Here is a 288358-nt window from a genome sequence, read left to right as displayed (position 1 = left end):
GGCCCGGCAGAAGGCTCCGGACGGGGACGGTGGGCTCCGCGGCCTACTGCCAGGCCTAGGAGCAGCCGAGCCTGTTCCAGGGCCTGGCAGAAGGCTCGGGACTTCGGGAGTGGGCTTTGTGGCCTTCTGGCGGGCCCAAGGGCAGGCGAGCCTGCCCCAGGGCCTGGGAGAAGGCTCCCTGGGCGAGGGGAAGCCGGCCGGAGGACTTACCGCTGGGGAAGGCTTCTTCCTCTGAGCGGCAACTCCCTGGCCGGCCCAGGCGAGGCTGGGCCAACCAGCCAATGGGGAGCCGTGCTTTGCTCGAGTGACACTCGGCGGGCCCAATCAGGAGCCACTTTGCAGGCCCTGGGTGTGCTTACCATGCCCCCGGGAAGCGCTCCCTATCCCCCACGGCCCCCCGTGACCGGATGACTTTCCGGGAGCCTGGCAAGCACACCCGGGGCAAGCACATACTCTGAGAGGACCCGGGTGTGCTTTCCAGGCCTTTGGGAAGCGCTCCTGCTCCCTCTCCCCTATGCCCCCCCACGGCCTGATGGCTTCCTGGGGCCTTACAAGTGGAGCGGGAGCCTGGCAAGTACACCTCTGCGAGGCCCCGGGTGTGCTTGCCAGGCCTTTGGGAAGTGCTCCCCCACACACACACAAACAAACACACACACACACACACATACACATATATATGAAAAAGGGTGAGAGAGAAATTAGTTCTCACCAAATGTTATGTATAGAACCAGTTACACTACTTTCAGATGGGGTGGTTGTTTTACCTCAGGAAAATACACCCTGTAATTACAATTCAGAAGCAAACAATGTCAGAGCAACTTCCATCTACAAGAGAGTCTAGAAATTGCCTAAAGTAGTACATTAGGAATGATGTTATCCTGCTCCACCACACAACACCCTGAACTGAGATGTTAATGCCAACTTGAAGAAGCATGAGAGTGTGTTTTCTGGCATATCTGGAATCAGGCAAACATTACTGCTAAACCTAGAGGATCAGCAGACTTCCCATAGAGACCTTTCTGTGAGGGAAGGGAAATCCTAATGAAATAATCTTTCTCCCCTATTCATGGACTTTTTCAATAGACTAGAGGCAATGGTATCTTTTCCCTTAATATCTGTCTCAAAATAGGAGAGTGCCACACACAAAAACTTCTACAAAAGAAGGTTAGGATCTGGGCTGTCCCCACTTTCCCTCAGGGGAATGGCTCAGAACAACCGCACCAAGTTCTTGTGGGACTCAAGCCAACCTCTCTACGGGTATATCAAATCAAATCAAATAATTGGCATAAGAGCAAAACATGTATATAAAAGACAAAGCAATTCAAATCCCAGATCAAGGGGCCAAGGGACCAAGCCCTATGAAGATAGGTTGAGGGACTTGGGAATCTTCAGCCTGGAGAAAAGGAGGTTGAGAGGGGACATGATAGCCCCCTTTAAATATTTGAAAGGTTGTCACTTGGAGGAGGGCAGGATGCTGTTTCCGTTGGCTGCAGAGAAGAGGACACGCAGTAATGGGTTTAAACTACAAGTACAATGATATAGGCTAGATATCAGGAAGAAAATTTCCACAGTCAGAGTAGTTCAGCAGTGGAATAGGCTGCCTAAGGAGGTGGTGAGCTCCCCCTCACTGGCAGTCTTCAAGCAAAGGTTGGATACACACTTTTCTTGGATGCTTTAGGATGCTTAGGGCTGATCCTGCGTTAAGCAGGGGGTTGGACTGGATGGCCATACGAAGAAACACCATTGGTTTCTTGTAGAAATACACCCAAAGCAAATGAAACCAATAGGCAAAAGGTTGTGACTTCTTGAGATTTATTAAATACTAAATAATTTTGCAACCAGAACGGGGTCCCAGGTATTCAATCCTGCTTTCTATTGCTTTTTCAGTGTTTGAAATTATAGTCTTATACTGAAGGGCTATTGCCTATGTGATATCCTGTACCTGTAATACTGGTGATGTTATATGATGTTATATTAAGACTATAATTGCAAACACTGAAGAAGCAACAGAAAGCGAGATTGAATACCTGGGACACCGTTTTGGTTGCAAAATTATATAGGATTTAATAAATCTCTAGAAATCATAGCAAGCCACCAATCACAGCACAGCAGTTCTCTCATGGACTGAACCCCCCCCCCCGAGCCCTGAAATTAATTTTTTTAAAGGCACTTCCATTTTGTTATGCAATAATGCCACATCACAGATGCATTTTTCCTACCTCGAGAAAATAGAAATAGGGATGTTTTTGTCTGCCGGAGTTGTGAGAAGGCTGGACATGGTCCCTGGAGCCCATAAAGACATTTTGTGTTAGTAATTGGCTTTAAAAACGTGTGCTCAGCCCCCTGTATGATCGGGAGAAGGAAGCTAGATCATGTGGAGGGAGGTCTAAAAGCCACCAACTTTCAAAGGCTGTTTAGGGGCAGAATCCTCGTGTTGAAATGGTCCCTTTATCCTCCCATCCCATTAACATATTTGTATTTTAGGAAGTTTTCTATAACATCAATTGCCTGGTGGGCAAAGCAAATGCTTCCTCCTCCTGTCCCATCTGACAGGGACTAGTGTACGTGATATGTTCATTCAGAAGCCTCTCAAACCACCAATCTGCTACCTGTAGTCATGAAGTCAAGTCTGTCCCCTGACATGATTCCACTGGATACACAGTCTGGAATCCCTCTCCCCTCCCTCCAGTCACATACATTTTTATGCAGCAACTGGCTGTGTCTACCCTTGCAAATATTCTTGTAATATCCATAATCCAGAGCAATTAAGATATGAAATGGCCTAATTCCCCCCTAAAATATGCTACATATTAGTCATATATGTTAACATAGTGACTTTGCTTCTAAAACAAGATATAGTGCTTATGAATGTCATGATATTTGTATCAGTTACTGTTCCAGCACTATCAAATCAAATGCTTAAAACCAAGCCAAACATATACTCAGATACGCTTCCCTTTTCCTTCTGAGTGATGGAACTACCCTACCAGCAATATTCAGTGACAGGTAAAACGATCAGGCTATTGACTGTCATAATTTTAAATGTTGCTATTGCTTTAGAACAGGGGTCCCAAGCCTTTTTGAGCCTGGAGGCAGCTCTGGAATTCTAACAGAGTGTGGCGGGTGCAATTACAAAATGGCTGCCACTTGCATTGGAGCCAGCCACAAAATGGCTGCTGCAGCTTACTTCCAATCTGTGATGTTCCTAGTGTTGTGCTGCCAGATGCCTATGTAACATTTTTAAAAACCTGCACAGCCAATGAAATCTCAAATGGCCAATCAGAATTTTTTCAGGGCAAAAGCCCAATCTGCCTCACTCACTTTCTAAAAAGAATTGGCAGGCATGAGGAGTTGGCAGATCCCAAAGTGCTCAAGGACATTACATTGGGAACACCTGCATTAAAATTTATCTATAATAAAAACATTCTAACTTCATTTTGCCAACATTTGAAGAAATGTAACATAACTGATATCTGATTCCTTCTCCACCATCTCCACTGATGGTCCTAATATGGGTATTTATGACACACAGGGCAGTGTAAGATACTAATATTTAAACCCTTCCAAATCTACTTCTTAGAAAAGTGTAACTTTGCTTAGGATCACATTGGTTGCCACTAAAATCATGCAGTGTTCAAATAAACAGACAAAAGGTCTAAGGTTTATCCATTCTCATGTGTGTGTGTGTGTAAAGCCCAGCAAATAAATATTTCTAGCCTACTTTGAATAGTTGTGCTCATTTTTCTCTAAGATATCCCTTTCCACACAGCATGCCTCTTTCAATATATAAAAATAAACATTTTTTATATTCCTCCTTTTTCTTTACTATCTTCCTGCTGTGAAAATGGAAACAGGCAAAGATGATCTTATAGCATTGTTAAGTACCAACAGATATTTGTAAGTTTCAACAGTATTAAAGCTATCACCCTAGAAAGTGTAAAATGAGTTTTGACACAAAACACAAATATTGTCAGAGCTTCTACCTGTATGTGCCTTTACTGGCAGGATACCTTTTACCTCTCCCCTCCCATTGAAAGCAAAGAAAAAGTATTTGGAATGCAAATGAGTATACTAGATAAATAGGTTTTACATTTGCAAGAGCTACCAAAACGCCACAGGCTGCAATGCTATGCAAACTTAACTAGCGCCAGTTTGTCCAGCTCATTCCTGGGCATGTCATAGACAGCTTTTTTTTTTTCTTCTCACAAGTTCTTCACTGTCCTCATGGATCCATTCTTGGATCTTAAGCATAAGATATATCCTTGTAGTTATATTCTACATTTTCTGCATTTCTTCTTCTGCATTTTCACAAAGGAGATTTAACAGGTCTCTTGCTTCATTCACTCTACTTTGTATTGCAAACATTAAAGTCACAACATTCACTTAAGTGGAACTTACTTCCAAACATCAGTGAAGTTTATATGGAGCAAGTGTGGGAATCGCTATGATGATGTGAAAACACACTGCTGTCTGCAATGCTATCCATGTGCTTTGCGCATTTTTTCAGAGAGCTAAATCCCAATATAAGTCTTTCTCACAGAAAACTATGCATAATATTACAGTCCTTCAATATTAAAAAAATGCAGCTGAAAACAACTCTTGCTTTGATTACAATTATAATACAAGTCACTTAGCCAGAATACTCATCTGCATTACAAACATACCGGAGTTCAGTAGCACTTTAAAGATTGGCACTTTAAAAACTGGCCCCTTTTTTTTTATTTTCAGCATTAGCTCCTTGCAGAAGAGAGAGCCCACATCATCATTGTGTCTGAACTCCTCCTGATAAAACAGATGAATGCTCTGGAATTATTTGCGCCACAAGTGACTCTTCTTCAACATGGATGAGAAAAGCTCAAAAGTTATGAAAGCCTCCTGTGTGAATATGCCCTAAGAGTATTCTTTTTCTCTTGAAAAGGCTTTGGGTCTGGTTGCAAAGTTAATCCTACAAGTACTAGCAAGTGCTCTAGCTACCTACCACAGAAGAATGAGCAAAGGCACCTTTAGAGTTACTGTAACATCACCATAATCTCTAAGATCTTCCACCTGTCTGTGCACATCTGTTCATCTCCTCCTCCTGTTTGGCTTCACAAGTGTGAACAGCAGAGGTACATTCAAAAAGCTGAAAGGTAACAGATTGTGTTTTGAGCTACTTATGATATGGGACAAATACACCATCCCTTAGGGACAGCAGTAAGAAAAAGAGATCCTCAACACAGAGGGCCTTTTCGCACGGGGATCTTTGTTGCAAATTGTTTGCGGAATGAAAAATCGCCATTTAAAATAGTGGAATTCGTCGTTATGCATACCTGCCTTTGTAGTGGAATCAGTTGCGTTTTTTAGCGTTTCCCACAGGCTTCCGGTCTCGGCAGAAATCGCTAGAAAGGAAGCGCTATTGCCGAGCTCATCCCGACCCTGGCCGTCAAGCAGCCAATGGGCAGCCGTTAGCATGCTCCCAAACAGCCCCTTTCCCTTTAAGAAAGGTTTTTTTAAAAAAAAAAACAGACCCATAGCAACGAATCTAGGTAGATTCGTTGCAACGGAGAGACCCATCCAGCTGCCTAATGTGAGCTGTCGTTTGATTGTATGATCGTTGGCACGCTGCCTCGAGTGATAAAAAAAAAATCCCCCCCCCCCTCTCACGGGCCCGATTTTCGGCTGAATTAATGTGTAAAAAATAAAGGGACTTTATTTCAGCAAACGGGCTTTTATGTGGTTTGTGCTTAGTGACTAAAGGTGAAGGACTGAAGCCAGGGAAGCCTCTAAACAGAAAGAGGCTCGCTGGTGCGTTTATCCCCGCTCGCTCGGAGAAAAAAAAATGGCGATCGCTTCGCCGGAAGTTTGGAGGAGAGAGCCAGGGGGAGGGACTTTGAAGAACCCGCAACAATGGTAACGCACAGGTCTTTAGCGCTATTGTTGCAGATTGGTTGCAGGAGTGTATCGCTATCCGGAGGGTGAATCCACTTTTCTGGATTCCCCTGAAAGCGCTACAACGAAGCGCTTTTTGCGGGTCGGTTTCAGGATTGTTGCAGATTGTCTACGACGTCGTGGGTTATGGCAAATTAGTAGCGTTTCCAATTAGCAACCATTGTGCTATTTTGAAGCCGTGCGAAATGGCCCAGAGTTAAGGCTTCTCATAGCTGTTTCCACTTTGGAAACGGTATGGAGAGGTGTGGAAGTGGGCTATGGTTATATACTCCATGCTGTTTGCTGCTGTTGCCACCAACCCCTTCCCCATTTTTGCAACAGTGCAGTAACAATCATGCCACACTCCATGGCCTACCAAACCCTGTTTTCCCTTCCCAGCTCAGCTGAGCTCTGAAAGCAAAAAGGGGAAAAGGAGGGGGAGGGGAAAGCCCACTGAAGGGACAATGAAATGTGGACCTTAGCCCCACTCTCTTCTTAGATTGGCTGTGGCAAAACATCCACAAGGCCATACTACCCACAGCCACTCTACAGTGCCTCCTATCAATCAGCTCAAAGGAGAAAATCCTGTAAAACCCAGGAGACCAAAGGAGAAAATCCTGTCATTCCTCGTTTGGGCATGAAGTCATGTGGGTCTTCCCCAAACCAGTGAGAACATGCTGCCATTAACATGGTCAGTTTATCACATCATCAACCCATAGAGTCTAGGACAATCTTTTCTCTTTGTCTTCTCTCATTTGTTGCAATTGGTAAGCTGGGCATGAGATGAATGAAAATTTTATAACAGTCTGCTGTTATCCCTTTTACCACTACCTTCTTCTTAGAGCAGTGGTCCCCAACCACCGGGCTGTGGCCCGGTGCCGGGCGGCGAAGGCCTCAGCACCGGGCTGCAGCTCCCTCTCCCCACCCCCCCAGCGAGAAACTCTCCAGGTGGCCGATTAGCTTGTGGCCCGGTAAGCTTCTTTCTGCGGGAGGGAGGAGAGGGAAGCGCGGCCAGTGGTGCAAACACGCATGTGCAGCAGGTCCTCCACACATACTCATTGCACCCGGTGGGCCCCACCAGGAGCGCAAATGCGCATGCACGGCAGGTCTGCGCATGTGTGCACACACGAAACTGCTGCACATGCACATTTGCTGCACCACCAGGCGCAAACATGCATGCGCAGACCTGCCGGGCATGCACATTTGCGCAGGGACTGCCGCGCTTGCGTGACGCCCTGATCGCCCCCCTCCACCGGTCCGCAACCCCAAAAAGGTTGCGGACCACTGTCTTAGAGTATTTGGTCAACCTTCACTGTCTCTTTCATGCCACTCCAATGTATCCTATTCCTGTGTCATGTTCAACTTTATTTGAAAAAAAATGAAGGAAGTATTAATCATAAGGTAACATAGTATAACGGCTCAAGGTTGACTCAGCCTTCCATCCTTCCGAGGTCGGTAAAATGAGTACCCAGCTTGCTGGGGGGTAAACGGTAATGACTGGGGAAGGCACTGGCAAACCACCCCGTATTGAGTCTGCCATGAAAACGCTAGAGGGCGTCACCCCAAGGGTCAGACATGACTCGGTGCTTGCACAGGGGATACCTTTACCTTTAACATAGTATAAATCGCTCTGACCTGTGCTCATTCCACACACGTTAGATAATGCAATTTCAACATACTTCAGAAGCAGATTTTCCTGTTCCGCAAAGAAAATCCAGTGGCAAAAGTGCATTATCTAACATGTGCAGAATGAATCTTGTGGTAGCCTAGCTAGCCCCATCTTGTCAGAACTCCTGAAGCTAAGCAGGGAGACCACCAAGGAATTCCAGGACTCCTATGCAGAGGAAGGTTAACTGCCTTCTAGTCTCTTGCCTTGAAAAACCCACTGGGTTGCCATAAATCCGCTGCATCTTGACAGCACGCACACACACACAAAGAGTATAAACCCAGTGTTTAGTACTCTTATAGAAGAAGTTCCTTTCCAACCAATTTCACAGCAGAAGGGAAGCAAGTTTAAAAGAATGCAATTATTAGAAAACTGTTGATCAAATAACACTGTAACTGTAGATTAAAATTTAGTCTGATTAGCTGGGGAGGGGTAAAAAAAAAGAATTCACAAACCAGCAGGCAGAACAAACTTGCCTACTTCCCTTTCCATAACCTACTGTAATGAAAAGAAAAAATAATAATGGATTTTCTTCCCAAATCATAGTTTCCCAAAGCTAATAAGTATTTTGTTTAACAAAGTTTTTGTATTTCAAGGTGAAATCATGGGTTTCCTTCCAGCAGTATGGATCATAACAAACTGGAGCAGATAGTTCTCCATTAAAATGTCAGCATAGATTTTAAACCTCAATATTCCATACAATTGATGAAATCTTTTTTTAGAAGACTGTCATGAATGTATTAAAGCAAATATTCTATATTTCAACCATTCATATGATAAAGAAATATTACATTTGGCTTTCAGACTACAATCAGTAGCTACAACCAGTAGCTTTAGTTGCACTCATCATTATCTCATCCCTAATATATGTCCTTCCAGCCATCAAAATCCACATAAAAGTTTGGCAATATGCAAATATATTTAAATATATTGATGAATCTATTGAAATCTAAATTGACTGCCCTACTGAACATTAACTAAAAGAATAGTGACACTGGTTAAGCATTTTAAGATAAGCACACACTAAGTAAAAATACTCAAGGACCCTTCCAGCTGGAGAAATGTGCCTAACAATTAGACAATCGAGCCCCCATAGCCTATACTTCGGAAAAAGCAAAATAATCAGTACAAAGGAACATTTCCAAAGATATATAACAACAATACATTACAGCAATATATTTCAGAAATACTTTGAGGAAGCTTTATATTATGTGGTTTATTTCTCAAGAATCAGTTGGTCAGACAGTTGTATAGCCAGGTCTGTGTTCTGCCAAGGACAATGATTTTGTTTTTAGCATCCCACGTGGATAGGACCTTGAATGTTTACTCTTAAGGAGAAGGAAGGGTTAACCTTTCACTAATCACCAGAAGCTTTGGGAAACTCCAAGAGCATTAAGTCTGTTTTTTTAATAATCTAAATATCATGTACCTACAATGTGAACAAGAGGTGGTTGGATTAAGACAGTACTCAGTTGACGTTCTGCTGCTTTGCAGCTAATCAAGGTGCCAACGTGACTGATCCTTCCCACTAACAAGAAATTCTTGGTGTGCAAAGTTTTTCTTTTCTCTAGTTTACTCTAGAAGCCTAAAGACAGAGTGCTCCAGCCCTCACCCTCTGTTTTCAGTGAGTGGCAACCGAGCTTCCGCTACTTCCTCAACATATTTGCCCTTGTCTCTGCTATTTGCATATAACCTTTGTTCATAGATTGTCTGTGCAATCCCATGCAGAGCTACGCCAATTTAAATCCAATGCAGTTGTTGTGTTTAGACTGGAGCAAACGTGCATTAGGATCACACAATTGAGATGTGCCACTCACACTCCTTTCCTCAGTTACGAAGAAACGTTTTTTTTTAAAATGTTGACGCCATCTGTCCGCCTCTTTTTCCACCTCTGCATGAGGCCAATCTGCTGCTGACCCCTGACTGTGTTGGTGTGTGCACACAAACCCGCATAACACGCTTGCTTGTACGTGTGTGCAGAAGCGTGCGTACGCCACAGGTTTGGGAGGGGGCACTGGGGGCGACCTGTTGCTGCTCCTGCTGCCGCACTAGCTTGCAACCGCCAACAAAAATGCTAACGGAAGGTGAACGTACCGCGCGCGCAGGAGAAGTTTGATGTTGACAAACTTCTTGTAGCAGCGAGACTGTGTCAGCACAACTTCCAGGAGAATGAGAGAGCTGCTCTTGCAAGGGCGGAGGGAGGCGGCTGCGGGGACGGAACAGCAAATGCTATTCAGCCTGAGCAGTTTCAAGCCGCCCATGCTGGGGAATTACTGTAGTCTAGCTACGGCTCTTAGCACTGGCGCTGGCTCTGTGTGTGTGCGTGTGTGTGTGTGAGCGAGCAAGCTAGCAAGCTAGCGCGTGCGTCGGGAGAGGGGAGGAGAGGGAGAGGGAGGCTGCAGGCGAGGGAACTGAGCAGGGAGCTTTCAAGTTACTTTGCTCCAGCTCTGGGCGCAGCAGAAGGCTGCGTGTGGAGCGCCTGGTCGGCCCGGGGGAGAGGAGGGGCTGGAGTCAACCCCCCCCCAGCCTCGCCAACTCTCCCGTACCCCCCCAAAAACCCCTCCCTCTTTTGTTTCCCCCAAATAGGACTCTCCCAAAAATGTATGCTCGGGCAGACTGACAGCCGGGGTCAAGAAACAGCTGTTGGAGTTAATGTTTCTTCCTCCCACTTCGTCTGATGGCTGTGCCCTGCCAAGAGAAAGTGAGAGAGGGAGAGGGAGAGGGAGAAAGAGTGGGCGCTGCTGTTGTGCCTGCCTGCGACAGGCAGTTTATTGGAGCGGGGAGATGGTTGTCTTCATTGCACAGACACACAAGGCACACAAGTGCGCGTTCTCGCACAAGTCTGGTTGCCCCCTCCCCTCCCTCCCTCACCACTATGACCAAAAGAATAGCAGCCCGTGGCAGGCGTCTCAGTGTTTTCTGCACAGAGGCAGCACCGACTACCTAGCTGCAAAAGCTGCGGCTTTTCAAAACTTCTGCCGGGTTTCCCTCCCTTCTCTTCAGCCCTCAGCCTGTTAAAATGATGACCCTATGCTTGAATGCCAAGAATATGAAGTTGGAGGTGAGTCCCACATTGCTCCCAGTGGGTCTTACTTCAAGCCATTGGATTGCAGCCACGGGGAGAGCAAAAAAACCCTGCAGTAACTGACTCGCCTGGGAGTTTTTCACAACTCTGGTAAATTTGGAACAAGAAAATGCTGTTTGGATACTCTCTGTTCTCGGTTCAAATGTCCTTGGCAAGCTGCCACTTTGGCCTGTGCTTTAGCCCCCATTCCTCACAACACCCCCTATAAGTCCAACCATGGCCTGCAAAAATGCTGTTCTTAATCATCCCTCAAGCAGCCCAGCCTGTATCGAGGCATCTCAGTGAGTAACTCATTTACCCTGACATCATCTTTTGTGAGCCAGAGTCTCCTTCATTAGACATATGGATCATTACCCCCACTTGGCAGAAAGATGCAGGTATATGGGTAGAAACTCAAAAAAGGGCAAGGAGAGGGGGAGCTATTACAGAATAAGGTTAAAAGGTCAAACAGTCTAAAAAATTCATTGACATGATGTGGGTCCTGTGATTTACTCTTCTAGCTGACTTTTCAGCTTATACGCGGCAGCACGGCTTTATTTTTGTTCCATTTATACCATCATTGTTATTCAAGAAAGCCTAGTCCATTGTTATCCCATCCTTCCTTCAAGAACGTCATAGTGACAAAGGTGGCTCTCCTTTTCCTATTGTATTCTCACAGCAACCCTGTGAGGTAGTTATGGGGACAGAATGCGATTGCGCCAAGGTCACCAATGGACTTCATCCCACTCTTCTTCTGCCTGTATGGCTGGAGCGGATTTTGTCAAATACACAAAGTGATACTTCAGCTGGCAGACAGATTTAAATGTATCTCCCTGCTCAGCCAACACTTTATGGATGTGACAAAGTGGGCTACTGATCACCCAAAAACTTTTGCCCCAATAAGCCTGTTAGTCTTTGTTTTGGCTGCAGCCAACGGACTCAGCTAACCCTCTGGAATCCTTCAAGTTTTCTATCCGTTCCTCCCAGTGTTGTCTCCTACTCTTGGCAAGAATAAACCCTGTACAAAACTCCAACTAGAAGGACAAATATTAGGTGATTTGTAGGGGGTTTTCTTAGGGTAGAACAAGAATATGTTTGAAGTAAAAGACAGTGGTAAATTTGTTGTATGGGTAAAAAGTCAGAGTGAGATGCTCAGAAGTATACAATAATATTGACATTGTTGTTTTATTGCCACCAGGATATGAAACAAGGTGGGTCAGGCAATACATTTTATGGAAGTGATGAATAACTTGATATGTAATGCTTTCTAATAATAAAGGAATACAAATACCAAGCCTCTCTTTTTTAATTCCCTGGTCCCCTAGACCCTAGCTTGGCAGTTCTCAGGTTTCATACATCTTAGTCTTAAGCTTTCACTTGGAGTATGTGCTGATTTAGGCCAGTTCAACAAGTCAAAGGAATTTTCATTTCTTTTACCTGCTGTTTGACTGTAATACTTTGGGTGGTTTGTTATAGAAATCAATGAGACTTAGAGAAGCTGAGTTTTGCGTGGATTGTGCCTTTGGTCACTGGCTAGATGTTACATTTGATTTTAAATTTAGTTCTCTAGTTTCTGCTCTGGATTTAACAGTGCAACACTCACAGCGGGGGAAGGGCTGAAATATTAGCATAGCCCTTGAGCAAGCTGAAGCAAGAAGCCCCTGCGGTGCAGGTAGAGCTCTTGCCTCAACCTTGGCTGCGAAGATGATGACAAGAGGCGAGACTATACCTGTTTTCATAATCATCTCAGCCCAGGTTTCACTTGAGCAGTCTCTGAGGTGCTGCCAGCCCTGCCAGGTCCTCTTGGCTCAGCTTGCTTTTGGATTATTTTTATTTTATTTATTATTGGATTTGTTTCCCCCCTTCCCCCGCTCTTGGCAAGCCGTCTCATGGTAGGTTACACAATAAAACCCCCACATAAAACACAACTATAATACCCCATTAAAATTATGTACCCTGGTGGCAAAAAACCTATCCCCCCACAGCCTCAATAGGTTGCCTCTCAGTGTACCATAGGGTAATTACGCATGCCAGCAGTTCACCAGTGGCGATAGTGTGGCCCAGTGGCATTCACTTCTAGCGAGCCCATCTGATCTTCCATGCCCTGGCCTCAACCATAGATGGCGGAAGAGCTCCATGTTGCAAGCCCTGCAGAACACCGGAAGCTCCAGCAGGGCCTGCAGCTCTTCCAGGAGCTCATTCCACCAGGTTGGGGCCAGGACCATAAAAGCCTTAGCCCTGGTCAAGGCTAGGCAAACTTCCTGAGGGCCAGGGACCGCCAGCAACTTAGTACCTGCAGTGTGTAAAGCCCTGCAGGGGGCATAGTGCAACAGGCAATCCCTCAGATATGTGGGTCCCAGAACGCAAAGGGCCTTAAAGGTAAAAAACAAAACCTTGAGCCAGATCCAGTCTACAACTGGCAACCAATGCAGCTGCCTCAGCACTGGCGGGATGTGGGCCCTCCAAGGTGTTCCCATGAGGACCGTAGCAGCTGCATTTGGCACCAGCTGCAATTTCTAGATCACAGACGAGGGTAGGCCTATGTAGAGCGAGTTACAGAAGTCAATTCTGGAGGTGATCGTCACATGGATCACCATGGCTAGGTGCTCTGAAGTCGGGTACGGCGCTAGTAGCCTAAAATTTTCCCCTTGGGGCAGCAGCCCACCAGGAATCTTCCCTGTAAGTTAAAGGGCCATTCCATCCCTGACTCGCATGTGCACACAAATTATAAGGGGGAAAACCTTATATGTTTCCATGCAAATATGTATATGACTTTGAACTTAGCCTGAGAATCTAGTCCCAGACACAACAATTAACATTCTTATTGTCCTCATTTGCTGCATGGTTTCAAAGAAAATAAGAATATTATGGATCTTACCATCCTACCTCCTTTCCAGCTTCTAGTGAAATCTCAGTAACCATCCAGTAACATTCTAGTATCATTTTAATTCAAACAACCAAACAGTGAACCATGTACTCAGAATACAATCTGCCCATAAGGCAATGCTACATGAATGCATATATTTAATATATCCTTAGTGCAACAGATAAAAGGGTTGCTGGTCTTTTATTAATTAAATTTTTAAATAATGGCATGGAAGAAGGTTGGAACAGAGGCCTGGATCATTAGAATAGAGGAACCATTGTATACTTTCGTAACTACCCTAAAGAGGATGAAGAAAGCTAATCTTGTTCAGTCATTCTGGCTTTTGCTCACAAGGCCTCAGAGCTGCAAAGCAATGGGTGGTATAGAAATCTAAATAAATAAATAAATAAATAAATAAATAAATTTTACCTGGAACTATAATGAATAGATTTTTCTGAGTCTGTGTGTATATCAGAAAGACATTTAAAAAACCCAAATTCTGAGATTATTCCTAGTTTAAATTCTAAGATTATTGGCATTAAATACCACACATTTCTGTACTGTGATCCAATACAGTAACAGATTATATACTATTAACAGACATGTAAAATGTGTTTAAAATCTAATCATTTATCGTTCCCATTTTCCTGTTAATATTAACAACAAGAACTTTAAGTATTGTCACCTCTCTCTTGAATGCAGGAAACCTTTACTCAAGTTCCTTACATAACTCATGCCTACACTTGTATTTTATGTCAGCCATGATTGGATCTCATGCTGTAACTTTAACCTTAAAATCTGTTGGGGGATGGAGACTATATTGCTGGGGAAAATGAGGGTTAACCCACCTTCTGAGAGCCAGTGTGGTGGTGTGTTTAAGAAGAACAGTGGACTCTAATTCTGTTCCTCCACATGAAGCCTGCTGGGTGACCCTGGGCCAGTCACATTTCTCTACTAACTCAGCCCCACCTATCTCAAAAAGTATCTGCTGTGGGGAGTGGAAGGGGAAAGTGATTGTCAGCCACTTTGAGACTAGTCAGACAGGACTGAATGGCTGACAACAGCAACAACAACAAAGAGTAGAGAAAAACTCTTCCTCCCCATGTCATTTCTCCAGTAAAAACTCAGGTTTCCTCAAGCTAGAATTAGCTCCAATAGGGAATAAATTGAGTCTGCTTATAATACTTATTTCTCCCCTTCTGGAGCAGTCGAAAAGAGAAGGCAATTTCTATCAGTAAAACATCTTGGGAAAATACTCCCTCTCCCCCAAAGCTAAAGCTTCAATCCAAGTTGCCCCCAGCCTTTTGTTTGAAGTGTAAAAAGTGCATTTAGAGATCTGATCACAGATCTCCCACCTAACATGCAGTTTAGCTTCCACTTGATGTTCTTGAAAAGGTCATTGTCTCAGCCTAATCAATCTCATAGGATTGTTGTGATGCTAAAACAAGCTATGAATTCTTCCGTGAAAGGCAGGTAATAAATAACTAAACAATAAATTTCCATTCTAGAGCAGAAGCACAATCCAGATACAGCACTGATATGCAGAGAATTCTCAGGAGCCCAAAGGAGTTCTTGTTTCCCTTCCTGTGTGTATGTTTTTTGCACATGAATATATATAGACAGCACTATGGACTTTAGGGAGGAGTGGAAATTCTGAGTACCCATTACCTCGAATGTACCCAGAACATGAGTTATTTCTATTAAAGTAAGAAGGAAAGCTGAATGAATAAAGAGGCGTATACAAAGCTCCATTCTGCCCCTCCCCAACAATCTCTTCCATATGCACACGAATGCAAAGAAATGTGCCTATGATAGACCCATAATATATATATACTGAGCCTTCATTGTGCCTATGATAGAACCAATTATGGCACAGAATGTTTAAAATCCATGTACTGGGTTCAACCCACAAACACCCAGTGGTTTCCTTTGATTTCTGGTGCTAACGGCTAAACGGGATCAAAATACAAAAGTAAATGGGGTGTTTTCAGCATGGCACACAATAACCTGAATGATCAGGATCAGTAGTCACATACCTCCTCTCGCATGGGCTTATCTGTTAGTGACATTTAGCATCCTTTATGCTACTATTTAGCTGTCACTAATTTGCATTTCTTCATCATTCCATATCAGTGTCTATTATTTGTACCATACCGTAATATTTAGTCATACACTATTGCCATTATACTACAGAACTCAGATTGATGAGAACCAGCAAAATATTTAATGGAATTCTGATGTAGTCCAACCTAAGGAATCACATACCCTCCAGCATGGTGTGGTGGTTAAGAGTGGCAGTTTCTAATGGGGTTTGATTCCTCACTCCTCCACATGCAGCCATCTTGGTAACCTTGGGCCCATCACAGTTGTCAGAGCTCTCAGCCTCACCTATCTTGCAGGGCGTCTGTTGTGGGGGGGAGGAAAGGCTGGTGATTGTAAGGTGCTTTGAGACTCCTTTGGGTATAAAAGCAGGTCTCATTCATAAAGATGCCATAAGGGTTTCCATGGTTCAGTGCATACTTTTTTGCTACAGCAACTTACATACATATGAGCTAATTTCTGTTTGTGACATACACAACATATGTAAAGAGTATACATGAAAGAAAAGATCTAAAAACTGGGGAGGGTAACATAGAAATGTTTATATGTAAATACATTTTTTTTAACTTGAGAAAGAGAGAGAGAGACTTAATCAACCTTATCAACATCAAGTGTGACTTGCTAGTGAGCTTAGTAGGTCCCAACCACAGAAGATAATTTACTTTGGTTGGGACCTTTTCACTCATAGCCTTCTTTCTCTTTCCCTTTGTGGAACATAATCCTTGGGTTATGATCCTCAGATTGGGCCATTCTTTTTTCTGACGTTTTCTAATTTTGCCTCTCATTTCTAATTACTTTCTTTTAAAAAATCAGATAATACCTTGATTGGTTACAGATATATAATCAGAATCAATATGTATACTTTTCAGGAATACAACAGATGCTAGATTGGGAGGTGGTGGAAGAACTCTGCAGATGGACTCTCCCTCCCCCCAGGACCTGGAAAGGCTGCAGCCTGGAGGTCCCCAGGAAGGAAATTCACTGGCAGATCTCACGCGGCAGGGATTTGCTACCTCCAAGCCTTGGAGGGACGTGGAAGGGGAGGGTGGTCAGGGGTGGGGGACGGAAGGCCATTGGCCAGCCCCTGGTAAGACTGGCAAGCCAGTTGGAGGAGGAAACATTCAGGGGCAGGACAGCTGCCCTGAGTAGGTGTTAAGTGCTGAATGGCACTTAAGCCATGAGACCAGCTCCACCTTCAAGCCCTTACCAGAAATATTGTGGAACAGATATAGCTTTCATTGAGCTTTATGCATATTTATTTCTGTTCATTGAACTTTCCTCTTCAGTTAACCTAGTTCTGCCTTCATGCTTCCCAACTCTGAAAATACTCCACCTGATATTAATAGCTATACTGCATCTGGAGATATCATTTCTGCATGTTATTTCTATTAATGCCAACCAATAAGAAAATAATTTAAACTATTTATTTCCTTTGTCATAGAATTGACATCTTCACTGTAGCTAGTATGGTATTTTAAATACATAACAGGTAAATAATAAAATATAATTTTGAATCTTAGCAGAGTCTTCTTTTCAAACTTGAACCCTAAAAAAATTCAGAGATTATTTCCAGTGTACATTCTACAAGTATGCACGCAACTTTATCCAATATAATAGTACAGTGTTTCTTAAAGTTGATTTTTGAAAGGGTTGGGTTCACATTGGCCTATTATTCATGGCCGCTGAAACAGCGGCATGGAGAACGCAGAGGAGGAAGAAGCGAAGCAAACCGCTTACACACGGGACGGAACACAAAACCCAGAGTATCCGATTATGCACGCGGCTACTCCGGGGCCGCTTCTGGTTGCGCCCTGGTCCCGGGAAGCTCCACTTTCTTCCGCATCTTGCTAATGCGGCTTTTTCGGTGACATACATTAACTCTGCGCCCGGTTCCCACCTGCAGCATGCATAATTGGTGATTTTAGCCGCCACCATTCCACCTCGAATGCGGACCTTCCATTCTGTGCATAATGGGCCAAAGACTAACCAGAGTTTACTCCAGCACACACCTTTGAGATAAACCCACTTCTTCAATCACTTTAAGTGAGTCTTCATTATATGTAGGAAGTTTATAGCAAAATCCTAAGGAGAGTTACACTCTTTATCAGTCCATTGAGGTCAGTGGACTTAAAACAGTGTAACTCTGCTTTGAATTGCACTATTAAAATTAGAGGCAGGGGCCATGAAATATAGGACAGTATAGAGTGGAATATAAATATGTAAAATTTTCATCCAGTCAGGATTCTCGGTCATGCTAAACTAGTTAATAATACCTGTAATTGGTAGGGACTCTTAGGTTTCAGTATAATAGTAAGAGTTATAGAGCTAAATCTTCATTCTCAATTTTGGGGGAAACAGATCCCTATTCAGCAATTTCATACTTGAGCTTCCCTTTTTAATTGCTGTTTGAAGGATATTAAGTCAGGTCAGAAACAGTATCCTGGTATCTACTGGATATGCCCTCTCAGTGGTTTCTATCATGGTTTTTCATGTTCACTTTTAGGAACTGACTTGTTTCTATTATGTAGAGCGCAGAAGGGCATTAGTGACACTTGACCGCATACATCCCATATGACATCATCCCCAGTCTCTTGACCTGTGACTTTCCTACATAAAATGATGGCATCTTTAGCATTGGCTCTAGTCCATGAACATTTACGTTGGAATAAAATTGTGTTCACATTTAAATTGCCATAAGAGACCAGTTTATTTTAGTTGCAACAAACTAACATGGAATTAGGACTTTCAAGAATCCTTTCACATCTATAACACACATTGTGTTTCTCCTGCACAGATCTTCAATTTGTAGCATTGGAGAGAAAATTCTGTACACATCCTCATGTGAATATGGCCCACATTTAGGAAAGATTCCTAATAGGGGTCCATGAATTAAAATACACGCTACAGTTTTCACACTTTTTATATATTTTGTGAATTTATACAGGGGAGGAGGGAGATTGCACCTGCTTTCCGTGCTCATTGTAATGTGTGAAAAATTATTGTGTTGTTTGAAGACTTACACCACATCTTTAGACAGCTGATTCCATTCTGAGTGTGATAACTTTTTTCCTGATAGCTAGCCTGTACTGTTCTATATGTAGTTTAAGCCTGTCACTGCAGGTCCTATCCTCTGCTGTCAACAGGTACCATTCCCTGCACTCCTGTAAGTGACAGCTTTCATATACTTAAAGCAAGCAATAATGTCCCTCCTCAACCTCCTCCAGGCTAAATGTTCCCAAGTCCCTCAGCCTTTCCTCATAGGACTTGATCCCCAGGCCCCAGATCAGTATAATTTCTGTTATCTGTAAATCGCTCCTGTGGAGCGGTAAAAATAAAGCAGTAAGGGCATTGTGGGCGGAGAAAGGGGTGGGGCAAGTCCGTGACAAAAAACAGTGTCACTCTGGGGCCAAGCAGCTGAACTACTCTGTGAAATTTTGTTTCCCAATATCTAACCGATATTGTTTTCCATTACAGCAGGTCCTATCCTCTGCTGCCAACAGGAACCTTTCCCTGCCCTCCTCTAAGTGACAACCTTTCAAATACTTAAAGAGAGCAATCATGTCCCCTTCCAACCTCCTCTTCTCAGCCTTTCCCCAGACCCCAGATCATTCTCGTCGCTCTCCTCTGAACCCTCTCAATTTTGTCCACATCCTTTTTGAAGTGAGGCCTCCAGAACTGTACACAGTACTCCTGGTGTGGTCTGGCCAATGCAGTAAACAGCGGGGCTATGACATCTTGTGATTAAGATGTGATGTCTTTATTGATTCAGTCCAAGACTACATTCACCTTCTGTAACATCACATCACACTGTCTACTCATTACAGGCCACAGGTACCCCAAGATCTGGTTCACACACAATGCCACCCAGAAGTGTATATCCCATCCAGTATGTATGCTTTTCATTTTTGTGACCCAGATGTAGAACTCTGCATTTATCCTTATTCAATTTCATCTTGTCCTCATTTGCCCATTTTCCCAACATGTTTAGATTAAATTGAATTCTATCTTCTGGGGTGTTCGCTACTCCTCCCAATTTGGTATCATCTACAAATTGAATGAGGAGTCCCTCCACCCCCTCTGGACCCAGTACCAAGCCCTATGGCATCTCACTTCTCTGTGTAGTCTGATGGCTTTCCTGGAATTACAGCCTTTTGTCCACGTTGATGGCTCTTGCCTGTCCAAATACCTATTAGCTTCAATCAGCTTGATGTTGTGGTCAAGAGTGGCGGCTTCTAATCTGGCAAGCTGGGTTTGATTCTCTGCTCCTCCACATGCAGCCAGCTGGGTGACTTTGGGCTCATCACAGCCCTAATAGTGCTGCTCCCACAGAGCACTAACATCAGGGCTCTCTCCACGCTACCTACCTCAGAGGGTGGGCTTTTGTGGGGAGAGGAAGGGAAGGTGATTGTAAGACTCCTGATAGAGAAAAGTGGAATATAAAAACCAACTCTTCTTCTATCATCGGACCAATTTGGCATTCATTCCTTCTGGATTGAGATGGCGATACAGGCTGCACTGCACAGTCTGGGGTGCTGCATAAATCATGTAACCGGGGTGCTGGTGCTCATCAGCCTGTAAAGGTTATGTGCTACTAATTTTCTTTCATGCTAACCAATTTTCTCTTTCTTTGTTTTGTTTGTGCAGAGCCTCAAAATGCCAGCCTCAGATATCCCTGACTGATCCAGAAATATTCAGGACCCAGATTCTAGTATTCCAAGAGTCCCAAATACCATTCCAGGAAATTCTGATAAGATGGCATTTTTGGGGGGTGGGGGTTGGTTATATAGTCAGACCAGAAATATCTGAATGTACCTCCCTTGTTAATAGAACTGAGAAGAAAATTACTTATCAAGGAGGTGCGGTCTTTAGTGGACAATTTTGATCCACTGAAATCAACAGAAGAGTTGTCAGTAAATTAAGAGGACCAAGATTACAAGAAGCAACAGTGAGAACTGAATATGGATTCACTGATGGGTTCAAAATTGAGAAAGGAGTTCGGTAAGGCTGTATACTGTCGCCTTGCCTATTTAACTTGTTTGCGGAACACATCATGAGAAAGGTGGGATTAGAGGAGTCACAAACTGGGATCAAGATTGCAAGGAGAAATATCAACAACCTCAGATATGCAGATGATACCACTCTAATGGCAGAAAGCGAGGAGGAACTAAAGAGGCTGTTGCTGCGGGTGAAGGAGGAGAGTGCAGAAGTTGGCTTGAAACTCAACATCAAGAAAATGAAGATCATGGATGGAGTCACTGAAGCAGTAGTTGCAAACTTAAATGGACTCCGGGGAATAGTAGAGGACAGCCTGGAGGATCATTGTCCATGGGGTCGCGATGGGTCGGACACGACTTCGCACCTTACAACAACAAAGATTACATTCTTACAGCTCAGTTCTTAATCCTAAACAGAGTTACAGTTTTGTAAATCTGTTGCAGCCAGTCGGCTTAGAAGGATGCAGCTCTGTTTAGGATTGTACTGAAATACTTAGGATGCATATATACCAACAACAACTCTAGCACAGACAGATGCACTTAGAAACTAGTTATTGTATTTGGCCATCTGTAAAAATAGGACTGAAATGTAGTTTGACAGTCTTTTGTATATGTTTAATAGGAATGTAAGTTAAATTAAACCTCCAAGTCTTATTTCATCATTGTACCATGTATGAGCCTGCATGGTTGTTGTGGTTGGGAGTCTACTCCCTCCATTGCAGGAGACAATTGCTTCCATTTTTGACCTGAGACGCCGCAATTTCTTTCAATGGGAGAAGGTATTGGCTTATTTCATATAAAACGCCCAACACAAGTCTTATTTTGCAAATAACTTGGATGCCAAATTGATTTGCTGGTTTTATGGTTTCTGTGCTAATCATTTGAGTTTATTGTGCTATGTTCTCTACTTTTTTATTATGAGCTGACTTGAATGTAGAAAATGTGGGATTGGAAATGCTTTAAATAAATATATCACCCAACTAAGAATATTATCTTCTTTGAAACATAATCATTTGTCAGGTTTTTGGCTGCAAAATACTGTCTCCTGTTATTTCCTATGATTCCTGATCTGTAATAATCACCATTTCTCCCTGTCTTGTTAAGTGCTTCTACTTACTAACCACATCCTTGATCCTTCTACTATGTCTCAGATTCTTATTTACTACTGTTTCAGGTCTGCCCTGCAAATGCCATAAAAACATAGCCACAGCTACCAAACTAAAGCCCTATGGAAGACAAGTGGTTTAGAATTATAATAATAATAATAATGGTCCAATAAGAAGCCTTAGCTGTTAGCTTCTATATTAATTATTTACTTGTTTTATTTATTTTATTTCTTATATATACCGCCCTCAGGGCAGTTTACATAGAACATAAGAAACAAGAAGATAAGTACACTGTGATCTAATACTAGGTAGGACTAGTTCAGACATGTATATACCTTTAAGTTTTCTTCAGCCATGAAATTAATGCCCTTAATTGTGCTCCAGTATACATCATATCATAAGACAGAGAGGTGAGAGCTTATTGCTAACCTTAAAGTACAGATCTTTAGTTTCAGTTCCTCAGTGACACTGATTCTGAGGAAGCTGCTTGTTGATCCCTTCACTTGGTCCCAAGACCTGTGGTAAACATTTTCATTGAGTTTTGTTCAATGCACCTGGCATGTCTATCATGCATAGAATAGGTTTTGTTATAAGGCATTTGCAAAACCTCAGGGAACATAGGAACTTGTAGGACTTGCCAATTGAACCAGGAATGCTGAGGTGTTGTGCAGTCATCATTTGCAAAAACATTTTTGTGCTCTGGGACCCAAATACTTGATGCATGTGTTTCATCTGTCCCTATTTGCCTTGTAAATGTCACTGGTAAATTACTGTCCCCCCCCCAACTGTTATGATATGCCTGGTTAAGATTTGTCATTATTTAAGAATTTAGGCCTTTCCTGCAGTCCGTAGCAGTAAAATTTCTCGGCTTGTGATATGCATTTTGGCCCAGAACACATGTTCATGTGCATAAACCCTAAGGCATGTAATGCACAGGCTGAATTTTTCACACTGCAGTGTTTGAAGTGTATTTTGAGCTGTTGATAATAAATTGTAAGCCAATTCTTTCCCCTGACATACCTTTAACCAGAAAGAATAACTCCTTGTTTTTTAAAGACAGTGTTTATCCCAGGAGAGAAAATGAATATAGCATCTTGTGGACAAAGTGGAACTTTCACCAATATGTAATGTAGTGGGGTAGAAATAGTTCTTGAAATGTCTCTGTTTTCATCCATAAAATGCTGGAGGATATGCTGATGTTTTCTAAATGATGGCCCTTATCATCTTATAACTGCCTGGCCTCAGCGTTCAGATAAGTCTGTACCACATCATGGGCGGTCTGATACACTGAGGTGAATGTTAGCTACAGATTAGCCTTATATTGCTTTGGTCCATACAGGATCTTTTATTTGATCCTGCCACAGAATATTCAGCCACATTCCAAGAATTTGTTTCTCTGCTCTTCATGGTGTTACCAGATCTGTTCAGATACATTAATAAAATAGGGTACGTTTCATCCTCCCATTTTATTGCCATATGGTTCTGGTTTCATGCAGAAATGTATGGTGTATGTTTTTATACTTCCTTCCCAAAATACGATCTTCTAGGAGCAAGATTACTTTCATGTTCCATTTAAATATGTCTCTCTAAATTGTATGAAGTGCGAAAAACCTTTGAGCATCTTTGTAAAAGACCTGATGAGTAGGCAGTGGAAAACCTCTGCTTAGAGAGCATGAAAAGAGAGAACATATTTCTCTTCCTTCTGACATTGGAAGAGGACACCTGATATAACCAAACTACAGAAAATGAAGATGAATTCAAGACAGATATTAATCTTTTTCAGTAGGATAGGTTCACATGGAAAATAAAAACAGGTCAGGAAAATAAAAACAACACAAAATGTATTCATGCTTTGACCAAGATAAGAAGGTATGAACAGGAAGGAGAAAGGGGTAGTATTTTATTTATTTACTATGCTTTTATACTGTTTTCCCTCTGAGTTCTCAGAGCTGCTTATGTTTCATTCTCAGGCAGTCTCTATAGGTAGGTTTTGGGGCCACACCTGGTTAGCTTCAGCAGTCAAACCATATAATGTAGTTTCAGATCATTACCCAATTGAGAACCCCAATTGGGTGCATTCAAATGTAACAAACCTATGATTTGTTTATAACATGACCAATCTTGAAATCATTGGGATTGTATACTTCTTCCCCATCTTCTCGTTGCTTGCTACACTGAGCCTGAAGACTGTCTAGTTTAGAAAATCTTTGATCTAACCACATTTTGTTACAACATCCACATTCAAACACTTTAACAAATTAGGGTTTGCCCACAAATTGGAATTTGAAACCAGAATTAAACGATGGTTTAGAATTCATGGTTTGTGGGTAAGATATAAACCCCAATTTGTTAAAGCTCTTTAAACTAGAATCTTATAAGAAAGTGGGATTAGATCAAAGATATCCTAAACCAGCAAGGAGAAGTAGTGCATGAGCTCAGTATTTTGTAGTTTGTTTGAAACATCTGAAAGCAGCCAATTAGGCACTTCCAGAAGAAGTCACAGTTTACACTTAGCCAGGTAGGTAGAGAGTGGTAGAATTTATTAATCCCTTGGCCCCGTTCTATTCAAATGAGAACAAGCAGAGCTGTTGAAAGAGTGGCACTTTGTATATGGTAGATATGATTGACATGGCCAAAATTCTATCCCTCTTAGGTTTTGTTGATGAAAGTTCTCATGAGTGCAGAGTATGCAGCAGTGTTCTTGGCCCTCTAGTTCATTTGCGCTAGGCACCATGGAGAGGGATGTTTTTTTGTTTCAGGTAGGCCCATATTGCAGTCTGAGAATAAACTATACATACATAATGTATAAAGTGTTGCAGTTTGACTTGGAAATCCACATCACATTTTTGTAACAGCTTGCAAACTTTATGATGGTTGCCCGATCAGCATGGATTCAGTCTGATGCAGTACTGACACTTACTCATACGCCCAGCATGACTACTCAAATGTACCAGGGATTCAGCTGGTTTTCTGGACATGAGTGGAATTATGTGATCAGAAGGTAGAATTGATCCAGGATCAACTGAAAAGTGTTTAAATGAATAAAGGCTGAAAGTTTCTGGAAGACAACAGAGAGAAAAAATCAATAAAAGTGAAGGATAGGTCAGGTTGTGACCATTGTGTGGGTCAGCAAGCAGGAGGAGATATCAAAAACATCATTCATTAGCAGACAAGGTTAAGAAAACAAGAGGGCCTTCCAGGTGGGCTGTAGAATAAAGAGAAAGTAATGGCCAAGAGAGGATGACTGCAGGACCAGAGAAAATATAGGCCCTCACAAATTCTTTAACATGTCATTTCTGATACTTTTGGGTCCTTTTTCCTTTGAAAATGTTTATGTCCATGTTTTTAAAAATAAAAATGTATACTTGGGTCCTTATGATGGAAACAGAATTAACGTCAGTGCTATGTGAGATTAATGCTGCCTATGGAAGAAAGAGGTTTACAATTAAATCATGAGTTTGCTGCTGTGCAGTTCTAAGACATTAGCTTTGCTTACAAGACAATAGGTTTATATTCCATATTCCATAGATTCTCATTATACATCTTCTGTCAACAAAATTAAATTAGACAATCTCACTACTTGCATCATCTCGGTATTAATATTATTTAGAATACAAAATGTTCCTTTACTTTATGCTTGGGCTCATTATCGCAAATCATTTCGCTCTTGAAGGATAATATTACAGTTTATAGATGATAATATTACTTTGGGTTTTAATATTTTCTAATAAAAGCCCTACTGTTTTAGTGCCTATGGTATTTTTTAAAATTTATAAGCAAAGACTACATGCTTTTTAAGAACTAAAAGTAAGCTGTATAGAACTGAATGTTGTCAGATAAGGCAAAACTCATAGTTTAATCAATGGCTTCCACAGGAACTCAGGAAAGCAGTTTTTATTCATTTTAAGACATCTATTATGCTTTGGCAACTATTATCTGTCTGAATTAAGTGTTTTTAGATGTTTAAAAGGAAGCTAAGAAAGACAAAAATAGTGTCAGAAAATAGTATGTGTCTCCTTGGTAACGTAATGTATTAGCATTGCCACACAAAATGGCAGCCAGTGTTGACAGCCGTTTCCCGATATTTATCTATTGCTTGGATCAGCTTGGGTTCAGTTGATTTTATAGAGAACTCCAGTTTCTTGAATAGCTCTACACTGCAAGAGAAAAATTCATTGGAAAACCTTGCCTACCACCACAGCACTGTGTCTCAAAGAGCTGTGTTACTGTTACATTTCTTGAGCTGTGATTTTAAACTATATATTAAGAAAACCCTGATGATATGAAGCATCTTTATACAACTGGATAGGTAAAATCTGATTGTGAGACATAAGTGCTATGCAAAACACTGGACTTATTCTCGTGTCTAAGCTCTTGGTTAGTACAAATTCATTCATATTTCATCTAGGGGAGTCTTTCTTTAAAACATGCATTTTTGAAAGTTGTGGAATTAATGTCACAAGCTATCCTGGGATGATTACATAGCTATATAATCAATGTTCACTATATAAGTGAATAACTTGGCTGGAATCAAGTTCTGATGGGAATTACAAAGAGGTATGAAAGCTGGAATGTTCTCTAAGTCAGGTGAAAAGTTTTATTAATTAACAATATGTCAGTTTTCTGATGAACACCAAGTTTATTTTCCATACGACTGAATGCAGTTAGCTTTCTGGATGGTAAAAGCAGCAATGAATGGGCCTCCTTTGACCACACAAAAGCCTATGCTATGCATCATGGTTCCTATATGGATAAAAGCCATTGATCAGGCTTTCATGAAACCCTGGGGTTTCTTGTTGGCCTTGAAGGGGTTTCCTGAATATGTGGGAGTTAATTAATTTTAATATTTTTAATGTGTTAGACCTTTATGGTGTGATACGACCATATATAGTCATGTGAACCCACCCACCCCTCCCAAAGTGGCCAATTATGGGCCTGGAGGGGGTAGCAAATTTATGACATTCATCATTCTATGTTAATCTGAACAAGACCCATTAAAGCAGCCTTGTTTTTGCATAGTCAACCAGCCTGACCTGTAGTATACAGTTTTGCAGTCCTGTACCCTACTGGCCATCAGTTGTGCCACAGAACATTTTGGGAGAGGTAACAGCTTCAGAGCTGTCCAACTATGCCCCACCTTGTAAACTTGCTCATTTCATCTTTTTTTGCCAATAGAAGTGTGCACCAATGCTGAATATGCAGCAATTTTCTTGGTTATTGGATTAAGTTATAGGTACCATGGATGGAGATGTAATTTTTGGGAGGGTGCAAACTTGATCCTATATTCCCTTGCTACATTTCAGTCTAGGAACCAATACAGTATCTTATATAAATTGGCACAGTTTGACTTGGAAGCCCTGGGCTCAAATCTCTATTTTCACAATAATCTTACTGAGATACCAAGACACACTTTGAAGGATTCTTCTGGGGAAAAAATGTGCAGAGAGACATATATAACCACTGAACTCAATGACGGGAATAAAAGACACAAATTTGTGTGAAGTGTGTGTAAAGTGCCATCAAGTTGCAATCAACTTATGGCAACCTTCTAGGTTTCTGAAGCAAGTAAAAAGCAGAAGTGGTTTGCTATTGACATCTCCTACAAAGTCTTCCTACAAAGTATTGACCTAGCTTAGCACCCCAAGTTCTGATGAGTTCAGATTCCATATCCACAATTTGATAGCTAGCTAAGATTAAGTAAGTTGTTGGTCTGTTTGGTCAAAATTAGCTTGATATTAGACTGATTAACAATAGTGTAATGGCATTAGAAAGGCTTCCTGACCTACTGCAATAAAAGGAATGTAGTCTGTTCTCCTGTTTTTCTCCTACACATTTATTTGGAAGTATGTTCCAGTGCTTACATCTTTTCTGAAAAAGATGAGACTTTGCATATACTTTGTGGGGAAAAACAGCCAAACTTGGCAGGCAAAACTGAAACTAGAGGACAGGTTTTTTTTTTTTTTTAGCTCACTTTTCCTTCTCAGATAAGCAGACACACATTTCCAACTTCACATGCATCTACAAGTGCAGGACTGTTTTTACAAGATACACAGAAATTCTTACTCACTTACATATCTTTCTGGTGACAGAATCAAGTCACCACTTCAGATCTACTAGCAGTAATTTGCTATAAAGAACGAGAATGAAAAGAAGTTTCTGGTTCCACCTACAACATGTCCATGCTTTACCTATGTCATAAAAGGTCTACCCTGAAAATGTGTAGAGATTATTAAGAGTACTTGGTTCTCCTTAAATTCCATTAACGCCCATTGCAAGTCTCATTTAATAGATAAGAACAGAGACCAAGACCCTTTCTACACAAGGATTAAAAGCCAGGCAGGTGCTCATCTGGTGCCAGGGTTAATCCCTGCTTCCACATAATGTCGGTGCCAACCCAGCCTGGCCCAAATCAGGCCCTCCACTGCCCGGCAGCAATGGAACACAAAAGCCAAAGCCAAGAACCAGAAGGGAAGTCAGAAGCCAAAGCCAGGAGCCAGGAGTCAGTCAATCAGAACTTTGCCACAGTAAACCAGAACACCAAGTATCTGAGAAGTTGGGCAGGCAGCACATGCATTGCACCCACAAAGAGGCTTGCCTTAAGCTTTTTCTTAAGTTAAGGTGACCAGATTTTAACATTGGTAAAGCGGGACACCATTGACCAGGGGGGTTCTTGATTAAAAATTTGGTCTATATGGAGCAACAAAATGTTTCATAGAATGCAAAAAATAGTATTGTAATATATATATTTGAATTTCAACATAAGTACAATTTGCCAGGTACCCCCAGATCTGGTCACCTTATCTTAAGCACAACTTGTCTGGGTGAAGTAGCCTTCAGCCAGAGGGCCTCCAGCTGGACCTAATCCTCAGGAAGAAGCTGCAGCTGGACTCCATCTAGACTGATAGCATGCTGACAGCCAAGCTGATCTTCTGACATGCCATTGCCTTTGCTGCTGCTCTAGCGAGGCTTCTGGGCTAGATGGGTCCTTCTCTCTGGGTCTCACAGGTGCTGGCTGGATGGGCTGAGTAGGCCCCTGGCTGGGACCATGCTGCTCATCATCTAGAGGATTGGGCTGGCCTTACCGTAATCCTCCCTGGCAGGATCTACAGGCAGAAGTTCTGGGTCAGCTGCAGCCCCTAGAGCACTCTGGCAGCTTTTCAGGAGGTACAGCAGGTATGGGCAGGACAAATGAAATGAAGTCCAATAAATTGTCAATTAATCTGTGGTGGTAGTACCATTATGATGTATGTACATATAGTTCCTAAAGGGAATGGGTAGCCCTATTAATATTCAATAAGTAATTAACTGTTGAAAATGCACAACATGGAGGAGCTAATTATATTTATGTCTTAGTCATAGATTTTAGTGAGAACAATTATATGAGTTAAGGTTAGAAAATAGTTATTTCTCAGGTATCCAGAAAATGAAATGTGCACAAAAAGTAACAAATGCCTATGCTCCCCCCCATTGTGCAAAAAAGTCCAGTCAAATAGGATCAAATAGCAGTTATATTTCACTTGCTCTGTTGATATAAAACAGAGAACCCTTTACATCCCACAGAAAGTAGTTTGAACTGCACAGAAGGGATCCAATGCAATATATCTTGCCTTCAAGGTGAGGGACAGGTCATTTTACTATGCATATTTATACATTAATATGCAGACAAGTGTCTTGGAAGGTTTTTCTAGATATCTTAATTCTACTGATGCAAAGATAGAGAGAAATTACAGGTGTCAATTTGGAATGTAGACTGCTGATAAACAACTTCCATTTTGTTGTGGCTGGTCACATCTGCAGTCTTGGGATGCAAAAGTACTGGAAGGATTATTGCACAATTTAAAGATACTTCAGTTACCCTAAGTTTTATTCTTAAACAAAATTAGTAGGGTTTTTTTGCCTGGAGAATTGCAATGCTTACATTAAACTTCTTTAGCTAAACTTCTAAATTCAGAAGCAGACAGAAAAGAATAAAACATGCAGCACTTGTCGGAAAACTTTTTAGTTTGACCTTATACGAAGGCAGGCTGGTATAAAACTGTGGACAAGTGGATTGTACTTTATTCATCCCAGAACAGATATTAAAACTCCATAGATGTAATACTTTAATCTGATCTGTGGGTAACACTAAATTGTCATGTAATATTTGAATTATGCAGAGTATACATTTCTGTGGATAGAATAATAAATGCATAAATCCTTTGTTGTTGTTCTTCCATCCTGGTAAATAAATACTTTGATATTGGGAGAAAATAAACATAGCAGGGAGTATTATAATCAGAGCATTTTAATCTTCTGTCCTGTGATGTATATGCATCTTCAGTTCCCGAGCCAATGTGAAAATATTCTGTTAAATTTAATATATTGTTATTGTTTATCAAGATTTGTTGAAAAATCCTGTAGAAACAATTGGTTTGTATTTAATTTTCATATTAGGTGTTAAGCATGCTTGATTTAAAAATGTACACAAGCATGGGGGGAAGGATTTTATTCTTTATGTCCCTCATATTACAGCTGAGCAGTCACACAGCTAGAGTTAAGGTTATAAGAAGTATTTTTGAATTCCTTACAGAATATCCATCAGGTCACTGTAGTAATAATTATGCATGTATGCAGTTAATGTTCCCTGACTGCTTCTGATCCTCTGTGTCTGTTCCCTTTCTGTGCTCTCCTGTTGAGATCTTACAGGCTGAATCTAACGTATTGCAACTGGTCAGAACTCAAATACTCAGCAAATTATATGCCTTGCCTATGGAACAGAAGGTTTCCTATCCCCATACAACAAAAAAGAAAGGGTAATACAAGAGACATTTCTTGTGTAATTGAATATATATTCTTCATGTTAGAAATGTCTGAAAGAGCTTTGGTCACATTCCCTACCATTGTCCAGGAATTATTTTATATTACATCAGGCAGTACATTCTCCTGAGAATTTAATTGTAAGTAGGGGCTGAGTTGAAATGTACAACCATGAAGTAAATGAGACTATGAAGACTTTCTTTTTTCTATTACAGCCGGATGATTTTGTCAATATTTACAGGGAGGAAGCAGAACCCCATGAAAAAAATAAAACAAATATTTTCTTGAATGTAGGAATTCATTGAGTACAACAAATTGTACTGTTCTATTCAAGCTGTATATGCCAATTTTGAATGCTAATTAACATTAAGGACGTGTTGCGGGCTTGCTGAATTCACCTGACCTTAGCCTAGACCAGAAATTCATATTCATATGTGTAAATCTAAAGTGTTGTGCTGCAGGAGCCTCTCATTTTGGCATTTTTGATGTTCTTCCTTGATAGTATTTGTTTTCTGTTTGACAATTTCCAGTCCTACTTCCAACTGAATTGAACAAATAATTCAAGTCATATCAAGAAACCCTGGATTCTAACATATCAAAACCAAGATGGAAGAAACCTGCCAAAAGACTAAGACCTTATACTGAAATTCTGCTAAGAATGTATAGGATTTTGAGCAATATTAAAATATAATAATACCATCAGAAATGACAAAAACCTTCAAGAGGTTTTCCAGCATAACCAGAGAACTGCCCTAAATATCTTTTTTTTTTTAAAATTAAATTCTTTGATGTTCACTATATCTTTTATATAAGTAGGTACCAATTACTACATATTATTTATTTATTTTAAAGATATATACTCCCACATTTCTATTTGCATTTATTTTCTGTTCTCTCTCCAAGGACTCGGCGCTGATAACAAGAATAAAAAAAATAGGCATTTAAATTAAGTTACATGGGTTTTGAAACCTTAAAAACAGAAGAATTCAATACTAAATTTGCCCATCTCTCTCTATCATATGGGAAAGAGGAGGGGAAAGGTCATCCGAATAAATCCCTTGATTAAAACCTAGTTTGGTGGATTCTGTTAGGAAGGCCAGCAACTTTAGATGCCATTTCAGGCCTCAACCACAGGTCCAGCAGAACAGCTCTGACTTGCAAGCCCAGAGGAAATGTTTAAGGTTCCACAGAGCTCCGATCTCACTTGGCAGAGTATTCCAGCAGACTGGGGCTGTGGTTGAAAAGGTCTTTATGGAGGCTTAAAAATAATGTGCTGCCCCCCCAACTGCGTATCTGTAAGTGTAGCCCTTCTATGGTTGTCCTTCATCTAATACCATGCCATAGGGAATATGCCCCAGAGCAGCGGTCCGCAACCTTTCGGCTGCCATGGACCGCTGCTCCGGAGAGTGGGGAGAGGGCGGCCTGGGGGCCCGCGCATGCGCGGCAGCCCCAGCGCAAACGCGCGTGCGCGGACTGCTGCGTATGCATGTTTGCGCCCGGTAGGGGCGCAAACACGCGTGCGCGGCAGTCCGCGCATGCGCGTTTGCGCCACCGCCATGCCGGTGGCCGCGGCTTCGCCTCCCGCCCCCTCCGGGCCGCCAGCAAATCGGCCTCCAAAGCGGCCAATTAGCTTGCAGCTCGGCAAGCTTCTCTTCCCTCCCCTGCCCGAAACAAGAAGCTTGCCGGGCCGCAAGCTAATCGGCTGCTTCGATGGCCGATTTGCTCACGGCCTGGCGAGCTTCTCGCTTTGGGTGGGGGAAGGAAGAAGCCGCGGCCCGGCGCCAAGGTCTTCGCGGCCCGGCACCGGGCCGCGGACCGCAGGTTGGGGACCACTGCCCCAGAGCATAAGTGTAGCCTCTGTGATTTTAGTGAGGCAAAGAGTGAGCCCTCTCCAGAAGCACCTGACCATTGCACAAATCTGGAAGCAGGGCTGATGACAATATATCTTGGGTGGGGTAGATCACGGCGGCTTCTGTGACAGACTTCATGCAACAGACATCTGTCTTGAGAGTAAATAGAAGCAGCAGCTGTGGCCAGGATACTTTGCTGCTTTTGGGAATGATTGGGGCTAGGAGAAAGAGCCCTAGCCACAAGCTTGGCTGATTAAGCAAGTCACATGGAAAAGCCTTATACTGAATCATATCAAGGTCTTCTCTGAATGGCAGCAGCTTTCCACTCTCTCATGTATACAAAGTCTTTCACATCCCCATCACCTAACCCTTTTGACTGGAGATGCCGGAGCTTGAACTTGGGACCTTTTGCCTGGCAAGGAAATGCTCTGCCACTGCACCACTGGGCCACAGCCCTTCCTTAGCTCCTAAAGATTAACCCTTAGTAGGGAGCAGATAGACTGCAATAATAGTTTTAGCAGCCAAGTCAGAAGGAGGCCCAGGGAAATGAGTGTAACTGAACATTTTAGACTTTGGAAGAAGGGCAATAGTTCCACGTCAAGCACTGAAGTATGATATCTCTCTAGCATAGGCAACTTTTCTCTCCCCTAGAAGCAAACTCTGATATTCCCATCAGTTAGAAAGATTTCAGCAAGTCACTTCAATGGGATTAATTGTTACCAGTCATTTGAATCTTACATTGTTATAGACTTGACTATAAGCCTTTTTTGGGAGCCCATCTGGCTGCAAAGCAGAGTATAATTCATTAATAATAGTATTTTCTGCTTATTTTCCTCCACATCATGCATAAAGAGAATTAATTAGGGTATGTAGTTCAATCAGTTTCATGAAGGGGCAAATCCCATATTTAGCTAACAATGGCAGATTCATACTACCAGATCTTACCTATTTTACCTTGACACAACAGTTTTCCAGTCATCCCACAGAAAATCTCTTCATGTATCCTGGACCAAATTATTCAACATACATTTTATTTCAGAGGCCAGTCTATGTGTAGAGGTCTTGGTTTCTGATTATTTTCAAACATGCAATGGCCCTCAGTCTGAGCCAATCTCAAACCATTCACAAGATTACAATGCAGTTGGATATATGAGTCATCTTACTGAGAGGGAGGGGAGAAACCCTACAGTGAAAAACAGCCATAAAAGCTCCACTTTAAATTTCAGTGCCATCTGCCAAACTCTGCTGTTATTGCAGGCACATTCATTTCAGTGTCACTGGCACAAAAGCAAGTCTCCATGGATTGTATCCTTTGTTTTTGACATGAACATACTTAAGGCACAAAGAGTTTCTTCTCATGACAGGCACCCTTACCACTTTCTTGCCTGGAAAATGCCTTCCTTCTCTGCTACTTTCTGAACATTTTCGTATTTGCAAGTCTCTAAGTCAACACCAAATTTGTACTCTAAGTAGCACACACAGGATAAAAGGACCATGATGGATGAAAAATGCAGCAAAGACAGGAAAGGAGAGCTTGATTTGAACTAACATAGGGCCAAATAGATGATATTATGAGCTGCAATAGTCCACTGCATAATGTTTTGGATCCAGGAGGCTTGGCTGCAGATTTGTGTCCTGTTTTGACCTTGGACAAATATTTAATATGGTAATAGTGGTGACCAACATTTCAAAGCTGTTGTTAAAATAAGAGCTATGAAGTACTCCAAGTATTTAATGTGCAGTGCAAATTATAAACAATTATATGTAGCAGTTTTGAAGACTTATTTAACAGAGAAGAAGGAGCTGGCTTCATAGAGGAAGAACTCAAGTACAAAGGGCGTATGAAGAAAGACGTATGAAGAAAGGTTGGGGGAGCTTGGTCTGTTTAGCCTGGAGAGGAGATGACTGAGAGGGGATCTGATAACCTTCAAGTATTTAAAAGGCTGCCATATAGAGGATGGAGCAGAGTTGTTCTCTCTTGCCCAGAGGGACGGACCAGAACCAATGGGATGAAATTAATTCATAAGAAATTCCGTCTAAACATCTGGAAAAAGTTCCTGACAGAGCAGTTTCTCAATGGAACGGGCTTCCTCGGGAGGTGGTGGGTTCTCCATCTCTGGAAATTTTTAAACAGGCTGATTCTGTGAAGGCTTAAGGGAGGGGCATGTTACAGTGGATGAGCAATAGGGATGTGAGTGTCCTGCATAGTGCAGGGGGTTGGACTAGAGGGCCCATGAGGTCCCTTCCAACTCTATTATTCTATGATTCCAGGTTCAGACTGTGAACAGCAGGGGCACTCTTATTGATTCTGGGCCCCAGGACAAAAGCCAAGGATGAGCCCTAGAATCACTGCCATCCCTCTGCAACTTCTCCTGCTGGTGGTAAGCAAGGGATGGCCCTCATCCCATATGAGGAGACCTGGGGACTCTGCTTTTGCTGGAGGCTAGCTGCCTGAACCCAAATGGTAAAGTATCCACCCACCAACATTGTTGGTGGGTGGGGCCTCCGCAAGTGTGAGGTCTAGTGCAGATACCCCTGTTGCCTGTTGGCTAAGACCGCCTCTGGTAAGAAAAAAGTGTAAAGGAACACTAGCAGTCCAATTTCCTGGTTTAGGAATGTTAAAACTTCAGCAGGAAATCTTTCTCAAGATATATCTTAATATTCAAAGGGAGAAGTTTGTCCCCATTTGTGGTAGCGGTGGTGTCCTACATAGAGTTGACAATATTACCACAATGACTTATAAAAACTAGCCCTCATTTGATGCCTGATTAACAGGGATGGCAATTAACTATTCAATGTTAGTGCTATTTACAGCCACAGAATCCTTTGTTACAGGCTATAATGACTCCTATGTACACTTCCCTTTGTGAATGAAAATGGAAGCTCATTGAAGTTACTTTCTGACCACAAATCAACCAGGATAAAATACCTTCCAGCTTTCTCTTGTGATATAATAATGTGGGGGACAGCATTAATAGTCAGTTCTGACCAGCTTCTTTCTGTAAACTGAATATGGAATACCGACAAATGTATGACAGCAGACTCTTGATACTGATGCTAGAGCCAGTCATAGTTTGCCAATTCACAGCAGTAAATGAACAGCAAAGAGAAGGGAAGAGATGGAAGGAACCACTCAGGAAATCTCTGTTTGTAGCTAGTGTAAAACTTTGTCTTATTGAGGGTGATGTTCTTGAATGGACAGCTCAAAATGGGCACACAATACAACCACTGCAACCGATCTTCTCTAACACCTCCACATATTGATCCATGGCTTCCTGCTTTTCAAAACCATTGAGCAAACCGCTGCTCCTTTCCTCCCCTGTAGACCCCTTTTACCAGGGGCTCAAAGACTATGGTTCCCCCACTTTTTCCTCCTATCTCTGTCAGTCCTTCAGCTGAAGAGGGGTGAGTGAGGAGGCATAAAGAAGAGTGGACCCAGCTGATTCTTATTGGCTCTGCTGCTTTGCCTGGCACTGATCTCCATGATTAACAAGGGAAGACTAAGGCCATCGATAGTAAGAGGCTGAAAATGGTTATTCCTTATTCTTTTCTCCTTTCTTATTCCTTACTCCTTTCTCACAGCAACTATTTAGGAGAATCCAGGGGAGGAAAGGATTGCCTGAAGGCTGTTTCCCTGGCTTAGTTGAGTGAAATATCAGACTAGCAGCACACCAGCTGATGGGTGAAGTTTGCCTAAGTAACCAAGAAAGCCTGAACCTGAAACAAAACAAGACATAAAACACGTAAGTTAAACCAGCCTCCATAGAGCAGAGGAACCCCTCCTTATCCATGTTGCTATACTAATCTACTTCTAATATACTGTTATTGATGTTCCTCCTACTGCTGCTATGTACTAATAAATATGTGTTTGGTACCAACATTCTGATAGAAATGCACAAAATCTCAGGAAAAAGATTTTCTAAACTAGCACACAACTACAGGTTATCTGTGCATAAAATGTGCAGCTAACTTTCATAATGGGTATGAAAGAAAGGTGCCTGGACTGTGCCACATTGTTCCACTTCAAATAAATAGTATTTTATATAGTCCAGATGGGTAGCTGGGCAGACAGCAGTCTAGTAGCACTTTAAAGACTAACAAAATGCTTTCTACTATAAGCTTTCCTATTTAAGTATTGATATTCAAAGCTGCGGGCACCAAAAAGGTGCATGGTGGATGGAAAAGAGTTGTTACAAAACAACAGTTTAAAACAATATCTAGTCAAGTGTAATCAGTTCACTGTGTGTGAATGAGGACCACACCCAGCTTTGAATAGATAGGCAAAATAGATAGAATTGACATAAAAGGACCATGCAGGGTGAAGGATGATAGGCAGAGATAATTAGAAAAGTATAGAGGTATATTTGAACCTCTTAACATCTGAAAAAGTAGAATGTGTGAGAAATGGCAGGTCCTTAGTCCTGACTGATAGCATTTAATTCAGCAATTTCCCACTGGATTGTGTAGTTACATTCTGCTGCAGGAGAACTGTGATTTTCAAATCTGGAGCCGGTGTCCTATTAAGTAGGTCTTTCTCAGCCAGGGTTTCATGAAACCCTGGGTTTTCTTGATGGCCATGGAAGGGTTTCCTGAATGGATGGGAGTGAATTAATGTATTTATAATTATATTTATTTATTTAATTAAAAATATTATTGGGTGATATGACCATATATGATCATGTTGATCCCCCCTTTCAAATTGGCCAAATGGGATTGGAGGGGGTGGGGAGGGACCCGCATTGTCATGTATATGGCTATGCTGCCCAACCATATTCTGCATGATTAGGGTTTATCAAAGCCTAAAGAATGTTTCAGGGATTTCTCAACAGTAAAAAAAAGTTGAGAAAGGCTGTATTCAAGTGACTACAACAGCTTTAACATATTTGTAGATCTAGACACAGCCATTGACTACCAATTTGTTACAGTATAGTGACAGCAACATAAGAACAGCTAGACTTGAGTCTATTAGCACCTTAGAGACCAACAAGATTTTGAGATACAGATAGGCATGAAGATCCCTGTGTCCCTGGGATTTATGTCCATTTATTTTTACCATGCAATTTCAGGAATGCCCTTCTACTCTCTACATAAGATACACAGAGAGTCTTTGAGAAGGGTATTGCAAAGAAGGAATTCAGGATTCTGAGGTGTAATGACATTCCTGACATTTGATGGCTTCTGATGAACAAGGAAATAAAAGGGTGCCATATAGAGATGGGATGAAATTATTTCAAAAGAAATTCCATCTAAACATCCAGAAGAAGTTCCTAACAGTTAGAGCGGTTTCTCAGTGGAACAGGCTTTCTCGGGAGGTGGTGGCTTCTCCATCCTTGGAAATTTTAAAACAGAGGCTAGATAGCCATCTGACGGAGAGGCTGATTCTGTGAAGGCAAAGGGGTGGCAGGTTACAGCAGATAAGCGATTGGGATGAGTGTCCTGCATAGTGCAGGGGGTTGGACTAGATGACTCACGAGGTCCCTTCCAACTCTATGATTCTATGAAATGAACCTGAGATGGTATGACTGGTATAGTTAGGCCCAGTGATTCTGCTGTCAAAGTTAAAAGGGAGGCAGAGTTGGCATTTTGTTTTGTTGCAGGCCTGGGCAGAGTCTGCACTTACTTTGTTTATTCCGTTGGGGATCCTGCTGAATTCAGATCAATTTGAACTCGGGTCTTCCTCCCCCCACCATTGAAACAGAAAAGTGTTCTGAATGTGATTAGGGAAGCTCAAAAGGGGAGAGGAGAGTCAAGCGCAGCAGGAGCCTCTTTCTTTCTTTTCCTGAACGGGGGGGGGGGGGATTGGAGACAGTAGAGGAGGGAGAAAAAAACCAAGAGGTAAATCTCTACTGAGAGAAGTTAGGGCTTCTGGAGCCTCTGCTGAGAAAAATTAGGGCTTCCCCCTTAAGCCTGGAAACCAGGAACTGATGCCCTGGCCAATCAGGGCTTCTCTACCAGGGACTTCAGGAACAAATTTGAAACAGGCAGAGCTCTGCCTGTTTTCTCATGCTTCCTCAATTCTATTCTTCAAATGTTGAAGGTTATATCCACTCTAGGATATTGCAAGGTAGGGCCACTCCGGATTAATCATGCTTGTTGCAGAGGGGAAATTTAAATCAGTCAAAAATCAAAATGGAAATCGCATTCAGTGGAGATGGCAGGGACTGAATCGACCTCGGATTGGAATAAAAGCTCCATGCAGACTACACCCTGGTACCAGAATCTGTGTCTGTGTTAGGAAGGGCATTGTTATTTATGAGAAGTTGTTTAAGGTTAAGAGGCTCTTTGTGGGTAAGAAAAGGGTTGTGTCCCAATGCCTATGAGAGAAGAATCTTTTTACTGCAAAAACTCATACCCCAAAAATCATTTTGCTCTCTAACATGCTACTGGTCTTGAATCTATCTATTTTACTACAGACCCAAGTGGGTAGCTGTGTTTGTCTGAAGCAGTACAACAAAACAAAATCAAAGTCCAGTGGCACCTTTAAGACCAACAAAGATTTTTTCAATTTTTGAATAATTCAATTCAAAATTGAAAAAAAATCTTTGTTGGTCTTAAAGGTGCCACTGGACTCTGGTTTTATTTTGTTGTGTTACTACAGACCAACATGCTTACCTCAATATCTCTATTAGTATGGATAGAGATTCCCCCTCTTTAAACTGTGTTGTTGATTTCTCATTTAGTGCCTGTAAATAAACATAACAGCTAATTTAGCCACCCTTCCCTTCAGCCAGACCTTTAGCCACTGGCCTCTATTACACTGAGAGCCAGTGAGGTACAGTGATTAGAGCAGGGGTAGTCAACCTGTGGTCCTTCAGATGTCAACGTACTACAATTTCCATGAGCCCCTGCCAGCAAACGCTGGATTAGAGTATCATGCTAGGATCTGAGAGATCTACGTTCAAATCCCTCTTCTGCCATGGAAGCTTCTTGGGTGACTGTGAACCCATATGTATTATTTCTCAGGGTTATTGGGAGAATAAAACAAAGGAGACAAGAATTATGAATACCATTTCAAGATATGTGAGGGGAGGAAAGGTGAAGTTTAATTAGTTAATTACATTAAATAAATAAGCATACAACCTCCCTGTTTTTTTTGATCCCATGTGAACTTTTAGAGCTTCCCTTCCTTTTGTTCTAATTTTCTCCCTTTCCTTACTTTCCCAGCTCATTAGCTTCCATGTATCCTTTATTTCTTCCCATTAATCTACCTTGTTACGAGACTTGCTCCAAAAGAGGTTTGAGGTTGCTCCAAGCCAAGATTATTGTTGGGTGAGGCCTGTGAATGCCCTTCAGCAGTGATTTGTTTTCACCTATGAATTTTAATGTGTTTTTTAAAATGTGATACTTAAAGAATGAGAATTTCTTTTTTAGAATAGGAAAATTTCTGTCTTAAAAAATCAGCAGCAGGTGGTCCCATTCCCCCTCCCCACCCCCAAATGCTGATAGCATTCCAAATACCACTTTACCACTAATCTGACCTTCCCAGCAGCACCCACCCTAGATTTCCTCTGGTGGATTTTCCAAGATCATGATCATCCTTTTACCTATCTGATCTCCCTGAAGCTACTATGGCTATATACACAGAAGGATGTATAAAAGCTAGGAAAAATCAAGGAAATAGCTTAATTAAAATATTAATTATATATAGTGATGTTGTGAGAGTAAAAGCAATGTGTTTAGAAAGTGAACTCATCTGGTAACTTTCCACATGCCTTTTATTTCTCAAGTCAGAATGTTCATTTAGATATTAATTGCATTATAAAATGAACAGTATTTTGAATGATTTTTTACTGGGCAGCATTCAGCATGGAAGCTGCCTGGTAACTATGGTGGGCACCTGCTCATGGTTCACAGGATTGCTGCAGTAACCTTGGTTCCCAGGTAAAGGTCAGCCAGTCATCCATCATTTAAAAATTCTATGCTTATATACTGGTTTTGCACCACTGTAAAGCTTCTTTTGAGAGCCAGCATGGTGTAGTGGTTAAGAGCAGCAGTCTCTAATCTGGAGGGCCAGGTTTGATTCTCCACACCTCCAGAGCAGAGTGAAGCGGTGCCATCTTGCACAGTCTAGACACTATACTTCTTTTGATATAGCCCCAAATCCCATTTGCCTTTTTAGCCACCGAGTGACATTGCTGAGCCATTCTTAGTGTATGGTCTACTAAGACCCCTAGATCCTTTTTGCGCATACTACTGCCAAGACAAGACTCCCTCATCCTACACTGATGCATTTGATTTTTCCTACCTAAATGCAGAACTTTACATTAATCACTATTGAAATTCATTTTAGCCCAGTTTTCCAGCCTGTCAAGATCATCCTGTATCCTGATTCTGTCTTCTGCTGTGTTTGCTACCCCTCCCAGTTTAGTATCATCTGCAAATTTAATAAACACTCACTCTATTCCTTCATCCAAGTAGTTTATGAATATGGACTGAGACCTTTTCTGCACCAGGAATCCGCTCCAGGCCCCAAGAGGGCCTACATGGAGCCAAAGCCATCCAAAAGGGAAAAGTCTTGGCCTGGCTCCTCCCCACCCTTGCCCAGTTACAATGTCCCTGAAGGAACAAAAAAATGCCCCAAGTGGCTCTGCCATGCTGCATAGTGCGGTACAGCTGCCTGGGGTATTTTTAAATTTAAAAAATGTGGTATTGCATTGGTACACAATACCATGTTCTTAAACAAACAAACAAACAAAAAAAGGCCCCCGTGGCCCCGCAGTGTGGCAGAACCTCACTGTCTCAGATGCTGTGCGGAAACACAAATGGGCCAAATGTTTCCCATGTGGGAGCAGGAAGAGGCAGAGTAACCTGCCCCAGCTCAAACACCAGGAGGCAGCCTGCTGCAGAGCCTCCCATGCGGTAAAGGTCAGAGATTCAGAAATTACATCTGCAGATTCTTTTAGTACCTGTTCTTATTCAAGGTATTTTTCTCTGATCCTAACACTTCATCAGCATTAAAATATCCATGGAAATCTTGGATGGTTATAAAAATGGCTCGGTTATAAGAACATCAACGTGGTTGAAGAAAGCAGCTGGCAGGCAGATACATAAGAGATCTGCTTAGTACCACACCACATTGATGTCTAGCATTCTCCCAACTCATGTCATTCATCTGATGAAATGGTCTGTCGTCTATAGTTAAAAACCCAGTTAATACCTATGATGCCACATTACGGTGTCTCTTACCTAATACAAACCACCCTTGCTGCCATGGTAGCAGGATCAGAAAGACAAAGGGTAAGTTGCACTGAAATCCTCTGCAGTTACACGCTTCTAAGTCCATTTAATAATGCAACCCGAAACTAAGTTACACCTCTCTGGTGGTGTAAAGTTCCATCAAGCCACAGCTGATTTATGGTAACCCAAGTCAAGAGCCATTCAGAACTGGTCTGCCATTGCCTGCCTCTGCATCATGACCCTGGTATTTCTTGGGGGTCTCCCTCCTAAATATTAACCAGGCTTGACCCTGCTCAGCTTCTGAGGTAATGATGAGACTAGGCATACATGAGGGCACCTTTCTAAATCTGTTGAAATCAATGGGCTTAGAAGGGTGTTAACTCTGCTGAGGACTGTTTTGTGGTTCTTCTAACATTGATTTGTTTTTAAAGGAAGCAATTTTCCCCCCCCAAAAAAAAGAAGTCTTATTGTGTTCAGTGACAATCTTGCTAGCACAAAAAAAAGGGAAAGAGGGCCACCCAATATTCTTAATAGCACTTGGCACTTCTGAGTGTGCTGCAGGCAGTGACAATTCCAGAAAGGATGACATCATTTTGGACTCTGGCAATTTGGGTTGTCTGAGGGAGATGTAGAATATAAAATAGCTTTTCAGCTGTCTAAGGAGCAGAACAATTTTTCAAAACCTATTCTTTAAAGTATTTGCATAAATGGGAAGGGTGCTTTTTAACATACCTTAAAAACAAAACCTGCTATATTTCCCTCCCCCCTCCGCTACTAACAGAGAGCTTGTACCTGCCTGTGTTGTGAAGAGAAGAAGTATTCACACTAAAGATTATAGTACTGATTCCATCTTGCTCTTTCCCCATGCTTCAGGTGGGCTGCTTATGTTTACATGTATTTTTACTGTTTTTTTTTGTTTGTTATGTGCGAAGTCGTGTCCAACCCATCGCGACCCCATGGACAATGATCCTCCAGGCCTTCCTGTCCTCTACCATTCCCCGGAGTCCATTTAAGTTTGCACCTACTGCTTCAGTGACTCCATCCATCCACCTCATTCTCTGTCGTCCCCTTCTTCTTTTGCCCTCGATCTCTCCCAGCATTAGGCTCTTCTCCAGGGAGTCCTTCCTTCTCATGAGGTGGCCAAAATATTTGAGTTTCATCTTCAGGATCTGGCCTTCTAAAGAGCAGTCAGGGCTGATCTCCTCTAGAACTGACTGGTTTGTTCGCCTTGCAGTCCAAGGGACTCGCAAGAGTCTTCTCCAGCACCAGAGTTCAAAAGCCTCAATTCTTTGACGCTCGGCCTTCCTTATGGTCCATTTACTGTTTTAAATGTACCCTAGTAGTCCTATTAAGGGGTCCAAGCCTGAACCCTGTGGGTTCCCAGAACTAAAGTGCACAAGAAAACAATCCGGGTAAAAATATATGAAGTATATTTGAATAATTTTCAGAAATAGTTTTGTAAGCAACACACCACTCTAAAAAAAAGAAAACAAGAAAATCTAGCTTAACTATCTAACACTTTTGAAGCCTGCATTAGAGTGCACAATCGTAAAGTCCCAAAGTCAAAAGCATTGCTCAAATGTTGTTGACGTTGCACTCCACTGCAATATAGGCAGGATCAGGCCTTTATCAGAATCAAATCTAGTTTCTGGGCTCTTTGCCCAATTATAGTTTTTTAGCTAACTGGCATCAGTTGATTATGATAATCCAATCAGGATACATTCTTGTTGGAACCCTCTAAAAAGTTACCTCATAATTCCTGACTTCTTCCTCCTATCCTGTGGCCCCCTGGTTCTCAAGAAGAGCTGGCTATCACATCCCTAACTCTGGCCTTGAAGATTAAAAGGGTCATGTAGGCAGAGAGGCCCAATTAGCAATACTTGCAAGATGGAATAAGCCTATTACTATACAGTAACCCTTGCAAGGAATCAGGGTGCTTTGCCTCACATCTCCGCTACGATGTATGGGTATGAAAGCTGGACAATGAAGAAAATTGACAGGAAGAAAGTTGATTCATTTGAAATATGTTTTTTGGTACCATAGGCCACCAAAAAGACAAATCAGTGGGTTCTAGATCAAATGAAAATTGAGCTCTTCCTAGAAGTCAATATAACCAAACTAGTTATCATACTTTGGCTTTCACGCAGGAAAAAGCGGGACAGAAAAACCACCTCTTCTTCTCCTTTTTCTTCTCTGTTCTGCTGTCTCCAGGGTTTGCAATGTCTATTATCCAGACACTATTTCTCATTCTTTTTCTACAATGGTGATATCAGTGTATTATGTATCTGCTTGCAATCAGTTCCAAAGAATCTTTGTTTCATCATTCTCTATAACTTAGTCTGGTTTGTGCTTCCATTCATTTCTGGCTGGTGGTATGCCATATTTTTGCAAAGATTTCAGTGCAGTAAGTTTGAGCAATTTTACTGCAAGCATTGACCACGTGGTTGACAGTTGGCTTCCATATTATTTGTTTCAAGTGCCTGCTGTTATGCAGCTAGAATGAATCTTTCCGTTTGTTCTCGATGTCATTAAAATATAGTCCATGTAAGTGTTTTTCTTTCCAGTTTGTCAAAGTGAGCTTTGATTGCGATCTTCTTGTAATCCTCTTTGGCTTTTGTAGCCTTAAATAAGTCTGCTTTGTTCAGTTCAGCTAGAAGCTTCTATTAGCTTTTCTTGGTGTAGTCATTCAGTGCTCATTTTTCTTTTTCAGTGGCTTGCTTCTGTTAGGAGATATTTTTATTTATTTTTTAAAATTTATTTATTAACTGGACTTGTATACCGCCACTCTCGGACCAGCCGGCTCATGGCAGTTTACAATAAAAACATAACATTAAAAGTACAATATTCCCCTACTACCGGCAAGACTATATCATCCTGCTGACATCATGTTCTTGCTAAGTAAATATGATCAATATCATTTCTAGTTTTTATTTCTGTTATCATTGTCTTTTATGTAGTTATTATTAAAGGGATAGACAGGAACTCCTGGTTTGGATCTAAAATCTTGGGTTGCAATCTTAAGCATACTTACTAATGAGTAAATCCCATTGAATGAGATTTCCATGTTAGTATACATGCTTAGATTTGTAATTATGTTTTTCTTGCTTGTTGCTTTGATCAGTTTGTAAAACCTGTGCTAGATGCAATACCTATTCATTATAAATGCTTCTCATCATTTTTGTTTTCCTCATTATTAACCACCAGACATTGCATAAATAATGTGTGAGAAGCTCAAAAGCACTTTAAGCCTCATGTATAAAAATTATATTTTGGTGTGTGTGGCACTCTGGAAAGGTGGAATAAACCTATTTTTTATGAAATAAAGAAGCTGAGCAACTTCAACCCAAGCTCTTTCCTTCAATATTAATTTAATATAATTTGTATTCCAAACTCCCTCTGAAGACAGGATACTTCCTATCTCTAATGTAGTCATCTTTGGAAATAAACTTTGTATTGTTGAGGTTCCTTTCAAGTAAGTATTGTTGGGTATAACTACCTATGGAATGATAATCACATTTGAAAAAATCTCACTAATGTCAGTTAGAATCAATCACACACTTTTCTGGCAATAAGCCCCACAGAATAGACTCAAATAGGATTCTAAGTAGACCTGCTTAGGAAGTCACTGTTACCCTCACAGATTTGAATGGATCCCTAGCTCGCTTTAGATTCTATTGTTAATATAAACTATTGCTTAGTACTGCTTGAATGAGCCAACTGGTGTTGAAATCTCTCCTTCACCCATCAATTGCTATCTGGTTTTTAACATCCTTTATTACCTCTTGATTTCAAATAATAATGAACAGAATGACAGCTGTAGATGATTGGGACAATACATCATAGGGGGATAAAGGGTCTACAGAGAATCACTCAGACACAGACAAAATTCTAATGTACTGATTTGCATTGCTTGATTTTAGAGTAAAGGGCTAGATTTGCCTCTTAAATAATTTCACAAAAATAATGGTTTCTTAGGAAATACTTTGCCAAAGGCTTTTTAAACGCAGAATAATTCTCCACTCATAACTGGATAAAACTATATAAAGAGAACTTTATGTAGACAAAGTTTTTTTGCCCTGAAACAATTAACTGTGGCTCTGGACCTCCAATGAGATTGCCTTCCTGGAATAAAAGAGAAAACGGATTTAGAAAGACTGGATTTCAATCAGAGAGAGGATTCTATGTCCATGAAGACAGATCCATGATTGATCCATGACTGCAGCTTTAGAATCTACTGTGCTTATTTACATTGTATATGATAGCATTCCTCTTCCACCCAAACCCATTATGAGATGAATTACCATGTGCTATACTGAAATTCCAAGTTGTTACTGTTCTTAGTTTGTCATCACTCACTAATTCTGTAATCATACCACATGAAATCATAACTGTGCTTCTGACAACATGCCATCCCTGTGATTAGCCCTCATGGAGGACGACCCTCCCCTCTGAGAGCCAGTTAGAGGGCTGGCACATAATTGGGAAGCACAGTGTGGGCCTTCCCCCCACTTCAGGCCAGTCAGACACTACACAGCTTCCCTGCTGTTGGAGAATATCACAGAAGGCTCTCCCTAACATCCTGACTGCCGAGGACAATGGTTATGGCATGTTCCAGCTCACCCACACCCTCTCCAACCTTCCCAATGCTTTTCCTGCTGTCCTTGCCATTGATGGCCCATGAGGAGGGCCCCCCTGCCCCCTCAGGAAGGCACTTTCTCTGGCCCACTCATGCCCTCCTAAGCCTCTCTGATGCTCTTCTCACTATCCTCACCACCAAAGGCTAATGGGGAAGGACCTCTACCTCCCTACACCTTAAAGTTCCACTGCACTCCCCAGCCCTCCCATACCCTTTGTAACTCGCTTGCTGCCAACGGCCTATGGAGAAGGCTCCCCACCAGGGAGGCACTGCTGGTCTCCTCATCCTGCCCATACCCTCTCTGTCTCCCTCACTGCTGAGGGTCTGGAAGCCCCATCTTCCACGAAGATGCCACCATGTTCCCTGGCCTGCCTGCACCCTCCCCACCTATTTTGCTACTAAGGCCCAGTGGAGAAGTGAGTCTACCTTCATAATAAATGTGTTGCCACTCTTCCTGCCCGTCAGCGGACAACAGGGAGACACCTCTGCCCATATTCCACCATAGCCTTGTGGCTCTCACTGACCTCCTGCCTGTCAAGACAGCTGTAGGGAAGGGAATCCTGTTCCCCAGCCTGTTTTTAAAATGGGCTTCTCTGCTAGTTTTATATATTTTTAAAAAGCAATCAGGTTTTTCAGATAAGGTTTATACTTTATAAACCCAATTATGTTTATTTAATTCTGAAGGATGAGGACTGGGTCAGTCTAATACAAAGCTAATCAAACTTACTGAAATATATATATTCACCTCGAGTTTTTGTGAGAATAATCAACATTTCTGTCTCTTGTGTTTGTTTTTTTCTAAGGGAACAAGACAGGAAGAAATGGTTTCTATACCAGATTTTAACATTTCCACATTGGGCTTCACAAGCAAAAGGACATGCATAAGATTCTTCAGCTATTTATTAAGAGTTAAACCAAGTTTTTCAATCCCCACCAAAGTCTGGATTTGGTTAAAGTTAAAGCAAAGACAATTCAGATTGTTGTCTTTACATGAACTGTTTCCCCATATTTAAATGACAGTAATAGAAAAGCATGATTTATGGCCTGAATTTAACTGGCTTCACAAAACTTTTTCTAAGTTCTCCTTAAATATTACATTCTACACTTCCTCCAAAGGCCCGTGTTGGAAAAACTGTGGACATCTCTTAAGATCAAGTTTAAAAACTGCTAATTCTAGTTAGTAACATAAAAAAGAATGAAGCAATGATCATTTGAAATGGGTTATTGAAATCTCTAAAGGCCAGTTGAAAAAGCCAGGGAATACTAGTTTAATGTGGTGGTGAACTGTTTTTGTTTATGTGGGTTAGCTTTTGGCACCTGTTCACACCTATAGCTTTTTGAGCAATTGCCACTGGATGGGAAAACCAACACATAGTTCAGTTTATGACATCTGCATAGATGTGACAGATACATGGTCCTTCCATACACAGAGTAACCATGAAAACAGGCCATCAGAAATCTTACCATCTGATTTTGAGCTGGGGAAACTTGAGAGTGCATGATTGATCTGACGGGTGTCCATCAGTGTCACACCACCACTTTGAGCTGCATAACAAAGTGATACTGTAACATTCACCTAAATCAGTGGTTCTCTACCTGGTGGTTGGGACCCCTTTGGGGTTGAGTGACCCTTTCACAGGGGTCACTGCGTGGCAAGCAGCCACCCACACAACAGCCTTGTGGAACAGATCAAGATAGAACGTTTGTCTATCTGAAGCAGCGGAAAAGAGTGAGATTGGCATGGTGGGACAAGAGGCAGAACTGAATTGAGAAACCCCGGTGGGAAAAAAAACAATTTATATACAGTCATGAACAATGGAACATTGGTCAGTTTTGGTTTAAATTCTGTGAAAGAACACTTGCATAATGTTATGGGTGGGGGTCACCAGAACATGAGGAACTGTAAGGGTCACGGCATTAAAGAACCACTGACCTAAATCTTTATGGTGAATAAAAGTGTTTCAGATGACTCCACACTTCCTGTTATGCAGCTGGAATTGATGTTGCAGCATTGATGAACACAATGTCATTCTCCCCATTCTCATCCTACCACCTGATGAAGCAACAGCAAGGGCTACAGGTGACTGGCAGGTGGTTGCCTACCTATTGTAGACTGTCATGTAATATGTAAATATAGTAGTAACAAAGGCTACTTGTTTTAAGGTAGCATCTTCTAAGTAATTTCCTGTCCATTTTCTATTTAGACTTATTACCTATGATCCAGCTGTATGTATACATAGTAGTTAGGTCTGTTCACGACTTCTTCAAAAAGCAATAATTGTACCAATCTTCAACAGGGGCATACCGGTGTCTGGAAATCTCAAAACCCAGGCATCTTTTGTATTCCATCAACTGATCAACATAATTAGAGTTTCATAACATTGGAAGATGGAAAAGAGCCTTATAACTAAGGCAGTTTGAAAATCGTTTCAGTAGTAAAAACCTCCTAACAGAAGTTATATGGGTGGAAATATTAGGCCTTAAGTGTTATTTGAAAGTGCTATTGCCCTCCTAATCAAACTGTTGAGGTGGTCTCAAGATGGAGAAGGAAATAAGGACTGGACTAAAGTAAATAATGTTGTGACATTGAGTGACTACCCTCACATTGCCTGGGTAAAGATATGTTGCACCATGCTATAGAAATGGAATTCCTAAACATCATAACTGATTGTGTATTGAAACAGTTGGTCATAGAATCAATCAAAGGGGCAGTGATCTTAGTCTTGGCTTAAGAACTAGTGTGAGATTTAGATGTTATTATAACATCTGTGGTCAATGACCACAATGCTATTTAATTTAACATTCTCATCAATGGAAAGGTAGCCTTAATGTCTAAAATACTAACATTTTAAGAATGAGAAGAAGAGTTGTTTCTTATATGCCGCCTTTCTCTACCAGAAGGAGGGAACATTACAAAAATAATTTTTGGAAGCTATTTAATACCAAAAAGGATGATTGGAAGCTATTTAATTGTAGCCTAGATAGAATGCATTCCCTAGGTGAGGAAAGGAACTTGTGTTACCTGAAATAGATCTGTCTCCTGAATTGATGATGGGAGAATTAGCAATTCTAGAAAAAGGTTTGCAAGAGGCAGTAAAAGCAAGACTCTCCACCAACTAATACGAGGGGAAGATCTAGCGAGAAATTTCAGGCAGAGGCAGACTTTAAAAATTGATTAAAATGATTTTTATTAAAAAACGAAATAAAAGTCCCTAGTATATAACCACACACATTTAAATTAACACATAAACAAAGAGGACATGAAAGGGGTGACTGAGTACAAAAGGGGGTTGAGGTTTTGGGTCAGAGATAGTTACAATTACCATCTTATGAGAAGCAGTCCCAATGGGTACTTGTAAATGGTTCAGCATCCTCTTGGAGAAGAGTGACAAGTGGAGTGCCTCAGGGATCTGTCCTGGGTACTATGTTGTTCAACATAGGTATAAATGATTTGGATGAGGGATTAGATGGGACACTTATTAAGAAGAGGGCAACAAAGCTGGTGAGGGGTTTGGAGACCAAGACGTATGAAGAAAGGTTGGGAGAATTTGGTCTTTTTAGCCTGGAGAAGAGAAGGGATTTGATCTTCAAGTATTTAAAGGTAAAGGTACCCTCTGTGCAAGCACCGAGTCATGTCTGACCCTTGGGGTGATGCCCTCTAGTGTTTTCATGGCAGACTCAATATGGGGTGGTTTGCCAGTGCCTTCCCCAGTCATTACCGTTTACCCCCAGCAGCAATCTGGGTACTCATTTTACCAACCTCGGAAGGATGGAAGGCTGAGTCAACCTTGAGCCGGCTGCTGAGATTGAACTCCCAGCCTCATGGGCAGAACTTTCAGACTGCATGTCTGCTGCCTAACCACTCTGCGCCACAAGAGGCTCACGTATTTAAAAGGGTGCAATTTAGAAGATGGAGCAGAGTTGTTCCCTATTGCCCCAGAGGGACAGACCAGAACCAATGGGATGAAATTAATTCAAAAGAAATTCCATCCAAACATCAGGAAGAAGTTCCTGACAGTTACAGCTGTTTCTCAGTGGAACAGGCTTCCTCGGGAGGTGGTGGGTTCTCCATCTTTGGAAAGTTTTAAACAGAGGCTGGATAGCCATCTGACGGAGAGGCTGATTCCGTGAAGGTTCAAAGGGGTGGCAGGTTACAGTGGATGAGCGATAGGGTTGTGAGTGTCTTGCATAGTGCAGAGGGTTGGACTAGGTGACCCATGAGGTCCCTTCCAACTCTATTATACTATGATTCTATAAGACAAGGATGGCTACTCTCTGTCTCTTTTTTATATTCAATTTGTATCTTGATGCTCAGATTGGGCAAGGCAGCCCAATAACAATATCTTAATTGAGTTAATGGGGCAAAATTAAAGAAATTTAAAAAGTGTGATGGTCTGGCCAGGTTTCTTGATCATGCCAACATAATGTCACCAGAGATGTCTCAACCTGTGGTGATGGCTGGGGAAACCCTGAGGATTTCCCAAGCAAAGACGAAAAGGTGCAAACAATCCACCTGAATAGTTGCTTAATTGCAGATGGGAGCTTGCATTCCTGGGGTAGGCTTGGAAGGAAATTTGGGCCAGCAGTGTTCGCTTTGGGTGGAGCAGGAAGGAAAAGATATTTAGTCAATAGTGGGATTAAGAGACCTTCAGGGCAGGCTATAGTCTTGCAGATAATGTATCATTGCTGTGCTGGGGAAGGGAAAGATTAGCAATCAGAGCCCCCTCCCTAGATTGGCTTCAAGGATCCCTGCTGAGAAAAATGGAGTTAGGCTGGAATGTACCTTTACCCATGATTGCTTGCATGCAGATATTGGGGTTCAGTCTCTTGGGCTGAAACTGACACATCTGGTACATTTCCAATTCAGAAAGGCGATGGCCAAGTCATATAGTAGCGGTGTGCAAGCATGCTTAACACAGGGTGTTTGTTGGCAAACTTCTCATAGTGAGAGAGAGTCTAACTACCAATACTTCCAAGTCTAAATAATGCCTGTATAGGTAATAACCCAAGTCAATGAAGCAATTAATAATACATTTTTTAAGTGGAAGGTGTGCCCCAGTGAATGATAAAATCATAAGAGTTAAGGGCCCATACAGACTATCTCGTCTACCCCCTGCTCAGTGCAGGATCCACCTAAAGCATAGAAGGGAGCAGAGTATGGCAAAAGAAACAAAAGTTAATAATTAGGCATGCAAAAAAGAGAACTTGAGGACTGGATTACTAAAAGCATAAAGATAAACAAAAGGAATGTCTTTAAACATTTCCAGAGTAGGAGACCAGCCAGAGAAGCAGTTGGGCCTATGGATGAACAAGGAATTAAAGAATTACTAAAGGGAGAGTGAAGAATAGCTAAATGAATTGTTTACATTTGTGTTCACTGTGGTGCATGTACTGTGGTCTCAAGATGGAGCTCCCTTTCTGAAATCAATTTGAGGCCACAGGGGACAAAGCTCTAGACCTGCTGGGGAAATTAAAATCCAATAAATCTGAGGTTCTAATGGCATATGCGTTAGAGTTTTTGGGGAACTCAAATATGAGATGGTTGATGGGCTGCTAATCCATATATGTCACTAAAACTTGCCACTGTTCCAGAGGAGTAGAGAGTAGCAAAAGTTACATGAATTTTTAAAAAGGGGTCCAGAGGGAAACCAGGAAATTTCAGGCTGTTTAGCATAACATCTGTCTAGAAAAAATACCAGAGATTGTAATCAAAGATAGCAGCAACCAAATCTGCTGTGGGAAAATCAGTATGGCTTCTTCAGAGGGAAGGCCTGTTTCACCAACCTTTTGGAGTTCTTTGAGAACATGGACATGATGATTAAAGGTGACCCAGTAGGGATTATATAGTTGGACTTTCAAAAGGCTTTTAACAAGAAACCTCAACAAAGACTCCTGAGTACATTTAGCAGTCAAGAGATGAGGACTGATCTCTATGCCTGTTGTTTGCACCTCAGAGTAATTGGCTGACCATTGTGTAAGACAAGATGCTGGACCAGTTGAACCACTGTACATGTGGCTCTGTACACAGTTAGACAATAAATGCAAAGGTATGCTTCCAAATGGTCCCATTTACTTTATTTTTCTAATTAAGAGGCTTGCTTTAATTGTATCTTAACTTATTGTTGTGTCTCAAAACACCCCAAATGCCTTGGACAGAAGATAAGAAAAAAATCAGTAAATAAAATGACATTAATTCTTCTTAAGTGTGCAGCACTTGGTAGAAAACTGGGCCAAAGCTTTGGAATACACGGGTTTTTATATGAATCTATGGCATAACAAATAATAGAGAAGAACAGAAATAAAGCCTGAGCTTGAAAGAATCTAAAATGCATGAATCTATTGAACATTATAGAATGAAAAAGAGTCACCTTAAAGAAAACTACAGAGAGCTTCTGCACTATAATGAGATCAGCTCTTTTGCCCATTATGGTTAATGAAGCTATGATATAACTGCTCTATAAATATTGGGCAAATTCTGATCTTCTGTTAGGAAGATCTGGATTTAAGCGCTAAATTTCATGGAATAGGATTTGGTTTACAGATGAAATATTTTTCCTGCCCTCAGCAATACCTCCACAAGTCCAGACAAATTGCTTAAAACATCATGCATCATGCAACCCCAGGGGTATCTCTAAATATAGGAGTTTCTGGAATGTCATCTGTATTGCACTGGTGGTCCTGGAAATTCCCTGAGATGACAAGCCTTTTTTATTCAAGCATCATAGGCAGCATGTATTCTTTTACACAAGTATTCTGGATTCCAGAGGAGTTGCCAAAGTTAGGTTATTTCAGCGGAAGGAAGGAAGGAAGGAAGGAAGGAAGGAAGGAAGGAAGGAAGGAAGGAAGGAAGGAAGGAAGGAAGGAAGGAAGGAAGGAAGGAAGGAAGGAAGGAAGGAAGGAAGGAAGGAAGGAAGGAAGGAAGGTCTTTTAACACCAAAGATTGTTGCGGCACCAAAATTTATGCTGCAATAGTTCTCGTAACCTTGAAAAGGCCACAAGACCTCGTTTTTTGTTTCAGGGATTAAATCAGGGGATTTAAGACTGAGGACAGTTTATTAAGCTACCATTAACTTTGGTTGTATTCCATGTCACAAAGAATGATGAAAATAATTCTGGATTGTTCTCACTCCCACTTTCTTTCTCCCATGGCATGTAAAGCTGAGACTAAAGATTTTGCATATTCATCCTAATCAGTAGCATGGGCAATCCACTCCTGAGGCCTGCCTAAGAGGCAATTGCCAACCATTGATACAACAGCAGCACTGCTAGAGCCAGTATGGTACAGTGTTTAAGAAGGATGGCCTCTAATATGGATAACTGGATTTCATTCCCCACTCTTCCACATGTAGCCATCTGGGTGACCTTGGGCCAATCACAGTTCTCTCAGACACTTCTGCACCAGTGATTCAGCCTGACTCACCATTCATCTAGGATCAAGCCAAATTCCTAGTCCCTGATGATGTTGGCACTGATCCGGGATGGTTCCAGGCCTGGCATGACTCACCTGGATGTATGTTGTGGCTGGGCTGGAAGGGGGGAAATCAGGTCACCCAGATGGCTGCATGTGGAGGAGCAGGGAATCAAATCCAACTCACCAGATAAACCAAGTCAGAAACCTGGCAGGACCACAGTCCAACACCTCCTTTGCAACAAAGGTCTCAAAGCTCTCATCTACTTACAAGGTGTCTGTTGTGGGAAGAGAAAGGGAAGGGGATTGTGAATTGCTTTGAGACTCCTTCAAGTAATAAAAAGCGGGCCATTCTCCAATAATAGGTACACAATAGGCAAACAGCCACACCTTCCTACTTTAGGGACTTTCTCATAAACCAAAGTTTGTTATGATTTGGGAACTATAACAAACTGCAGTTTGATCCTTGCCCACAAACCATGATTTTAAACCAGGATTTACCCGTGAGGTGCTATGCTTCAGGATTTGGTCCCAGTTTGTTAGAAAAAAACAGCTATCAACTTATTAAAGCAACCAAATTCAAACAGTACAACTAACTATAGTAGAACTGAGGACTTCTTCATTTTTTACTTGCTGAAAATGCCTAGCATTTAGTTCAAGCAGCATAACATTATGGAATGTGTTATGGGCAGCTCAGACCTCATCCTAGCATTGCCAACTGCCTCATTAACTAGTTGTCAAACAAGATAACTATGAGACAGTGAAGAAACTCCTGGAATTGTGGTGATGGAGCCTGGGGTGGGCAGGGACCTCCGTGGCATGCAATGTCATAGGGTCCACCCTCCAAAGCATCCATTTTTTTCAGAGGAACTTTCATTTGGAGATGAGTTTTAATTCTAGAAGATCCCCAGGTCCCATCTGGAGGCTGGCACCTCAAAGAACAGGGTTTAGTGGTTAAGAGTGATGGCCATTGTGGTGTAGTGGTTAAGAGCAACAGCTTCTAATCTGGTGAGGTGGGTCTGATTCCCTGCTCCTCCACATGCAGCCAGCTGGGTGACCTTGGGCTCATCACAGCCCTGATAGTGCTGTTCTCATAGAGCAGTTCTGTCAGAGCTCTCTCCACCCCACCTATCTCACAGAGACCGTTTATGCACTGGAAGTTTCATGCTGGGTTGCAGGTTTGTCGTGGCAGGTGGCCCCATCTCTTCCTGCACCCACACGGAGGAGCATTTGGCCTGGTGCACCTCATCTGCCCCCAATTTTTGCTCCTGCATGGGAGGTGGGGCAGTGAAGTTCCCAGTGTGTAAATGGTCAAAGTGTCTGTTGTGGGGAGAGGGAAGGGAAGGCAATTGTAAGCTGCTTTGAGACTCCTTTATGTAGTGAAAAGTGGGGTATAAAAACCAACTCTTCTGACTCACAAGTATCCTGGAGAAACTGGTTTCAATCCCTGCTCTGCCATGGAAATTTGCTGGTTAACTTTGGCCCACTATCTCAACCTAATCTACCTCATAGAGGAGAATAATGTGGTGCACTGCTTAGTGTCCTCAAACTTGTTATGTTTTATTTCAGACCTTAATGCTAGAAAGTTACCCATTGTTTTCTCTGTATAACAGAGAAAAATCACTTAGCCCTAGGAAGTTAGGTAGTTATAGTAGGGATCTAAGACCATTAAGGCAAACTTCTTATCAGGCTGAAGGATAATGGGAGATTTAAGTGAAGCTGAGGAGATCTTGAATGTGCAAGTTGCCCTTATAATAATTTATGTATCAGTTATGGGGATGAAAGTCCACAGAGAAAGGATCAGAAAACGTAAGCAAAAAACCCAAGATGATCAAATATACATCTTGCTCAAGTATAGAGGTGTTCAGTCTTACTAACAGAAGGCTGTGTATGTTATATGCTATCAAATTGTTTCTGACATCAATTATGACCTCCAAAAATGTCCTTTTGTTAACAGCCTTGCTGAAGGCTATGTCTTCCATGACTGAGCCAGCATAGCTAATGTTGGGTCTTTTCTTTTCCTACTGCCTTTAACTTTCCCAGTGTTATTGTCCCTTCCAGGGAGCTATTATTTATTCATTTTTTTGCATATTCATATAATTAATTATACCTAGTAAACATCAATCCCTCTTTCATCAGGTGAACAATATAAAAATATACCAGGTCATACTAGTTTTCTCTATACCAAATGACCAAAATTATAGCTGATTCTCTTGCTACAATACTTAATTGATCTAAATTCAAGTGGGTAGCCAAGTTGGTCTGAAGAAGCAGGACAAATCTAGAGTCCAGTGGCACCTTTAAGACCAACAAAGTTTATTCAAGGTAGGAGCTTTCCTGTGCATACACACTTCTTCAGATACAATGTCAATATAATGTATTTGTATCTATAATGTATTGTAACAACGTATCCAAAGAATTGTGCATGCACAGGAAAGCTCCTACCTTGAATAAAACTTTGTTGTTCTTAAAGGTGCCACTGGACTCTAGATTTATTTAGTTTAAAACCCTACTGTTCTCCATTTACCACCTTTGCAAGCACACTGAGGAAGATAACTAATTAACTATAACTGATTTGTTTTATGGTGGATGTTCACCTGTTAACAGTTTTATAAGACTGTGTAAAACCCCAATCCCCTCCCAGATTTCTGTCTTCCTATATACTGAATTTGCAGTTTTCTACAATATGTGGTTTTTACAATATTTGCATGTCATTATCCATCGTTGGCTTAATTGTACACTACATTCCCCATTCCAAGGAACAGAAATCTTACAGCAATTTAATGCAGAGTTATAACCATATGTGAAACATTCATTGCATTCTCAGCTTTCAATTGAAAATAAGTTGCTAGCCTCTTCCATTGTGGCTTCCCCAATATCTCTGCAAGTGAAGAAACTAGAGACTAGCAACTTTTATTTTTAAATGAAATCAGAGAATTCAGAGAACCAGTTGCACTATTGTTATAATTATGTTCTAGTGTTGATTTTTTAAAATTAAAAACTCCTGTGTGGGAATGGCTAGAGAAAATAACAGCAAAACTTGTTGAGTACTGTCTTATCTGTCTAACATATGGGGAGTCTTTTTCCTTTCGTCCTCATTTTCTTTCAGGGATTCATGACCTTATTTTTGAAACTTTTGAAAAATTACTTCCATGTAGGTGAGAAAATCAGAATTTTTCATCCAGGCTCTACTGGGATCTTTCCCTAAAACTTTGCAGCAAAGCAACTTTGAGATAGGTCTGAGGAAAGGTGAGGAAACCATGGGTGGTTTATGAGTGGATTCACATGAATACTGAAAACCTCACAGACCCATGCAAAAGAAACACTTCCTAAAAGCATTGATCTGGAGACAGATAAGCCAAGTGGAAATAGTCAATAATAGTTTGAGAGCAGCTCAAACCTGCAGTTTGTCGGTTTGTTGATCTCTGGTATGTTGATTAATGTGGAGGTTTTGCATTGGGATGAGACAGAAAATATTTCTATCATGAAAGGCACCATTCTTCAACAAAGGAACTTCAAAAGGAGACTCAGGCAGGATTTTTCTGAATGCAAATTTATCACTTAATTTATCCAGGCCTTAAACAGAGATGACACCTTTCTTACCCTCTGCTGCTGTTAAAATTATTTGACCATGTTATCATCAACCACAGATGTTGTGAATGGTCACTGTGTTTCTCTCACATACTTTTGAGTTGTCCATAGTAATGTCACAGATGTCTGCATTCAGACAACATTGATGCACAGCAACAATAAATCTACTAGTATGTAAGGTGCCACAAGACCCTACAAGGCTGTAGTAAAAGGGATTGTCCAAGTAATCATTTCATTATATGGATTATCTTGTTTTTACTACAATTTCTAATTATGTAATCCAGTCTTATTTCATAGTTTATTGTACATCTTATACTATGTTTATTGCATGGTTTGTGTATCTTGTAATCTACCTTCAGTTACAATAAGGCAGACTATTAAAAACATGGTCCTTTTTCACAATGAATGAATGCCAGAAGCCAAATGGAATTCTGCTTCAACAATGCTGTGCATGTACTCTGCACCCTTTTTTCCTCAGATTTTTCTATATGTTTTCTGCATACCAAGGAGAAAAACTGGCAGTGGTATATCTAGAGTATGGTAACTAGAGTAAATGCCCTGGGCATCACTTGATGGGGGGTGCCAGCTTCAGGTCGGTTGGTAGAGTTGCCAAGTCCCCTCCCCCAGCCATAAGAAAGGGATGGGGAGTTGCCAGCTTCAGGTTGGGGGACTCATCTGGGGGTTGATGTGAGCAGGATGTGAGCAGTGGAGGATCTCCAAAAGGCAGGAAAAGGGTAGAAGGGGGGAATCTGAGAGAATCCATATGCTTTTGAAATATCTTAGCCTTGGAAGCAAAGTAAGGGGGAAACTGCCATAAAACCACTCTAAAAGAACCTGAGGAAACAGCAGCCAGAAAGTGAACTGAAAGCGGAAAGGAGGAAAATCAATGCAGAATGAAAAAGAATATTCAATGAAGATGCACAGTGAAAGCGAGGGGAAATACCCATGCGTAATAGGCCATTATTTGCTTTACCTAACAGAAAGGTAAGTGGGTACACTGCCAGGGGATGGGGTTAGTTTTAACACCATGTTGCTATTATATTACATTATATTATTGTGTTTTAATTGGGTTTTAATGGGATTTTTATTGGGGGAGTTGTATTGGATCCTGTTTTTGTAACCCTCCATGAGCCAGTTTGCCAGGAGTGGTGGGCAATAAGTCCAATTAATAAATAAATAAAGTTGGTTCCTTAACTTGGAGGTTTCTTTTTCTACATACATAATCATTCTTCCACAAAATAAATTTGTTTTAAAAATATTGCAACCAGTTTTAGGGAGAAAGTAGCATATATGTTAATGTATCACTTGTTTATTAAAAGACCTTGATAATCACATATGAGGCATGACAGACTTTCTGCTGCATTTTGCTGCAAACCTGCTCACAGCAGGTAGCTTACTCAGTCTGAAAATTAATTTCAAGAAACATGACTGACCACTGAGTAATTTTAGCAATAGTTTTTGCTGAACCTTTTGTGGTAAACAATGTTGTTAGCTGAGCAGAAGAGTGACTAGACTTCAAAATGAATAGGCCTACAGGCAAGTACTGAAATACTTCATTGCCCAATAGTATGCTAGAGATTCTTTTATTATGAGCAAAGCACATTAAATTCCTAGGCGGTCTCCACACTTCCAACATGAGAAAAACAGAAAACTACATTTAATTCTGCTCTTTAGCTCAGGAAAAACAGAAGCATGCTTCTGTCTCAAATATATGTTGCAGACTTAAATTATTTAGAAAAGCTTGTAACACAGTTAAACAACATTTTCAAAATAAAGACTCAAATGTGCAGCAACAGGCAATATTAAGGTTTGTGGTAGCACTCGTGCTGCAGAAGCTGATGAATATAGTTCCCCTTCCCTTAAAGCCCCTCATGACCCGGGGTCCACATACCAGAAGGTCCGCCTCTTGCATATTTCTGTGCAGAAGCTTTGTTCTTCCTAGCAAGATCTATTGTCAGTGCCCCCTTTGTTTCAAGCATATTCTGCTACTGCCAGGGCTCAGGCGTTTTTTCAGTGGCTTTTTCATATGCTTGTGTAACAGCCTCCTGGCATAGGTCAGGGTGGCTTCTACCCTCCTGGTTTTCTGAGAGGCTGTAAAACAATTATTCCGTAGAGCTTTCGAGGTATTCTGAGCTTGTGCAAAAGGGAATATCTTTCTATTGTGCATAAGGTATTTTTAGATTGTTGCTATGGTCATTTTAGTGTGTTTTCTATTTTATATTATATTAGTTTAATGTTTTAACTGTTTTAGCTCTGTATACAGCTCTGTTTTATTTAAGTGTTGTTACCCATCATAGCTTCTGAGCTTTTTGGTGCAAATCTATGTCTCAGGCATAATGGGGGTAAACAAATATCACTGTTTCAGCCTCCTTCTCTCTATCTCATTGCAAGTTTGCATGCTGATAAACTCCAGGGATCAAGAGACCAAATAAATCCTGCCCCTCCCTATATTTCTTCTCTTCCTTCTTCAAATTCAGTTCTTCATTGCTTCATAACTCCTCAGCATTTCTAGGAAAAAATAACAAGTCTCTCCAAGCTCCAGTACTTTTCAAGCTGCTTATTTCCTCATCCGTACGGTATGTAAATCTTGAATTAGTTCAAAAGTACTTTGGAGATAGCTATGAAATGCCATGGGGTCACATTGAAAAATGAGTAACATACATGCAACCAAATAATACAGTCAATATCTAATAAATGCTGTTTAGGGTTGCCAGCCCATTCCTGTCAGCTATCAGGAGCTGTGATGACAAAGCTTTGTGGACACAGGCATTGTATGTGCTGAAATCATGTCCAGGGGGGGAAATTGTTGTCATGTCACTCTAGTAATAACTGAAAACACTATGGCAAGACCACAGATTTTCCAAAGACTCCTAGAACGTGCATCACTTCTGTTTTTTTCCCTGGAAGTGAAGTCATGCTGCTTGTGATGCTGGCATGTTATTTTTCTTCTGCTGCCATTCTAATGGACATCAAAAGTTGCTGGCAGGAGTTCACCTTCCATTGCAGAAGTCCTGTCAACCCTATACAATTCAAATAAATTAAAAAAAAACCCAGTCAAACACCCTATCAGTTCTAACATACACATATTCACACATCATAATCATTTCCCTTTTCTCAGATCAGGGATGGAGTCCAAAGGACATATGGGAAGAGTAAGGTAAAGGTATTCCCTGTGCAAGCACCGAGTCATGTCTGACCCCTGGGGTGACGCCCTCCAGTGTTTTCATTGCAGACTCAATACAGGGTGGCCTTGCCATTCCCTTCCCCAGTCATTGCCATTTTACCCCCCAGCAAGCTGGGTACTCATTTTACCGACCTCAGAAGGATGGAAGGCTGAGTCAACCTTGAGCCAGCTGCTGGGATCGAACTCCCAGCCTCATGGTCAGAGCTTCAGACAGCATGTCGCTGCCTTACCACTCTGCACCACAAGAGGCTCTTATGGGAAGAGCAGACAGAGGCAATTTGTACAATCATTCTTTGTTTTCCATCAGAAAATAAACTGAACTACATGAATAGTTAGTAGATAAATTGTTTGTAGGAAGAGCTGAACAAGTTCTCCTTCAAATCAAATGATGATCTCTGTCAATTGGGGGGGGGGAATCTAAAGTCTAGGATCTCAATTTATTATTGGGATTATTTTTAGGGGGGGGGGAATTGTGTGGCATCCCTGCCCTGTTGGAAATAGCTCTCTTCTCCTGTGAAGTTCAAACTATCCATTAAATTTATTTCATGGTATCCTTGCCCCCTTCCAGTTAATAGCCTCCCAAACCTTCAGAACAGTTTTAGGCACAGAAACATGTATTCCTGCTTTCCCCCACAAATTGTATCTGCTTTCAAAATTTCAACAGCATTCAAATCCATTTAAAACATATAGGAAAGGATACACTGTGTGTGTGTGCGTGTTTTTTTTTAAGCCTGAAAAGGATAAATCAGATAAACATCTCTTAAAATGGATTAGTTCTTCCTTTATGACATAGCTAACATTGCCACTCATATTATTGTAAACTTTAATGTTAGCAGTTTAAAAGGGCAGCTCTTGGAAGCGGTTAACCACAATTATGCTGAAACAAATCCAGCAGAGCTTTAAAGATCAGTACATGGGGCTATCATGGGGGAAAACTATATCTGAATAATCAAACCAAGAGGTTGGCATTATTTCCAGTAACAATAATGGGGGGAAAAACAAATTTCAACTCTCCTGGTAGATTTGTCTTTTTTAAGAGAAAGTAAAAACTGATCTAAGAAACCTAACAAGTTGTATTTTATGTCCCAACTCAAATACAGAAGTTCCACAAAACTATGACTCTTTGCAAGACAGTGACAGGAATTACTAATGACCCAGATATGGCCCAACACAAATGGTTACTTTAATTTTCTTCCTCTCTACACACTTATCTACAAGTAAACTAATATTATCTACTACTTGACACAAAAGAGAATACTCTGGTGATATGACATTCTGGAAGATATGACATTCCCATTGGAATGACTGTGTGTCTTTGACTGTATCCACATGGAAATTTGATTCCAAACATCAACAGATTTTTGGGGAGCATCTACCACCTCCTTTTCTGATCTCCAATGGAAAGTAGGTACTTTCCATGCTTTCGCCATCCTTAGAACATTCTTACTGAAGGTTGGTTTGTTCTGGAAAGAACCAAGTCAAATCAAGTTAGTAAGCCAACGTGGCAGGAAGGAACACCTTTTCAACAGTTCCACCAAAATCAGTGTCATTTTACTCTTATCAGTCCCTTGGAGCCACTGCTTTCCCTGCTGTGCCACCAGTGGGCTTTCGGACTTTTTAAAAGAAAACCAGTAATTGCTAATGCTCTTTAGTATAATAAAATTATAACAATTGAAATGTATGATCTACTAGTCTCTCTGAATTCCTAGCTTTCATTTAAAAAAAAACAACCAAGTAAGTCTCTAGCTCATTTTGGTACAGAAATATATATGAAGAGGTATTAATTTTTAATATCTGAATGGTAAACAGTAAATACAAAGATTCTTTGTGTAACCTTTTCTTCGTATGCAAATGTACATATAAGTGAAATGGTTCCAATATATAGACAGTACACAAAGATTTACTATACAGAAAGACAGAAGATACATATTACTGAGTTGGTTCAATTATTTCTGCACCATGGATTCCCATGACATTTTACAGGCATTCTTATGGAAAAGGTTTTAAATTAATATGCAACTCTTATTGCATTAGCTTTGTCACGTAAGGACTCCAGTATATATCTATTCTTGGTGTTGTGCAACCAGTGGTTGGTCCAAAAAAAGAATTCAATTTTTGTTATTTGCAAACTTCAACACTCTGATCCCTAGGGAATTAACAATGTAGCCCTAACTTAGAGTTTGTGTCCTGGGTAAGGATAATATCATCACTAAATTCTGCTACATGAATATAATGTGAAACTATGCTGACACAACCAAGTTTTGCCAACATTATTCCATTGTTGCATCCCATCAGTTAAATCCCTGTGCCAGCAGTATGATTGCAGCATAAGAACACCATAGTGGAATTCAAGCAGGGCATAAGAAGGTTAGGGCTTAGTTCAGCTCATATTCCAGTTCAAGGTTAGAACACTCCTGTTAGAGTGGGTGAAAAGCTCCAGGTACGTGTTACCACTCTGCCACCATTCCACCCACATCAGAGTAGAGAATTTTGATTGATTCAGCAGCAAATCATGACAAAGCACCAGAAGTATGCAAGATTCAGAAAGAAAACACAGACCGTCTATGAACAGGGGTAAAAGTATGCCGGTACCAAGCATTGGTAAGAAAGGTTGTTTTATTTCAAGATCCCAAAAAGAAATAGTACCAGTTAAGAAATTATTTTCCCTGCTACCTACCAAGTGAATTGGGAAGCATCGTTTCCCTCAAGACTGTAGAAATGTAATGAAGAACTTTGATGAAAAGACAATCTGCACAGACAATAAACTGCATAGGCCAACAAACAATAATGATTATCTAAGGCATAGCACTCATCTCAGAACTCTTCCCCTGGACTCCACATACAACACCACTAAAACTGTCAGCCCCACTGCTGAAAATGGTCTACCAGGACAAAGGCAGGAACGTAAAGGAAGGGTAAGCATACGACTCATAATATGACCCCAGAACATCTTCAATACACTCCTAAACAGACCAACATGCATGGACTACTCAGATCCAACGACAGAATGTCTTTCCAGTGCCCCTTGCTATGTTGCCCCTAATACCATAATTAGAGTTGCCTGGAACACACAGAGAATGGCTGTTGGTGTTGCTACATCGTTTCTACTGGTTTTATTTTGTATTTTATTGTTGGGAGTACATAGGGTTGTAACTATGTTGTGCTGATGGACTATCCTATGTAATATCCCTGGTATAGCAACCACTGGCATGGCAGGATCATTGAACTGGCCTTTGAGTGTATAGCATAGACTGAAAAGATCTTATATTATTACTCACAGGTTATTAAACATTTCTCACATCAAGCAAGAAAAAAAAATTGCAGAGAGCTACTGTATGTTTGAACATGTTGGTTCAGCATAACTGATGTGGCATACCACTGGGATATTTTTTAATTCACCAATATGTGCTAAGTAAATTTGAGGATAGCTAGAACCATTTTGCTCATCTGTAATATTGAGTATGGATGTATAATACTAAAATGCTACCTGGGGAAGACAAAAAACACCCAGTCGTGTTTTAAAGATTTTCAAGAGCTGTGTGATGGTTTTGACCATTTATTTTACCATTTTAAATGCTTCCATTTGTTTCAGAATCTTTTATGTAAACACAGATTAATAGTTGGTTTTTTTAAAAATGTAGGCACATGGAAGAGATTACTTATCCTGGTAATTATATGTTATTGGGTCCAGTCCAAATTCTATGATCTGATGCACCTGAACTACCTCAGACTCATACCAACCTTAAGCAGCTTCATTTGAAAAAGGCAAATTTGGACCTGTCCCAAAGACTAAACTAACAAAAGGGCTTGCCTGTTACATCAATCATGTGAGGTTATCGAAAGTTATTCCCTTATCTGTGCTGGACAGAAATCAGAAGCAGATCCGTGCTTATTTTATTCTTCAGATTTTCTCCCTCCTCCTTTTTCAAAATGCATCAGTGCTTTTTATACAACCTGAAATAAAACCAAGGAACTACAGTCCTCTAATACACAAAACTATATAATATTAAATGCTCTTGAGCAATGATTTTGTCCCATCACTAGTCCTTGGGAAAATGCCTGCAACCGTGCAAAGCTCCTTTGCTAATGGTGATGATCTGCAGGATTTGCTGGTATAGCAAAAGCTGTATGAAAGAAGTCAAAGGTAAGCAGTGAACTAAACAAAAGGAACAAACATCTGCACACAGTTAACAGGTAATCTAAGGATTGTTGTGGATGTGGCCAAATGTGTGGATGATATTTACGAATAAGGGTAAGAAGTAATTATTTCTTACTGAAAATTAGTCTGTTGTTATTGCTTTGGAGAAAAATGAGAAGAGGGCTACCCTAAAATGAAAAAAGTATCACTACAATTGCTTTGGGATACTTGACTTTTGAGTTCAGTTTCTGGTGATGGCCACAATCTGTGTCAAGTCTGATAATTTATTTAAACTGTCATTTAAAGTTTATCCCAGTTGTTTATTATTTACTATTTGTTTTAATTTTACAAAACAGTAATTGTAAATTCTCATTTATTTATCTCTCCCCATCATTTCCATTTTTCAGCTTGTTCACAGCATTATTGAAAGAATTTCCTAGTTATAATATCAGTATAGGCATATCATTTTATTTGGTTGTTCCTGTGTTAGTGCTCAGCTACTGTTTTAAAGGTGCAAATTGCATTTGTGCACAGGCAGAGGATTACAAGTTTGTATATAACTACCTTCAATTAAATCAATGTACTGAAACCATTAGTAAATTAGAATTTCCAACCCTAGAATAGCTCGGTACACCAAAGGTGAACACAATCCCCCCCCCCCACACACACATATGAGCCCAAACTTGTTGGCCTCTACATTTTATCCTGTATTTATTTATTTGTGTATTTATTTTAAACATTTCTATACTGCCTTTTGACCCAGGCTCAGGGTCCCCAAGACAGTGAACATTAAAACATTTCAAACATTAAAGCAGCATTTAAAATAGTAATATGTATAAATATTTAAAGCAATTAAACCAAACACATGCATGCATAGATACATATAAACCCAGAAACAGGGAGCAGGGCTAATAAGGGTTCATGATGGAACTCTTAACCATTCAAAAAAATTCTCTGCTTGGAGGAAGATAATGATAGAGAGAAACGGATGCAATTCTCCCAGGGAGGGAGTTTCAAAGTTTTGGCACCACAAACCGGAACGCCCTTTCTCAGGTTATAACTAGCCTCAGATGGCAGGGGCACCCAAAGCAAGGCCTCTAAAAATGACTGGAGATACCAGACTGGATCATACTTCTGTGAAGTGTTGAATGATGGTCTGAAAAAAGTAAGCTTGCTTTATTTATTTATTTACTTGTTTACTTATTTACTTACTTACTTACTTACTTACTTACTTACTTACTTATTTATTTATTTATTTATTTATTTATTTATTTATTTATTTATATACCACCCTCCCTGGAGGCTCAGAGGGAAGTCTTTCCCCTCACGAATAAGACTGTTGTCTTAGCAAAAACGTTAATAGAATGCAACACAATGAAACAATAACACCAGATTTCGAAGTGGGAAAAGAGTCCATTGAGTATTTCAGTTCTCATCACATACCAATTCAAAATGTATGATAAAAGATACTTGGAGCCCCTTCTGTTCTTACGGCCTAGTAAGAAAATGTGTGATAGCATCAAATATGCCCTTGTGGCACAAATAATAAAGCAGGCATTTAATTTTGCAAATTAGTGGTTGGACACCTGGTGATACTTCTGTTCTTATATATATATATATATATATATATATATATATATATATATATATATATATATATATATATATATATATATATATATATATATATATATATATATATATATATATATATATATATATATATATATATATATATATATATATATATATATATATATATATATATATATATATATATATATATATATATATATATATATATATATATATATATATATATATATATATATATATATTGTGAAGAATATATATATGTATTTCTTCACAATCAAGGCATACAATATTCAATAGCGTCTTGTTTGTCTCTTCGGGTTCTACAAGCTCTGAGAGGGTGGTTCTGACCTAAAGCACTACTTTAGGTGCATTCAGGAACTGTGCAAACTCAGTAGAGCTTTTATTCTTTGAAATACCGACCTCCCCCCATGGTATACCACAAACTCCTTTTTAAGCTTCCCACAGTTTGAAAAGCAATTTGTTTTGCACCACGAGGGGGGCCCTCCTGTTTGTGAAATACAAGTCCAACTCCCCTAGTGTGCACCGAATTAGTCATGTGTTTCTTTGGATCCTAGCCGATAAGTATATAATGCTATTATTCAACTACAAGGGTAATTTATGCCTACCAGACAAGGTTGTCAGGGAACGTGTTTTCTTTAAAAAGACATGCTTTCTGTGTTGATGCAGCTTGCAATGACATGGGATAGATCATCCCAATTTATCATGGATTTCCTTTGGTACAACCAGCACCTACCAAATGGTTGGCCATACTTAATGAAACAGTTCTTATTTTCTTGTGTAATTAGATGCTAATGATCAATGTCTTATCATGATGAAAAAATGTTTCCCTAGTGTGTGTGTGGGTTCATTTTTATATAGACTAATAATCATACAGTCTGCTAAGCCACTTCTTTGCCTATTACTCAGATTGGATTTTCCAGAGCTGAAAGTTTTGATTTGTGCGAAGTTGATTCATAGGAATTTGTATGTGACTCTGAGTCCTGTAGGCTGGATCCATACAGATACCAGAAAATCTTCACTGGCCCAATGTTGTTTAGCAGTGAACAAGATACAAGAAATCCTTTACTTAAAAATAGAGTGGGGGGCTGTCTCAAGCCTCTAATAATCATTGTAATACTGTTTCATATTTTTATGGTTTATTAATATTTCTGACAAAAATATTGTGCCAAACATACATGTGAATTCAACGCGATCTTATATATGATTACTTAAAGGCAACTCCACTGAATTAAATTGAGTTTACTGTCAGGCAAATCTGAACACAGTTACTTGAATTTAAATCCAAGCTTACTTTAAAATAATAATGTATAGAATTGGGAACCACATGGAACTAAATGAGTAAATATTTTTATCATTTTGCTGTTCAGTTCTGTAGGAAAGGTATTTTTATGTTTTTTAATGTATTTTTATGTTTCAGTGCTTTATATGGTTTGATCATCACTAGATAATTCTTTCTCTACCAAATAATCTCAGAAACAAAATATTTTAATATACCTTCACTAGCAGGTATTAGTCTGCTTCTGTTGTTCATTTCTTATCTGCAACTCTTCCACTCAATATATAAAGGATCAGGCCTCAGCTGAAACACTGAAATGCAGAAAGTTTATTGCAATTGTGAAACCCTGGACTAGTTCAGGCTCATTGAAGTGGAATGGTATGTGAACCTTAACAAGCCCTTTCTGAGTTTCCTTCTGATCATTTGTATGTCTTTCTGTCTTTTCCCTTGGGGAAATTAAATTACTGTTTGGGTCTCTAAGTACAGGACGGAATATAGTCAATACAGAAAGCTGGTACTGAGACAGCAAACAGAAACACGTAAAGTAACAGAAATTATACCATTTGATAATGGGAGATTTTATTATTCAAAGAACAGCTGAGTTGTCACACACCTGGATAGTAAAGAAAAAAGTTTAACTTATTCTGTGGATGCCATTAACCAGAGAATATTTGGGAAAACGTGAAGCTGCCATAAACTGAATCAGACCACTGATCCATCTAGATCTGCCTTGTCTACTCTAACCAGTAACAACTCCCTAACCTCTTAGGAAAGGAGAGATCTTTCCCAGCACATATTGTTTTAAGTGGAGGGCCCAGGAAATGAATCTGGAATTTCCACCATGGACAGAGGTATGGTCGTTCCCTCAGTGTTCTACAGGGGTGCCATTAAAGCTATTACACCTATATAACTATAAAGCAGATCACATCTATAACTAGGCATTATATAAAGTGGTACTTTCTTTTTTCTGCCTTCAGTCTACTGCAAATCAATAACATTGATATTACTCTATGTAGCAGGAATTCCCAAACAGAGATCTATGGATCCCTGGGGGTCTGCGGGAGTAGTGAAGGGGGTCTGCAGGAACTCTGGTGTGGTATGGAGGGGGGTTCTGGGCTGTCTTCTCAGATCCTACTGTTCTTTCTGACTTAGAATAAGAAGACCATTTCCGCATGGAGGGATAAAATGTGAATGGCTTCCTGCTTGCAAATGCAGAATGGTAATTTTTGCATTTGCAGTCCCCCTCATGAGGAGACCACTCTTGTGTTTTTCCTCTGCCCTGGCATGGCTTTTTGCTTCCTGAGGAGGCTGCAAGGGAAAGCAACATGATTTTCTCTCTCCATGCCTTGGCTTGTCAATCACAGCAAACCACCAATCACAGCATATCAGTCCTCTCATGGACTGAAACTTTCTATCCCCCCCCCCCAGCCCTGAAATCAATTTAATTTTTTAATTTTTAATTTAATTTTTAATTTAATTTTTAAAAAGGCATTTCTGCATTGCTATGTGGTAATGCCACAACACAGGTAATTTTTAAAATAAAAATCAACACTGCCATGTTGTTATAGAGAAATACCAAAATGATACTGCATCCCCCCTCCTTTTGGGGGGAATTTATGTTCTTTTACAGTTTATTTCTGTCTGGGTGGATTTCTGAGACACTGCACATGGTCCCTGGAGTCCAAAAAGACATTTTGTGCTAATGGTTGGCTTTAAAACAGAGCAATCAGACCCCTGTATGATTGGGAGGAGGCTGCCAGATCACTCCCCCCCTCCTTCCCATCTCATTTCCCACCTCCAGAAAATGCAAGTAGGGCTCTTTTTGCCTACCCGAATTTTTAGAAGGCTGGACAGGTAACTGAAGCCAAAAAAGACATTTTGTGTAAGTGGCTGACTTTAAAACAAGGTGTTCAGACGCCTGTATGATCGGGAGAAGACAACCCGATTACCCACCCAACCCTCTTTCCCAGCTCATTCTCCACCTCCAGAAAACAGAAAAGGGGTTGCGTTTTGCTTGCCTGATCCCAAAATGACCATGGACACTTTGTAGAAGATTTTATTTCACCTTTGACAATGCGAGTTTGCAGTCGTACTGTGACATGGACCACACCATTTTAAAAAATTACTCGTAGCAGGAAATAGAGAATGGAAGGCAGGACAAAGCTACAGAGACTATCACGTGTTTCCCTCTCCATATGGCCTTATCCCTGGTTGCTTACTTGTTGCTCATGGATGGGACATGCAATTTAGGGTGGTAAATCCAGTTTGGGCGATTCCCGATATTGCGACTTAAAAATGGCCAAATCGCAACGCAACTACTGGACAACCTCAGGATGGAGGCGACATCATGTACAGGGGGCTCTAAAAGCCACCAACATTCAAAGGCTGTCCAGTAACATATTCCTTGTGCAGAAATGGTCAAAGATTTGGTTCTTGTATGCTGCTTTTCTCAACCAGAGGGAGTCTCAAAGCGGCTTACAATCAACTACCCTTTCCTCTCCCCACAACAGACACCCTGTGAGGTAAATGAGGCTGAGAGAGCTCTGATATTACTGCTCCATCAGAACAGCTTTATCAGTGCTGTGGTGAGCCCAAAGTCCCCCAGCTGGCTGCATGTGGAGGAGGAGTGTGGAATCAAACATGACTTGCCAGATTAGAAGTCCGTGCTCCTAACCAGTACACTAAGCTGACTTACACAAGACAGTGCTGCCATAGCAGTAGTAACAGTGGGGAGGGGGGAACAAAGGAGGGCTCCGGGTGTGGGTAGTGATGTTATTTCTGGGAAATCTGGGGGTGTGGCCAGCTGATATCACTTTTAGTGTTCCTCAAAATCTGAAAAATTATTTCAGGGGCTCCTCCACAATCAAAAGGTTACTATGCAGTATTGTGGGAGATACATCAAAGTTCTCACCAAGTCCACACCAAGTGCTGTATTCTTCACAAAAATCTCAGTAACCAGCAATTACAGTTGAATAAACCTCTTTATCAAATCTCCTCTTAGCATGTTTCTTAGAGAAGAAACCCCCGCCCTATTAGCATTCCTTTGTAGGAAAGATTCTGGAGCACCCTGATGATTTTAGTTCTTTTTAAATCTTTTTTCAGCTCTACAATAGCCTTTTAGATACTGATCAGAATTGCACACAGTATTCTTAACAGGTTAGCACGATAGCATGGTATGACATTATTATGTATACTAGAACAGTGGTCCCCAACCTTCTTATCACTGGGGACCACTCAATGCCGGGGACCACTCACTGGGAACCGCTCAACGCCTTTTACTGAGGCCCAGTGGGGGAGGGGTAGTTTACTCCTATACTCTCAACCACTGCCCTAACGCTCTCTGATTGCTATGGTAATACGATACAGACACGCCACAACAATGAACATAAGGAACATTTTATTTTCATGGAAATTTTAACTCATGACAATGACAAATCAATGGGAACCCTGAGCTTGTTTCTCTGCAACGAGATAGTCCCATCTGGGAGTGATGGGAGACAATGACACCAGAAGTGTGTTGTAAAGGGCCGGGGGGATAAAGTAAAGGGCCGGGGGGGGGAGAAGGCATCCTTCGGGGGCCACCTCCAATTATTCGAAGGACCACGTGTGGTCCGCTGCCCACGGGTTGGAGATCGCTATACTAGAAAATAAGCCCGCTGTACTCTAAATACGGCGGGTGCTAGCAGTTAGTCCGGCTCCCCCCTCCCACGGCGCGGCCTACCTGTAGGCGAGGGTGGCCGGAGTCCGAACATCTCTGTATGCGGGTGGGGCAGGGGTGGCGGGCTCCGCCGGTGGCGGCTGTGCCGCCGCTTATTCCGGCTCTGGCCACCTCCGGGTGCCGGAGCGCTGCAGCCCCGCCGCTGCTGCCCCTCCCGGAGCTGGGGCCGCTGGCCGCTGCTGGCTGCGCGGGCCGGTGTCGAGGTGCCGCAGCCACCGCCGACCTGCCCTGTCCAAGGCGAAGCAGGTAATGGCGTCGGGTGGCCGCATGCGTTCGAACTCGGAGGGGGGGAAGATCAGGAGGCGCAAAGCGCCTCCCAATTGGTCAGTTCGGCGGCAAGGGACCGCGGCTCGTAATTGGTCCCTTGCCACCGGACTGACAATCGGAGGGTCCAATCGGCAGGCGCTTTGTGCCTGCCGATTGGGCCCTCCGACTGTCAGTCCGGGGGAAGGAGCCTACCGGTACCCTTCCTCATCCCGGATAGGGCCCACCGACGGAGCCCTTACTCTTTTATTTTATCCGCTCCGCGAGGAGCGGTTAAAGATATGCCTCTTTTCCATCTTTTCACTAATCATTCCTAGCACTTATTTTGGCCAGTCACTGTAGCAGTCTGTTACAATAATGTCTGTTACAATATCATTTCTAAATAGTCATAATAAATTTAGAAATAATAAGTATTTGTATGAGAATAAAAATATAAAGACTTGTTCGGGGTTCTGAAAGGTTGCAGTCTCATTTCCATGTATAAATGAATATACTATGATAAATCCATACCACTTCCCCAATGACAGCATACAAGTCCCATTCACATCAAGTTGAGGTAACCACAGGTTGCATTAATTAATCATGCTGTTGCCCAGTCTCCGCCTACAATTCTTGGAGTCATAAGATCACAACCTCTTTTTATGTGAGCTTAAATCAGTCCTTTTCAACTTTTCTATCTTTGAGAAACTACTGAAACAGTCTTCAAACTTTGAGAAACCGTGGAAGCTGTATAATGGTGCAGAATATGGTTAGAAAGCATAGTTGTGTACGTACCCACCTGGCACCCCTCCCATACCCACCCCATCCAGGCCCATCACTGGGCATTTGGGGAGGGCATATATGGTCATATTGGCTGCTAAGTGTTTAACAGATTGATAAAAATATACTAAAAATTAACTCCCGCACATTTGGGAAACCCTTCCAGAGCCATCAAGAAACTCCAGGATTTCATGAAATCCTGGTTGAAAAAGCCTGACTTAAATGCTCTCTGTTGCTTTTCCTGTCACCAGTCATATGATGGTTGGAGGAAAGATCTCTGGATCAAAATGAAGTAGCGGGCATTTAGGAGAATTCTAAGCCAGTCTGTTTAAAGACAGCCACTCCAGTTTTACTAATGTGACTTTCTCTTTAATTTCAATCAATAGCAGCAGGCAAGTTTCTCCAGGTGGAAGTGCTTAATCAGAGGAGCATGGCAGCAACCTCCTCTTTAAAAAAAAGGAAAGAAAAAAAGAAACACCAATTTTTTTGCAATACAATGATAAAAGGGTGAAGATTTGTGCATATATGGCTCAAGGATAAAAAGGTGGAAGGGAAACCAATTGGCTTACATCATTAATGACTTCTGCCAAGTCGTCCTTCTGAATGATGGAGCAAGTAGTTGTGCAGCAGTAGTACAATGCATTGCTATTGTACTACATATCCTGCAATTGTGATGAGTGATGTCTGGGACTAGTGCAAGGTAAGCACAGGGAAACAACAGGTGGGCACAAAAATTATCTAGACATAACTGAATGATCTAAATATCTCGTGTGTAGATTAGGCTTTTATGGTTGCATTTTTTTTTGCCCCAGTGTGGTTTTCATTCTGTTTTCTAGATGGGTAGCCATGTTGGTCTGCCTGTAGAAGTAGAAAAGAGCAAAAGTGCAGTAGCACTTTAAAGACTAAGCAAATTTGTGGCATGAATCACTGCTAATTTATTTAGATGATAAGACCATATATGAGAAGTGAACAGTGACTCAGAAAAGCTCATACCCTGCCACAAGTTTGGTTAGTCTTTAAGGTGCTACTGGACTCTTGCTCTTTAATTATGTTTTCTGAGACTGAAGTTAGATTGACAAGTCAGTAACTTTTCCCAACCCCAATTCTGTTGGTGTAGCTGCTGTAGCTGTAGTGTCTAAGAGCACAGCTCAAACCACCCTCTTTTTTTGCTTTGTGAAGACTATAATTCTGTTGCTTTTGCAAGTTGCTCAGTGTATCCCAAAACCTGATACTGTTAACCTCATCATTTAGTCATCTGATCAGGTAACATTCACTGGGTAACCACAATGTACCTGTTCATACTGGTTACATCATTAAAAGTATGTTTTAGCTGGTAATGCCACATGGATACAAAAGTGCCAATGCCTTGCACAGATATTCTTCAGTGTTAATAGTTTTTAATGTCTCAATTTTCCAAGCCCACATGCTAAAAAATAAAGGAATGGTCTTACCACACTGTTCAATGCTGTGCTCTATGTTTTAACTTTACTTAAGCAAGTGTGTACAGCTAGGATATATTTAGTTTGAACTAATCTTTTATGTGATGGGGTCATGGCAGGGCAGATTGGAAGGCCATTTGTCTGGAGGTTTATTTTCACAGAAGGCCTAAAATGTAGACTTCTAACATCTCCAAATGAAGTTATACATAAAGATGCAAAGATACATTGACAGTATTGAAAGAAGACATTCATCATACAACTTTAAACTTGTGTCACATTACCAGATCATACAGTTGCCAGCCATGGTTTTGGAAATACCTGGAGATTTGAGAGTGGAGCCTAGGAGAGTGGGGTTTGGGGAGGGGAGGTGTCTCCATCTCCATAGGGTATAATGCTATGCAGCAATTTGGAACAAAATGCTCAGTGAACTCAGCAAAGCACCTTCTGTTCTTTATTATTTTAAGGACACCTTAAAGCAGTGGTTCTCAACCTTCCTAATTCTGCGGCCCTTTAATACAGTTCCTCATGTCGTGGTGACCCCCAACCATAAAATTATTCAAGTGTTCTTTCACAGAAATCAAACCGAAACTGACCCACCATGCCGATCTCGCTCTTTCCCACTGCTCCAGACAGAGGAACACTGTCTCAATCTACCCTGCAAGACTGTTGTGTAGATGGTGCCCCCTTGGCCAAGCTGCTTGCCCTGCCGCAACCCCTGTGAACCCCCAAAGGGGTCCCAACCCACAGGCTGAGAACACTGCCTTAAAGGAAGCAATTATAGTTAGATGGTAAATGCCGTATGGTTGATCCAGGAAGTTCTGTGCTGTGCACGTTGGTTCTGTGTCACACTGGTGCTAGGAAACCCAAGAGTTTTGATCACAGCGAAATAATGGGATTTTATGTGATTTTACTTTGATTTTATATTTTATTGTGAACCGCCGTGAGACCTTTTGGCGAACGGCGGTATATAAATCCAATTATAAATAAATAAATAAATATGTGACATATATTTGCACAGTGATCTTGCAGAGCCCATGCCAAGAGAATGGGCAGTATAGAAATCAAATTATAACTAAATAAGAGTCTGCATGTAAACACCATAAAGATCCATCTACTGGTGGCTTGCATCCATGTAGCACCAGGATGCTCTCAGTCTTTGATCTGACTGATTCATCTGGCAGTGGTAGATGTGAAATGTGTGGATTTATATGGATATATATATACTATAATTACCAGAATCCCAGAGGAGTGGTGTTCCAAGATCTATTTTACTTTAACTATGTGACTGAGATGTACTGATATTTAATACATACATGCAGAAGTGAGAATGGGCAGGTTTTAGGTGGGCCATCCTTACCAGGATCAGTGAATCTGAATCTTCATGATGATGTTTCCTTTAATCCCCCTTCCCCCAGGAGTAAGTCATATCCTAAGCAGAATGTAACTGGTATAAACATCATAGGGGCAATGAGCAGTGCAAGACCCTCCATGGACCCAGATTGTTTGTGAGTGGCCACTCATACACACAGAGAACACTGCCGGTAGTCTGAGTTCTTAGCTCATTACCATCTGCAGTTTGTGGGACATAATAGGGCTTATGGATAAGAAAAATTGTTTGCAGTCTAAATTGAAACAAAGAGGGATTTGCTAGGGAAGCTATAACCACCATTTGTTCACGATGCTGGCCGTTAATTAGTACTAGGGATGAGGGAACATGTATTTAGGACTCTTTTCTGTCATTATGTATTACAATGTGTATTGGGAAGATGGTCGGTTGTATGATCATCATAGTATGGGAAAGGGGAAGTGTGTACCAGAAACCTGATTTTTCCAGATCATTTCAGTTGTTACATTTTACAGTGGATATGGAGAGAACACAGCCTCTCAACACACATGGGGTCTGCTATGTGTGGTGAGGCCATGTTGCTCCCTTCAGACAAAATGGTGAGCGGGCGTCTCAGAAGAATCCCACCGTTAGAGCTGCAAAATGTAACAACTGACCACGGTTTATTATGGCAGGGGGGAGACGCGTATGTTCCGCTGGCTGTGTGGAAAATGGGTTTTGACGCTAAATGTGCCCACCTCTGTGCCTGGAGCCTGAGGTACCCCCTGCTGTTGACTGTGTGGGGATGAGGATGCTGCTCCTGCTGCCTTTAGGGGGTGGAAGCTTTGCCTTTGCCGCTCGCCCTGTGTTTGCGTGAGCGTGAGAATGGGACAGTGGCGCGTTCATGTCACACGTGGGATATCCATAGGCAGAGAGGCTGACTAACATTTACGCGGGTGGGCGGGGAGAGGAATAAACGGGGGGAAAGCGGAATATTCTGAGGCTAGCGAAGCGAGGGGGCATGGCGTGGCTTGGCTGGAAAGCGCTTCGGTCGCCCTGCGTCGCTCTGGCTGGCTGTGGAGTCCAGTCCGCAGTTTCCGTCTCTCCTCAGCAGTCTCTGTCTCCGGCAGCGGCGGAGGGCGGCGCGGCAAATGCACGGAACAGCCAGTTGTTTAAAATCCTTCTAGAACCGTTTCTAATTCCCCCTTGCGCCGGGGAAGGGAGAGCGGGAGGAGCCGGAGGCTGGTGGGGGGAGGGAGCCAGCGGAGAGGAGGAGAGAGCAGCCTGTCCTGGTCTCCGCCTGTCAATCACGGCGCGGGAGGTGTGTCCGAGCGCGCAGCGGGCCAATGGCGTGTGTGTGTGGCGGCGTCTCCATGGTGACTGGGCTGTTCCTGGGGAGGCTGTGATGGGTTGACAGGTGCGTGACAGTCGGAGCTCTCTGCAGGCATGTACGGCAAAGGCAAGAGCAACAGCAGCGTCCCGTCCGACAGCCAGGCCAGGGAGAAGTGAGTACAGCCCGCCGGACCGCACAGCCTGACTGGGCGGGGGGCGCGCATACGCCCTGCACAAAGTAACTTTCCCGCTTGTGGCTGAGGGGGCCACGCACGCGCTCGGGGAGCGCAGCCCTGGCGCGGGAGGGAGTGGGGAGGGGGAACCAACGCCACAAGTCGGGGTGTAGAGAAGGAGGGTGTGTGTGTGTGTGTCTGTGTGCGCGCGCGCGCGTGTGTAGTAAAAGTGAAGCGCGCGAGACCCTCCTGCTCAGGCAGCGGTAGGGGGTCGCTTTGGAGGGGGGTGGGGCCGGGGTGTCTGGCGCTCTTTCTGCGTTGGCTGGGGACGGGACAGGAGGTGCTTGCGCCCCCCGGGAACCTGGGAGGGCGACGTGAGGCTGTAGTTCAGTGGGTGAAGGGAAAGTGGTTCGAGCGGGCTGTGGGTGCCTCATGCCGCGGCGAAGCTTTGGGGTTGGGGGAGCGTTTAGGCTCTTTGCTTGGCGGGGTTTTTCTCCCTCCCCCCGCCTCCCTCTCCGCGAAGGGTCTTAGGGTCGATTTGAGAGGTGAGGAGGAGATGGTGCCGGAGTAACTTTGGTAACAAAAGAGCATGGACTGTACTGGTGTGAGGCTTCCGCTGGGGAGAGGGAGAAAGAAAAGCCTCTCTGCGCCGCCTGTAAACTCCGCGACACTCAACTTTCTTTTTTTAAAAATCAGGACCTGCTGTCTTCCTTCTCCCCCTCCTCTTTTCTACTTCCCTTCTGCCTTGAACACTTTCTTTTGGCACATCCTGGTCTAGGTTGGCAGTAGATGACCATTGTAGTTCAGTTAAAGGACAAAATGACGGCTGATTGGGTGTCTGTATAGGGGTTGGAGGGATTTTGGAGTAGGACATGTTTTGATAGAGAGGTGAAATCGTGTTGGCTGTAGGGGGAGGAACAGAAGTGAAGTTTGGGACTGTAAAAAGAGGAATGGCAGATTATCTTGGGGGTGGGGGAGCACTGGTAGACTGATGTTTCTGTATTTCAGCCTGTAATAATTTGGCTGAGTGGAGAGAGATCCTGACTTGCAGGAGAACATATTCTCTTGCAGTGCTTTCATTCACCTGTTTTGGAAACACTAAAACTTATTTAAAAAGTGGGAAAAGTTTGCAGTAGATAAAGTTCTTTCCATATTTACCTAATATGCAAAATTGCAAACCATATTTAATCCTTGTATACATGCTGAGCTCTCAATTTTAAGAGCTTTTGTTCTTGCCAGTTTGTTTGCAAGAGCATTTTTAAACAAAAAAAATGGATCAAGTGATTAAATCAGAAAACAGTGTCAACATGTTAAAAATACACAAAACTATGAAGATGTGATTTTTTCGAGTTATTGTAATCCTGAGGCATGGCTGAAGTTGGATTTCTGAAGTTGCTTTCACTTCATGATGTAAATACAGCTACAGTGTGCCTCATTGACTTAGCAAAACACAGGGAAGAGATGGTTGTGAAGAAGGTATTTCTGATCCTAGGATGGTGAAAGAAGTGATAACAGCTTTTTGTCTCAGGGCATTCACTTCTTTCTTCCCGTGCTAGTTATCTGCACAGGTTTAAGACAAGGTGTGTGGGGTCACGGATTGCCAACCGCAAATTTTCTTCTAAGTTGCCATTCTACTTAATGCTTAGAATTTCACTCAACATGAGAATGAATATGTTAACCATGCTGATATATTTCCCTTGAGGCAGTTTGCTGTGAACCTTCACCTAAAGGGTTTCCTTGCTTCAGTATTTTGGAGAGCATTACTTCCTGATTCCAAAGACAAAGAAGTAGGCCAGAACCTTAAATCAGTTGTCAGTTGTTTGATCATTGTATGCCTAACCTTATGCAAGGGAAGAGTTCAAGGGAGGAGACACAAAAGCTAACAGTGTGACTAAAATTTAGAACTTAGTGAGCAACTTACAATTTCTTTAAAGCAGTGAACTATTTCCAACGAAGCAGTTGAAAGAAACTTTTCACCATATAATTGCATCATATATTTTGACTGAAGTTATAAGTTGGTTTTGTATTTTTTATTATTTCCGTGTTTATTTTGTCAATTCCTAAAATTCAGTATGAATGAAGTAGAATTAGTTTAAGTATATAAAACAAAGGCTTTTGTCATGTCTTTCTGTAGAAACATGGTGAGTTTGAGTGTTTTTGTCATGTGTGCTTGCTGCTCAGTATTGTTTTTCTTTGCCCCAGCTTCTTCTGGCTATACATATTTGTTGTAAGTTTGTATTTGATATAAATAATGTGATATAAATAGTATCTTTTTAAACAGAAGACAACTCAGCTTACAAAGTAATAGGTACCCTCTGAAGCTAAGTTAGGGGAACTGCTAGATGGTGCTATTTGATATGAATATATTCACTTTCCCATTTATTACAGCTTGCACCAAGGAATGTTATTGCTGTTGTACTGTGTATATGTTACTATACAATATATATTGTTTAAATAAAACAATGCTAAAACATTGGTGTTATCTGAACAGTGTCACCTTTGTGCCAAGTAAGGAGCATTTAGAAAATATAAGAAAGTTTTTGAATTCTTGATTCTGATGTATATCATTATACAGATACACACAATGCTATATACTTATAGTGCATATAATTCTTTTCAAGTCACTTTCCAGTAGATTGAAGTGTTATGATCACTCATGTACCTACTTTAGCAGAGTTATAAATTAAGAGTTCTGTACATTTGTTTTCTTATGGTATTTTTCCGTCACAGTACAGTTCTCACCCTAGGGATATGGATCTATTGAGAGCAATTGTCGTCATATTGAAATGACTACAGTTAAGAGTGCAGGGAAACATCTTTCTGTACTCAGATAGTGATGATGATGATGAACTAAACTTCTCATGTATAAATGGAATTGTGAAATTGTTCATACCTGAAATATTGTTTCGTAACAAATATTTCTTGTTTTGACAGAAGAATGAAATGTTTACATACAAATTAAGGATTTGCAGTGATACATATGTGTAATACAGCACTTCTGAGTATAATCTGGGATCTAGTAATGTATTCTTAGTCTGTTTTTTTAAATGAGGATACAAGCATGCTCAACTTGGCTCCAGGATTATAGAGACTGTTTTTTTTAAGCAATCTTTGTGGAATGCATTGTATTTACTTAATCAGATCAGATTAAGAAGAAAATGTATTTGTGTTTGAAAATACTTCCAAGATATAACTGTTTTGCTAATATATAGTTGTGCCTTATAATTCTACTTGAACTTGTAGCCTAAGTGAGTTTGAATGTTGATACAGTGAATCTGTGGATGAAGCTTGTGTACATGTAGAGAATAGAATATTTTTTGTTGTGGTTTGAAACTGGAAATAATGTAGTTGACTTTCTTTTTCTAGGCTGCTGTTCTCTGTTTTAGAACATAAGTATGTTATACTCTTAATTTGAATCTTTGTATGGTAAATGTATAACTTTTTAATACTTAAAAGTTGTTTTTTAGACACACTTCTTGTGTCCTTTCTGATGTAAGGAAAAACATACTTGCAAAAATTTTGTGGGCACTTATTTCCATGGCATATGCTGTGTGTCCCCTTGGAGAATCTGTTGTGAGAAAAAAGGCAACAAAGATGTACTAAAATTGCACTTAATTAACAGAACTACCATGGTAAAGATGTCTGAGTTCACTTTTCTAGTGCTTAATAATTACTTTTGCTTTTTGTGTGTCCTGTCTTTAAGTTGAATTTAATTTTAATGGACTTTGTAACTAACATTCATTAGAATTGCTGTATTTTTTGCATATTTCAGCAAACTGCTGGACTTGTGCTTCTGCAGGAGATATTTTGCAGTGGGTATATAATCACTCATCATATAAATCTGCTAGAGGTATCACAAAAGTGCTAAAATCGTCAGAATAATTTTCTGAGAAGGGTGCCCAATAACTACTGTACTTTGTCTTTTGACATCTTGTGATCACTTATACACAGGTTTGTCCTGAATTAGATGCTGTTGTGAAGCATGTTATTTTCTTGCTTCCCCACAGCATAATAGTGCATCTGTACATCTCTCAAGTTTCCTGCAATCTTTCCAAAACTTAGTTTGCTGTGATGTTTTAGAAAAAGTTGTGGCGAGGCTGGGGAGGCCACCATTGCTGATGGGAAACTCTGGATCTTCCCAGTACCACCCATATCAGTGCCATTTTACCTACCTCAAGGCGTCACAAAGGCCTCCTTGCTTGGCCACTGGAGGGCTTTAAGAGAGAAAAAAACAGTTGATTATTGTTATACTGTTACAATTTTCTGTTTGTCACATTCTGAGAGTTGCTAGTTTTTTTTAAAAGGAATAAATCTCTAGCAACTTTCATTGTGGAGATAATGCCTTCGTGTTATACCTTTGCAATAAGGTAGTCTAGAGATTTAAAAAAATGAAAGCTGGGAATTCAGGAACATGATAGATATAATTAGAATATTGTAATGCTATAACAACAGTTGATGATTTAAAAAGAACACCTAAAAAATCCCCTAATGGGTGTGTGGGAGGAGTGGCCACAGTTGGAGCAGAAAAAATGAGAGGGAACCCATCATGTGGTAGCCTTGTTTTTGTTGTGCTCTGTGGGCAACTGTAACAGCATTGGAGAAATGCTACAAGCCTGTTTGTGTGTGGAAAACCCCTACCAAATTGTAAGAATCTTTTGATAATGAGCTGCTATAGTGCACATATATGCAAGTTTGGGGGGGGGGGGAAGCCTCAAGTTTTCAAATACCTGTTAGCTTCCTCTAGTATAGTGAAAGAGAAATGCTCAGTCGACACCTTAAAAACTTTAAAGAAAGGAAAAACTTAATGCTAAAGGTGACACACACTGGTGAGAATGTGAATATATTTCTTGCTGTTGCCACTAAATATTTAGTGTCATCACAAAAATGATGTAATCCGTGACCCCAGGATTTAGAATCTGGATTTGTAGGTGTGAGTGAAGTCACTTTAAGTTTGAATCTCTTTTAGATTGTATAGTTTGTCACTGGATGTTTTCCTTAAAGAACACAGAAGCACGTCTTATATCGTATATAAAAGAGAAAAGGTTTCAGAGTAAAAATTGTAGAAGTAAATTTATAGCTCACTTACATTAGCACTGCAAAAAGAAATTTCCTGTATGTCACTGTAACAAGCTCAGTATTCTTGTTCTAGAGCCACTATGCATGGAAGTACCCTCCGCACAGATGTACTCCAAGTGCTACCACCAGTGTGGGCAAACACAGATCCCCAGGAATATATGTGAGCCAGATACGTAATAACCTATAAATTAGCTGGAGAGGTTGAAATCTCTCCACCATAAATAAGTCATTGGTACTGTGACATGTATTGTGTTCATGAGCAGTGCAGCTTGAAGTCCCAGGGACTTAGCTTCCTGAACCAATGCAGTTAGGGATGGAAAGAAAATTCTTGTGCTGAATGCTGGTTTTGATTACTTCTTTTGGTAGGTGGTGGAACTGAACGAAAAGTGAGTGCACAAGGACATCTCTAACTTTTAGTCTTAGCAGACTTGCCTCTGTATATCCCATCAATATTTTAATAGCTCATTTTGTAAGACTTAATTCAAAGTATTTGGAATGCACCCATGGGAGCCAGTGTAAGTGATGACTTCTGGCACCTTTAAGGCTAGAGGCTAACAAATTCAGTGCTAACACTGAAAGTGAGAACAGGATTAACAGGTTAATCTGTTTTAAAGGTTCCAGTAGATACTTGTTCTGAGTAGCTTTTCTGTCCCTTAAGCATGTAACTAGACATTTATACAGTTGCATTAGATTTGATCTGTTGTAGTGGACAATTTGTGTAAACCTGTTAGAGGTGATTGTAAATAATATTTGAATCATGAAAAAAGCCTCTGCATCTTTCCCAGCTTTAGGAGGGCTGGAGATACTACGTTAGTAGATTGAGTGAACAAAGTGTGAGGATTTTTGCCCTAGCCCTTTTGCAGAGTTGAGGAATCTTCACAAATCATAGAATTGGAAGGTACCTCCAGGGTCATCTAGTCCAGCCTGCTGCACAATGCAGGAACTCACAGCTACCTGCCCACCCACTCACAATCTGCCTAAGTTAATAAAATCTGCATTTCTGTCAGATGATGATCTAGCTTCTGCTTATAAAATTCCAGAGGAGAAACCACGACCTCCCAAGGAAGCCTGTTCCACTGAAGGAACAGCTCTAACTGTCAGGAACTTCTTCCGGATGTTTAGCCAAAAATTCTTTTGAATTAATTTTAACCCATTGGTTCTGGTCCGACCCCCTGGGGCAACAGAAAACAATTCTGCTCCATCTTCTATATGAAAGCCCTTCAAGTATTTGAGGATACTTATATCACCTCTTAGTCGTCTTCTCTCCAGGCTAAACAAGCTCTCTCAACCTTTCCTCATACAACTTGGTCTCCAAACCTCTCACCATCTTTGTAGAAGAAGAAGAAGAGTTGGTTCTTATATGCCGCTTTTCCCTACCCGAAGGAGGCTCAAAGCGGCTTACAGTCACCTTCCCATTCCTCTCCCCACAACAGACACCCTGTGGGGTAGGTGAGGCTGAGAGAGCCCTGATATCACTGCTCGGTCAGAATAGTTTTATCAGTGCCGTGGCGAGCCCAAGGTCACCCAGCTGGTTGCATGTGGGGGAGCGCAGAATCGAACCCGGCATGCCAGATTAGAAGTCCGCACTCCTAACCACTACACCAAACTGGCTCTCTTTGTAGTGTTTTTTCTGATTAGCACATGACTAGATTCTTATTAGTTCAGGTGGATAGTTGTGTAGATCTGAGGCAACAAAATTTGTGTACTGAATACTGTGGCATCTTTAAGACCATCAAATTCTGGGTTTAAGCATTCATGTGTTTGGCACACTTCATCAGGTACCATGTGCACGCAAAAACGTATACCCAGAATTAAACTTCGTTGCTCTTAATGAACTCTAATTTTGTTCTAAATTCATATTGGTGCAGCTTAATTTCTGTTGTGTAGGCAGAATGTATAATATGTATCATCCTGGATTGTTAATGTAACTGATCTTATATATAGTGCTCACTATATGGGTGAATAATTTATTTCTGTTTTATTTATTTGGACTTCTAAATTGTTCTCTTTGTTCAAGCAGAATCAGGGCGGTGAACAACATATGTCCAATAATACAATTAAAATCACAGTTTAACAATTTTTTAAAAATCTGCCATTGGGTGTAAAGACTAGAACCCAGTGTGGGGGGTGCAATACAGGAGGGAGGCCAATTAGAGGTAGATGTTTTCACTGGTGGAAGAGTTCTGTCTTGCATGCCCTGTGAAACTCAATGAACAAAAAGTGCCAACTGTGAAACTGCAGTGAACACATAGATTTCTGCATTTAGAAGCTCCTGAATTGTCTTGAGATGGGATTTGGAATGGTCGGGGATAGAGAGTAGCTGTCAGAGAAGAGCGGTCATGCTACCATCCTCTCCTTGTGGGATGCCACAGGGCACAATTCTCTCTCCAATATTTAACATCTATATGCGCAGGTCTGGATGAATGGGCTAGGATATCAGCAGTACATTGATGATACCCAGCTCTTCCTGTTGATGGGCAGCTGGCCAAATGCACCCCCAGAATCATTGGTCACATGTCTGGAGGGCATGGCAGGATGGCTCTAGCAGAACCAACTGAAACACAGCCTCTTGAAGATGATGGTTCTGTGGCTGGGGAAGGAAGGGCTAGAAGAGGAAGTGGTCTTCCCCTGCCGTGATTAACAGCTTCATGCACAGTCAAGAGTTGGGAGCGGGGTGACCCTTGACTCTTCTTGTCAGTGGAGACGCAAGTCACAAATGTAGCTTGCCAGGCAAAGCTACTAGCCCCAGAAGACTTAGCCACAGTGATCCATGCAACACTTCCCTCTAGACTGGATCACTGTAATTTACAGCAGGACTACTCTTGGCCCTGATCTGAGATTACAGCTGGTACAAAATACAGTGGTTCGGATCCTTATGTGGACTCCATGGAGGATGCTTATTCGACTGGCCCTCCTATAGTTGCACTGGTTGCTGATGGAGTTCTGGATCAAGTTCAAGGGCTTAGTATTGATTAAGGCCATATGCGATCTGAGGCACCACCTTTCCTAATATCTTTCCCAGAGAGCACTGCACTGTGTTAACACCAATTTGCTGGTGATTGCTGGCCCCGAGGACATTTGCCTGGTTTCAGCCAGATACACAGCCTTTTCAGCCCTGGCTTCAGCTTGATAGTACAAATTGTTAGTTGAGATCTGGACCCTGATGGAGCTGTCAGTTCTATAGGGTCTGTAAAATAACACTTTTTCCAGGCCTATGGTTGAGACCAATTTATTCAAAGCTTATGGGCCTCTCTCCATTCTTCTCCCTTTTGGCCTCCCCATTGATTTATTTATATTGTTGTAATATCCTGCCTGGTGTAGCCAGTAGAGGGAGCTGAGAGAGTAAAGGGGGTGGGGATGCTGTTTCTAAGCTGTAGGTTTAGTATTGTATTTTTATTATTGTAATATATTTTATTACTAGGGGCAAATCCCGTTGTATCTAAAAATACAATGGGCACTAGAGCTTGGCAGTGGGAAGAGGAAGGGGAGGAGTTGTGCAGTCTGTAAGGGCATGGGGTTGAATGTGTGTGTTGTGTGGGAGGTTGTGGTGGCAAATGAGGGCATGGGTGTGGAGATATGGGTGTCAAGAATCTGTGGTGTGGAATGTTCATTGAGTATGGGAGAGGACTGACCTTTGGGAATTGTGGCATAGTAGTTACAGATGAGCTTTCCAGAGCCATGTCTTCAGATGTGTGAAGGGACAATCAGACTGGAGATTCTTCTTGGGGGAAGATTACATGGCAACCAATTACCCAGAGTTCTGCGTAATTTCCCTTCTTGTGTGAATTAGGCCACAGACACCGAAATGCCCTCTGCCCTAATACACATGGGGTAGTTACACTACACAGGCGTCCACCTTGTTCCTTTTCCATTTTTTCATTGTTGAAAAATGTTATGTGCCCACATGCTTCTTTCATGGTTGCTCCTTAGCAGAAGAATGGATTTTTGTACCCTGTTCTTTACTACCCAAAGGAGTCTCAAAGCAGTTTACAAACACCTTTTCTGTTCGGCTCCCCACAATAGTCAACCTGTGAGTTATGTGGGGCTGTGAGAGGTCTGAGAGAACTGGGAATGGGCCGCAGTGACCCAGCAGGCCTCAGGTGTCTCAAAGCATTTTCCAATCATCTTCCCTTCCTCTCCCCATAGCAGACTCTCAATGAGGGAGGTGGGGTAGAGAGCCTCACAGGGAAGCTGGCAACCCTAAGAGGAAGACTCTCTGTGCACAGCAGTCGACCTTAGTAAGGTTTTTTTATACTTTTTTTTTTATTTGCCAGGCCAAGGTTGGAAAAAGTAAAGTCAGTTCCCATGTGTCTCCAGCCATTTACTTGTTCACTATTTACAGTTTCAGGCTGTAAATATTTATTTAGATCTTCTTGCAGTTTCCAGGCTCACAGGACCGATGCTGGTCTGCCTGTCTGCGCCCCAGAATATAAACAGTTGCTGGTAAGGGTTGGCCATAGCCAAGAGGGACATACCTGCACCACTCCCTCCCAATTGCAGGCAAAAATGGCTTCTTTGAAGGCTGGACTCTGAGGGATTTCGAAGTCCCACCTCCAAACCTCCAGGAATATTTCCAACCCAGGGGTAGCCAACATCCAGGTGGGGCCTGGAGAACTCCTGGAATTACAGCTCACCTGTAGAGTATAAAGGTCAGCTCCCCAGGCAGAAAGGGCTACTTTGGACAGGGTTGTGGTAGAGAAACATTTAAGGCCTCCCACACAGGTTGTTGTTGAATTGAAAGACTTGAGGCCTACTGCACAGGGTTGTTGTGCAGATGAAACAGGAGACAAAAGAACCAGTTTCATCTGCAGTGCAGTAGCCTCAAATCTGCAGAGAGTTGCAAAGAAGAAAGACACATGGCTTGGCTGTATCTAACCCCCGGCCCAGAGCAGTATGTTAAGTGAGAAGGGGCTTTTCTGTGGCCTCCCTGTCAGCCAACTATTTGGCAGAAGGGGAAAGTTCCCCACCCTCAAAAGGAATGTCCTCAGGCTCCCCTGTGTTGCTCTTGGAAATACCTTCCTCCCCTCTGTCAGGGCGTGTCAGAGGCTCCTTCGCAGCAGGCCTGAAGGGTGGGAGGGAGCGCACTCACCAGCCTCCTGCCAGCTCTGTCAGGGTTCTGAGGCAATTTGCAGTTGGACTTGACAGTTAGGACAGCCTTGGGGTGAAAAAGGCTGGCTCAGCCACTGTTCTCATTCCCCTTGGCAGCCCTGCTGACCTCCTCTCCCTTTGGTGGTCAGGAGCAGACTGGCAGCCATGTCTCCTGATTGTCCTGGAACTCTGGTCTGTCCGCTTGTCAATCCGGGGCCAAGGGGCTAATCCGGGAGTTTTGATCATGGACACAGCCCACCCGAACACCCCTTACTGTTTTATTAAGAGGGAACAGATGTATGTGTATATTGTTGTGAACTAGTTGTGTGCAAACATTTGTGTAGAATTGGATTGTAAATCAAGAATCCTCATGCTTAGGTAAAAAATATAGCATCTACTGATCAGTATGTAAAAGCTTGTAGAAACAAATAAAATCTATTATTAATCTATTATGTGACAGATTTTGGTTCTTATACTGATTGCAGTGTGTCTTGACCCAATGTAAAGGCATCAAGACACTTAGCCAGTTACTTATCTCCTTAAATTCTAATTAATATTGAGTTGTTCTCACAAAGGATTGTGTTTCCATTTGCCGTGATTGTTCAGTAATTTGATTGTGAAGCCCATGGCAGTTAGAAATCTACATTAAATTTAAATATGTCTTTCTTCAACTTCTTATCCCATATCAATGATGTTCACAGGTGCAGTTGCACAAAAGATACTCAAAAAATACTGTATTAAGTCTGCATGAAGAAACTGGTTTTCCTGATATACTTTTCAATAAGAAGTCATTTCAAGCCACTTCAGAGTTAAAACTCATTTGTTGTGATAGCATGTATACTCCAGGTATCCAGAAGAAATGCCATAATCGAACATGATAACAGAAAATGATTACTAGCTGTTCCTGGGATTAATAATTGGGCAGATCTAGATATGTTTCTGTGTTAATAAAATACATGTCTTTTTTATTCCTCTGTATGGAGGCACTTCTGTTTGCTGTAAACAGCAGTAATACCTGTTTTCTGTACAATTGTGAAAGAAAAACGGGTTCTTCTTGGTATTCTGCCTCTCCACTTTGAAGTCCCCCCCCCCCCTGTTTTCACAGCTGTGCTACCCATAAAACCAATTCTGCATAAAAATCCTTTAAACGGTGAATTGGCTCACTGTAATGAAATTACTGTCTTGCAGCATGAACTACAGGTTGTAGATTTGTTCCTGCTGGTATGCTTATTCTTCAGATTTAAGCTTTGATCCATGAGTCACTTAAACCAGTTTAAGTGCAAACATACCAGCTTAAGTTGTTTGTTCTACTCTTCTTTTGTCTTCCTTCCTTCCTTCCTTCCTTCCTTCCTTCCTTCCTTCCTTCCTTCCTTCCTTCCTTCCTTCCTTCCTTCCTTCCTTCCTTCCTTCCTTTTGCATGATATTGGTAGCTATCTTCCCTTTTCTGAAGCTTACCATTTCAATCTTGTCCCCCCCCCCCCTTAATGTTCGCATTTATCATGTCAGCATCAGCAGGGAGGCAAACCATTATACTTTGTGATTTGGTTCCAGTTCAGCTATAACTAAGGTAGCTTCGGCTTGATGCTGGCTCAGGCCAATCAAGTTTACTGATAAATTTACTAATCTGAACCAACCCGTCTGGTTTTAATTCACGTGGGAAAATAGAAGTATATATTGGGAAAGGTTGCTGAGAGGCAAGCTACTCCTCCTGGGTGTGTCTCCATGTTTTTAATGGGCATGGAGCTGCTACACATTTAAAACAAGGCCAGCCCCAGAGATACAAGGGCTTTGACCTGTGGGCTCTGGGCCCAGGGGCATGGCCATAGTGCACAATAAGTAGATGAATGTCAGCCACTATTGGAGAGGAAGAGTGATAATAGTTAATTACTTGGAAACCAGGAGCAGTACTGACACAGAACACCTGTTGGACAATCAGCACATCCTGACTATAATCCTGGATTGCTCTATGACTACTTTATGGCCCCCAGCATGTTGTGTGTGTGAGTGCTGTGGGCAATCTTTTACCTGGAGCAGGATGTTTGATGAATGCACTGTTTCAGTGCAGACTGAGGCTGGTAGGTTTGGGGTGGAGTTTATCAAGTCCAGTCATTTGTCCAGATGCTTGTCACCTGTCTCATCTCGCTTGCATCCTGAAAGCTGATGATGTAAGGGCCCATATTTTCCCCAGCTCCACACTAATACAGTACTAGATCAGTGAGGCACAATAGTGCAGGCCACTGCGGAATGTTACAGAAAGAGAAAACTGGCTTGGTTTGTGTATCAGCAAGAAAATGATTTGGTTTACTAAGCTGGGAGATGTAGAGCAAGGCTGGTAGAACATATTGAATCTGACAAATTGTGCTGTAAAGTTTTTTGGAACACCTAGGAAGCAGCAATAACAATGGCAAAGATATGTTACTTCTCTACTAACATTGCATCGGTTAGTTAATGACCATCCTAAATGTTCAAAGTAGCTCTGCATCTGGTGACTCTGAAATATGTACCTTTATTGGCTCAAGAACAGACGACTGGTTGTGAAACTTCTGCAGAGATTTTCACTGATAAATTATTGGATATACACTCAGATCTCAATACTGGTTGTAATGTAGATTTGTCAGAAGAAAGGTTCCATATATTGACCTTTTATGTCAATTTCTGTGATGGATATTGGCAAGATCCTGGGATCTGTCCTGGATCACATATTCTGGCTGCTAAAATCATGTAAGGACCACATCATCAAGCCTTTTAATGTCTATCATAAATCATTCACTAACAGGCCAGCTTCCCTCAGTCAAAGAGGCAATTATTTATCCACTGCTTTAAAAACTGCCCCATAGAAAAATAATATTTGCCAATTATCATAGTGTTTAATCTGCTCTTTCTAGGCAAACTGATTGAGAGAGCGGTAGCAAACTCCAGGTCTTCTTGGATAGCTAATCTACTCCATTTTCAGTCGTGTGAGTTGCAGAATGGAATGGAGATAGCCTTGTTGGCTTTCATTGACAACTTTCATCTGAATGTAAAGCTATGCCTCTTCATACCCTGTGGTTCTACCAGGTGCATTTCTGTCCTCCATGGTCTTGATGTAAGAGCCCCTAAGACAATTGCCTCCTAATTTTGGGGTTGCCCTGCTCTCACCTAAGGATTTGAGGCAGGCTGGAGTTGAGTAACAGCAAGGCAGGAAGACCAAGCACTATTGCGACTGTTAATTTTACAACGTTTAGAGCTGAACATTCAATTTATGGGAGTGAGTGTTTGCAGCTGTAGCAGTGACCTGGGGTCTGCAGTTACCCACAGCTGCTGGATCCAGGTCAGCTAGTCCATCTGAACTGGGCTATTCTCTGCTCTCTCTTGGGGGCAGCCATGGTCCTTGACAGGTTCTGGTGGTGGCTCCTGAGCTTCCAGGTCTTCTAGACCAGAAGCTATAACTGAACACAAGTTCCCAGGCAGTGGGGATTGAAGAGCCCAGGCACCCAATGATCACCATGGTGTCTTTATCCTGGCTATCATTAGTATACTGACAGTTCCAAGTTCATTTGTATGAACTGATCAATTGATTTTAAACAGGGGAATCATGTCTCTCTCTGACCCCATAATAGTCTTAAAAATTAGGAAAGATGCATGTTTCTGCATTTTTGTTGGTAAAGAAGAGGGAGGGGTAGTTTCTGCACTTTAAAATGAATGGGGAAACAATAGCTGCGTGAAGAAGAACACATAAGATGTCCATGATTTAATAGTATGCAGGCTTGCTGTTGCACATACTTTCATACCTAGATGGAAAAAATAGTGTGTGTGAACAAAAGGAATTAAAAGTTTTAGTAATAACAAATTACCCACGCACAGCAGTCTTTATATGCTCGAGATTTGAGCCATAAAATACCGTAATGATATTCCATAATCCTGACCAAAGTATACTGGAATCAGTAAATCTGATGACTACTAGGATGAAACCACCTGAAAGCATGCCTACCAGCAATTATGTTTTACTTAGTGTAAAAAATAATTCTAGTGTATTTTTGATTGGTTTCATTCTTACTGACTGCTGACATCTAGTCTTGTAGTTGACTCTGTTTACTGCTTATTGCTTGATTCTGTTTACGGTTTACTTTTGCTTTAACTGGCTGTCTACTTTTAAATGAACTTCCCTTTCTCTGTCTAGATTTGGCAAATGTATACTGCTGATTATTTGGCAAAACCTTTTGAAAGGAAATAGAATCACTTCCAAGATAGCATCCCATAAAATTATCTTCCATATAGATATGAAATTTATTGCAGGGTCCTTCCTTTGAAGCAAGTAGACCACTATCACTAGCACCCCAATTCTGATAACATTATAAGGAATTAACTCTTCTTGGAGATCTTATTTCTCATGTGGGGTGGCATAATAAAATTAGAGCCCATTAGAATCTTAAAGGTCCACAAAAATATCCAGTGTACTAATGTTCATGAGTCAAAGCTCAGGTTGTCAGATATTTTTCATGTAAATGTAATTGTGCATGCTGAGGCATGAGTCTAGTACTCTATGTTCTCCTTTAAAGCAGCATTAAAAGAAAGGAAATATGGAGACTTCCTCGTGTAACCTTGCAGTCATTTGTAGTTGATATCTTCCAGATCCTTATTTTGAGAATCCACCTATGATCCTTTCCCCAAAATGTACTGCTGAATCTAATGGGCAGAGATCAGTGTGATGAGGATGAGCTCTTATGGATAGCAAGACAGAGCGGTAGGGCTTGCTCCTTTGCTTTTATCAGAGTGCATACAAAAGGGGGGGGTATCATTCCATTTTACTCTACCTCCTGTGGCAGCCATCCACAGCTCTTCTCAAAATTCTAAAGGTGCCTGCAGACTCAAAAAGATTGGGGACCTCTGGTAGATACTAATGATAACAATACTGTTTTTATTCTCCTGAAATGTTACACTTCTACTTCGTTTGCCAACTTGAGGTCCTAACTGCAATCAACATTTTAAAAAAAGAGAATTCAGAAGGTCAAACAGGATGTATGTGCAGTTCTTGTAATTTGGTAGAAGTTTGTGGTTTAACACATTGACTTATTGCTAGATACCTAATTGGAACTTTAATAAGAGAGATAATCCCCAAGGGAACAAGAATAGTGAACATTTTAAAAGTGAACGTAAACCCTGGAGTATTGTATTTTTAGAACTGTTTGTGTTCATTCATTTTGTTTCACTGAAATTAATTCCTCGTTTAAAGTAGTTCTAGAGCAGTGGTCCCCAACCTTTTTATCACCGGGGACCACTCACCGGGGACCACTCAACACCTTTTACTGAGGCCCAGTGTGTGGGGGGGGTAGTTTACTCCTCTACTCTCAACCACTGCCCTAGTGCTCTCTGATCGCTATGGTAATGTTTAAACATCCCTTCTAAATAAGATACAGACATGCCACAACAATGAAGTGTGTTGTAAAGGGCTGGGGGGGATGAAGTAAAGGGCCGGGGGGGGGGGAAGGCGTCCTTCGGGGCCCACCTCCAATTAGTCGAAGGACCACATGTGGTCCGCAGAGCACAGGTTGGGGATCACTATTCTAGAGGACTGGAAGATGGAAAAGAAGTGTTGTGCCAGAGACTAGGTCAGAGTAGCAATGAAGGGTTCATGCTTCAACACACATACAAACACAAAACCTCTCCTGGGGTGCTTCCATCATAAAGCTTAAACTAATGTTTCTAAACACACTCCTCCCATATAAGTGAAACATGGCTTCTGAATCTTCAGTGTAGTGAAGCATTTGTACTTAATATATTCTGAAGCTACAGAATTCTTAGTCAGTGAAATAAACTCTTTAAAACTTTACTTATAGCAGAGATTTTTAAATCATAGAATAATAGACTTGGAAGGGATCTCATGGGTCATCTAGTCCAACCCTCTGCACTATGCAGGACACTCACATTCCAATCGCTCATCTACTGTAACCTACCACCCCTTTGCCTTCACAGAATCAGACAGAAATTGCTACTGAGATGCTGTGAGCAACAGGAAACTTAAGTTTATATATATCTCCTCCTCCAACCTATTGGGTGCAAAATGTAGTGTACCAACACAGTTCCTGAAATTATTGTGATACATGATAACCGCAACTAACTCACACACTTCATCATAGAATGGCATTGCTAATAGCTACAGAAAAATACAGACGCACTGGGAAACCAATATGGCAATAAAATATCCAAATTGGACTTCTATAGCGTCGTCTCTCTTCGGTAATTCTTTTATTCTTATTTCACACAAGTCCCGACGCGTCTGAAGCACCACAAGCTAAGTTTAGCTATTGTATGACCTTATACTCTATCAAGAGATTCCTTAATAAGTTGAAGTTGATCCTTAAATATAAAAACCATTCCTTGATAAAGCAAGGCGAAACGCGTCAGGACTTGTGTGAAATAAGAATAAAAGAATTACTGAAGAGAGACTACTCTATATCAGTCCAATTTGGATATTTTATTGCCATATTGGTTTCCCAGTGCGTCTGTATTTTTCTATATTTGTGTCTTCACTGGGACCCACCCCTCCCAGTTCATTATTATTGCTAATAGGTAGCCACCTCTCACAAGCTTCTAATGGTTCCACTAACCCTTCCATGGGTCATTAAAACTCAAAGAAAATGCCTCCTTCCTTACACCTCCTGGGGAAAAGGGCAATGGAACCACACACTGATTAGGAAAAGTCCAGATGCTTACCAATCTTCCTGGCCTTTTGACTGAGGGCACCCAATAGCAAGGTCATACAATAGCCCTGTCTACTTCCTGAAAAGTTTGGTGGGCATCCAAGGAAGTACTGTCAAGTGCTATAATGCCCACAGATACCACACCGAGGAACCCTGATATATAAAGTGTATTTTTCTTGATGAAGAACATTAAAATTTAGCACTTCTTACAATGTATGTTAAAAACCCAAATTGAAGGTTTATCTAGTCATGTGTCCAGTTTCTACCAGTGGCCACCTATAGGCTTCAGTAGTACATCAGCTTTTGGGTAGCAGATGTTATGCATATTACTGGAATTTGATTCTGATGTGTCAGCTGTGTAATGTCAGCTAAACATATTAGAGAGAAAGTGCTTAGTATACAGTTCTACAAGTTTTTGGAAGAATGCTATGAAGCGCCCTGTGGAAGTAGAATCTTTATGTTATATGGTTCTAACAACATAGTTACAGATGATATCCAAAGAGTACCTAAAGTTCTATGACAAAATTTGGCCCAGTCAACCAACTTGGTCCCGTTGGGTGAGATAGTGCAGAAATGTTTCCTTTTATGTCTACTAGATAGACTAGACAGAAGAGTAGATTCTATGATCTCTCTGTAGTCTTTTTGGTCAGTGGCTTTCTGTCATAATTGGACCGTTAGGCAGTAATGTCCATGAGATTATAACTAAATAGTTCTTGAAATTCAACATGAAACTCATAACTGTCTGGTCAAGCAGTAGCTAAAAATGAATGTGTGGATGTGTATCATAAAAGGTACAATTACTTCCCAGGAAAGACAAAGTGGAAGGATGTTTGACTTAGAAACTCTGAGCCAAAGCAGGCTTTCGACCTCAGGTTCTTGGCTGCCCCAACATTGTTCTCCCAATTGCCTGTCGAAATGATTGAAATTCACAATAACAGTTTGCGATGTATTACAACAGTTTGTGATGTATTACAAGAATCAGCTGATACCCAAAGAAGATTTTTTTTTAATCCACCAAACTTATGTTAGGCCCACTATTGTAAATATGAGAGCCAGTTTGGTGTAGTGATTAGGAGTGTGGACTTCTAATCTGGCATGCCGGGTTCGATTCTGCACTCCCTCACATGCAACCAGCTGGGTGACCTTGGGCTGTTCTGACCGGGCAGTGATATCAGCGCTCTCTCAGCCTCACCCACCCCACAGGGTGTCTGTTGTGGGGAGAGGAATGGGAAGGCGACTGTAAGCCACTTTGAGCCTCCTTTGGGTAGGGAAAAGCGGCATATAAGAACCAACTCTCCTCCTCCTCCTCCTCCACCACCACCACCACCACCACCACTATTACTACTTTAGTCCCATGTTTTCTTTAAAGAAATCTAAGAGACATAGCAGTAAAACAATGCTGGATCTTCCAACAGTAATTGAACATCAAACTAGTGTTGTTGAATTGTGAACCCGAAACTGATAGGAGCATATCCAACACTGTTAAATTTTCTGTGTATATACATCTTTGAGGCCCTCAGTTTCATTAAGTATCCAGAAAGACCTAGTTCCAGTTTGATGTTTTTGTTGTTGCTTATTTAAACAATTTTGCTAACATGTTGTATATACTTTGAAATAAAAGGTGTGAAATTAGAATTTTGAGAAAGAGACTTAACTTTCCTGCGTCTTCTATTACTGTATATTTGCTGAATCGTTATTCAGTGGCATGTATTGATTTAATTCTCCAGTGACATCCATCCAAAATAGCAAAGGTATATTAGAAAAATTGACATCCTCAAAATTTATTTTCCTTTATGTTATAACAATGCTAATAAAATATTAAACCATATAAATGGAATGATTGTAAATCTGGTGGCAAATATTCTGTTTGGCACCTTTGGTATAATTTATAGTATATGAAATTGACAGAAATTGAGGGTCCTTTCTGTACTAACAGTCTTCTCAAATTGCAGTGTAGACTTTTTAGGATAGAACTGCTAGTAGCATCTGCTGATAATGCTACATCCTGTCTACATGTGACAGATATATCTATTATTTTCTTTTAACTTGTCCAGCTTGGTGAATTTTATATAGCTGTTGACTGATTCTCTCTCTCTAGAAATAGTCCTTCCTATGTTCATTTCCAAATGCATGGGAGACAGTTGCAGGTAAACTGCATGCATTCATTGCAGCAGCTGCTACTGAGTGACTGAAGAAAAGAAGGTGGCAATCAGTCCACTCTGCTTCTACATTGCTAGGCATCAGTAAAAAGCAGTCGTCAGTGGGGAAAGGTGTATATGCGTGCTGTGGTGGTGGCAGTTGGTACTACTGGTTCAAGTTTCTGAATGCCTAGATTTCAGTCATTGCCCAATGCTTGAGTGTTGTTGCTGGGCAATTATGGCAACGACTTCCATATCTACTTAGCTGATTGGGGGTGAAAGAGATACTGGGGAAGGAAAGGGACTGAGAAAACCTTATGAAAGACTTTTCTTTAAAAGTGAAAATTTGTAGTTTATTCTTGACTTCCATTGCATTCCTGATATTTGGAAATTCCAGTTTTTTAAATTCTGAATCTGAAGGTTCATACTTCTGAGTTTGAATCCTGAATATGAATTTTGGTGATGAGCACAGTAGAAAAAGAATTGTGCTGTGAAAATATACAAGATTTGTTCCTAACTCAAAATATAGTATATTGGAATTATATGGTTACATTCTTAACTTCAGCTCTTAGAATTGTGGTTTAAATAAGCTAACATATTCTGAGCATTTTTTTGTTCTCAACTTTCAAATACATGAAATTAAACAACAGTAAAGTTAGGGGGCACTACATAATTGGGAAGTAGAATGACATCTCAAATGGATTACTAAATCTGATTCAAGCACAATAAAAAGCAGGAGGTGCCTACTTTCAGTTGCATTGGTAGCGATAATACAGTTTATTTTTTCAGACTTTGCAAGATATTCCCAAAAGAGGCTCATAACCTGTAGTTCATTATTTAAAAGTTTAAAAGAATACATTTTAAGCTTTCAAGCTTCAGCCTTCAGTTCTACATGGGAACTACTGTATAAAGCTACCCTTTTTATGAAAGTGGGAAACTACCAAATTTGGGCTTAATTTACAACCTTGGTCTAACACTGATTGATTTTGCCCTAATAGTTTTCTGCTTCTTTTAGATTTGAATCATCCTTTGGACTTAGATCAGCCTTTCTAAAGCTGTATTTTCCATTCTCACATATAAAAAAATATTTCAGTCTGTCTTAATTTATGGAAGGGGTGAATAGAAATGTTTTAAGTTGTTCTCTCTCCACAGGTTGTCGAATTAACTGTGTGGTGTGCTTGTCTTCCAATAACTGTGTTGACAAGTTGCATGCTTATCTGTCTATCCCAGTAGGAAGACCTAGAACCAGGCATAGTTTTCTGAGATGTATATTGAGGCAAGGGAGACCTGTATACACTGCAGATGCGGAGTGCTGCAAAGGAAGGGTTTAATATTGATTAAGTTAGCTAAGTGTGACTGGAAAGGAGGAAGAGGTATGAGGAAAGACTTAAAAGGAGGCATTCTTTATAGGTGGTCACTTAGGTCTTCACCATTGAAATAAATAGATGCTGGATGTTCATAGATGTCTATGTCTATGTCTTTATGTCTATGTCTATGTCTTTATGTGGTAAAATTAAAGGTTTAAAACATATTTTTGGCATATTTGTGAGTTGTGCACATTTCAGTAAGTGTTCTTTCGAGAAAGTGAGAACATTAAGTCATTACAGACAGACTTTATAACCGGATTGGATGAAAGTTTGATTTTGAATTGAAACCATGGATTATTTCAGCAAGTAGCTGAGATGAGATGGACCTGCTTCTGGAGCAGCAGTTTAGGGGAAGGTCATCCTGTCTAAATAAGAGTCTTAAAGTAAAAGATTTGCAAAGGACTGATAATCTGAATTCAGGTAGTACCATTCATAGGTGTGTATGCACAAAATCAACTAATGTTTATCAGCTTTCTGTCTTTTCCTCTCTCCATGGCCACATAACAACTGCATATGAGAAGTCAGTGTTAAAATACTAGCTTTGACAGACATACACACATTAGCACTGCCAAACGTGTCCTAGGAACACAATGAAGAGATCCTATGTGTTAATATTGTTACTTCTGTGCTTTGACTTAGAATCATGAGTTCTTTTTCTCTTTTCAGTTATAATGGTAATACTTAGCTACATGCCTAATGGAGCAGTTCTAAGCCAGAATTATATAGGCATGTTCAGCAGTGCAGACTGGAACATATATCTGTGATGATTCTTGCAGTACTACTGTAAAACTTTATACATTGGTACATCATAGTTCTAAATTCAGTTGTAATACTGAGCCAGACCATGGTCTATCATGATAAGTATTGTCTGCTCTGACTGGCAGAGGCTCTCTGGGCACTTGGGTAGCAATCTTGGGCATCACCTACTCTATGTTCCTTTAAATGGAGATGCCAGGGATTGAAATGGAGACCTTCCATACAACAATAAAAAACTCTGCGCTTCTATTCTATACCACTGCATTATAATGTAGTCTTAATTGCTTGTCATTACTGTTTGAGGTAGAGAGAGAGAGAGAGATGGAGGATCATGTTTTTCTATTTCTCATTAAGCCATTTTCCTCCCCGGGAAAGAATCCATGTCCTGATTGCTGTTCCTGTAAAGTTATAAAGCTACCAAATATCAGTGATGTATTTTTAATACCCATTTGTTTTTATTTTAGAATCAACAGAAGAGTCTTGAACATGGCTTGGAAAATATTATTAGACAGTAGTGTCCAATTTTTATATGACAAGGCACTCAATTCATTTTGCCCTGTATCTGTCTTTTAAACACTCAATTACTGATAGTTTTGGAGCTGGACAGTAAGGCTACATTAAAATCTAGTTGACAACATGGTTTGAAATCTCTTTACCCTGAAATAAGAAATGCTTGAAGTAAGTATGCTTTCAGTGTCATCTTACCTTTCCCAGGCTTGTTTTGAAATATATAAACTTATTGCTTTACCTCAAAATGATGCCGTAAAGGACTGAAAGGAGAAATTGAGAATCCAGTATTTAATACTAAATCTTGAGCATTGGGTGACTTATAATGCTCAATCAATCAATCAATATTTATTTACGGTCATTCAGACCAAAATTGACTCATAAGGCTAAATTAGACGTTTTAAAATTAAGGGGTTTTTTTTGCAGGACATCTACTTAATCTTCAATGAACTCAAATCCATCTAGGAAGAATGGAGTTTTGTTTTGGTGTATGTTGACTGCAAGGTTACATTGCATAACACACTTAGCTCACAGTTGATGACTTTGTGATTGACAATGATGGAACAGCCTTATTATCGATTGGCTTTCCTGGAAAAGATGTAAGCCATTTTTAAAGTCAAAGATCTAATTCACATTTGATTGTTAGACTTGGTACTGGAATACCACAGTTTAGAGCAAAGGGAAACTCTGAAGATTGGTATTTTAAAATGATGTGTTATAAATTCATCTGCATTGTAATGTACAAATTCTTAGATGAAAGTTAATTTGTTTAATACATATCGACCACAGAAGTACTCTGTACACACCATGAAAAAAAGTACTTTCTGGATTAGTGTTTACTGACTGTGAGATGTGTATTATGTGAACTGGCCTTAAAAGTGTTATGTGTAAGTTCTTTAGTGGACCTGAGATGTATTAATAGAAGTAACTGTGATCACAATGGTGGGGGCAGGGAAACCATTATTTAGTTTGTCTGCATTGCTACACTCAATTGTCCCGAATTTTCTTTAGAATCTGCCTATGTAGGTATTGACCAGGCCAACTTCTGCTTTGCTTATGAGATCTGACAAGATCAGCCCTTGTGACTTTATTTGTTGTATTCCTGGAAGCCCTAGGGAAAGAAATAACTGGAGCAGCAATGAAATTTAACCTTCTCACTATAGCACAACTGAACTCTTATCAGTAGGCCACCAGGAAAACAGTTACATATGATGATTAGTATGTAGTTCAATCTAAAATTGACATCAATCTAAAATGATCTTGTAATATACTAAGTAATAATGAAATTTTTAGCATCTCTCTTTGAATAAACGTTCTGTAGCACCTTAAAGGGGCAAAAAAATGTAGTTTCCTACAATTTGTGTTGATGCTTTTAGAAATAATTTGTGACATTAAATATATGCAGTGCTTTCCAGTGTAATGGGAATAAAAAGTCAGGTCATGCCCCCAGGGATAATACAGTATGAATTTCTGTGGTGGGGAAGCAGTAGAGAAAAAATGGGCAAGGAGACAAGGAAATGTAGAAACCTAATTTCATGTGTTTAGTTTGTGGGAAATGAGAGTTTAATCTGCAAGAAAAGATTTAAAGTTAGAATTTCCAAAATGGATTTGGCAGTGAAAGTTGTTTGTTTGTTTCCATTATGCATTTTGGACAGGAAAATGAAAGATGATCAGTTACTTAGATGAATGTGTCCTCTTTTGAGGACTTTCAGAAGTAACAATTTGTAATCAAGTATCTACTGACATGTATAGGATTGTAGCCTTGCAGTGATATCCTTCCACGTCCATTTGTCAGTATGATCACGGGGGGCGGGGGGTTACATTCCATTTAGGATTGCAGTGTTAATAAACTAACATTCTGCCTGGTTCACAGGAACAAAAATCAGTATTAACATGGAAATGCATATTCTATTTTGAAGCCATTTTGTTTCTGCTGTATTGCTAATATAGGAGATATTGCAGATGAAGTCATCCTTAACAGCAGGAATAACCTACTGTATATTCATTAGCATCTCAGGAAAAGCTCCTTGATTTTAGTTTTAATAACATGCAGGTTTAATTGATTACATGCCAGATAGTCTTTAAATAAGGAACATCTTAGAAATAATAGTACAAGATCTCTTTATGTGAGAGTAAAATTATTTAAACCTATATTCTTTTCAATAAAACTAAAGAGAATGGAAACACAGACAGAACTAACAGGGGCCCTTGAATTGTAAAAAGTAAAACTTCAACAAAAATATATTTAAAATTAATTTTATGGTGGTGGTGAACTTTGTCAAAGATTGCTAAATAAGAAGGTAAACTATATTCATTATAATGGAGAGGCTGTGAGGTTGATGTGAATTATTTTTGCTTTTGATTTGATGACTCTTCAAATTGTAAAAAGTATTGAGAAGCAATCAGTGGAACCCTATTTGTGGAACACAAAAAAAACAAGGCCTCCAGTGTTGCAATAAAAGATGTAGGTCTGCAAGCACATTGATTTTAAAGAAAGGTTTAAGTGACTGTACAAAGTTTCATTTAAACGGGTTAGAATGCACTTCATAAATCTCAAAACTATAGCCAAGCTGATGGTAAGTGAGGGCTTTTTTATTTGCAGTGATTGGTTCCACTGTATTTGATGATGAAACCTGCAAATTGTATGATATTACAGCAAAACAGAAAGAGAAGAGGTTTCTTTGAGTTGAATTTTCCCTATTCTGAAGTGTGGTTTCTTCTTCACCATTTCTGTTCAGTCTTTATAGAATACTTTTATTTGTTGTTAAAAGTATCCATATTGGAGGGAAGATATAATCTTTCTGGAAATTTTGAAGTCATGGGCGGGAAACTAAATTTTGACAAAAATAAAATGTGCTGTTTTTGCTTTCTGGTCAAAATTAAGCTTCTTTACTGGTTTAACAACAGCAAATGCATAATATATATTTCAGGATGTAAGCTAGTGCTATTTAGCATAATTACGGAATTTAAAGTATACTTTCATTTCGTATAAGTATACCCAATCCTTAGAAAGAGTTGCAAACTACTGCATTCTGTATTATCATAGCATATATAACTTCAATGTTTGCCATCTGAGAAGTAGGAAAAGATAAAGGTAGAAAACAAATTTTGCAGTAAAACATAAAGTGTACTATTTGGACAGAATATAATAGATGGCATTAACACTATTTTGGAGTATCACGCTAAACATTTTCTACATTAAAATACTGCATTCTTTAATGTATTTTTAAACATGTTATAGCATATTGATTATTGCTAAAATTATGTACATTGAAAGAAAAAATATTGACTGTTGTATATGTGTTCGGTATGATATTTTTTTCAGTGCTTTATGCTTAATCATGCTGTACATTTGGAAACAGTCATTTTGTAAGTCCAGCCTTTTATCACTCAAGAAAAAAAAGTATAGCAGTTTTTAAAGTTTTCTCACAAATTTTTCTATTGGAGAAATTTGGGGGGGGGGGGAGGCCTCAGTTTTTCATTCTGTACTTCTTGATTGTGAGAGTTTTGCTTTATGGAGTATTTAATTCATTCAAAAGAGAAAATATAGGAAGATTTTCTTTTTTCTTTTCTTTTAAGCACTTCCTCAGGTGTTTCAGTTTTTCTAAAAAGCAGGAGGAATGGTCCTGGAGGGGAACACAACTCTCCCACCCACCCATTTTCCCTTTTTTACCAGTTTTTTATCTATTAAACTTCTCTCTTGCACGTTTACCTGTGCCTAAACCGTCCTCAAGAACTGTTTCCTCCACTGGGAAAAACAAAAAAGCAACCTAAATGGTTTGTAAAATCCTAGTGTGGGGGGTAGTGCTAAGTATGAGAGATCTGGGAGAGTATTAACCTTAAAAGAGAATCTCCTAAATGAAGGAAGATTTTGTCCTTCAGAGTTCCTTTACAAAATAAAGTGCCACAAGCCCTTGATCCCTACCCCTCTGGAGTGGAATAAATGCGTGCTAAATTTAGAAGAGTTAAAATCTGTTTGGTGATTCATGCTGATAAAACATAGGTGTGCAGTCATTTGGAGCATAGTCTTAGAAAAGGATTGGAATGGGGAGAAATTGTGGCTCAGTAAAAGAGCATACATTCTGAAGAAATAAAATCAGTCGCATCTCTGTCTGTATTCTGGAGACTGCTGCCAGTCAGTAGACAAAATTTATCTAGATGGATGAATGATCCAACAATACAAGGTAACTCTATGAGTTCAAATTATGCACAGTCTTATATTCCAGAATGCTAAATCATTTTAATAATACGTTTATGGTTATTATCTTGCTATTATTGTTAATTCCCATTTTACAGGAGAAGTGGAGGCTGAAAAATAGACTTGCAAATATATCCACTGGATTTATAACTCTAGTCAGGATTTGGACACTGGCTTATTAGCGTCTAATTGAATAGCCTCTAAAACAATGACCTGCTCATGCTTTCCTATGTTCTAGTGAACCTACCAGTTGAAATGGAAATATTTTTAACTTAGATATTTTTATCTGAGATTTCCCTCCTTCAAATAAAAGGAGGGAAGCTTTGTCTAGAGACTCTGTTGGATTTAATGTATTTCAACTAAGTTGGGTCAGCTAAAACAATATATATAGATACATAAAAAGCAGGTAGGCACTTTTCTTCTGTTGTTATTGGAGCTGTTCCTTAATAGTAGCAGTAAAATTATTTTACCTTGGATATAGCATTTACTTGTTTCTTGTGAACTGAAATAGTACAACTGAATATCGAAAGGCTAAAGGTATTTGAATTGGCTTAGTTTGGTGTTCAGAGGACAGACTATGGAGTTGGAGGGCTGTTTCTGTTGATCTTTTATGATGCCAAGTGCAATAAGTTGAGCTACAATATACTTACCAGGATCCAAAAATCTCAGTATTGGGAGAAAATGGAACAAAAGCGGCTAGAAATTTAGTTGCTGGTTCTGGAGGATCAGTTCCTGCTGCCAAAGAATCCAATTTGCTTATCTGTAGATAAGGACCAAAACAGAAGAATTGTAATGTTCAAGTTTTCTCATATCAAAACTGTACCTTACACTTTCAGTAATGGAGCGGGAAAGAAGACAATCTGTTGCCAATTTCCCCCTTTGTATGGCTAAAAATGTCTTGGAGTAGGTGTTGGTCAATTTCAGTGGTGAAAGTAGTGCTCCAGTACTTATTAAACCTTATAACCTCAGATATGCAGATGATACCACTCTAATGGCAGAAAGCGAAGAGGAACTGAGGAGCCTTTTGATGCGGGTATAGGAGGAGAGTGCAAAAGTTGGCTTGAAACTCAACATCACGAAAACGAAGATCATGGCACCTGGCCCTCTCAATTCCTGGCAAATAAATGGGGAAGAAATGAAGGTAGTGACAGATTTTAACCTGTTCTCCAAGATCACTGCAGATGGAGAATGCAGCAAAGAAATTAAAAGACACTTGCTCCTGGGGAAGAAAGCTATGGAAAATCTAGATGGCATCCTAAAAAGCAGAGACATCACCTTGCCAACAAAAGTGCGTCTAGTCAAGGCAATTGTCTTCCCAGTTGCAATGTATGGCTGTGAAAGTTGGACCATAAGGAGGGCTGAGCGTCAAAGAATTAAGGCTTTTGGTGCTGGAGAAGACTCTTGCGAGTCCCTTGGACTGCAGGGGCTAAGACACAGCCTTGCTTGACCCCTTTGAAGGTATTAATTGGGTCAGTTAAATGTCCTTGTTTGCTTTGCCTGCAGTGTTGCCTTCTAATATGGCCTCTCCCTCTATGGGGAGTATAAGAGGAGAAACCCAAGCTGTCAGGGGAGGCCTATGTTCTTTGATCTTCCCTAAATAGTTGCCTGGCGGAAGAGATCCATCTTGCAGGCCCTGCAAACTAGCTCTATCAGGGACGTCTTGGCCTCTGGGAGCTCATTCTACCAGGCTGGGTTAGTCCAGTCATACTTTTTGGGGGCCAGGGAGTCATATTCAGACAGGCAGCCCCTGTCTGAATACAACTTATACGACTTTCAACCAAACATGAAATGGAATAGTGTTTGACCATCGAGATTTCACATTTAAAGCCTTTCAGGATACAAATAAAATTTCCATAGGTCTAAATTTTCTAATTATGTAGTGAAAATGTTTATTCAAAATTTGACAATGTTGATATGTTTTAATACTTGTTTCAGCTCAAAATCCATTAACCCTGAGGGACCACTTATTGTCCTGTGCCCTCCGCAGGGCCTTACGCTCTGCGGGTGATAATTTACTGGTCATTCCTAGTCCCAGGGAAGTGCACCTAGCCTTGACCAGGGCCAGAACCTTTTTGGTCCTGGCTGCAACCTAGTGGAATAAGCTCCCGGGTGAGCTGCAGGTCCTACGAGAACTTTCAGCATTCCGCAGGGCCTGCAAAACAGAGCTCTTTCGCCAGGTCTATGGTTGAGGTTGGGGCCGGCAAGGAAGATAGATGCCCCCCCCCCAGGGTGTGAGTAATAAACTCAACCATCTCAACTCCTTCCTCGCCCCTCTGGTAGTGGGGATGGGTGTGTGGGGTTTTCCGCCATGTTTTGTCATATTTGACATGAACCTCGGTTCCTGATCTGAATTTCATCTGAGTTCTCCCAGAGACTCCTGGGCTCTTGTTATAAAGCCATAAATCGCTTGTTGGTTCCTGTCCTCCCTCTGCATACCAAAGTGTCTCACCGCCAGAACACTTCATCTCTTCCTGCTTTCACTGACCTTTCTAGGAGCTGTGAAGTATCAACACTTGTAATGTTCTAGATCAAAGCATGGACCAGTTGGCCCTTCAGAGAACCATTGTATTTTCCCGCCTTGTACACCCCTCTTCCCTCCTCCTGTATAAGTACCCTATGGGGGACTATTGATCCTTTGTCTGCCAAGGAGTTCGTTCATCGAACTTTGCCTGTAGATGCCTTTTGTATTAGTCTTTTGAATAAAGCTTCCCTTTGGATTCCGAAGCACTGTGGTCTTGGGGTTTGGCTTTTGCAAGGATTTGACTTGGGTGTCTTCTGCCTGGTTCCTGACAATAATATCTTTTAATGGGGGCTTTATTGAACATTGTAACCTCCCACTTAATATATCAAATATAATAATAATAACAACAACAACACACTTATTCATTTTAGTGGTATATAATACCTCAGCAAGCCATTCCTGTTCTAGTATTTCGTGTTGTATAGCGTACCCAGAAAATTGTAGACACTGTGTGTATTTTTGCAAGGGTTTTATTTCTTAATAATTTTTCTAGGTACCTTACAATGAAATAACAGTTATCTTGTGTAATTTGCTGAGTCCAGGTGAGAAAGAAAGCCTATAAATTATATTATTAACATAAAGAAACCACAGAAGGAAAGAATACCTGTAGGTTAATGTGTATGGATACAAATATACACTATCCTTTTCAAGTCTACTAATTGTGTGTTATGGAATAGATGATGATGATGATGATGGCTATTCTTGCGCAGGGATTTAGCACAGTTTCTTATAGGGAGAAATAGAATAGAATTCCTATGCATTGCTTGCTAGAATGATCTAATTCTAATTATTTTTTTTAACCTTATTTATGTAAGCAGAAGACTGATACAGTTATTCTGGGGGCATTGGCTTTTCAGGGCTTTTCATAAGAAATCAGTATTTATAGGTGTTAACAGGGCTGTATTTGAGGGAATGGTCATTATTGTCTAATATCCTTGTTCTATAAACATGACAAGTAGAACTTCATGGCTCAGAGTTGGGGTTTTTTTTGTTGTATGTGCTTTCCTGTGTGGCTTTTGGTTTCATAATACCAACTATTGTTTATTTATTTGGTATATTTAAGTCTTTTCTGAGATTTTTATTATTTTGAATTTGTGTATTGTATGTTTCCGGTTACTTTCTTTTCTGTACAACAGTAACATGTACTCTAATAATATCTCTGAACTTATGTTTGTAATACTGTAAGATGGAGAAACTATTATACTAAAACTTATATAATTTTTCCATGTTTTAAAGGGGCACATTTAAAGAATGTGTGGATAATTTCATTTATAAACAATATATATAAGAGCTTGTTTTTATCTCCCACTCACCTGTCTACCTTGGTAAATAGAAACCAGGAAGTAGAAAAAATATTGCAGCAATGCACGAAGGCCTGGGTAGAATTAACCTTTTGTTAAATTTGTGTGTGCTGTTTTATGCAGTATTGAAGACTTGCCCTTCAAGCAGTTCATGTAAAATTAAAGAGAAATAGTATGTAAATTGCTTATATAGTTTTGTCTCTTAATTCAGCAGTTGCCTCTAACAACAAAGAAGTATCAGCAGGTGAAAATCTTATTACCATATAGTTAGCAAAGCCTTCTCTTCTTCCACAGAATGCTTTTCAGTTCCTTGCAGTGATAACCTTCTGCCTCAGCCATCTGTTAAAAAGTTGAAAATGTTTTTAGATATTTCCAGTATAAATGATGAAAACAAGGGATTTAGCTATTCATATAAGATTTTGCAGCTTTTTCTTCTTGAAGGATTTTCTTCTTCTATTTTATTGATATTATATAAATGTAAATAATTGTTTATTCTCTTGTTCTATTAATTAAATTACAGGAATCAGAGAATAATTTTAACCTTGTATTTCTTGATCAAATACTGTTTAAAACTAACTCAGAGCAAGCAAGTCTGCTGGGAAGTTTTTGCTTTTTTCTTGGGAAATAGATGCAGATATACTTGTTCCACCTAAATGTTGCATATAAAAGCACACAATGTTACTTTGGCAGCCTAGCCAACATCACTTTTCAAGTGGAATTATGTTCTTGGTTTACACTTTGAAATCTTTGGAGAAAATCCACTTGGGGCTTTATGTCAAATGAGGAAATGGACAAAAATGGGTTAAAGACTCCTACCTCACCACTTCCAATCCTGATTGTAACTCTGAGCAGTTTTTTATTTTTTGTTTGTTTGTTTGTAATGGCTTTGGGGGTAGTATTGTGTTTGTGTATAATGGCAAGTTTGACATGGTGAAAATAGAGTTGAAGGTTGTTAGCTTAATATTCTCAAGACTGGAAGCATATCTAGAACAACTGGAGACTTGTCCTTCTCTGGGACAACATGTGGTCATAGCAATATGCAGAAACTCTTTTTTAAAGAGTGATTTTTTCCCCCTTCAAAACATCCTGCCTCTCTTATCAGTGTAAATGTGAGGTCCAAACTAGATTTTTCTTCAGCCAGTTCCAACTATTTTCAAACATGAAATTTAAAAGCAGCGTACAGAGTTTAAGTTATGGCCCCCCTAAAGAAAGTGCCCCCAGGAAAGTGCTCTCTGGGGAAACAACTGGTGGAGGTTCAGGATCCTGTGCAAGCTAAAGACACTAAACGTGCAGCAGGTCTCTGTCTGATTATCCTCTACCTGCCTTCTAAATTAGACAAGGATTAAATTTATGGAATCTGAACTACAGCCCACCCAAGAAGGTAAGCTAAAAGGTTGAGACAAAAATATGGCTAAGAACACTGCTAATATAAAGAACTAGGGGCCAAGCCCCTTGCATTCAGGAATACAATGGGCTGCAGGCAGCTGTTAGGGAACTCACTAGCAGGGGCAACTCACTAGCAGGGGCAGCTCTCATGCAGCAGCAGGGATCTGCAGCCTCCAAGCCTCAGAGGGAAATGGAAGGAGGAGGGAGTGGTCAGGGGTGGGGGACAGAAAGCATTTGGTTGACCCCTGGACAGACAGGCAAGCCAAGCCGGTTGGAGGAGGAGGCACTCAGGGGCGGGACAGCTGCCCTGAGTGGGTGTTAAGTATGGCACTTAAAACTTGAGACATGCATCTCTTCCAAGGCCTTACCAGAAATATTAAGTGGAACAGATATATCATAAATATTTTAAAAACACATTCATATGATTCTGCATATAAGTACTTATGCCTAGTATACAGATGATTTTACGGATAACAGAAAAGTAAACTTGTGTTATTCAAATTCAAATATAGTCACATGTTGGTATTTCTTGTCTATCTTATTAGGGAGAAGGGGGAATTTTTGGCAGAACAGAAATGCACACAATGCTTACTTTCCTGTTAAACCTAAAGTTACGTCATAGTTTTAGCAACACTAAAACGCATCCTTTATAACTTCGCATATAGAAATGTTTCCCCACTTCACAGCAGTTTTATATTCATTGAATTTAGAAGCATAAATGCACTACTTTTCTACAGACCAAATTATGAATAGATCCTATACTTGAAAGCCAGATGTAAACTGCTATACTTTATGCTGCCTTAGCATGTGTATCTTAATTTTTGCTATCAGTAAAGGTAAAGGTATCCCCTGTGCAAGCACCGAGTCATGTCTGACCCTTGGGGTGACGCCCTCCAGCGTTTTCATGGCAGACTCAATACGGGGTGGTTTGCCAGTGCCTTCCCCAGTCATTACCGTTTACCCCCCAGCAAGCTGACCTCGGAAGGATGGAAGGCTGAGTCAACCTTGAGCCGGCTGCTGGGATTGAACCCCCAGCCTCATGGGCAAAGCTTTCAGATAGCTGCCTTACCACTCTGCGCCACAAGAGGCTCTTTTTGCTATCAGTAGAATAGGCAAAAAATAAAAAATGCAGTAAACCAAAGAAAGTGTGGTTGTTCAGGCAATAAGAGTTTCCTGTAGTCACAGTAGGTCCAGCAGTATATTTGAATATCGAGTTAAATGTTACAAAAATTAAAAATTCTGAATTCTTGTTGAGGTTCTGTAAGCCATTTTAGGACAGTAGATGTTATCTGAAAGTAAAATAGTGTAGGCTATGCCACAGCTATGTATGTTTTAAGAGACGAAATTGTTGATACATATATAGCATTTCCAAGTATGCATTACTTTTGTTGGTATAGTCTAGGAAGGACTGCGTACACTTGCATAGCATTCCCAAAACAAACTGTGTTACTTCAGTTTTAAGTAAACTGCTTTAAGTCACTGAAACTTCATTTGTTAAGGATGAGGGTGCTCACTGTGCTTGCTTTATACTTAGAAATGAAGGGAGAACGTCTGCGTTGCTGCTAATAGTAACTACTGGTTCTGAATAAATGTAGGTCATTCTTGTACCATTCCCTGGAGTCCTGCCCAGGGAAATAGCTGTCATTTTCTTTTTATTTCTTGTGCATTGATTATGTATGCTTTCTCTTCTTTCCACTAACATTGCATAGGCATGACAATATATACTACCCTTTCTAGGGGACTAGGAGAGAGGAAGTTAGGGAGAGGTAGAGAAGCACCATCAGCAAGAGGAGAAAGATCATTTTTTCCTGCCGGTATTCCGAGTGGTTTTTGAAATCATGGAAGCTGTCTTCTATACAAAGTATCCTGGAATCCAAATGCAAAGTGTTTGTAAATGAGGACTTGATCTGGCAAAAGAATTGGCTCATGGGCAGTGAAAGCCAAGCTACTGAAACAAGGGGAGATATATGCACTGACAAACAAAAAATTGCAATGATAATTCCAACATCCACTGATCATATGAACCAAAAATGGACTAAGAGACAGGGCTTCAGTTTAGCAGTGTTGATTGTAGCTCCTTACAAGTGGTAATCATGATTTTGCAGGAAACTTTAGAGATAAATAATGCATATTCATTTAGTAGCCAATAATTGGATAATTCCCATAACACCTCCGTTAATTAATCAACTTATTTCTACAGGGTTCATAATTTGAAAAACTACTTTTGTAATGAACAACGTCACTTGAACGTATCTTTGGATACACAAAATCAACCTCACCCATTCTTCTAAGAAATGCCACCTAAAATTGTCTAAAGAGAAATAATCTAGTGATGACTTTATCCTATCAAAAGAGTTTATAATGTACTCCATATTTGTTTCTACAGTTGCAATGTAGAGATTCAGTGCTACTTCTTGTTCTGTAAAAGGTCTCTTTTACTTTCAGTTTTGTTGTGGTTTTAGGGACCACTGAAAACGGACTGTTTCAAGGGTCTGGTACATTCTGAAGAGGCCTTCGATATCCCCCCCCCTTTGTATCAGTTTTGTTGTTTCCTTTTAATTTTCCTATCTATTTTATCCCACCCATTCTCCAAGTCTCCCCTTTTCCATTTCCGTCATAGCAACTCTGTCAGGCAACTTAAGCAATGTGTGTGACTGGCCTGAGGTCACCCCACAAGCTCATTGCATAGTGGGGTTTTTAATGTGGCTATCAGATATTCTTATCCATCACTTTAACTGCTAATCCAAGTTATACCACACTACCCAAAATTGAAGGGCTTTATTCCGTGTGCTTGCTAGAGGGTTTTTGTCACCTTTTCCAGTATGGACTTGGAACACAGGGGCCATATTCTTTATTAGACCCGGTTTCCAACCAGGCCTTGACAGCAGCAACTTATGTTTTTTTTCTGCATCTACAGTCGCAGATGTTTATGTCACTAGTTTTGGCTTTCACTTAATAGTTCTAACCATCTTCTGTGAAACTTCTCATCTTTTCATGCTAGAAAATCAGACTACAAAAACATCTCTTTGTGTTTTGTTATAGTATTCTCAGGTAGGTGAATACTAGGCCTAAATACCTGAAGACTTCTTTCAGAGTGAAATCAAAATGAAAAGCTGCAGTAGGGAGGAAGGAACAAACGCACAAACTTAGCAAGATTCCAGTAGTTGCGTAGCCAGAAAAACTAGTTCTGTGTCTTGAACAATTGAATCAACCAGCTGTTCTCTTGCTACTAGATGGAAAGTCGGCAGTTTCATAAATGAAATTAATTGACTGTAAAGCATGAAAGGTGGAATGGCTGAACGAACATGCCTATCACACTTGACTTAAGAAAATGCTAATCTGCGCAAAGAACTCACTGTAGAAATGCTTAAGTTGAAATAGATTCTGATGTACATAGATGTTGCTTAATTTCTTATAAAAACCTTCCTTTTAAAATGTATTTACTAAATAGAAGGCAAAATAAACATACTAAATCAGGTCATACTGTTCTAAAATCTTACATAATTCTCCTGGGAAATCTACATTACTGTTTGTAACCTAAAAATGTGGGACATTGCTTCTCTTGTCTCAGTCCCTCTCTTGTTCTGCTGACTGTGCACTTATGTCAGTTGGCAAGTTAGTGTTTCCCAGTTAACTGGAATCAACAGAGATACTTTTTGTATTGTAAACTGCTGTTTTTGTAGTGACTTGGTTCTATATAGTCAACAACCTCTACTCAGAATTCAGGTGGGATAGCCATGCTATCTTATGTGATGCTCGTGTGAAGCTTATGTGAAGAAATATGTGAAGCTCATGCCGCCAGGCTCCCTTTTGTTTCACTTCAGAATGAAATCTTCCCTTCAGTTTGTGAATTCAGAACTTAATTTCTGCAGAAGTTGTGTTTTGTTTTGACATCGACAGGGCTCATTTTAAGAACGTCAGTGACTTATTGCATCTTCATGCCAGCAAAACTTCTCGTGTTGCATTTATGTTTATATTGCTGCTGCTAAAGATCCTGGGGGGGGGGGGATATAGTAAGGCTGCCCAATTGCCTATGTCTATAAGACAGATAAGAAAAGCCTTTCACTACTGTTCATACAAAATTACATTTTCCAGTATTCATTCATTTTAGCAGTATCTACAGATTAAATCCAAAACCAAACCAAGCCGTAAATTAGAATTTTAATGAAGGGTATTCACCTAAGTGGGCATACTAAGACAGAAATCCTTCTGAAATCAGTAAAACCCACAGGATCAGACTGAAAATTTCTGTTTTGGAGCGTTCTTCTTATTAGCTGTAGTAGTATAGTATTTTCTTTGCCTTGCCTATTCTGGTGCAACCATTATTTTATCAATAAAACAATTTTGTCTAAAAATTGTTTCAGAGGTTGAGAGAGGCTTCATTGCAGCTCCTGGCCTTGTTGCAGCTGAGGATATTAATTCATAATGAGCACTACAACAAGCATGATCCAGTAAAGGGCCACAAGTTTAAAATTGTATGTTAAACATTTTCTTGTTTCAGTCTTCTCCCTGTATCTCTGCGAATGTATGTATAACCCCATTTGAAGATAATGTGAAGAGTCTAAATTTGAGACTCCATGAGCGTGAGGCCCTGGGCCAAATGGCCCTCCTGACTGTTCCCATGATCAACCCTTGTTCTAATCACAACTAGTGCAGGCTTTTGTTGTTATGAATGTGTTTTGCTAGCTCCTGTGATAAACAGAAACTGGAGCTAAGAGAATAAAGAATTCAGAAGGTTTTTCTTGTTTAGTGACTTTGTTGAGAAATGCTCAGTACTTCTATAATTATAGCTATGTTGTATTGTTTACTGTAAGCATAGCTTTGTGTGGATAAATATAGATTAATAGAAGCTGAACAGTTATGAGCTAACTGGGCCTGTGCCCAAGATAATAAAATATTGACAGACTGATTTTGGCACAATAGCATTCTTAGCTTTGCCTATGATTTTCTCCAGATCTTCTCTATGCTTTTCTTCCCGACGTTACACAACTGAAAGATGTTGGAACAATATATGAAACTGAGTTTGTTCTTCTAGTACATTTCCTTTCTTTGATAATATATATCTCAGTATATAAATTTGAGACCTTCAACTTTGTAAGTCATTTTCTTTCTCTTTTCTCTTTCCAGGTTAGCACTGTATGTATATGAATATCTGCTCCATGTAGGAGCACAGAAATCCGCTCAGACATTCTTATCAGAGGTATGTTTTCTATCACCTTTATCTCTTCAACAACTTTAAATAAACAGTACCACACCTGATGGAAAAGATTTAAACCAGTCTTGTAGACTACGACTCAATCACAATTTATATGAACTTACCTCCCATCCCTGAATGAACATTCCTTCACCTGTCAGGACTTATGTCTTTGCAAAGGTGGAGAAGGAGTATGTGATGCTGCAGGAGTCATGATGCAGTATTTCTGAAGCAGGGAGAAAGCAGCTGTATAATATGGTTGCTTGTCTGTGTGGTCATCTTGGAATTAGGACCATGTTTGATCACTTGGAAGCAATATTTCCTTGCCATGGTTTGTTTTCAAGCCTGACTGAAGCAAAATTGAAAGAATTCTGGTATTTGGTAATCAGGTTAAATTAAACTTTTTTTTCGTATCCAAAGTAACATGGCTTTTGCAGGATTGATAACAAATACCTGTGCCAAAAGTGTGTCGAACTGTCTGTTTTTTGAGTATCATTGACTATGAGGCTTTGAGACTCCTTCGGATAGAGAAAAGCGGCATATAAGAACCAACTCTTCTTCTCCTCCTCCTTCCTTCTCTCTCTTCTTCATTTCCTGGATAGCAGCCCTAATTCCTAGCACTGACATCCCCACCAACAAATCCAGTAGGTTCACAGTTCTTTTGGGGGATAGATATGCCTATGTCATTCTTGGGCTACCTCTCTCCTCTCCCCATTTACAGATTTTATTACAACAAATAATATATATTTTAATCTGATCAAGTCTCTTACACTCCCAACATTATATCAATTTTAATTTGAAGTACCAGAAACTAAGACAAACACATCCATTGTGGAAGTGTGTCTTGTGGGACAGGCTAAAGGTCATTTATCAGCACTGAATTCTGCTAGTTACTGTCAACTTCACTTACCTGTGAATTTTACTGCCAGAAGCAGTGAACTTCTAATATTTTCCTGTCTACCTTCACTGTATAATGTGCTAGCTACTTTTGTGATGCTATGTAAATAAAAATGATGATAGTTATATTGGCTCTTTAAATGAATAGCCAAAACCTACATTTTATTAACAGTTGCTTCATTGAAAAGGGTGTTCTCCTGTGTTCTCCTCCAGAACTATGGTACAATTTTCACTTTTGACCAAGATGGTTTAATTTTTATGGTGGATCTGCAATTCAAGATACATTGATTGGCATGGAGACAACAGAGAGAAAGATTTTGGGTTCTTTTACAATACTAGAACCTAGTGTTGTCCAATCCAATGAAAGTACTATTTGACACAATACATAATTAACTTGTGAAATTTACCATTCTAAGCATGCTAATAGCTATTAGCTTATATTGTGTCTAAAAAAATGTAGACAAGTTAAAGAGGAATAGGTTGGTTAAAAGCTGTGTGGAACTTTTAAGTCCCTTTCATCTCAGATGCTGAGGCCAAATGGAGAAAGACTATTAGCTTCTGGAGCTACTTGTAAGGAAGAATGTACCTGGTCACTGTTGATAATGGCCTGCTGGGCTGGATGAGCCTTTGGACTGAAGTAGTGGAGGTCCTCTTACTTTATGAGTTTTAAAATCCACATAGCAGTAGCTACAAAAAGATGGAGAAAAATCATTCGATAGAATGGATAGATGGGTGGAAGTATGCTGTTTTTATTTATATCCTTTTATTAAATAAAAAAAGTTTATTAAATGAAAAAATGTTTATGGTTTTAGATAAGATGGGAAAAGAACATCACATTGGGCGAACCCCCAGGATTCCTACATTCTTGGTGGTGGTAAGTATTTCCTTTCAGGTTTCATTGAACTATTAAAGCTGACAAACATCTGATTAACTTTGTACAGAAATGAAATATATGCGGTGTCCCCTGGGAATTGTTTTAGTTGTAAACAGCATTTAAAGGAGAACAGCCAGTGGTGCAGTAAAGAAAACATGCAGAATGCACTTTTTAATTCTTTTTAGTTGTTCTTTAAGAAAAAAGGTCTTTAAAATATGTTGCATTTCCAACTTTAACTAAGAGACTTAAAGATAGCTTCATTCGGCTAATAAATGTTTACCATGGGTCTTATGGAAATGACTACCAATATATTATCAAGGCGATTTGTATGCTGTTTTTCAAACCATTCTGGAGGCCGCCCATGGGGATGACAAAAAACGTTTAAAATCAAACATCACATATTAAAACATCATAGAAATAATAGAGTGGAAAGAGATTTCAGGGCATATATATATATATAGCAAGAGGGCGCATATCTTTATGCGCCCTCTTGCTCAACTGATGCGGAGGTTCAGGCTGGGTTGCTACCAATATGCTGATGACACCCAGCTCCTCCTTCTGATGGATGGCTGCCCTGACTCTCCCCCAGAAACATTAGCCAGCTGGAAGCAGTGTCGGGTGGCTCAAGCAGAGTCATCTGAAGCTCAACCCTTCAAATACAAAGGTCCTATGGCTTGGGAGGAAAGGTCCAAGTGAGGAAGCATGCCTCCCCAACCTGGATGGAATGCACCTATCAGTGGCTCACTCTGCCACCTTCGCTAAGCCAAACTACTAGTGCCCTATTTGGCCCTGGAACACCTAGCCACAATGATCCATGTGACGGCCACCTCTAGAGTGGACTTCTGCAACTTGCTCTATGCTGGCCTGCCTTTATCCTTGACCCGGAAACTACAACTGGTCCAGAACACAGCTGCCAGGGTTCTCACAACTACACTTCAGAGGTCCCACATCTAGCCCATCTTCCAACAGCTGTGCTGGTTTCCAGTCAAATTCCGGATCAGGCTTAAGGTTTTGGTTATCACCTTTAAGGCCATACACGGTCTGGGCTCAGTATACCTAAGGGATTGGCTCTCTGCTTACATCCCTCAAAGAACCTTGCGTTCTACCAACTCCAACCTCCTGGTCGTCCCTGGCCCCAAGGAAGCCCGCTTGACCTCAATCAGGGCCAGAGCTTTCTCCATCCTGGCCCCCATCTACTGGAACAAGCTACCAGAGGAGATCAGGGCCCTGATGGAACTCAAACAGTTCTGCAGGGGCTGCAAAAGTGAGCTCTTCCACCAGGCATTTAGTTGAGGTCAGTGCTTCCCACTGGCCCTCAAGCTTCCCTTCGACAATCATTACAGATCCGCCCACACCACTGGGCCTCAGTACAAGTTAATTAATGTTCTTGTATTCGACTGTTCTACAATGTTTATTACTATCATTATCTTGTTACTGTTACTATTGTTACCACATCACTATAAACTGAGTTAATTGTATTATTCACATTTCATGTAAACCGCCTGAGCCTTCAGGGTGGGTATATAAATTTATATAAAATATATATTTATAAAATTAATAAATAAAATGTCAATCAGCATTACCCTGGGCATGTAAGAAAGGCCACGAAAGCAGATTGCTGGCTCATCCCTTCCTATTCTCTCTCTCATGATTTGTCTAAATTCACAGAACCTGCATTGCCATCAGATGGTCATCTAGTCTGTGCTTAATTATCTCCAAAGAAGGAGGGTCCAATACCTTCTGAGGAAGCCTGTTCCATTGAGGAACCACAATAACTTTCAGGACCTCTAATGGTTCTGATCAAACCTTCTGGGGAAACATCCCCTATGCAAAATGCTTCAAATACTTGAATATCAGTTGTCTCCTCTTGAGGCAAATAATCCCTGGATTATTCTTCATCCAGTGAACTAATATAATCAAGGCCTGCATGTAGCCTTTAATATCTGCAGAAATAAATTTCCACTATTCCAAATATTTGCACAGTGCCAGCTGTGATGTGTAGCACTGCTAATGCTGCACAAAATACTGTTCATAAGGATGAGGAGATAAGCATTGTAGTGACCATAAGAGATAATGTGATAGTTTGAGTACTGTGGGGTTCTTGCATTTAGAGTACATGTGAAGTGCAAGTTACAGTGTATTTATCGTATTTACATATATATATTTGTTTTTAGTGTTTTTTGGGATCTGTATTGTGCAGCTCCGGAAAGACGTGAAACATGCGAACACTCAAGTGAAGCTAAAGCCTTTCATGACTATGTAAGTTTCTGGTATTTATTCAGTACATTTTTGCCTGTTGGTTTGGTTCACAGGTAGCACATACTATGCACTTGATGCTTTTTAGTGCTCAAAAATGGGTCATGCTGCCAATTGTCTACATTCTATAGTTAACTGGAGAAGGGAAATGTAACTTCAACATTGTATGCAGTGGGGAAATTTTTATTTTGCGGACTGGCAGGGGAATGATCCTTGAGAGAGAAGAGGATAACAGCCCTGTAGATAAGGTTAAAGGCTGTTATACCTTAATTCATTGAATATGTATGACGGTGGTAAAAAAGAGAATAGGATGGGGGATATGTAGGCCAAAAGAACAGAGTTAATATAAGCCTATAGCAGTTCAATCAGTACTGTCTACTGTATCTGATCTAATAAGAAAAATAATTTTAGGGAAAAACAAAATCAGAATTGAGGAAAAGCTCCTGCAAGTATTGTGGTAGTCTACTTATGTAAGTATTATGAAAGGGATTTGGCACAATTAGTTAGGAGCCTCTTGAGTGCAAACTGTTTTGTAACAGGTAAAAGCTGGCAAGACGACACTTGCACAGTTTCCATTGGCTTCAGCATAAAAATTTCCAAGTTGTTCATGAATTGTATTGTCCTTTGGCAGTAGCATGAAATGGTTGGAAGAGGACAGCTGTGATAGTTATGGTTGCAAACAGGTTTGGAGCCTAGATGTATCCCCGAAATCTAAATTGGCAGCACAGTCATGGTTTCCCAGCACAAAAAGAGTTTCAAAAAATTTTGTAAAAAAAAAACAAACCCAAACACATCACCACATGTGCATCATTTAAATGGTTATACTATTTGTTCATTTTAATAGCTTTATGCAACTGCTTCCTCATTCCCTTAATTAGTAATAGTGCTTTCCAAACTTTGCTGATTGAAGGAAGGGAGCCTAGGGATGTGCAAGAAAAAAAGGTGCTTTAAAAAAAGGATTCAGGTATATTGCACTCCCAAAATATTGGTATTTCCTTATATTCCTGAATCCAAATACTGATATTCTGTTTTAGTAACCATTTAGGATTCCTGATTTGTTTAGCATCTGTTATGTCTTATGGGAATAATTAAAATCAGTGGCAAATCTATCCTGGGATATATTCAGAGTCACCAAATTTGCAACATAGCTGCTGGAGCCTCTCTTCAAAACAACCTTCAAGTTTCAAAAATATTGGACTGGGGATCCAGTTTTATGGGCATCCAAAGATGGTGCCCCATCCGCCATTATTTCCAGTGGGAGAAAACTAGCAAGGCAATACATGCCTAGCAGAACGTCCCTGAGAAAGAGGTGTGTGGGTGGATAGGTGGGTGGGAGGCATTTTTGCAAGGTCAGTAGCAGAACCAGTGTAAAGTGCCCAGCAAAACATCGCCACTGTGGCAGTGCCAAAACCCAATAGAACTAGGGTCAAATCTGAGAATCTGTAAAGTAGAAAGGGACAGGACAAAGGCAGCAGTGCCAACTGCAATTCACAAAACCAAAAAGAACTAAAATATAAGAGGGAAATCAAAGGGAACAACAAAAAGAATTCCCTCCCCCAACCTCCAGACCTAATCAATAACATTTTATTTAAATGTCCCATCAAACGTATTACTCTCTTCTTTCTTCGGCAGGCACGATCTGATCCAGTCCACAGCAAGGAGTCTTTCAGGCAGCTGAAGTCAGGCTTAGAGTAGCAGCTGAATTTAAAGTCAGCGTATACTCTCCAAATCTCTCTCAGCAGTGGAGTCTAGCTCAGCCAGATCTTTGGTTTTATGCACTTTGCCCATGCACAGAAGAATTTCGAAAAAGAAGAAACTTTTGTGATCGGCTAAAGAGCAATGTTCTCACTAACCTAACCTGAGAGCCAGTTTGGTGGAGTGGTTAGGAGTGTGGACTTCTGGCATGCTGGGTTCGATTCTGCACTCCCCCACATGCAGCCAGCTGGGTGACCTTGGGCTCGTCACGGCCCTGATAAAACTGCTCTAACCGAGCAGTGATATCAGGGCTCTCTCAGCCTCACCCACCCCACAGGGTGTCTGTTGTGGGGAGAGGAGTGGGAAGGAAACTGTAAGCCGCTTTGAGCCTCCTTCGGGTAGAGACAAGCGGCATATAAGAACCAACTCTTCTTCTTCTTTCTTCCTTCTTCCTTCTTCCTTCTTCTTCTTCTTCTTCTTCTTCTTCTTCTGATTTGTCAGATTGCCTTGTGCCTTCTTTCCGCCTGTTCCCTGAGAAATTAGTAGAGAAAACAAGTCATTACTTAGTTGGACTTCACATTTGAAGTGAACAGCCTTGTAAGTTGCAAAATTTCAATGCAATGCCATTTGCAAAAAGCAATGCAGTGATTGCTTCTAACTTTGCCTAAGGTGCTTTTGCCATTGGGCTGCAGAGATGCATCTTCTCCTTCTCTCCTGGAAACCAGAGCAAAAGGCAGGCAAGAGCCCAGGGATAGAACTGAAAATCTCTCTACAGCCCTTTAAACCTCTATACCAATAACTATTCTGTATAACCGAATATACCTGAAAAAAGCCAGAAAAATTCAGCTTTCTTTGGGATCAACTCAAAGCTAGTTTATCCATGTAGCACATGCTATGGGGGTCCTGTACTGTGCCTTGGATCACATACCTCTCTACCTTTCCCCAGCCTCTTTTGCTCCCCTACCACAACGTGATCTGATAATACTGGCTGAGCCCCTAGCAACCTCATGCCTGGAATAAATCTTTGGTGGTCTCCCTGCACAACAAGTCAACATTTGGGTTATTTGCATATGATCCCTGAGCCAAACCACTGGCCTATCAACGTCAGTTCAAGTTCTCTGATGGGCAGGGTCTCTGGCAGAGGTCCCTCACATCACCTGTTACCCGATCCTTTTAAACAGGAGGTTCTGGAAATTGTACCTGAGACATTCTGCATGCAAAGCCAATGTTCTACTGTCCCATGTTTTAGTGTTATTTGGTTGGGGCAGGTTATTTCTGTCTTTCTTAAAATACTTATTCTCTGTCTTTCTTCCTGGCTCAAGATGGATTATCCTTTAAATGTGTGTGTGTGTCCCAAATCTGTTTTCAACCTTTCTCAGATAGTGGGGTGCCTTTATGGATTTCTTTAGAAGTGAAGACATACAGTGAGAAGATCTGCAGCATTTTATTCTGTTTACAAATGTCCAGATTTAAATGGTATTTTGGCATGAAGGGGGGAAGAGACAAGTTAATTCAGTTCTGTCACAGTATCAGAAGTGGGGCCGAACTAGACAATCTGGTGAGAGATCTGTGACAATCTTCTGAGTACTTTAATTGGTAATGAAAGCTGGGTGGACTCTAGTTTAGATTGGTATCATGGTACCATTTTCTCAAGCAACCAGCTGGACTTGCTCTTTGCCCTGTTGATACTAATACTCAAATTGCACTTTTCCCTGTGCTATGTAAATTATTCCCCAGTAACTATTTACTGATTAAAATTGTTTGAGATACCAATTCACTGATTTCCCAGCATCTGGCCCGCAAAAGCCATAAAGGCCAAATTCAACCTGCTCCTCTTAAAATTCTATTCCCCCCTGCCAGACTGGGCGAATCATTTTGAGAAGAATGTGAGTTCTTCTGAACATGCCAGAAGAATATGAGTTCCTTGTATGTTCCAAGGAACTTTATTTAGAAGCGGGGGAAATTTGTCCTGTAGAATCATAGAGTTGGAAGGGGCCATACAGGCCATCTGGTCCAACTCCCTGCTCAATGCAGGATCAGCTTAAAGCAGGGGTAGTCAAACTGCGGCCCTCCAGATGTCCATGGACTACAATTCCCAGGAGCCCTGCTGGCAGGGGCTCCTGGGAATTGTAGTCCATGGACATCTGGAGGGCCGCAGTTTGACTACCCCTGGCTTAAAGCATCCATGATAAGTATCTGTCTAGCTGCTGTTTGAGGATTGCCACTGAGGGGAAGCTCACCACCTCCCTAGGCAGTAGATTCCAATGCTGAACTACTTGGATTGTGGAAATTTCCCCCCTGATATCAGCCGATAACGTTCTAGGTATAGTTTAAACCCATTACTGCGGGTCCTGTCCTCAGTTGCCAACAGGAACCTTTCCCTGCCCTCCCATCCTTTCAAATACGTAAAGACAGCAATCCTGTCCCTTCTTAATCTCCTCTTGTTCCTACATTGTTCTCTTGTTCTTGCTTGAGATAACATCACAGCTGCAGTGGTAACTGTAAATATGCAGGCCATATACAAAAAATGTTATATAAATTGTATCCCTAGTAATTAGTGCATGCTGAAAACATAATCAGGTGTATATTATTCAGTGTTGTTCAAGTTTTTATGCTCCAACATCTCCAGGAAATCTGAGGTATCAAGTATGCTGTAGTTCACTCTGCTGTGGTGGTATTTGACAGCAATCAGAGGAGAAGTTCATTGAGGGATACAGCTGAACAAGAAAACACAGTTTGCTCTCCTTATAATTGTAGGTGCTAGGGCTCAGTACCAATGCCATTTAAATTGTATTGCTGGGGAAGTGATTAATGCAACTGTGTATAGCTAATCCAAACATACGTAATATGTTGAGTTGATGTTGATGTGGAGTAACAAAAATTTCTTGTTAAAATAATTTTAGATGATTTAAAAAGAAAATTCCAGGACCACAAATGTGTGTGTGTGTGTGTGTGGGGGGGTTTAAATGGAAAGAAGTTTTGATCTTTAATAAATATTGGTCATATTGTTGCTGCAGAGGCTGAAGCAGTGAGTAAATCTGTAGGATATGTAAAATACTTCATACAGACGTTTATGATCCAGTATTCTTGTACCAAGTGATGAAAATCTTAGCTCATCCTTGGATTTTTGTTCAAGATATAACAATTTAATAGTTTATTCAAAAATTAAGTTAGGGCAGCACAGCAAAATTAATGTAAGGGTTAGAACTCTAATTTGAATTAAACATCATATTTATCAGCGAGGTTATGTGAAAGAGAAAATGGATTAAGTTGCTATTGGGAAACCTATTAAATGTTATCAGTGAAATACAAGTTAATAAGAATGCTATCCAGCCACAGCTCAGCATTTAAGTGATATTGATTTTCAGTGTGGAAGAATTAAGGATGTGCTTAACTTTTTCCTATGGATATCATTTTGAGGGTATATATTGTTGGCTGGACTGTGCCTTGCTTATGATAAGAGAAAACATTGCTTATTTTTATCTGATAGTCTCTTGGTGATGTTTGTTTTACCATAAGACAGGAATCACTACTACTTCTATTAGCACAGACTCACTTGAAAGGTGATGCTATACTTTTATCTTGCTTCCCAGTTCCCCAGAGCCCTTTACTTACTCTCCCTGCCTCCTGCTGCCGTTTCTTTGTGGGCTGACCCATCTCACTGTCATCTCCTTTCTTCCCTGTCAGGCTTGCAGGTCTGCCTGCTTGCTTGCAGTTCCAGTGCCCTCACCTGAGTGGCTCACTTGTCCTCTCTGCTATATCTTTCCATTCCTGGTTCTTCTGCTGAGGAACTTGCAGGAGAGGGAAGGAAGCTGTTGTGGCTGCCTCTTTCTTCTGGTCTCTCTCTCAGCCACTTCCATTTCCCCTCTCCGAGGAAGGGGAAGAAAGATAACAGCAGTAGAACTGTATCCTTCTCTTGATTGCCACTGCTTTTTTTCCTGAAATGCAGTGAAAAGAACTAGGTCTCTTTTCTTTGACTTTGGCTGTGTAAGGGCATGTTAAAATAGCTTTGTGAAACTTTAGGGAAATCCTAAAGCTGACAGAGTCTTTTCTTCTGCAAGATATCTTTTCAGATTAATATAGTATCTGAACTAGAGCTGTAAAATTTCTGTAAATTTTGAAGCCATGTGAAACTCTTGTAAAATTATGGAAATTTGGGTGGGAGGGATTCAAACAAATACAATACTTTTTTAATAACATGAAATGCATTATTTGTAACTTAGTACACTATTTGCCATATTTACAGAAGTATAAATATCCTCATTCCATATAAGAAAACATTTGCGTATAATCGGTATTTGAAAAACAGTTGTAAAATTGCTGTATCTTATGCAATGATACCATAGTGAGCCTCTTGTGGCGGAGAGTGGTAAGTGGCAGAAATGCTGTCTGAAGCTCTGCCCATGAGGCTGGGAGTTCGATCCCAGCAGCCAGTTCAAGGTTGACTCAGCCTTCCATCCTTCCGAGGTCGGTAAAATGAGTACCCAGCTTGCTGGTGGGTAAAATGGTAATGACTGGGGAAGGCACTGGCAAGGCCACCCTGTGTTGAGTCTGGCATGAAAACGCTGGAGGGCATCACCCCAAGAGTCAGACATGACTCAGTGCTTGCACAGGGGATACCTTTACCTTTACCTATGCTACCATAGCATATATATCTTTAATTTTGCCATCAGAGAGAAGGGAAAAACATAGAAGTTGAAGGTAGAATTGTCTGGTAAATGAAAGAGCATATTATTTGGACAGAAACTCATTACAATAGGTAGGACTGCCAGAATTTCAGGATATTGCTAGCTTCATGGCATTGAAAACACTAAAGTATTCAATAAATAGAGCATATTAATTGGCAAAATTACATTTAAACCCCCAAAATATTTTGTCTATAATATCAGGCTTTTTCTGTGTTACTCAAAATTATTCGATTTTATTATTTGAAAAATTGCCTTACAAGTAGCCTTACCTGAACAAGCATTTTATTCATTCAAAGGTATGAAATATTTCATAAGAATTCTGGGGCATTCATTATTTGTTTTAGATTTTGTAGGATTATTTACCATTAATGTCACTGGAGTTAAGTTAATCTTAATTTTTAATCCTCTTGTGGCGCAGAGTGGTAAGGCAGCCGTCTGAAAGCTTTGCCCATGAGGCTGGGAGTTCGATCCCAGCAGCCGGCTCAAGGTTGACTCAGCCTTCCATCCTTCCGAGGTCGGTAAAATGAGTAACCAGCTTGCTGGGGGGTAAATGGTAATGACTGGGGAAGGCACTGGCAAACCGTATTGAGTCTGCTTGCAGCCCGGCAAGTTTCTTGCTTCAGGGGGGGAGAGAAGCTTGCTGGGCCGCAAGCTAATCGGCCGCTTTGGTGGTCGATTTCCTCACGGCCCGGAGGGGCGGGGAGAGGGAGCCGCGGCATGCCGGCAGCGCAAACGCGCATGCACGGACTTGCCAAGCATGCATGTTTGCATCCAGCGGGGGCGCAAATGAGCACGCACTGCAGTTTTGTGCATGCGCTCATGCGCAACCCTGCTGCGCATGCGCATTTGCGCCAGGGCTGCCGCTAGTGCGCGGGTCCCTGGGTCGCCCTCTCCCCCCACCCCGGCACAGGGGTCCGCGGCCGCGAAAAGGTTGCGGACCTCTGCTTTAAACTATTAGCCCTGCTTGTTGACTTCTTCATGTTATCACTTGTCATGTATATTATATGAGGCTCATTTATTTATTCAGAAACAAGCCACAGTATACTGTAAGTTATGTAGAATGTTGCTTGAATTAATCTTTTATTGATTCAGTAAGTTAAAGGTGTATACCATTTGCTGCAGCCACCATATATTTAACTATTTTTGTCTAGTAGAAACTGAATCAACCAACCAAAAAATCTGAGCCATGACATATCTCCAACATTTCACAAATGAAAACGGTTCAATTCCTAAGTGTAGTGTATTCAGATACTTGGGACCAAATATAGCACCCAAACTCTGATGGTTTGGTTTGGCTAACTATAGTAGTAGAAAGGCAAAACAATCTGCACTGTAAGATACAGTTCATATAAACTGTAAATCAGGAACAGAGCACTGTTGATCTTGAAATAACAATTTTGTCATCACTGTTAATTATCTTCTTATCAGTAAGAAGGAACATTCTTCCTAGAGGAATATACCTTCCTGATCTTACAGTAGTGATTCACTCACTGTTACTTCAGCACTTGGAATGTTAGTTACTTACTGAGCCTCTGGGGAAAGGCAGGTTATAAATGTAAAAATTAAATAAATAATGTTGTCACAGTCTCCCGGGGGGGGGGGGGAAACCCTGTCCCAGCTCTTTTTCAAAGTTCATTTTTTAAAAAGTAGTCCTGAAGTAAACAGTTTGTACACATTCTTGTTGGATGTTTTGTTCAGTTACTTCATGTCCTAAAGCAAGTCAGCTATGTAATTTCCTTCATTTCTTGTTCCCCTTCTCAATGTGCTGTCATTTTCCCAGGTAACTGTAGTTTATTGAGACAAGACTTAGCAAGATAACGTGGGCTGGCATGGCTTAGTTGTAGCAATGCAGGAGGGGGAAAATAAGGGAGAATAGGGGCAAGTCAGGTTTAAAGGTCTGAGGAGAAAGCTACAATATATTGTTAAGTTCCTATGTATATCTATCTTGTTTACAGTATATATTCAGAATTTATCATTATAGATTACATTTGACTCAAGATAATATAATGATTTTTAACTAACCTGCTGTACTTGTAAGGTGTCAAGTAAGGATTTCAACAAACTTTCTATGTATTTTTGTTTGTGAATTGTACTCTGCTTTGTTGGTCATTACCACTAATTGAAACATAGAGTGAAAGGTTAGGTATATACATGGTTTTAAATCCATGTTCTCATCATCTCTGGCAAATCCTTTATTGAAAATTCTATGTTTGTAAACAAAATCTCTTCTTGCACACAGAAAAAAAAATCACACTATGCTGCCTACATTGACCAAGGCCATAATTTAAGGAAAGATTAGCTTCAGTTCTTTGACCAAAGCTCTGACCTGGAAGATGTGGAATAATAATAACTAAGGTGATAGTCCTTTGAAACATATAAAGAGTGCCTTTACTTTTCAAATGGGTAACTACCTCTGGTCGATTTTAAAGAATTAAGTAGTAGTTATCTCCGAGGATAGAATTAATTTAGTCATGCCTGAGTTCCAACACCAACTTATTTTAGAAATTAAAAACTGCAGTGAGATTTTTAAAATCAGTGTTAGTGATGCAGTTGTGCTGAGAGGGGCTGGATAGGTTATAGGGCAAGCAGGCTGAGCTTTTCAGACCCTGGCAGGTTCCTTAAAAGGTAAAGGTATCCCCTGTGCAAGCACTGAGTCATGTCTGACCCTTGGGGTGACGCCCTCCAGCGTTTTCATGGCAGACTCAATACGGGGTGGTTTGCCAGTGCCTTCCCCAGTCATTACCGTTTACCCCCCAGCAAGCTGGGTACTCATTTTACCGACCTCGGAAGGATGGAAGGCTGAGTCAACCTTGAGCCGGCTGCTGGGATTGAACTCCCAGCCTCATGGGCAAAGCTTACAAAGCTTACACTCTGCGCCACAAGAGGCTCGGCAGGTTCCTTAGTACTACTCTAAATGGAAGTGGCTTCGAGTCTCAAGTAATATCTTTTGGAGATCTATTAATAGACAGTATTTAACTAAAGACAATGCAATACGAGTTGGGTGGCCAGGGTCACTAACACTGCCAGTGGGGGATAAGAGGGAGTTTTCCAGTGAAGTGCTGTTGCCATATTAGAGATGTTGGAGGGCACATACTGGCTTTTGGACAAAACTCTATGGTAGAGTTCACTTCTAACTAGGGGTGAGCGCTTCAGTGTAGTTCAGCCATCTTGGGAATCACCAAAGCCCAAGGTGGCCAGCGCTGTGGTGCAAAGAGGAAGGGCAGTTTTGGCACGCCAGCCAGCAGCTGCACACCGGGGCAGAGCTGTGAACCTGCGTGTGGGTGCCAGCTGGTGTGCCAGCGCCATCCCTCCTCTCCACTCTGCGGCACTGGCTGTCCTGGGCTTCGGTGATCGTTGAGGCAGCCAAACCATACCAAAGTGCTCATCCCTACTAATAACCATAGAGTTTGCTCAAAAAGCAGAGTGTCACTGATCCCGGTGTGGCGACATGACTTCTGGTGAAGTCAGTACATCACGTTAAAATACAGCGTCCTTCCGTTTTGGGGGAACTTGAGTGGCAATGTGCATCTGGAAAGCAGGGGACCCCCCCCCCCCCACTCAAGCCAGTGGACCTGGCAACTCTACATATGAGCCCTTTTCATAGTTCTCTTAGTCCCATAGGTCCAAGGTTTTGAGTGGATAACTTGATAAAGAATGTTGTCTCTATACATGGCCAGAGTAGTTCTTACCACACTAACCTGTCCCTGTTCATTTACTGCTAAGGTGAGGCATTGCTCTTCATTACTTTCCTTGTTTGAAGCACTACTCACAATTCCTGTGCCAGGATTCTGAACAGTCTACTCCGTGGTATACAAGCATCATGTTTTTCTGCCAGGAAATAAGCTGCCAGAAAAATAAGAGTGGTCATTAGCAACATTATTAGTGGGCTTCAGACTTGTAGTGGAGGTGAAGGTGACATACTCACCTGATCAGGCATGATGGGAGAGCCTTGTCCAAGTAACATTGGGAGAGGTTAGATCTATTTGTGATTATTACTAGGAGTGTGGGCTAGCAGAGGCCATATTCCCAAGAGGGACCCCCCCCCAATGGTATGAGTTATAGATTTAAACCTGTACAGATAACTGAGAAATAGTTGTCTATTCTTGTATGCTGAGGTACATGCTCAGGTATGTGCGCATATATATACATAAAGAAAAAAGAAAATCAGGTCAATTAGAAGGCAGTGAGTCAGAAAATTGTAGCTGTCCCCAGATGAATCAAGACTGTTGGAGCATACATAGTGAATCTTCTTGGTTTTAAAAACTGAGTTAATTTGAATTTGATGTGATTTTGAAAAACAGTGTTTTTCCTTTCTGAAACATTGCTTATAGTTAATACTGACTGTCGTGTTTTCTTGTCACAGGATCCCAAAATTAAGCAACAGTGAAGCTGAAAAGTGTAAAATTCAGAAGGATTAATTGAAATGGGTATGGGTATTTGGCAATTTGAAACAAACTATGTCAGCCATTGGAACTTAACTGATAGTGGATGTGCACAATATGTTGACATGGATCAAATTTAATGTTTCCTATGAGTCTTAGTTACTACTGCATGTAGGTGACTAGTTTTCAGCTGTCAAATGTGAGTTTTAAGAAGAACTGAGGAAATTGGGCTTAAAAGTCCGATTTCCTCAGTTATTAAAATAATAAAATATCTGGCACACCTTTCGCTGGTGGGAATGGTGGTGCTTATGACAAAGAATTGGCATTAGCAGATAAGGGACAGCAATGTCTGTTCAGAAAACGGTTTCCACCTCTGACAATAGCATTCACTTCTGTTTTAATTTTTAACCCTGGCTTGCCAGGCATTCAGATTCATTGCCTGTAACTGTACTAGAATCAACATATTATTGCATATGTTTAGTGAACCGTGGAATTAGTTCAGCATTTGTTTCCAGTTCCTTGGTTTCTAAATGAACTCTTTTGGGACCTAAACACTGTAGTGTTGTCAATATTCTTTGTTCTAGATGTTCAGCAGTTTTCCATTTAATATTGTTTTGAGGTTTTTTGAATTGCACCCGACTGCCTTTATGATATCTTCCTGAAGGAAGAGAAGGAGTTCCCATATTAGTATCAAACAGTGAAGGACACGTTCCCTTTATGTAGCTATTTGCAAATATAGCCTTTGGGTTTAATAAACATGAGCTGTTGTCGTATTGTTGTTTTCTGGATGGTTTGGTACAGTTCAGTTAAAATAAGTCAAAATAAGTCCATCTTCATTGGTTTTCAGGAAGATGAGGCTGCTGATACTTTCACAGTTGAATTACTCACATTTAGAGTGCATTTGTCTAACAAGTACAGTTGCTATATGGTAAGGATCTTTTTACCTCAAGCATAAAGCCAAACCACGGTTATGGTAACTTAATTATGGTTTGTCACGATGTCAAACCAGAGTAAGCAGCTCTCGCTTGTGCTTCTATAAAGATATGCTATGAAAAGGGCATACTTCATTCTTAGTACATTCTGGTTCCTTTAATCAAAGACTGCTCTAGCTGTCATAAAGGACTGGGAAATTAAGTTGGAGGAAAGAAGAAAGACTCTGAATGCTAATGCCTAGCAGATATTGCTGGGGAAGAGGCAATCTCTGGGTACCCATGCTTCCATCACAACAACCAGCTTGTATTCTTTCCCTGTGAACATGCCCTTCCCTTGCTCACTTGTGAGCCCTCCTCTGACAACTTGCATGTCTACCCACATTTCTAGCTGTATAAATCACCCAGTGCTGTGAGGGAAGTTTGTGTTGGCAGTATACAATTGCGGTGGTGACTGGGGCTGTCACTCACCTTCCAGTGGGAGAAGGAGGCATGAGAGTTTACACATGGGAAAAGGGTGGGTGATGGATAAATGATGAGAATGAGCATTCGCGGGTGCGGGTGCTCCCCTGTGGCATATGGAAGAGGCTACAATCCTCCCACATTGCTTTCCTGAAATGAAATGTCCCTAAAAGTAACATAAAATGGATTGTTGCTTGTTTCACTGGGATTCTGTGCACATGTAGACTTCTAGTATTTCATTTTTATAAAAAGGCACAGGGGGAAGCTGGAGCCCTTCCTCCCACATATCTTGGTCCCGATCCAAATGAGGCTCTATGGTTCCCTGGAAGAATTCCCATGGAGAAATCATAGTTGTTATGTGTCTGCAAGTCTATGTTGTATTCATGTATTAAATGCAGTGTGTGTGTGGGGGGGGGGGAGGGTTGTTAACAAAAGAAACTGAACTGCAACACTCATAGGTTGCACTGATTTCCACCAATCCCTCCCCACACAATCCTCTTGGGACTTGGGAGATCCCCCCTCCATAAGGTGAAAGTACTCAGTATTGGTGAGTACTGCCACAAAAAATGCCCTGGATAAATGTAAAAAAACCCACACACAGTTGAATAACAAATGCCAAGGTTTGGAAGATTCAACAATATTGTTGTGATTGCCTAGCAACTCCCAAATATGGCTACCTAGATTTCAGAACGTAATGTCGCAAGACCTCAGGGGGCATTTTATTATTTGGGGAGAGCTTTAACTTGAATTTTTATGCAAACTAAGAGGTATATATTCACAGGTATAATCTAGAAAGTTACACTCTCTTAGACATCTAACTCTGTATAAAATATTATTTTTAATGACACATGACCTGTCACTTGCAATCAGAAATTTTGCAATGCAGACACAGGTTATCACCTTTGGTGAGGACTCTGCCATAGTGACTCAGCCAAGGGCACCTTGCTTCACTATAACCTGGGGCTTTAAACCTGGAATTATAACATCAAATTTCCATGTACCAATGGGATTATGACTTTTTAAGGTATTCTGGTTTTCTTCAATGAATATGATGATGCTTATTTTATGATCCATGGAGATTGCATGCATGGAGTCATGCATGTTTTCTGAACAAGTGGTAAGACAGTACCAATCATTTATTAGGGAAGAAGCGACCTGAGACCAGAATTCACTCTTTTGCACACCCCCAGTAAATGATCGGCACCCTTTGTCTCTTGTGAATTTTTATATTTTTACAGGTTGGATCCAAATCCCTCAAAGAATGTTTACTACCTTATCTTTTGCCAAGCTGAAAACAGGGAGGGGGAGATCTTGGGAGTGTTTATAGTATGTGGCCCAAAAGCTGCGATTGAAAAGCAGAACTGGTGGAAATTCCCACCTGAAATGACTCCAATATGAGTAGAGCAGAGGCTCATGAAAAGATGTAGTAGCAGTTTAAGCCAGTTCTGTTTTCTGCTGCATGTCCCTTCCTACACCAAAGCCACGTCCAACACTGAACAGCGTTCAGGATTTTTTTTTTTTTTAATATGGGGGCTAAGGAATGAGTGTGAAATCAGATGATATTAGGCCATTTTAAGTTATAAGGGACTGGAATTATTTTGAGACACAATTATTTTTTTCCCCACTGCCAGGTGAAAAGAAGAATCTGTTTTAAACTCACTACTATATGTTAACTATTGTAATGCATTATCATGAAATGATCTAGAAAGGTGTTTTGGTATTTTAAATGACTGGGAACTAGTCAAGAAATGTTACTAGAACGGCTAGAGAACCTAAAGTTTAGAGAAAATGCAGTTTTCTTAAGATGAGAATTCTATATGCCTCTTGGTCACTTGAATTAACTTCTCATCTCCACCCATCCTCCTCCAACCTTAATTATACCTGGTGATATGCTACACGATGTGTCAAGTCTTTGTGCCTAAGGTTTTAACATTTTGTCATGTCATAGTGAGAGTTTCCTTCACTCCAGAAATAATCTAGCCTTCATAGGTTTTAATTAAAGAGTTGAAGAACCATCTCACATTCCTAGGCACTGGGCCAGGAAGACAATGTAAAAAGAATGAACAAGGTTAAAGGGAGTTTTGAAAGAAGGATCTGAGAAAAGCAGAAACTATCCAAAAGAAAAATGGAGTTGCTCATAAGAACTAAAAAGATAATTCCTAGAACAATTGATCATGACTTCCTTTTGTCTACTTTTCTCAGGCCTGGGTAAATGTCCTGTAAGTGGGGCTGAACTCATTTACTCTTTCCAGACTGTGAAATACTTTGAATCATACAATCTGCATAATCCATTTGATAGTGTGGCCCTTTCTTATTCCTTCTGATTTATGTGAGTTTTTGTGCTATCAATCTGAAGGTTCTCCTTGTTTGTAAAACATTTGTTCTTGCTTTAGAGACTTCTTCTCTATCAAATGAAATGGGATGAAAAATATAATTTGTATTATATTAAATTGTGTAGGAAATTGTGGGTATAGATATATTTCTGGAATAACATTTTTTTGAAAATTGTTTCTGGAATTGCATAATACAATTCCTGCTTACAGCGGTCATTAGTGGTAACTTATATTGACCTAAAGATAATGAATTTTCTTTTTAAAATCTGCTGTGCATTATTGTGACATTAACCAAAAGTTTACTTGCTAACTTGCATTGCGCTAATTTGTTTCATTATATACATGATAGTGAAATGCAGCTGAACATTTACACTTATATTATCACACAAAAATCTACTTTCAAAGTACTGGCTGTTATGTGAATAGTGAAATTTGCTCAGTGGAGCAGGATAAGAGAATATGTATCTGGGGAAGTTCGAGTATGCAGAAAAATGTAATTCAACTGCTAATTTGTCCTTTCCTTTTAGCTTCCTATGGTCTTCATATATATCTGGGACACATAAAAAATCAGTAATATTGCAAAAAAAAAATAGTTCCTGAAGTCTTTTTTAAACTTCTAGCATGTTGTTACGTGCTTTACTTCCCTCTGTGCCAGAGGACTTAGTTCCAGAATACAGTGCTTTCAACCAAGGTTCATCAAATTGGCCTGATGCTTGGCCAAGATAATCTTATCCAGCAAACAAGCTAGGCTGCACAGCAGGAGTTATATTTGTCACTATGGCTATTAAAAATGGCCCATGAAGTCTTGTTAAGCCATCTTGAAAGACCTTGGGTGGTAGCTTGAGATGCCATAGACACATTCTGAGCTTTTGTGAGCGAGAGCTCACTTCCTCAGATGCATAGAATTGTACATCCATTAGGCCTGGTTAAGTACCTAGCAGAAAGCCTTATCTTTAAAAAACTAAGATAGTGAGATCTGGAATGTATCTTTGAGGGAAAATTGTTTCATGTGGCATTGAAAAAGAAATGGATACTATATTCAGGGCAAGAGGGACAGTAGATAACTTTTAGGTGCCTCACTCTACAGCTAATGTTTAAGAGGGAAATAGGTTTCTTTGATGGACCTTTTTAAAATTTATATACTGCCCTCCCATGTGTTACTATGTATTGCCTTCCCATCAGTTATTATTATTAATTGTATTCACATTGTGTTGTGGTAGAATTCTTCCAAAGCTCGTTTGACCTCAGTTTTTTAATGCTCAGTGTTTCTTTACTTAGAACCTGAAAATTCAGGTTTTACATCCAAGTAAAATCTCAAATTATTCAGCTCTTTAATCCTGTTCCGACTTTTCATTCTTGCTTAAAAAGCAATTCAGTTTCCTTGGCTGTCTAATGGATACAGAGTACTGAACTAGATGGGTCTTGGTCAATTATAGTATTGTATAAATAATGATTCAGCAAGTCAATTCTTAAGTGTTCTCAAATAACTGCACTTCATCCATTGTCCCATTTTGGCCAGCACACACTCTATGAAATAAATGCATTTCTAAAGTTCTCTTCAGGTATACACTAAATGTGCTGGAGGGCCATCAATGTCCTAATGAGCAGTTTGTTGTTCATGCAAAATAAGATTTAAAAGAAAATCGACAGTAAATAGAAATAGTATATATTTCCACATATCTACAGTGAGGAAACGCAATTGCTTGTATCAGATATAGGAAGTTGCTGTGTTGCCAGTGGGTGATGGTGCCATTGTGATTAGTGATTTTTCTTTCAATAAAATAATTTGTACTTAGTGTTATCCTTAAGATTGTGTGTGTATGGGGGGGGGGTGAATGTCCTATGAATGCACATGATGCAACAGTTGTGTGGAAATTAACAATATGTGGACTTTCCCAAAATGCTACATGCAAGGATAGAAATAATTCTATGCCTTTATGATTAATGATGTCCAAACTACATTTATATCCTGCTGCTCTTCTGTCATGGAGCCCCACGTCACCCTCAGTTCCATGATGCCAGAAAGATAGGATATGTGTAGTAAATAGTTGTATTACAAGGTTTTAAGTCTTGGAAATCATTATACCCGAAGGTGTAGATTCATTTTCTCAACCCCCCCCTTGATAAATATCTTGTGCTTGGTAATACATTGTACTTTGTCAGCAAGTATTTCTTTGCAGTACTAGTTTTTCACTCCATGCCGACAAAGTAACATGCTGCTGCTTGTTGAAATTTAATATGATCTCTTCAATGACACTCCCATTGAAACTTTTCCTCCCCCCCCTTTGTTTAATGAATATATGCAGTACCTGAAATCATCATTTTATCTCCTAATTAGTATGGTGCTTCAGAGATGGAAGCAATTATCTCCATTTGTTGTCTGATGTGAACATATATATGCTGAAGTAGTATTTCTACCCTAGGTCAGTTTACAGCCCCATATGTGTCAGCTGCTTGTTCCTCTCTCCTGTACCAGAGGAGTAATCAACATTTTCTTAAAAGAACCCAAGATAACCAGAAAATCTAAACTTCCTAGTGTGGAAGCTTATAATAGCTTAACTTAGCATTCTGCAATTTCAGGGGCTGGAGACCCAAAATGTAGTGGACTTGTTTTTATACTGTATTCAATTTCTTCCACTTTTAAGCTGTAGGCTACCACTGACAGTAGGTGAATTCTCTCCAGGCCAGGCTGGATTCTGGAGATTTTTGGTATAGGGGTCATTTGGGCATGCAAACAGAGCTCTTCTGCCGGTTTTTGATTGAGGCCAGAGCAAGGAAGATCTGGGCCTCCCATAGGTACATGAAATCTTGGCTCCCCCTGAGATGGTCCCCCTGAGCTACTTATTCCAGGAGGTCTGTTGAGCCAGGTGGTAGGAAGGAGATGTCGCTACCAGAGGGTGGCTGTAACTGGGTTTTTAAAAATTATTTTAACTTAAAAAATTATTTTATTTTAAAAATTATTTTTTATTATTGTTATGGGATTTTATTGTAAGGAAACTTTCTTATGAACAACCACGAGATATTTTGGGAGTGACAGTATAAAAATTGAAATAAAAATAAATACAAATGTGGGTCACTATTGGGTGGGCAGGTAGTTGTGAGTGCCTGCCTTGTGCAAGAGGTTGGACTAGATGGTCTTGGGGGTACCTTCCAGAGGGCCTGTGTAATGTCTGAATGGGAGTCTAATGTCCTTGGGGAGAGTTCAGCAACCAGGTGTCAAATCCTGAGTTGCTTCACTTTTGGGGATGAAAGGTTTTTTTCAAGAGAACATCTTTTGGCACAAAAAATGCCTAAATTAATGGTGAGCGTTAGGCTAGAGCCTATGTGTATCCTGACTCTATAATTGTAACCTGTCTTAAGCAATGATTGCTTGTTATGATCATTGGCCTGTTCTATTAAAGACCTGTCTAAGGTCATTTTATATGTTTCATTGGAAGTGCATTGCAACTTATTCAGTAGCCAAAGCACCTAATGGCCTTTCCATTCTAGTTTTTTTTTTTTATTTCATTATATTTCTTGCCCGCCACTCTTGGCATGCCAGCTCGTGGCAGGTTACAGGATAAAAAGTCCCACAACAATAAAACCCTATTAAAACCCCATTAAGACAAAACAACAATACAAAAACTCCACATGGTGGAAAAACATTCCTTCACCGTGTCTGTCACCAGGTGACAGAGGGCTATGTCAGCAATCATTACCCAAAATGGTCAAAGGGTCCTGATGGGGGGGCGGGCAGCCAGATCTTCCTCCTAGACTGGCTTTGGTAACCAGCAAGGAAGTTATTTTTAAAATAAAGTTTTGGGTGCTTTTCCAAAAGTTGCTGGCAGTATAAGGATTGAGTATCTAGTGAAATTAGTACTCTTGAAAGCAGAGTCTACTCAATAAATTGTGAGCTTGCGTGATTCAGTTAGCACTATGTCCAGATAGGCTTCCCAGGAACTAGGGGTGGTGGTGGAAGTGACTTCAGGAGGCAACAGAATAAGGCAAATATATGCTTTCATGAGAACCTTCCATTGATGGATCATGCTGATCAAAGCAGTAAGGTAAAATCAAAAGAGAGTAGGACCTTTAACATATCACCTATTTATATTTACCCTAATAATTACATGTTTTTCAGAAATTGTAACACTCAATGCTTAACAACCTTAAAGAAAGATAATTTAAAACGTTTTAATTATATCAGTTATATTGAAGCAATAATTCCCTTAAATTCATTCATTTTTGTAGGAAATGTCAGAATCCTAATTTTGTAAGCAATTTGCTTCATAATTTTATTATGAGCCTCACATTTATTTGTACTTAAAACTCTGGTTTGTGCTGTATTAAGAAAATTGGATTATTTTTGTTCTCAAGTTAAAACCTTTCTTATTAAATAAAAGTTTAAATGTGGCTCAGTTTATCCACTGCTCATAAGTATACAAAACAGTATACAAAATATTTCCTCTATGAGAGACATCGTTCCAATAACTAATGTGTTTTCTATTTGTAAACCTGTATAGTTTTACTGCTGTGTAACATCTAACTAATTCAGAATACTTTATTGTTAATAATAAAAAAACATGTGTTATACCACAATGGTATAAGCATGCCTTTTTCAAGAGCATGTTGGTTGTGCAATTGCTGTGCAAGGTAGAGAGAACTCAGAAAAAGGGGCCAACAGTCTTTTATGTGATTATTCTTATTTCAAGACTTGACATGTAAAAACTACCTGGGTGACGATACCATGACTTCAAGTGGAAAGCAATTTGATTTGAAAGCCTAAGGGGAAAGGAATTGAGAGGAGGAGTTAGAGAGCAGAGAGGCAATGACAGGAAATAACTTTCTGTATAGATTGTGCAATTAGCTAATCAAGTTTTTAATGTTTAGAAGGCAAACAATAAGGAAGGGATTTTTCACCTCTGCAATATTTGGAAGTCTAGTTTCTTTCAATTAATAAGACAGCTGTGACAATGCACAACTTGTGCAATGTACAAGTATCTGTGTTATTTGATGCTGTTAGTTAACAAGACAGTGTTGCAATGGTGTATATAGAAAATAATGGTAGCTATATTGTTTGAGACATATATCCCCTTAGCTTGAGATGGTTGTAGGAGCATGTTATAACAGATTAACTAACCTAACATGTCATCACTAGCAGCTATTTCTCATAATTTTAATCAAATGGTAGCTGTATCTTTTTTGATTCCTTATGTCCCCTCGTTATACTAATGTGCTTTCCCTTTATTCAGGAAGTGTCTAATGGCATTTGAGGGAGGGAAAACTCATTAGCTTCCTTCCTGACTAATGTAATTTTTATTTCCTGTTGTAACTGTGGTCTCTGCCAAAACTAACAATGAGAACTGAAAGCATTATCATGTGCAAAACATTTATTGTTTGGTCAAAAATGCAGTACATGAAATGCATTGTAATAATTCAGCCAGTAAAAATTCTATATAATGCTATACTCACATCTTTCAGTTTTATGTATTTTTGCTTGTATATCTGTTTTTTTTTGGGGGGGGGTTGTTCTCAACACATGCAATTCAGTATATCTAATTTATGTCTACCTGTATTTCCATCAGTAAGCAAGGTATGTTCAAGGCTGACATTTTATATTTTCTTTAGCTGATCTCTGAAACAGACTACTTCTTAGGCTGTCAGCCAAGATAAAAAGTATTCCAGTCACTGGGCCTAGGTGCTTTAGCTTCCTTGACTGACAAAAGAATGATTTCAGTCAATATCTTAAGAGATCTCTTGACTATCTTTGCCGTCAAATTCAGCTTTGTCAGGTAAATAAAAAAAGACTGCATGTTCAGGATATTGACTATGCTTTCCTGATCCTAATGTTGACCATTTTTCAGAGAACTGAGTTCACCATAGTAACTTGACAGTATATCTGTCTTGCTGAATACATTAACCCTTTTAAAAGTAGAGTTTTAAACTGTATTTGGAATCTGTATTATGTTGAAGGGCTATGCAAGTCAGATAATCAACTAATACCAGTGCAGTTTGAATACAAATATGTCTTTGACATAATTAAAATAACTGATCCCAATTTGGAAAATTAACTGCTCTCTGTAGTAGTCTGACATTCAGATCTGACTATTGTTTTGGCATATCTGTCTGGTTTAGAGTTCAGAAATGTCAGAGGAAGGTGACAGAGTAGCAAAAGTGACTCAGCAGGTATGGTAGAGGCAGAGATATTTATCAGCCACATTATCTCTAGAACTTATTTCTGTCTGTCTTTCTGAGAAGCTAAGAAGCACTTACTAGGTTGGAAATGAGGGGGTTGGTTTGGTTTGAGTGTGTGTATGCTTGGTGGCTTTTGTTTGCTTGTTGTGGGAAGTGGAAACCAGTGTCGCAACTGCGCTTGGACTGCATATGGTAGGCATAAGGGCAAACCTTTTCCTTGTGTATACTGGCCTGTAGGAAGATAGTGTTGCAAAATGAGAGAAGTGGAGACCAGTGTCACAACTGCCTACTCCCCCACAGGAACCAGGAGGTTTACCACTGACTATAGAGAGGGAGATTATTTGACTGCATGTTGTCATGAAGGATGACTGAAACCTCTCAAATATTTTTAATGTTGTTTAACAGCACTTGTGAATGAATACCTAATTAGAAAACAGGGACAGTGGAAAATGTTTCAAAGTGCTTGCATTGAGGGAAGGTGTGAGAAGGGACAGGACTTTAACTCCCTTGCTTCTGTGTTGTATTTTTTATTTAACTGAAGACTGCCCAAGCCCAATTTTCTCCCTGAAAATTGACATGAAGGATTGTTTCGGTGAAGGGTATAATCTCTGAGAATTATATTCACTTGGATGGATGGTCTAAAAAGACAGCTGAAAAGTTGTTTCCCATTGAAAACAATAAAAACCAAAGCAGTGCAATATAAAAGCCACCTTGAGTGAGCATAAAGGTTTACAGGACTGAGAAGTAATTTTTAAAATTAAGAATTAAAGAAGAGGAAATATTTAGCTAGGTTTTTAAAATGCAACATGTAGAAAATAATGAGAGAACCTGAAGGAACGGGACTCTAGTTTTACATCTATAGTACTCTCAAGATGCAGAATTTACTTATATAGAAGAAGAGTTGGTTCTTATATGCCACTTTACCTGAAGGAAGCTCAAAGTGGCTTACAGTCACCTTCCCTTTCCTCTCCCCACAACAGACACCCTGTGAGGTGGGTCAGGCTGAGTGAGCCCTGATATCACTGCTCGGTCAGAACAGTTTTATCAGTGCCTTGGCGAGCCTAAGGTCACCCAGCTGGCTGCATGTGGGGGAGCGCAGAATCGAACCTGGCATGCCAGATTAGAAGTCCGCACTCCTAACCACTACACCAAACTGGCTCTAAAGATATAAACTACCAAACTTTCTGCTGTGTTCATACAGTAATATTCTTTTAAAAATTTCTTCAAATTAAAGTGTACAAGACAATAAAACAGCACTAGTCTTAATTCGAGCACCTGTCACTATTTTAATTTGTTACTGAAGTATGAGTTTGCCCAATAATTAAATGCTTCAAGCATTATCCCTGGAATGGGAAGGCGACTGTAAGCCGCTATGAGCCTCCTTCGGGCTGGGAAAAGCGGCATATAAGAACCAACTCTTCTTCTTCTTGTTCTGAAATCAATGGCCTTCAACTTTAGAGAAAAAAATATTTATTTACTTATTGACTTCATTTATACCTGGCCTTTCTTCCTAGGAGTTAAACAGTAGTTTTCACAAAAATTTAAAGAGCTGGTTAAAGATCATAAACTGTGGCATCATAAGTAATGTGGCATCATAAGTAATTGGCATGAGTATAATTGTTGGTGAAATGTGATCATGCTGTTAGTAACTTCACAGTGCTGTAAGTAGTGGTGCACCCATTACTATATGTGTTCATACTGTTGGTAAATGAAATGTTGGAGGAATGAATTATATTAAAGTTGGAGTTAGATTGTAGTGCTGTTTGTTAATTGGAAATTAATGTAGACATTCTCAGGTGCTCAGAGTAAAGATGGCCATTACAAAGTATCAGTCAAAACTACAATACAGTCTTGAATTTAATAGTGCTAGCTGTGTCCATGCAACACAGACAAGAAGTCTTTTGAGAACTTAAATATGATTTTGATTTTTAAATGAGTCAAGTCAGTTCTCAATGTATGTGGCCATTGGTCAAGCATCTAGAATTCATTTCCATTTAGGCGTTATCTGTCTGTCTGTCTTAGTCTAATATTTTTGCCTTAAGTGTAACTTGCCCCAAAATACGATGTCTAGAATGCTGAAAAACATACACTTTATTCCATTTATAACTTCAGAAGATTATCTGCTAGTGTAATAACTTACTTGGTATAGTTTCTAGTATCATAATATTAATAACATGTAAGATGGCAGAAGAATTCTGTTTCTCTTTCTGGTCTTTAATATCTTTATGGTCTTACTAGCCTCTCATCCACCAGAATCAATTCCTTTTCTGTAGTGGTTCCAACACTGTGGAAGGGGCTGTTTAAGCTGGATATTGTCAATAGAAGTTTTTATTATTATTACTATTACTATTACTATTATTATATTTCTAGCCTGCCGCTCCCCTGAGGCTCGCTGCGGGTAACAACATGTAAAACCCTCATAAAACCCCTAGTACATAAAACACCTAAAACAATCCCCAACCCACCCGACCCTCCCTACCTGATGGTGGCGGAACTATCCGAAAAACCAGGGGTCACTGCTGATGTAGATGTAAAGGGGGGGCCTGATCTAAAAAGGGGGGCACTGGCCTCGACAATAGGCCTGGCGGAAGGTAGGTAATACTTAGAAGTTTTTGAAGTTTGCAATAACTTTTTGAGCTGTAGCTGGATATTTTCTTTAGCTGGATATTTATTTATTTATTTATTTATTTATTTATTACACTTATTACCCGCTACTTCCAGAACCGGCTCATGGCAAGCTACAGTTTGTCCATATAAAAACCCTATAAAGCCCCATTAAAACACTCCAAGTCATAAACTATACTATAAAATCAAAATCCTAAAAAGACATGGCAGTATTCAACCTTCTAACACCCCCCTCAAAAAAAAAATCTACACAGAGGAGTGGGAAGAGGGAGCATAGATGACAAATGCTTACAACGCTTATACCTCTTAGCACCGGGTGGCCCACCAGATCTTCTTGCCACGCCGGCCTCAACATAAACCTGGTGGAAGAGCTCTGTTTTGCAGGCCCTGTGAAATGCCGGAAGGTCCTCTAGGGCCCGCAGCATCCTCAGGAGCTCATTCCACCAAGTGGGTGGCCAAAAGGGCCCTGGCCCTGGTTGAGGCCAGGCATGCTTCCCTGGGGCCAGGGACGACCAGCAAGTTGGCAATCCACAGAGCATAAAGTTTTGTGGGGCATGGAGCAAGAGGCGGACCCTCAGATACATGGGTATCATGAAGCGCCTTAGACGTTTTTAGGTAGAAAGAAGTTTTTAGCTGGATATTGTCCTTGGAAGTTTTTAGGTAGAAGTTTTTAGAAAGTTTTATTTGCCAGAACATTTAATGGGGTTTGAGCTGTAGGTTGACATTCATTTCTTGGAAAGAGGTTAATAGTGTTTATTGGGTTATTTTCATTTAGAATTTTAAGTCCTGTTTGGTATTAAAGCATTTCAACTTTAGATTTAAATAAATTCAGAAGCATAGAGCGTCCCCCAACTAAGTTTTTGGAAAGCTTTTTGTTCAAAGAACACATTTTGACTTGGCATATGACAGTTTCTTTTATCAACTGTGTTGCCATCCTTTCCTCTCAGGATCAGTGCTAAAATGCAATGCAAAACTAAAATTGGAGATTGCCATCAGGTCTGTATGGTAGTTTTTTGTAAGCAAGAACTGAAACAAGAAAAGACTGGTTCAATATGCTCTGTTCACCTAACGAAGGAACTTTGCCACTGACTTCAACATTGTTTATTATTGAAAATACAGTCACCTCTTATTGAAGTCAATGGCAAAGTTCCCTTGTGAGTTAACAGGTGTTAACACAGAGATGCAACTTTGAGGGAAATGGCCACTGTAAATAGTTATGGTTGCCTTTAGATGGAAATGATCTTGGTCTCCTGAGAACTTGAAGGTGTAGGGTGAAATTAAGTGTTAGTTTAGGGAAGAACATATTTCATTGAAATTATTATTCAGCTCATTTTAAAGCAATAATGTTATGTCTTCAGCTACTACATTTCAGTAGCACGAACACGACAACTTTAATACTCCCAAGCAGTGATCCTAAATTCACTTACCTTTGAAATAAAGTTCCATTGAACATGGTTTATAGTTGAATGACAAATTTGGCTGTATGAATTAGACCTGTGGGATCTAATTCAATAAAAGTGGAATACTCCACTTCTGCTCATTACATAACAGAGAGTAATAGCGGCTTTATGCCACACTGATGCTGTGAATCAAGTTTAGCTGTTACAACAGAAACTGTAGTTATCACTCTGTTAACTGAAGCTAAATCCAGTACTGAGAAGTGAACAAAGAAGTTTTAAGAAATTCATGACTACAGAACAGTGCAGCAACCCTATAGGGAATAGTACTGCAACAGCATCCCTAATGGTTGGCAGCATACTAGCAATTGGGGTAGTGTTGAGTTATTAACACTGGGATAAGATATGCCTCACAGAACCACAAGGGTAGTTTCAGAACATTTAACTCTTTTCTACAATTGCTTTACAAATTCAGTTTTCTGTCTTTGGTAGGAAATTCCTTATTCTTAGTAGAATAGTATTTTGGCTACTCTATATTGTTCATGTGGTAAGAGGCTTATTCATGTATCATGTACCAAGGTTAAACAAGGTATTTTTCTGTAAACAGGTTTTTCATAAAAGAACTTCTATTTTCAATAATCCTAAACATTTACAGTTTAGCGCTAGTGCCTGAGGAATGAATTATACTAAAGACAAATTTCTATTGTAGATAAAATGGCAAGTTATGTTGCATCTAAATCACGCAGTTGGGTTCCCTTATTTATGATATTTTGAATTTTCATGTTGTTAAAGCTGTATATCAAGGTTTTCTATTGACTGACATGTCTTTAATATTTGTATGCAAGTTCAAAATGAGCCTCTAACAGACCAGATTGATTGATTGTGTCTGACATGAATGGCTGGTACAAAAATGAACAAGGGGAATGAAATTGTAATGATGCTTATTATTACTGTTGCCATTATATTAAGAGAGTAGGATCCTGTTGGCATAGGTCCTAAGTCACTGGTTCACAGTACGGACCTTTCCAGCCCTGCTTCACAATTTCCAATAAAAACAAGAAGTGTTTTCTGCTAACCACTAGCAGACCATTATAGAAAGATACAGTTCTTTTTAAAAATTACACTTTTTATTACTTTTTATTGGGGGGGGGGACAAACTAACCACAACACTGCTCATTTAATGGTAAGAAAACATTTAACTCTATGTCTTACACACCCTGAAAATGTGGTTCACCAAGAATGTCCAATTACTCCTGAACAAGGCACAAATAAAAATGAAAACACTTGCTACTGTTCTTACTAATACTGTCAGACACTTGCTAATATGCATGCTTCCCATTATAATACCTGAGATGTGCTATTCTGCACCAGCTGATCCAACTGCTGGGCTCGGAATTCTATTTTAGAGGATGGCCTGGATCAGTAGGATCAGATTCTACAGTTTACAAATGGAAATATAAGGGTCTTATCCCTTATTTTAATAAGTTCAGAATGAGCTTCAATGCATACAAAGACTGGCTGTGCACTATATGCTACTCTTTCTGTGTTCATTAACGTACATTTGTACCAGATGGTTTCACATCCCATTCAAAGATAAAAGTTCTACAGAACCAGTGAAAGCCGGTGTAGTTGTTCTACCACCACCCCTTAACTTTTTTGCCACTCCTGTCTTGGTAAAACTTGTTTTGTCATAGAATATGGAGGAGGGTTTTATTTTTTGACTGTGGTCTGAAAAGCAAAAACAACCATGATATCTTTCCTAAGGTTAAATCTAAAAGTCAGTTTTCATAAGTTGAACTTGACATCTTTAAGAACAAGGCTAGAGGGAGCCTCAAGCCCGGTATGAAAGCGAAGACATTCTGACAGCAGATTGAGTAAAAAATAAAATAAAAATCAAGTATTGCAATATATTTGTTGACTTTAAAAAACACTTTCCCCCTTTCATTTGATTTTGGTATGAAATTCCCATTAGAACTCATTTTTTGTAAATTCCTATGGTGTCATCCTTCTCATGGCCAATGGTAAATATTTGAAAGCATTGCTTGAAGACCATGTCTGTGCCATCTCTGAAGAAGACTGTTTTTTGAATTTGAGAGACAGATAACTCTTCTTTTCTGACAAACTGAAGTATTGTGTACACTTCATTACAGGACTTTCTTAGCGCGTAGAGACCAATGTAAAGCAACATATTTCAGAAAACATGGATACTGTGTATGTTAGCCGAGTGCATAGCACTATCACCTGTAGAATACTCTGGATTGGAGATGCTCACTGTTAAAGTTGTGAATAGAATTTATATATCTAAAAGACTAGAAAGGATTATCTACAAAAGAAAGGCTGTGTTTTCCTAATCACCCTCCAGGATGAAGATTCTATAGTGGTCTGCCTACAGATGTAAAGCGCCTCTTCCCCCCCCCCCCCCAAAAAAAAAATTCAGGAGGATATTTTTTAGGACTTTAAGAGATGGACTTGGGATACTGGGAAAAATCTTTTCAAAGGAGTAAAATGCTTTTAAAGACAATGTTTCTTTTAGAAAACCTAAATATACTTTTATGTTCTCTACATATGCCAAATATACTACTTTATACATGTGGGATTTTAAGTTGTTTTAAGTTTATTGCATATGTTTTCTTGGAGGAAAAAATGTGAAATTTGCCCCAATTATATGTAAACCACCCAGTAGATGCAACTGATAAGGATGGGTCAGAGGGTGGATATTTTTTGGGGGGAAACTCTGTTCCTTTACCATTTTGTCTATCTGATTATTCATCTTCTCTTTTAACTGATCATTCATATGTCATCAAGTTCACTGCTACCTCTCCACCACTGCACTTCTTAATAGTTGTGTAAGGATTCATTGTTTGGAAGAGGTTCAGGACTAAAATAAATGCTTCTTTAAAAAATGTGAAATTCTAGAGTCCTCACCAGAACACCATGGAGGGTTCATATACTCCCTATGCGTAGGCAGCTGCATTGGCTCCCAGGGGAATACTAGATGAGGTTCAAGTGGTGCCTTTGATCTGAAGTCTGGGCCTGGCATACCTGAGGGACCTGCCTCTCTGAATATGCTCTGCCAATTCCAACAATCTGGTGGTTCTTGGCCCAAGAGAGGCTTGCATGGCTTTGGACAGGAACAGGACCTTTTTGGTCCTGGCTCCCACATGGTGGCTTCCAGAGGAGATGCAGGCCCTGCCAGAGCTCATTAAGTTCCACAGGGCCTACAAAATGGAGCTCTTCCGCCAGGCATTCTGTTGAGCCGGGCCATCAGAAAAATCTAAGCCCCCGACCCCTCAAAATACTCCCTTTTAATACTATGGATGTAGTGAGTAATTTGATAGGGCCTGGGATTTAGATGGTTCTAAATGATCATTTTGCTTTTATTACATTCTTGGTTTTAAATTGTTGTACACCACTCTGAGGCTGCTGAGACAAGAGAGCAATCCTATTAATCCAACAATAAATGAATACATTCCCTGCTAGAGGGTGTAGTGATGGCCATAGGAGTACACAGATTTAAAAGGGGATTAGATAGATTTATGGAGGATAAAATCATAGAATCATAGGGTTGGAAAGAGCCATACAGGCCATCTAGTCCAACCCCTTGCTCAACGCAGGATCAGCCCAAAGCATCCTAAAGCAAATCGATCAATGGTTACTAGCCATGGTGACTGAGGTCAATCTCCACATTCAGAGACAGTCAAAGTCTGAATCCCAGTGCCAGAAGGTAACATCAAGTGAAGGTCTTGACCTCTATACCCTGCTGCTTGTCCTCTAGAGCAGTGGTCCCCAACCTGCGCCGGGCCGCGGCTCCCTCTCCCCTCCCCCCCCCGCAGTAAAAAACTTCCCATGCCGCAAGCTTGCGGCCTGGGAAGCTTCTTACTGCGGGAGGGCGGGGAGAGGGAATCAGGGCCGGGCCGCGTGGCCGTGGCTCGATGTGCGGGCGTGGCCCGATGCGCGGGCATGGCCAGCGGGGGTGCGGCCCGATGCCCTGCCGGTCCCCAACCTTTCTGAGGTCAGGGACCACCTCCGGGGATGAGGGGAGAGCCGACGGTCTGGGTGTCGCGCAAACGCGCACACGCAGTTGCCATGCATGCGCATTTTGGCCACCAGGGGGTGCTTATGCACATGCGCGGCAAGTGTGTGCATGCGCGTTTGCATGCTGGCAGCCGCACCTGCCTCTTCCCTTCTCACTGTGTGTGGGGGAGGCAGGCACAGACCAGGGGTTGATGACCCCCACTCTAGAGAAACTGCTTGACCACTCTGAGCACCTCCCAATATAGCATAGGCTTCTACTCCATTGTACTAAAAAGATCCCAGAGGAGTCAATTAATATATTGTCTAGAACGGGAGTCATCAACCCCCGGTCTGCGGCCTCGGTAACAGGCCACCACACCTGCCTCTCCCCCCCCCCCCGTAGCGTAAAGCTCACCAGGCCTCAAGAGAAGCGGCAGCTCCGCACATGTGCCTTTTCACCACCAGGGGGCGCTGCCGCACATGCGCGGTGCCTCGGCCACCGGCTGTTCCCCACCGCCGGAGGTGGTCCTCAAATCTGCTACTCTAGAAGATATTTTGAATGGTTTACTTATCTACTTTTTTCCCCACTTTTTTCATACCTGCACTTGATTTTCATTTACAGACCTATAGATGTATATGTCCACATTACTACAAGGCCAAATATGGGAAACAACTAAGCTTTGGAACTCTATGATGGGCTGGTTGGTCTTTCAGTAGATAGGGACCACAGCCTCTCTGCTGTGGCACCCTTCATTAAGCACTTTTTGTAATTGTTAGGAGGCTTTCAGAGCCTACTTGACTTCAGAATCTCCACTATGATAGCTGTGATGTTTGAGTTTTATTGTTGAGTGCAGTCCAATATTTTTCTGCAAATGTGGTTTTGACTATTTATGGTTTTATTCTGTATCCCGTGATGCAGTGGTCCCCAACCCCCGGTCCGGGGTCCGGGATCGGTCCGTGGATCAGTCGGTACCGGGCCGCGGCTCCTCCTTGTCCTCCTCCCTAGCTGCTGCCTGGGGGCTGCCATGCCACTCTGCCGCCAGCTCACCTTTGGTGCTCTCAAGCAGCCACCAAAGCAGGGGCTCCCCCTCGGCATGGAACTGCACAGCTGCTGCTGGCAGTGCCCCCCAGCGGGCGGCGGGAAGTCAGCGGCGCCGGTAGGAAAGCAAGCAGAGCAGGGGCTCAGGCAGTGACGATGTCCCACGACAAAAGACTACCCCCCCCCTCAGGCCTCAGTAAAATTGTCAAGCATTGACCGGTCCCCGGTGATAAAAAGGTTGGGGACCACTGCCATGACAGGTCCAGTCATTAAAAAGCAAAGATGATGACATGAATTAGCTCTAACCTTTTCCAGTATTGTGTGTTGTAGTACTAATTAGCAGAGCTGTTCTTTATGCTTTTATTCTTTATAGAAGGTACGACTACCATTTCTGAAACACTAAAATGTACATAACTAGTTCTGTTGAAGAACTCATGTTCGTTCTGTCTACAATAAGAGCAATACATCATAACTAAAAGTACATTACTAGAATATAAAACTAGTCATTGTATTAATTTGTTTTGATAAAAATCTTCTATAACTAATGATAATCACTACAGATTAAAGGTTAAGTGTATTGTTTTTGTGGGGAAATATGGGAATTGTAACATACAAATTTGTTTTTAATTGAAGTTAGTAATTGTGAAATACCTGCTGCTATAGTCTATAAATGCCTAGTTTACCTCTGTTGTTTTAGCATTGTACTTCTACCAGTATTGTTCATCTTGGAGAATTGAAGTCCAGTTGATATTTTGACACACTGTTGGTGAACTGGTGTTTATTTGTGCCTTAACTGTTCTTTTCGTCTGTTGTGTTTTAGTTCATGGAGTGGATTTAATTCAGTGAAAAAATTATATGATTTATTGGATTTTATGTTGTATACAAAATGAAACTTATGTAAAGCTTTTGGTTTTAAGATGACTTGCAATATAAAAATGAAGCAACATGCTTTAAATTTTATTTTGAATACAAAACAAATGTATACAGATAGCACTGTAGTATTCATTTAGTTTGTGGCAATATCACTTCCATATCTGAAAAAAAATATTGCTGTGCTGTTATATGTTTTGCTTTATAGGTAGAATTTGCCTTCTTACAAAATGCTTTTTAAAAAGGGGAGGAAGCTTTATATGCAATATCCACTCTTAAACTGAATGAAAAAGTCTTTTGATCAAGGTAATCTAGTTCCTGACCACTTCTCTGGACTGTAGTTGGCTTAAAACGTGCAAGAAAGTTGTATTTCTCAGGAATTAATTAAATTGCTATTCACCTGGTTATCAACTGGCAACTATCCTCCCCCCTTAAACCAATATGGTCACTGTGGCAAAAATAAAAGTCCCTTAGGGTGGAAGGTTCCTGAGCATTGTGGGTCTCGTAGATTAAAATCAACACTTATTAGTCTGTAATCAAATCATGGATTATAGTAACTTTAATAACATTAATTAACTTAATTACACGTGTTAATTAGAGTAATTAAGTTTGCATTAAACTGTGTGAAGCAAATAATTGATTCTCTGCTAGCCAATATTCTTGAAGCCACTAGACCTGGAACTATATATTGATCTTACTCTTATTCCAAACTCCTGCGTAAGTTTTTATATTTACGTTTTCTTCACATATTAGTTGCTGTTCCCCCTCAAACTAAATAAAATTACAGCTAAAGAATTACAAATGGATTCTACTATTCCCATGATTTATCAGGGTGCTGCTAAACTGTTTTTTTTACCTTAAAGTAGAAGCCATATTATGGGTCCCCAATGCTGAAACATTGTTTCTACTGTTTTGTCATCCTCTGCTACATTACAAGTATGCTGCTTTGCAGATAGCATGCTTTTTTGACTTTCAAACAGGGCAGGCTGATCCTGTTCTAAACATTTCTGGTCCTGGGAATAAAGCATTCATCTGAACAGAGAACTACTTCCATTTATGTCCTTTATTGATGATTGGAGAATGTTGCTGCAGGTAACAAGATGCATCCAACATCATCATGAGCTTTCAAATAATTGTGTCATATGAAGTATCTAGATACATCTGTAAGTAGCTGACCTAAACCTGCTTTTAGGAGTTCAGAGTTTTTCATACTGGAACGGTCTTAATGCAAATTCCTTTTTGTAGGACAAAAGATAATAGTACTTCATTCTTTCTGTTCAAAGTATATTATACCATGCCCATCTACTGGCATTATTCTCTTCGTTTTTTCTCTTAACTGCTTAGATCTTTAAATTATCTCTTTTTATAGAGAGGTCAAACTAAGGTGTGATTGTGGTATTCCCATGTATTAAGATTGGGACATGTCCAGTTTTTTCAAGGTGGGAAGATACTTAAACCATAGCTAGTCTTTTCTGCCCTTGGTTGTTTTGTTTCTTCTAGTGGATCCTAACTCCCAAATAATCCTGTTTTGATAAGGATGACTAAATATACTTTGCTTGAGGGGAGTGCAAGTGGAAGAAAGGTCATGTCTCCATTGCTGTCTACTCGTCCTGCTGTTCAAATCTGCACCTTGAGAGAAGTCATACGCTTTGTAGGAGTTCAGCAGTCTAGTTTGAGCCATGTGACATTTTCCATCTAATTTTAACCTGTACTCAGAGCCTGAGGTGAGCTGTGGTGGTAGCTGCTGAGAACAAAAGATTTGTGTAAGCAAGAGCCAGCTGTCTGGATGGGTGTGTGTGGGTGTTTCGTGAGTTGTTCTGGTTTAATTTGTATTTCTGAGCTCATCTAGCCTCCAGAAAAAGCACTGTGTAATTCTTGGTGTATCAACACTCATAACACAGATAGTGAGCAGAACTTGCCCTAGGCCTCCAGACAATTATTCACTTAGAATCTTTTGTGGCCCTAGAACCCTCCACCTGCCTTTGGCAGCTGTGACAGCACAACAGTGTTGGGCTAGGGCCTCACAGTATCCCACATTGTTCTGTTGTAGTTTCTTCTGCGCTAGCAATAAGGACAAACCTAACAGAATGCTAGATGGAAGTTGTATGATCTGAGCTCCCACCTTTAAAATAAATAATTATCAGGAATGATTCTTGGCCTGTCAGCAGCACTAGGGGAAATAGGTTCTCTCACCTGTGTCATTTTCCTGACCTGAGACACCCCAGGGCGACATGATTTGAATGGGGCTCTTCAGGATCATTTAAGACTTGGAAAACATCAGAGGCAGGAGGAAACTTCAACCCCTGCTTCATATGGTGATCAGAATCTGTCCCTTGTGCCTAGTGGTTGCACTAAAAAAAAACAAGGCCCTTGGAAACTGTGATCATGGAATACTCAATGTTGTGTCTCATTTGGGCCCAACATAACCCTGCCTAGTCACAACCAGTTGCATGGATATGAATAGTTCATTTTCTGTAACATTCTTTTCCACAATAAACCATAGACCAAGCACCCCATAGTTTGCATTTATCTTCATCTAATATCCGGAGATTGTGTTTACTTTAATGCAATGTTATCTTCTTCCAGGATGCAGTTCAAAAAGCTTGTTCTCTAGAGACGTTTGCATTACAGCTGAGGCTTTCCCTAAGGATAGTTATGAGCTCTGCAAAGTTCTATCTTCAATATTAAAAACAATTATTGTATAATAAAGTCATAGTTGAATCTGTATGACTATGTTATTTGAAAGACAAACTAATTTCAAATAGACACTTAAGTTCAAGAATGGCACCCATGGTATGGGACTATGAACCCCCACAGTAAATTATTTCAATAGATTTATAAAACTATCACATGCTTACAAAACATACAAGAAAAACAGCAAGGTCACAATGTACAGATTTTGATATTTTGTTCAGATTGTAAACTATGAGACCTGTTAGCAGTGGTTTCAGACTTTAAATAGGCCATAATGATACGTTATTTATTTTGTAACGCACACCGCAATACATATTTGATCACTGAAGGATAGCTTTTTAAATTTCTCGGTAGGCTGGTTGACTTCTATATGATCTCTTTTACTTTATCATTGCACGTGTCCTCATTATTTCCTTAAAAGATCTCTCTATGATGGACTAATTATAAGTTTGTGTGGCACATGGGATTAAGAATAGTGTGACATAGTTGTAGAGAAGTAAACTTACAGAATATTGTGTTTCACAATAAGAAACTTTTTAAAAATATGGAATGCAAAATTCCTCAACTATATCTTATGTATTAATTCTCCTTGTTTTTATCTGGCCATGGGGTGGGGGGGGGCACTCAGCTGTTTCTTGAGGTTGTGGTTCAGATATTACATTTCTCTCAAACCATGAGGATAAAATGGAAATATCATCCATTGCTTTGGGAATCCACTTTCATATACTGTAAGGTAGAATACCATAGACAATTATATATCTTAACCATTCTAACTCCAGAAAAAAAATAATGGAGAACATGGGTTCATTATAATCACATAACATTAATTGTTGATTAGTACAATTTTATTGGACCTTAATAGAATCTGCTATAATTCATTGTGCCTCATGTTTCTAATAAGCTTGAGAGGATGACTGAGCACTCAGTTATTCCTATTGCTTATATTGTCAGATCTTGTTACTATAAGACTTGCTCAAGCTATTCTGTTGCCCCAAGTAGGCTACTACCTAGGCCTCTAGGGAAGAGCATGGCAGCAGTGGTGGAAGAATGCAGGGTGGAAAGTCTCATTCTTGCCACAACTGGATGGGTTCTAGAGCAGCCATTTTCAACCTTTTGACTATGGAGGAGCCCCTGAAATAATTTTCAGATTTTGAAGAGCTCCAGAAATTGTCAGCTGGCCACATCACCAGCCCAGACCCCCCCCCCCCATACCATGCTACTTCAGAACTTCCACAGACCCTGAGGGATCCATGGACCCCTGGTTGGGAGCCCATGTTCTAGTGCTAGTAAGGACTGGAAGAGACCTTCTGGTCTTCAGTGGCAGAGGTGGCAGATGCCTCTCTCCCCCCAATACCCCAATACCACTTTCACTTGGATCCAGGGAAAGCTATAAATAAAAGCTTTTCATTTTATTTTATTTTTAAAATCTCTGTATCAGCACTTCTCATCTCTTCCTTGTTAGCTTTTCCCCAGGCTAAGAGATTAAAACCATTTTTTAACTCCTCTGTGGTTTAAATTGACTGCTGAAAGCAACTGCTCATATCCTCTCCATTTCTCTTCCACGGCTGTAATCAGAGGGGCTGGGGTTTCTTTAGAATGTTGAGCCTCGTCCTGGTTGTTCTAGGTAGGTAGTTTTTTTTTTAAGTTAAGAGTCCCATTCTGATTTCAAGTGGAGGAAATCAGACTGATTGGACAGCAAGCAAGATTCTAGTGTAAGAAGCCCACAAGGGTGAAAGTGTCACTTCCATGGTCACATGTTCTGTTTCAGCTATGAGCAGATACTAGCTACTTTATGCAGTCTCGGGCTACTTGAAATTTTTAGTTGGTATGATCTAATGCCTAAATGTTTACTGGTTTTCTACATGCTGAATATTAGTTAATGAACTGTGTTTTCTCTCATCCCCATTCTTGTTTAGCTTTGGGGAGGGATGAAAGCATCACCTTAGGTCAGCCTAATCATATTTAGTTTTCTGATGTTCTTAGAATTACATGGAATACTCTTTAAAGCTGGTTATTGTGTTAAAAGCTTGAAAATGTAATTTAGAGGTCTACTTCCATCTACTGGGTGCAAAAGTGACATCCAGTGGCTGGTTAATTTGAATAAGTAATATTCCATGGAGTAGGTATTAGGAATTCATTAATAAAATGAAACTGAATCTTGTGTTCTATGCTCATATGCTTATTGTCTCATAAGTCTTTGCCTAATAAAATTCACTACTGAGAGGAAGACTTTATACATTAAACATACCTGGCTTCTTAATACAATGTTGGATTCCTTTTTCTTTTCTTTTCAACACATCTCTACTTGTGATGTTTCAGGCCATTCAAAAAAACCTTTTTATTTAAACTGATATTTCTATATTCCAAAATTAACAATTTATTTTTAAAGGATATAGCAGAATCATATATTCAGTCCATTAATCTATAAGCAAATCCTGTTTGAAAGCTTCTGATTTTTTTTAAAAGGTTAGATCTCTTCAAACAAGCTAAAAACCTAATAAATATGTTAGGTACAAAATTATAAACTATGTCTTTGAAATGTAGTTAAATCCATTTACATTGAGTGTTTTAAAATAATATTTCTTTAATTAAAAAAATTCTTTAAAGGTTTTTACACCTACACACCAGCCCTTGAGAGGATGATGACTGTTACTTCCATTTTTAGAGGGACAACGGAGGCACAGAAGTGGGGTCTTGTCCAAATCATGCAATGAACCCACAAGAGGAGGTGGTGTTTGGCCCAAGCTCTCCATCTCTAGCTTTTGAGTGAATGAACAGAACTGGCTGTTTGTCTGGTTTTTGGTTTTGTATGTGTGTGTATGACAAATCGCAAAAATTTAAGACCAGTCCCTGTATTTGTCAGATGCATATAATTGGCATAAGGTAGAAAATAAATGGAGGACAGAGAAGTGGAGTTTAATTTTTAAAAATATGTGTTCATTATTGTTATGGTCTTTGAGAAGCAATTTGAAGGAAGTGATAGAGGTGTTTTGTGAGGAAGTTCATGCTAAAGGAACAACAAGGGGCAAGCCGTAGAGTTGTAGAGTCATAGAGTACAGAGTTTGTGCTATATCCATGAGCAGACACAGATGCAGTTTATACTAAACTAGGGGCAAAGCCCATTGTATCCAGGAATACAGTGGGAAGAGAAAGGGGAGGAGTTGTCCAATCTGTAAGGGCATGGGGTTGAATGTGTGTGTTGTATGGCAGGTTGTGGTGGCATGGTAACAAATGAAGGCATGGGTGTGGAGATATGGGTGTCAAGAACCTGTGGTGTGGAATGTTCATTGAGTGTGGGAGAGGACTGACCTTTGGGAATTGTGGCATAGTAGTTACAGATGAGCTTTCAAGAGCCATCAGATATGTGAAGGGAAAAATCAGACTGGAGACTCTTCTTAGGGGGAGATTACATGGCAACCAATTCCTCCCATTTCTGCGTTCAACGTAATTTCTCTTCTTGTGTGAATTAGGCCACATACACTGAAATGTCCCCCTGCCCTAATCCACATGGGGTAGTCACAATACACAGGTGTCCACCCTGGTCCTTCTGTCTCCATTTTTTTTTACTGTTGATAAAATGTTATGTGCCCACATGCTTCTTTCACAGTTGCTCCTTAGAAGAAGAGCCAGATTTTTGTACCCTGATGTTTATTACCCAAAGGAGTCTCAAAGCGGTTTACAAGCACCTTTCCCCTTCGTCTCCCCACAATATACAATCTGTGAGGGATGTGGGGCTGTGAGAGGTCTGAGAGAACTGGGAATGGGCCACAGTCACCGTGCAGATCTCCAGTGTCTCAAAGCAGTTTCTAATCGCCTTCCCTTCCTCTTCCCATAGCAGACTCTCCGTGAGGGTGGTGGGGTAGAGAGCCTCACTTGGAAAATGGCAACCCTAAGAGGTGGTCTCTCTGTGCACTGCAGTCTTGACCTTAGTCAGGTTTATTCACACCTAGGTAGTCTGAAATTCCAGAACATGAACCAATCTGGCAACCTTACCTCCTCTTTGCAATATTTTCTTGACCTGAAATAGGTCAGGGGGTGCTAGGAGGCTTGCAGGGGCATTACACACTTTTAAAGCCCCATTTCCAGACTTCAAGGAATATATTCAGAACAGGAACAGCCAACCTCCAGGTGGGGCCTGGAGATCTCCTGGAATTGCTGCTCATTTCCAGACTATAAAGATAAGCTCCCCACGCAAAATTGGCTGCTTTGGAGGGGTGACTGTGTAGCATTGTAGCCCACTGAGGTTTAGGGATGTCAGCCTCCAGGTGGTGTATGAGAATCCCCTGGAAATACAACTCATCTCCAGGAAGTTAGGCTGAAGGGAAAGCTCTTTCCCCTCACATGCATCCCTTCAAAAGAAATACATGTGGCCCAAGACTACCCTTGGTTGCTTGGCTGGTGATGTCTGCTCTTATGAAGCCTGATGCCTACTGCTGGCAACTGCAGTCCCTGTTGTTGTCCGCAAGGCCACGTCATTGCCCAGTATAAGTGGAACACCTAGTTCCTTCGAAAGTCTCACTGTCTATTTACCTAAGTCCACTTAAAATTCTGGGCCATTTATGCCTTTGAGTTCATATGACCTTCCTGGAAAATAGTGTTATTTTTATTTACCAGGTCAAGCTTGAAAAAAGTTCCCATGGCTCTCCAGCCATTTACATGTTCACTATTTACAGTTTCAGGCTGTAAATGTCCTTTATTTAGATCTTCCTGAACTTTCCAGACTCGCAGGACTGATGCTGGTCTGTCTGTCTATCTGCACCCCAGAATACAAACAGTTGCTGGTAAGGGCTAACCAAAGACCATTACCCAGGAGGGACACACCCGCACCATTCCACCCAAACACAGTCTGCAAGCCTCTATCATCGTCAAGCCTCTATCATCGCTGCTCATCTCTAGATTATAATGATCAGCTCTGCAGGCAAAAATGTCTACTTTGGAGGGCGGAATCTGAGGCATTGTGCAATTTGAAGTCCCATCTCCAAACCTCCAGGAATATTTCCAACCCAGGGATAGCCAACCTCCAAGTGGGGTCTGGAGAGCTCCTGGAATTACAGCTCATCTGAAGAGTATAAAGATTACTTCCCCAGGCAGAAAGGGCTGCTTTGGAGTTTGGACAGGATTGTTTCGGAGAATAAACATTTAAGGCCTCCAACACAGGTTGTTGTTGAGTTGAAACACTTTAGACCTATTGCACAGGGATGTTGTGCAGATGTAAAAGAACCTCCACAACAGCATCCCATTTTGTCTGCACAACAACCCTGTGCAGTAGGCCTAAAATCTGCAGAGTCACGAAGAAGAAATGCACATGAATTGGCTGTTTCTTCCTTCCACCAGTGAGACCAGCCAGCGCAGTATCTTAAGCAAGAAGGGGCTTTTCTGTGGCCTTCCTGTCAGCCTACTGTTTGGCAGAAAGGGAATGGTCCCCCCCTTCTCAGAAGGAAAGCACAAGAACCCCCACAGACTCCTCTGCATTGCTCTCAGAAACACTTCCCCTCAATCTGGGCCTATTAGAGGCTCCTTCACAGCAGGCCTGAAGGGAGGGGGGAGGAGTGCACTCACCAGCCACCTGTCAGCTCTGTCAGTGGTCTGAGGCAGAGTGAAGGAAGTTGTTGGACGTGACAATTGGGATAGCCCTGGGGCGAAAAGGTCTGGTGCAGCCTGTCCAAGCCTCTATTCTCACCCCCCTCAGCAGCCCTACCGATCTCCTCTCCCTGTGGTGGTCAGGGGCAGACTGGTGGCGACTGTCACCAGATTGCCCCTGGCTGGGCTGGGGGACGTGTTGCCTCCGTGTTGGTCCAAAGATTGGTCTGGCCCCACCCACTCTCCACCCACCTAGGCCTTAGCTTTTTTATATTATACAGCAAAATTGTTCCAGATTAGGCTATTGGTTCATCAGGGTCAGTATAGTTTACTCATTCTACCAACAGCTCTAGGGTCTACCAACAGCTCTCAGGTAGAGGTCTTTCACATCACCTCCTATCTGATCCTTTTAAGTGGAAATACCAGGGATTGAAAATGGGACCTTCTGCATGCAAAGCAGAGGCTGTTCCTCCCCCCCCCCCCCGGAAGCCAGGGCAGATTTTAAGGAGGGCATTGCATCATTAATGTAATAACAGAGGTGAATGGGAACAGGAGGTGTGCCTAGTTTGAAATCTTAGAAATTTATTTTCCATTTTATTGCATAGTTGAGTTGTTGCCAGAAATATTATGAAAGGAACAAGTATTTTAAGTGATCTGTTTGGCGGGAAAGACAGAAGGAGGTTCTGTCATTCTTGCAGCCCCTGTGCTTGGTTCCCCGAGGAGTCATTTTTTACGGTCAAAGGAACTGCTGGAGTAACATGGGATGTGGCATGGGGGTGGGTGGGACTGCTGCAGGAAGAGGCAATTGATGACAGGTGGGACACCTTTTCCCTTTGTTAGGAACAGTCTTTTACTCATATCAGGGCATTTTTAGATCCAAGCCAATATCACTAATATTTCTAGATCATGCTGTGCTTTTGGATGTTTTGCCTGGCAAATACTAAGGCTTCCTGTTTAGACAACCTAAATTTTAGACCATCGCCAATTGACTCATACCAGCCACCTGATTACACTGGTCTTCAAGGTAGCTGGTTGAATACTGGGTATTCTTCTCTGCTAGCTGCCTTTGATATGCACTTATAAGACCATTTATTAAAGCACCTTAACATTTCAATTTAAAGTAAATATTTCGCTTGTGTATTTTTGAAAATGAGCAGTATTGATTTAAAACTGAGGAAATTTTTGAAAAATGTCATGTAGAGAGTATTACTTTCTGCCTTACCACACTGTGTGGAAGGCAGTATCTTGGTTTTATGCCTATTGTGCAATGACACAGGTTTATTTTTCCTTTGTTCTTTTCAGAGCGCTGCAGCAGCTCCCAGTCCAGTGCTAGGAAACATTCCCCCAGGAGATGGCATGCCAGTAGGTCCTGTACCACCGGGTTTTTTTCAGGTATTCAGAAAAATTATGATTATAGGAATTGACTTAGAAATGGGTCCTAGCATCATTTGGTGCTGCTGCAAGAAACTACTATTTTAGCTTATATATCATGTATAAATGCATAGTATTTAAATATGAAATCTGGGATGGGGGAAGGGAATTGGGAATAGGACATCACTAGTGAGTAAGAAAAAAGTTGATGCTGGTTTAGGTGAGGAGCTGAAATTGTGAAGCAGTACAAAATTACCTACTGTGATGAAATGTTAGATGTACAACAACTTTAGTGTACCAGTGAGGTTGTGGTTAAAAGCAAGATGTCTGCATAGAGAGGAGGCAGTTCACTGAGCTGTGTCCTGCCTTCAAAGAAAAAAATTAGTATGATTCAGGATAAGTGCATATCGGTGCCTGACATTTTTGAACAGGGATGGAAAGGTGGTAGGACTAAATTAGAATGTGAGTACAGGGTGAGTACAAGCTGCTTGTTAAAAAGACTTAATAGATTTTAAATTTAAAGTTCAGTTTTTAAAATGTAGCTTGTATTTTATATATTTCAAAATTTCAGTAAAAATATCTGGTTCAATATAAACATGTTATAAGGCTCTCTGAAGCTTTTATAAGTGGTATTGAGTTGAAGGCTGGTTTTCTTTTTTGAAATCTCAGTGAGCAGAAAATATCTAAGTTTTGACCTTAAGAATATACGGAAGTCATATATGTGAGCTTCCTTGAGGTTCTAGTTGTTTATTCATATAGTTACCTGATGTTTGGAGTTGTATTCAGGTGCAGTAGCACCTGATCTCTATGGTATGCTGTTGCCTAGCAGGAGGGCAAATGTGGGCCAGCAAGGAAGACGCGCACAAACACTAAAATAGATTTTTTGGCGATGAATTCGCCACAGCTTTATTTTACTAGCCAGAGCAGCGGAATAGCCCAGGGAGACTCTGGGCTTCCTCATAGTCGGCCAACCATGTGGAAACTGGACCCCAGTAACAAGACCATGGTTGCTGAGTCCTCGACACACCAAAGCCACTGGGATTAGTGCGGGGAAAATAGCCATAGTAAATGGGGGTTCCAATGGGTGTGAGCCTCTCATTAGATCCCTCACAGCTGCCCGATGATGTGAGCTTGCCCCCCCTCCAAGCCAGGAAGGTTCAGCCACTTAGCATCACCTCAACCACTAACGGAGGCTCTCCTCCAGTTGCTAATCCGGTTCACAGATGTGGACTATTCCAAAAGACTCTCCCTGGGCCTAAAACCACCAACTGTGACAATATACTGCAATCAAACAAGAAATGAATGAGTTACATAATTGAAAAATGCAGACTTATAAGAAAGACTGAGTAACAAGTGTAGTGTATGTGTTCCAAGCTTAACACGGAAACAACCTAACAAAATAACAGTAAATAATCCTAACAATTATGTCTACAGATCTAGTTGTTTGTTCATATAGTTACCTGATATCTGGAGTTGTATAGAGGTCCTGTAGTACCTGATCTCTGCTGTATGTTGTTACCACTGTAAATATCTGACTATACCAGCCCCAAATCAGGGGTATTTGCTTTACTTCTCTGTAGCACAGTGACTCCCAACAATAGCTTTAACCTATACTGCCTTATTGTATGTATGACTGCTTAGGAGCACGTTCACTGGAATTTATTTCCAAATAACTGAGGCTGGAAACCTTAGACTTTCAACGGATGATCTGGTTCTGAGTCCTTGCATGTGTATAGTCAGACAAAAAAATACCTCATCTATAAGAGATACATAAGATAGTATGCATGGACAATTTTGTTTGTTTGGTTTGTGTCTTGATTGTATAAGGACTTCAACTGCAAACAAAAATATTTTAATGGTTATAGCAACCAATTAGTATGTGCAGTTGTTAAGTAAATGAATTTCATAATGGAATTTTTTCCCCTGTGTGATTTACATCCTTATTCAAATCAATCTGCACTAGTTATTCTGTGTCCAAATTGTGATGTAAATATCCAACTTCAGTAAACGGCTACTGTCAATTTGGTTAGCCACCACTTAAACTGTAGACAAAGAAAACCTTTTTCTCTTTGCTTCTCTCTCTCCCTGTCATCTTCTCTTCATTGATGTGATAGTGAACTTTGGTTCTGCGATCCATATTTAAAATGTGACGGTGGTATTTTAGTATCAGTACAATAATAAAGCAGGATAAAAACAAGTTATATTATCAAGCACAGCTTGATAAGGAAAGCTGGTTATTTTGTGAGAAAATAGCCATTTGATTTGGTAATCTAGATACATGCCTATTAATATTAACATTGTAACTCTAGTATATTTTCTTCTCAGCAATGTAGGATTGCTTCAGTACTCTGTGGTTGTTAACCCTTGTTCGAGGATTAGCCCAGTGTGATCCATCTTTTTCTCAATATAGAGCATGTTATACCATTTTTCTATACTCCTAAGGTAACAGTAGACTCATTATGTAGTCCTTCTTCCAGAGGACTGCACAAATGAAGCCCAATTTATGCTATTCTTACTTGTAAAGGGGGGCTCATATGAATTGGAACTTTGCTTATCATGTTTCTTTGCGAGGAAGAGGAAGTTGCTCGCATGGTTCCTTTGAAGGGCTGTGCCCCTGCTTGTCTGCTGAGCAAAAGAGCGTGAACTCAGCTTAGACTGAAAGATGTTTGGTTCTTGTCTCTGTTTAGCTAATGCACCATATTGCTGTTTCCTCATTGGATAGTATATTTGGGGTAGAATTAGAATAATAGAATAACAGAGTTGGAAGGGATCTCCTGGGTTATCTCATTCAACCCCCTGCACTATGTAGGATACTCATAACCCTATCACTCATCCATTGTAACCTGCCACCCCCTTGAACCTTCACAGATTCAGCCTCTCCGTCAGAGGGCTATCCAGCCTCTGTTTAAAAATTTCCAAAGATGGAGAACCCAGCACCTTCCAAGGAAGCTTGTTCCACTGAGAAACTGCTCTGTCAGGAACTTCTTCCAGATGTTGAGACGGAATTTCATTTGAACTAGTTTCATCCCATTGGTTCTGGTCCATCCCTCCTGGGCAAGAGAGAGCATGTGGTAGAAACCTTTGCACTGGGTTTTCATTACATATAGACAGGTGTTAACAGACTTCTGTGTTCTGTATAGATTCTCTGTTTGCTGCTTGATTTTTCTTCAAACAGACGGTTAGATCCAACAGCTGTGTTCAGAGCCTTGCTGTAGTGGATAGCCCATACTGCAATTGGAAAATTTTTCGCTTGGCTATGGAGAGTTAGATCCCAACCAGTGTTCCTGTGTAAGAAAAACAGCAGTTTTGCATGTGGAATCCTGTTTTATATGATTTACTAGAAATAAAGCCCATTTTATTTTTTAATAAAATGGGCGCTAGGGGTCATGTTCGAGGGAAGGCCTCACAGGAGGAAGGCTTCCCTGGGGTCTGGGATGGGGGGACAACAGCGGGCGGCAGCACGGGGAGACGGAGCCTGCGGGCGGCTGGTCAGGCGGGCGTGGCTGGCAGGGCTGGTGGCTGCCCCTCAGGGGCGCGGCTTGGTTGGGGGAAACTTACCGTGGCTCGGGCGTTGGCTGCTTGGGGCGGGATGGACACTCGGAGGGGCCAATCAGGAGCCGCTTCGTGGCTCCTGATTGGCCCCTCCGAGTTTTTATCCCGGACAGGGCCCGCCCTAACTCCTCCCACACAGCCCTTACTGCTTTATTCAGTCCGTGGCGCTCCGCGCCATGGGGCTGTTTAAAGATACAGGAGCATGCACATTCATAGGCATAACTATATGATTTACCTTGGGAATCATAAAACCCAGATAAAATCAATGCCAGCCAATATTTTTAAGTTGCTTATCTTTAATTGCCATGGTCATATTCTTTGTCATCAATGGGTAAGTAATAGACTGAGGGCATACATACTCCTGGGATGACTTCCAGTTCTTCATGCTCTCTGCCTACTTCTGTGCACTCTGGTTCCTGTTATGGAGGAAAATCCAGAACAGCTTTATGGGGTACATTGTGTTCTGGAGAAAAGGTACAGCAGATTCATGGTGTATTTATAATTTTGTTTATAAATATACAGGAGAGCAGACAAGGAAAAAGGTATACACACTGCCACAGTGCTAGTTTTAATGCCATAGTCATACCTCCACCTATTTTTCTCCTTTGCAGATTTCCAGGGTTGTTTCTTGCCAATCAGCATCAGAGGATCTTTAAGATGTTACATTAAGCCAGTATGAAGTCTGAATTATGTAAGCACAGCTTGTTCTCAGCCTCACACATCACCTTTGCCTATCCTCCTGTTCTACATGGAGCAAAATGAAAGAATCTTGATTTTGAAATTACATCTGGTTACCTGTGGCATACAAATGCAGGTACATAGCTTAGCAGGAGCCTGTGTTCTTCCACTTCCCAGAAATCAACCATGAGTAAAATCCTGGTTTGTGAGAAGAGAAACTAACTCCAGTTGAACTGAACTCTTGCATTTACTTATTACATAACAAGGGATTCCTTCATTGCACTTTTTTGTGATATATGAGGGAGGAGGAGAGACATATGCTAGCCCAGCAAAAAGCGGGTTCATGCACATTCAGGCTTAATGCTGACTTGGTGTGATGTTCAAATGCAGCCAGAGTCTTCTTTCTCTGGATGCAGAATCCTTGCCACCCTAAAGCAGATGATAAATTGGGGCTGCAGTTTAGAACTGCCGTCTCATATTGCAACTGTAAAAAGCAGGAAACCAGATGAAGAAAAAAACTGGAGTAGTGATGAACTTGAATGATTCACATGAGAACTGATATGTCTAGAGCCATCACTTTCAGAAGTGCCGAGGTTGCAAAAGTATATCTGGTAATAGTTTGGGATGTTCAATATATTGATCTGTAAGTATCATGAACTGATGTAAAAAAATATGGTTTGGTATTAGGAGCTGTGTTTCTGGCTCTGAATCACTATCAGTATAATGTTTTATGGATTGCATCCTAGACAAAAGTCTTACGGCTGATTTATATACTTTTTAAAAAGTAGAACCCACATGTAATAAATAGCCATTGGCTGCAGGGGAGGGCCTCTACCATGCATACCACATAGCTCTATGGGCAATTAATGTTGATTTCAAGTAATGTTCTGTTAGAGTCAATGGCTAGAATAAACATTACTCCTTATAGCAGAGAACAAAAAACAGAGGAGCTTTTTAGTGGCAACTAGGGTTAATAAGTAATATGAATCTGTCCTATATGTGATCACAACAGTGCTGCCACAGTAACTGTTTCCCCCCATGGTCCTGCAGTTGGTACTTACTTTTTATGTGGAGTCTTAGATTGGTTGTGTGTGTAGGCTGGGAGGAAGCATAATTCTGTTTCCCCCCATGGTCCTGCAGTTGGTACTTACTTTTTATGTGGAGTCTTAGATTGGTTGTGTGTGTAGGCTGGGAGGAAGCATAATTCACTCAGCAAAGGGCAAGTTTGTGGTTGAATCTGCTCACTATAATATGTTTTGCGGTATATTTCAAATGTTATATTTACAGTAGAAAAGAAACAGATGGATTATATGTATTGTATAAGGAAGAACTAAGGCTGAGTCAAACTACTTAACCATTTTTATGTCCATCAGATTTCAAAAATTGTGTCCTGAGTTAGGTCTGAGAGATCCACCTTGAAATAGTAATCCAAACTAATTTGAAATTCATATTTGTTTCCTAGCAGTGAAATTCTTTGATGACATACAACACTGCATAATCTAATACAGGGGTGGGCAAACTGTGGCCCTCCAGATGTCCATGGACTACAATTCCCATGAGCCCCTGCCAGCATTTGCTGGCAGGGGCTCATGGGAATTGTAGTCCATGGACATCTGGAGGGCCACAGTTTGTTCACCCCTGATCTAATGCATGCATGTTTTCTAATTTGTTGCTGTCAGTTGAGTATGAGCGCATTATGATAGTTTCAGTGAGGAACAGCAGTCTCAAAGAACTTGGCTTGCAGGGACCTGCAGCACTGTGATGCAATGGTGAACATCACAGAAATGCGGACTGTTGTATCATATATAGAATGACGAAACCAAAAATGCTTCCATATGATACCCAAGCGTTGTGTATACCTTCTAAAACTTGTTAGATTTCAGCCCTATTAGATCTGGGAGCACTGATATCTGCATCCTTCTGGACGATATCTGCATCCAAGGCATTAAGCTCAATCTGTTACGAACAAGTGAATATATAAACACGGGACATTGATTCTCTACTCTTCTTCATCTTCCATTTGTTTTCATTGTAGCACCTGAGATTGAAACTCTTGTGCCATCTTCATTTTGTATAAGGCAGGCCTAGACCAAGATCCAGTGTTTCTTTGTCTCACTTGTATTTGTACGTAAGCAGGATGCATTCCACAGCCCAATGACTGCTATTGGATGACAACTGAGTGAGATTTCCCACCAAACAGCCTTTCGGGGGCACAGGAAGTTGTGGTTGGAAAGGGGAACTGAGAATGACCCCTGTAGAAGATAAAGTTACGTGTTTTGGATCTGGCCCATTGTACTTTCTGTCGTCCAAAAACAGTCATGCATAATAGAATAAAGTTTATAACTGACATAAAGGATGCAGCAGAACTGTTAACTCTTAAAAGTTCTGAAAGGGAGAACAAATCTTTCTCAGACCTCTTTTTTATTTTGTACAAATTACCAGTTAGTGGCCAGACTGCTTACACTAGTGATAAGAAAAGACTGATCTGCTTATGTGAGGATAGAAAATATAGGAAATGTGTGATCTGTTTGTCACAGTAATAGTTTTTGATGCATTCTTATGAGCTGTTTTCTTCCAAACAACCAATGGTGTTTGTAGAACCGTAAATACTGATAAGGAAGGATGTGCTCTGGGCTGACAGCAAGTTTGAAAATCCCATTTTATATGTCGTTCTTATGTAAAGGCTAATAAAAAAACTAGATTGTCATGCCATCTAGTGGCTGCTGGATTCTCTGCAATTTCCCTCAAGGGTAACACAAGCTTGTCGCGTTGGAACAGAATGACTATTATATAGTATATATGATCCTCTTACACCGTGATATACTTTCTGTAGTATATTAAGTTCAATAAGATAGATCGCAATAACATGGTGATGTGATTACTAAACAGACCAAGCTTAGAGTGAATGTTAAAAGAGAAGTTTAGCAGTATATATAAAATATAGTCATGTATTTGTAGTTTTCCATACAAGCTTTTTTTTGACCTGCAAAGTGCCTAAAAGATTCATCTGAAATATCTTAATTAACCATGTCCTGGGCATGTCAGAAGTTCGTTCAACTTACCTACAATATAGGTATATATTTATATAACTTTAAAAATCTCTGTTTTTTAGACGGAACAAAGTTTATGTTCCTGCCCCCCCCCCCAACTACATCCATCCAGCACTTGTATTAACCCCTAGCCCCCCCCCTTCATATTTATCCAAGATAACTTATGGAAATATGAAAGCGTAATCAGAAAGCAGTGAGGTAAACAGTCTTAATTTTGCTGATCAAATGTAGCATCCTAACATTATAAAACTCAACTTTGACTAATCAATATTAATTGGTTTCCAAATGTTGTTTTTGTTTGCTGTATCTGCAATGTTTTTTTATATATTGTCCTGCAAACAGGTGTCCAAATATGGGGGGTGGGGATATTGGTATACTGAATTAAGATGGTTATCACTCTATGCATAAAATCTTTTATTTATCATCTGCAAAAGTATGATTCTATGATACTATGTGATACTTGTGATTCCTTTTATTTTTCAGAGCAAATCCTTGATTCCTTTTCTCTTTGTTGAAATAGAATGGCTCAGTAAAAGGCAGTGTGGTATAGCAGTTGAGATTCAGCCCCTCAGTTTCATGAAGTTGACTCAATCTTATGCCTGTCACTCATGCTTTGAATAAATCTTTGTTGGTTTTAAAGGTCCTATTGGACCCAAATTTCATACATTTCCTTACAGGGAAGGGGTCACTGTGAACATAGTAAAACAATAGAAAGGGTTTCAAAAATTATCCTCTTTCTCTTCCTGCAAGGAAGGTACTAGGAAACCAGGCAGAAAATGGAGGTTTTCCATCAAGCCTTGTACAGGTTGGGAGTACAGACTTGAAGGAAGAAAAGGTTGAAAATATTTTGAGAAGTACCTTTGAATGCTGTACAAAAGAGTTATTTGCTATTATGGGTTGGGTATTTGCTATTATGGGTCATCATTTCCATTGCTGAAAAAAAGAGGAGAGGATCCTTTTGGTCACTAGAAAGGCTATGCAGGAAGTCATAGGACCTGCATGGACAAAAGTCATATGGGATGGAGGGTGTACTAAGGAAGGGAACTGGTGAGATTGAGAGGAAAATCCAACAGGATCAAACCCTGTGTAATGAATGATTGTGACAGAATTGAAGTAGTCTTAAGAGCTGCAGTATAAAAGCTGCACCCCTCCCGTTCAACAAAGGCAGCCAAGAAAAAATGCCATCTGATTTTATATTCTTAAGTCAGCCATGCTTCAGCACTTTGCTGAAACTACTGTCTCCTTCAGGCTTTGTTTTCCCAGAACAAAACCTAGGCAATTGCTAGATGTAACAGATTCAAAAGCTTACAAACTTGTACTTATTCATGTAAATTTTGTATCCTGCTGACTTCCAAAGGCATAATGTAGTTAAGTTCAAAGGAAGTATTTATGCTCTCACATTTTTCCCATGCAGTTGTTACAAGGTAAAACAGCCTTGCATGGCATCTGGAACTAAAAACCACTTACTTATTTCAGAGTGAGTTCTCCTGCTGGAAATTTTCAAAGAAATCTATGACTCGCTTACTGGATGTATGACTACTACCACATCATGACCATAAATGCTTATTTCAAAGCTCTGGCTTGCCTTACTTCTGAGTACTAAATGTCAACTATCAGTGTAAAAGGAATTGACACGAAGGATGTCTACATGTTGGCAGAAAATATGAAACAAACAAAAAAGTCAATGTGGAAATTGTGCACAAGACTATTGTAGGCAAGAGTGCATAAGCCACTAGGCACTTTAGTCTTCTAAATGTTTGGTTGCCACAGTCTGCAACTATGCCAATTCAAGCAGTATGGGTTTCTGTGTTCCATTCCTGGAGATTATACATCACTGCTACTAAGTCTGGATCTTTGAGCAAGTATTGGGTGACCACAAAAGAGCTGGTGTTTTGCATCATGTATATGTGTTATATTTGGGCACTTGTGTTATCGTTGAAAGGCCTGGGACTAGCATGCATATATTATGTTAAGGAGAGATTTATTGGTTACTCCTTATACTTTGAATATATACTGTACCCGCCTTGGCAATCCACCTGTCCTATCCCTGCACGCCAATAAACCTGACTAGTGTGGAGAGATTGCAAATAGACGTGTGCGACTTGCATTAACTGTCAATTTTATAACATACTCATTTTTTCTCATGGTCTAATTCTTCAGAATGCTTGGGTGAGGGTCACTTATTTGAAAATGTTTCACTATCATAGCCTATCATTTGGAAACTAAAATAAGGAGAAGACTGGGATAAAGTTCTCACTCCAGCATGTTAGATTTCCATAGCCTAGTGGCACAGAATTGCTCAAGCTAGCAAATGGAGAATTTTTTAAAAATCTAAATGTTTCACTTGGCTCTAGAAATGGGGATTAGAGGGGGTTAAGTCTGTAGCTGACGCAGCTATGAAATTTTAAAATATCTTAGCTGATTATGATGAGCAAGTCTTGAAAAACATTTTATAAATATGTAGCAATTATTTTAAGTGATTGCAGCTCTATGCATATTTGTGCAGTGAAAATATATTTAAGAATTTTCTGGTAGAAGCACTTATCTCCACAAGAAGCTGAAAAAGATGACTTTTTGCCTTCCATTATAAACTGTTGAAAAGACAGGTTTACATAGTCTAGTTATCAAGGGATGCTGCCCTCTCCTCTACTGGTGCATAATCTGCCCCTCACAAAAGTATGTGGAGATGCCCAGTAGCATAAGAGCTCCAATGGACATAACTTTAATTTAAAATTTAATTTAAAATCCCAAAGAAGTCCTAAAGTGGCCTACAAACACCTTTCCCTTCCTCTCCCCACAACAGACACCCCTGTGAGATAGGTGGGTCTGAGAGAGCTCTAATACTGCTCTGCTAGGACAGCTCTAAGAGAACTGTGACTAGCCAATAGGCTGCACCTGGAGGAGTGAGGAGGCCACCACTTAACCACTTTATCAAGATGGTTTTGAAGGTGAGGCACCAAAAGCAGAACTCATGTGGCAAATCTTAACTGGCAAGCTAGGCCTGCAAAAGTAAGTACAGCACTTTGTATTCTGTCCAGCATTGGGGAAATACAATCTCTATATCTTGTCTCTGACAACAGCCTGATTACTGTATTTTGTATAAGGAAGTTTTCATGTAGAGTATATTACAGTAATGTCTCTTGAATGTAAAAAGAACATGGATCACTGTGGCTTGATCATGCTTTTTCAGCAACAGCATTAGCTAGTGTATTAGCCAAAGGCAGTGCATGCCACAAGAGAAGATCTGGGCATACAGCTGTACACCAAGATATAGCAGTGCCTCCAAGCTACTAACCTGTTCCTTAAAGGGGAATTCAGCCCCTTCTAGGACAGGCTGTGACTCCTGAGACTTTGAGCAGCTATGTCATTGTCAGGAACATGAAGGTTGAGCAGCATGCATATATATCTATATCTATATCTATATCTATATCTATATATCTATATCTATATCTATATATCTATATCTATCTATCTATCTATATCTATATCTATATCTATATCTATATATATGTATATGTATATATATGTATATATATATATTTAAACCGCCACGGGCGCCACGGACTAAATAAATGGTTAAGGGGTTCTAAGGTGGGATTTGTCCGTGATGAGGAAGGGTCCCTCCAATTCCCAGCCCCAGCAACTGCGAGTCGCGCACAGCGCGGCTCGCAGTTGCTCCCTTTCCCGCCGGTCTCGCGCCTCCGACGCATCAGCCCGGCCGCAAGGGAGCCCCCGGCAGCCGCGCGGCTGCCGGGGGCTCCCTGCCCGTCAGGCCGCCGCCCGAGGGAGCCCCCAGCAGTCGCATGGAGCGCGGCTACCAGGGACTCGCTGCCCGCAAAATGACCATCGCCCGGGGGAGGCCCCGCCGCCCAATGGACCCCCCACGATACGGTAAGTGCCTAGGGCCCGCTGTATTCTTCATACAGCGGGCTTGATTACTAGTATATGTGTGTATATATATATATATATATATATATATATATATATATATATATATATATATACACATACATACATACATACATACATACATACATACATACATACATACATACAAATGTATGTATTCATACAAGTATTCATTTATTAAGGTCCTCATCATCTTGTCATCTCCAGGCACCTAAGGAATGTCACAGATCCACCTGATTCAGCTGTTAAAAATAGTAGTGCTAGGTGTCCTCCATATATTGGTGGCATCTTATGCTGAATGCACTATGATCTCTCCCACCAGTTTCATGTAGGTGTTAAACATCATGCACGTAGATGGAACCCAGCAGAACCCCATTGCAGAAATGTCTGTCATGTTCCAAATTATGAATTAATGACATCCAGAATGTCCTATCATTAACATTGCTTAGGTCTTGCAAAATGAATGCAGTGGCTTTCTGTATTGAGTCAATCCATCTCATGTTGGGTTTTCCACTTTTCCTACTGCTTTCAATTTTTCATAGTATTATTGTATTTTCCTGTGGGTCTTGTTTTCTATGTGACCAAAGTAGGGGAGGGATGATGGTTCGGTGGTAGAGTATCTGGCTGGCATGCAGAATGTCCTAGGTTTAATACCTGGCACCTCCAGTTTTTTAAAGGACCTGGCAGTGGGCAATGTGAAGGATCTCTGCCTTAGACTCTAGAACGTCGCTGCCAGTCTGAGTAGACAATACTGACCTTGATGAACCAATGGTCTGATTCAGTTATAAGGCAACTTCATGTGTGTTCATGTGTATGATAACCCACTTTACTTATTTTAGCTTCTAGGGAGGCTTGATTTGATATAGAACATACTAATTTGTCTTTTTGGCAATCTATCATATCCATAACATACAGAATAAATGCCCAAAGTTCAAAAATTCCTAAGGTGGATCCAATTTCCAATACAAGGAAAATAACATTCAAATTAAATGCTGTATATGTTCTACTGTGTTTAAATTTTAAACCACTGTAATTAAAAACCTGCAATGAAGCAGAACCCAGTCTTTTCTTAATAATTTATGTGCAGATGAATGATAATATGAGTGGAATGTTCACTTTAAATGTCATGTCAGAGGAAAAACCACAGCAGCTGATTTCTTTTTAAATGGGGGATAGTTTTTCAAAGATTAGTTTATAAAATTAGTCACTGCAGTATTTTACAAGCAGTATTTCTAATATTGCATTGTTCATACAAATGTTCTGTGTATGTCAGTACTTAATTATACACAGAAAAATCTCTACTGCAGCTCTAAGACTACAAAATTTAACCTATCCAGGTAGAAATCTGATATGACAATAGTGCTAAAAGCTGTTCAACATAATGGGGATAGTCATGCTGGACAATCCCACAGCCATGGTACATAGCCATCTACATGGTTTGTATACTTAATGTTGTGATATACCAGGTGGATCAATTCTTTAGAGATTGAACTTTGCAAATATCAACTGAAATGCAGAAAACATTTAGATTCTTCCCCCCCCCCACCTACACACAAACATACACAAACACAATAAATACACTTTTCAGGTCAAGACAATTTAAAGCCTAACATGTTGCGGCTTGTTTAAAAGTGTTTAAAAGCATCATTGTTTAAAAGCATCATTCTCTGTTCTTACAAAATTAAACTGCACTAAACATACTCAACTAACACAAATGTAGTTTATTTATGAAACGAAAGTAAAGACTATAGTAATTAAAGTATATGTTTTCAATTAACGTTTAGGAAACAGAACAATACGTTATTATATTTTCACTGGGTGGAATCCTACAACTTTCATTGCTTTCCGCAGCAGCTCTCTGTTATCTACAAGTACAAAATGAGACATGGCATAGAAGGCTACAATGGGGAAGGACAGGAAATTCTGCCAGTAGAGCGTTTGTGCTAGTGAAAACTGTGCTGCTTCCATGCTACTTAGCTTTCTTTGTTTGCACGTGCCCTGTATATTCAGAAACAGCCTTTTGTGGATCAGGTTGTTGCTATGGGTAAAGGAAGACCCACTTTCATGGGTAGAAAGTACTCACAGGGTTGAATCACATTAGAAGAAGGTGCTTATGTTAGCAGATTTTTCTGCAGCACTCCCTTTGGCAGTTCTTTATGACCCCAAGAAATTTAATCCTTGGAATTGCACAACTTGAAATGATAGCCACACTGTTTGGGAGATTGCAGTGGGGAGGGAGAGCCCAAACTTGCCCTTTTTGTTTCCTCTGTCGATGCCTCTGTCAGCTGAAGAAGGTAACAGTTTCACTCCTGTTCTCCCACTGCAGCCTCCTGAGTCAGGTGGTGATTAATCGATTACCTGGCTCACAGCCTAGGGAAATCTACAATCCTTTTATCTCTGGATCTGATATTAAGCTACAGCAAAATTACAAGTTTCATGCAAACTGTGGCCTTGTCATCTCTTTTGAGAATCTGCTCAAGTGGGATCAAAGCGGAAGTGTTAGCCATTTTCTTGCCAGGCATCTCCTTATTCCACACTGGAGCCCAAGCCCTTTGGTGGGAGTGGAATAAGCAGGAATTTGAGTCCCTTTCAGAAATTACTTTTCTTCCTTAAAAGGATTACCAGTTTAATATTATACCTGCTTGCCTAGAATGATGCTTTGCATTCTGTTGCTTTACCTGGAAAAGTTCCATAGAAAGCTCCTTGGACTTCCTACATAAAATTAATAATGGTTTGGATGCCTAACTTATTTCTACATACTTCAAAAACTCTGGGACACCTAAACAGAATTTCTTTATATATTGCAGAATGGTTCAGCGTGGAAGAACGAGTTTAAGTAATATGTCTGTCATGTATTAATGTTGGAATTTATGACCATCTCAAAGTTCAAAGCTGACATTAAGATTTACAATACTTCAGTGCATTTATCTCTCAAGTACAAGTCTATAAGTTATAAATAAAATCTATTATATACAATTCCACTTAAAACGTAGTAATAACAAACACAAAATCAGATTTCTTGTATCAGAATGAGTTCCTAATAATTTAATTAATGTAGTCCAGCCAAAGTTAACAGAATGCTTACTGACTTTCTGAATGGCAATGTCTACCTGCAGTTGTTTAATTCATATTGCTGTAACTTTTTTATTGTAGGCATTTTCTGGTTAGTACTCTGAGATGATTTGAAGTTAGGTGACCATAAATTCCCATCCTTCAAAATAGTGGGAAGCCAGTTCCATCATCTTTCCCCTGAGGTGAAGAGTCCCTGCTCACATTCTTAGAGAGGTCTTCATTTTCACATTAGCCAGACGGTACAAGGAGGGCTTTCCCTCTTTGTTTACAGAGAACTCGGTCCCCTGATGCTAGTTGAAGGATATATATCTCAAAAGATGAAAGCCAGTGTGCTATAGCGCTTAGAGTGTTGAACTAGGATCTGGGTGACAGAGATGTGAATTCTTTGCCACGGAAGTTCATATCCTCTCAGTCTAAAATACCTTAAAGAGTTGTTGAGAGAATGAAATGTAGAAAAGGAGAATAATGTAACATGCCTTGGGTCCCCATTGGAAAGAAAGAGGAGATATACATCAGATAAATATTTTAAAAAGCAATGAAGAGTGCCCACCACCACTGTACAATGTTCATAAGAGTACACTATTGTTAAAGCAAAAGTATTGTGTTTCCACCCTGCATTTGCTATCATGTGGTATTGAATCGAGGGATTAAAAATGGATAACCCATAGTTAATGGGAAAATACAAATATAGATTACCAGAATATTTCTAATCTCTGGTTTAGCTCTCTTGGCATCTGTATATTTGAATCCTTATTCTACTTTTTCATATCAGATCTTCAAGGCTTGTGTGATATGCTTGTCCATTGTCATTCCACTTCATTAGCCCATTCCATTACAGGCAAGGTACAAATTAGTTTTTCGTTCGTTATGGTACTATGTCTGGTGGCTTCTGCCCCACTTCACTGCTCACAATTTCTTGAATCCTGTTGCTTTAGGCGGTTTGCTTGTCTTATAGCATTTATAACCCTGCTGTTTTTATTTATTTTACTAAGTTAAAGGTGTGTTAATGTTCTTGGGGATTGCATGCATGCCTGCCCAAACTGCTGTGCTGCTTGTACCAAAGAATACGCAGAAAATCATTAAAAGGATTATTTAAAATTTTCTGCAGAACCTTTTGTCAAATGTTTGTTGCTTTGGACCCAGAAACAATGCTAGTATAACATATTTATGATGATACTGTTTAGATTTTGGTTGTCTCAATGATATACTTGATCAAAAACACAAAATGTGATAAAGCTAATCTTTGGTGATCATGGAAATGGAAACTACATAAGAGCATCATAAAGATTGTGCTATTCCATTTCTCCTTTGCTTAATTTGTGGAGGGGGATTGGAATAACAAAGTCAAATTGAAGCCAATGCTTAGATGTGTTATTACAATATGAAAACAGAAATGGATTTTGATTTATTGGGTGAAGTATGGTGTTGTTTATCATTCTGTTCATGTATACAAATGTTCTCATTCAGTTCATGAACTTGTTTTAGTTAAGGTTGAGAGTGATTTCCAGAGAACCAAGCTACAAATTTATTTTCCCTCTTACAGAATTTTTAACATATTTCATGCTATATATGACAATTTTTTATTTTTATACATTCAAGAATTAAGTAGATGTCAGGGTCATTGTTCCTTTCATCTAAATCCTAAATATTTGTATCCAGCATCAGTGTAATGCTTCTGCAATCATGTATTTCAATATTTTTTGCCTTGTCTCAGTGTTCCATGCTACATCCTAATCACTGGTCTTAGGACCATGGTTCCACAAGACCACATATGTAATTAGAGTATTTATTGGCTATGTGGTCTACTAAATGGGTTTTATACATCGCATTTGGAATTGACTTTGTACTCAAATTTATGCTGATATGCTGAACTGAAGAGAGCAGTGTGCTGATCCTCAAAGGAACTGATTACTCAAGTTCTACATAATGATCCATCCCCCACAAATGTTGGAAGGTTGGAATGAAATAAGGAAAAAAGCCTAGAACAAATGTTTCTAACCTTTCACCCAATTTTATTAATCCATAGGGGCCTGCAGGTTCACAGCCTTCACCCCATGCACAGCCCCCCACTCACAACCCCAGCAATCCCACGATGGGACCTCATGGTCAGGTAGGAAGGTATACAAAAGAACCCATCTGAAACACCTTACTTGCGACTGCCATTACAATGATAGTTTTCTCATTTCAAAATTTGCCATTTACCTTTCCTTCTCCACCCAAATAGGTTCATATTTCAGAACAGTTGCTCTGTAGTATTCATCTTCAGTACTTTATTCCAGTAATACATTGAATCACACTTCCCTACTCTGCCTTCTTTTGCCATATTCCCACTATTTTTTAAATAAGTAATGTGGCCTGTTCATTTCTCTATCTTTCTGATTTATTACTTTCCCAACACCTTTGTAATCTGTTAATGGCAATTTTGGCATATAGCATGGACAAGCTATTTTGCCTTTACTGTTCTCTCATTCATGTCTGTGTTGAATACAAATTTTATTTTGTCTGATTTTGTGTAATATCTGAATGAAGCATAGTTTGTGCACTTTTGACTGAGAATTCATTTTTTTTTTAAATCCTTGTTTTGTAAGTATAATTACATTTACGGCAGTGAAATAGGCACTGTCTATCTATGTATATGTTAACTTTGACCAAACTATTTACTAGCTATGAAGCTAGTAAATTGTTCAGAACCACTCCATATATTTGGGAAATTAATCCTTGTGGCACCGTTTACTTTTCTGCAAGCCTAGAATATGGTTATCATTCTTTTGTTGCTACTGATTATGAGGGAGAAAAATCATTTGGATGAACAGAGAACTTCAAGAGGCACTAAGAAAGAAAAGGAAAATGGAGGGAAATGGAGGGAAGGACAGAGCTCTAAAGAAGAGTACCTACAGGTTACTAGGCACTGTAGATCAATCATCAAAAAGGCCAAAGCTGAGAGTGAGCTAAGATTGGCCAGGGAAGCCCATTGTAACAAGACAAGATTTTTCAATTATGTGAGGAGCAAACGTAAAGTAAAGGAGGCAATAGGCCCACTGTTGGATGCAGATGGACAAACTCTAACGGAGGATGCAGAGAAAGCAGAAAGGCTCAGTGCCTATTTTACATCTGTTTTTTCCCACAGGTCAAATGGTTTAGGCACATCTAGAAATGGCAGTAGCCAAGGGATAGTGTCTGGGTGGCAGGTTGACATGGACAGAGAGGTTGTTGAGAGGCATTTAGCTGTACTGGATGAGTTCAAATCCCCTGGGCTGGATGAAATGCACCCAAGAGTACTCAAAGAACTTTCCGGAGACCTTGCAGAACCCTTGTCCATCATCTTCGGGACCTCTTTAAGGACTAGAGATGTCCTGGAGGACTGGAAGAGAGCAAAAGTTATTCCGATCTTCAAAAAAGGGAGGGAGGATGACCCGGGAAACTACAGACCAGTGAGTCTGATCTCTGTTGTGAGTAAGATAATGGAGCAGATATTAAAGGGAGTGATCTGCAAATATCTGGAGGACAATTTGGTGATCCAAGGAAGTCAGCATGGATTTGTCTCCAACAGGTCCTGCCAGACCGACCTGGTTTCCTTTTTTGACCAAGTAACAGGTTTGCTGGATCGTGGAAATTCAGTTGATGTTGTTTACTTGGATTTTACTAAACCTTTTGATAAGGTTCCCCATGATGTTCTGATGGATAAATTGAAGGACTGCAATCTGGATTTTCAGATAGTTAGGTGGATAGGGAATTGGTTAGAGAACCGCACTCAAAGAGTTGTTGTCAATGGTGTTTCATCAGACTGGAGGGAGGTGAGTAGCGGGGTACCTCGGGGCTCGGCCCGGTACTTTTTAACGTATTTATTAATGATCTAGGGGGTGGAGGGACTACTCATCAAGTTTGCAGATGACACCAACTTGGGAGGACTGGCAAATACTCCGGAAGATAGAGACAGAATTCAACGAGATCTGAACACAATGGGAAAATGGGCAAATGAGAACAAGATGCAATTTAATAAAGATAAGTGTAAAGTTCTGCATCTGGGTCAGAAAAATGAAAAGCATGCCTACTGGATGGGGGATATGCTTCTAGGTATCACTGTGTGTGAACGAGACCTTGGGGTATTTGTGGATTGTAAACTAAACATGAGCAGGCAGTGTGATGCAGGGGTAAAAAAGGCAAATGCCATTTTGGGCTGCATCAACAGGGGCATCACATCAAAATCACAAGATGTCATAGTCCCATTCTGTATGGCACTGGTCAGACCACACCTGGAGTACTGTGTGCAGTTCTGGAGGCCTCACTTCAAGAAGGATGTAGATAAAATTGAAAGGGTACAGAGGAGAGCTACGAAGAAGATCTGGGGCCAAGGGACGAAGCCCTATGAAGATAGGTTGAGGGACTTGGGAATGTTCAGCCTGGAGAAAAGGAGGTTGAGAATAAGTATTTGAAAGGTTGTTGCTTGGAGGAGGGCAGGATGCTGTTTCTGTTGGCTGCAGAGGAAAGGACACGCAGTAATGGGTTTAAACTACAAGTACAACGATATAGGCTAGATATCAGGAAAAAAAATTTCACAGTCAGAGTAGTTCAGCAGTGGAATAGGCTGCCTAAGGAGGTAGTGAGCTCCCTCCCACTGGCAGTCTTCAAGCAAAGGTTGGATACACAGTTTTCTTGGATGATTTAGTATGCTTAGGGCTGATCCTACGTTGAGCAGGGAGTTGGACTAGATGGCCTGTATGGCCCCTTCCAACTCTATGATTCTGTGAGAATAGTATGGCGCCATCATGAATAAAGCAAAAGGGTACTTCCAAACAGTGCCTTTACTTCTGATGTTCAATGGTTTCATAGAAAGGAACAAGAGGGGAAAAGCCATCAATCTGCACCTGTCCCTTGACAGATTAAATTTGACTTTGTCACAAATTCAGCTATTGCCATTACCTCTAGGTACTGTTCCATTCTACCCGTTAGTGCTGTAATGCAATTATTTTTATCTGTGCTAAAGTTATACATCAAAACAATGTAATGTTCCCACATTGGTTTAAACGACATGTCTTCTGGCTTGAATTTGTAGACTAAGAAGTTCACAGCTGCCCAGGATTTAATATGGAATTGACCACTCCCTGAAAGCAACATTTTCTCACCTTACTTATTTATTATTCATGTATATATTTAGATTTCTATACCGCCCTTGCATATGGCTCTGGGCAGTTTTATATAATTTGTGGGTGTACTTCTGTTTCTCCCTCCTTCTGTTGGGCCACTGAAGGCACGATGCCGCCATAAGACTTTATCTCTAGCTAATCCTGAGATAATAATACAGTAAAAAGACGACATTGGTTGTATTTAGCTTGCAGTCAACTGGTGGCAGGTCCCTGTCCAGCATGGCTGATATACGTGAATTTGGCTTTCTTATAGAGGAGTGCTAGGTTGATTTTGAAAATGTTGATCATGTTCCATTTACCTAGTGAGCAGTTTATAGAGTTTGGTACAGTGGTTTGAATTCTGGGGGTTTGAAAAATGCCATATTTAACTAGGCTGCTGTGTTAATAAAACTAACATAGAAGTTGGGGACGGCGATGTTCTGCCTGGGACTGAATTTGGATATGGTTTAGAAAACCATTGTGATGTGCTATAAATACTGCTGACCATTATTTGATTAGTCTGTGTAACAGTTTTTAAATTGTGGCTGTATGATGATCTGTAGATGTTATCACATGCTTGTTCATTAATTGTATGAATTTTGACAGAATAGTATACTAATTATTATTGGCATGGTGATATGAGACCTTGGAACTAGTGGGACATGACACAACCCATGTTAGATTCACTGTTTTTTAAGTATAGGAAATCTTACATGGGTTAAGAAATTGCTGTTGGGATTGAAAATAGCGCTGAGCTAGAGTTTTGTGAGTAACATTAATACTGAAATTTGCATTTTTGATAGACAGCAAATTGCATGAAATGGAAAGTATTTTTCTGCTTTCCTGAGTTGTAGAGTAAAGGAATTGTGCAAACCCTGAGCTAATCTGTCCATGGTCAGTAAAGTTTGTGACCTGATTTAGCTGAAATTTAGAAAGAATCCTTTTTACTTTCTGTAATCCCTGCTTTAGCTCTGCAGTAACAAGGACTGTGGGAAAGCTATACAGATAATGAAGAGACTGTCTAAACTTTAATGCTAATGTCAGTTTATCCCTACTAGATTAGCATCAAAATTTTCCTTCCTTGAATTGATCACAAACAGTTCTAATTTTAGCTATAGGGAATTGCAGCTCCAGATTATGGCCATTAGACAATTATCCTTATCTGTTATCCAGGAAGGAATGACAATAACATTTGACACATATTTTTGGTATAATTTAAGTCATTTCTTCCCAACCTAGGGAATAGGGACCCTAGTTTTTGCAAAATGTCTACATATTCACATGCACACTAAGCATTGTCATCTTGGTCTTTGTGTATTTTCTCAATAAACCGATACTAATAGTACAGCTACTGTCATGTGTGGGGAGATCTGCAAAGTTTCTTGATGTTTAAAAGAGGTTTTCATACTCAAAAAGGTTAGGGAACCACTGGCAGTATCAAATCTCTGTATTTAAAGTATTTTAAATTAGTTAATTTCTGTTATTAACTCTGCCATTTCATTTTTTAGCCATTCATGTCTCCTCGGTACCCAGGAGGCCCCAGGCCACCTTTAAGAATACCCAATCAGGTAACAACCCTTTTCTTTCTTTCTTTTTTTTCCTAAGGAAGCACAAGTAGAAAAAAGTACTTTTTGCTTTGCAGTTCAAAGTAGAAAAAAGTACTTTGAACTGCAAAGCAAAATTCTTTAAGCTCACTTTCAACAGGGTTTATGTGACTATTTGATGAAATTCAATCAAACAAATTTATTGTGAGATTTGTTTATTTTGAACAGTGCTATGTACGTTAGGACAAGATGGATTTGATCTTGTTTATCAGGTTGTAGTAGAGTTAAACAATACAGTCCACCAGCAAAAGTCACTTATGTGACAGGTCTTCCTCACCAACTCCACAGGGCCTGTAAGACAGAGCTCTTCCACCAAGTATGTAGTTGAGGCCGGACTGATTAAGATCTATGGGCCCCTCCTTGCCTCAGTGGAGACATCATGCTGACTCGCATATATACAATGTTTCCGGCGTTCTGCAGGGCCTGCAAAACAGAACTCTACCACCAGGTCTATGGTTGAGGCCAGTGCAGCAAGGAAGATCTGTATGGCTCCCCTTTCAGGATATTGTGTATGGCGGCTCAGGATTTTGTCTGCCCCCCTTCCCCCCTCCCTTTATGAGATTGCTAGTGGGGGGATTGGATTAATTGTTTGAATTAGTTTGTTTTTCCACTGTACCCTTCTTGATTTGTGAGTATGGATCTCTGTGTTTTATGTCTGGGGTTTTAAGGGGAGTCTTATTGGGGATTTTATTCAGACTATTGTAACTCGCCACAAGCCACTTGGGAGGGTGGGTAATACATTGAAATAATAATAATACATACTTCCCCTGAGGCAAGGAATGGATAAAACGGGTGCTTAGGCTATGGGAAGTGGGTGCGGGGGGGGGAGGGGGACTTGGATTGAATGCCACTGGGATTTTCCGGGGAATGAGATCTTTTATGGATTTTATTGTGGGTTTTTTAAATATTGTAACCTGCTTCAAGCCAGTGTGTAACTGGAAATGGGGGGGGGGGGGAGAATAAATCAAAAAATGAATGAATGAATGAATGAATGAATGAATGAATGAATGAATGAATGAATGAATGAATGAATGAATGAATACATATTCTGAGGCCTTAGATAATGTCACATAAGAACTGCTACGTTGTTAACAAACAGAAACTTCTTTCCAGTAACTTTATTTACTGCTGCTTATCATATAATGTCCCTAACCTTATCTTGTGTAGTGATAAAGCAGGTTTATAAAGTACTTCTCAGGGAGAATTGCATGATATTTTAAAAACTAAATCTTTAAAAAATATATAATATAAAGTACTACTTAATCAAAGGCACAGTTGCTGCATTAATCACGCATATTAAGTTAATCAGTTTCATTTACATGAACTTTAATCGGTAGTATTTCTTTCAGTGCCTCATGCATGGGAGTGTATGCTGAATTATATTTTTTATTAACAAAATCATGTATCATATAACTGGATCAGCAAAACTGATTTTAAAAAGAAAAGAATAACCATATTTTGAATCTTAGCAGTTTACATTTGTGAAAATATGCGTTCAATCCTATGTCACTCCAGCAGAAAGTGCTGACAGAGGTAGATCTTTCCTGCCTTTCCCAATCAACCACCCATGAGTACTGAAAAATCAATATTGAGGGTTAGGGCATCTGTAGTAAGGTAGAATTTCTGAACATTTCTCAAGGACAGTCCTATGTAGAGCACATTACAGCAATATAATCTAGGTGTAACAAGGACAGGCACCATAGCAGCTAGATCTTTCTGCCTAGTAAAAGTTGCAGCTGGCTAACCAGTTGAAGCTGGTAGAAAGCATTTCTGACCACAGCTGCCACCTGATTAACCAGCCATAAGTCCAAATACAAGAGCATCCCAGACTGTGAACCTGTTCCTTCAAGGGGAGTACAGTCTCACCCAGAACTGGTGATAACTTAAATCCCAGATTGGACCTCCTGCTCACCAGTAGCACTTTCATCTTGTCCAGATTAGGATTCAGTTTATTAGCCCACATTCACTACAAAACATCTAGGCACCGGTTCAGGATTTCTACAGACTGGAATTAGCTGCAAGTAGGAGATGCAGCAGAGCATCGTGCACATACTGGTAACAGCCCAATCCACATTTCCAGATGACCTCAGCCAGCAGTTTCATATAGAAGTAGGGAACATAGGGAACCTTGCAGAACCCCATTGGCCCTTAAAATTTAGGCTGCTAAACCTGTAGCTTCAGGTAGGCCTAGGGTTTAAATTCAAGTATTTAATTGTAAAGTTTGGGGGGGGTGCATATTCAAAAAGGATATACAATTTATATTAGTTACCTAATAATATTTTTTTCTTTATAGGCACTTGCAGGTGTCCCAGGAAGTCAGCCATTATTGCCTAGTGGAATGGATCCAACACGGCAACAAGGTTCTTATATACATATTAGATTAGATATAATATGACAGTTCAGTGTGGTTTTATTCATTTGTTTGTATTCTCCCTTGTCATCATTTTTAGTAGCCAGAATGAAAGGCAACAAATTGACACTACTGAGAGAAACTAGTTTGGATATTTCTGTTATTTGTGATAAGTGGATGCCTCATTAACAGGATAAATGAAAACATTCTGTTTAATGCACGGCTACTCAGTCTGGTTACTCTGTCTGATTCTTGAATATAGATAATTTTATGTTGCTATGTTAATTTTGCATCATGGCATATTCTCATTATTTTGGATCCTATAGCTTGTGTCCTAATGCTCCATTCAGTAAAGTATAAAGCCTTCCTCCATCCTGAGGCTCCTGCTTCAACAGAAACGGCTCTTCTACTAGACAGCTTTAGACTTTGAGAGCAATGTGGCAGGATAGAAGGTGGAATTACTTGGAGTAAAATGAATTGTAGGAGGGAAAAATGGTGAAAACTTTAGGCAGACTCCAACCCAATAAAGCTATCATTCTGAAAAGAAAAGCATTTTTGTCACTGTTTGGTTCATGCATGTTTTGTAGACAGCAACTTCTTAGCAACTTCTAAGGTGATGCTCTCTACATAAATTGTAAACCTAATATATATGTTTTCATTTTTTTAAGGACATCCAAATATGGGCGGGCCAATGCAAAGAATGACTCCTCCTAGAGGAATGGTTCCATTAGGACCTCAGGTACATTGCTTGTGGGTTTCAGTTCTTATAGCCACGTTGCTGTAATTCCCTTTCTTCTTACTGAAATTCTGTACAGATATATTGTGATTTCACAATATGCAGGAGTGCCATAGACAGTACAGGAGCACTATAGGCGCACAAGACTTTCAGGGAGGTTTTCAAGAGTCAAAGCTCCCTTCATCAAAGCTCCCTTCATCAAGAGTCAAAGCTCCCTTCATCAGGAATGGAGATTTCTGAGTCTTTATATTCTAGTCAGAAGGTGGAATGGGTGCTGTAAAAAAGGACTGTAGGATGCAGAGCTATAGTGCATATTGTAATCAGCTTGATTAGAGCACAGGGGAAATGTAGAGCAGAGGGGACTAGGGCAGAGGGCAGAAAATTAGCATCTGTAGTGAGATAAGAATCCTGTATCCATATACAGCCCTGGATGTATCCTGTCCATGGTCCTTAGCCTGTGAATGAATTCAAATTCAGTAATCTTGCATTGTAATCTCCCCTTGAAGTTTTAAGGACTTCCACTTTAGACAACAGATAATTTAGGGTGTTTAGAATGGTGACTGAAGGCGTGTAGATATGTTTGAGAATCAGAAGGTTTCTGTAATAAGGTGATTTTTATGCTTCCATTATGTATTTATAAAGTGGTGTTTAGAAAGCATATTTTTATGTGGATCGGTTCGTGGTCAGGTTGATGTTGGAATGGAAGTTGCTGGAGGCCTACTGAAATTTCTCCAGTGCTTCTTTGCCATGTATCCAAAGGATGAAAATGTCATTAATAAATCACAGGCACAAGGGAATGTTAGCATTATCCAGGTGCCCATGGGTGTGCCTTTGATCTGAAGGAATAATTCTTTACCAAATCTGAAGTAGTAACAGGTGAGGACACAATGGCCAAGCTTGGTGGTGAGATTGGCTCTGATATGGTCAGATATGATATTCCTAATAGCTTGTAGTCTACCTTTGTGGGGGATGTTGGGGTATTTGGCCATCCATGGTGGCCAAATACTGTTTTCTGGAAGATCGTTAACAGATTGTACTGTTCTCAGGGTGTCTATGGTGTTTTGCCCTTAGCTAAGGGCTTTGATGGCATAGGGTCTGAGAATAATTTCAATGTATCCAGGCACCCTACAATAATGTAGCCTATTCCAAAGATAATAGGACATCCTGGGTTGCCAAGCTTGTGTATTTGGGGTAGAAATCCACTTGTAAATATGTCTTGCCTTGAAAACCCTATGAAGTCACTGTAAATCAACTGCAGAGGCAAAAGAAAGAGTTGCCTTGCGACACATCAGGACATAGGGAAGAAGCTGGACATCTCTCTGCACATAAGGATGTATAAGCTGGGCTGCCAGTAAATGCCATCCAAGTTTTGAGCCAGAGTGGATCTGTCCAGAAGACAGTCCTTGTGGATGCCTAGCTCAGCTTATCCTCAAAATTGTCAGTTTATGAAATAAGCAGTGATTTAGATCAGCTATTTACATAATTTGAACACAATTCAATAAATAAACTTCTTGAACCTACTCTTTGTTTCTTGTGTTGTCATCTGTTCCCCATTAATTAGTGTTGCATGTGTACAGCCTTTAGTGTTTCCTTCACATAACATTAAATTACAGTTGCATTTCAGGATAAATATAAAATAAATTTTTAAAAGAAATATATAAGGGAAAGAAACAAAGCAGAAAAAAGTTCAACTATTTCTATTTGTTGGATCATTCACAGTCATTCAGGACCTATCTCAATTAATCTGTTCATACATTTTGTATCATTCTACTACAATTCTTTCTCAAATCTGCCTTTTTATTGGATATTATCTATTTCCTTTTCTAAAAAAAATCTCCATATTTACCTGAATTTGTCAAAGAGCTGCTAATATTGAAGTTCTCTTTCATGAAGTACAACCTAGAAAGTGATTTAGTAAGCTTTTCGGGAAAAGAAAATATAAATCTAACAATTCACATTTCTCGAAGGTAAATATATTGCACAGAAAGGAACACTAGACTTACTGTAAAGTACCTTTCTACTATGGGGAAGGAAATAGAGTCAGAGAGCAGGTCACTTAAATTCAGAAAGTAGGTCTTTAGCCATGAGTTCACCCAGATCTTCAGTTTAGGAACTCTCCAAGCCACAACCAAACACACCTGGATAAACCATTTTAGTAATAGCCAAAATAATGCAACTAACAAAGGTTAAATATGAGGGGGGAAAAACAGCATAGAGTCAATTAGAGAGGAAGATTTATAGAAAGTAAAAGATTCAGCCATATGGGTAGGGTAAGTTACCCTCTCTTCCTCAGAGAGGAAGGTCCATTTCTCACTCTGAGGGGGACATCTTCTCATGAGGTGGTTGTATGAATGAACAAAGAATTAGTGACTTGCTTAATGATGAGCAAGTTCTGTTATGAAAGGGTATGTACTGGAGCCTTGCACAAGCACCAGTAAGATCAGTGGAGTGTAGTCAGCAGCAGTGCTAAGTGAACAGCCAGCTTGGCATAGTGGCTAACAGCGGGGGTCTCTAATCTGCAGAGCGGGGCTTGAGTCTCCGTTCCTCCATATGTAGCCACCAGGGAGACTTGGGCTAATCACAGAGCTGTTCCAGCAGAGCAATTCTGTCAGAGCTCTTTCAGCTCCATCTACCTCACAGGGTGTCTGTTGTGGGGAGAGGAAGGGAAGGCAGTTGTAAACTGCCTTGAGACTCCTTTGGGTAGTGAAAAGCTGGGTATAAAAACAATTATTTTTAAAAAATTCTGAATGGTTCTTTTGAGTATGCTTTCTTTTACTTTGCCATTAAAGTACAGAGGACATTTTAGCCCCCATTGTAAATAATGTTGAAACCAGTTTAATGTTTCTGTATTGCCACAACATGCTTATATTTGTGGGAGACTTCTGTAAAATTAACCTAATGAACTGCAAGTGGAATTCTGTTCCTGAAACATGACTTTTATTCTTTGTACTGCTGTCCCCTGTGCCACTCAAAAAACCACTCCTGAGAGGTGGGAGAACCTGTGGAACAGTGTAGCATGTTGCATGATAGTCTAGAGAAATAGGGCAGTATAGACATTTAATCAATAATATTATCATTTAGCTGAAAAACCATAACAACCCTCATAGTTTATCTTATCTGTATGTAAAAAGAATATGTATTCTTGGATATGAAATGCAGCACAGAATACATGTCAATGCATTTTCCAATAAAGTTAACAAATTCTCTAATGCTTTGAAAGTGATCTATACTGATTGCTCTGCAAGCCTAAACACAGTATTTTTCAACCACAGCAAATTTACAAGTGTTTATATTGAAGTTCGTTCATCAAATGATCCTGCCTTAGCATATGAGATCAAGCAATGTAGACTTGTATAATGTAATTTAGCCTTTTAGATCCATTGTATTTGACTGGATACTGATTTTTTTTTGCACAAGAAAAAGGCTTGATCCTGCCATTTCCAGTTTCTGTTGATATATGTCAGGCTTTCTCAACCAGGTTTTTGATGGCCCTGGAAAGGTTTCCTGAATGAGTGGGAGTTAATGAAGTTTTAATATATGTTTTAAATTGTTAAACATTTGCAAGGTAATATGACCATATATGGTCATTTTGACCTGTTCCCCCCCTCCCAAAATGTCCAATGATGGGGGGGGGCATATATACAGCTGTGCTTCCTAACCATATCCTGCACAATCATGCCACTTTTCTGGGGTTTCTTGAAGCCTGAAGAATGTTTCAGGAATTTCTCACCGGTAAAAAACTTGAGAAAGGCTGCTATATGTGATAACCTAAGGTCCAAACTATACATTCCTATACTACATGATCGCCATGGGGCTTGCAGTGATTCAGCAGGAATGAGTTCGCTGTGGAGATTCAGTTTTGACATGTTGCAGGTTGCTGATTCAGATGGGATTGTGGTATATCACATCCCCCCCATCTTCCAAAGTATTGAATGTTTGCATATGTATTCTTCCCTCAGACAAATAATTCCCCCTCCTTTACGCCATGCCCTCCAAATTGAATTCCCACAGGAAACTTGATGTTATATGGAATGTCTAGTTTGGCTCTATGAATAGGGAACCACAAATTGTGGCTAGGCTTGGTAGCCAACTGTTTTGAGAGCCATGTTTTCTAAGAACTCAGATTTCTATGACATTAGGAGTTCATAGAAGTATGCCTAACTTATCACTTTAGGTGGGGGGGAAAGATTAATTATGCTTTGCGTGAAAAAGGTCCCCATGTCCAGATCTATAGGTAAATGGATTTATTTCGTAGGCAGGCAGGGATCTGTTTTTAGGTAAAACTAAGTAAATAAGCTGTAAAAAAGCTGCAGTTCCATGTGAATTTGCATGGAAGTAAACCCAATTTAATCCAGTGGGATGAAGTGCTTTTGATTGAAATAGACAATATTCAGACTCTGATCATTGAATTTGAAAAAGCTTTTGAGACAAATGAAATCTTAGTCTTTTAAAATAATGTATAAAAAGCAGGTGAATTAAGTATTTTTTATAGTTCTGCTGTGCTTTTTCCAACCTCTTGAGGCGCTAATAGGGAAACAGAAAGGGACCCCCAAATCAGCTGCAGCACTGAAAGAAGTTGCTTTTGAGGCACAGAAAAGCATCCACTGAAAATATATGTAAAAATCACTCACAAGTTCTTAAAAGCACAGTGCGGCAAATTACTTTTCCTTAAAAGGCCAACTAGAAAAATATTCTCACCACTGGTAAGTGCTTTTTTGTGGAACACTTCATAACTGCTATTTTAACACACATTTTGGCTTTATATGGAACATGGCATCGGACTATTTATAGGCATGCCAATACAATTTTATATCCTTTAAATAACATTGCTATATGTTAAGGACATATAGAAGTAATCATTTGTTATAGATGGAAAATATCCACAGCACTCCTCAGCTGAAATTATTAAAATACTATATTAATTAAGACAGACTTTTAAAATGATTCATCTGAATCTGCCAGTATGGAATGCGATCAAATATTTTTAGAATCCTGAGTGGTCTTCCATGAAATGACTATTAAATAATCTTGAGGAATTAAATATGATTATTGTAGCTCCATTGTTCGGTTAATAAGACTGCTAGTAAATGCTAAATAGATTCATTCTTCAGAGACAGGGGAAGAATAATTGTTTTGAAAAAGGCAAGCAACTCAAATTCTGAAAATGAATGGCAATGCCCTATCCAATCAACAGATGTGTAGGGAAGTAATTAACCTGCTGTCCTTTCTTTCCCCCCTCCTCTTTGGTTTTGTTTTTTTGTTTTGTGGTAGTCTGACCCTTGGTTATCATTGCAGAACTATGGAGGTGCAATGAGACCCCCACTGAATGCTTTAGGTGGCCCTGGAATGCCTGGAATGAACATGTAAGCAAAATAATATACTACTATAACACTTATGAGATAATCTTTCTCTTTTAAATTAAAGCCAACAACAGTGATGTATGTAAAAGATTATTTTATAAACTGCTTAACACTAGCAATTTTGACAATTAGCTATTGTTTCTCCTTATCTGGTATAAGATTTTTATACTCCATGATTAATAACTGATTGATTATAAATCCAGAATCCCTGACGGAAAACTGTATTGGAATTCAATTTAATAATTTTTCTGTTGTGATGTATTTAATACTGATTTATACCTAGTACGGTGAATACAAGGAAGCTCAATATTTTGCCAAAAGAGATGTCTTTAAAATAAGCAACTGTCTGAATTTTCTTTCCTATTTTCTTTCATTTTCTATGTAAAATAGTATTACTATGTAATAATAAAATAGCTGTATCCTTGAAACCTATAGCACTATTAGTATATTTATTTATTTTTGTTCTTTCTAGATGGTATCTTACTTAACAGGAAGCTGTCACACAGAGCTGGGTGGTATTTTAATGCAAATACCCAGATGATTGCTCTCAGTGGATTCATCTATCTATGTTAAACAAGTTGTAGGGACCCCCACAGTATAAATACCGTGAGGCTGAGCAGCAGTCCCCCAGAACCACCTTCTGGAATCAGCCAGCCAGTAAGAGCAGAACCACTAAAGTATTATGTCACCTCCCACCCCCAATCCCAATCCGGCCAGCTTCTTCAGAAGGATACCATGATGAACGCTGTGAACAGGTCCAGAAGAATCAACAGAAATGTGCATACTGTCTCTCTTCCAGCAGAGAGAATCAGTCAGAGAAACTAGGGCCATTTCTGTCCCAAACCCAGGCCTGAATCCCAGTTACAATGTATCCTCTCAAAGACTGCCTGAAACTGCTTTGTCACCATCTGCTTAAGCACCTTGCCCAAATGGAATCTTAGCCATGAGGTGGTAATTATTTAGTTTATTCAGAGCCAGGAATGTCTGATGTTCCCAGATATGTTTTTACGCATGCCAGAACTGAACTGAAGCTGCCCTGCTTGTCCCATTTCTGCCCTTGTTTCTGCAATGAATTTACTTTTGTCTACTGCTTTTTCTTGTTACTGCTGTTGAATCACAAATCATTTAAATCTCAAGCATGTTTCCTTTTCTGGGAAAATGGATTTGACTTTCAGAGATGCTTGTGGTGGTTAAAAAGAGAAGTTAAAGTCCAGGGCCGTCTCTTTCTACCACATAGCTTTTACTATGGTAGTACTTCCACAATTCTTCATGTTTCTTTTAAAAGTATTATCATAGAACCAAGTATCTCTATATGCGAAAATATGCAAATAAATTAAATGGAAAACCAGTTGAATTGTTCTACAGCTGGAAGAACTTATTTACCCTACATAGCATTTTTACTTCATCAAGCTACAATGAAGACATTTGAATCAGAGGACGCATTACGTCAATGAAACATCAAATAATCTTGTGACATGTTCAAGACTTAACAGTGCAAAGCAATCTATAGCTATTCTAGTCTGTGATCTTTAATTTCAGTGAGTTTAGGCTGGAGAAATTTTGTGTATACTCTGTAACTAATGCAATGTGGCATGAGATTTTGAGACACTATTAATGTTTCTATCTAGAATGAACTGAACAGTGCTAAAATGTACTCCACCAATTTAGTGTTCTAATAGCTTTATTATGTTTTTATAATAGTTGTAGACTGAGAATGGACTGGTGTGAATTCACACAAGACAAAATTAATGTGCACATTTAGTAAAAATAAGAAGATAGTCCAAATTAAATTATCATGTGATCTTTTATATTTTAGGGGTCCAGGAGGTGGTAGACCTTGGCCAAACCCAACAAATGCTAATTCTGTGAGTAAATATTAAATGCTAATTCTGTGAGTAAATATTGACAATCTGTTATAGTTATGCCCTTTAAAATGTAGAAGAAAATTAAAACCTAACAGCCTATGAGTGGTTCACTCATATTACAACTTAAATCATCATGAAAGAGTACTACACTTGATTTTTCCTTGTGTGAACAGAAGTTTCCTTTGGCTAGGCTCGTCCCTTATTTTTGATTATCGTATGCATTTCAATATTATAAGATGGTATTTTAGCACCCTTAATTGCTGACATGGAAAAATGTCATTTAAGAAAGTTTGGTTAATATTTTATTAGATTTATTAGATCCTGTCTCTCTAGAAGATGATTTTTAGAATTGTAGGCAGTGCTATCTTAAATAAGATTAGATAGGAATCTTTTTCATTAGCTTACTGTTTCCTTTTGTCTTTTAGATACCATACTCTTCTGCATCACCAGGGAATTATGTAGTGAGTATACTTCTCTGTGTGTGGATGGGTACATGTGTGTTTTTATTCATTAACAAAGATGTTACAATTATTTAGGTTAAGAAATGGATGTCCAGATGTTTCAGAAAAGCCCATGTGTATTGGTTGAGAAGTGAATGTCTGATCTGTTTTGTGTCATTGTGTCTGCAATCTATCTATAGCACATATGTTGAGGTTCATTAGTAGAACAATTAACAGTCTGGCCAAAATTGCCCTGAATGCTGTGTTTTACTTTAGCATATGTTCTCTAACTGGTATAGAAGTTTCAATAACTATGAAGTAAAGTCAGCTGTTTCAAGGGATACAGTAATGGAATGCAGTAATTCAGGAATTGCATTTTGAAGGGCCTCCAAACCATCTAAAACTAGGATTACGCATCTAGTCTCAGGGAATATCTTACTTTATTGTTAATTCCAGTACCTGAAAATTGTTCAGGATACTTTGCCCCTTGCCTTTTAAAAATCTAAACAGTACTTGTTTTCCTCACTTAAATTGGATGGACCTTAGAATTTTAATCTCTTCTTCATATGGAATCTCCATGACAAAGGAAGAGCTATTTAAGCTGAAAACTGAAAAGCTATGACAGTAAAAATGTTATCTGGGATGTACATTTGACATTGTGCTCCAGAATTATATTTTATCCAATCAGTTGATGAATTGGGTTACTTAACCAAGGACTAATCTCTCAGCCTCACCTACCTCACAGGGTGTCTGTTGTGGGGAGAGGAAAGGGAAGGCAAATGCAAGCTGCTTTGAGACTCCTTTAGGGAGAGAAAAGCGGAACATAAGAACCAACTCTTCTTCTTCTTCTTCTTCATCTTCTTCTTCTTCTTCTCACTTCGGGAAGTTGAACGTTAATAGCTCTGCCCTTGATTCTTCTCCCAACAAGGCAAGCCATGCTTCCCCTCTCCCATTTTAAACAAGGAGTTGTATTCGAGAAGGAAGAATTATGTTTCTTTACTTATTCTTCAGAGTCTGAAAGCATTATTTGGCTTGGGAAACAGATGTAGAAAAGCAGACTGTCAAGTACTCACTCATAAAATATTGGTATTACCGCAGAAAATGTTAAACACTGCCTCTTTCATTTAATTAATGTTTAAATAGAAACAATGATGTGTCAGGCATTGGTGTCACTGCTAGACTGTACTGTAGCTGTGAATGTGGTATGAAAACAATTATGCTGACTCTGCTGAATTATGAGGTCGTTAAGGCTAAAATAATTAATATTTAATTAGAAATAATAGCTTACTCAAAGCAGTAGCTTACTCAAAGCCAGCTTGGTGTAGTGGTTAGGAGCGCTGACTTAGAATCATAGAATCACAGAATCATAGAGTTGGAAGGGCCCATACAGGCCATCTAGTCCAACCCCCTGCTCAACGCAGGATCAGCCCAAAGCATCCTAAAGCATCCAATAAAAGTGTGTATCCAACCTTTGCTTGAAGACTGCCAGTGACTTCTAATCCAGCGAGCTGGGTTTGATTCCCCACTCCTCCACATGCAGCCAGCTGGGTGACCTTGGGCTTGCCACAGCACTGATAAAGCTGTTCTGACCGAGCAGTGATATCAGGGCTCTTTCAGCCTCACCTACCTCACAGGGTGGGGAAAGGAAAGGGAAGATGAATGTAGGTTGCTTTGAGAAAAGCAGCATATAAGAACCAACTCTTCTTCTTTTGGTGGCTAACACATAACAACAAAAAAGGCAGAAAGGGGAGGAAAATATGCATTTGATTCTAACAATTTCATTTAGAGTTGTAGGTTTAATCTTTAATGCATTAACAGTACATACATGAATTCAGACTTACAGCCTTGATGATTCAACATTTGCAAATATTACACTTCATTTATCTATTGACCAGAGTTTGATATAATCATTGAAAAACTGGTAATGTACTATAAGAACTTGATTAAGGTTGTATGGACTCCCTACCAGGTAAAACTATGACCCTTTTGCAGAGTTTGGCTATGTTGGGGCTGACATTTGCCTCACCTAGCATGGGCTCACCCATGCCTAATGTTGTCATCTGCCTTATCTCACAGGAGACTCAATAGAGGCTGCTAAGACTTTGGAGGCCCAAGACATTTTAATGCAATTCCATGTCTTCGACTTCATTGTATAAAAATGAAATGTTTCCTGGCTTTTGGCAAGAGAAGCCATATACTTTGCTTGGATTATTTATTCACTTCTACTAATTTAATTGCTTTGATTCTTTTTAGGGCCCACCAGGTGGTGGAGGACCCCCAGGAACTCCCATCATGCCTAGTCCAGCAGGTATAAATGTAATCAGAAAATATGTAGACAATTTAAATAACCTGAGTATTTAATATTGTTTGATTTAAAGGGAAAATTTGGCAAACTCTCCACACTGTTGGAACTTTTTCTAGATTGGCACCTTCATATCCAGGGTGTACTAGCACTTGATTGAAGATGTTCTTACAGTTGAGAAGATGTTCCTCCATCTAGTTCAGGCATATATTTTGGACCAGTCTTTTTATCCAATCTTTCTGGCAACAAGTTCTATATATTACCAAATGAGCATCCAAGTTATAATTTGTTGTTCAAGCACATAATTCTGTTGCTCTGTTATCTAAAATAAAGTACTTAACAGATAGTAATAATTCATTTACAGGCAGGGACCTGTGAGAATCATGGGAAATACAATTTGAATATACTTCTGAAATGAGTACTTCGATTGCAGATTTAAAAATTAGATGGAGATCCTTTTATACACATTCGTTGGATCCAAGCCCATTATTGGCACTTTCTGGGTGTGTCTTGAATTGACACTTCATTGTATTCAATGATTTTTTTTTTACTGCCTGATTTTTCAAAATAATTTTTTTTCCAGATTCAACTAACTCGGGAGACAACATGTACACTCTAATGAACGCAGTACCACCAGGACCCAACAGACCTAATGTAAATATCAGAATGTATTGAGTGAGCATGTATGATTATATACATGTGTGTATGCATAATCAGTGTCTTTTTGTTTTTTTAAAAAAGGTACCATTGCTTATAAAGTTGTACCAGTTTTTACCAATTCCCCTTGAGAATTGAGAGAGCCCTCAAAATATGCTAGTAAGGATCAGTGACTACCACCACACACACACACACAAAGTCGTGTATAATGCATACAATACAACTGATATTCAAGTGCCAAAGTATAATAAAGGTAGAGGTTTCAAAATATGAAGCCTTTCTTATATATGTTTCTCTTCTCATCTTTGTTAATGTGGAATGCATTAATTACATACATGGTTTGTGGATACTGGTTTAGTGTGCTGAATCTTTACTACAACTAGCTGCAACAAACCCCTTGTCTTAGGAACATGTCCTCAACAGTACTCCTTATGTGAGAATATGCAATACAGGCATTTCCTAGCCATCTGAATTTTTACTATTTGACTGTGATATTGGCAAGTAAATATACACGATAGTTCATTCTGTTCTGATTTCTTACTTGCTCTTCAATGAAGCTTATGCTACCTTATTTTCTTTCTAAGTACAAATTAATTATTAGGATGTTTGTAGTATAATAATTGTTTTCTCTCCAGTTTCCAATGGGACCAGGGTCTGACGGGCCAATGGGTGGACTGGGTGGAATGGATTCACATCATATGAATGGATCACTAGGTAAGCATAATACATCTTAGCTTTGTAGCCTGCAGTAGAGAACATATTTGGACCAGGAGACCTCATATGAAATTTCTGTCATCTTATTTTTGAATGTTTCTGTCCAGCTAGAGAATTAGACATTCAAGCTGAAAGTCTCCAGCTGTTAGGAATGCCTAAGGTGTTATGAAGCATTGAAATGTCATGAACAAGCTTCAGGTGGTTCATTAGGCGAAGGAACCAGGAAATATTTGGGCACTCACATGCTCTCTTTTATTTCCTGTAAAGAGAGCCAAGACTTCCTGGGTTGAAAGAAATGGCTATTGGTTACTTTCTGAGAAGGGTCCTTCTCCACTTTGGTCAGGAGGACATCTTGGTGGGTGATGCCCAACATTCACTCAGGGAAACAGGATTTTTTTATTATTATAGGAACTCCAAAGAGCTATTTTCTTATCTAAAACTATAATATAGAACAAACATGTAACAACTTGAGGCAGACAACGAATGCCGTTAAGAGTTTTAAATAACAGGAAGACAGTAAAATGTTGTTGTTGTAACAGTATATCCTGTTACAACATAGCATTATACAGTATGCTAGCATCACATAGATGACAATGAATTGGGACGGGCAAGATGGCCCCTTCTCCATCTGAGGTGGAAGAAATCTTGGAGTAGAGTAGGAGGGAGGAGTAGGTTTGGTAAAAAAGTATTAAGTGGCAGAATGAAAAGAAAATATAGTAAGGATACAAGAAAGAGGATTAAGCGAAGATAGTGTACTCAGCTAGCTGCTCTCCCTGTAGAAGCAGGAATAAAACTGAAAGGAGGATGACTCCAATCAAGGAGACAGGAAGAGGAAGAGACGTTTGTTCCTGCCTCACTGAGTGAATGATGAGAATAACCCATCAAGGGAGAACCAAAGGGTTTGTTTTAATATCAGCACTGAGTGAAAGTTGAAGTTTTTTCTTTGCCTACAAATTGAGATCCTAAACCATACATTAATCAGAGTTAAGAATCCTGGTCTGCAGGCAAGGTATTCATAGTTTATTAAAGTGCTGGATTTGGCATCACAATAAACCAGTTCCAAATCTGGAAGTCTTCATTTTCAGCTCTGTTCAAGAGCCAGAGGTGTGAGTGTTAGTCTTTGTAGAATTTCTGGCTCATTTTCATTACAAACAACCAATGTTTGTGAATGATGTCTGAATATATTTGTGTCCTCTTGCCTGTTTAATAAACTGCATTTGCTGTAGACATTACAAGAGACCTTCACAAAAGAGACCTGTATTTCAAGGCAAGAACCACCTAAAGAAAAGGAGCTCCATCATTTGCCAGGAATTTCTCATAGTAGAAGCTAAATCACTGCTTCACTTTGCTCTTGGATCAAAACTAGGGCAAACATAAAACACTCTGAAAATTACTCTTCCATCAAATGAAAATAAAAACTATACTTTTTGTGATTTTAATTTAAGGCTCGGGAGACATGGACAGTATCTCCAAAGTAAGTACACTTTTAATTCTTTGATTCAGGTTTAATAGGGAGGTTAAATATTTGAGAAATATAGTCATAAATAGTTGTTGTTGGTCTATTAGTATTTTCGAGACTGTTCAAGCAAATTTAATCTATTTTTTATGGTAAAGTTAAATACTGAGGATCTACTGAAATTATTTGTTTAATATATTTTCCTGGATAACAAAGAGTTCCTAATTGCCTGTTTTGTTTAAGACTGATGTACCATAGCCTGGTTGGTTAAACTAACTAAAAACAATGTTAAAGAGACAAACATAGGCCACAGTTAACACACTAGCTCAGCTGTTGTTCAAGGATTTGTGACATCCAAGAGGACTTTTGCCTTCTTGGAACTATAAACATCTACAGTACGACCACCAGTGCTCTGTCTCAGAATCAATTTTTGAAATAGTTGGAGTTCCAAGGGGCTTAGTTCAGAAAGAGTCCTATGTAAGCAGGGCATGGTGGATAGAGCTATATTTCTTTCATTAACAGCTCCTTCCTTTTATCACTAGTCTGGAGTTGTTGATTGACAGTGCAATTTGCTTTTAGGGCTAGTCTCACCAATGGTGGTGACTACTCTATTGGTTTTGTAGCATTTCATACAAGTTGTTGTTGCCACTGTTGCGATGGCAGAGGGAGAAAGACTGCCACCGAGCATAGTATGCATGTTTCATGGACTAGGCACACATATGCTGCTTTTCCCTCCCCTTCAAAGAACTTTAAGTGCACAATATCTGATTACATGCTTTTGCTTATTTTGAAAATGTACAGTATGAATAACAAATATTTATTTATTTATTTTTATATACATCCCTCTGCGAAGGCTCAGGGCTGTTTCCATGAAATGGGAACAGTAAAATTAACTCAGTTTATAGTAATGTGGTAACAACAGTAACAATAACAACAATATAATGATAATCACAAACATCGTAGAACGGTAGAATACTAGAAACATTGATTAATTCGTACTTAGGCCCAGTGGTTTAGGCGGATCTGTAATGCAGATTTGGGCTTCAGTTCCTGAAGATGGACCTGAAGATAGGCGTACTATGCTGATATGCTTCATCATCCTAGCCTGTCATCTGTCATGAGTAAATTCTTCCTGTTCTATCCGCACTCATCTTAAGCATGATACTATAACAATAATTTAACAAGGGATTTAAATCAATTTCAGATCCTTCTTAAGAAGTTAGTGTCAGTTCAGTGCTGATCCTTAATACCTAACCATGGTTAAACTCATATTAGGTCATCCTGATTCCTCCTTCACCTCTTGGTAAAAGGGAGTATGAGTTCAGTCCTCTCTCCTACCTATTAAAAAGGTGTTTTCCAGCCTAGCAGGAACTGTCATAAGGTATTGAATTACGTGAACACACACATTATATGCAGGATCTGAACCTCACTACCCATAATAATATTCCTTGATCACAAGAAAGAGACTCCAGTAAGTAATCAACAATTGGAAGTCTATTTCTGCATTAGGATCACCATCACCATTTGCAGCAAGACAAAATTATGTTCATATACTGGTAGGATTTGCACGTTCCTTTGTAGATTTTTAAAGTTTGTACTTGAAAAACTGTTCTGAAGCATTTATAAATGAGTTTCAACATACAGACTTGTCTTTTCTGTTTGTTTTTCTAATAGAACTCGCCCGGTAATATGAGCATGAGCAATCAGCCTGGGACCCCTCGTGATGATGGTGAAATGGGTGGAAACTTCCTAAATCCTTTTCAGAGTGAAAGTGTGGGTATTGTCTTTTGATATTTGGTCACTGCTTAATAACTTTGTTAAATTTCACTGATACTCAATTTCAGGATTTAAAATTCCCTGTCTAAACCTGAAACCATTTGCATAACCAAGGTTATTTCCTACATATCTGAAAGGTCTTGGCTTGAGCCGCAGTTGATAAAGAAACTAAATAAATTTAGATTATCCATGTCCAAGTCTTCTGTAAAGTTTTCGATAGATTATTTGTAATGATGTTCACTGTTAACTTTGAATAGCCTGTGAAACACTAGATTACATCTTCTGTTATGGATTGTTTGTGCCTATTTTGGCCTATTTAATGTATATAATACTCCAGTTTATTTTTCATTCAACCTGCTTTCAGATACTTTGCAAGAGTCAGTCATATGTCTGTTGAGGTGATGTTTCTATATCAAAGCATTATGTGCTCTCATTTCCTGTTCTTATCAGTATTGGTTCCTGCAGATATTGGTGATCTCATTTGAACTTTATACATGGCTAGGGGCCAAGCCCATTGCATTCAGGAATAAAATGGGTGCTAGATTGGGGGGAGGGGTGGAAGAACTCTGCGGATGGCCTCTCCCTCCCCCCAGGACCTGGAAAGGCTGTAGGCAGTTGTTAGGAAACTCACCGGCAGGGGCAGCTCTCAAGCAGCAGGGATCTGCAGACTCTGAGCTTTGGAGGGAAGTGGAAGGAGGAGGGGGTGGTCAGGAGTGGGGGACAGAAGGCGATTGGCTGGCCTCTGGACAGACAGGCTAGCCAGTTGGAGGAAGAAGCACTCAGGGGTAAGACAGCTGCCCTGAGTGAGTGTTGTGTTGAGTGACACAAGCCATGAGACACGCTCCTCCTCCAGGCCCTTATCAGAAATATTATGTGGAACAGATAGGTGGAAAGTAAATCTATGTGTATTTTAAATAATGTTTTAAAATAGTGATGAATGCTCCCATGGGGAGCATTACTTAGAGCAGTGGTAATATGACAAAGCCACAAAATCCCCAGACTTATTATACTAAAAATAGTGTATTCCTATGCAGAATTACTTCATTCTAAGACCAATTTTGCATAGGATTGCACCATAAGAGTTTTTAATATGCCATTGGATTAATTTCCAGAAAAATGAAAACTATTAGATTAATGGATGAGGATTATACTCTGATAAATAAATATAATAAATATAATAAATAAATAACTATTTGTAATTTACAGGATCAGATCAATGTCATTCTATACTAAAGTATATAGAATTAAACGTAGGAATTTTGGTAAAAATGCTGGATGAACATGTTTTCCAGCTAGTCTTCAGAGCAACTATATTTCAGCAACTGCGTCCCGTGCCTTTTAATAACTGTGGCATCATCATTATCATAGAAATCTAGTATTTCAGAAGAAAATCTCTGAGAAAAAAATGTAACTTGAGAATACCTTTAGCATAGGTCCTTGTAAACAAAGATGCCCTCTAGTGTTCTTTCAAAAACAAACATGATACTGAAAGGAACAGACTCATGGGAGTGTTTTAAATGATGTTTTGAAATAAGATGGTACTTGATACTTTATTTCTAAAACTTTATTTACTTCTACAGAATACTCTTTTCCACTTATATTGATTGACCAACTGGTATAAAACGTTGTTCCTTGTCTTGAATCAAGGAAAATTAAGTTCTAATTCAAGTCATATAGCAAAGTTTAATGAAACAAGATTTTATTAAGCTTCTGTACAACCAGTGATCATAACTGGTATGGCTTGATAAATAGTTCATCCAAGTCTACTGCTGGATAGCTCATGCTTAGCTCACAATTTGCCCTAACTTGTATTGCTTCATAAAAATTAGATTGAACAAAATGTTTGTAAAAGTGAGAAAAGTTAATTAGTATTTTGTTACATAATAATAGATTTTCTCATATTCATAAGATGTCTGATGCTACTGCCTACTGATTTCCATTTGACCAACTTTTAAGGATTTTCTTGCTGTTTGGTAACGCACCTCAAATTGAATGAGAAAGTTTCCTAAATTTCTATTTTAAAATATTATCATTCTGTTGGGTCATCAGTTTTTTCACTGCAGACCATCACTGTAAACTTGAGTCTTTATGATGGGGCCAGATACAAATGCAATTAAATGTTTAAAAGTTTTTTTCTGAAAGTTGCTATCAAAAATTTACTGGCCTATTGATATGCTATTAGACTGTAGTATCTTTTAATGTAGCAGTGAGTACTGAAATAACGCTGCTGATTTAGGATGTCCATGTCAGCTAGAAGTTCTGTCTAAAACTCAGGACAAGGTTTGGCATAGTATTTCATTTATTAATTAGACAAAATAATTTTACTTAACTCATTTAGCATATTATGGATGGCATTCTTTATTGGTAGGACCAAATATTTTGTTCCAAGTTACAACTAGTGAGCTAGCTTTTGTGATGAAAGATCAGAATTAAACGTAAAGCACTTTTTGTGGAATAAAACCCAATTCCTAAGACAGTTTAAGTTGGTGCCACAAAATAAGGTATGAAAGAGTTATGTTTTTCAATTAGCAGATTGCATCAGTTCCTATCATTGCTGTTATGTTCAAACTGAATGGGATGGGACATTCATGGTCTTTCTATTAAAGTGCTTGCTCCATTAGCAAATGTTACGAAGGGCTGATGTGCCAAAGGACAATGGCTCCAATCCACCATCCTCTCAGCTGCTTTGAAGGAAAACTAGAAACATCCAGTTTGATCCTCAGACACAGGAAAAGATTCTCAAGTTAACCAGAAATTTGATCACTAATTAATGAGGAATCCTCCCGAAACGTTGTCACTTGTTTGTATTTTTTTCCATATTTTCTTGGCAGCGCAATTTGCATAATGTCTGCTTTACATACCATCTGAAGTTATATTCATAAAAAGAAATGTATATTTCTTAAGACAGAGATAGAGGTACACAAATACATATCATATGAAACTATGATTAGGGTCACAAAATGTGAATGAGCTGCTGCTAAAATGTGGATTCCTATTTTTCAGTATTCCCCCAGCATGACAATGAGTGTGTGATCCATTACCAAGTCTCTTCATGAAGGCTGCACTGAGTTGGCCCTCTCCAGAGAGCTACTAAAGAAGAAAAAATACTCATCCCTGTGTACAGTTTGACAGAAAATATCTCAGCCACAATTGGACCCACCATTTTTTTCCTAACCATCTTTCCAGTTTTGTGAAGAAAGTGGGTTCTGATCTGGTTTCAGCAACTATAATAAGTGGCATATCAGAGCTGCCCAAGACTGAACTGCAAACAGTTATCTGTGTATGTATATGTAGGGATAGGTGTATGTATGTGTGTGTTAAAGAGACATAGCTATGCGCACATACATATATAGACCTGCAGGACGTTGTAAAATATTATCACATGACATCTTAAGTAGAAGCAAGAGATAGGGACTTTTATTCCATCTTTTTTCACGTTTACATTTTAACTATTAAAAGAACTGTTTCCCTCTCCCCATCTGACCTGTTTTGTGCTGTGTATATCACTGCTTTTGTAAGTTATTTTTTTAAGATCTCAGATAAGTTCTGTTTTTTTGTCAATGTCTGCCATAACGGATAGGAATAAAACTGCTTATAAGAGGGCTCTCATCAAGTTGTGTTTGATACTGGTAGCTATGTGCATTGCAAACCACACTATCTCAAGAAAAAGGAAAAAAATGCATTTGTTTTATTAAGTAAAACTTGTCCCTTTACCTTAAAAAAAAAAACACCAAGAACATGAAGGGTTCTTATGCTGGTCTCCTGGAACCCTGAAACTGTGATCCGCAACATACCTGCATGGCAGTAAGCTCCATTCACGTCGGGCAGATTTACTGCCAGCTTAATATGTTGAGGATCGGACTTAAAATCCTTCAATATTTGTTTTCAAGGGAAGTCTGAGTTAAGTTTCAGCTTCTTGGTCTATGCAGATCAAATACAGCATTACTATGTTGGACTCTGGCTTGATCGCTGTAGCATCCAGCAATAAAAGTGGCAGGTTTTATTTTTCTGATTTTGCAGAATAAAAAACTATCTTCCATAGGTGTAGTAATAAAATGTTACTTCATTGTTGGGGCATACTTTTTTGTAACAATGTGCCAGTGTTTCTCCTACTGCCAATAATTCTGTGTGATCTGTAGCTAGGTAAAGGACCATCAGCTTCAATGTACCAGGAATAGTTTTGGAGAGCCCTTCCCTCACCACACAACCCCACTCACTGTCTTCACTAAGCAACTTCTCCCTCTCCCCTTCCCCACTCCTCCCACCTCCCTGCATTATTTCCAGTTATTAATAATTAGAATTCATTACATGTTACTACAGCTTCATACATTATTGGGATTATAATTCTTTAATAGATACTAGGTTTCAGCTTCTTCCACTTTTGCATTTCTTGTGTCCCAAAATGATGGAATTATTTAAGTATGCTAAACTTAAACAGAGTGTGAAAGCACTCTGTTCACAAATATGTGTGAAAAGTTTTTTATTTTCTTATTTCCAAACTCATTAAATCTTCCTTTTTCTTCCTCTCTTGGTGGTGAAAAGCATCATCAAGTCACAGCTGGCTTATGGCAACCCCATAGGGTTTTCAATGCAAGAGGTGGTTTGTCTGCCTCTGTCTCATGACCCTAGTATTTTGGGGTGGTATACCATTCAGATACTAGCCAGGGCTGACCCTCCTTAGCTTCTGAGATCTGACAAGGTCAGACTAGTCTGGGCTATCCGGGTCATTGCTGTTGGCATATATATAAACTGAATTATTGCCTTATAAGATAAGATTGGTGTGCAGATCATTGAGAAGTTTAGTTGCAATCCATCCAGTGTACCTCTGGCAGAAAACCATTGAAATAATGCTGTAAAAGAAGCACTGGCTGATGGTGGTCACCTTTCCCTCCACTAACTTTATAAGTGAAGGGAAGCTCTCTATTTAAATAGTGTTGGAATAAATGAATTCTCCCTGCAAAGATTTAAATGCAGGCATCGCTATTTTATATTGTTAAACTTCCAAAGCAGAGTTAAGCAAGTGTGATGCTTTATGCTTACATGTTTTTCAGACTAAGGCCTATGACTATTATAATGGAAATGAGATAGATCCAAATGGCTTTCTTTTTAAACATTTATGTATGTGAGAAATTGTCTCTGTACGCAATTGTTCCTCTTCTGTCAATAAGAACATGGTTTCGTTTGATAAGCCACATAGCAAACATAATAGCAAACAAGTATCCTGAGAATCAGGAAATATGTAATTACTTGGACATGGGGGTGGGAGAAGAGAGGGGAGGACAGGAGCCCAAGTATTCCCTGGGTTTATTGACATAGCCGCAAAACATCATTTGCCACTCCAAGTGAACCTAGACATACACATTGTACACATAACATGTAAAAACATTGCTACCTATAAATTGTATATTTAGGGTTTAAAAAAAATTATTAGAAATTTGTTTAGAGGCCAGCAATAGAGGGAAAATAAAAATAGGAGACGAATTTCCAAGCACTGATTTTCTTTTAGTGGACTACATACTGTATATTTTATATTCATATTCTAGCCTTAAAGCCAAGGGAGATTTTCCCCTCAGAAAGAGAGAGACATATATCAATTAGGATGTAATAATTTCCTTTCACTGATACATTGATGGAATGCTTCCAGCAGAGGGCTACATGTGAAAGCCATTCACACTTGGATTCTTAAACGAGATACTTGATCATAATGGTACATCTCTTCTGGAAATATTTCTGGGAGAAATCACACAAATAAGCAATTCTCCTATTACATAGTTTTATGTGTACACCTATCTGGACATGCCTGGCCCTTAGTTATACATAGCAGTGAACTAGAATAGTCAGTATTTAAGGGTGATTTTCAAATTCCGAACATAATCTTATGCAGCCTTTTAAATGCTTGAAGCCCAGGGACACATTGGGAGGCCAAAAAGGCCCCTTCCTGAAATGGAAGGGAGGAAAAGCAGGTATGTGCCCACCTTCCACAAATGAGCCCAGTCTGCCTTGCATGGAATAATGGTGGTTCACTCCTGCCATACACTGAATCAAGGTGATCTAGTGGTCCCTTTTGAAGTGGCAAACTGAGGGAAAGAACAACAGAAGTGAAGGAATAAATTTTCCTATGTGCTTCCCTTATAAACTGCTGGAGAGTACTTTAAAACTTAGAGTGGGCATGGTGTGAGGTTTGTGTTCTCATTTCACTTTTAAATTATTTTAATGTTAATAAATTTAATGTATGTAGTATTTACAGCTTTCCTTCATCTAGGACTTGCCAAATAATGTGCCTCGACCACGACAGAAAGACTTCTGCATAAACATCAATAATAGGCTAGCTCCTTCAAGTTCTTCTGTCTGTCAAAGTTCCCAAATTTATTTTGTACATTTCGGCTTAACTCATCCTGTGGTCATCAGTTGAATCTTTGGGTGCCACAATTTTCATGTCATGAACAACAGTCCAGAATCTTTGAATCAAAACTTTAAAATCCATTAGAATATGTTAGTGTAGTGAGGCTATGGAATGAGATGGTAAATATGATAAGGGACCAGTTATTATGTTGTACATTTCATTTTCTCACTTTGGTTGGCTCCACAAATTTTATCCAATAAATACTGCACTGATTTTTCTCCCCTTGTCATCAGTTATCATTATATACATGTTTCCAATTACTGTTTGAAAAGCAATGCCTAACTGTCATTTTGGAGGACTTTGCACACAACATTTAAACATAAAATACCATTTAGGTAGGTTATCGCGATTTAAATCATTTAAAGTTGTGTTACGACTTCAGGATCTATTTAGTCTCTTTGGGATTTTACAAGTAGTGTTTTTACTATATGAATTTTCTTTAAACAAACAAAACAAAAGTTCTAATGAAAAAGGTCCCCTATTTAATATGAATCCGAGCATATATTTTTTCAGTTTTCCGTGTTTTAGATGTTGTCACATTGACCGTTTCCGCACTGGGAACTTCACTGCCATGGGTCCCATGTGGGAGTACAAATACTGGACCAAATGCTCCCCCGTGCAGGAGCAGGAAGAGGTGGGGAAACCTGTCCAGGCTCAAACTCCAGCCTTCAGCCCAGCACAAAGCCTCTGGTGTGAAAACAGTCATTAAGAATTTTACAGTTTGCTATGATGATGCTAAGTTCTCTCATGTCTTTGATGTACATGTGGGAATCTCTGCAAGCAGAAGCTGCCCCAGTCAGTTTAACTTGGGAGAATGCTCTCATGCAGGTTGCACATGGATGTTTCCTGACCTTGAAGACATTTGGCAAGGAACGCTCATATGGAACTTGTAGCCACTGGAGTCCTTCCTTGTCTCACATGGAACTTCTTGTAGTCATTGGAGCCCTTCCTTGCTCACTGGAATGCGTTTGACTGGGAGAGTTAATCTTCCATTCTAAGAATATTTTCATATTTTGAGATTGCATGTGCTATTAATGCATGAGTTCTACTGACATCATATGAGGAAACTTGATCATAGTTATGAAGGCATATAAGAGCTTGTTGCATATTGGTACTTCGTCTTCAATTTGCTTTTTTTGACGTCATGCAGAAACAGTTGTGTGTCTTAATGTAACTAACTATTGGGCAAGTGTTTGGCTTTTTTCTGTTCCCTTACTATCCCAAACTGCTTTTCTGTTCTATAGTTCCTCAATATTTGTTAACATCTCTTAAGTATGCAATTGTATAACCCAAGAATAGTTAACATTTTATCAATTTACTTACTTGTAAAATATGCAAGGAAGCCGCTCTCTTATAAATGAGAGAATTTGCCATAACTATACATATCTTATTTAGAATACACCATTTTACCAAAGTGAAAATTTTGTTTTCTAACATGACATTATTCATTGCATGCCCACATTTCTTTTTGAGAAAGACATGTTTTCTTGCAAAATTAAATTCACAAATCAGATAATTAATTCCTCCAATTTTTTAAAAATTGGGTTTTGCTATATAGTTTTCTAAAGTACTAAATTAGGAAGCTGTTTATATTTTTGGAGTGGGATCAAAAGAGCCAAACCTAGTGTTCTACACATAGATTTTTATCCCTCCAAATATGAAATACATTTGGAAGTGACACAGCCATTTGGCAATATGGTTGACACATAGATGCTGGTGAATAATGATATATACATCTAGGAAGATAAACTAAGCCAGGAGTCCCCAAGATTTTTAAGCTTATGTGCACCTTTGTAATGGTAACACAGACTGGTGAGCAGAGCCACAAAATGGTTGTCAAAAGAAGCAAAGTCAAGGAGTAAGGTCATAAGTGTATAACTCATCTAATACAATTCTTTGGGGAAGAAGTTATTAAACAATGCCTTTTAAAATGAACAAACTATTTAAAATATCTTCTTGTATTTATACAGCCTACCCTGTCACACAGTGAAGAGTATCTATACTTGTGCTGTTGAAGCAACTCTTTGAAATATGCACAACCAATTATATCTCCAGTGATGGTGAAAAATGTCCTGATGGACAAAGCCCATTTCCCCCCTCTCTTTCTAAAAATACTTGGTGGGCACCTAGTGACCCCTGCATTAAGCTGTTTCATACAGGCAAATATGCCCCTAAAATTATATAATCATTTTTAAAACAAATTTCTTCTAGCTACATACAAACCAAGAAGTGAATTAGCAATTTCATTTTTCTGCTGGCACCAATTTGTTCTGTAGGTATTCTGTTTCCCAAAAAGGAAATAGAGGAAAACAGTAATGCTGAATTTATTTTTCAATGTTTAGTAATTTCAACAATTTTTTTAAAAACTTATTTAGTAAAATATATTTTCCAAACTAATGCAGCAAATAGTATTTTTATAACTATTTGTACAAGCAAACCAAATACTGATGGGAAATTAATACATGCTATAATTAGAAAAATAAGCATTGCTGAAATAACTAGTTTGCTCATGTATAATCAAAATGGATCCCAGTGAGACCACAGGAATAGAACCCCCCATGGGGAGAGGGGCACCTGTTCCACATGTTTTGAATGCAGAAGGTTATAGCCCTGTTAATATAATAAGGTGAACATACATAACATCCTGCTAGTATGTGCATACGTCTGTTCATAAGAACATGTTGCTGCACATTCACTTTACAAATGAAACTGGAAACTAGTATTGGGATAAATGTGGAGTTTTGATCACACATTCAGCTGTGTATGCGTTGAATGTAACATGAGAATTTTTTGGTGCATGCATAAAGAAAATCAAGTGTACATGATGCACAGATCTTTTCAGAGTATAGCCATATGAACTTTCTGGAGTTAAAGCTCCCTTTGTCAGACATCTGATGAAGGGAAGTTTTGACTCTTGAAACCTTATAACCCCCAAAACTTGCAGGTTTCTGCTACTGAACTTCGCTATATTTAGATTGTATTTGCATTCACTGTTATTTCTGAATAGAGCTTCTATAGTCAATGGAACATAGATTTCAGTTTGCATTGAAACAGATTTCATTGGCATTGGAAAAGGCTCATAATGAATGAATACTCAGACTCCCAATGAATGCAAAAAGGACTCTGGTTCAATGGCAGAAAGCACACTCTGCATACAAAACCTCTCCACATTTAGTGCCTGATATTTCCAGATAAAGGAGGAGAGTGTGTAGCAGAGAACTGGAACAGACTTTGCTTTCCTGGAGATGTGCTGTTAGCCAGGGAAGAGAATACTGAGCTAGCAGGGCCAAAACACTGACTTAGCATAAGCTTGATCATATATTGAAATGTGCAGTAATTACAGTAGGCTTTTAAAAAAAATCTTGCATCCTCCTAACACCACTGTTTCCCAAGCAAGAGTTTTAAGGTTTTCTCTATTGGTGCCAGGCACCAGGAGCCATCTTGATGTAGTGGTTAAGAGTGGCAGCTTCTAATCTGCCAAGTTTGTTTCATTTCCGGAGCCAGCCAGGTGACCTTGGACTCATCACAGCACTGATAGAGCTGTTCTGACTGAGCAATCCTGCCCGAGCTCTCTCAGCCCCACCTACCTCACAGGGTGTCTGTTGTGGGGAGAGGAGGGGAAGGAGATTGTAAATTTGTTTGAGACTCCTTAAGGTAGTGGGAAGTAGAGTATAAAAACCAACTCTTCTGAAGCAGTGAGTTGAGCTTCAGATTTTACTCTATCCGCACACATGCACACCCTACCTATATGACATGTGAGCACTTTTCTTCAAACTCTTCTTTACCATTAAGAACATGAAGCCTAATGAACCACAACAAGGGTTCTCCTGGTTCTGTTGCTTATTCCAAGCAACTAGTATCCAGAGACATGCTTCCTCTTGAATAGTGAATTGATTTTGTTAAGGCGAATATTATTTAGATCTTCCACTAAAGCCTCTAATCCCCTCTTAAAGTCTATGGTCATAATTGTATATTGCAGCATTAATTTCTATGCATTGACTACATTTTCTGGAAATCCTTGATTTGTTGTCTAGGATACAGAAGCACATTTCCAGCTACTTCCTTCCCCATTTCGCTTCAGACTTTAACATAGTCTCAGGGGCTTTCCGCACCGGGATCCTTGTAGCAAATTGTTTGCTGAACGAAAAATCACCATTTAAAATAGTGCAATTCGTCATTATGCATACCTGACTTTGTAGTGGAATCCAGTTGCGTTTCTATCGTTTCCCACAAGCTTCCGGTCTCAGCAAAAATCGCTAGAAAGGAAGCGCTATTGCTGAGCTCGTCCCGCCCCTGGCCGTCAAGCAGCCAATGGGCAGCCGTTAGCATGCTCCCAAACAGCCCCTTTCCCTTTAAGAAAGGTTTTTTTTTTAAACACACCCATTGCAACGAATATGTGTTGATTCGTTGCAACGGAGAGACCCATCAGCTGGCAGGTGTGTTTGAGCTGTCGTTTCATCGTTGCGACGCTCCTCCCGAGTGAAAAAAAAAATCCCCCCCCCCTCACGGGCCCGATTTTCGGCCGAAAACAGTGTAAAAAATAAAGGGAAAATACATCAGCAAACGGGCTTCTCTGTTGTTTGTGCTTAGTGACTAAACAGCTCTGGGGAGGGACTGAAGCCGGGGAAGCCTCTAAACAGGCTTGCTGGTGGGTTGAACTTCGCTCGCTCGGAGAAAAAAAAAATGGCGATCGCTTCGCCGGAAGATCAGAGGAGAGAGCCAGGGGGAGGGACTTTGTAGAAACCACAACAATGGTAACGCACAGAACTTTCCCACTAGTATTGCAGATTGGTTGCAGGAGTGTAGCGCTTTCCGGAGGGTGAATCCACTTTTGGGGATTTCCCTGAAAGCGCTACAAGGAAGCGCTTTTTGCTGATCGGTTTCAGGTGTGTGGCAGATTGTCAACGACGTTGTGCATAATGGCAAATCAGTAGCGTTTTCAATTGGCAACCATTGTGCGATTTTGAAGGCGTGCGAAAAGCCCCTCAGTTTTCCCTAATATACTGTCATTATACATCATTCCCATGATCCTGTACCCTACTTACAGCATCTCTTCCTTTATAGTTTCTCCTTTTTTATCTTCTGGTCTTTTCAGCCTTTCTCTGCCATATCCACAGGACTTCTTTTTCTGTTTGCCTATACAGACTAATCTGGTTGTCATGCTGAACGTGTAACCTCTAGCTAGGGAAACCTCACCAACTGACATTTTACTGTTTTATGTGTTGGATCTCAGGTTATGTCATTTTTCTGTTCTTACCTAAACCCTTATTATTATTGACGATCTGCAGTAAAACTGCTAGATTAGAATCAAGTAGCTTTTAGAGTCAATGCTTGCCTTGTCAGGTATCTCAGGGGTAGTCAACCTGTGGTCCTCTAGATGTCCATGGACTACAATTCCCATGGGAATTGTAGTCCATGAATGCCTGGAGGACCACAGGTTGACTACCCTTGCGGTATCTGACAAAGAGAGCTTTGACACTGAAAATCTTATTGCTGCAAAGTACTACTGGATTCTGATCTGGCTGCTCATTCAACATGGTGTAGTTTTCTTTTTTACAGTGCATACTCCAGCGTATATAGTCACCACTGTCGTTTCCACAATTCAAAGCACAGTTATTTTATATCCAACAGATGGGGGAGGGGGGAGATGCAAATCTTACCAGGTTTCCCCATCATAGTGCCTAATGAGCTTTTCAGAAAATGTGTGGGACAATTGTAAGGCAGGGCCTCTTATTGAATGCCTTCTTTGAAATGAAAGATTTTTCCATGCAGCCATAGACACTAAAGAATCACAAGAGCTTGTAAGCACCTGGGTCTGGGGTTCCATTCTCCCTTGCGGCTTTCCCCTTTTATTTCTCCTTCTCTTTCTTCTTCGCCTCACCCTTCCAGGTTTCTATAATTTTATGTTACCCTCTTCTGTGATTCTTTTGTATAGTGAAGAAGGGGGCACTGTGTTTGGCTGTTCGTACAGAGTCAGCCATTGGGGGGTCTGACTATACCGCCTCCAGAAGCCATTTTGGTGTGGTACTCGCTACACCTCAAAACTCCAAAGATGCCTGGTGGCTCACAATGTTTGGGGACCCCTGCCTAGACAGTATGTTAGATCCTGTTGTGAAAGGAGGGTAATGGAAGAGTTGGTCAGCAAAGCAATTCTCTTCTTGCTTCCTAATTGCAGTACTTTTTTTGTGAACTGTAATGTTACAGGGTTTGTTTTTTTAAAAACATTCCATGGCAGCTGAACAAATTGTCAGCATTTGCACCAGAGTGCATAATTAGCCAGACTTGTAGAAATGTAATGAATAATACTGTCATTTTCATTGCAAGTTCTCCTCACCCCCATTTATGGCAAAATATGCTAAAAGTAACTGAAGAGTACACAAGTGTGTCATGTAGCATCAAAAACATTTGGACAATTGTATTTAACAACCCACCATTCAACTGATACAGTAAGTATGGCTTTGTACTTGGCTTCCACAGAACAAATAATTGCTTTGTATATTCCATTGTTAGTCATATTGTTTCCTGCAGTAACATGTAAGAAAAACACATGCATTTCTAAATTCCCATGTCCTAACAGTATGTAGACAAGTGTTTAAAGAGATTGTTCACTACTAGGTTTGCTGTAAAATCCACTTGCATAAAGCATAAAGTTTATTTTTCCATACGGAATCCTTATTTGATATCATGATCTAGAACTTACATGAGTGCCATAAATATGTGATTTAATTATTCAAGATCTCTTTCCTCCCATTTCTGTTATTACATTAATGTTCTCTTTATAATGCTTGAGAAAATTTATATCAGGCCCATAGGCAGTTGTTACAGAATGCATAAAAGGTTATTTCTTAACTTTTCGGCAAACCATGGAACCATCTTCCATCAGGAGAAGGGCATTTTGCCAGTAGAAGGCATCTCTGTATAGAGTCCTATGGTTATAATTTCACTGCAGTTTGACACAAGAAAGAGTATTCTAGAAAATTACTGTATGTGGAAGTAATTGTTTTCAGGCATAATGTAGAAAGTAAACACTGTCAATAGGAAAATGAGCTTAGATCAAACAAAAATCAGCAAGCTAATCATTTAAAGTCACGTGATCAATGATCACAGGACCCATGTGTCTTAAAGGCCTTTCTGTAGAGGTGCCATGTTATACAAGGTGTGCTTAAACTAGGAAATCTTTCATATGTTCCATATGTCCCTGATCTTGCCACAGGTGTATCCCCTCTCCCCCCTCCCCATCCTGAAAAAGATTCTTTGAGAGATGCCATGAGCACAGCAGGCTAGAATAGAGAATCCTCCTGTGTTTAGCAGAACAGGTACTCGTACAGCCCCATCTTCAGCCCTGTATTAGTCAGCAGGGGAAGAGTGGACGTACATATCTATGGAGTAGGGAGGAACAATATAATGAAAATGCATTAAGGTTAAGAAGTTTCCTGAAATCCAAATGGTCACGTAGTTTATTTTTAAAATTGAAAATGAAATGTGTCCAAAAAGCTATTAGGAAGAGATTAGGATTCAGAACCTGAATATAGTCTTATAAAAATTATAAACCACAAAGATTTCTTCTCTTCATTTCAGAAAAATTATTTACCAATTTTTTGCTTCTGGAAGGAACAACTAGTTTATGACACAATGAAAATAATATCTAAAATTTATCATGTTGAAATATTCCCTTGACAATAATTCTGGCATCTACTTTTCATAGTGCCTAATGTTAAGAGAAAAATGTTCTTTTCTTTTTTTGCCTCAGACATTTTTTTTCTTTTGAGAAGCACCTGATGGGTAATGTCTATTTCAGTTGTCTAATGCATCGCTAAACTATTGTCAAACTGTTAACATTTACACAAAGTATTCTATGTAGAAAATGTATTTTTTTCTTTTGTTGCTGACATTATACAAATCCATAACTATGGATATGCTGTAAATTATTGTAGGTTTTGGTGTGAGAAACCTTTGCCATATATTACTACTGTCAATTCTTGTTTCAAAACAAGAGTTGTTTTTGATTGTATAGCCATATGTATTATATTCATAGTACATGTTTGGTCATCAAAAGTTATTGTTCCTGTATGGTTAAACACATGTTAAGCACACCTAGTGTTTCAGAAAGTTATTTAATATACCAGATTCAGCAATCGTTACCAACCAACAGATTCCAATGTAATATTATATATACCAACCCAGTTCATTTAACTTAACTTAATTAAGAGACTGCAGATTTTAACAGGCAAAAATGCATTATAACATACTTACATTGTTTCATTTTTGGAATGTGTGCATCTGGGGGAAAGAAGAGTGGCACTCCTACAGTTAGATTTGTAAGGTGAAAAATCCATTTAGCAATCAATCTAGCAAATTTTCCTTGTGGCTTTTTACATAGGTGATTTAAATACCATTTCACATGATGCATAAAAAATCAATGTTAAAGCAGAAAACATTACCATAAAAGTGTCAATTTCTATAAAATTATTAAGGTAACATGCATTTTCCAAGGAGAAGGCAGAAAAGGAACCCTTCATTTCTCTGAAGTGCAATACAGAATACAAAAGATGCAAAATGTAGACGACCACTCTGAAACTGGGTTCTGTATCGTGCCTCATACTCTCCTCCCACTTCTTTATAAAAGTCACAGAGCCCGATTCCACACGGAAGCAGTCACACAGAGCTGCCACTGGTGCGTTGCTGCAGAGCTTTATGCTCCGCAGTTTTCTGTATCCCCATGGAGGACGCAGGGCAGGGCTGTATCCCCAGCAGGGCACCTGGTACCCACGCTGAAATGTGAAATTGTGAAATTAATGGCAACCGATAGGTTCTGCCGTGCAGTGGGGCAAGGGGAGGGTTATTTTGCAGAAAGGTGGGATTGCATGGAACAGAATCCCACCTTCCTACGGAAAAAAATAAAGCCCCGGTCTTCCCCACAGCCCAGCTGTGGGCCTGTCACTGGACAGGTCCTGTTGGCCCCCACTTCCGTGTTTCCTTCAAGCAGGGCAAATGAGAGCCTAATCTGGGGCAGGCCCAGGAGGGGCTGGCCCATCATCGGATTAGCCCCGCTTCCATATGAGCTCCCTCTTGGCCTTTTCTACCCGTGTAGAATCGGCCAAAGAGTAGATGTATGAATAATTTCAGAAGCAAAGCATGACCCAAAATATAGCAGCTCTATAAGACTGCTTATGCTCATCCAGATGCTGTTCTTCACTTCCTGAGGAATTCAGCTTTTGATTTAAAAGTAAAATTCCAGTGAGTTAAAGGACATGCATATCCTGGTGCTTCCATATTTGCTTTCAAATTAGCAGCAACATCCTTGGTCCAGCAGAACTAAAGCAGAGTTTGACACACTGAAGGGCTTCCCTGACACGCCAGATAGCTAAGCACAAATGGGTTCCTGTGATGTGGTACACTAAACTGGGTCATATGAATCCTTTGTGGTCAGTTACCACATGTACTAGATAAGTGTTGTGTTTGCACAGTTGTGCAGGTAAACCCAGGTTTCATATAATTTATGTGCATTTAAATATTTTATGTATTATGTTAAGCAGCTTCCTAATATGGTTATCTATTTATTGGTTATATGTCTCCGAACCTTGTTGATCAGAGATGATACTTAAATCTCATAATTAGGTGGAATTTACATCTTGATGATCTTAAACATCTTTAACTTGGAAGTATTAATTATTTGAGTGAATTTTACTTCCAGACTTAGACATTTCCATGCAGTAGAGCTTTATAAAACAATTCATATTCCTAATTTGAGATTATTGTTCTTCTGGGACAACAATACCATGAAGCACAATTTTGAACATTATCAAGTAGCCCTTAGTCTGGAGAATAGAAATTGTAAACTATCAACAAATGATGAAAGGGTGACTGTGGTTAAAGAAAACATGTCTTTGGATGGATGATAGATCTGCACTGATCATCTTAGCATCTTCATTTGGGTCATATCTTAAGAACTGTACCATCTTTATGTCCAGTTATTGTTTCTACCAAAAATGTTCCTTTTCATCCATCCCTAACCTCCACTGCAACAGCAAGCCTCCTTAAATATATGAAGCTGGCACTCAGAAAGAGAAAACTGTCACGCCACAAGTTCAGAAGTTCAGTGGAAACTTCTCTCATATAGGTTTGCGGGCGGGGGTTCTAGCATTATCCCAGCTGAATGGAAAGGAACAATACTGGTGTAAAAGCACTGCAGGCATACTGGGACACCAGGCTCAAGGGAAAGCAAAGGAGTGTTCATTTTCTGTCCTATAACGTGTGCATTTGTCATAACTTATCACTAAATCTGCTATACTGAGTTTATAACTTAAATATATAACTTTTCTTTATCTTGGTATTTGTAGATGTTAGGGTTTTCTTTGGGAATGGTGAAATGCAATGTAGAAAACTTACTGTACCAGTAAATATTTAGTAATATCAGAACGTTAATATTTTGGGGTTTGAGTTCTAAGGTACCATCTTTTCAAAAACCCACACAAGAAGTTAAAACGTGTACCAAATTATTCATTTAATACTAAAAAGTAGTGATTTGTTAAGCAGTCCAAATATATGACTATCCTATTTGGCATCCATTTATTTTAATGATTAATTTTTGCCACACCAATATGTTTTTCATGTCCTGTTTAAAGCAGTTTAGGACACAAGGTAAAAGTAACCAAAATTATTTACAATTTAATTTATGCTAAGTGTTGTATAACTTATTTTCTGTGATTCATAATGTATTTGTTAGCAGCCCAAAGTTTCTTTAAGTTTTCCAGTCCCTTAGTTATTTGAATATTTTTCTTGAATATCAATACAGATCACATCTCATTCTCCACCTGTCATGAATATGTGCTCCCTCTTAGAAGTGCCCTCAGATTATGACATCCAAACAAAAACTGACCCAGTTGTTTTCCAATAGTCTTTGTCCAAGTGACCTCATGTACAGAACAATATGAAATGCTGTTGAGCGATAAATGTTTTTACATCTGTTTCTCTTTTTCACTAGTGATTAACTATTTACAATACTTCCTTGCCATACTTTTCAATACTTGTCTTTATCACTGAAAACACATGTAATGTTTCACTGGCATTAAATGAAAACACTGAGTATGCGTGGTTCTTCAGCAGATTTCCAAATGGAAATGTCAGACTGTGTAAATGCATCTTATCAAAGTTTCATCTCCTGTTTGATGAAGCTTGAATCCCAGTGGAACTTTCTTGGATAGAATCACACGTGGATTGTGGTTAAGCAGAGAGCAGCTACACTGAAAGCTGATAGCATAATACATACTACTTTTTAAATGAATGATTCTATGGCTATTTAGAGCATGTTCAATATTTTTACTGCACAGTTCTTTGATCATTAACTTTCTACAAAGTGATAAGCACTTTGTGCAAAGTATCCAAGCAAGCAAATAACCTACTTTGCACCTGTCCACCTAGTTGTCTGAAATGTCATTCAAGCCATAAATTTCTTTGAGATAACTTGTGTTTGTGCAATCAAGGCAGCTAGGTTGGTAGCTCTAGGAGCAAAAATGGTTCTCCATATACAGCGTGTGTATATGATGCTTGAGCACATATGTGAACATAACCATACAGTCTGGTGTCTTCTTTGAAGCGAGGTACCTCTTTAAATTCCACCCACGGTCCCCTAAAGACTCTTTTTTTATTGAATATAGCATTAACATTTTCTTTGGGGAAAAAAGTGATACGAATACCTTGCAAGTAGATTTGATATCAAAACTCAGCACCAAGTAGTAAACAAGAAGAAATGTTTTGGCATCAAATCTTTTAAACTTTTGGGATTAAGTGGAATGTCAGAACAAACTGGGGAGTTTTAGAAATAAATCAGTCAGCAATCATTTTATAAAGTTTAACTTCTAAATGCACTATGATTTATTACAAAAATATATTTTCTTCTGCTTGCTGATATGGTTGTTCCATTTTGTGACAGGTTTAAACTAAGCAGTTAATTTGTTGCACTGTGTAACTGCATGAATTCATCAAATGTACATATGTACCTGTGCAACATTATTTGGGGGTTTGTATTTGAACTTCAGTATTGGTTATTTTTTTATTTCCCTTTACCTGTATTGGAGTTGTAGTAGACATAATTTATACATATGATTTTAAAACTGTTTTGCAACTGAAAAGTCTTCTTTAAATTGTAAAATTTTGTTGATGGAAGCTCATTAAAATGGTATAAAATTATATTAATTGTTTTGTGTTTTGATGCTCTCTGTATATAAATATGTATTTATCTGTTTTAATGGTGTTGTGTCTTGCAATTTTGGATACATTTTAGAATAAAGTTTCATTTTACAAAAATAAGTTGTAATTTTCAAAGCTATATCCTTATCAAAGTCCAATTCTTCTGAATAACTCAATTCGTCACTCTTTCAATTGTTCCAGGATTTTTATTACACTGTGTCTGGAAGCTGTAAAACTTCTTCAGATGCATGTAGGAGGTGATGGAGAGGTGATGGGCTCCAGATTGGATAATTCCTAGAGATTTGAGAGTGGAGCCTAGGGAGGACAGGGACCATGAGAGAAACCTGGATTAAAATGACCTTCAACAGCATTGGATACATGTGTGAATTTGCACTGACAGATGACACCTGTACACTGCTTCACAATAATTTTAAATTGTCAATACAATAAATTATTGAATGAACAGATCAATCAAAACAATTTTAAAACCACCTCTTTTTATTCAGTATGTACTGTTAAGGAAGGGGGAGGGGACCCAAATGTTGTGGGGTTTAGTGGGTTAGACAGGGTGGATGGGAGATCGGTATCTTAGATGTTATTTTCCTGGCCTCAACCATAGGCCTGGTGGAACAGCGCAGTCTTACAGATTCTGTGGAACTGTTTAAAATTCTGCAGGCCCCTGATCTCATTAGGTAGAACGAGTCATAATCTCAGTGAACTTCTCAAACAGGCTTGGCATGATCAGCAAAAGTGATTTATTGAAAAGAAATTAACTATGCTTATGAGACTTTCTGTTAAAACTGCACTACCTATACAGATCAATATATTTCCCATCAACTTCACCTTAATGTCATATCGCATTACCTCACTTTGGAACCTCCCTGCTTTCCCAGGCATATAGTTACATTCAGGTGCGAACCTCAGCCACCAGATTCCATGGCTCCAAGGACAGTGCTATCATGTTCCATGTCAATCTTCATTTGGTTTTCCTGGACTAGAGGTGGGTTTTTCCAAACTACCCTTCCTTCCAGGTTCCTTCCTGTTTCCCCTCTGGCTCTGCTGGGCAAGCCTGTGAAATGTAAATCACTATCTCTTTGTACTACCTTGAAATGGCAAACATTGTGTAGTGGCTAGATGCATCCAGGCCACCTGGCCTTTTTACTTGACTCTAGCTCCAGTGTTCACACTGGTAGATCAAACACTCTTCCCGGGGAAATGTTTTTCCTGTTAAGTACTACGGAGCAGGAGCCCGAATGTATATCTATCCCACTTCGCCCTTTATCAATTCACTCATCAATTTCTCTGTTTGATGATGGTCTTCTGCTGATGCTCATCCCTGTGTGTGCATTCTAATAAAACTAACTTTGGTTAAGTACCCAGTGCCTGGGACTTTGGTCTGTTGGTTCAGAAGGTTCTGGGAATGCATTCCATGGGTCATGACAAGTGCTATGTAGATAGTGCTGAAGCTTCTCTTCCCATCACCCACAACCTACATTGTGATCAAAGTGAAACTATAAACAACCCCATACTCACAAACATTCCCAAGTGCACCAAATGATTCCTCCATTTGCCCTCCTGCAGAAAATATAAGAGTGTATACAGTAAAAACCATGGCAGGATGGTGGTGCCAACACAGATACCATTTATGCACTGGAGATTTCATGCCAGGCTGCAGGCTGGAGTTTTAGTCGTGGTAGGTTGCCCCACCTCTTCCTGCATCCACACGGGGGAGCATTTGGCCCAGTGCACCTCATCTGCCCTCGATTTGTGCTCCTGCAAGGGAGCTGGGACTGTGGTTCCCAGTGCGTAAATGGTCAGATTGTGACATTCTGCTCCCCTAGGATGACCTCCCCCCTTTTCAACAGGGAAAAGGTTTTGGGGGTATTTGGCATGTAACCTGATCAAAGCTGGGACTTTCAAATGTTCAGAATACACCAATTCATTATTAGTATCTGGAAAGTTTTCCAAGTGACAAGTCGGAGCTCTCTGGATTCCGCAGGGTCTATAAGACAGAGCTATTCTGCCAGGCTTTTGGTTGAGGCCGGGCTGCATACTGGGCTATAAGATCAGGTCCTTCCCCATCCTTGTGGCATCTGGGGCCATCCATCACCCCAGTTTACATCTGTTGACACTGCCGGGAATAGATGAATGAGGAAATGGGTCTATTAGAAATTGTTATATCTGCCATCTTTGTCTTTTTAAGCGCGTTATTGTATTGTAATTGTAATATTGGCAAGGTGGTAATCTTGCTGTCCTATGTTTTTAAGCTTTTACTGTTATGAACCGCCACGAGCTGGCTGGTCTGGGAGCTGGCGGTATAAAAATGAAATAATAAATAATAAAATAAGTAAAAAAAAAGTAAAGGTACAAGAGGCATACCCTACAAATTCATTTGGGTCACTTCATAATGCACATTTTGATCCACCATGATGGGAACAGGGTTATTCCATGGGGGGGGGGGTTCCACTTATTTGGCTCCAGAGATTTCTTGAGAAGTCTGCAATGGAAAATCTGGCATACATTCTGATAAGCCATTGGCAAAACAAGCTCTACTGCCACCTCATTTATCACTTTGACCACTTTAAATGGTCCATCATATTTATATCCCAGCTTTTTACATGGCTGCTGGCATCTTGAATGTTTACTGGAGCTATATACCTGATCACAATAGAAGAAGAAGAAGAAGATTTGGTTCTTATATGCTGCTTTTCTCTACCCGATGGAGTCTCAAATTCACCTTCCCCTTCCTCTCTCCACAAAAGACACCCTGTGAGGTAGGTGAGGCTTGATATTACTTGATATTACTTGATATTACTTGATATTACTGCTCAGTCAGAACACCTTTATCAGTGTTGTGGCGAGCCCAAGGTCACCCAGCTGGTTGCATGTGGGGGAGCACAGAATCAAACCCAGCTCACCAGAAGTCCACACTCCTAACCACTATAGAATCATAGAATCATAGAGTTGGAAGGGGCCATACAGGCCATCTAGTCCAACCCCCTGCTCAAGGCAGGATTAGCCCTAGCATCCTAAAGCATCCAAGAAAAGTGTGTATCCAACCTTTGCTTGAAGACTGCCAGTGAGGGGGAGCTCACCACCTCCAAAAGGTTACTCTAGACGTCCATTTGGCAACTGGTTTATATGGGTCCTTAGCTTTGTCTAACATTTGTTTCAATCCTCCCATGAGGACTGGATTTTTCCTGTTCACCTCTGCAAGTCAGCTGATCCCTTCATGGGGGGTTCTAAGCTTGCCAGTGGTTTTGGCTTGTACCCAAAGACTGCCTTATAAGGCGACATCCTAGTGCTCAGATGAACAGTAGTATTGGTTCATGGCTTGCGAAGCAGTATTTATGGAAAGATGACTGGCATGAATATTCTATGAGCTTTGCTGCAGTTTGTGGTGGTTTGTGAATGGATACATTTCCAGACATTATCTCCACTCAATTAAACTGTTTCTAACATTTCAAAGTAATAGGATAGTCTTTTCTTTTTAATTATTTTTTAAAAAATTATTTAGATGCTTTTCTCCCCAATGAGGATCCACAGGGGCATATAACAGTATAAAGCAAAATTTAATCCAACTAAAAACAAAACAAATAAATATAGCAAGCTACATCTTCTAGGCCAGGGCATCCAATTCATGGATTAATAATCAAGGGCCGAGAGTCCTTGTCTTCTCTAACCAATCCCAGGATTTACACCTGTAACAGGAAAAGAAACTCAAAAGCTCACCTTAAGTGTCATGTAGCTGTCGAAGATGCTCCCAGATTTCCTCTACCCAATGCTCACAATTTGATCTGTGAAATATTGTAGAGTTATATTTGAAAAATTTCAAGAGAATCAACCAGTCAGCACAAGGTAAGCCAGGCTGGTACCCAGAATAACTTACTATAAAGGTAAAGGTAAAGGTATCCCCTGTGCAAGCACCGAGTCATGTCTGACCCTTGGGGTTACGCCCTCTGGCATTTTCATGGCAGACTCAATACAGGGTGGTTTGCCAGTGCCTTCCCCAGTCATTACTGTTTACCCCCCAGCACAAGTCCAAAAGAAAGAAAAAACAATAGAACACCACTAGTTACTGTCTACATTTCCCAGATCAAACCAGTCCAATGCATCCTCATTGATCTACAGCCCATCTGGAAAAATGTCACTTGTCTTGCACATGCCTTCAGTAGAGACCTTTCTTTGCTTACAGGCTAAACCTATAACAATTTCTTACCAGCAAAAGAGACTGTCCCCCCCCCCCCCAAAAAAAATAACCCAGCAACCAGGCCAGTTGTTATACCAACTCTTAGTTTTATTGGTCCAGAAGACATTGTCCATTCCAAAGCAAAGGCTTTTCCTTACTTCAGAACTGAACATGCAGACTACATGATTTGCCAAGGAAGAACTTACATATATTACAAATGTCTGACTCCAAGGTTATCCAAACACAGAATGAATCCCCATAGCAAAGCTTCATCAATGATGAAACATGTATGTCTAAATATTTTAACTCATTCTATTTTCCCAGCTGCCCCCTCATATTCTACACTCTTTGTAGCTATAAAAAAATTATAGCTGTATGGATTCAAACAGGCTTAGGTATTCAAGCCATCCTTGCAACCTTGAAATAGAACCTGAATTTCCAACACAATGCAACCACATATCTTCCTTCCTGGAAACTAGTCACTGCAGAGAAGGTTGTGTGAGTCCTTAAAATAGCAGCCTTCCCTCTCTGCAATAGTAACTAGAAAGGCTGTGGGGTTTTTTCTGTTTCTTTTTAATTCCAGAATGCTTCCATGCTGCCTAAAAGAGATCTCATTATCCAGGCTGAGCACATACAGCTCCAGGGAATTCAAGAAGGCTTATACGTGAGCAGATTTAGATTTTACATTTCTCTGAGATGCCAAAAGCTTTGCAGCTCCTAATCTTAAAGCAAACAACCCTTGTGCTATGGGCAGAATCTCTGGTCATCTAGGTCAAACTCAGCTTAGATGAACCTTTACCATAAAGGAAGAATTATAGTAAGGAATATTCTCAATTACATGAAGTCTGAATCTATTAATTTGGATATTAATTTATTACAGAAAAATTGGAACATGTTTAACTCCTAAAATATCAAGTACCCTGTTCAGTTTGATACTCCCTTTACTATGAATATTGCAACTCAAAAAATAAGGCAGGGGGAAAATATACTCGCTGCATATAATTTCTATATACACATTGTTATACAGCTATTGCTAAAGCTTTATGGAGCAACCTTCTAGATATTGATTACTGTGTTATCATGTCAGATTTTCCTTGTCAAAGAGCCAGCCCACAATGATAACTCAGAGACATCTTCACTGTTAAGGCAACTAAGACTGGAAATAAGCTCAGAGTTGAATGCAGAATGATTGATTAGTAGATACTTTCTCCTTTAGGATACATCTAGCAATCAGCTGAATTATCTAGTAAATGAGCTTGGGATAAAGTGCTTTAAGGAAAAACAGTGCATGGTACTGTTGCTTATTGCTTGTCAAGCTGTTTGGGTAAGCAGAAAGACTGAAGAACAGAAAGAAGATGTCTCAAGGGGAGCAGAATAGACAGAATCTGGAAAGCTATAACCTAAAGTCTTTGGAGGAGACACATTTTTGAAAATGGAATGGTAGAGAACACTGGAGGGTGAGGAAGTACTAAAAAGAAGAGGTCCATAATAAAAGGGGTCTGTAGAGAAACTCCCAGGACATAAGGAAAACCCAAGTATAATTGGTTGAAAAGTGAGCTATAGATAGATGGGACTGGAGTTTAAGAAAGCTGGTGCTTAAGAAAGCTGAAGAAAGCGTGACAAAGTCAGCAGAGTCTTGCTATAGCCACCCCCATTCTCAGATCCCATCCCATAAAACAGTGGTCCCCAACCTTTTTGAGGATGGGGACCGGTGGCAGCAGGGAGGGCGATTGCCCGGCCGCGTATGCCACACATGCGCGGCTGAAATCGCTTTCACGCATGCGCTATTTCAGCTGGTGGCCAAAGACAGACCTGCTAGCTCTGTAAGAGGCTGGAAAGGATTTCCCAGTCCCTTGCAGACCTGAATGGGAACCCTGCTGCTGGAGGGAAGTTCCCCCTCCTACCAAGCAGAAGCTGGCTGTCAGCTCTATAAGGGTCTGGAAAGGTTCTCCCAGCCCCAAAAGACAGCCCTTATGCTGGAGGGATGTCCTCCCAAGCAAAAACTGGCTTCTGACTCTGTAAAGATATGGAAAGGCTCTCCCAGCTCCTGCTGGAGGGAGGTTCTTCCCAAGCAGAAGCTGGCTGCTGGCTCTGTAAGGGGCAGGAAATGACCTCTTGGCCTCTTACAGCCCAAACAGGATATCTTAGCTGAGACATGGGGAGATCTGTGCAGCTGGCTCCTCCCCCCCTCATTTAAAGGGCCACCAGCTGATCAGCAGGTACCTGGATAGTGCACAATGCTGTCTAGGCCATGGAATGTTCTGAGGTATTGGTGGCTGGATTTTTTCTTTGAAGTGCCATCAGTGGTTCCACAAACTCTGGTGATTTTGTGCGTCTGTTTTTTCATTTTTTTAATAGCATTTTGGGGGGGGGGTCAGTTATAGGATGCCAACAGAAAAGAATAAAAAGGAAAAGGGATAAAAGAAAAAGAAAAAGCAAAGAACAGACATATCCTTTCCAGCCTTTTAATATTACTCAGAATATTGTTACATTATTATTTTACCTCATCTAATCATCTTAAATCTCAAATCTGTAATCCTTAGACTCTTTAATTATAATATACATATTTAAAGAGCCTCTTGTGGCGCAGTGTGTCTGAAGCTCTGACCATGAGGCTGGGAGTCTGATCCCAGAAGCCGGCTCAAGGTTGACTCAGCCTTCCATCCTTCCAAGGTCGGTAAAATGAGTACCCAGCTTGCTGGCGGGTAAACGGTAATGATTGGGGAAGGCACTGGCAAACCACCCCATATTGAGTCTGCCATGAAAACGCTAGAAGGTGTCACCCAAAGGGTCAGACATGACTCGGTGCCTGCACAGGGGATACCTTTACCTTTACATTTATACATACTTAGAAATTTACAATCTTCAAATCTACAGATTATCAAACCATTTTCCCCCATCAAAAGAAAAAAAATCAACAAACATTTTCCAGTAAATTATAGAGGTAGAAGTTAAATTTTCTCTAACCAAAATAATAAGTTTAAAGGTTTCAACCGATTCTAAGAACTTAACAAACCAGTCTTCTATTAACTTTGTATTTTCCCCCAGTACTATATATATAATTTTCTGACAACCATTAGCACCTATCTAGGCAAAATAACCATGTTTATTTTCCAATTCATTATCTCTCTCTCCCCCTTCAGGGAGGGGATCAAATCCACTTATATGTTCTCTCCCTTATATTCACTTATATCCACTTATATGTTCTCTCCCTCCCCCACACATATAAGTGTTCACAAATCCACTTATAATCCACATACAACATTTATGATTCAGGTCTCAATAGAAAATTCTTTGTGGACCTTATTTCAAAACTATCACTTTACAATCAGTCTTAAGTTTCATCTTGGTATCTTGTAGCATTCTAGTAGATTTCTTCACAAAGTAAACCAAGGTAGCTTTTGGAGCTTTCTTCATTATTATGTAACTAGAATTCACTCTATATACAAAATCCACTTGTATTTACACATCTTCTACTAGAATTTTAAGATCTGCAAGGACATTAACCACTCTTTGTCTTATATGTTTTCCCTTTACATCTGTAATATTTCTCAAGCTCAGGAAATGTTCCTTTTGTTTAATTCCAAAAGAGCCAAGTTGCCCAGGCTTGATTCAAGTTGTATGTTGGCCTCATCCATCTTTGTATTGTTTTTCTCTGTGACCAATTGAATTTTCTCTAAAAAATGATTTATAGAGTTCTCAGATTTCTTAATATTTCCGTTCACTTTAAGTTGAATAGTTTTAAAGAATATATCTAAACACTGAAGACAATTGCTTATTAACTGAAGATTAGTATCCAATTTACATAGTATTTTATCTAATTTCTGGTCCATTTGTATACAAAAATTCTGAAATGTGTTCATACTAGGTTTTTTAGGTGTTTATTCAGTCTTGATAGCCTTTTTGTAAGGCATTTTTTTCCAGTCTGCAATATCTTCTGCTGCCACTGACACTTTTGTCCACTATATAGTAGTATTGTATCACAAACTGATTTAGTTCAATGGCAGCCTGCCAATGAAAAGTGAGATATCTTGTTTACATTCCAAAGTATGTAGCAGCAACTTTTTTCAGGGTATTTCTCACAGTCTCATTACTTCACTGTATGTAAACTTTGTTAATGAGAATAATTACCTTTCCAAATATTTTAATTTTTAAAGCAAAAGACAACTTCTCTTTTTAAATTAATTTACAAGAAAAAAATGGTCTGCCTCTCACCTTTCCTCACTTTTTCAAGCAGTGGTTGATCTTTAACTTTCTATGTCTCAAAGTAAGTCCAGCTGGTTGGAGTCCCTCCCCCGGGGACTCAGGTTCTGGACCCGAAGCAAAACGTCATCAGGACCTCCTCTCCACCCGCTAGTAGTGGGAGGGAGGGGGGGGAGTTGAGCTTCCGTTCTTGCCATGCCGGCAAGATTGGCAATGTTATTATTGTTTTTATGGGGTTTTAACAATATCACAAATCCCCATTAAAACCCCATAAAAACAATAATAACATTGCCAATAATAATAATAATAATAATAATAATAATAATAATAATAATTTCAAAGTCCTCTATATTGCTATGTAGGAGGGGGGAAAATAACTGCAGTTACATCTACCTTGACTGTGAGCATATTTTTCGGAGTCTAGAGAGTATCCTCATAGCTTCCGCCACCATATTTTCAGCCACAGGAACGTCAAAGACCTCTCTTAACAGCAAAGTGAAAGAAGGCTCTTTCACTGGGGAAAATAGCTGAAACCCCTTGCATCTTGCAGCCACCCCCCTGAGTGGGCGGCACCGTGCACATCATTTTTCATTTATGTATTTATTTTGCTGAAATATAAAGGGCGTCCCTGTTCAATTGTGTTAATAAACATGTGCAAAGGGATGGAAAAGAAACCAATGAAAATGAGGAAAAGAAGCAGGGCAGGAGGCTGCATCCTGGGGGTTCAAACTTGGAACACATCTTGTAGGTTCCTTCCTAGGTGCAGTTGGGGAAACAGCCGTCTTGCAGAAGACCTAGCGTCAACTCGATGCATCCCATGGGGATCCAAAATGAAGATTTAAAAAGTAAGTCTGTAGTGTGGAAAAGGTCGATGTTCCAGAGAAAACACCTGTTCTTCAAAGCAGAGCCCTAAACCATGAAAGGCAATTTCTTTTTTTTTTTTTTTTTTTTTTATAATGATTTTTTTTATTTTCATAAAGATAGAAATATAATCATCATTTAAGAATATACGACCCCACATTGACTCCACAGTGATATAAACTTTTGCCCAAAACTCTAAGAGCCATGAGTCTAAGAGCCATCCACATTTCCACTACATTAAAAAAAAAAGGCCTGTTTAGATATACAAAAGAAAAGTTATTATTAATCAACTTACTTGTGAGATCGTAGACCTCACATTAACTGCTTGATACAATAAGAGCTATCCTAGCAGATATTTCTAGGTTTGAGTTAGATGCTTAACATTAAACATTTCTTATAGCACAGTATGAGTTTTGGCCCTGTATCAATACCCTGATGAAGGGAGAGGAAAGTAGGGCTTTGCCTTAAAGATGTACAAAGAAAAAAAATTACAAAAGGATTTCATAATTTCTCCTTATCCTTAATACAGATACATCTACAAACCATTTATACTTGACCCATTCTAATAGCCATCCTGACAGGTATAAGTTGAGAGCTTTGCATTTTCTACAGATCAATATGAGCTTTGGCCCTATAACAATACACCAATAAAAAAAATAATAATAAGGGGGGAAAGCCCCATTTTATATTTCCAACGCTAACGATTATATTACCTATATGCCTACTAAGAAAAAGAAACAAGAGAGAAAAAAGGCACTGCTTCCCCTTTTTCATAAAAATAGCAATGTAGGATAAAGTATATGTTGTTAATACAGAGAATAATAAGATTTCCAGGTTTAGATTAAATGCTTAACATTAAACATAGAACAATATAAGCTTTCAGTCTTCTATAGCTTCTCCTTATCCTTGGTTCTGATACATCTACAAAACAATTTATGCTTGACCCATTCTAAGAACCATCCTGACAGATATATTTTCAGATTTAAGTTGAAAGCTTAACATTAAACATTTTCTACAAGTCAGTGTAGGCTTTAGTCCTAGGACAATACCCTAATAGAAGAAAAAAAAAATAAGGGGGGGAACCCCATTTTACATTTTCAGCACTAATGATTATATTACCTATATGCCTACAAAAGAAAAGAGACAAAAAAAAAAACAAGAGAGAAAGAGACACTGCTTCCCCTTTTTCATAAAAATGGAAATATAGAATACAGTATAACATTAAACATAAAACAATATGAGCTTTCGGTCTTCTTAAGGGGGTCTCATCTCGAGGCTTGCTACATCTTGTCGTTCCCGTAAAATTATACAATATGAGCTTTCGGTCTTCTTAAGGGGGTCTCATCTCGAGGCTTGCTACATCTTGTCGTTCCCGTAAAATTATATTCTGTCCCATTGGCCTTTGGCGTAGAAAGTGCAGTTGTACTCTTTCCCGCAGAGTATGCATCGATAAATCTTGAGGCCGTTGCACCTCCTGGACTCCAGTATCAATACAATTTTTTCCCCAGAGAGATCCTTTAAATCGGTTACTTTCACTGCAGATCCATATTTCTTTTGATTGATTTTTGTACACTGTTGCTTTGAGATGGCTGTATGTCTTTTTAAAAAGGGTGTCCTTATCTGGGCTGCAGAACTCCGGCATCCCATTTTCCGTCTCCAGAATTTCAGATTTCTCTTCTACTGTTGGTTTTCCACCTTGTTTAGAGCTGTCATCAGCCACTGTTATTGATCCATTATTCCTGTTAAAGACGTCTTCCTTGGCATCTTGGATCTCCTTGAAGATATGAATTTCAGATTTCTCTTCTGCTGTTGGTTTTCCACCTTGTTTAAAGCTGTCATCAGTCACTGTTATTAATCCATCATTCCTATTGAAGACTTCTTCCTTGCCATCTTGGATCTCCTTGGAGATATTTTTGATCAATCCATCTAAGAATACTTTGTAATCTTGGGTTTGTATCTCTATTAGATGAGCCAATCTTTTTAACATAGACATGATTTTGACTTTAAAAAAAAACGGCCTCAAACAGTTTTACAAGTGGCCAGTAGAGGTCCTCTGTTTTATCCTCTGATGTTCCGGCACAGGCATGTGACGTATTAAAGTCAGTTAAGGCACAGAGTTCTCGTGAGATTTTCCCATTCACAGCTCTTATCTTCTTATCTTCGAAAACCAAAACAATTACAATAAGAGCTTTTGCCAATTAATTCGAGTTGATTTGAGTCCTTCTTCTGCTTAGTTAGGAGAATTAGCCTGCCTCTTAACGAGGTGGCTTCAGGCAGAGCAGAGTAAGAGGAGGGGGGAAACAAAGGGCTTTGATGCAGGAAGAAAGACGAAGAAAAAAAAAACGAGAGATACTTGCAGTAAATGATGTTTTGGAACTCAGCCGATGTCCTCCCCTCAGTTCAAAGCGTTCATTTGTGGTAAATCATCATGTAGGGTTGAAGCAGATACTTTAAGATTGAAGAAAGAAAAGAAAGTCCGAGGTAGAAAATGGCAGTCGTCCTCTGGACCTGGAACGCTGACAGCCTATAATCCAGGGAGATATACTCCCTAAAGGATTGGAGACGGCCCCAAGAACTTCCTGGGTAGAAAGGTGAGGTGGGGTTTGCGTACCCCTCCTCTTTTCTGCCAATTGCTTGCACAATTGACCCCTGTCAGGCTTCAGAGATAGCAGAGCAGATGCCCTGCCACCCTCTCAGGACGACATCTTTAGCCACACCCCATGAAAGGCAATTTCTGATAAAAGAAATATTATTTCACAAATATATTCTATACAAGCACTCAGATAAAACTCCCGGGATCTCGATACTGATTTCTTCTGATAATCTTGAATATTCACAACATTCTGCTTTGATTTAAATGAGAAATACAGTGATACTTTAATTTTCCAACATAAGATTTGGTGAGTCACAGTTTACATCTGGAATCTTCATGCTTCTCAGGGCCACAGTTCTTCTCTAGATGCCTCCTCAGTCAGTCTCTGGATTCCCACCTGTGTCTGTTTTGTCCTTTGCATGTATTTGTGAGTTTGAATTCCTTATGACTCACTTCCTTAGCAATCCAAGTCTGATGTAGGCCTTTAAATGCCATCTTATTCAATAAGCTTCTTATTTTCTAGACTTTCATACCCACAAAATACTGAAAACACTGTCAGTACACATAATGTCAATTTTGGGTTATTGCACTTTTACAGACAAAATCTCAAGATAATTTAAAGCTCCATGACAGGTAGAAAATAAAAGCTTTCCCATAAATGAAATCACTGTTATTGTCACATGTGCTCCCTTTCATAGAATCATAGAATTAGAAGGGACTTCATGGGTCATCTAGTCCAACCTCCTGCACTATGCAGGACACTCACATCCCTATCGCTCATCCACTGTAACCTGCCATCCCCTTTGCCTTCACAGAATCAGTCTCTCTGTCTGATGGCTATCTGACCTCTGTTTAAAAATTTCCAAAGATGGAGAACCCACCACCTCCCGAGGAAGCCTGTTCCAATGAGAAACCGCTCTAACCCTTTGGTTACGATCTGTCAACCAGTTATCGATCCACCTGACAGAATAAGGATCCATACCACATTTTACCAACTTGTCAACAAGAATATCATGTGGAATCTTATCAAACGCTTTACTGAAATCCAGATAAACTATGTCCATAGCATTCCCCCTGATCCAGCAAAGTAGTCACTTTCTCAAAAAAAGAGATAAGGTTAGTCTGAAATGATTTGTCCTTATGAAACCCATACTGAGTCTTAGTAATTACAGCAATCTGTTCCAGCTGCTCAAGGACTGACTGATGATTTGTTCCAAAATTTTGCCAGCTGCAGATGTTTCACGTGTGGACTCTCCAACTTAGGTTTAGAAACTTGCCCAGAACCATTTTGGGGGGATTAAACTCAGTGTCATAGGAGACCTGTTTCCCCAGCCTGGCTAGCTTGGAAAATTTACAATGTAAAACCAAAAAAGGAACTGAAACCCAATCTGAACAGAAGTCAGGAACCTAAAAGCTGATCTGTAAAACAATATTTAAAAGTCATTACAAATATTTATTTAACAAAGTGCACCAATAATATATTAAAAACAAAGTAAAAACAACACATATCTAACTGTATTTGACAGAATAGATCAAACATGTTTCGACCCACAGGAGTCTTCCTCAGTGGTCAATATATTGTGTGAAATGCTCTCTTGTATAAGAACAAAATCTAAAGGCTTGCTGTGTGGCAAAGAAAAATCTGTTTGGTGTAGCCCCGACTAATGTTTCTAAAGTATCTGGTTTGGAGCCCAGCTTCTATGTAGAGTCAGGCAAAAGCTGAGAGTGGTGGCCTCAGATAATACATATTTTATAAGGTGGGCAATTCTGCCAGCCAAACTGTGCAGTCTCACCCCCTCTGCCGGCTCAGAGGATGTCCACTCCACTCTCCTGGAACCAATGAACTTTCTTACTTTTTCCTTAGGACCTTTATTTAATAAATATTTGTAATGATTTTTTAATATTGTTTTGCATCTCAACTTTTGGGTTCCTAGCTTGGAAAACTGACATGCTTACCACTTAGGGAGAACAGTACATACAATTTAGGAATCTCTACTAGGATACTGGTCAAGTAAATTTAAAGTGTCTCTTACAGGCACTTTACAACAAAACAACCAGATCTTTTCCAAAGCAAGTTTTAGAATATATCGAGAGAAATATAGGTGTACAGATATTGAAATGCCACTCAAGCGTAAGAACAGCACAACTGATGTGTTCAGAAGGGTGAACATATGAAGAGAAATGAGAGGAGAGGGTCAAGTTTCCAGCTGAGTGGAACTTTGCACCAGGAAATGGCACAAGAAGGGTGAGAGTGTGTGGGGTGTTTTTAAGAGGAAACAAGTGAACAGAGAAACAGTTTACCTGTCTTCAGTCTACTGACCTAGGTAGAGTACATTGTCTGTTTATAGGGTTGCTAGGTCTCCCCTGACCACCAGCAGGGAATGTGGGGTAGGACTGCCAGATCTAGGTTGGGAAACTCCTGGAGATTTGGGGACAGAGCCTGGGGCCTCATGGGGTTACAATGTCACAGAGTACACCATCCATAGAGTACACCATCCACAACCATTTTCTCCAAGGTAACAGAGCTCTGTAGTCTGTAGCTGTAATTCCAGGGGATCCAGGTTCCACTTGGAGGCTGGCAACCCTGTTTGTTTAGATGATCCAGAGATTAAGGGCCATTCCGCACCAGGATCTATGTGGCAAATTGGTTGCGGGATGAAAAAACACCATTTTAAATAGTGGGATTCTTCGTTATGCATACCTGGCTTTGTAGTGGAATCCAGTTGCATTTCTATCGTTTCCCGCAGGATTCCGGTCTCTGCAAAAATCGCTAGCCAGGAAGCGATATTGCTGAGCTCGTCCCGCCCCTGGCCGTCAAGCAGCCAATGGGCGGCCGTTATCATGCTCCCAAAAAGCCCCTTTCCCTTTAAGGAAGTTTTTAAAAAACCCACACACGTTGTAACGAATCTGCGTTGATTCGTTGCAACGGAGAGACCCATCTAGGTAGCAGGTGGTGTTTGAGCTGCCGTTTCATCGTTGCCACGCTCCTCCCGAGTGAAAAAAAAATCCCCCCCCCCGGCACAGGCACAGGCACGATTTTCGGCCGAAAATACAGTAAAAAATAAACGGAAAATAAACCAGCAAACGGGGCTGTGTGTCGTTTCATGCTTAGTGACTTAAAACAGCTCTGCAGCCAGGGAAGCCTCACTGGGTAAACGAAGGCTCGCCGGTGCGCTCAGAGAAAAAAAAATGGCGATCGCTTTGCCGGAAGATCAGAGGAGAGAGCTAGGGGGCGGGACTTTGCAGAAACCGCAACAGTGGTAATGCACAGAACTTTTTCGCTAGTGTTGCTGATTGGTTGCAAGAGTGTAGCGCTTTCCGGAGGGTGAATACACTTTTTGGGATTTCCCTGAAAGCGCTACAACGAAGCGCTTTTTGCGGATCGGTTTCAGGAGTGTTGCAGATTGTCAACGATGTTGTGCATAATGGCAAAACTGTAGCAATTTCAATTTGTAACCATTGTGCTATTTTGGACGAGTGCGGAATGGCTCTAAGGGTAGGGGACTTTAGACAGAGCTTCCAAAGGTCCTAAGGAAAAAGTAAGAAAGTTCATTGGTTCCAGGAAAGTGGAGTGAACATCCTCTGAGCCAGCAGAGGAGGTGAGACTGCACAATTTGGCTGGAAGAACAGCGACATAGTTATAGCAGCGTGTGCAACAGAATATCAAGTAATTGTAAAAACCAAGAATTCAGAGTGAGTCCAGGGTTAGAATCTGTGGCTTTCCTGACTTTGGTTGAGTTACAAAGGGGGGGGGGCGGAGGGTGCTTCACAGAAAGGTAACAAACAGCGATTGCATCAAGGCAGAGTGTCCAAAAGGACTGGTAGGTAGAGGCTTCACCTACACCTGAGTCAGGTTAGGAGTTATCTTTCAGACAAGGTGAGTTAAAGTAATCAAGCACACCTTATGGATTGATGGTAATTAGATTTTTGTACTCAGGAAGACTTGTTCTTGCTGATGAAATTACACTGATAGATCTAGGCGGGTGCCTGGTTTTGCAAGCACTGTGGTAATGGGTACACATTAAGGTGCCCCATAAGTTAATCTGTCTCCTGCACCAAGTTTTGGCTACTTGTTAGCATTACTTGCAGAGAGCATTTTCCAAAGCACAAAATCTCTAGCTCCTAAAATGGCTGCCAAAGTAAATTTAGCTAAGATTCAGAGCAGACAGAACAAGACTGAGAAAGAGGCCCTTGGTAACACTGTGCAGGTAAAAAGCTTGATCTGTTGATTTTGTATCTTTCTTGCCACAGCTAAAGTTGCAGAGCCTGATCTTCCCTATCCACAAAAAAGTATTCCTAATGTTTCTTGCAGAGCCTCTTGTGGCGCAGGGTGGTAAGGCAGCCAACATGCTGTCTGAAGCTCTGACCATGAAGCTGGGAGTTTGATCCCAGCAGCCGGCTCAAGGTTGACTCAGCCTTCCATCTTTCCGAGGTCGGTAAATGAGTACCCAGCTTGCTGGGAGGTAAAACGGTAATGACTGGGGAAGGCACTGGAAAGGCCACCCTGTATTGAGTCTGCCAAGAAAACGCTAGAGGGCGTCACCCCAAAGGTCAGACATTACTTGGTGCCTGCACAGGGGATACCTTTACCTTTTAATGTTTCTTGCACCACCACTTTATGGATGCTGCAGCAGTGCCCCCCAGTGGACAGCGGGAAGTCAGGGGCACCAGCGGGAAAGCTAGTGGAGCAGGGGCTCAGGCGGCAGCCACGTCCCTTGACAAAAGACTACCCCCCCTTGGACCTCAGTAAAATTGTCAAGTGTTGACTGGTCCTTGGTGATAAAAAGGTTGGGGACCACTGATCAGTACATTAAACTGGCTTTACCTCAAGGTTAGTCTAGTATTGTGGGGACAACAAATCTCTTAGATGACAGCAGCCTGGCTAGAGCAGGTCAAGTGTTGGCAATTTTTTTTCATCCCCAGTATTGTGGTATTTAAGAATCTGGAATAAAGATGATTATGAGAAAAGCAACCTTTTAAAAACTTACTTAGAACATTTATGTGTCAGAGAACTCACTCAATAAAATTATTTTCTCCAAAGCATTAGCCCAGCTAAATGCCTCTCGTGCCAAACAGCAATCCTTTATTGTGTTTTGTAAAAGTGACTCACACAGCACTAAGTGAATATGCATCTTTCTGGTCCTGTAACACTGTCATCCTAAGCAGAATAACATCCTTTTGTGTGACTGTGCTTAGCATGACATTGCTAGTTGTCTACATATTGTTTCAGCTCTTTAGGTGGCCCTTGTAATAAACTATGTAACATACTAATTCTAGTCCATCTTCAGTAATGAAACTCACTAGGTGATCTTGGAGCAGTCCCTCAAAGCCTAAGCTATTCAAAGAGGAGAAAACAGGGGATAGGGGACATTTATATAGCACTTTTACACATATTACAGTGTTGTAATCCTAACAACATCCCTGTAAGAAGATCAAATCTATACCCATATTGCAGATTTGTAAAGGGGGGAACTGAGGTCAAGAAAGATGTCTTGATGAAGACTACCAAGGGGGATCCTGGTGGCAAGGGTGAGCTCCAAACCGGGAGTACAACCCACTTTGCTTGCTTTGGAGTGCTGAATTATTGTGCCTGGCCTGATTAAAACGGATTGTCAAACTTTAATTTAAAAAAAAAAATAAAAGACAGAGAACAGCCCTTGCCCTGCTTTCAGCATCCATTGTCACCCACCCTCCTATCTTGAGGAAAAGCTGAATTTCCTCACCACTCAGCAACAGCACTGAGGCATTTTTGCCACCTGAACTGATCAGGATGCCAGCTCTTGGTTGGAAAATTCCTGGAGATTTGGGAGAGAAGCCTGTGGAGGACCTCAGTGGGGTTTAATGCTATAGAGTCCACTTTTTCTCCAGGTAGGGTTGCCAGGTACCTGCTGGCCACCAGTGGGGATGGGGAATAGGGCTGGGAAACTCCTAGAGACCTGGAGATGGAGGGGGGCAGGGACCTCAGTGCAGGAGAGTGCCAGAGTTTACCCTTCAAACCATCCATTTTCCTCAGGAGAATTGATCTCTGTAGTCGGGAGATGAGCTGTAATTCCCGGGGATCCCCAGGTGCCATCTTGAGGCTGCAACGCGATGTCCAGTGGATTTACTAGTGATAATTCCAAGAAATCTCCAGCCATCACCTGGCGACTGGCAACCGTGTGGACTGCCAAGCGGCTTCCCTTTGACGCCCAGCGCACCTCATTACACATTAGCCTCCCAGCGGCTGGCAGGGCGGGAACGCGAAAGTCCGGACTGACCCCCGCGGGAGCCACAGCAAAAGCGGACGAGGCAAGAGGCCGCTGTCCCGGCATGGCGGGGGGGCACGTTCACATGTGCAAGACCATCCTTCCCGCTCACGCCAACCACCACGGGGCGCTCAGCGCAGGGCAGCTCCTCATGTGGATCGACACCACGGCTTGTTTAGCAGGTAAGCACCCCCCCCCCCCGCTCCTTTGAGCTGTCCAGGCTGACTTGCCGCAAGATGCCCCCTCGGGCGTCGACGGCAGCCTCCTTCGGTACGGCGGTTGCCGTGTCCTTGCAAGAGCGGCGAAGCAGAACAGACTGAACTCTGATCCATATAAGAGGTGGGATTAGGGAAGAAAGTTTGCCAGACGGATTTCTCTCTTGACTCCTGCTGTAAAGGCAGGAGACCTCTGTCCCCGTGAAAACCCCTATTTGGGTAGCGCCTGGGGGACCAGCGAAGCCATTTCTGAAGGAGCTCAGTGCCCAAATCAGGGCAACAGAAGGGCCTTCCAGAAATGAACAGGGAAGCAAGGAAATAATCAAATTGGTTGCAGTCAGTTGCCTAAAAATTACAGACCATCCTGTACAAAAACAGGGATCAAGATAATAAAGGAAAAGAACTGCAAATATATGGCAGATGAGCTTCTTTGCTTGTTTACTTGCTAAAGTTCTATACTACTTTGAGATGCATTGAAATATTTGGGAAAGTGTTGTGAAGTTGTCAGAGTGTTAGCCTAGGATCTGGGAAACCCAGGTTCAAAGTCCCATTTCCATAGAAGCTGACTGGGTGACTTTGACCAGTCAGTCTCACCCTAATCTGCTTTACAGGGCTGTTGTGAGGACAAAATGACCAGGGGATATGATCCTGTAAAACATTTTGGGTTCCCATTGTGGAGGAAAGTAGAGTATAAATATCTAAGTACAAGAATAATTTTCTGTTTCACAACAGTTGTAAGATACCTCATGTAAGATGAGCATACCTGTATTTACATTTTTACATCACTCAACCTGAAACCTGCAGAATGAAATCCACTTAAGAACAGCAGACAACAAATCAAGCCACACCTACAACAGAATGCAATGAATTCCTTCTTGTATTTCTGGTGCTGGCCAGGAATGCATGAATATATTACATTATGTTATGCTATGGTGTATTATACTAACCTAGTTTTAGACATGAATAAAGCTAACTGCATTTCCAGAACAGATTGAATGATGTGCAAAACAAGAAGTGTGCTCAAAAAGAAGGAAGGAAGGAAGGAAGGAAGGAAGGAAGGAAGGAAGGAAGGAAGGAAGGAAGGAAGGAAGGAAGGAAGGAAGACAAGAAAAAGTGATGGAGAAAACCCTTAATTAAAAAACACACAATGTCCATTTGTCATATTGGTTAAATTAACTGTAATGTCATGAAGGTCACTTGCTGTAAGTTTAAAGTTATACTGGATGAAAGTATAATGAAAAATTCCCAATGGGTAGCCATGGAGTCTTTGTCAACAAAATAAAACATTTTTCAAAATATTTATTTATTTATGTATTTATAGTTCACCTTTCTCACAGAGAGACAAGGCACACTATACAAAGTATAACAAAAACTAGCAACATCAACATAAGCTAAAGCCTAACACAATTTATTCCTGCACAAATTTTCATGAGTCAGAACTCACTTCATCAGATCCATGAAGTGCTTTTATATTTGACCTGATGAATGTATACTTCAAAATATTTGGTGAAGTGAGGTCTTATGCATGAAAACTTTTGGAATAAAGTATGGTAATCTTTAAAGTGCCACTTAAAAAGAATAAATTTAAAAATTGGATTATTAATAGCATAAAAGTAATTTGATCTAAGTGATGGAAAAAGAGACCATTCTGGAAAGTATAAGAAAGAACTGAAAAATATAATCATGTGCCCATATAGGTATTTATCTTTTTCTTGATAATGTTCATATTTTGTACAAAATAATGTTATAAATCACATAAACACATGTAGGATAAATTCCTTAGCAATTTTTAATGGTCTGCCCTGTCAAGGTTTAAAATATCAAACAAATTAATCTACTGTATGCTATTACAAATGTCATTTGCAAATCCGGATGTGTTCTTTAGACAACACTAATGAACACACAAACGCTTATTAAATACATGTATGAACACATATTTTTATGGTATCTACTTACATAATTGTATGGATGTTGTTTGAATATTTGTAATTCCTACATTTTAATTTCCTATATGAGACACTGTGGTTTACTAGAGCATTATTCCTGTAGAGCAGGAGTTCTCGAACTGTGAGTTGAGACTCAAAAATAGGCGTGACTCTCACAGATGGATTGTGGGGCTAAGAAGAAGGAAGAGGATGAGCTAGGAAACTCTGAGTGACTCAGAGGTAAATCTTGTGCAAAATGGCTATGAAATGGGCAGCTACTAATACAATATATTTATAAGTTCTAAACATGAAAAATATATTACAAACTTGTTCAAAATTAATGGATGTGAGAATCCTGTATTTATTTTGGGGGAGGGAAAACTAGCTTGGGACTATTTTGCAAGTAAGTCCCAAAAATACATCCCAGAAGTACAGTCCCTGTTTGAAAAGTATGAGAACCCCAACTGTAGAATGTTTACTTCATATAGATGAAGTACAACTGAATTACTGCAATATTTTTGGAAAATATTTTTCTTTTTTTTCTGTGGTATTTATGGCCACAGTTGACAGAATAATTTTATTTACAATACCTTAATTGTCACACCATTCTTGTGAGACGGGAAAGATCCACAATTTTGAATGTTGGAATTCTAAACAAAACCAGAACTGGAAATAGCTTGAAGAGTTTTAAGCCATGTACTAAATTCATTATCTATATTCACTCTTTCTTTAATATACCTCACATGATTATTGTAGGATATAATGGGAGAAAAATGTGAAAGTTGCTTTAAGAGAAGGTAAAAGTTTAAGTAAACAAAAATGTAATACAAAGCAAACTTACAGATTTCTAAACCCATTGACTTCAGTGGACGTAGAAGGGTATAAGTCTATTTAGGATTGCCACTTCCTTCCTTTGATAGTGTAAACTATAATACTCCAGCAATAATTTATACAATTCCATCTAGCTCTCAGATTCATTCCTATCTATGTTTTTTTTAACTATTATTTTATGGGTATCCTATTTTGTCATACAGCAGTATAAAAATAAAGTTTCAAGGGTTGAAGTAAAAGTAACAAGTGGAGGGTTTCAAATCTTCACAAGGCAAAGAAAGCTAGAGTGACAGACTGCTCTGAGCATCCTGATTAGCCAGCAACAGCTGAGAGGGAGCTGATATTCTGGTGGTGTACTGGCGAGATTTTATTCTGCATCTGATTTAGATGCTGGTTCCGAAAGAAGTCTCACAGATCCTTAGCTGGGTACCTGCTCTGAGGATAAACTTCAGTTAGAGAATAGCTAATACATACACTCACAGCTGTGGTAAGGCAGCCGTCCGAAAGTTTTGCCCATGAGGCTGGGAGTTCAATTCCAGCAGCCGGCCCAAGGTTGACTCAGCCTTCCAAGGTCGGTAAAATGAGTACCCAGCTTGCTGGGGGGTAAACGGTAATGACTGGGGAAGGCACTGGCAAACCACCCCATATTGAGTCTGCCATGAAAACGCTGGAGGGCGTCACCCCAAGGGTCAGACATGACCCGGTGCTTGCACAGGGGATACCTTTACCTTTACCTTTACACTCACAGCTAATCCACACAGTATCTGGACAACTGGGGAAGATATTTGGCAGTGGGAACTTGGGTTATACTCCCAGTTCAGACAAATTGAACTTCTAAGGAAAATCCCTGCGCAGTTAAAAAGAAGAAATCTGATATAGGAATTCCCTCAGATTCATGTGAGACAGCACTTCAGATTCCTCGGTAGTCAGTAGGTTACTGGTACTTCTAGGAAGGGGGAACGAGGTGGCATAGAGTGCCCATCCTCTGGAAACCTGGGAAGTTCAGTGGACCTCAACAAAAAAAGATTAAAAAGAAAAACAGGTATTTTTTTAGACAAAAACATTAATGGAACCTCTCAGTTTAAAAGAAAAAAGCTGAAAGAAAAGCTTATGAACTATTTTAAAGTCTGTAACTAAGAACTTCTAACTTTTAATAACAAAGAAACCACGCTACAAGGGGTACTTATTTTGTGAGGGAACAACATTTTATTTTATTAGGGAAAAATTACCTCAGAAAGGGGAAATGTATAAGTTTCCATCATACCTTTATTTGAATAATCATAGTAAATAAAAATAAAACTTTACTTTGTTTCATATTACTTAGCATAACATCTTGTCTCCTTGTCATAGACTATATGTAGAAAAATACCAATAGTGTTGATACAGAGAATGTGTACAATATAAAAACACCTCAGCTCAAGGACTTCTCAAGAGAAGCATTACCTCTGACATATTGGCAGACTTTTGCCTCTCTTTGCATGACAATATCCTTCTAGGAAGAAGAGCACATGGGCTTATTTTATTTGAATGCTCCTTTAATGTGTTTCTGTTCAACTGGATATATTCAGCCAAACAGATGCATGACAATGGCAGACATCAATGCATATCTGTTTAGAAAATATCATATGTGAAATGGCCTGAGAAGACAATCATAGTTAGAGAAGATTGCCTGGTGTTTATAATTCTCTATGTTGGATTTTTCTTGAAGCTGAAAAACATGCTGGCTTCTCTTGCGTGACGGCATCCGTGGATGATATACAGTTTGAAGAGACTGCCAGGTACAGATCTGCATTGATACTATTAAACTTAACAGCCTTTCTTTATTTTCTATTTAACAAAAATTAACCAGAATTTATATCATCTGAGATAACAATCCAATGTTTTCTGTATAGTAGAAGGTTCATTTGGCTACAATAAGATAAAGTAACCCCAATGATTAAACAGTATGCATCATTTTCACCAAGTAACTATAGTTACTTTTGGTCAATAAACTAGGAGATCATTTGGTAAATTATGCAAGCCATTGACACTTGCAGACATGCCAGATATAAGTTTATCTGGAAAAAAACATCAACACTTGACCCATTCCATTCAGCCTTCTGACCTAATCTCAGCTCTGGTTGCCCATCCAGGACATAAAATAGAAGGTGGTCCTTCCGTCGCGTTGGCTGGGTGACGTCGTGGGCGGCGGGTGGAATGGTGGGAAGGGGAGGGGTGGAGGGGGGTGTGGGGCAAGGGACGCAGTTGTCTGGTGGGTCTCGTGCTGGCGGCGGAGTGGTTGCGGCCGGCGCAGGGGAGGGCTTAGAAAGGAGTGAAGCATGTGGAGGCGGCCTTGGTCGGAGGCGTGAAGCACTGTAATCGGGTGGAGGGAAGCTGGTGAGGGGAGGGGAGCGAGTAGGGGGCGCGGGGTGGCGGGGGGCAGCGGTGATGGGTTGTATCTGGAAGAGGGGGGTCGCAGGCATGGCGGGGAGCATTGTCAGAGGGCAGGCTGGATGGGGTGGGGGTGGGAGAGTGGCGGGTGGGGTAGCAGGCGGAGTATCTGAAGGGCGGGCGGCTGGCGAGGTGGCTCGACAGCAGGCCGGCTGGGAATGGTGAGCGGCAGGAGAAGGCAGGCGACGTGGGGAGGTGGGTGGGTCGGGAGGCAGGCTGAGCAGCGGAGGGGCCAATTGGTCCCTCCACTGGTCAGTCGGGGGGCAGGAGGCGAATCGTCTGCCTTCCCCATCACGGACGGACTCCTCCCAGGGAGGCCTTATCCTTTTATTTTAACCGCGGAGGGGTTTAAAGATGGTTTAAAGTGTTGTAAACCACCCCGAGTTTACAGAAATGGGGCAGTATACATATATCTATCTATATCTATATCTATATCTATATCTATATCTATATCTATATCTATATCTATATCTATATCTATATCTGTATAGCTCTCTATATAAAATGGACAATCTCCAGAGAAAGCTGGACCTATGCAGATTTGTGCTGCTGCTTCTCTTAGATCTGTCGATGCCATGAAATCAATTGGTACAAGCAGAGACGACCCATCAGCCGAAGATGAATAAACAGAAAGAAATTTCCAAGCTGGCAATGGCAAAAAGCTTTATTCAGAACGAGTTCCTAGGTATAAAACCTTGTTTTCGTGTTTTACTTCCTCAGTAAACTTATTTCTGAATTGGTTTTTTTTCAGGGATACAAAGTCTTCAACCCACTACCTAATTCTAATATTTTATATACCTCATACTTTATATTTTAAGCCATATAATTTGGGTCTATTAGTATCAATATGGCTTATAAATATGGCTTAAAATATAAAGTATAAGGTATATAAAATATAAGAATTAGGTAGTGGGTTGAAGACTTTGTTTATATCCCCGGAAAAAATCAATTCAGAAATAAGTTTACTGAGTAAGTAAAATACAAAAACAAGGTTTTATACCTCGGAACTTGTTCTGAACAAAGCTTTTTGCCATTGCCAGCTTAGAAATTTCTTTCTGTTTATTCTCTTAGATCTTACAGCAGCATTTGATACAGGTGACCATGGGCTGCTAACCAATGTAGGTTCAAGGCATCTGAATAGAATGACTACAGTCCTATCTGTGAAATTGGGGACAGAGGGTGGCATTTGGGGACAGAACCTCCCAGCATCATGCTCTGATATGCAGGGAGCTATTCTTTCTCCAATATTATTTAACATCTGCATGTGCCCACCTCAGCGGAGTTTGGTCTGGGGTGCAATCAGTATGCAGATGACACCCAGCTATTTCTGCTGATGGACAGCCTTCCGCCAACACTCCCAGATGCCTTGACCAGGTGTCTTGAGACTGTGGTGGAATGGTTCAAGTGGAGTCAGCTGAAATTAAATCCAGCTAAGATGGAGGTCCTATGGCTGTGTCGACACACAAAGAGTAATATGGTGCAACTCTTGACTGTTTACAGGGTCCAACTAACATCTTTGACTATCAAGATTATATGGATGATTCTGGATGCCTCCTTATCTATGGAGGCCTAGGTCACAGACATTTCTTCCGAGGTGTTTTCTCATTCATGTCAGGTGTGGCAGCTCACACCTTACCTAGCCATCGTGATCCATGCAATGGTCACCTCCAGATTAGACTTCTGTAACTCACTCTATGCCAGGCTGCAGCAGAAACTCTAACTGGTCTAGAATGCAGTTGTACTGCTCTTGACAAGAGCCCCATGGAGAACACATATTACCACAGCACTCTCCCAAATGAATATATATATTTGCCACTTTTCTCAAATGTTCACAGAAGTGATTGCAATAAGAATTTGATAGTTGGAGACTATGTTGTTTATTTTATACCATTCATTTTCTATTCTAATATAGGAAATCCATGTGTAGGAAAGTACTAAATAGAAATTTGTTCCTATTTTAAATATTATGGGATAGATCCAAAGAACCATGACATTAGACAGTACTGACCTTGATTACCAATGATCTGATTCAGTATAAAGCAGTTTCATGTTGGTCATGTGGCCTTTTCTTTGACCTCTCTCTAAGGTCTTTCGTATCACTTCCTGCCTGGTTGCTTTAAGCAAAGATGCTGGAACCTTCTGCATGCAAAACAGTCTCTTATACTGAATCCCATCCCTTCCACAATAGTGAGTCAGACCACTGGTCTGTCAAGTCAGTATTATCTATCCTGATTGGCAGCAGCTGTCCAGGGTCTCAGGTCTTTTGAACTAGCTGATAGCTGTTCCCTTCCCCCTTAACACTACCCTGATCAGATAATGATTATGATATATTTATGCCATTAATCAATGTGTATTGAACAGAATATAGGAATTCAATTCAACTTAACATCAACAAGACTACTAAGGGAGAAAGAACAGTACAAATTAACCCTCTACTACTACCAATAGTCATCCTATAACTACCAATAATCCTATAACTCAGTCAAATTTTGATTTCCTTGTGTTTCCTAGAGATAGCTAGAATTTATGTATCTATCATTTATCCCTCTCATATTAATAAGAAATGCCTCTTTATATATGATAACTATTTTTATTCCACTTGGAAGGTTGTATTTTCACTAGTTAAACAAACTACAAGGAAAATAGCTTACTGCTATTTGAACAAACAAGCTCCTGTTCTTGCCTTTTAACATGGATGAATTTAAAAGCACGGTTTAAGTACAAAATTATGTAAAACAAATTCTTTCTCCCTTGTTCTGCATTTTCTTCATGTACTTGTACTGAGAGCTCTCAGTCCGCTACACTTCAAAAGGTCCTCATCAGTCACAAATGAGAACGCAACGGTCTGTGACTCAGCAATGTTCCTTGAATTCCAATTCCCGGTGCCTGTGTTAAGAATAAGCAGATTCCTTGGTGCTCCTCAGTAATGACAATGGGCTGAAGCAGTAAACCACCTATATATAAACAGAATTATTAGCCCTGGATGACATAGCAACTTTTGACAGCTACTAGGGGCCAAGCCCATTGCATTCAGGAATACAATGGGCGCAAGATTGGGGGGGATGGGGTGGAAGAACTCTGCAGACAGCTACTCCCTCGCCCCAGGACTTGGAAAGGGAACTTACAGGCAGGGGCAGCTCTCACACAGCAGGGATCTGCAGACTCTGAGCCTCAGAGGGAAGTGGAAGAAGGAGGGGTGGTCAGGGGTGGGGGACAGAAGGCAATTGGCTGGCCACTGGACAGACAGGCAAGTTGGTTGGAGGCACTCGGGTGGGACAGCCACCCTGAGTGGGTGTTAAGCGCTGAGTGGCACTTAAGCCATGAGACACACTCCTCCTCTTCCAAGCTCTTACCAGAAATATATTATGTGGAACAGATTTGCTTTTGATAACGTGAATGCTCCTGAGTTCCTTGGTACTAGAGATTGATTGTGTGAATCTAGCCACAGATGAAAAATGCTCTGAAAAGAAAAAAAGGTCCTGGAATGAAGGTACCCTTTCTCTATGGGACTGTATTTTGCCTTAAAACCTCCCTCCTCTCATATTATGATCAAGCAGTCAAAATCCATGTAGGGAGAGAAAACTGGCCTTAACCAGGAGGAGGCCGTTTAATTGTGTCAATGTTTTTATTGAATTTATATGATTGTTTTTAAGGTTGGTATTTACTTGCCATGAGACAGGGTGGAAATATGTTTTTTATTATTATAGAAAAATCAGTCTGACTAGCTTACAACTGGCTAAGTGGGTACAACTGGCCACATGGTTTGCTGTCACATAGAAGTTTTGCTCCTGTGCAGAATCTAAATCAGAGAAGGGTTTTTTAGAGTACACAACATTTCCAACAGTTATCTTATTTCTGTATTTTCCTCCACAATGATAGTCTTTCCCAAATCTGATTTGGAACAATCTTTTGGGGAAGATGCACTCATAGGAAGATGTGCAGCTTGGTATAGTGGTTTGGCAACTTCCAATCTGGCGAGTCGGGTTTAATTCCCCACTCCTCCACTTGCAGTCAGCTGGGTGACCTTGGGCTCATCACAACCCTCATCGTGCTGCTCTCATAGAGCAGTAACATCAGAGCTCTCTCAGCCCTACCTACCTCCTCACCTGTTGTGGGGAGAGGAAGGGAAGGTGATTGTAAGCCACTTTGAGACTAATCCTGGTAGAGAAAAGCGGGGTATAAAAAACAACTTGTTTTCTTGCCATACCAGCATCATTTTCCTTGCTCGAGCCACTGCTAGATTATGAAGACATCTTAATACTCCATTTTCTGGCTCCTCTGAATTCTCATCTTCCATTTTCTAAAAAATGTCCCGATTTTATAATCTTTCTCCTTACAGCTTTATAAAAAACAGACTAGGGTGGAGTCTGCACGGAGCTTTTATTCCAATCCCAGGTCGATTCAGTTCCTGCCATCTCCACTGAATGCAATTTCCATTTTGATTTTGTCAGATTTAAATTTTCCCTCTGCAACAAACATGATTGATCTGAGTGACCCTACCTTTATCCTGCAATATTTAGGAGTGGAAATAACCCTCAATATTTTCAGAATCAGATTGAGAAAGCATGAGAAACCATGTGGATCTCCAGCTGCTTTGCATTTGTTGCTGAAGCACCATGGTAGAGAAGACCTGATTGGCCAAGGCTGTAAGCTTTTTTTTTTAAAGGGAAGCCCTAATTTTCTCCTCAACTTACGCTCTAGAAGCCCTAAGTTCTGTGGATAGAGATTTGCCTTGTGTTTTTTTTCTCCCTCCTCTGCTCCCCCCCCCCCGCTTCACGAAAATAAAGAAAGAGGCTCCTGCTGTGCTTGGCTCCCCCTCCCTTTCTGAGCCTTCCTAAGCATGTGCAGAACACTTTTCTGTTTCAATTGTGTGTGGGGGGAAGAAGAAGACCGAGTTCAAATCAATCTGGATTCAGCAGGATCCACAATGGAATAAACAAAGTAAGTGTAGAATCAGCCTAGGGCAGAGGTCTCCAAACTTTTAAAAGGCTATCGGCACCTTTGGAATTCTGACATGGGGATGGGTGCAACTACAAAATGGGAGAAGCATGAATAAGCCTGAACATTGCCTCTAGTCTCAGTGCCTAAGAGTACAACTAGGTAAAGGTAAAGGTATCCCCTGTGCAAGCACCGAGTCATGTCTGACCCTTGGGGTGACGCCCTCTAGCGTTTTCATGGCAGACTCAATATGGGGTGCTTTGCCAGTGCCTTCCCCAGTCATTACCATTTACTCCCCAGCAAGCTGGGTACTCATTTTACCGACCTTGGAAGGATGGAAGGCTGAGTCAATCTTGAGCCGGCTGCTGGAATTGAACTCCCAGCCTCATGGGCAAAGCTTTCAGACGGCTGCCTTACCACTCTGCGCCACAAGAGGCTCTAGAGTACAACTACCGTACTACAAATTGACAATTATTCCATAGTTTTGTTGTAAGGATTAGACCCAGGCTGTCCATTCATGGAATATTCTTCCAGATCTTTTCTGTGAGAATCTCCTATAGAAACAGAGTGCTCTTTACTTCTGCCAGCTAGATTTGAGCTCAGAGTTACCTTGCATCACAATTACATTTTTAGTTAGGACAGCTGCTATGCTTCTGGCATTTCTTTCAAGTGAGCCAATATAGGTTATAGTGCATTCGTCAAGTCAAGTATTTATTATTACGGTACTAGACCAGTAGTCAAATTACAAGGTACATAAAAACATCTGGCATTAACAAGATAAAAGAATCATTGATAACTTAAATATTATAAAAAAAGATAAAAACATTCCAGCTATCAGAATCATTCTGGTTTTAAAACTCACAAGCATTATCTCAAGCTACTGAGACTATCTCTACCTAAGTTGCTCCAAATCCAACCAGCTCTTCCTTGTTTTGATTGCTCTCCAAGCAAATCTGGCCACAACAGAAGTTATTTCTGTGCTTTTGTCTGACAACATGTCTGTGATTGCCTCTGAGTTGGGCTTATTCTGTAGGGAAGATATAAGTTCTCCCCTGAATTGATCGTATAGCCTACACTGGAGTAATACATGTTCAGATGTCTCAATGCTCCCATCCTGGCGGATCACAGATAAACGATCACAGATGGGTATTTTTTTGAATAAGCCTTCCCTAAAAGCGGATGGGAGCATGTTATATCGTAAGAGAGTAAATGATCTCCTATGTTCTGGGAAAACAAGATTAGATAAATAAGGTAATGGCCTCAAATTATTAAGTGGAGGCATTGGAAAAAGTGGATTTTTTACTTGATTGAAATCCTGTTGGCGATGGATATCTAGGATTCTTTGTTTTATTGTTTCCTTTGCTCGGTTGAAACCCAGAGACAGTATTAACTGTTTGGATAGACCATATGAGCAAAGTTTTTTCTCAAGAGTGGATATCCATGGTACAACCAATGATTCAGACATCATTAGGTAAAGCAAACCCTTTGTGGAAAAAAGCAATTTTAACCAGTACATGGACATACATATCCATATTCTGGTCTGGACAGAATACATTCCTGTTTCCACCCAGATTGAAGCATTGGAAATGCTGGTTGGTACATGGAGCAGGTATCTTAAAAATTTAGCCTGGGTCTTTTCTAGGCTGGAAATATTGGCATTTATACACAATGGGGCCATACATCATCTGTGCTAGAGGTTTTGCCTTGAACAGCTTAAGGGCTGCGGGAACATTACGCCCACCTTTGTGCCAGAAGAATTTCTGAATAGCACCTGAGCTTCTCTGGGCATTTGAGGAAATATATGATATATGGGAGTTTCTACGGCCATTTGATTGGAATAGTACTCCCAGATATTTGTAAAATCTGACCTGTTCTATGGGTGATGAATTGAGATGCCATGTATATGTTTTAGGTTTGTTACCAAAAACCATAATCTTTGTTTTTGAATGATTGACCTCTAGCTGGTTCAATCGGCAGTAAGTACCCAGTAGAACCAAGCCCCTTCTCATTCCATTTGGCATTCTTGATAACAGGACAGCGTCATCTGCATAGAGCAGTAGCGAGATATGTTTGTTAGCTAATCTGGGGGGATGTAATTCACTATTCTGAAAATGTTCAACCATATCATTTATAAAGATGTTAAACAGTAGGGGTGATAAAACACAACCCTGCTTAACTCCCCTAAGTGCTTTAATACAGTGGTCCCCAACCCACGGGCCGGGCCGCGAAGGCCTTGGCGCTGGGCCGCGGCTCCCTCTCTGCGCCCCCCCCCGCAGTAAAAAACTTCCCAGGCCGCAAGCTTGCGGCCCGGGCGGGCAGTTGCCCTGCCGGTCCCCAGCCTCGAAAAGGTTGGGGACCACTGCTTTAATAGAATTAGTCAGATGACCATGGGCATTACACTTAATTCTGATGGTAGTATTTTCATACCTAGCACGTATCAAAAATAGAAGATGCTTATCTATGTTAGTCTTAACTAATTTCTCCCATAGTAATTCCCTTGACACAGAGTCAAAAGCCAATTTCAAATCAACAAAAGCTGCATACAGGGTTGTCATAGAGCTGGAAGAGTATTTAACTACGAGATGATCAAGTATTGTACAGTGATCTTGTGTTGAACAACCTTCTCTAAATTCTCCTTGTTCATCTGCCAGAAAATTATTCTGGTCCAGCCAATCCCGAAGTTTCCACTGAAGATGTTTTGCGTAGAGTTTGCTTATTACGCTTAGTAGACTTATCGGTCTATAATTGGCTGGGTCATTCAGATTCCCTTTTTTATGTATGGGTGCAATGATTGCCACCTCCCAACCCTTTGGGATTTTCCCTGTCTTATCAATTATCGTGAATAAATTGGCCAATACTGTAGTGCACTCGTCTCTGTAGCAATGATCCTTCTGCAGTCAGGAGTATTTGGATGCCATTGTTGGATCAGGCCCAGTAAAGCCTTCACACTTTTCATGATACGTTAATGTAATGAGATAATTTTCTTAACAGAGTTGGACAAATTATCAGCATCAATGCAAAAGTAAACCGGGCATTCACTACCAGTATGGAGGTAAGAGACCATTTATTTGCTTGTTTTAAGTTTTAACATACAGCTTTATATACACTGTTTACACCGAATGAATCAATCAATGGAAGATATTCTTGCTTATTCTCGAACTTTCATTTGCCTTTCTTTCCCCACATCTTAAGAGTACTTCAAGTCATAACATTGCTTTCTTTTCCATTCCCAGATCAAAAGGTCCAAGTTCCCATGATATCCTCCACTTGTAGGAACTATTGATTTCTTTCTGTAGCTTTTTCAATTCTGCCTCCATTTATCTTGTTGCTGCTTTAATAAATCTACCTCCCCAAATTCATTGCTGAGCTAGATTTGAGCTCAGAGTTACCTTGCATCACAACTGCATTTTTAATTAGGACAGCTGCTATGCTTCTGGCATTTCTTTCAAGTGAGCCAATATAGGTTATAGTGCACTACAGGCTCTGAAATGTTTTTGTTCAAACAAGTCCTACAGTTAATTAATACTAATATCTACAGACTTATCAGGACAATCAGTTAAAGGTGTGTCTTCAACCTGTTTTAGCCTCTGTAGGATTTGAAGCACAATCCTAAGAGTGCCTTCCAGGGTGTTCTTCAAGATCCCACTGAATAGCCTTGAGCATAATTCTGAGTAGACCTGCTTTGATTGGTGCTACTAATCTTGCAGGCTCCAGTTCAAAGGCAATAGCGCAGTATCCAGCACACATGTAATAGATGGAAGTAGATAGTAGTGTTTCTGTTTACTCTTTTACAAGGAAGCATGATCTACACTTCATTAAATTAGAAAGGATGTTCTACAAAAAAGGAAATTCATGGGAAAGGGAACTGAAGCTGGCTGACCTCAAAACAGCATTCCATGAGTTTAGTAGTCAGTTTCAACTCCATTGTGAATGCTCACATTGTAGGCTGCACACTGGTTCCATGCAGCATGATCCCTGTGTGTGTATTGTTGCTTATTCTAAATTGAGACTGTCCAGTAAGTTCCCATGACAGTCGTGCAACCATAATCCAGACAACACTACAGAACTAGAACTGTTCTGGATTTGTTCTCATTCTAGAATTCTGTGTGGTTGGTATGGCTTTACACTATATATTTTGAAACTATGGCACTGCTAATTTAGTATTAGTATTTCCTCTTATTTCATAGGGCAGGAGTAATTATGACTATGTGAGTTAATTTTTAGTGATGTGATTATCCCCTTGTAGGTTGGCGTCAAAGTTATACTACAAGATCCCCTAAGCAATGTCGAGAAATTGATCAGTGTAGCTTTCTCTACATACGTGGCAAGACCAGCAGATGCTACAAAGGTAATATATTTCATTTGAAAGCTTTTACCAGCTTTTAAAGCTTTTGTTATAGAACGATGCACTCTGACTGCTGACTGGACTGAGTCATAGGGACTGTATCACTCCAGTCATGTTCCATCTGTAATGGCCAAATTCAAGGGGGTGGTATGGAGATTTAAAGCTCTCTACTGCTTAGGGCAGCTTAGAGACACCTTCTCACATAGGAACCTACCTATCCACTCCAGTAACCTTCAGAGGCCGTGCTTTGGGTGCCATTTGAGGCTAGATGGGTATGAGAAATGGCCTTCTTGCTCCTGGTTCCAAAATTTGGCACTCACTTCCTAGGAGATGCATTTGTCTACTTCTGTCATTTCTTCCACCAGAATGTGAAGATTGTTGTCCATTTATGCTTTTATTTGTTTTAAAAAATTATATATTTGTGTTACGGGTAGGCACAAAACAGCTCACGATGTAAAGTTGGTCATTAATTTATCAGGTTAGTGGTTTGCAGGTTAGTGGTTTATGGAAGGACACCTGACACAAACATTTCACAAAGTTTGGTGTTGTTTGGGTTGGTTTGTGAGTGGAGCGTTTCAGAGCAGACTGCCTATGGTCAATTAAACTGCAACAGAGGGCAAGTAGAGGAGAGTCAGCTGGAGATCCCTTGCAAGTTTGATGTCTCTAGCATGGCAGGGAGGTGCTCTACCAGTTACAACCCAAACCAGTTTGTCTAGCATTAAAAAGTTCATGACAGTCCATGGTTCACGAACCATGCACGTCACAAACCAAACCACACTTTCCCAGGTTGTTCCCATCCCTATTTGTATATTAAATGCTCTGAAATGTATCAAAGTTTGGAGTGTTTTCAGGAGACCCCAAATCTGGTGGAAAGGCAGTATAGAAATAAATAAGTAAACAAATGGCCTAACACTGTACAACAGCACCTAAACATGGTTAGACACCGCACTCCATTCACTTCTTTAGGATGCCTGTTCAACTGGGTAGAAACTACAGTGGAGAAAGCAGTCTGTGGTAGTTAAAGGTAAAGGTAAAGGTATCCCCTGTGCAAGCACTGAGTCATGTCTGACCCTTGGGGTGACGCCCTCCAGCGTTTTCATGGCAGACTCAATACGGGGTGGTTTGCCAGTGCCTTCCCCAGTCATTACCGTTTACCCCCCAGCAAGCTGGGTACTCATTTTACCGACCTCAGAAGGATGGAAGGCTGAGTCAACCTTGAGCCGGCTGCTGGGATTGAACTCCCAGCCTCATGGGCAAAGCTTTCAGACGGCTGCCTTACCACTCTGCGCCACAAGAGGCTCTGTGGTAGTTACCAGATGGGATATTTAGTGGGGGAACAAGCAATGCATAGATGACACCCAAGTACCCCAGAAGCTGCTGAGAGATATAATGGTATCAATGGGAATGACAGTCCACAGTCTCTTGTTTAATTGGTTTGCCAAATGCAGAGCTCGGGATGCTTCCAGGGAGAGTCAGCTGATCGGTGGTGCTTATCACTTCCGAGGTCCACTGGATCTTCCTGGCAAATACTTCCAGGATGCATTTAGTCAGTTATTATGGAACTGGAGATAAACACAGTTGGTAGCAAACTGCCTCAAGAAAGCAAGAAAGCAGAGAATTGGTGGGTGCAGGACAGCCAGACATACATTAATTGCCCTGTTCAAATAGACCCAGCCCCACTTTCACATTATCTCAGTAAGTATTACTTTGGTGATGTGTTGCTCCCCACTTGTTTGGTTCCCTTCAAATGTCAAAATAATGGAGGCTTATAGTATTTTCATAGTATTTACAGTGTATGGCACAAATGCCCATAATGAAGGCACAGGACTATTCGGCATCAAATTAACAGAGACAGCCTGTCCATGCAACAGCTTCAGCCAACTCACAGCAGTCTGTGTTTGTTTGGGGTTATTGTTGTTTTTCTCAGTCTCTTCCAGACTCAAACCTGCAATTTCCTCTTCTCTGTCTTGCATGCATCTGCCCCTCTCCTCAGCTGCAAGTAGTAACCTTGTGGCAATAATAATTCTGTTACAGCAAAAATAATCAGGAGTCCAGTGGCAAGGCTAACTATTTTATTCTTGCATAAGTTTTTGTCGACTGGAGCCTACTTCATTGCATCTGAGGAAGTGGATTCTATTCCATGAAAACATATTCGGGAATAAAATGTTGTTAAATCTTTTTAAAGCTATTGGTTCTCACGATTAGAGTCACCATGGAATCATCCATTAAAGAAGCCATGCTGGGCCATTAGGTCTAATACAGGAAATGTTATCTGGTGACCAATAGTAATATGTTTGCTATAAGACAGAGTTGAACTGCTTCCAAAAGTAATATATTTAAATAGGTTTTCTCATGCCTGTAACTCACTTTCAATCCCAACGTTCTCTAAAATATACATTTGAATGCAAAATGGCTTTCTCGCGTTTCTGCCCTTTATAACAAGTATCCACAAGTGACATATCCTAGATTAACATGCATTTCCATTTGAAATCAATGGAAGTTTGATGAAATCACCTCTTTAAGTAGACTGAGGCAGTTGGTTCATGTGTGTTTATTGTATTGGGTTTTAAAAACAGGGGAAAGATAGGTACCATTTTGCATCTTGGAGAACTTGTTTTTCTCAATCTCTTCCAAACTCAAACCCATTTCCTCTTCTCTCTCTTGCATGCATCTGCCCCTCTCCTCAGCTGCAAGTAGTCACCTTGTGTAGCTTCTGATGGCAATAGTAATTCTGTTGCAGCAAAAATAAGCAGGAGTAAGCAAGCATGCAGAAAATGTCTTCACTACAGGAATTTGACAGCAGGCCAACTAACGGGAAGTAATTTTTGCAGCCACATTAGATTCAATATGTGCCCCAGCTATTTTATCTCATTTCTTTTTTAGTTTTTTCCAGAAAAACTTAGCTGTTCACACATAGTTAATATGTATTTACAACACAAAATTTCAATAAATGGCAGTACCACAAAGTGAGAAAATGTGCTTCAGAACATCACTGGCAATTACTTATTTTTCCATAGCAGTAGCACAACCTTCTGTGGTGCAAAAGCTACAGAAAGAATACTTGCTTTGATTGCCACTGTGCCTATCCTAGGCTTGGATTAGGTAATGATTTTTTATATTTGTTTAGGTTAACTTAAAACCAGTAGAGCTTCTTACTGCAGAAGATTTCCTGGAGTACACACTAGCTGCAGAAAGAAGAAAAATACGCCTACATCCTGAACGTGACTTTAAGAATCTAATTCAAGAATGTGATGGTCAGTAAATAAATAGTATTTGGCAGGAGTGAGGGTAATAGTGGCGGCAGCTATTATAAGATTGGCAAATGCAGACTACATATTTTGTAAGATGCTCCCTCCCACCTAGATATCCTTAGAGTAAGGTGACCTTACCTTAGAGAGTAAGGCCTGGAAGAACTCTAGATAAAGTTTGCAAAATAAAAGGAGAGAAAATTGGCTTCCTGGTAATGCCTTCTTCAGATGCTTAAGTATGTACTGCTTGGGGCAAGATTTACTATAAAGCAAATAAATTTTGGCTCAGGATTGTTGCCCATACTATCACTAGTTAAAAAGCAAGATCAGTTATCAATTAGATAAGAGATCTTCCGTCAAGTGAACTACAGGAGGTATCTGGAAGGTCCATGTTTCCTGTATTGTGTCTACTCGTCAAAAGGGGATTTACAGATTTTACAGGGGATTTATTTACTGAAGTGGATTCAACCTCTAACTTCAGATGGGAGACAGGATGATGGGTAGGAAGCATATTCTACTTACCGCTGGCACACAGCACCATGGGCATGTTGATTGGTGAGTATTGGCAGTATCACCATGGACTCCAGTAAAGTTGCTGTGCTCTCAAATCCTTTTTGGCATTCTTTGCCTGTTGAGAGAGATCCTAAGATGCAGACTAGTTGTGGTCACTTTGCATAAGTATCGACAGTGCTAGCCAGATACTTGCAGACAGGCATGGTTTGAAAACAAAAATTTAAAAAAATTGGAAGGATCATAATTATAGGTTTTTTTAATAGTTCATTCTCATTTGAGGATTTTTCCTTTTACCTACAAGGAAGAAAAACTAATAAGATCAAAAAGATGTCTTTATAAAGAATGGTGCATTTTAGGGACTTAAAAGGGCTGAGAATGATTGGTATTTTAAAGAAAACTTTATTTGAAACATACATGTCTTCCTATTAAATAGAGTTATTATACTTCTAAGGATACCAGTCACATGTGTTTGTAGGATTTTTAGTGCAGGTCTCTTAAAGACCCGAAATCAAAGCAATTTCTGAAACATAATGTTTTCACCTACAGAACTGTCATTGATTCAATATGAGGCACACTAACAACATCCCCCAAAAGTTTGGTTCTCTCTCTAAAACACAATAGCACAGTTAAGCATTAGATTCCTTGTGGTGATGGCAAGAAAATAAGAATGAAAAGACTGATTCCCTCTAAATAACTGCAGAGTTCAAGACGATGTAATAAAGTGGAATTTGCCTTCTAGCTACAAATTGTACAACCTGGTAAGAGGGTCCAAAGTGCAAGGCAATCAAATGGATCCAAACATTAGGATTGTAAAACAGAGTTAACTGGGACAGAAGTCAAACATTTAACTCAGGTCAAGTGGGATCATATGACAAACTATTATGCCCAACATTTTATATATATTCATATCTTGTTTCCTGAAGACAGATCTTGCTCCAGTAGAGAATTAATAGCCTTGGAAATGGATCTGTCATCCTATCCAAACACTAATAACATCAAATTCTGATTATCTGCCTTAATCCTGTTTTAGTTATTTTCACCCAGTTTCTTATGCATGCAACTAGCCCTTCCTGGCAATTAACACCCCCACCCCCATACACTTATATGCAATGGTTGAGAGCATTTTGTTTCATTGTATCTGAAGAAGTGTCCATGCACCCAAAAGCTTATATCTTGAACAAAATCTCTTAAAGGGCCACTTGACTCAAACTTCGTTCAATCATATTCTATAATTGCACTATTTGATAATTTTCTGAACATCAATGTCTATTAAACTTATGCATTGTAGAACAAGTTTGCAGTAATGAAGAAGATGCAGTTTCAACAGACCTTACCCATGTACAAAGCATTGAACTGGTATTGCCACCTCATGCCAACCATCAAGGAAACACGTTTGGTGGCCAAATTATGGCCTGGATGGAGATCGTGGCTGCTATTTCCGCAAGGTACCATTCTTTTCCCCACCCCACAGCATTCTCATGTATTATATGTTACTGGACAGGTACTTTGGGAAATGTAAGCTTTTTTGTCATCTAGTTTAATGTTCATTTAATCAGGCAGGGAATTCCATCACCCCCCTGTCGCTCAGTATATGTAGCTCTCTCTCTTTATGTATGTGAGACATGAATTTCTATTAGAATTCCCTTCACACACCAGTGGGCCTGATTCATTGCCAGGATGCTGGTTGTATCATTATTGTTCATTATTCATGTAGCACTGATTTGTAACCTGAAGTTACACCAACAATAACTGGCTTTCTATTGTTACTAGATAAACAGCTAGTTTTATTAAAATTGCAAATCATCACAGATTTTCCACAGTCATAGCTTCATTACCTGGGTAAGCAACATTTATGTGTAGGCATATGCCCCATATATACATATATGTGTGTGCGTTGCTCCAAAACACCCTGACAGATAGTCCAGCAAAATGGGGTGTCAGATTTATTGGCAAAAAGAAGTCATAACAAACTCTGCAAATACTTTCTTTTTGGACAAGTGATGTGCATAAAGTTGAAGATGAAAATTCTGAAATGACAGTGCTAAATGGTGACAGTGTACTGTCTATTCTGCTTGAGAAATAGCTGATCTAGCTGGAAACGATTTGTAAAACAACTCACAATTAGATTTGACCTTTGAAGGTGCCAGTTGGAGTTGCTATGGCCACAGGCTTACAAGCAATGAAAATTAGATGTATAAAAACAAGCAGTACTCAAAGAACAAACTGAAGATACACTCGGAAAGATTTTTCTCAAGTTTGCATTCTCTTTTAAATAGTATGAAATTGAGCAAGCAGCTTAAAACCAGGGCTCACTGGAAACACGCTGGCACAAGAACTGGACTTTTGAATAATTTAAGGCCAATCATAAAAGTATGGAAGATTTACCTTTTTCATAAAACAATATTGGGTCTTTTAGACCAAGCTTAACAGTGGGGGAGAAGGGAACTGCACCATTCTCCTCTCCATTCATGACATTAATCTGCTTGTGTCTTTATTGTGAGTGTTGCAAATGAGATATTTAGCAATTTAAATAGGAGGAGCAAATTATTCCTAATGAAAAACCAAAGTAATTTGAATGCATTATAAAGATGCACAATTCAATTAATTAGAAACAGATAATTGTGCACGGTTAACAATTCTGGTACATCATAAAGTGTAATTGAATTAAGGCTAACGATAAATAATGGTCCAAAACACTGTTATCTCTAAGCTAAACAAAGGTTAGGAAGATTTCAGTCATAGAACAACAACAAAACAGCAATGCTGCCTTTTTGGCACAAAGACGAATATATTTAAAATAAACATATAGAGGAATTTAGTAGAATTTTCACATATAATGGGACATAGTTTAGGACTCTTTTTCCAGTATATACAAATGCAGTAACTCATATAAGAAAGAAGAGAGATTTTTAATGCCCTATTTTTAACTATCCAAGGAGTCTCAAAACAGCTTACAAACACCGTTCCCTTCCTCTCCCCACAACAGATACCCTGTGAGGTTGACTGGGTGAGAAATCTGTGAGAACAGCTCTAAGAGAACTGTGGCTAGCCCAGTGTCACCCAGCTGGCAGCATGTGGAGGAGTAGGGCATCAAACCTGGCTCTCCAGGTCACCACTCGTTAACCACTTCACAATACTGGCTGGTCACATGGTTCTGAAATGAGCATACTTAAATTGCTATTCTTGCAAACATTCTATAATAAGACAAAAATTCACATTGAGCTCAGAGGAGCACATCTACAATCTAGAGAAGTCAGTAGGTAGAGATTTGATTAATTTATTACCCAAGAAGCATGACTGTTGCTTTTCGTTGGTTGGATCCCATGCCCCCAAGGTAACATTAAATTCATGGCTCTTTCCCAGTTGGCACTAGCAATGCTGATACTGGAATTTCTCACATAAGCTGCCTTTCCCCAAATGATTTTCTCACTATGTAGTAAACATTATCTCCACCTTTCATCTATATTACTGGGTAAAAATTCTACAAGGGATAGCATTGCAAACATCTGTTACATAAAGCCAGACTCGGATGGTGGGAGGAGTTGGGACTCATTGCCTACCTGACTGGGCATAGATCCAACATAGATCTGCTTTAGGATGCTTAGGCATAGATCTGCTTTAGGATGCTTAGGGCTAATTGCTTTAGGAAGCTTAGGTCTAATCCTGCGTTGAGCAGGGGGTTGGACTAGATGGCCTGTATGGCCCCTTCCAACTCTATGATTCTATTATTCTAACAGATGGCCAATCAGGTAGGCCGTCCTTCCCCTGGCCATATCCCCCTCCAACTTCTTCCACATGGAAGAAGTGCCAGCCTGCTCTACTGGGCTGACAGTGACAGGCAAGTCAGCCAGTGAGTGTGAGCTGGGAGGGAAGGAAGGGGGGCTGGTACCACGGTCAGGGGGAGGATGGTTGCCCAGCCAGGGCCTGGGGCCTGGGAAGGAGGGGGCCTGCTCTGGCCTCGCCAGCTTGTTGTAGTAGTTAGGAGTGCAGACTTCTAATCACACAAGCCGGGTTTGATTCCACACTCCCCCACAGGCAACCAGCTGTGTGACCTTGGGCTCACCACAGCACTGATAAAGCTGTTCTGACCAAGCAGTAATATCTGGGCTCTCTCAGCCTCACCTACCACACGGGGTGTCTGTTGTGGGGAGAGGAAAGGGAAGGATATTGCAAGCCACTTTGAGACTCCTTCAGGTAGAGAAAAGTAGCATATAAAAACCAACTCTTCCTCTTCACCTGGGGAAGCGGGAGCACCATGACCTGAGACATCACCTCCCACCATGAGGTTGGCTGGCCAGCGGCAGGAGCTGGCAGGGAGGAGGAGCAAGCCCTGGCCTTGATGACATAGGGGGGTGGGTGCTGCGGGGAGGCAGGCAGGAGAGCCTTGGAGGGAGGGGAACTCTGTGATGCAAGGCCTTGCCACTGCCTGCCTATCTGCCTGCATGTGACCTTTGAGCCATGCACTTGGGTGGCTGTGCAGGGAAGGAGTGAGGTCCAGGAAGAGAACCTCAAGAGTGGGGTTGGCACGCCATTGGGCTTGCTGCCACCTCCCACCCCAGCACCATCAGGGCTGCCAGGGAGGTTGCTAGTCTCCTGCATGGGCCCAGAGCCACTGGAGGCTTCCATGTCCCCTCCCCATTGCCTTGGGAGCAGGACTGGCACCATGCCAGGGGTGCTAAACTCCTCCCAGCCTGGTCTCGCCTGCCTGCCCACCTCCACATGGTCCAGAGTGGTGCTGGCACCATGCCAGGAACACTGCCATCTCCCAGCCTGGTACAGTAAGGCTGCATCCTCAGTTCTAGCACCCAGTGCATTCCTGGGTGTACCAGGCTTTGATGCTAGTCCATAGATAAATTGAAGACTATATTTCTTTTCAGTCGCATACATAATTGTATTGATTGTTTTGATGCAAACAAAATAGTTAAATTATATTGATTTTACTGTCCTTTTCTGCCATTTTCACTTAGTCGCCCCAGTCGTTTTCATCCAACTTTGAAATCTATAGATATGTTCAAATTCCGGGGACCTTCAACCGTGGGTGACCGCCTTGTTTTCAATGCTATAGTGAACAATACTTTTCATCAAAGGTAATAAGCTTATCTTTGTAACCATATTACTTTTGTGTTACTTTGTTATGCAAAGTATTTTACTATTTCAGAATTATATTTTATTATCAGATTGCAGTAATAATATACAAAAGTAAGTGCCATCCATAAGCAGGTGTCAGTGGACATTAGGAAGTATAATTCTGCTTAGGATAACACTGGTAGTTACTCAGTTATGAAAAAAAGAATTATGTTTTGAAAACCATCTTATTCAAATCAAGAATCTCTCTATATGTTGTCTGGCAGGACTATAGTTTGTAGTCACATATGCATATCCCACTATATATGCAAATTATAACATGACTTTCCCCCCTTTCTTTTAAACCCACTGGTGACTGAGCCCAGAATATATGTAGACACAATCCTTTTAAATTGGAGGTCCTCCCTATGGTCTTTGGCAGTGCCAGAGCTTTGTGACAGTAGAGGTGATATGCAAAATATGTTTGGGTGTGGAACTTTCCCCACTTTGGTCCTTGGCAGTGCCAGAGCTTTATTATTCTGCAATCAGATTAGATGGAGAGGAATCAGTCATGTAAAGCTATTGGAGTGCTATTTTAAGTTACAGTTACATGGATAAATTGGAGGACAATATGGAGAAGTTCCTAGAAGATATGAGATTTTGGCTGTATTAATCCTTGTCCCTCTTGATTTCTGTCCATATTCCAAGGAAGAGTGATCAGCTTGGATCAGGATTCAGTAAGAGCTTCTGAGAATCATAGTGACATTCCAATTATCTTAAAGGAGGCAGCGGTGAGATGCTGCCTGAAGAAGTCTTCCTTGGACCTTAACAATGCTCGCTGTTTGCATAGATCTTACTTGCAAGCATTCTCTTTTGGGCACAGTGCTTGGGAGGGTATGGGCTTCATAGTTCTAGACTTTCCTGAAATAGGTGGGTTATCTGGATCCATTTGAATCTGTATTTTTGGAACTGTAACATCCTTGACTGCCCTGATCTTTCCTGGGAGAGAAAAACAGAATGTATCCTTTCTGATTCTCCTGAATCTTGTGGTCCAGTTGACTAATAGATATCAAGTATCAAGGGGCAAAGCTCCAGTGGTTCTGTTTTTTTTCCTGGTCTCCTGTTAATAGAAGTTCCTGCTTGATCCTGTGACATTGGTGCTATGGGATTCTTCAAGAATCTCTTCCACTGATTATGCTTTTTAAAACATCTACATGAATCCTTTGGGAGAGGTCGCCCAAAGATTTGGAGCAAGAGCCCATAAGTATGCTTATGGCACCATTTAGTTTCTGCTGTTCAGCAGAATCATATGAGATCATGGATATTCTGCTTATGTGCAAGAATTAGATGGATGAGAGATAGTAGATTGAGATCAGGTCAGTTGATAATAATGCTGAGTAGAGAACGATAAACCAGCTTATTTGTGGATGGAATCCCCTGAAAGGTCAGATTCTCTGGTGTTGTGTTTAAGAGTGCTTTGATTCCCCACTCCTCCACATGTAGCCAGCAGGTTGACCTTTGTTGTTGTTATGTGCGAAGTCGTGTCCGACCCATCGCGACCCCATGGACAATGATCCTCCAGGCCTTCCTGTCCTCTACCATTCCCCGGAGTCCATTTAAGTTTGCACCTACTGCTTCAGTGACTCCATCCATCCACCTCATTCTCTGTCGTCCCCTTCTTCTTTTGCCCTCGATCGCTCCCAGCATTAGGCTCTTCTCCAGGGAGTCCTTCCTTCTCATGAGGTGGCCAAAGTATTTGAGTTTCATCTTCAGGATCTGGCCTTCTAAAGAGCAGTCAGGGCTGATCTCCTCTAGGACTGACCGGTTTGTTCGCCTTGCAGTCCAAGGGACTCGCAAGAGTCTTCTCCAGCACCAGAGTTCAAAAGCCTCAATTCTTTGACGCTCGGCCTTCCTTATGGTCCAACTCTCAGGTTGACTTTAGGCCAGTCATATTTCTTTTTAGTATTTGCAGTGTGGCACTGTGGTTTGAAAACATTCTTCACAACTTCGGTAAGAAAATAAGACAAATTCTATAACCTGCAGAGATCAGGAAATTTTCATATTTCTCTTATTCCACTGAACTCTGAAGAAGTAGAACACAGAAGCCTTGTTTTCTGACCCTGGGCAGACTTACTCAGCAATTTTCTGGTTTTTCAGAACTACCAACATTTTCAAGTCGGTCTCAGAAGAAACAAACACACATAAAATGTACATCTGAACAACAGCAGTATTAATGCTGCCCCTAGCAGCATACAAATATTGATAGTAATAGGGACTTATTGACTCAAGCACATTTTCCCCCAAAGCACTTATGACTTCTTTGTATAACATTGCAATTAACTTCTGTATTGGTGTTGCAGATTATGTAACGTATTACATATACGCATAAGATAACTTTTTTTTGTTTTAGCGTTGAGGTTGGAGTTCGTGTTGAAGCCTACAACTGTGAAGAATGGGCCAAGGGCCACGCAAGACATATTAACAGTGCATTTTTTATTTTTAATGCTGTAAAAGGAAACGGCGAGCTTTTTACCTTCCCCAGAGTCAAGTCTACTACAAAGGTGAATTATTTTTTAATAGGAAGAGAACAAATGTACATAGATTAGTCCATCACATAATCAATTTCATAACTGCTATATTTATAGACTAGCTGTGGAAGTGATTTAAACCATGTTATAAGGTGATTTTTGAGCCTCTTGTGGCGCAAAGTGGTAAGGCAGCTGTCTGAAAACTTTGCCCATGAGGCTGGGAGTTCAGTCCCAGCAGCCGGCTCAAGGTTGACTCAGCCTTCCATCCTTCCGAGTTCGGTAAAATGAGTACCCAGCTTGCTGGGGGGTAAACGGTAAATGACTGGGGAAGGCACTGGCAAACCACCCCGTATTGAGTCTGCCATGAAAATGCTAGAAGGCGTCACCCCAAGAGTCAGACATGACTCGGTGCTTGCACAGGGGATACCTTTACCTTTACCTTTAATCTTGTATGAACAAATTCTTTGAGGGCAGGTCCATCGGTGGCTATGAACCATGATGGCTAAATGAAACTCCTTGTCCAGAGACAATATACCACTGAATAATAGTTAACTAGTAAAAAAGCCCATTGTATCCGAAATACAATGGGCGCTAGCAGACTGGGGCAGAAGAAAAGGTGGCTTACCGTTGAGCGGGTGGGCTCCCTGGCGGCGTCTTCTGGCTGGCGGCCATTTTCTTTACGGAGGCGGCGTGTGCCGGGCCGCTAGGGACCTGGGGAGCTGTTTTCTCCCTCCCACCCCCCCCCCCCCCCGATTTGGAAAAAAGCTCCCCAGGCCCCGGGGAAGGCGCCTTCCCCGGGGCTTGGGAGCCTTTTTCCTTCCCCCCCGTTGCGAAAAAAAGCTCCCCAGGCCCCGGGGAAGGCACTCCGCGGCTCTGCGAGCTGCGGAGCGCCTTCCCCGGGGCTTGGGGAGCCTTTTTCCTTCCCCCCCCAAGCCTTCTCCCGGCTGGTGGAGCGGCTGCCGTGAGGCCGCTCCGCAGGCCAGGAGAAGGCAGCCAGGCCCCCCCGCCCCCTGAGGCTCTCCGAACCCTTCTCCTGACAGGCGGAGCGGCCGGGCGGCGTCATAGACGCCGCGAGGCTGCTCCGCCGACCGGGAGAAGGCTGCGCGGCCGACCGCTCACCCGTGGCTGTCTGCGCGGCTCGGCTGAAGCAGGCAATGGGGAGCCGCGCTTTGCACGGCTCCCCATTGCCTGCTTGGGGTGGGATGGACACTTGAAGGGGCCAATCAGGAGCCGCTTCGCGGCTCCTCATTGGCCCCTCCGAGTTTTTATCCCGGACAGGGCCTGCCCTAAATCCTCCCACTTACTGCCCTTACTGCTTTATTCAGTCCGTGGCGCTCTGCGCCACAGGGCTGTTTAAGGATGAGGGAAACAACAAGGAGAAATCTTGCCTCAGTCATCCTCTTGCACACTGGGCTCAACTCTGTAAAATGTCAGAGTACACCGATGGTCAGATCCAGCAAGCATCTTGTATTCTTATTTTATTGATTTACTTGGGCTTTTATTTTTCATGGAAGAGTCATTTCAGGGCTGACTTCTCAAGTGAAAATTTTTGTAGTGCTAGGAGAAACCAGAGTTACATTTTGTTCAGTAGTTATTTTGAACTGTTGGTTTAAAAGGATATCATCATCCTAAATTATTTCCATCAGCTGTCATTTATTCTGAATATTAGAGAGAACTATGATCATGTTTATTTTAAACAAAGTTATACAGATTAAAACAAAAACAAAAATCTTTTCTTGTTAAAAAGGATGGTTTAAGAAGGTACCATGAAGCTATTGCCCGCAAGAGAATTCGATTGGCCAGGTAAACCTCAGAAAATATTTCTCAGTCATCCTAGAACTGATCTTGTTTGATTTCTGAAACACTTCAGTCTTTAGAAATGATATAGCTCATGAGAAATTCCTGGTAGGAAGATTATTGATTACATCTGGAGCCACCGGTGCTTTTCCAGGTTTTTCTAATTGGTGATTGGAACACTAGACTAAGCGCCCATCCTCTTTTGTTGCAGAGATATTCATTCAAATATGAATATTCTATTCATTTTGAGTATGGAAACTCTTGCCCTAAGAATAATTTTAGTTTTGTAAAATAGAAAATATTTGATAGATTATTTTCAGTGCTCTCCCAGAGTTACTAATTTTTCTATTTTATATGAAGTTTTGTCATTTCTTACCAAGTCCTTACATCTCTGACAAAACCTATACATTTATAGCTTGCAGACATACAGACTCTCTGAAAAAGAATAGATCAATTTGCAAAGGTCAGAGTGAGACTAGTAGATAAGGTCCACCCCACTTTTCATCCTGATTTTAGTTGTCTGCATCAGGGGTAGCCAACCTGCGGTCCTCCAGATGTCCGTGGACTACAATTCCCATGAGCCCCTGCCAGCATTTGCTGGTTCACTACCCCTGGTCTGCATAGATTTATTCAAATCTCTCCCACCTGGCAACCATATATTTCATTATTACAGAAAAACAAATTAGTGATTTCATTGTGATGAATTCTGAGAGCTAAATACTTGGTTTAGCAAAAAAAATTATTTAGAAGAGGTAAAGGGCTATGTAGGTCTTTCATTTATAACTTGAGATAAAAAATTTAAAAGTTGCACAGTTTCTTAGTACATTTTTGGCCTTCTTCACATAATTTCAACTGTAGGAAATGTGTTCTCTTGAGGAAGGAGGCAGATTGCATGCCGGATCCACAGGACAAAGCCAACCAGGTAACCTTATGATCATTTGAAGAGATTTTTGTCATGCACATCTGGAGGACCACAGGTTGCCTACCCCTGCTTTAGGGCTCTGTTCCCCTGCAATAAGGGAACATAAGTATTTTTTGAATTCCCTTAGCTGCCCTGGGGTCAATGGGGCCTAGCCAGGTACCTGCTAGCAAGGACAAAAAGTGCCCCAATTGGTGCCGTGTGGCAAAACAGGGCATTTTTTGAATTTGCAGTAAGGTGGGATTGCATTGTTATGCAATCTCATCTTCCTGTAAATAACCCGCCTCCCAACATGACAGAAACTTTCCATGCCAGCTGTGACACCAGATATCCATGGCGGACTGGGTCCGCTGAAGTAAAAGGTCCCCCATCAGGACACAGGAAGCCGTAGAGCATGCACCGCTGGTGCAAAATCAGCTGTGGTTATCTAGTGGGCGGGTGGTCTCTGACTGGAGAAGAGGGGGAAATAACACTGCTTCTAAAACCAGAATCTTCTCCCTGAATCCAGGAGAATGGGTTTCCCCTAAGTCTGTTTTGATTGACTGAGTGAGTGTATGTGTAGTGCCACCATCATGTCACATCCCTGGTTAGTATTGGGATGAGAGACCACTAAGGAAATCCAGGGCCACTATAGAGGCAAGCAATGGATTGCACTTCTGAATTGCAACTGGAAACAGAAGAAATCTGAGCAATTATATTTTTTGTTAACTACTATTATCGTATCCTACATTTCAGGAAAACATAATCAACAACAATATTGCAGCATTGACTGCAATGGCAGCAAAACCTGGATGGGAAGTAACTAGAGCGCTAGACTATGTAAGTAATTATTGGAAGAATGACATGCCATTCTAGAGGAATTCATGTGAATCTGTATTTCTCTCACACTCAAACATAAATAGAATGTGGACAGTCATGATCAGGGCCAACAACTTGTTATTCGTAATGCATCTTCTAGCAACAAATCACTTAGCAGTCATTGAAGGGTGGGGGAGTAACAAGTAAAAAATCCCAACACTTTGGTTCTGAGCTGCTGTCACAAACAGGGAGCCTATAAGTAATTTTAACCATTTTCAATTTCAGCACTTTTCAGACTGCCTTTAAACTGTAGATATACACATTTGTTTGCAATTGCTTGGGTTTATGATAGAATTTAGTGACAACTATTCAACCACCTTGAAGTCTTGTTTTACCAGGACTTGACATAATTAAACTTTCATTTCTAATTGTGGCCCCTTTTTACAAGAAAACTAACCTGGAATAATCTGTGATTAAAGCACTTAGCAGTGTAGTTCTAACATAGCCAGACCTATCTAAGTCCATTGACTTCAATGGGCTTAGACAAGTATAATTCCTTTTTGGAATATGCTTTGACCTTTTTGACATATGCTAAAAATTGGCATACGCTGCAATGTCTGTGAATCTTTTTTCTTCTTCAAAAAAACCTCTTTAATGGCATATAAAAGCATCATGAAAATAGAAGTAATTCATAATTAATTGATAAAAATTACATAGTCTAAATAAAACAAATAAGAGAAATAAAATAAGCAGCAACCAACAATAGATTCCTCCAGATGCTTGTGAATCTTTTTCCATATGATGGAAAATTGATTTTATGTAATTGGAATGTGATTGTTACATGCAATTATTCAAGTGGTTGCATGAAAACGGCTAGTGTAAATAGTATTAATTCCCATTTATATTAATAAAAACTGTATGAGGCAAAGTCCCAAGCCTATACAGAATTATTGCGTTCCATACAATAATTCATGTGTACAGAATCCAAACTGTTCAGTGTAAGCCTTCAAAATTAGGCTTATTTTTAATTAATTCATTTGTATAAGTAGATGAAGAATGAGGTGGTTTACAATGTAGGTTAAATAGAACAATAAAGTACATAAAACCCCAAATTTAACATCACAATTTAGAACCGATGGTTACTTTATCAAATGCAGTTGTAAATAAAACCATCCCAGGCTGCCTCCAAAGTATTGAAAGTGAAGGGACCAGATACATCTTCCTGGAGAACTTGCTCTATAATTATTATTATTATTATTATTATTATTATTATTAGATTTATAGCCCGCCACTCCCTTGCGGCTCGTGGCGGGTAACAATATCGCAATTCCCCATTAAAACCCCATAAAACAATAATAACATTGCCAATATTGCCGGCATGGCAAGAATGGCAGCTCAACTCCCCCCCCTCCCTCCCACTACTAGCGGGTGGAGAGGAGGTCCTGATGATGTTTTGCTTCGGGTCCAGCACCCGAGTCCCCGGGGGAGGCATAGATCTATTATCAGCCCCGGCCTCAACCATAAACCTGGCGGAAGAGCTCCGTCTTGCAGGCCCTGCGGAATGTTGAAAGATCCCGCAGGGCCCGCAGCTCTCCCGGGAGCTCATTCCACCAGGTCGGGGCCAGGACCGAAAAGGCCCTGGCCCTGGTCGAGGCCAGGCGTGCTTCCCTAGGGCCGGGAACGACCAACAGGTTTTCACCCGCAGAGCGCAAGGCCCTGCGAGGGGCATAGGGCGATAGGCGGTCCCTCAGGTATGTGGGTCCCAACTCGCGTAAAGCCTTGAAGGTTAGAACCAGAACCTTGAACCGGATCCGGGCAGCAATTGGCAACCAGTGCAGCTGCCTCAGCACTGGCTGGATGTGGGCCCTCCAAGATGTGCCAGTAAGGACCCTAGCAGCTGCGTTTTGCACTAGCTGAAGTTTCCGGATCAAGGACAAGGGAAGGCCCGCGTAGAGCGAGTTACAGAAATCTATTCTGGAGGTGACCGTTGCATGGATCACTGTGGCTAAGTGTTCGGGGGACAGATAGGGCGCTAATAGTCGGGCCTGGCGAAGGTGGAAAAACGCCTGGCCCGCTACTTTTTTGACCTGCGCCTCCAAAGTCAGGGAGGCATCAATGGCCACACCCAAGTTCCTGGCCTGGGACGTGATGGTGAGTTGCGTCCCTGCCAGGGTGGGTAAGCGCGCTTCCTGGTCCTGCCTCCTACGTCCCAGCCACAGGACCTCCGTCTTGGAGGGGTTGAGTTTCAGGCGACTCTGCTCGAACCATTCTGTCACTGCTTCCAAACATCTGGCGAATGGTTCCGGGGGGGAGTCCGGGCGGCCGTCCATGAGGAGATAGAGCTGGGTGTCATCAGCGTACTGGTGGCAACCCAGTCCAAAACTCCGTACCAGCTGGGCCAGAGGGCGCATAAAGATGTTGAATAATGTGGGGGAGAGGACCGCACCCTGAGGGACCCCACAAGGGAGTCTATAGGAACGCGAGAACTCATCTCCCACTGCAACCCTCTGGGTCCGGTCCTGGAGAAAGGAGCGTATCCAGCGTAACGCTGTGCCCCGTATCCCCGTGCCGGCAAGGCGGTGGACCAACAGCTCGTGGTCCACGATGTCAAAAGCGGCCGACAGGTCCAGAAGAACCAGCACTGCCGACCCGCCCTTATCCAGCTGGCGACGGAGGTCATCCAACAGGGCGACCAGCACCGTCTCCACCCCGTGGCCAGGTCGAAAGCCAGACTGATATGGATCGAATGCCGAAGTTTCTTCCAAGAATGCCAGGAGCTGGTCTGCCGCGGCCCTTTCAACCATCTTGCCCAGGAACGCCAAGTGCGACACTGGGCGATAGCTGGCAGGGTCCCGCGGATCCAGCGTAGATTTTTTCAGGAGAGGGTGAACCACTGCCCCCTTCAGCTGCTCAGGGAACTCCCCGGACTCCAGGGAGAGGTTGATAATGTCCCTGAGCTGGCCTCCTATCTTCTGGCCGCCTCCTTTGAGGAGCCATGATGGACAGGGGTCAAGGGGGCAAGTGGTCGCCCTAACTGAGCCTAGCAACTTGTCCACTTCGGATAAAGAGAGCCGTCTGAAGCCATCAAACGTCACCTCCAAATTGCAGGGTTGTCATCAAAAAGGCCCTCTCTTGTGTAGCCACCAAACAAGGTTCTTTGATTGATGGGATGGTCAGGAGGGCCTCTAATTCCTGGGCAGGAACATATGGGAGAAGAACGTCTTTCAGATACCCTAATCCCAAGCCATGTAAGGCTTTAAAGATAAAAAACAGTAGCTTGAGTTGGGCCCAGGAAGAGATTAGTAGCCAGGGTGATTACTACAGTCTGAAGTCAGACTGTAGTCAATTAGTTGCCCCCACCCAGCACTCTAGCCACCGTGTTCAGCACTACCTATAGCTTCCTAATAGTTTCCAAGGGTAGCCCCAAACCGAGTTCATTGCGTTATACAATACACGGAACCTATTATATTTTTTCCTAGTTCATGATACCCTGTATTTGTAGCATAACCTTATCAACTCTAGCTACAATGATATAATTGTTTCTGCCACCAAGATACTTTTAGACAGGTAGCCATGTTGGCCTGATGCAGCAAAACAAAGTTTGAGCCCAGTGGCACCTTTCAGACCAACAAAAGTTTAATCCTGGGTATAAGATTTTATGTCAAAGTGTATAGCCAGAATTAAATTTTGCTGATCTTGCCACTGGACTCACTTTGTTTCTACCACTGTTACACTCCAAACATTTCATCTTACCTTCTATTTATATTTCTGCACACAATTACCCTTCCAAGCCTGTATTCTAGCAGATCTGCTTCAATTATATCCGTTCCCTCTACTAATAGTTACTGTCATGTAAAGGGATCATAGTCTGAGGAAGAGTGCTTGCACTCGAAAGCTCACACCATGAATAAGTCTTTCTTGGTCTTAAAGGTGCTACTGGACTCTGATTTTATTGTGCTACTTCAGACAAACATGGCTACCCATTTGAATCTAACTTACATTCAGTTAGCAGCATTTGTCTTAAACCCTATGAAGCATATTGTAATACTGATGATCTGAAATGTTTTAACCATCGTTGTAATGCTTAAAAATAGACACTATTTTTTCATTTGAATTTATAACTGTGGTTTTAAAACACATACAACTTTTGTTTCAGATTAAAATATTCACTCTAGGGGAAGATGCTGTGGCAATCAAGGTTGAAATGCAAGTGCGAATATCTTCAGAACTAGCCTTTTCCCTTTTATCTGACTTCACACTCCAGGCACGTTGGAACAAACACTATTTGTAAGGATAAGTATTTCCAAGCCATTGCCAAATCTTATTGTCACATTTAAAGTAGCCATGATAAACATGATTCAGAAAAAAACTTGTCAAAGAGGTTTAAATAACATTTCAGTGAGGAAATGAAGATGCCAGTAAAGATGATTAGGTAAGGTGTGCAAAATAGTAGTTTTGAGTTGATATTAAAAATCCATTGAGTAAAACTAAAACTAAAAGGATCTTGTTCTAAATGTACTGACTAGAAAACGAGAATGCAAGGAAAATACTTCAGTCTTTTATCTACAGGTATGCATTACCATTTTAGGAACCAGTAACTGTTGTTCAATTTGCTAGAAGCAGAATTTATCTAAGTCTAGCCCATACAAAAGAGCCTCTTGTGGCGCAGAGTGGTAAGGCAGCTGTCTGAAAGCTTTGCCCATGAGGCTGGGAGTTCAATCCCAGCAGCCGGCTCAAGGTTGACTCAGCCTTCCATCCTTCCGAGGTCGGTAAAATGAGTACCCAGCTTGCTGGGGGGTAAACGGTAATGACTGGGGAAGGCACTGGCAAACCACCCCATATTGAGTCTGCCATGAAAACGCTAGAGGGCGTCACCCCAAGGGTCAGACATGACTCGGTGCTTGCACAGGGGATACCTTTACCTTTACCTTTACTTTAGCCCATACAAGTGTCAGAATATTCTCAGAACTGTTATCTGTAGGATACACTTAGAATGTGTTGTCAACAACAGATTAAGGCACAGATAATTTAATGATAAATGGGCTCAGGACAAGGCTACTTATTCCCAAATGTTACATCTGTAACCTCTCCCACGCCATTAAATAAATGAGTAAGGGCAATGTGGGAGGAGAAAGGGCGGGCTCTGTCCGGGATAAAAACTCAGAGAGCCCAATCAGGAGCCGCGAAGCTCCGAGTGTCCATCCAGGGCCAAGCAGCCGTGCAGCTCCCCATAGGCTGCTTGGCCCAGCCTCGCCTGACCCGGCCGGGGAGTCACCGCGCAGACACTGAAGGATGGCCGCGCAGTGAGTCCTCCGCCCGGGTACTCCTCCCATTGGGGAAAAGAGCGAGGACGCGGCCTCCCTGCTCCTTTCCCACCCCAGGGCCCATGTTCGGGGGGCCTTCTGCCGACCCCAGCATCCAGGACGCTGGGAGGGTGCCCCTGGGACCGCCAGAAGGCCGCCCCACCCCCCACCGCCGCAAAGAGCCTTCTGCCGGGACCAGGCACTCCGTCGCAGCGTCCTCGATGCTGCTAGGGAACTACTGGGGCCGGAAGAAGGCCACACCACCCCCCTCCCCCTCCCAAATCCCCCCCATTACTCCCCCCCACGGATCCTTGAAATACCCCCTACTTTTCCCTCACTCCCCTCCAAGTCCACCTACCTCCCTGCCTGCCTTCCTTCCTCGCTTGCTTCCTCTATCTCTCTATCTCTTCCCAACTCCCCCTCCCAATTCGCCCCCCCTCACGACTTCCCCCCACGGACCCTTCAAATACCCCTCTCCTTTCCCCCCACTCCCCTCCAAGTCCACCTACCTCCCTGGCTGCCTTCCTTCTCCCTTGCTTCCTCTATCTCTCGATCTCTTTCCCCCAACTCCCCCTCCCAATTTGCCCCCCCTCGCGCCTCCCCCCTTCACACACACCCCGGTCCCCTCCAAGTCCACCTACCTCCGTGCCTGCCTTCCTTCTTTCCTTCCTGACTTCTACTTCTCCAACTACTTCTTGCCTATCTCTTTCTCCCTCTCACTTGCTCTTTCCCCCTTCCTCTCTTACACACTTCCTGCCTTCCTTCCTCTCTTCCTTCTATTTATCCCTTCATCCACCCCTTTCCTTTCTCAATCCCATCCCTCCTTCCCTCTTCAACCTTCCTTTCCTCCCTTATTCTTCCCTATGCTCTTGCGCACGGGTAGTCAACCTGTGGTCCTCCAGATGCCCATGGACTAAAATTCCCATGAGCCTCTGCCAGCATTTGCTGGTGGGGGCTCATGGGTGTTGTAGTCCATGAACATCTGGAGAACCACAGGTTGACTACCCCTGCTCTAGTACCCACTGTATTTCAGCTACAGCGGGCTTAATTTCTAGTACCAAAATAAAATGGGTTTCTTAAGCGTACCTTAATGACATTAAGCAAGTAATGAAACAGATTGGCTAAGAAAGAGTCTTCACTGCGGCTTTTCCATTGTAACCAGAGGTAACAACATTGCATTGGTCCAAACCTATCTTGTCTCTTGGTATTAAAAGACTTCAGAATTATTGACTTGGTTCCTGTTTTGTACCAAGAAATATACTGAACACAGGACAGTTGGAATAAACTGTCACTTGTTATTGCTACAATACAGTAAAACACTCAAGTATGAATGTATAATTGGTAGCAGAAAGGCATTTAAGAGAGAGGCAAGTGGAGAAGCAGAGACATTAAACTGCCTTTCTCTTCCTTCTTTCTTGTTCTGCTGCACTGTCTGCTAAAAAATGAAGTCACTTGCCGCATAAGCTCAGCCAAGCAGCTCTGCAGCCCAGCTTCAATATTTCTTTAATCTGACTAAATACTGTTACATTCCAGCTCCAATTTAGATCACAAAAATTTCCTTTAATTGATACTGAACTCTGTATCTATGCTGCTTCTATGTGCAGAACTCCTAAAATTGTTCAGAACGTAACAGAAGATGACAAAATATACTCCATTGCGTCTCTATCAGTTAATGGAAACAAGTTTAATGATTTCATTCTTGTATCTCGAAGAAAACCTTGTAAGACTGGGTAAGTATAGAAAATAACATGCAAGTTATATTTTTACCAGAAACCAACCATAATTACATTGTTCAAGAATCCTGGTAAAATAATAAAAAAAAATATTTTGGGACTTGCACAGGCATGCTGTGTTAGTTAGCATCAAAGAACTATCCTAAAAGGAATGAATCACATATTCCTGAAAGCTGTATCATACCTGATACTTTAATTTTTTATAATATACCAGTAAGAAATTTCATATTCAGAATCTTCAGCTTAAACTGTTTATTCACTTTGCACAAGTGTCTTTGGTCTCTATTTCCACCTTCTTTGCAAAGGTGTTGTTGGATGAGTGGGGTTTTTTTTGGACTAACGTTTTTGGATTGCTGGATATATCTGTGAACTATTTCCAGCTATGTTTCAGAAGGACCCATTGCTGTTCTGTGGGTGCTCAGACCTGAGGAATTTGTACCAAGATGTTTTTGTTGGCAGCTGCAAGAATGACAAGAGTTAGATCATAGAATCATAGAGTTGGAAGGGGCCATACAGGCCATCTAGTCCAATGCAGGATCAGCCCTATGATAAATCTGGAAGCCAATTCAGTGGATCTAAGGGAAGAAGCATGATGAGGGGGAGGGGAAAGATGTAAAGCATTTCCTTGGTTCCTCTTCTTGAATGCCTCTGGGCATGAGAAATTTGTTGCTGTTCCTTATTTTTTACCAGTAGGGGTATTTCATAAACAACAACAAAAAAACGAATGGCAATATTTTGTCCACTGCAAAGTGCTTAAACACACTGACAATAAAAACTGAGCAATTATCATCTTCAGAGCTCCTAACTGAGTTTCAAAATGGAAAATCACACTGGGGGCAGTTTGGTGGGACTGGATGGTAACACTGTTTCTATTAAACTTAGTGATCCCTACATAATAGCTGTGAGGTCAGTTGCCTTGACCTGTATTCCGCCTTTTAACCAAAACTACTCCAGAAGTCAAACAGAGTGTGCAGGATTCTTGATCTACAGTGATGGCAACAATTCATTGGTAAGCAACTATAATTACATTCCACTTTTTAAAATATTTTACTGTCCCTGTTCTTCCCTTTCCACAGAGACATACCAAGAAGTTTGCTTGATGTCATCAATCACACATGTAAATGGGGCATGTAACCCCATACCAATCCATTGCATACCTAACACTCCAAGCAAAATAGATAGCCCTCTAATCAAAACAAAATGTCAAAGTGTGTGAGGGATTTAGCCCCCTTCTTGTTAGAGCCTCTTGTGGCGCAGAGTGGTAAGGCAGCCGTCTGAAAGCTTTGCCCATAAGGCTGGGAGTTCCATCCTTCCGAGGTCGGTAAAATGAGTACCCAGCTTGCTGGGGGGGTAAACGGTAATGACTGGGGAAGGCACTGGGAAACCACCCTGTATTGTGTCTGCCATGAAAACGCTGGAGGGCGTCACCCCAAGGGTCAGACATGACTCGGTGCTTGCACAGGGGATACCTTTACCTTTACCTTGTTGGAGAAGATATTGGTTGTTTACAACTGAATCACCACCACACACACACATTAGCTATTTTTTAAAGATCAAAATGTGAAATTATTTCACTTTTATCACCGGCCCCCTTATCAGTTAACATAGTATCATATGCAAATCGAATTCTTTTGAATTATTTGCAGAGTAAGGATATGAAAGTAGTTCCTTGGTTATGGTGATGAGCTTGATAAATACCTAGCAAAGGGGTTAACTTTGATGATCAGGTTGAAGCAATCAGAAGAGATCCACATGCACTAGGGTCCTTGCCAAAGCAGAATTGGGTAGGGAGAAATATCTGATGGTAACCCAAACTTCAAGAAATTTCTAGAGAGATTAATGTGGGTAGCCATGTTGGTTTGAAATAGCAGAAGAAAGTTTGATCCCAGTGGCACCTTTAAGACCAATAAAGGTCTTATTCAAGGTATAAGCTTTCATGTATCTGAAGAAGTGTGTGCACACACTGGACTCAGAAAACATTAGGTATCACACAAGATCTTTGCACAGTTCTGCTTAGACAAGTGCCAGACTACACAAGGAATTAACTATGCGGGTCCAGTCTGTCTTTCTCTCCACCTTCACAGTTGCAGGAAACATCACTGTAAAAGTTTGCAAAGCCTGATACAGCTTGATAGGGCAGAAGACAGGCTTCTACCTTTTCTACTTGCACTGTTTTCCAAGTCCTGGGGAGTTATTTGTCACATGTTGGAGCTGCATGTGTAGTATTCTGTGAATGTGCAGCTCCAAAATGAGACAAACGCACCAGGTCTATTTTAGGTTGGGAAAATGGCCCAGGGAATGAAGGCAAGAGCTCTTTATCCATCTGAACCATGTTCTCTGCTTTCAGACTTTTAAAACAATAATATCGGCTTCAGTGTGGTTTTTTGGACTCAACTCATAGTTTTTGAGTTTCCACTTGCACATTGCCGAGTCCACTGAGTGATCACGAAAAAATATATATTATTTTTACACAAAAGCCCTTTTCTGGATATAAACACTTAAATCTCCTTCCTCACAATGCTACAAGATTGAAAATCCAGAACTCAACAACTCTGCTTCTAAAAGATCCAGAGCTCTCCAGGGTAAAAGACATCAGATGTGCATGAAGCCAAAAAGTTCTGCAGCAATTTGGAGCTAGTAGCTTTATGATATAACACTATTACATATTTTCATAGTTGTGCTAATGCTGCACTGAAACTTGGTAAGCTTATGTGTGAAGGGATTTAAGAGTTTTTGCATGTACCCAGATAGAGGGACTGTACTGCATTCTGGAAACATATTGGTGAGCTGGCATATAATGGGGTAGGATGACAAGGATATGTTGCCAGGCACACAGAATCATAGAGTTGGAAGGGACCTCCGGGGTCATCTAGTCATAGAATCATAGAGTCATAGAGTTGGAAGGGGCCATACAGGCCATCTAGTCCAACCCCCTGCTCAACGCAGGATCAGCCCTAAGCATCCTAGTCCAATCACATGCAGAATGCAGGAAATTCACAACTACCTGTCCACCCACAGTGACCCTAATTCCATGTCCAGATGATGCCCACCCCCCCTGAAAAAAGCCAAGTTGAGTCCCTGTGCTGTCGTTAGTGCCTTAGGACTTGTTTCAGTAGCGTGGATGGAGGACCAACCTGCATGCTAAGCAAAATAGTCTGGGGTACAACTGTTTGATAGCATGGTAAAGGTTATATACATATACGTTGATGGAACGTTTCAGGCAACATCAAGATGAGATCATTTCAGTACTGGTAAATTTCATGAAATAACTAACATTGACTTTTGTATATTTTAAAGGTCACCTTTTACAACCAGGGCACCCCTGCTGTTATGTCTTATTTTGCTTCCAACTTTACTGGCCTGTCCGAATCAGTTGTGGATACAGCTTCTGCGTGCATCCAGTTCTTGGAGTCAGGAGCAGCAAGCTGAATGCTACTTCATTAAGTGACAGTTCATGAATAACTTAGAATGACTGAAAGTCTAGATTGCCAGTTACAAGAGTGATATTAATCTGACAAACCAATTGTCACAGCTGTTTTCATAATCAGGACCTGTGGATACCACAGTGCCCACCCAAATGTTTCTTGACTCCTACTTCCTTCTTCCCTAAATAAAAGTGCCAGTCCGGACCTTCTTTCACCAGAAAGTCCTTTATATATACCTTCTCACAGCACAGAAGGATATTCAGGAGAGGTTTGGGGTTCTGTTATTCTGGGTTAAATTGGAAATGTTTTTATTATTGTAATCAGCCTTGAATCATGAGAAAAGGTGAGATAGAAACATTTTTATTAATACCTAATTACCTTATTCTCAAAATCCCTCAAGTATCCATAGGGGCCCCTGTGTTAAACGGCCACAATGCATAATGCTAGCTCAGTCTGCATTGAAAGATGTTCTTAGCAATTTCCAGAATTTTATCATTCCTTGAGAACTTTTGCAAAGCTTGTCATCATCATCAATCAATATAATATATATTTTGAAAGCAAGTCTCAGGATACTGAGATCTGCTACCAGATTCCATATACAGGCAGAATTCTTGTGGAATCATGAAATACATTGTCCTGTTGATATTTTAAAACACATAATAGCTCAGAGCTTGAAGTTAAATGCAATGCAGAACAAATTATAGCCAATATAAATGCAGATTTATCAAGTGAAATCTGCAAAGGTATCTGGTGTTCAGAAACTTGGCTTCTACTTGTTTGTCCCTAAAGTAGGCAGAAGTACCTTTATGTAAAACAACATTGATTTTTTTTTGTATGTACCTTGGATCTCAGCTTTTCCTGATGCAAAATTCATACTGGCACAGAATTTTGACATGCATATGTAGCCCTTCCAGTAGTAAAAACTTTAGCATAGATATACACTCACAAACCTATTTCTGTATATATTGTAACATACTTTTCTTCTTGTAGACATATGCACTGAAGCTGCACTCCTCCTTAATACAAAGCAACATCACAGGCAAGCAGAATGTTAGAGGCCCATTAAGCTCTAGGCAATTATTCAGCTTAACTATATTTCATAATAAATTATTTTCTTTTCATGTCTCTTCTACTGCATTAGTAAATCACATACTAAAAGTCAGATTAAAAATCATAGTGAGGAAGATTATTCCGTTATAAACGCTGCTTGATGATATTTTGAAAATGAACTAAAAGTAGGCACATGACCTAAGGGTTAGGGAATTAAAAATATGGGAGTTTTGCCAAGTTGGAGCCAATGTAAAATTGTACACATCTCATCCAACTGAAAATAACACCTGACTTCAAGAGGAGCTAGGTCAAGGCAAACCCTACAACAAGCAGTGAGTAATAATGGCAGTCTCTCATCCAGTGTTATTTTTATCTCTGAAATCTTCTAGTATAGTGATCTTATTACATGGTCTCAAAAATCTTTTATTGCTGTAAGCAAGAGTAAAAAGAACAAAGCAAAACCAGTATCTTCCTGCTGGTTTAATCTGTTTGCTGCTCCAGTTCATATTATGTTTTTCTGATACTGTAACTATTTTTAAATGGTTTGTGATCATTTAAATCTGTAGTATACCCTTGCTCTCAGATGCCTTATTCCACGATCTCCTTACTAAGAGTTTAGGATTAATTAATGTTTGGAGCCCAAATACTATATAGGTTATCCATTCTAGCTTAAAGTAAAGGGAAAATAAGTGAACAAGCATTTGTTTTATTTATGCAGAAGACCAGAACCAAGAATATTAAGAAACTATTCCCAAGTGATCAAGTAATAATCTACTGCAATCTATATCTGTATTTTAATAGAAAAAATGTAAACAATGATATGCATTTACACATTTTATTGGCATCAGTAGCCACAGATAAAGCATCATATTAATGAGTGATATACTGGTTAACAGCCAGTAATTTCTTTCTGATTACATTCCACTGCAAATTTTCTGCAATTTATTCAGCTAAAGACCTCCATTTTGGTTAAAATATAATCATCCAGGAGGGGAGAATGATGGGTAACCTTTTCTTGTGTACATCTGTGATGCAGCTATGTTATAATTTCTAGGTCATAATTTTAATATGATTTTAATAAATTATGCAAGGTAGGAAGTATCAGAAGTTGACAATCTTGGCTACTTTTGGTTTTGGTTTTTGCAGTTTAGAACTATCAAGAATTTCTTCATAATCCGCACTCATTCCTTTGAGCCATCGACCAACAGTTACTGCTCGATCTGTGAAGGGGGGAATGAGAAAATTGTTTTTGTACAATTGCAAATGCATGATTCCACAGCTAATGCAGTCTGCTTTGCTAAATGTGTTACAATGTCTAGTAATAAATATATTTATTACCAACACATGTTTTTCATTTTTATCAACATTACAGTCAAATCATATTATGTCTTTAAAAAAAGTGCTGATTTAAAATACCCATTGTCTTAGATTAATCCTGCTACTCTGACATTACCTATCAAACATTGTCATTTTCAAAGCAGAAGTTTCCCAACAGAAAAATGGATTCAGTCTAAAGAAAGACATATCATGGTTCCCAATGTGAGTGGCACCATCTGGGGGGGGGGGGTCAATGCCATTACCTGGACTGGGGGTGCACCGAGGCAACTTGTTTACAATTGACCAGATGAATTATGAAATGCATATTTATTTTTAATTCAGTTATATTGGACCTGAAAAATATTGCTTTCCCCATATTCCCGAATCCCAGTTTTCAGGTCCATTATACCCTATGAGGACCATTAAAGTCAATGGCGGATCTATACTGGGGTATATTCAATGGTCAGGGGTGGTGATGGTTAGAAGCACCAAATTTGAAACTTTTTCGCTAAAGAACCTTAACTTATTCACTGTCAGGGACAGCAGTATGTACCTGATCACCACTATCAGTTTCAATCTCCTGCTGCAATACATGACAGCCTATGTAAAAGTGTGAAGGCCCACTAACGTGCCTGTTTAAAGACATTGTGCAGCATGCAAACATGCAATTGAAAATGAAATGATCAGGATTTGTCCTGCTGAGTTATAATCAGTATTTTCCAGAATAAGCTAATTACAGAACAGTTCATATGTAAGAAACTAAGTCATGATTTTAAAGAGTTCTGCAATACCCCACCTGAACTTTGATTCTCTGGACAATCTTTTTTAAAGTGCTCCACAGATCCACAAACCCTACAAGAACCTCCTGTAAGAGATCAATATAGGGAAAAATCATATTAATAAGATGGCTAATACCAAATGGCACAGAAAATAAAACTCTACACATTCATGGCTTTGGCACACATTTTTAACTAGTGTGGTGTGCAAACAAAACTGAGTCAGATTGATCGTGAGAAGATCCTGGTTCAATTCCTTATCAGGCATGAAGCTCAATGACTTTAGCAAACTAATTCATGTTATTACTGAAATTAGAACAACGTGTGCCTCCTTGAAGGATAAAACTTCTTGCAAGAAAAAAAGATGAGATAAGGTTGGCTTCTGTTACAAGATGTACATTTATAAAACATCATCTGCTATCTCTGGTAGTTACTACAAGGAAAAGCTATGTCCAGGAGAGCTTCTCCATCCTCTGAACTGCCAGCTTTCAGCTGCCATTTCATTCATGAAATGCTGCTCATACATTCTGTAAACACTTAGCCTTTTTATCAATTAAAATAAGCTGTCAAAACTTTCACAAGCATTCTGTACCGAAGCCATTTCCAGCAGTCTCTAATAGCAGTACACAGAGGACATCAGCAGAGCTTCCTAAAGAGCAACCCCCAACACAAGACAGGCTTTCCAAATTCTCTCATACAAGGTCCAAGTGCAGAACAACTGCCAATATCTGGGGGAAATAGTAATGAGGGACAGAGAGAATACCATGATTATTAAAAATACATGTTTTGTTATTTGTGGCAATCCCTTTGGAATTTCAGGAATTGTTTCTATAGCAACCAGTGCTAAGATACTAGTGAATACAGGAAAAAAAATTACTGACAGTCAGACTGTCAGAGGATATGTGGGATGCATACCTGCTCTGGGGCTACTTGGTCAAGGCCTTCCCTCGCAAACACACACACACACACACACACACACATATACACACACACACTTACTCCCCCCTCCCTTGTTTCACCCCTTACCTGGTTTCCCAACCTCCTCCTTGGTTCCCCCCCTCTCCCTCCCTACCACATGTACGCACGCACGCACGCACATACACTCCCTTCCCCTCACCTTACTTGTTGGTTTCTCAAACTCCTCCTTAGTTCCTCCCCCCCTCACTTGCAAGCACACACACAGACTCCCTTCCCTTTTAAACAGCTGTTCTTACCTTCAGCATATAGTCCTTTAGGATTATCTGGACATGATCTGGAAAGATGTCCCATCTCACCACAAATAAAGCATTTTGCATATGGAAATTCTCCTGTAAGAGTTCAAAAACGTATATGCAATGCTGCAAACAACCACACACAAAATTCTATACCACTATAACTTGAAAGGTTAAATCACTTCTACATTTTGAGAACTGTTTCTTGTCTATTTTTTAAAAGACACTTTTTCCAAGCCCACGATACAAAGAGTTGTAGTTACAGTACATACCAAGAGCAGGATCTATTTTTACTTTGCATTTCTTGATTTCATGCTCTGTAGATCCACAACGATAACAAATTCCAGTTCCCATATCTTGGCTGTCAAGTGCAGCTGGGCAATCTGCAATACCATGTCCTGGCTTTCTACAGTGGAAACACACCTTTGACAAAACAATGTAAAGTATCAACTGACAGATGGACTCACAGTGATGTCTTTTTCCGCTAACCACACTTCAAATTATTCATACCCCTCAAAACAGATGGTACCACTATGTATCTAAGGTAGCTCAGAAACCTGAAGTGGAAAATAAAAGCACTCTTTTCACCTGGCCTCATGGGCAAAAAATAAGCTGTAAGGTTTTCTGAATTACCTTTGGAAATAATTCCACAAAAGACCACTATGTACCTTTCCCATAAATTAACCACAGTTTCTCGTCTTCCTCATTACATGCTCTCTCACTAAATTTTGTCCTTGTAATAACCTTACAAGACAGCCAAATAGTACAGTACTGTTGGAAGGGAAAGTCCACATCTTCCAGGTCTCACCATTTTCCCTGCCTAGCCTCTTCCATCAGCCATTTCCTCCCTGCCATTGGTGGGCTGTTTTAATTCTTTTAAAACAAAAACAGCAACAGACACTAGTTATAACAGACAGACTTCCCAGCTTTGAAAATTAAATCTCCAACCCCTCATTGTGGATATGCACGTGACCTTTTATCTCTCCAATAAAAGGAACTACATACTTGCCAATTGGAAAAAAAAAAAAAAAAGAAAGCTGAGAAATCAGACCCTGATAGACAGATTGTTACCACAGTATATTGCTATAACAATAGTCAATTGCTGATTGGGGAAAGCCCCTGCTAGGAAACTGAACTGAATCACAGAGCTGTATTAGAACCACCATTCAAGCTATGAGGAAAACAGGATACAAAGAAGTGGGGGGGAGCAATGAAAGAAAGTCTTACCATGGTGTTATTCTTTATATCCTGTCTTTTTAATCTTCTGGTCTCCCGGCGTTGGTCCTTCTTTAAGGCTGTTACTATTTCCTCCTTAACTTTATGGCTGTCATTATGCAATTGTGAATTTTGTTTTAAATATTCCATAAAACCATTAACATCTTCATTTATATAGTCTTTTTTCTTCTTATTTTTCTTTTTTCCTTGGACATTCCTTAAAGGACTTTGCTTTTTATTCGTTGCTGTGGTTCCAGAGGAACTATTTTTCATATCTTCCCATGGTGTTGCATTTAGAGCCTTCTTGCTCTGGGTGTTGTTAGCTCGAGCCCATCTTGTCATGACTTCAAAGATTCCTAAAAGATTTTAGAATAAATATTGTGAATTAATGTCCATTCTGTAGTTTGGTTATCCAGAGTTACAGCTCCAACTGTGCTTCACTTGGTGGGTGCATAAGACGACCAGAGGGTGTTAAGAATGTTCAAAAGACCCTGAGAGAATGGCCATGGTGGAGGCAGTGTAATTTTCTCAGGAACAAGGCAGAGTTAATGTTTTAGATACTTGGTACTGTCCCTAGCCTGCACCAGTATTCAAGAAACATTCCTTACTTATTGGGAAATTTGGGATGAGGGGAAATCCTATGTAAAATATTTCTTTTGGAATGTATAGTATGATTTATATATTCATTTTTACATTTGTATGTTCCCCTTCCTCAAGTACTCAGGGAGGCTCACAACAATCATAACAATAAAATAAAACACCAAAACTGACATGTAAAATCCTCAAAAACAAGCAATTTAAGTTAAAAATCAAACATTCCAAAAGGTATGCCTAGTATGTGGAATTAGTTTCCATGTGTACTGCTAATTTGATTACAGATGTTCTTGTGGTTATTCATCTGCATTGCAGTATCCACCTGATCTCCACTGAACTCACTTAGATGCACTTTTCTGCCATGTGATGGATGTGAGGTGCACTGAATTTGGTCTGTAGAAGATACTGAAGCAAGCTCCTGATGGGAAAAAAGTGACAAGTTTTTGTATTCTGACTCTCCCGTCAGCAAAATGCAAGGCTTTTCTCTGGTTTCTGGAGCCTTCTGCCAGAGGAAGAGGCTCTCCTGGAAGTGGGAAAGGGAGAAGCTTGTGCACTTAGTTGACAGAAGGACTGCAATATACAAACTTTTATTTGAGAAAAAAACCCACATCCTATATCAAGAGGCAAGGTTTTTGTGCCAAAGCACAGCTAGATACACGAGATATGTTGAGATGATCTACAGCAGCTTTTCTCAACTTTTTAACTATTGATAAACTCTTGAAACAGTCATTAAGCTTCAAGAAAAACAAGAAGTGGAGCAATTGTGAAGAATATGATTGGGAATCATAACTGTGTACACAGCCACAGGCCTCCCCCCTTGCCCCCGCCACAGGCCAATCATTGGCAATTTTGGGAGGCAGTGAAATGGTTATATCACCCAATTAACAAATTTTTAAAATATGTAAAAACTTAATGAACACCCACCCATTCAGGAAACCTTTCCAGGGCCATCAAGAAACCCCAGGGTTTCATGTAACCCTGGCTGAGAAGGCCTGATCAATAGCAATAGATGCAAACATCTTCCTACACATACATAAACTGTCCAAACAATATGTTTAAACTTCCTATCACACTTAACCATACTTGAGCCTTCCAAGTTCTAACACTCTAACACTCTAACCATTATCCCACATTGTCTCACCATTCCCAGTGGACATGAACAATGCTGATCTGACATATTATGCTATATAGAGCACACTGTAAAACCTATGAAGTCGCAGTGACAGAAGCAAAAATATATTACTTCTCTGCTATTGTTGCATCAGCTAGTTCATGACCATCCCAGTTATTCAAAGAAACTGGAACTGATGATCAATCTGTGGATCCCTCCCTGCCTTTTACAATCTGGGCTTCCCCAGGCTAACACTGCCTAGGGCAATCTATGGAGAATCAATGACTAAGAGAAACAAAGCAACAGATCTTCAGGGAATTAGAACTTCGAATATCCTGCCATAAAGGGGTTTTATATGCTTTTATTTTTCTGTAAATTTTTACTGATATTTATCTTTGTGAATCGCCACAAGACGACGCCACAAGTGGTGGTCTATAAATCTAATAAATAATAAATAAATAAATAATAAAGTTGAGCCTTCATTGTCGCAAGAACGATTAGTATTTATACGTCTGCAAAATTTTCCACTCATAGGATATTAAGAATACAGTGTGATCTGGATGCACATTGTAAAATAGGTCCATCAGAAGAAATATCTAATATACCAACTGGTCTATTTATAGACCACTTTGACCTAGTTCCCACAATGTATGTTTTCATGCTCCCAGGATCCATGAAAACCACTATTTGGATACTGAATCCTTGCCCAACCTGACTTCTAAAACTATATAAAGGTCACATCGATGTCCTATGTATGTATGTATGTATGTATGTATGTATGTATGTATGTATGTATGTATGTATGTATGTATGTATGTATGTATGTATGTATGTATGTATGTATCTATCAATCATGAGTGATTGGTGCTTTTATGACATGAGGAACATTTAGAAGGCTCCAGAGTAACCCCCACATGCCAGGAGCCTTCTGAACATTCAGCGACAAGGGAGAAGTCCCCTGCCGCTTCAGCGGCGAGCAGCAGTGCTGGGGTCAGGAAGCCGGGCAGTGCCTCTCCCACTGGGAAGGGACATTGCCTGGCGCCCAGAATCCTCCTGTCACGGAGTGCAGCGAGAAAGCTCTCTACGCCCCATGGCAGTGGCACTGGGGCCGGGAAACCGACCACCACTTCTCCCAATGGGGAGAGATGCTGCCCAGCTTCCAGAGTCTCCTGCTGTGGTGGAACGCAGAGAGACAGCTCTCTATGCCCCACGGTGGTGGCACTGGGGAGCTGGCCAGAGCCTCTCCCACTCCCAGAGTCCCCTGTTGCTGTTATAAAACAATAATTAATTCAGAGTATGTTATCAATCAACTTCTTTTTTAAAACCATACAGAAAAACGTCAGAGCCAACTATTGATCTGTCTCTAATCTGCTTTTCCCAAGCAAAACTACTAAAAGAGAGGTAGCAGACCTCTCTACTACCTCATCTGCCCTAGACTTTGTCCAGTATGGTTTCAATTTGGAAACTCCAGCTGGTACAGAATACCACAGGTCAGCTATTACCAGAAAACAGACATAGCAAGCATTACCCATTCTGCTGTCACCCCACTGGTTGCCCACCAGTTATCAGGTTCAATTTAAATTACTGCTTATCACATACCAAGCCCCCTGGCCTTGTTCTCTCATACCTCCAAGACTACCTCTCCCTCTATGATCCATCCACTATGATAGCTTTGGTTATCTGAGCACTTCTGTGGGTACCATCCTGCAAATGTGCAAAAATCAGCATTTCATGTACACATGTATTCTTGGCTGTATTGTCCCTTTTGGAATGGTCTGCCTGATGAGATCAGAAAAACCCCCACCCTCCAGGCTTTCCACAAGCTATACAAAATTGAATGCTTTAAGAGGGCTTTTTATACAGGAAATTTGGCTCCATTGAATAATATGATTCAGAAAGAACTTTGGGGCGAAGAGTTTGGAACCGTGGCCAATACCATTCTGTATAGTCCGTCCTATCTGTTGCTGTAAGTAGGTTCCTACTATGTAATTTTTGTTTAAACATGCCATGTGAATACTTATTCTGTACTTCATCACCTCTGGTTGTTTTACAGATTTGTAATGATTCCATTGCATTTTCTATTGCAGAGAAACCCAGTGTGGTGTCCACTGATTCATTTCCTAGAGCCCAAGTATTTTTAGAATGTAGGCAGGGCCTAGTGGTGCTTTTGGCTAGCAAAGCTTCTCATAGGTCACTGGAGATTTGAGTTGCTGTACAGCTGCCACCACTGCACAAGAATGTTCTCAGTGTAACTTTTTTTGTGTCTGACAGCTCCCCCGTGCGGTTGCCATTTATTGCTGCACCTACCATGCGGTTAGAATTTCAAAGGTGAATAAGCAAGCTCAAAAAGGTTGGGAACACCTGGTCTATTGGATGTCCCACCTCTGTTGATTGTATTGATTTATTCTGTGTAATAATCCACCTTCAACCCCAGGGAGAAGGGTATTCTGTAAACAATGTCACTAGTTAAATAAGTAAGTCCATCCATGTGGGAAACAATTTTGAAGCTCTGCACAGTTTCCCAGCCTTGAAGGAAGATTTCTCAGTCAATATATAAAACTGAAACTCTTATACCAACAAGGTAAGCCAAATTTAACTGTGATGTCAGTTAAGAATTTACCCATGCTACATTAAACACAAATACACACACAGTCACACTAAACATGCACACACAGCCATTCATCTTTCAGTCCTACTCTGTCGGCAGCAGACAGGAGGCAGCTTCCACCGCTGGTTTCTTTATTGCTTCCAACTGGAAGAGAAAACTTACTAAGAAACTCATTTAAAGGTATACAGCCATCCATCATACTGAGCATATACAATATCACACAGGGACGTTGTTCTTGCCCACTAATGTGTTCCGGATCACTAGCAAGCAGGATGTTACACTAGCAATTAACCTTATATCCAAAATTGCTACTTTCGTTGTGCTGCTTCAGACCAACACGGCTACCCACTTGAATTTAACGACAGACAGACAACGCAATCTTTTTCCAACATGAGGTACGGCGACCAGACAAGATGCTCCAGTGTGTCAGGGAGCTATAAAAAGATACAGAAGCTCAGCCAGAAAAGAAGGGAAACACCTTTGCACTTCCTTAGCGCCCCGCATACTGACACTACAGTCCGAGGTCTTACTGAGGCTGCGCACGGCTGTCCCCCTTCGAAGTTCCCGACCGCCACAGACGCACGAGGCCGTAGGTTGTTCTTTAGCGGTTATTCTGGAAGCGAAATGAAGTTTCCAGCCACCTTCGTCTTCCGCCTGACCGCCTGAATCAGTTTCAGCCGACCATCAGCTTACACGCTACCCACAAGGGGGACAACGCGACTCCTCCCCCGCAGTAGAAACTTACAGTCTAGGAAGGAAAGAGCGGCGCCGGAAACGACTGCCTCTTTGGAGGCTGCACTTCCGGGAGGCGAGAGCAAGGCAGATCGGGTAACGGGAACGAATGACGTTGGGAAGCTGTTCCCCTCCTGTTCGAGTTCGGAGTTCACCCGCTGCTGTGAGCTCGGTTCTTAGGCGGCGTTTCTAGCCTATTGCGGGTGATAGATTTAGGCCTGCTTAAGCTGCCCGCTAGAATGCGGTCCTGTTCTCTGAGCTTCTGATCCAGTTGCGTGGAGTAGTGCGTTGCCAAGTTGGCAATTGCACCCTGACTCAGAAATTGTGTGAATTAAAAGATATTAAGATCTGTATGTTAATAGTCCCCCCTTTTTTAAAGCAATAGGTTTTTTTTGTATCTTCATGCCACCACAGGTTTTAATATACCATTGCCTTTTTTCTCCTTGAGGTTTAAAGATGAGCGGCATTCTCCATTCAAAAACCAATTCCTTGCAGAGCATTTTGAAAAACATTGTGGACTAAATCGTGTGTAGACTGCAGCAACAGAATAAAATAGCCACTCAAGTCAGAAGAGGGCCTCTCTTCCCTCTTTGGCCCAGTTGCACAGCTGAACTAGAAAAATGCATACTTATTCCCAACTGCCACCTTGTCAAGAGACCCTCTGCAGATCAGTGTAACAGAAACAACTGCCTGACTGATTCCTAAACTAATACATCCATAGCAGAAAAGTCCAAAGAAAACATAAGTTATGATTAAGGGGGAGGGAGAGACTGGTATTGTGAAGAAAGGGTTAAAGTGAGCCTTTAATGGCTGTTTTTGTAATTTCCAATTTTGTTTCCTGCTATTTTATAAAGAAGAGCCTCTTGTGGCGCAGAGTGTTAAGGCAGCTGTCTGAAAGCTTTGCCCATGAGGCTGGGAGTTCACTCCCAGCAGCCGGCTCAAGGTTGACTCAGCCTTCCATCCTTCCGAGGTTGGTAAAATTAGTACCCAGCTTGCTGCTGGGGGGTAAACGGTAATGACTGGGGAAGGCACTGGCAAACCACCCCGTATTGAGTCTGCCATGAAAACACTAGAGGGCGTCACCCCAAGGGTCAGACATGACTCGGTGCTTGCACAGGGGATACCTTTACCTTTTATATTATAAAGAGATTGTGTGTGTGTGCACAGCATTTTATATATTTAAATTATGTATTTTTGAAAAATAGTTGCTTTATCTTTGTAAATGAATCTTTCAGATTCAGACCTTTATTGGCATACACAATAAAACATTTTAAACATGTATCTTCTCTATTATAAAAATATACATATAGAACATTCCCCCAAGCAGAGGATTTCAATGGAGGTAGGTGTCTGTTGAGAATCGCACTGTAAAAAAAATTATGTTATCTCCATGTTCCAACTCTAAAATTTCTAACCACTTTTTCATTGGCTATATTATTAATTAATCATGATGGTTAAGGTCTCTACTGGCCCAGCTCTTAAGTAAAATTTAGCACAAATTCAAATTCTTACTCCTAAGTTAAAATTCTTACTCCTAAGCCATTTATAGTGGCTTCATATGCTTACAGATACTAGGTCTCATGAATATAGAGTTCCTACAATACAGATAACTGTCAGCAATCTTTTGTATTGATGAATTTTGAAGGAAGGAAGCCTCACTGAAACTAGTGGCGGTTTTGTCTGATAAAGATGCTTGGCACTGTTGCTTCCTTTTACATATATATATATAGATGAGTGTGCCTGGATTTATTATTTTTTCCACTTCATTTTTCGTCCTCCATTTTTGTTGTTCATTTTCCTGGCCTCCATTTTATTCTCACAACTACCTTGTGAGGTAGATTAGGCTGAGATTGTGTGACTGATCCAAGATCACAGTGATGCTCCTTGTCTACTCACACAGTGCCTACCACCCTCAGCAACCTCTTTCAAGATTCAGGGTTACCAGTAGGTCAGGATGCCGTAAGTTATGTTTCTTGTTTCTCAAACTGTACAAAGAGCCATGAACATTTCACACCTCGTGTCCTCTCTCCTAAGACATCCACAGACAGGGTAGCCTAATCCCACTTTAATAATAAGCCCTCACTGATAGCTATTGGGGCTCGGGCTCAAATCTAAGGTGACTAGATTGTCCCACTTTGGGAGGGACATCTGGGGGCACCTGGCAAATTGTACTTACATTGCAAGTAAAAATATTACAATAGTATTTTTGCATTTTACGAAACTTTTTGTTGCTCCATATAGACCAAATTTTAAATCAAGAACACCCCCCCCCTCCCCGCCGGTCAGTGGTGTCCCACTTTACCAATGTTAAAATCTGGTCACCATAGCTTAGCTACATTAATACATTATGACTGTGAAATTAAGTTTCTTGTTTGTTCTTTTAAAAAATATTACCCAGTGCCATGGTGCAGTTCCGAAGACATTTTCTTGGGAGTAAGCCCTGTTGAATGCAGTGGGATTTACTTCTGAAGAAGCATACATCTGATCAGCTTTCAGGGCATTCTGCAGTAGTTAATCGGGATGGAATGCACCAGCTGTTCCCTGAGTGTAAGATCACAACATATGCTGCCACAGTAGGACAGAAGAATATGATGCTCTAATTTTATGGCAACTAGTGCAAATGTTTATGATCTTAATTATTTGAATATGTTACTAAGTGAGATTTACCGCTAGAGGGAGTATGTGCCCATGGTTCATGTTTAGAAATAGGGAGAATGCCGGGGAAGGCTCTACGAAGAAAGACTGATTATTTAAAAGTTTGATCTTATCTAACATTAGGCACTGTTGGTTTTTGATGAAGTTAGGAATGCCAAGAGTTAGGGCAGTTAAAAACACAGTGGCGCAGAGTTGCTGCTTTAAAGCATAAACGTTAGAAGAAAATAAGTAAATCTAAGCTGTACCAGAATTAATACATTATTGTATTAATATTGTGTAGCATAATATGGCTTAATTTGGATATTATGACACAGTTTACTGATTTGCCACAATTTGCTTTTACTTTATATCTCCATAGTTATGATGGTTGTTCATTCTGTGGAAGAATGCATGCACTCCAAAGCTTATGCCTTGAATAAATCTAGGGGTGTAGATCCAATAAATACCACACTGCCAGTGAGGGCCAATCAGTTCAAATTACACTCTGCCAAGGAGTTCCAATCATTTCAAATTGCATTCTGACAGTGAGGGCCAATCAGTTCAAATTGCATGCAGACAACTCAATCCCTACCTGATTGGTCCTCCCTGGAAGTCTACAGCAAATAGGGAGAGAACACTCTGCCAATAAGAGTCAACCAGTTCAAATTGCACTCTGTCAATGAGGGCCAATCAGTTCAAGTTGTATGCAGATAACTCAGTCCCTATCTGTTTGGGCCCTCTCTGGGAGTGTGCATCTAATAAGGAGATACCACTCTGCCAGTGAGGGCTAAGCAGTGTAAATTGCATGCAGATGACTCAATACATACCTGATTGTCCCTCCCTAGCAGTGTGCAGCCAATAGGGAGAGAAAACTCTGTCAATGAGAGCTGATCATGGGGCTTATAGCCTGCTTTTTCCTCTTCCTGATGCTTGCTGGGTGGAAGAGGTGCTGGCCTCTCTGAAAGGCCCTGCCGCTTGTCTGTGCTTTCTTCAGGCAGAGAGCTGAAACCTGAGATCAACACGGGAGCCAAAGGAAGCAGCTGACTTCCCTCCTTTGCCTGAAGGACATGAAGGGTAGGAAGAGGCTGAGAATGAAGCAACTTAACAGCAGCAGGGCCTTTCAGAGAGGCCAGCACCTCTTCCACCCAGCAAGCAGCAGGAAGAGGAAGGACAGATAAGCCCCGTGATTGGCCCTCATTGACAGAATGCAATTTGGTTTGCTCTCATTAGCAGAGTGTTTTCTACCTATTGGCTGTAGACTCCCAGGGAGAGTCAATCAGTTAGGAATTGTCTGCATGCAATTTGAACTGATTGGCCCTTATTGACAGACTGCAATTTGCACTGATTGGCCCTCACTGGCAGTGTGGTATCTCTCTATTGGTAGCACACCCCTAGGACCAATTAGGAAGGAAGTGAGTTGGCTGCACTCAGCTTCAACTTTATAATGTTTAGTGATAGTGATTATGACAAGAGGTAATTGTGACATAATCTAAACACATTTCATATGTGATAAGAATAGAACCAAAGAAATGTTCTGGTTATAATATATATTCCTCTTTACTGAAAGTGTTCTTTTCCATTTTCAAGAACTTTACCAGTAGATGGAGGTATGCACCCAGAATCAAGTGATGTTGCTGTTTGGTTCTTTATTCCTTCCAGAATGAATTGACCTTGATCTAGACATAATTAGAATGCATTTCTTACCAAGAAGAAAAAGAAAAAGAATCAATGAAGAACATTTAAGAATGGATTTTAATAAGCTGGGAAACTGCAAGATCCAGGTTTTCATTTTAATTTTGACATTATATTTTAGCTATAATGTTTGTGAGTTTAGGGAGATGATTGATTTTCACGGCAGTTCAATATGTCTGTAGGCACAACAGAATCGACATTTCCCCCCTTAATTTGACATTAAATTCAAGCTATACAAAAGGTGTCTGTTTTTGCAGTGATGAGAATTCTAACCGAATTTCAGGAGTTGCTTTAATCTGATGAAGTCATTATTTGATGGTAGTTCCTGCCAAACAGCTAACAGGCTTTGTTTCAAATAATGAAAACACTAGTGCTTTTTAGAGCAACCTGCAGCATAAAGAAGAGACAGTAGATTATTTGAGATTGGGAGTTAGTTTGAGGATATATGTAGCATACAGTTTCTATTAGGAGCTCTTTATTTTTAATTCCAAAAGTATTATTCTCCACACGTGTAAGTTTCTTAAGGGGTTGTTCCGCACCACCCCTTAGAGTTTTCTGTTGGTTTGTCCCTCATTATTCTTTGATGTTCCTTACATATTTCTTATTCACGTACATTTTTGTGTGCAATTCTATTCTGTGTGGTCAGACAAATAATGAATATTAAATATGCTCAGTTAGCAACACGTTTTGAGCCGAATCTGTAATTAATAAACAAATGGAGGATTTCTCTTTAGGAATTGGGCAGCACAGGTTTTATAGTGTCAGGAAGAAAGTGAGGGAAGGGAAACTGTGTGCTGAGAGCAGCAGCAGGACTGAATCCAGGATGACAGCCATTCCGTTGCTTCTGTCCAAATAAACTGAAGGGATGTTAGTACCTGCTTATTGAAACACTACCTGTCATGCTAAAAAAATAAAAACCTATAGTGTAATACTAAATCAGGTCAGCAAAAGCTCTTTATGTTTGTTGGTTTACTGTCAATTCACAGCTGACATAGCAACCCCATAGACATTTCCAAGAGATGTTCATTAGTGGGCTGTTGCCCCCCTCTGCTTAGAGACCCTGATATTCCCTGGTGGAATCCTAATCAGGGCCAACCCTGTTTCGCATCCAATATCTCATGTGACTGGCCTAACCTGGGATATCCAGGTTTTTAGGCCTTTATAGAATAATCAGGTACAGATTATATGAGAACCACTGGCACAGA

General features: G+C 40.4%; 4 protein-coding genes and 2 long non-coding RNA genes across 22 annotated transcripts; 2 read left to right on the top strand and 4 right to left on the bottom strand.

Moving 5' to 3' along the window:
* Nucleotides 1–58032: 58032 nt before the first annotated feature.
* Nucleotides 58033–214110, top strand: SSBP2 (single stranded DNA binding protein 2). 13 transcript variants are annotated; one of them, XM_077347497.1, is made up of 18 exons: nt 58033–58145; nt 112531–112603; nt 114307–114368; nt 116543–116627; nt 156806–156895; nt 173162–173245; nt 177767–177826; nt 180156–180222; nt 180881–180951; nt 186244–186311; nt 188125–188173; nt 188599–188634; nt 190867–190921; nt 191499–191569; nt 192208–192286; nt 193732–193760; nt 195417–195515; nt 198522–214110. In XM_077347497.1, the coding sequence occupies exons 1-18, from the start codon at nt 58048–58050 to the stop codon at nt 198549–198551; spliced, it is 1206 nt and encodes a 401-aa protein (XP_077203612.1). In that variant the 5' UTR covers nt 58033–58047; the 3' UTR covers nt 198552–214110. The 13 variants fall into 13 exon arrangements, with proteins under 13 accessions (XP_077203612.1, XP_077203611.1, XP_077203616.1 ...); XM_077347496.1 differs by having other exon boundaries at nt 186220–186311; XM_077347499.1 differs by lacking the exon at nt 58033–58145 and adding an exon at nt 72602–72817 and having other exon boundaries at nt 186220–186311.
* Nucleotides 58695–76101, bottom strand: LOC143842396 (uncharacterized). The gene is made up of 3 exons (XR_013233079.1): nt 75639–76101; nt 67595–67687; nt 58695–60181 (listed from the first exon to the last, which is right to left on the bottom strand). It is a non-coding gene; the product is annotated as an uncharacterized LOC143842396 (long non-coding RNA).
* Nucleotides 79870–86558, bottom strand: LOC143842395 (uncharacterized). Its single transcript, XR_013233078.1, has 3 exons — nt 86477–86558; nt 80558–80599; nt 79870–79953 (listed from the first exon to the last, which is right to left on the bottom strand). It is a non-coding gene; the product is annotated as an uncharacterized LOC143842395 (long non-coding RNA).
* Nucleotides 214111–224476: 10366 nt separating the features above from the next.
* Nucleotides 224477–232067, bottom strand: LOC143842393 (uncharacterized). Its single transcript, XM_077347515.1, has 2 exons — nt 231945–232067; nt 224477–226097 (listed from the first exon to the last, which is right to left on the bottom strand). Exon 2 carries the CDS (start codon nt 225354–225356, stop codon nt 224694–224696), a length of 663 nt encoding a protein of 220 aa, XP_077203630.1. The 5' UTR covers nt 225357–226097; nt 231945–232067; the 3' UTR covers nt 224477–224693.
* Nucleotides 232068–232078: 11 nt separating this feature from the next.
* ACOT12 (acyl-CoA thioesterase 12) lies at nt 232079–273812 on the top strand. The gene is made up of 15 exons (XM_077347494.1): nt 232079–232383; nt 236881–236950; nt 245532–245592; nt 246787–246888; nt 250013–250139; nt 251935–252091; nt 255614–255733; nt 258121–258271; nt 259986–260041; nt 260894–260957; nt 261690–261773; nt 265909–266039; nt 268660–268785; nt 269671–269797; nt 272086–273812. The coding sequence occupies exons 1-15, from the start codon at nt 232266–232268 to the stop codon at nt 272215–272217; spliced, it is 1626 nt and encodes a 541-aa protein (XP_077203609.1). The 5' UTR covers nt 232079–232265; the 3' UTR covers nt 272218–273812.
* A 272-nt stretch (nt 273813–274084) lies between these two features.
* Nucleotides 274085–282975, bottom strand: ZCCHC9 (zinc finger CCHC-type containing 9). 5 transcript variants are annotated; one of them, XM_077347513.1, is made up of 6 exons: nt 282841–282975; nt 277795–278138; nt 276840–276990; nt 276571–276663; nt 275377–275445; nt 274085–274483 (listed from the first exon to the last, which is right to left on the bottom strand). In XM_077347513.1, exons 2-6 carry the CDS (start codon nt 278122–278124, stop codon nt 274365–274367), a joined length of 762 nt encoding a protein of 253 aa, XP_077203628.1. In that variant the 5' UTR covers nt 278125–278138; nt 282841–282975; the 3' UTR covers nt 274085–274364. The 5 variants fall into 5 exon arrangements, with proteins under 5 accessions (XP_077203628.1, XP_077203627.1, XP_077203629.1 ...); XM_077347512.1 differs by lacking the exon at nt 282841–282975 and adding an exon at nt 282574–282834; XM_077347514.1 differs by lacking the exon at nt 282841–282975 and adding an exon at nt 282606–282834.
* Between the last annotated feature and the right edge of the window lie 5383 nt (nt 282976–288358).

This window comes from Paroedura picta, chromosome 7 (assembly GCF_049243985.1).
Source record: "Paroedura picta isolate Pp20150507F chromosome 7, Ppicta_v3.0, whole genome shotgun sequence".
In the NCBI taxonomy this organism is placed as follows: domain Eukaryota; kingdom Metazoa; phylum Chordata; class Lepidosauria; order Squamata; family Gekkonidae; genus Paroedura; species Paroedura picta.
The sequence above is the reverse complement of the archived record's forward strand: the minus strand, read 5'-3'. Positions and strand labels throughout refer to the sequence as shown.

Excerpts from the sequence above, each read along its gene's own strand:
- SSBP2 (XM_077347496.1), top strand. The coding sequence starts at position 58,048 with ATGCAGAATGAAAAAGAATATTCAATGAAGATGCACAGTGAAAGCGAG. Across the intron at positions 58,146-112,530 it reads TTGCTTTACCTAACAGAAAG|GTTAGCACTGTATGTATATG; the intron begins GTAAGTGGGTAC and ends TTCTCTTTCCAG. Across the intron at positions 191,570-192,207 it reads CAGGACCCAACAGACCTAAT|TTTCCAATGGGACCAGGGTC; the intron begins GTAAATATCAGA and ends TTTTCTCTCCAG.
- LOC143842393 (XM_077347515.1), bottom strand. The coding sequence starts at position 225,356 with ATGTCTATGTTAAAAAGATTGGCTCATCTAATAGAGATACAAACCCAA.
- ACOT12 (XM_077347494.1), top strand. The coding sequence starts at position 232,266 with ATGGCGGGGGGGCACGTTCACATGTGCAAGACCATCCTTCCCGCTCAC. Across the intron at positions 236,951-245,531 it reads CAGTTTGAAGAGACTGCCAG|AGTTGGACAAATTATCAGCA; the intron begins GTACAGATCTGC and ends TTTTCTTAACAG. Across the intron at positions 269,798-272,085 it reads GTGATGGCAACAATTCATTG|GTCACCTTTTACAACCAGGG; the intron begins GTAAGCAACTAT and ends TATATTTTAAAG.
- ZCCHC9 (XM_077347513.1), bottom strand. The coding sequence starts at position 278,124 with ATGACAAGATGGGCTCGAGCTAACAACACCCAGAGCAAGAAGGCTCTA. Across the intron at positions 276,664-276,839 it reads AAAAATAGATCCTGCTCTTG|GAGAATTTCCATATGCAAAA; the intron begins GTATGTACTGTA and ends GAACTCTTACAG. Across the intron at positions 274,484-275,376 it reads TCCAGAGAATCAAAGTTCAG|ATCGAGCAGTAACTGTTGGT; the intron begins GTGGGGTATTGC and ends CCCCCTTCACAG.